The 272,815-nt window shown below is 35.0% G+C and overlaps 45 protein-coding genes, 2 long non-coding RNA genes and 1 pseudogene across 71 annotated transcripts; 28 read left to right on the top strand and 20 right to left on the bottom strand.

Annotated features, from left to right (window-relative positions):
- Positions 1-817: 817 nt before the first annotated feature.
- Positions 818-3,850, top strand: LOC103869365 (hexokinase-4). The gene is made up of 9 exons (XM_009147441.3): positions 818-1,358; positions 1,525-1,675; positions 1,769-1,951; positions 2,218-2,292; positions 2,462-2,617; positions 2,705-2,803; positions 2,917-3,044; positions 3,186-3,264; positions 3,344-3,850. The coding sequence occupies exons 1-9, from the start codon at positions 1,087-1,089 to the stop codon at positions 3,716-3,718; spliced, it is 1,518 nt and encodes a 505-aa protein (XP_009145689.1). The 5' UTR covers positions 818-1,086; the 3' UTR covers positions 3,719-3,850.
- On the bottom strand, positions 3,819-7,770 carry LOC103869366 (T-complex protein 1 subunit alpha). The gene is made up of 17 exons (XM_033291680.1): positions 7,515-7,770; positions 7,272-7,336; positions 7,100-7,189; positions 6,929-7,015; positions 6,768-6,827; positions 6,638-6,688; positions 6,343-6,438; positions 6,128-6,193; positions 5,808-6,025; positions 5,514-5,610; positions 5,317-5,403; positions 5,077-5,211; positions 4,808-4,912; positions 4,579-4,707; positions 4,395-4,498; positions 4,218-4,308; positions 3,819-4,124 (listed from the first exon to the last, which is right to left on the bottom strand). The coding sequence occupies exons 1-17, from the start codon at positions 7,585-7,587 to the stop codon at positions 4,041-4,043; spliced, it is 1,638 nt and encodes a 545-aa protein (XP_033147571.1). The 5' UTR covers positions 7,588-7,770; the 3' UTR covers positions 3,819-4,040.
- Positions 7,771-7,993: 223 nt separating this feature from the next.
- Positions 7,994-9,604, bottom strand: LOC103869364 (ubiquitin-conjugating enzyme E2 19). 2 transcript variants are annotated; one of them, XM_009147440.3, is made up of 6 exons: positions 9,300-9,604; positions 8,912-8,939; positions 8,595-8,822; positions 8,393-8,456; positions 8,254-8,313; positions 7,994-8,148 (listed from the first exon to the last, which is right to left on the bottom strand). In XM_009147440.3, the coding sequence occupies exons 1-6, from the start codon at positions 9,416-9,418 to the stop codon at positions 8,102-8,104; spliced, it is 546 nt and encodes a 181-aa protein (XP_009145688.1). In that variant the 5' UTR covers positions 9,419-9,604; the 3' UTR covers positions 7,994-8,101. The 2 variants fall into 2 exon arrangements, with proteins under 2 accessions (XP_009145688.1, XP_033147572.1); XM_033291681.1 differs by having other exon boundaries at positions 8,912-8,945; positions 9,275-9,405.
- A 1,192-nt stretch (positions 9,605-10,796) lies between these two features.
- On the top strand, positions 10,797-12,985 carry LOC103869362. Its single transcript, XR_633190.3, has 2 exons — positions 10,797-11,633; positions 12,188-12,985. It is a non-coding gene; the product is annotated as an uncharacterized LOC103869362 (long non-coding RNA).
- A 5,125-nt stretch (positions 12,986-18,110) lies between these two features.
- Positions 18,111-23,420, top strand: LOC103869360 (cytochrome P450 705A22). Its single transcript, XM_033291211.1, has 2 exons — positions 18,111-22,481; positions 22,565-23,420. The coding sequence occupies exons 1-2, from the start codon at positions 21,582-21,584 to the stop codon at positions 23,210-23,212; spliced, it is 1,548 nt and encodes a 515-aa protein (XP_033147102.1). The 5' UTR covers positions 18,111-21,581; the 3' UTR covers positions 23,213-23,420.
- A 47-nt stretch (positions 23,421-23,467) lies between these two features.
- Positions 23,468-25,483, bottom strand: LOC103869361. 4 transcript variants are annotated; one of them, XM_009147438.3, is made up of 8 exons: positions 25,254-25,483; positions 25,115-25,168; positions 24,973-25,042; positions 24,720-24,810; positions 24,572-24,633; positions 24,305-24,504; positions 24,059-24,227; positions 23,468-23,920 (listed from the first exon to the last, which is right to left on the bottom strand). In XM_009147438.3, the coding sequence occupies exons 2-8, from the start codon at positions 25,160-25,162 to the stop codon at positions 23,730-23,732; spliced, it is 831 nt and encodes a 276-aa protein (XP_009145686.1). In that variant the 5' UTR covers positions 25,163-25,168; positions 25,254-25,483; the 3' UTR covers positions 23,468-23,729. The 4 variants fall into 4 exon arrangements, with proteins under 4 accessions (XP_009145686.1, XP_009145687.1, XP_033147106.1 ...); XM_009147439.3 differs by having other exon boundaries at positions 25,115-25,165; positions 25,254-25,478; XM_033291215.1 differs by having other exon boundaries at positions 24,973-25,168.
- Positions 25,484-27,283: 1,800 nt separating this feature from the next.
- LOC103869402 lies at positions 27,284-39,297 on the bottom strand (annotated as a pseudogene).
- A 279-nt stretch (positions 39,298-39,576) lies between these two features.
- Positions 39,577-43,577, top strand: LOC103869359 (F-box protein At5g07610-like). Of its 3 annotated transcripts, XM_033291212.1 has the most exons (4): positions 39,577-39,848; positions 40,060-40,146; positions 42,016-43,174; positions 43,267-43,577. In XM_033291212.1, exons 3-4 carry the CDS (start codon positions 42,046-42,048, stop codon positions 43,296-43,298), a joined length of 1,161 nt encoding a protein of 386 aa, XP_033147103.1. In that variant the 5' UTR covers positions 39,577-39,848; positions 40,060-40,146; positions 42,016-42,045; the 3' UTR covers positions 43,299-43,577. The 3 variants fall into 3 exon arrangements, with proteins under 3 accessions (XP_033147103.1, XP_033147105.1, XP_033147104.1); XM_033291214.1 differs by lacking the exons at positions 39,577-39,848; positions 40,060-40,146 and adding an exon at positions 40,203-41,314; XM_033291213.1 differs by lacking the exons at positions 39,577-39,848; positions 40,060-40,146 and adding an exon at positions 40,204-41,320.
- Positions 43,578-47,716: 4,139 nt separating this feature from the next.
- On the top strand, positions 47,717-48,546 carry LOC103869401. The gene is made up of 2 exons (XM_009147478.1): positions 47,717-47,738; positions 47,789-48,546. The coding sequence occupies exons 1-2, from the start codon at positions 47,717-47,719 to the stop codon at positions 48,544-48,546; spliced, it is 780 nt and encodes a 259-aa protein (XP_009145726.1).
- Positions 48,547-49,281: 735 nt separating this feature from the next.
- Positions 49,282-52,630, top strand: LOC103869357 (cytochrome P450 705A22). Its single transcript, XM_009147435.3, has 2 exons — positions 49,282-50,749; positions 51,892-52,630. The coding sequence occupies exons 1-2, from the start codon at positions 49,862-49,864 to the stop codon at positions 52,510-52,512; spliced, it is 1,509 nt and encodes a 502-aa protein (XP_009145683.1). The 5' UTR covers positions 49,282-49,861; the 3' UTR covers positions 52,513-52,630.
- Positions 52,631-52,940: 310 nt separating this feature from the next.
- Positions 52,941-56,823, top strand: LOC103869355 (cytochrome P450 705A22). Its single transcript, XM_018659214.2, has 6 exons — positions 52,941-53,916; positions 53,989-55,322; positions 55,750-55,833; positions 55,917-56,097; positions 56,192-56,248; positions 56,339-56,823. Exons 1-2 carry the CDS (start codon positions 53,011-53,013, stop codon positions 54,661-54,663), a joined length of 1,581 nt encoding a protein of 526 aa, XP_018514730.2. The 5' UTR covers positions 52,941-53,010; the 3' UTR covers positions 54,664-55,322; positions 55,750-55,833; positions 55,917-56,097; positions 56,192-56,248; positions 56,339-56,823.
- A 5,012-nt stretch (positions 56,824-61,835) lies between these two features.
- Positions 61,836-67,006, top strand: LOC103869354 (cytochrome P450 705A22). The gene is made up of 3 exons (XM_009147427.3): positions 61,836-62,134; positions 65,335-66,136; positions 66,219-67,006. The coding sequence occupies exons 1-3, from the start codon at positions 62,019-62,021 to the stop codon at positions 66,840-66,842; spliced, it is 1,542 nt and encodes a 513-aa protein (XP_009145675.1). The 5' UTR covers positions 61,836-62,018; the 3' UTR covers positions 66,843-67,006.
- Positions 67,007-88,759: 21,753 nt separating this feature from the next.
- On the top strand, positions 88,760-98,188 carry LOC103869352 (seco-amyrin synthase). Of its 4 annotated transcripts, none has more exons than XM_018659176.2 (14): positions 88,760-89,596; positions 89,668-89,853; positions 90,349-90,438; positions 94,776-94,967; positions 95,044-95,128; positions 95,208-95,374; positions 95,638-95,829; positions 95,972-96,085; positions 96,475-96,720; positions 96,805-96,903; positions 96,988-97,044; positions 97,131-97,177; positions 97,281-97,770; positions 97,920-98,188. In XM_018659176.2, exons 1-14 carry the CDS (start codon positions 89,384-89,386, stop codon positions 98,031-98,033), a joined length of 2,292 nt encoding a protein of 763 aa, XP_018514692.1. In that variant the 5' UTR covers positions 88,760-89,383; the 3' UTR covers positions 98,034-98,188. The 4 variants fall into 4 exon arrangements, with proteins under 4 accessions (XP_018514692.1, XP_009145671.1, XP_033148034.1 ...); XM_009147423.3 differs by having other exon boundaries at positions 88,763-89,587; positions 97,920-98,033; XM_033292143.1 differs by having other exon boundaries at positions 88,765-89,596; positions 89,668-89,827.
- Positions 90,445-93,901, top strand: LOC117134192. The gene is made up of 2 exons (XR_004458381.1): positions 90,445-90,939; positions 90,980-93,901. It is a non-coding gene; the product is annotated as an uncharacterized LOC117134192 (long non-coding RNA).
- A 234-nt stretch (positions 98,189-98,422) lies between the features above and the next one.
- Positions 98,423-101,131, top strand: LOC103869351 (geranylgeranyl pyrophosphate synthase 10, mitochondrial). The gene has a single exon (XM_009147422.3). It carries the CDS (start codon positions 98,609-98,611, stop codon positions 99,659-99,661), a length of 1,053 nt encoding a protein of 350 aa, XP_009145670.1. The 5' UTR covers positions 98,423-98,608; the 3' UTR covers positions 99,662-101,131.
- A 10,052-nt stretch (positions 101,132-111,183) lies between these two features.
- Positions 111,184-113,824, top strand: LOC103869349 (U-box domain-containing protein 12). The gene is made up of 3 exons (XM_018659197.2): positions 111,184-112,843; positions 113,006-113,367; positions 113,533-113,824. The coding sequence occupies exon 1, from the start codon at positions 111,418-111,420 to the stop codon at positions 112,810-112,812; it is 1,395 nt and encodes a 464-aa protein (XP_018514713.1). The 5' UTR covers positions 111,184-111,417; the 3' UTR covers positions 112,813-112,843; positions 113,006-113,367; positions 113,533-113,824.
- On the bottom strand, positions 112,925-113,543 carry LOC103869399 (heavy metal-associated isoprenylated plant protein 47). Its single transcript, XM_033292148.1, has 2 exons — positions 113,438-113,543; positions 112,925-113,356 (listed from the first exon to the last, which is right to left on the bottom strand). The coding sequence occupies exons 1-2, from the start codon at positions 113,508-113,510 to the stop codon at positions 112,986-112,988; spliced, it is 444 nt and encodes a 147-aa protein (XP_033148039.1). The 5' UTR covers positions 113,511-113,543; the 3' UTR covers positions 112,925-112,985.
- Positions 113,825-113,967: 143 nt separating the features above from the next.
- Positions 113,968-118,215, top strand: LOC103869348 (U-box domain-containing protein 35). 5 transcript variants are annotated; one of them, XM_033292141.1, is made up of 14 exons: positions 113,968-114,198; positions 114,264-114,304; positions 114,522-114,614; positions 114,695-114,954; positions 115,066-115,142; positions 115,216-115,337; positions 115,434-115,639; positions 115,718-115,769; positions 115,842-116,226; positions 116,311-116,412; positions 116,488-116,874; positions 116,938-117,696; positions 117,783-117,855; positions 117,956-118,215. In XM_033292141.1, exons 4-14 carry the CDS (start codon positions 114,771-114,773, stop codon positions 117,973-117,975), a joined length of 2,367 nt encoding a protein of 788 aa, XP_033148032.1. In that variant the 5' UTR covers positions 113,968-114,198; positions 114,264-114,304; positions 114,522-114,614; positions 114,695-114,770; the 3' UTR covers positions 117,976-118,215. The 5 variants fall into 5 exon arrangements, with proteins under 5 accessions (XP_033148032.1, XP_033148031.1, XP_033148030.1 ...); XM_033292140.1 differs by having other exon boundaries at positions 114,522-114,954; XM_033292139.1 differs by having other exon boundaries at positions 113,991-114,198; positions 114,264-114,614.
- A 1,063-nt stretch (positions 118,216-119,278) lies between these two features.
- Positions 119,279-122,427, top strand: LOC103869347 (vacuolar-processing enzyme delta-isozyme). Of its 3 annotated transcripts, XM_018659195.2 has the most exons (9): positions 119,279-119,543; positions 119,646-119,810; positions 119,884-120,040; positions 120,134-120,219; positions 120,329-120,531; positions 120,646-120,910; positions 120,992-121,198; positions 121,287-121,415; positions 121,975-122,427. In XM_018659195.2, the coding sequence occupies exons 1-9, from the start codon at positions 119,364-119,366 to the stop codon at positions 122,293-122,295; spliced, it is 1,713 nt and encodes a 570-aa protein (XP_018514711.1). In that variant the 5' UTR covers positions 119,279-119,363; the 3' UTR covers positions 122,296-122,427. The 3 variants fall into 3 exon arrangements, with proteins under 3 accessions (XP_018514711.1, XP_033148036.1, XP_009145662.1); XM_033292145.1 differs by lacking the exon at positions 121,975-122,427 and having other exon boundaries at positions 120,646-120,868; positions 121,287-121,555; XM_009147414.3 differs by lacking the exon at positions 121,975-122,427 and having other exon boundaries at positions 119,280-119,543; positions 121,287-121,555.
- Positions 122,300-123,519, bottom strand: LOC103869346 (50S ribosomal protein L18). The gene is made up of 2 exons (XM_009147413.3): positions 123,265-123,519; positions 122,300-122,822 (listed from the first exon to the last, which is right to left on the bottom strand). Exons 1-2 carry the CDS (start codon positions 123,430-123,432, stop codon positions 122,424-122,426), a joined length of 567 nt encoding a protein of 188 aa, XP_009145661.1. The 5' UTR covers positions 123,433-123,519; the 3' UTR covers positions 122,300-122,423.
- A 113-nt stretch (positions 123,520-123,632) lies between these two features.
- On the top strand, positions 123,633-125,428 carry LOC103869344 (probable mitochondrial adenine nucleotide transporter BTL1). Its single transcript, XM_009147410.3, has 6 exons — positions 123,633-123,782; positions 123,869-124,028; positions 124,116-124,210; positions 124,293-124,626; positions 124,699-124,936; positions 125,004-125,428. Exons 2-6 carry the CDS (start codon positions 123,906-123,908, stop codon positions 125,258-125,260), a joined length of 1,047 nt encoding a protein of 348 aa, XP_009145658.1. The 5' UTR covers positions 123,633-123,782; positions 123,869-123,905; the 3' UTR covers positions 125,261-125,428.
- A 47-nt stretch (positions 125,429-125,475) lies between these two features.
- On the bottom strand, positions 125,476-129,866 carry LOC103869342 (pumilio homolog 5). 2 transcript variants are annotated; one of them, XM_009147408.3, is made up of 11 exons: positions 129,622-129,866; positions 128,545-129,152; positions 128,007-128,465; positions 127,207-127,898; positions 126,978-127,119; positions 126,789-126,896; positions 126,486-126,698; positions 126,294-126,404; positions 126,026-126,220; positions 125,771-125,942; positions 125,476-125,690 (listed from the first exon to the last, which is right to left on the bottom strand). In XM_009147408.3, exons 2-11 carry the CDS (start codon positions 129,145-129,147, stop codon positions 125,656-125,658), a joined length of 2,730 nt encoding a protein of 909 aa, XP_009145656.1. In that variant the 5' UTR covers positions 129,148-129,152; positions 129,622-129,866; the 3' UTR covers positions 125,476-125,655. The 2 variants fall into 2 exon arrangements, with proteins under 2 accessions (XP_009145656.1, XP_009145655.1); XM_009147407.3 differs by having other exon boundaries at positions 127,207-128,465.
- Positions 129,867-130,363: 497 nt separating this feature from the next.
- Positions 130,364-132,797, bottom strand: LOC103869341. Of its 2 annotated transcripts, XM_033292147.1 has the most exons (5): positions 132,275-132,790; positions 131,704-132,108; positions 131,220-131,633; positions 130,939-131,147; positions 130,364-130,846 (listed from the first exon to the last, which is right to left on the bottom strand). In XM_033292147.1, the coding sequence occupies exons 2-5, from the start codon at positions 131,912-131,914 to the stop codon at positions 130,598-130,600; spliced, it is 1,083 nt and encodes a 360-aa protein (XP_033148038.1). In that variant the 5' UTR covers positions 131,915-132,108; positions 132,275-132,790; the 3' UTR covers positions 130,364-130,597. The 2 variants fall into 2 exon arrangements, with proteins under 2 accessions (XP_033148038.1, XP_009145654.1); XM_009147406.3 differs by having other exon boundaries at positions 131,704-132,797.
- A 384-nt stretch (positions 132,798-133,181) lies between these two features.
- Positions 133,182-142,874, top strand: LOC103869340 (putative BPI/LBP family protein At3g20270). Its single transcript, XM_009147405.3, has 11 exons — positions 133,182-134,398; positions 134,871-135,143; positions 135,232-135,380; positions 135,460-135,596; positions 135,675-135,837; positions 135,998-136,428; positions 141,298-141,437; positions 141,523-141,865; positions 141,933-142,181; positions 142,271-142,396; positions 142,484-142,874. Exons 2-11 carry the CDS (start codon positions 134,881-134,883, stop codon positions 142,646-142,648), a joined length of 2,166 nt encoding a protein of 721 aa, XP_009145653.1. The 5' UTR covers positions 133,182-134,398; positions 134,871-134,880; the 3' UTR covers positions 142,649-142,874.
- Positions 142,875-150,082: 7,208 nt separating this feature from the next.
- Positions 150,083-150,985, top strand: LOC103869397 (vegetative cell wall protein gp1). The gene has a single exon (XM_033292689.1). It carries the CDS (start codon positions 150,083-150,085, stop codon positions 150,983-150,985), a length of 903 nt encoding a protein of 300 aa, XP_033148580.1.
- Positions 150,986-151,141: 156 nt separating this feature from the next.
- Positions 151,142-152,266, top strand: LOC117134387. Its single transcript, XM_033292688.1, has 2 exons — positions 151,142-151,801; positions 151,952-152,266. Exons 1-2 carry the CDS (start codon positions 151,142-151,144, stop codon positions 152,264-152,266), a joined length of 975 nt encoding a protein of 324 aa, XP_033148579.1.
- A 2,596-nt stretch (positions 152,267-154,862) lies between these two features.
- LOC103869339 (PHD finger protein At3g20280) lies at positions 154,863-158,199 on the top strand. Its single transcript, XM_009147404.3, has 4 exons — positions 154,863-155,729; positions 155,810-155,873; positions 155,966-156,070; positions 156,397-158,199. Exons 1-4 carry the CDS (start codon positions 155,103-155,105, stop codon positions 157,977-157,979), a joined length of 2,379 nt encoding a protein of 792 aa, XP_009145652.2. The 5' UTR covers positions 154,863-155,102; the 3' UTR covers positions 157,980-158,199.
- A 216-nt stretch (positions 158,200-158,415) lies between these two features.
- LOC103869338 (EH domain-containing protein 1) lies at positions 158,416-162,095 on the bottom strand. 3 transcript variants are annotated; one of them, XM_009147400.3, is made up of 16 exons: positions 161,845-162,094; positions 161,672-161,751; positions 161,468-161,536; positions 161,308-161,365; positions 161,144-161,202; positions 161,020-161,059; positions 160,876-160,937; positions 160,548-160,661; positions 160,347-160,449; positions 160,167-160,216; positions 159,850-159,978; positions 159,503-159,754; positions 159,329-159,408; positions 159,109-159,235; positions 158,892-159,035; positions 158,418-158,801 (listed from the first exon to the last, which is right to left on the bottom strand). In XM_009147400.3, the coding sequence occupies exons 1-16, from the start codon at positions 161,927-161,929 to the stop codon at positions 158,616-158,618; spliced, it is 1,638 nt and encodes a 545-aa protein (XP_009145648.1). In that variant the 5' UTR covers positions 161,930-162,094; the 3' UTR covers positions 158,418-158,615. The 3 variants fall into 3 exon arrangements, with proteins under 3 accessions (XP_033148035.1, XP_009145648.1, XP_009145650.1); XM_009147402.3 differs by having other exon boundaries at positions 161,144-161,199; XM_033292144.1 differs by having other exon boundaries at positions 158,416-158,801; positions 161,020-161,199; positions 161,845-162,095.
- Positions 162,096-162,532: 437 nt separating this feature from the next.
- LOC103869337 lies at positions 162,533-165,394 on the bottom strand. Of its 2 annotated transcripts, XM_009147398.3 has the most exons (5): positions 164,694-165,394; positions 164,099-164,607; positions 163,473-163,922; positions 163,078-163,399; positions 162,533-162,977 (listed from the first exon to the last, which is right to left on the bottom strand). In XM_009147398.3, exons 2-5 carry the CDS (start codon positions 164,549-164,551, stop codon positions 162,841-162,843), a joined length of 1,362 nt encoding a protein of 453 aa, XP_009145646.2. In that variant the 5' UTR covers positions 164,552-164,607; positions 164,694-165,394; the 3' UTR covers positions 162,533-162,840. The 2 variants fall into 2 exon arrangements, with proteins under 2 accessions (XP_009145646.2, XP_033148037.1); XM_033292146.1 differs by lacking the exon at positions 164,694-165,394 and having other exon boundaries at positions 164,099-164,649.
- Positions 165,395-169,033: 3,639 nt separating this feature from the next.
- On the bottom strand, positions 169,034-170,891 carry LOC103869335 (ethylene-responsive transcription factor 7). Its single transcript, XM_009147396.3, has 2 exons — positions 170,064-170,891; positions 169,034-169,614 (listed from the first exon to the last, which is right to left on the bottom strand). Exon 1 carries the CDS (start codon positions 170,746-170,748, stop codon positions 170,071-170,073), a length of 678 nt encoding a protein of 225 aa, XP_009145644.1. The 5' UTR covers positions 170,749-170,891; the 3' UTR covers positions 169,034-169,614; positions 170,064-170,070.
- A 522-nt stretch (positions 170,892-171,413) lies between these two features.
- LOC103869334 (protein TRIGALACTOSYLDIACYLGLYCEROL 2, chloroplastic) lies at positions 171,414-173,893 on the bottom strand. The gene is made up of 6 exons (XM_009147395.3): positions 173,670-173,893; positions 173,029-173,566; positions 172,624-172,953; positions 172,415-172,530; positions 171,747-171,837; positions 171,414-171,655 (listed from the first exon to the last, which is right to left on the bottom strand). Exons 2-6 carry the CDS (start codon positions 173,533-173,535, stop codon positions 171,563-171,565), a joined length of 1,137 nt encoding a protein of 378 aa, XP_009145643.1. The 5' UTR covers positions 173,536-173,566; positions 173,670-173,893; the 3' UTR covers positions 171,414-171,562.
- A 109-nt stretch (positions 173,894-174,002) lies between these two features.
- On the bottom strand, positions 174,003-176,262 carry LOC103869333 (aspartate carbamoyltransferase, chloroplastic). Its single transcript, XM_009147394.2, has 6 exons — positions 176,113-176,262; positions 175,321-175,857; positions 175,080-175,219; positions 174,810-174,983; positions 174,458-174,694; positions 174,003-174,360 (listed from the first exon to the last, which is right to left on the bottom strand). The coding sequence occupies exons 2-6, from the start codon at positions 175,829-175,831 to the stop codon at positions 174,253-174,255; spliced, it is 1,170 nt and encodes a 389-aa protein (XP_009145642.2). The 5' UTR covers positions 175,832-175,857; positions 176,113-176,262; the 3' UTR covers positions 174,003-174,252.
- An 86-nt stretch (positions 176,263-176,348) lies between these two features.
- On the bottom strand, positions 176,349-180,841 carry LOC103869332. The gene has a single exon (XM_009147393.3). The coding sequence runs from the start codon at positions 176,843-176,845 to the stop codon at positions 176,504-176,506; it is 342 nt and encodes a 113-aa protein (XP_009145641.1). The 5' UTR covers positions 176,846-180,841; the 3' UTR covers positions 176,349-176,503.
- Positions 180,842-183,494: 2,653 nt separating this feature from the next.
- Positions 183,495-186,636, top strand: LOC103869331 (uncharacterized protein At5g41620). The gene is made up of 3 exons (XM_009147392.3): positions 183,495-184,084; positions 184,297-184,434; positions 184,773-186,636. Exons 1-3 carry the CDS (start codon positions 183,788-183,790, stop codon positions 186,249-186,251), a joined length of 1,914 nt encoding a protein of 637 aa, XP_009145640.1. The 5' UTR covers positions 183,495-183,787; the 3' UTR covers positions 186,252-186,636.
- Positions 186,637-187,793: 1,157 nt separating this feature from the next.
- On the top strand, positions 187,794-189,798 carry LOC103869330. The gene is made up of 6 exons (XM_009147391.3): positions 187,794-188,040; positions 188,175-188,472; positions 188,541-188,707; positions 188,814-189,096; positions 189,183-189,349; positions 189,435-189,798. The coding sequence occupies exons 1-6, from the start codon at positions 187,914-187,916 to the stop codon at positions 189,605-189,607; spliced, it is 1,215 nt and encodes a 404-aa protein (XP_009145639.1). The 5' UTR covers positions 187,794-187,913; the 3' UTR covers positions 189,608-189,798.
- A 230-nt stretch (positions 189,799-190,028) lies between these two features.
- On the top strand, positions 190,029-196,294 carry LOC117134056. 2 transcript variants are annotated; one of them, XM_033291557.1, is made up of 8 exons: positions 192,128-193,491; positions 193,575-193,622; positions 193,709-193,792; positions 193,875-193,958; positions 194,048-194,265; positions 194,342-194,423; positions 194,536-194,973; positions 195,093-196,294. In XM_033291557.1, the coding sequence occupies exons 1-8, from the start codon at positions 193,228-193,230 to the stop codon at positions 195,183-195,185; spliced, it is 1,311 nt and encodes a 436-aa protein (XP_033147448.1). In that variant the 5' UTR covers positions 192,128-193,227; the 3' UTR covers positions 195,186-196,294. The 2 variants fall into 2 exon arrangements, with proteins under 2 accessions (XP_033147447.1, XP_033147448.1); XM_033291556.1 differs by lacking the exons at positions 193,575-193,622; positions 193,709-193,792; positions 193,875-193,958; ... (2 more) ...; positions 194,536-194,973; positions 195,093-196,294 and adding an exon at positions 190,029-191,255 and having other exon boundaries at positions 191,486-192,355; positions 192,573-193,010; positions 193,091-193,481.
- Positions 196,295-198,457: 2,163 nt separating this feature from the next.
- On the top strand, positions 198,458-202,171 carry LOC117134210 (DUF724 domain-containing protein 6-like). The gene is made up of 5 exons (XM_033292254.1): positions 198,458-199,104; positions 199,192-199,638; positions 199,708-199,983; positions 200,072-200,159; positions 200,972-202,171. Exons 1-5 carry the CDS (start codon positions 198,817-198,819, stop codon positions 201,862-201,864), a joined length of 1,992 nt encoding a protein of 663 aa, XP_033148145.1. The 5' UTR covers positions 198,458-198,816; the 3' UTR covers positions 201,865-202,171.
- Positions 201,911-204,989, top strand: LOC117134386 (ABC transporter F family member 4-like). The gene is made up of 16 exons (XM_033292687.1): positions 201,911-201,927; positions 202,005-202,233; positions 202,305-202,349; positions 202,428-202,502; positions 202,582-202,659; positions 202,745-202,843; positions 202,931-202,987; positions 203,076-203,174; positions 203,262-203,390; positions 203,478-203,549; positions 203,637-203,708; positions 203,796-203,867; positions 203,955-204,026; positions 204,147-204,218; positions 204,313-204,384; positions 204,489-204,989. Exons 1-16 carry the CDS (start codon positions 201,911-201,913, stop codon positions 204,597-204,599), a joined length of 1,371 nt encoding a protein of 456 aa, XP_033148578.1. The 3' UTR covers positions 204,600-204,989.
- Positions 204,396-209,591, bottom strand: LOC117134209. 2 transcript variants are annotated; one of them, XM_033292253.1, is made up of 5 exons: positions 208,036-209,591; positions 207,485-207,811; positions 207,277-207,405; positions 205,570-207,164; positions 204,396-205,408 (listed from the first exon to the last, which is right to left on the bottom strand). In XM_033292253.1, exons 2-5 carry the CDS (start codon positions 207,599-207,601, stop codon positions 205,150-205,152), a joined length of 2,100 nt encoding a protein of 699 aa, XP_033148144.1. In that variant the 5' UTR covers positions 207,602-207,811; positions 208,036-209,591; the 3' UTR covers positions 204,396-205,149. The 2 variants fall into 2 exon arrangements, with proteins under 2 accessions (XP_033148144.1, XP_033148143.1); XM_033292252.1 differs by having other exon boundaries at positions 207,485-209,591.
- A 4,443-nt stretch (positions 209,592-214,034) lies between these two features.
- On the bottom strand, positions 214,035-215,859 carry LOC103869329 (reactive Intermediate Deaminase A, chloroplastic). The gene is made up of 6 exons (XM_009147390.3): positions 215,559-215,859; positions 215,207-215,322; positions 215,063-215,107; positions 214,591-214,664; positions 214,457-214,506; positions 214,035-214,339 (listed from the first exon to the last, which is right to left on the bottom strand). The coding sequence occupies exons 1-6, from the start codon at positions 215,743-215,745 to the stop codon at positions 214,245-214,247; spliced, it is 567 nt and encodes a 188-aa protein (XP_009145638.1). The 5' UTR covers positions 215,746-215,859; the 3' UTR covers positions 214,035-214,244.
- Positions 215,860-216,195: 336 nt separating this feature from the next.
- Positions 216,196-218,250, bottom strand: LOC103869328 (NEP1-interacting protein-like 2). Its single transcript, XM_009147388.3, has 5 exons — positions 218,033-218,250; positions 217,090-217,244; positions 216,909-216,995; positions 216,543-216,704; positions 216,196-216,438 (listed from the first exon to the last, which is right to left on the bottom strand). Exons 1-5 carry the CDS (start codon positions 218,166-218,168, stop codon positions 216,313-216,315), a joined length of 666 nt encoding a protein of 221 aa, XP_009145636.1. The 5' UTR covers positions 218,169-218,250; the 3' UTR covers positions 216,196-216,312.
- A 2,650-nt stretch (positions 218,251-220,900) lies between these two features.
- LOC103869327 lies at positions 220,901-224,327 on the top strand. 2 transcript variants are annotated; one of them, XR_004458295.1, is made up of 9 exons: positions 220,901-221,668; positions 221,746-222,013; positions 222,139-222,235; positions 222,318-222,442; positions 222,556-222,640; positions 222,749-222,875; positions 223,006-223,190; positions 223,293-223,691; positions 223,762-224,327. XR_004458295.1 is itself a non-coding variant. In XM_033291923.1 (8 exons), exons 1-8 carry the CDS (start codon positions 221,510-221,512, stop codon positions 223,423-223,425), a joined length of 1,179 nt encoding a protein of 392 aa, XP_033147814.1. In that variant the 5' UTR covers positions 220,901-221,509; the 3' UTR covers positions 223,426-224,325. The 2 variants fall into 2 exon arrangements, 1 of the variants encoding a protein (XP_033147814.1); XM_033291923.1 differs by having other exon boundaries at positions 223,293-224,325.
- A 4,125-nt stretch (positions 224,328-228,452) lies between these two features.
- On the top strand, positions 228,453-237,317 carry LOC103869326. Its single transcript, XM_033291352.1, has 6 exons — positions 228,453-228,462; positions 230,080-231,258; positions 231,342-231,894; positions 232,376-233,031; positions 233,103-234,155; positions 234,258-237,317. The coding sequence occupies exons 2-6, from the start codon at positions 230,388-230,390 to the stop codon at positions 234,839-234,841; spliced, it is 3,717 nt and encodes a 1,238-aa protein (XP_033147243.1). The 5' UTR covers positions 228,453-228,462; positions 230,080-230,387; the 3' UTR covers positions 234,842-237,317.
- LOC103869324 (ribonuclease 3-like protein 2) lies at positions 237,093-242,669 on the bottom strand. The gene is made up of 4 exons (XM_009147385.3): positions 238,566-242,669; positions 238,302-238,454; positions 237,722-238,086; positions 237,093-237,567 (listed from the first exon to the last, which is right to left on the bottom strand). The coding sequence occupies exons 1-4, from the start codon at positions 238,992-238,994 to the stop codon at positions 237,387-237,389; spliced, it is 1,128 nt and encodes a 375-aa protein (XP_009145633.1). The 5' UTR covers positions 238,995-242,669; the 3' UTR covers positions 237,093-237,386.
- Positions 242,670-243,003: 334 nt separating this feature from the next.
- Positions 243,004-245,036, top strand: LOC103869323. Of its 2 annotated transcripts, none has more exons than XM_009147383.3 (5): positions 243,004-243,251; positions 243,356-243,625; positions 243,704-243,809; positions 244,356-244,499; positions 244,666-245,036. In XM_009147383.3, exons 2-5 carry the CDS (start codon positions 243,366-243,368, stop codon positions 244,915-244,917), a joined length of 762 nt encoding a protein of 253 aa, XP_009145631.1. In that variant the 5' UTR covers positions 243,004-243,251; positions 243,356-243,365; the 3' UTR covers positions 244,918-245,036. The 2 variants fall into 2 exon arrangements, with proteins under 2 accessions (XP_009145631.1, XP_009145632.1); XM_009147384.2 differs by having other exon boundaries at positions 243,012-243,251; positions 243,350-243,625.
- Positions 245,037-245,078: 42 nt separating this feature from the next.
- On the bottom strand, positions 245,079-251,248 carry LOC103869322 (1,4-alpha-glucan-branching enzyme 3, chloroplastic/amyloplastic). Its single transcript, XM_009147382.3, has 20 exons — positions 250,496-251,248; positions 250,187-250,258; positions 249,351-250,099; positions 249,090-249,262; positions 248,912-249,001; positions 248,757-248,832; positions 248,552-248,659; positions 248,204-248,294; positions 248,012-248,113; positions 247,822-247,924; positions 247,495-247,632; positions 247,340-247,411; positions 247,140-247,232; positions 246,869-246,946; positions 246,691-246,798; positions 246,251-246,331; positions 245,841-245,945; positions 245,652-245,737; positions 245,496-245,550; positions 245,079-245,409 (listed from the first exon to the last, which is right to left on the bottom strand). The coding sequence occupies exons 1-20, from the start codon at positions 250,771-250,773 to the stop codon at positions 245,377-245,379; spliced, it is 2,691 nt and encodes an 896-aa protein (XP_009145630.1). The 5' UTR covers positions 250,774-251,248; the 3' UTR covers positions 245,079-245,376.
- Positions 251,249-252,659: 1,411 nt separating this feature from the next.
- LOC103869321 lies at positions 252,660-256,636 on the bottom strand. Its single transcript, XM_009147381.3, has 2 exons — positions 256,283-256,636; positions 252,660-253,026 (listed from the first exon to the last, which is right to left on the bottom strand). The coding sequence occupies exons 1-2, from the start codon at positions 256,578-256,580 to the stop codon at positions 252,911-252,913; spliced, it is 414 nt and encodes a 137-aa protein (XP_009145629.1). The 5' UTR covers positions 256,581-256,636; the 3' UTR covers positions 252,660-252,910.
- A 1,697-nt stretch (positions 256,637-258,333) lies between these two features.
- Positions 258,334-263,613, top strand: LOC103869320 (putative sugar transporter ERD6-like 13). The gene is made up of 17 exons (XM_009147380.2): positions 258,334-258,509; positions 258,908-258,970; positions 259,122-259,211; positions 259,313-259,372; positions 260,112-260,177; positions 261,042-261,107; positions 261,176-261,251; positions 261,365-261,429; positions 261,533-261,625; positions 261,812-261,892; positions 261,963-262,047; positions 262,142-262,248; positions 262,394-262,453; positions 262,593-262,646; positions 262,949-263,008; positions 263,194-263,308; positions 263,401-263,613. The coding sequence occupies exons 1-17, from the start codon at positions 258,348-258,350 to the stop codon at positions 263,514-263,516; spliced, it is 1,419 nt and encodes a 472-aa protein (XP_009145628.1). The 5' UTR covers positions 258,334-258,347; the 3' UTR covers positions 263,517-263,613.
- Positions 263,614-272,815: the final 9,202 nt, after the last annotated feature.

The raw sequence follows: 272,815 nt of genomic DNA, 5'->3' as shown, positions 1-272,815 counted from the left end.
TATGTGGATTGTAGTTAAGTTTTCTTTATATTGATAACTAATTTGTTTTTGAAAGAAATTGATAACTAATTTGAATCAATTGATATTGTCTTTTTTTTTACAAGATCATTGATTGATAATAAAACATTTGTGTCACATCTTTTAAATAAACTTGGTTTCAAAGTTGCTAATTAACATGATTATGACACATATCAATAAAAAAAAATCTATGATTGTGATATAATAAAAATATTTTTAATATATAATTATAATTATCTAAAATAAATTACCCAACACTTATTAGTTTTCTTTTTGGGCAAATCTCCAAAATAGCACATTTCTAAGTTTATATCACAAAAATAGCACTCAAAAACTAAAATGACCAAAATAGCATTTTATCTTTTGAAAAATTTAAACTTTTTTATTTTTCAAAATTTGAAATCTTATTCCCAAAACCTCACTTCTCAACTCTAAACCCTAAAACCTAAACTCTAAACCCTAAACCCTAAATTCTAAACCCTAAACCCCACCCCTTGAGTGCTATTTTTGTGACTTTTGGCCTTGAGTGCTAGTTTGGGAACAAAAACTTGATTTAGTGCTATTTTGGTCTTTTCTTAAATGAATCCTAACCAAAACAGAAATGTAAAACTTCTTTGAATTTTCCTTTTTTAATTATTTTATGAAAACCATGATATTAAAATGATTTAATTAACAAAATACTTTAAAAAAGCAATAATATTAAAATGAATTTTAAAATAGCAATTTAATTTTTTATTTATTTAATAGTATTTAAAAAAACACAAACAAAACCTTGTGGGCTTGGGTTCGGAACACGAAGCCCAATAAGTAGAATACAAAGGCGAATCAAGTGGATTTTTAAAAATAGAAAGAGAGTTGGGATGGGGATGGGGGGGGGATACAGTTGTTTCTTCTTCCATCAAAGGCAAGAAAATGTTTACGAGATTATCTTCTCCTTTCGCACCCAAATTCAATCCTCCCGCGAAGACCACGAGATACAAATACGCAGATCAAGCATCTATCTGCGACCCAAACCTGTAGAAAAGTCAACATTCTGATTACATTTGATTTGTGAGTGGATCATCTCAAATGGGGAGGGTTCTGGTGATGCTGACGGCAGCCGCGGCGGTTGTGGCTTGTTCGGTGGCGACGGTGATGGTGAGGAGGAGGGTGAGACGTCGGAGGAAGTGGAGGAAGGTGGTGGGGCTATTGAAGGATTTGGAGGAATCGTTTGAGACGCCGTTGGGGAGGTTGAGGCAGATGGTGGATGCTATTGCTGTGGAGATGCAAGCTGGTTTGGTCTCTGAAGGAGGGTCTAAGCTTAAAATGCTCCTCACTTTCGTCGATGATCTTCCTAATGGGTGAGAGATATTCTTACATGTACAAATGCTTGTTGATGATAAGTGACGTAAAAGGATTGATTTTGATATAATGGGCTTGTTAGTTTTGGGGAATTGAAGTTTTTTTAGTTGCCTGATTGTCACAATGTAAGTATCTTGATGTAATGTATGAACCCTTTTGTCTCAGGAGTGAGAGAGGAACTTATTACGCACTTCATCTTGGAGGCTCTTACTTTAGGATTATAAGAGTTCATTTGGGTGGCCAAAGGTCGTCTCTTGAAGTTCAAGATATCGAAAGGCATAGCATACCGACGTCTTTGTTGAATAGCACCAGCGAGGTAACTATGCTTGCCCCCAAGGTTGCTCTTTTCCAATTTCGGTTTATAAAATCCAACAGAGTAATATACTCCTTGTTTATTTTTGATTCGCAGGTTCTCTTTGACTTTCTCGCATCATCTTTGCAGAGGTTTATTGAGAAAGAAGGACACGAGTCCATTTCGTCACAAGATGTGAAAAGGGAACTTGCATTTACTTTTTCTTTCCCAGTTAAGCAAACGTCCCTCTCTTCAGGAGTTCTCATCAAATGGACCAAAGGTTTCGCAATTAGTGAAATGGTTAGTTCAAAATTTCTGCAACCTCTTTTTACTTGTCTGCCTTATAAAGGTTACTTCTAAGGCTTCATTGTATCATCTCAATCTGTGAAGAAATTAATATAATTGTTGGATCAAGTCAAGCGTATAACCATCACTCTGTATTTTAATTTGCTGACGTATAATGTGATCCATCTTCTTGCATTTTGAGTTCAGTTGGGTCAAGCGTTAGCGCATCTAAAGCTAACTATTTTCTTATGTTTCTTGACACATTGATCATATTACTTTAGGCTGGGGAAGATATTGCTGAATGTCTACAAGGAGCGGTGGACAGGAGAGGGCTGGATATACACGTCGCAGCGCTTGTAAGTGCTTTGTTACTGCAATAGACTCATATCCTTGGGGGAACTGCTCCTTCATCCATTACCAATCTTTTGAAATTTCTCCTTTCTGTTTCATATTCCGTTTACAAAATTCTTTCTAACGGAAGAAGCATGGGGATTGGTTCTAATATTAGTTTCACTGTTTAAGCAGGTGAATGATACAGTTGGGGCCCTGTCCTATGGACATTATCATGACCCAGACACGATTGCCGCTGTTGTCTTTGGAACAGGTAGTAATGCTTGTTACCTCGAACGCACTGATGCCATAATCAAGTGTCAGAATCCGCGCACAACTTCTGGAAGCATGGTATTCATTCTAAGAAACCTGTATTTTAGATTCCTCTGGGTTTAGTGTAAAATATTATCTTGTAATGCTTTGCTCTTTATGTGTTAGGTGGTGAACATGGAGTGGGGAAACTTTTGGTCATCTCGTCTTCCAAGAACTTCATATGACATTGAGTTGGATGCAGAGAGTTTGAATTCAAATGACATGGTAATGTTTTGCTAACTTCTCTTTTTTCCTCTTTTCGTTTTATCATGCTTTAAGGCTTGTCATCAGGTAACTAATGAGCAGTGAAGTTGAATTGGTGGGTGTTTTTAATATAGGGATTTGAGAAGATGATAGGAGGGATGTATCTGGGCGACATTGTCCGCAGAGTAATTCTTCGTATGTCACAAGAGTCTGACATCTTTGGACCCATCTCATCCATTTTATCGACGCCTTTTGTTCTAAGGTACATTTCCTTTTGTATCTTCTGTATCTGAAGGTTTTTACGACTTGCCAGAGCTAGAAAGCTTACATAATGGCAGCCAATAGTTGTATTTTGTGAGTTTATCTACACATGTTTTAAATCAAATACTTGTTCCAATCACAGAACAAATTCAGTCTCAGCAATGCACGAAGATGACACACCCGAGTTACATGAAGTAGCAACAATCTTGAAACATTTAGGGGTAAATGTTTTGCCCTATAAATGAATGATTACCTGCAATCCCATGACTTAACGACCATCTCCTTTGTTCATAACAACAGGTACCGAATGTACCACTGAAGGTGAGGAAACTTGTAGTGAAGATATGCGATGTAGTGACACGCAGAGCAGCTAGGCTAGCAGCAGCAGGAATATCAGGAATATTGAAGAAACTGGGGAGAGATGGGAGCGTAGGAGAAGGAAGAAGAAGAAGTAGCGATAAGCAGATGATGAGGAGGACAGTGGTGGCAGTAGAAGGTGGTCTCTATTCGAATTATAGGATGTTCAGAGAATACATGGACGAAGCTTTGAGAGATATATTGGGAGAAGACGTGGCTCGACAAGTAGTGATTAAGGCCATGGAAGATGGCTCAAGCATCGGCTCTGCATTGTTGCTGGCTTCATCTCATAGCGTTCGAACCATATCGAACATATGAATAGTTGGATAGTTGCGTAGATAAAGAATGTATAGTTAGTCGATTGTTTCAGTTTCAGACGCATGTAGGTAAATATTTTTGTTTCTTCTGCTCATAATTATGACACTAACTATTTAATGGAAAATTTTAACACTAGTATCGAAAAACAACGAATTAAAATATTGTTCAGAAAACGATAAATCCGAAAAGACATTGAAGTAAAAAAAAAGAAAAAACATAAACTGATGTTTCAGAGGATATGTCGTTGTTACAGCTCGAAAAAGAAGCTGACAGAGAAACGCACACTAAAGATATGACGAACAAAGAGAAGCTTGAAGTTTGGTTACTCATCGCCTTGGCCATCTTCCTTCACCAGTTTGATCATGTCATCAATTCGCAGAATGGTAATGGCTGCCTCTGTTGCAAACTGGTCAGAAAACAAAGCTCGTTTAAAATTTAAGACATCACTCTAATTTTGTAAGAATCTGTTTGCTGTGATAAACAAAGACAAATGCTTCACCTGGATAATTTTGACTTTGCTCATCGCTGGTTCGATCACTCCAGCTTCCAAATTGTTACGAATGGTTCCGTTAACAAGGTCAAGTCCCATGCTGCGTTTTCCCAACACAGAGCCAATGAGCTAAACATTTTTTTCAAGTGAGACCAGAAGACACAGACAGCAATATTGCTCTAATACCTTGAATAGTGCTTCTTATCAGCCTTGGTTTGTGCGGTGTGGTGGTATGCTCTTAGTTTAGCTACCAACTCGGTTGCATCCTTAGCAGCGTTTACTGCAAGCACCTGTACATAGGATGATAATTGTTGGATAATAAGACCAGATTAAAGTCGAGTTTTATATATTGACGAAATAGAAATGAGACCTTTGGTATAATCAATAGCGCATCGGCAAATTCGGCAATAGCCAATTGTTCACGAGAGCCCAAGGTTGTAGCAAGGTGCTCCAGATACACAGACAATGCTGATTCAACTGCGCCTCCACCCGCAACCACCTGTTTTGACATGAAGCAGAGTGTTGCGTAAAACCAGAAATGTGATGATCATTACTAAATGCAAAGAATGTCTCTCTAACAGGTAGCAAGAGGATATTACCGTGTTGGATTCGAGGGTCCTCTTGACAATACATAAAGAATCGTGAAGCGCTCTCTCCATCTCATCAAGCATGTAGTCATTGGCACCTCTCAAGATCAAGGAGACCTAATAGACAAAAAAAACTTGTGAAGTCATGACAAAACTAGACTAAACTCTCATAGCAATCAATAACTTCTGGGAATAACTTCAAATGAAATATATGATTGATTTCGTGTGTATAGTAGTGTCAACAATTAAGCATGATCTCAAATACAGAGCAAATGGCATACCGCACTGCTCGTTTTGGTTCCCTTTATCAACACAACATCATCATCAGCGATTCTCTCCTCCACAACTTCGTCTGCAGATCCAAGGTGTGCCGGATCAAATGTTTCTTCCCCCTCCATGTCAGCAAAAGTGGTGACCTAAAAGCCAAGAACAAAGGATATTAAGACAAAAATATAAGTTTCACAATCATATAACTTAGTTCTAATGCTTTTTAATTTTAAAAAGTATAGCTGAGCAAGTACCAGGGTTGCTCCTGTTGCCTTGGCAACATGGCGCATGTCTTCTTTGCGGACACGCCTAACAGCAATAGCTCCTGCCTCTACAAAGTACTGAAATAAAAGCAAACGAAATGAGAATTCAAGGATGTCAATAACTTTGATGAACCAACACTGTGTAATGCGAAAAGGGTAGAGATAATATTATTGGGCTTCAATCTTACTTTAAGTGCCATGTCGTCAATTCCCTTGGTGGTCAGAATAACATTGGCTCCCGCTTTAAGAAGTTTCTCTATCCGCTCTTTGGTCATGTCAGCTTCTCTGTGAAACAAATATTCAGCAACATATTAAAAAAAAACTGTTTATGGAAGATGGATACCATAAGTAGTACAAGCGTAAAATAGACCTAGATATCTTAAGCTTTCTCTATCCCATACACCCAAGAACCAAGAGAGCAAAGCAATTGCATTTGTAGAAGAACAAACCAAGTACTCTGAATGTAATTCAGTGAAAACTACCTTTGACGGATTTTTTCAAGTTCTCGTGGATCGTTAACAACAACTTGGACACCGAGCTGCATTTTCGTCTTCTGGAGATTGAAGTCGAGGCAAGCAATCTTCGCTGGAGAAACTCGCAATGGCATCCCTTGGGCAGCACGGCCAGTATTGAGTGCATATCCATTCAACAAATAGCTGTCTTTTGCACTTTGTCCATGAGCTTTCAGAATATTAATACCCTACAATGTAGTAAGCCGCAGACGGGTTTCAACATAAATAAAAAATATCATCTTCACTCCAGATGATATGTTTAAAACTTTGACAGAGGAGCATAAACAGACCTTGATAGGGTATTTTATCTCCCCTCGCTGATTTGTCATCTTAACAGACAGAACTGCATCCACAACCTAGAAAAGAAAAAAAAAAAGATTATAACAGTTGAAAAATGCAATGATAAGGGTCATATTGCAAGAAATTAATAGCGGTTTCCAAATCTTAGAAGGAAAATATATGACAGACTCATGTAATAGACAAAGAATGAGAACTGGAAGCATACCAAATTGGCAAAGAAATCGCTGTCACCAGAGATCAGTTTGGAGGACATGCTGGTTTTAGCACAGTTAATCAATGGAGCTTTCCCAAGCTTTTCGACCTATAGAAAAGTAATAGTAGTAGTTAAGTAACGGGGCAGAGACAGACAAGCACAACAGATAACTTACCCAACCAAGCTGACACAAACACATGTATAAAACTTTCCCACATAAATTCAAGTTCACTCACATGATGTATACTACTCATTCAGAAAAAAATAGACCAGATGCCAAATTATAAACCATCACAACCGGACTAACCTTAGTCACCAATTTCTCCTCAATGTATTTGCAAGCTTCTCTCATCGCTAGCTGTCAACAGTAACACAGATTAAGAACACAATGAAAAAAAATCTGGAAAGCAGGTCACTACATAGGAGTGGGAGCTTACCCTGTATCCACTGATAATTGATGTAGGATGTATTTTGTTCCTAACCAAATCATTTGCCCTCTGCAAAATTAAAATACATGCATAAGACCAATAGTTATCAAGAAGCAGTTACCATGTGACAAATCTTCACAACTCTAGAAAAAACAAAAACAATAGATAACCTTGAGCAACTCAGCAGCAACAATGACAACAGATGTAGTCCCATCGCCAACTTCTCTATCCTGGAGTTCAGCTAACTCAACAAGAACCTGTCAAGACAAACAGGTAACTAATGATTCACTATAACACGCATAAACGTACACTAATGATAAATATGTAATCAAATAATTAACCTTAGCAGCAGGGTGTTCGACCTCCAACATCCTAAGAATGGTAGCACCGTCATTGGTAATGGTCACATCACCAATATCGTCCACCAACATCTGAATTTATATATAATGCAAATCAGAAACCAAATAAACAAATCTCAAACTTGTGACAAAGCAGTAGAACCAGAGTACGTACCTTGTCGAGTCCGACGGGACCAAGAGAGGTTTTAACAATGTTTGAAACAGCTTGACAAGCCATCACTGCAGATAATTATCAAATCAAATCAAACGTCAAGTAAACAAGTAAACAAACCCTAGAGATCGAACACTGATGAGAATAGATATTTGTATGAGCAGAAATGTGAGAATGACATCAGACGAAATAGCGAAAGCTTGGGGGGGGGGGGGGGGGGGGAGGGAGGGGGAGAAGAGGAAGTACCGTTCTGAGTACGGACATCTTGGCCGGATTGCCTTTCGCCGGAAATATCAGGATTTTGAGCGGAGATCGACATATCAAGTTAAGCGATGAAAACGAGGGAGATGTAAAAAGTGCCCTAGATCAGGGATCTGAGCTCGCCGAGAGAGATAGTTCGCCTTTCTTAACAATTGAAAAATGATTCACTTGGATGGGACAGTGAGACTCCGGCGGGTTTTGTTAACTTTCAAGGTTTCTTTCTGGAGGGTGCGGCCAGGTTACGAACTAAACGGTGTCGTTTTCATGTTGGGCTGCAAGCCCATATATACTTTGGCCCATCTTCTATAATAATAGGTCAAGATATCAATATATTCCTATTTCCTACAACCTTTTTCCTCAAATCCCACTTTTTTGAACTTCCATATTATTTCTGAAACAAAGAGTTTTTGATCTGGTTTGTATGGAAGATGTTATTGGCTTTTTATTGTTAAGTAGCGAGACTATAACTGCAAAAGAAGGGTTTTGATTACTAAGATTGGCACAAATTGAGATTACAAAGTACAAAAAAGAAACATGATCTTTTGAATGCAGTTACAGAAAGAGATAGAGAATCATGCGTTTAATGGTTTGTAGAGCTTCTCAACCATCTTCCTATACTCTGTACACCAGCAAAACACACATAAGATAACATTCATTATTTGATGATAAAAACTGAGAAAACCACAGAGATGTGTTATTCTATTTACTATTTACTGCAAATTACCTTCTTGGTTGCTCCAAAGCTGAGCTGCTTGATTGTTCAATGGTGAGCTGATGTTCGGTTCTGCTCAAACAAAACACGGAGAATCAGATCTTGGATCAAACCAATTAAGAAAACTCAGCGGTCAGCACATAGGTGTTACCTCCAAGAAGGCTTTGAATTGAGAGTAATATCGTCCTCACATCATAAGCAGATGACCATTTATCCTACAAACAATGTGAAACCAGATGTTCCTTGTTTTAAGTACTACTGCTTCTTTGATACATAGTAGCTTTAACGCTCCAGGGGATTAACCTGTAACACACAAGTAGCACTAGTAGGAGCAAAAATGATTTGTAATGTACCTGAAGAATGTCCAAGCAAATATTGCCATAGAGATCCACGTTGGGGTGGAAGCAGCAAGTCTCAAACTTAATTTTGGGAGGTTTGAAAGGATAATCGTTGGAGAAAGCGAGTGAGAGTCTGTACTCTGTTCCTTCAAAAACAGTATCTTTGCTTCCTGTGATTGTCCCTTTCCAGCAGAATATGTTGTCTTCCTCTGGGAAAGCCGATATCCCCGGATCACCTCCCATCTGAGAAAACAAACATCAAAATCAAAAGAGTTTAACTTTGGTGTCAATAGGTTCATTTTAGATTCGGGAAGAATGGATTGATAGCTTACCATTAAACCCATTAGTTCAGATTGCAGCCTGCGTGTTTAACACGGATTAGGAAAAATCATGAATTTGCTTAACCAATAAAGAACAAAAGTACTGAGATAACATATCAATGTATCGTTTCCTCTCTCAGAAGAATTTTAGCAAACAGTTGGTAGACAAGAAGAGAGACGATACAAATCACAAGGGAACAGGAGAAGTCACAATCAGTACTTTTTGGATTCATCGTCTCTCTAAAGATAATCTAGAAGCATATGTACGATCACAAGAAATGGATAAATCTAAATGTGAAATTCCATAAACAAAAGAAAAATCAAATCGAAGCTTACGGATTCAAAAAAAATTCCCTTTGATTGGAGGAGAAATATTCAAAGATCGGAAAAAAGGAAGAACCTTTTGAGAACGGATTGGCTATCGACGGTCTTAGTCGGAGGAGCAGGTTGCTTCGATCCGGCGGCTGCCGGCGTTGTCTCCGCCGGAGTATTTCCTTGGTACCCATTCACCGCCGCCATCCCTTTTTCGGCTTCTTATTGGTAGACCAGTAACGCGACAATCGAAAATTTATGAAATGGAATTGCTTTCGGTCAAGGAGAAACAGATTCACGAATGATCGAAGCAGGAGAAGGGAATGAGAAAGAGCGTTCTTTTACTTTTTCTTTCTCTTGAGAGAGAGAGAGAATGTGTTAAATGGATAAAAATAAGACTAATTAAACTTTATTAAACAAGATATAAAAATAAAAATAAAACTAAAAGCTTAGATATTTGGTTATTAAGCTAAATAGCCTTTGTTTTTTTTAAACTCTTCTGTTATTTGGTTTTCATGTTTGCTTGATTGAAATATATAATCAACTATGTAATGCAAAAATATTTCAAATGATATGAAAAATTGTCGATTAAAAAATACTAGAGTTTGGTCCGCGCGACTATGTGCTTTGTTTTCATTTTTAAAAGTAAATTGTTGTTTTGTATAAACTGTATAATATAAATTTACAATTTACATGTATTACGTGACTATTTAATATGACATTTTAAACATAATAATTTTATTTATTATATTGAGTAATTATATTTTATTTTAACAATCAATTGTTTTTCCCACATTTATTATCATATATGTTAAGCAGCAGTTCTTTCTTACCAACTTAATTATCGTATTTAATTTTAACGGACTTTTACATATTATAAAAATATGCTGCCAATAATATATTAAAAGACTAACTTCTATTATATATCTATCTATCTATAATAATAAATGAGACTTTTTTCCATTCTCCATGAGCCACATCACCATATAGCATGAGGCATTTTGAGTCACGTGACACCTTAACAAACTTTCAAAGAAACCAAATTTTCCTTGGTTCATTCACTCCACAAAAATTTTCCATTAACTGCTGCTATCACTGCTTTTTTAAAACAAAACTATATCTCGATCCGCGCAACTGTGTCGTTTTTTTTATATAAACATTTTGTTTTCAATTCTAAATTGGTATATATTATAATATATATATATATATGTGTCTATCAATTTTTAAAACATAATAAGTTTACGATATATATTTTTATTGAATAGATTGTTTCAAACTTTCACATGTATTTGTATCTTTTTTTATGTATATATTTTTGGATTATTATTTCATTATTAAAATCGTAACTATATATATAAAGATTAGTAAAATATTTTTTATTGTCATATTCAAATATATTGTAACATTTCACAAATTTAGAAAGTTTTTTAAAAATTAAACTTTTCGCTTCATAGATTTATATTATCGAGTAAATAATTAAACATTTAGTTTTTGTTTAATTTTTAAAATAAACTATATATTTTAACACTTTTTTATTGGTTTAAGGTCGTAGAGATTAATCATTGTTAGATAATATGATTTTTGTTATTTAAAAAAAATATTTGTAATTTGAAAAGTTAACATCGACAAATATTTAAATAATTAACATAAGGAGGTATAGTATTATAATATTAAATTATATTTATTTAATTTATACTATTTGTAAATTCAATATTGATAGTTCAATAAAAATTTCTGGTAGACCCAAATTTTAAATGATACGATTAGAGATTAAATGTAACATGAATTTTTAAGAATAGACTGATTAGGTCTATTTTTTAAAAAATCACATATGAATCAATGTTGTGAGTTTTGTTTTAATATATAAGATCCAAAACATTTTGAATTTTCTTCCAATTCATGTATCTCTAAGTTTATAAATCATTACAAAAACCACAGAATATCATCTGTTCTCCATAGAGACCTTCGATCCACACAAACCTAAACTTTATTTTCTTCGCCTACGTTCATGGACGGTAGCGGCGGCTTATACTGAGATGACAGAAGGTTTAGGCGGTTTATACTGAGACGACAGAAGGTTTAGGCGGTGTTTCCTCCACGGCTTCATCCATCCTTCGATTATGCATGTTGGTGGCGAGTGTGCTTACGTCATCGTTTGGTAAAATTTTCTGACTTAATTTCAAAATCGTTTAGCCTATTTTCTCTTAACCTCCAATTCAGAAAATGAAGCGCCTACGTTAATTGGATTGGTGAAGACGCCGAATTTGATCCGCTGAAAAATTTCCATTAAAGCCATACCTTATTGTTCCATACAAATGAAGTTAGTACAAGTTCACAATCTCTCCTCAGAAGCAACACAGCATGATATAAAAAAAGTGGAGGATACTCTCTGAAGCTATAGCCAAGTGTTGTCCAAAGCTAGGTACAGTTATTTCCATTTACCTTTAGATACGATATTGTGTTGAGTAATTTGTAGTTTCTTGATCAGGAAATTTAGGGCTTGACCACATCTCTGATTGGTATTGATCGGAATATGAGATTGATGTTTAGAAATTTTGAGAGATAGGTAGTTAGAGTATGATAAGGATGATGCAGAGATGGAGTCCTCCGAAATAGAGGCATGACGGATTGTCGCCGCTTCCATTAGGGATGTATTGCAATCCTCGGTTGTCCAAATATGTGAGTCCTTATGTTCCCCTAATCCAAACATTTTATAATGTTTCTTTGGGAGTGCCGTGATCTTCATTGTGCTATACACAAGTTGAATCCCTTCGGAGGCTAAATGTGGATACTTTTGCTAGTGAGTCTATAGCTACTAACTACTGTTAGTACCACCCAGTCTAATGGTAAAATTCACCACAAACAAGCATTAGTTATTCCAATTATGCTTCTTATGCACTCCCCTAGGAAATGCTATCAATTGAGTTATTATTTAAGCATCTGTTGAACGTAATAATTTAGTGTATTTTTGTGCAGAAAGGTAGAGATATGGTTGGTCTCATGATCCTGACCCGCATTGTCTCACATGTGGCTCATTCTAAACATGGGAATGCATGTTGCTTACGCTGTAAGAACAGAAGAAACTACATAAGAAATCTCTTCCACAACTGAGATTATTGTGAGGTAATGATGACTATGGAAACACCAAGGGGTTTAGATTATGTAGATAATCCAGAGATTGGAATGAATGCTACTAGAGAAAGCAAAGATGCTATCGAATAAGAAATCCATGGTTTATGTATGGTTTTCGTCACAGTATGTCATTTATCACTATTCAATCCTTTTCTTAGTTATATGACAATTATGAGTTTATTGTGTTCTTTAAGTTCACTGGCTAAATAGTTCTACTGTTCTATGCTGGAGAAGTGACCAACAAACACAGACAAGGCTCCGGTAATAGTAGGTGTTGCAAAGGAAATGTCTACTACATTGCTCATAAATAAAAAAAAAGTGTCATTATTTACTTTACTTTTAAAGACAAATTAAAGCTGAATTTACACTTCTTCTATCATGAATATTTAAAAAACCTTAATCTATTGTTTGCTTTACTTTTGAAATCGATACTATTATTTACGAAGTAAGTTTTTGGAATCGAGCTCTCACGTTAAAAGTTAGAATGGTTAATATCGTTTATACCATTAATGAATAAAATATATAACTAAATTAAAAAATAAAAATGAAATTTTAATTTATTTATTAGATAAATGATTAAAATTAATAATAGTAAGAATTATCCAAAATCTGAAAATATAATTTTAAAAAGAGATAATTTATTTATATATTGTATTGTTATCTGAAAAAATCTTTAGTAAAAAGTAAAAAACATGAATTATACAACTAAATATTAATCAAATAAAATTATTAATTATATAATTAAAAATAGAATATTGAATTAACCAAAATCTAAAAATATAATTAAAAAGATAATTTCTATATATATATTGTATTGTTATCTGAAAAAATATTTTAGTAAAAACTTAAAAACATAAATTATATAATTAAATATTAATCAAATAAAATTTGTACTAAAATTATGAATATAGTGTACAAGGAACTTTTCAAAAATTATGATTTTTTGAATCGAGGTCTCACGTTAAAAGTTAGAGTGATTAATATCGTTTATACCCTTAATGAATAAAATGTATACCTAAACTAAAAAATAAAAATGAAATTTTAATTTATTTGATTAGATAATTGATTAAAATTAATAATAGTAAGAATTATCCAAAATCTGAAAATATAATTTTAAGAAGAGATAATTTATGTATATATTGTATTGTTATATGAAAAAGTATTTTAGTAAAAAGTTAAAGACATGAATTATATAACTAAATATTAATCAAATAAATTTCTTAATTATATAATTAAAAATAGAAATTGAATTAACCAAAATCTAAAAATATAATTAAAAAATATAATATATATATAAATATTGTATTGTTATCTGAAAAACTATTTTAGTAAGAACTTAAAAACATAAATTATATAATTAAATATTAATCAAATAATTTTTTTACTAAAATTATGAATATAGTGTACAAAGAACTTTTAAAAAATTATGATTTTTGGAATCGAACTCTCACGTTAAAAGTTAGACTGATTAATATTGTTTATACCCTTAATGAATAAAATGTAATTAAATTAAAAATAAAAACAAAATTTTAATTTATTTGATTAGATAATTGATTAAAATTAATAATAGTAAGAATTATCCAAAATCTGAAAATATATTGTTATCTGAAAAATCTTTTAGTAAAAAGTTAAAAACATGAATTATAGAACTAAATATTAATCAAATAAAATTCTTAATTATATAATTAAGTAAAATATTGAATTGACCAAAATCTAAAAATATAATTAAAAATAATAATTTATATATATATATATATATATTGTATTGCTATCTGAAAAACTATTTTAGTACAAACTTAAAACCATAAATTATATAATTAAATATTAATCAAATAAAAAATTTACTAAAATTATGAATATAGTGTACAAATAACTTTTCAAAAATTATGAAAATGTTTAAGTCCGCGTTGCGGGCAAAACACCTAGTTAATTATTATTCTCTCATGTACTAAGTCCTACCATCAATTTTCTGTTTAGGATAAACCCAAAAAATTCATTAAATCAAATCAAATCATCTATACATATGAACCGTAAACCAATAAGATGCATTGCCCCCTTTGTTTATTTACATTTTCACACAGCAGGACTCAAAATGCATTGACGTCGAAAGCAAAGGACTCCAAACCTGAAATCTCCTAACATGTGCTCATAAAATATATTATTAGGCCAGGACTCTCAATTCTTAATTGTCAACAACTAATAATTTAATGTCGATTGGACTAACAAATAACAAATTAAAAATTAAACTAGTTGAATTCAAAAGAGAAAACAACATCCGAACCCGGCACGTAGCACCGGAATAACCCTAGTATTATATGAATGATTAGTTTTAGGTGACTTTTATCCTTTAGTTATTACTAATAAGTAATAACCACAAAGCTTTGGATAAAAAATACCAAAGCTCTAAGAAACTAATTTACACACTTATACCAAGGAAATCAGAGGAAGAAGAGAAACAACCTGAGAAAAGAAGAATATCAGCCAACCACCGAGAAATTAGAACCCAAGCTTGAGACCAAAAATAACTTTCTAAACCCACAAAGCATACACGGAAGAAAACACTATCCAAACCTAGACTGGAAAACTTGGAGAAAGGAAGAGCCACCAGTGACGCGAACAACGATGAAAGCTGCAACGAGATGAGAGAACAAAGAGGAAAGGGCACACAAAATGAAATCAACGAACCATGGAGCCGTACTCGAGCTATGAAAGAGAGTATAAAAACCAGATCACAAAAAAAAAAAACAGATCTTGAAAACCAAAACGAGGAGGGACTATCGACGGCAAGCCAACGACGAGAAAGATAACATCAAGATGACTAAACTCTGACCCTACCCAAAAAGATGCAGTCCCTGGCATCAGCCAAAATCTAAGGGAAAAAAGAGGAGCCAAAATTGACCAGAACAAGCTACAACGCCTTGAAAAACAACCACACAATTGGAAACTCATAAACCCGATATGCAACAAATATCAAATAATCTCACAGGAAAAGAATGCGAGGAAGAACAAGAGCACATAGATGAGTCTTTTCCGGTGATGGTGAGAAGCATCACACACCAGAAAAGTAAACAAAATACATATATGGTGACAAGCTGAAGGTCAAAATATGGGAAGAAGACAAAAACATCTTCCTGACGTTGAAACCATTAATCTTAGACTCAACAAATGCGTAAATACAAAGTAACTGAAATTTAATATGTTTTATATCAGAGACTCACTTTACCACTAACAAGTACTACTATACATACAATAACACATTATTGAAAAAACAAGCACAAAATATATTAACTTACCATCTACTACTACATAACACAATAAAAACACCAAATAATGCTATTAACAAATAAAGACGACCACATAATTACATTATCCAAAAAAATATACTTAACAATAATAAAGAATATCCCACCCGAAGCGCGTAAACGCCTCTAGTATATAATAAAAAAATGGGTGAATGTTCTTTCAATTAGGTTACGGTTCAGTTGAGCAAGCATGAATCGATCGATTCAATATGTAATAACAAAATTAACTGACATAAAAAAAAATTAACTGACATAAACCACAGTAGACCAAGTTGACTGAATTTTACTCAACAAAATTTTAGGTTTTCATCCAATAACCAAATAAACTGATATATAAACCGATTTTGGTTCAATCCAGAATAGATAATAACATACCAAAACATCCAGTCCGGTCGAATTTGTTCATCGGTGTGTAAAAATTTGAATCCCTCAATTAAAAAATTTCTTCATAACTATAGATTTGAGTAAAAAACGTAAATTAACCAACTATTTTTATTGGGTCAAATTAATTAGAAAAACTAACCACTAATTTACCCAAAAAAATGTATGTAGGTGAATTTACACGACATGTGACAGTTCCTTAAAGGAAACTGTGGCACTGTGTTCCTCGACGCGGTAATCAAAGAAGCACTGCGACTGCATCCGCTTGGACCTATCTTAGCAAGAGAGGTTCAACAGCAGTGTGAGATCGGAGGTTTTCTAATACCGGAGAACACACCAATGATAGTGAATGTATATCAGATTATGAGGGATCCAACTGTGTGGAAAGACCCGTTCATGTTTGTGCCAGAGAGGTTTTTGGTTTCTTCAGAACCAGATAAAGTAAAGAAATCTATACCTTTTGGAAGTGGAAGACGTGTGGCCCGGCGCAGCTCTCGGTACCGTTATAGTGGCAACTGCAGTGGCTATTCTGGTGCATGGATTTGATTGGAACATTGAAGGAGGCGTCGACATGGTTTGAAAATAAGATTTTATAAGCTAGTCATGACTCATCTTCTTAAAGTCACTCGTGTTACTCAATATTTTTTTTTTGTACCTTACATATGTGATGGTGATGGATGTGTTGTTGGCAGTTTATGGAAGCAAAAGTGATGAGTACAAGATCATTAAGAACCAAATGGCGCCCTTTAGTTATCATGTCAAAGTTGAATTAACCAATTAAACTTATAAAAATATTTGTCATTGTTTAAGCAAAAATAAAGTAAACCAAAAGCAAAACTAAAAAAAAACACTGGAAAAATAATAAAATCATGACTTAAGAAACTCATATAAATATTAACATATGAACTCAAACTATTATCAGTTTTAGCTAAAGGCGTATTAAAAATTAGAAATATAAACGGATTTTAAATTAAAAGTAATTTTTAATTATAAAAAGTGTGCGACAAAACGTCAATAAGGAATAATCTTTTTCCTAGAGTGTTGGAGAGAGTAATAACTACTTGCTTTGAAAAAAAGTTGTAATGTATTATATGGGTTGTTGTTAAGTTATTTTTATATATTAATAATAACAAGTTTGAATCAATTGTTTTGAAAAATCGATGATCCAGCTTAAATCATTTTTATCAGAAAAGGCCAAACCATATATGTTACATATCTTTTATGATATTTTTTTTCTTTTAGGTATGTTTATACTATTAAAAATAAATCATTCTAAAAATTTAATGTAAAAGTAGACGTTAGACTTATCCCCAATATATTAATTAAAACACATTACAATTTCTTTTTGTAGTCACGTGTCATCACTATGATGATTCTTAGAATTATTAGAGAAATATGTTGGTCCATCTAATTATATAATAATTTTTTACTAAACTAACCATAAATTCATTATTAATGTTCTTTATTATTTATTTAAATAAAAATTACAGAACTACCTAATTTGGCTAAAGTATATATGAAAATTAATGATTTTGAATAATAAAGACTTGATAAAATTTAGTGTATCTTCTATCATATTTTTTTAATCTTAAAATTATTAAAATAAATTAAACAACCACAATAACCATATAATAAAAATTTAGTTTTTCTGTATATGTTATATTTTGAATTTTTTTAAATGACTATAAATTACTAAAACTATTAAAAGTCTCATATTCAAATTTTGTGATCTATGGTTTAATTTTTTTTTGTTATGACAAAATACAAATGATTACAAAATTTATTTTCTAAATTTATTTTGAACAATTTTTTTGATAAAATATTTGAACAAACATTGACAACTTATTTTTTATTTAAATTATAAATTACTAAAACTATTAATCCCACAATGAAAATTTTGTTATCAGTAATTTAAAATTTTACTATAAAAAATACTTATGATATAAAACCACATGAGTAGAAATCATCATTTAATAGACATTAATATTAAAAATATATTATGCATTTAATATCATTTAAATTTAATTACATATCCTATCAAATAGAAAAAATTATTGTTTGGATTAATAAAATTGATTTATATGTTCACACCAATTTAATTATATATGTAATAGTTACTCTTTTAAATTATTTAATATATATTTATTATTTTATAATATGTAACAATATATAATACATAAAATAATATATATATATATAATGTTTATTCCGCGCAAGGCGCAAATCTTAATCTAGTATATTATTATTTATTAGTTTTTGGTCTTACAATAAATTAGTCTAATAATACAATGTCAGTTAAATACACTATATTTTCTCATATACTTAACGTGAAAATATAACCAACCAAATCGTATTTACGTAATTAGATTCAACATCTTTTCAAACTAATACAAAATCTTTGTTAACCCACATTAATTATTTCTTATGATTAAATGTTGTCTTTGTCAATGCCAAACCATTCCATGCACGAGTTAAAAAAAAACACAATGTATTTTTGACAATTCAATCATCGTAACGGCTAACTTTGCTTCTCTCCGATGATCAAACTAGAAAAATGTTAAATGTATTATGTTGTGGATTGTTGTAAAGTTTTTTTTTTTACAAGTTTCACGTGATTGATATTTCATGTTTTGTGAGATCGATGATCTATCATCATAGAAGGCCAAAACATATACCCTTTGTTGAACCATCTCTGCTTCACCCTTTGCTGAACCACTCTCCTCTTTCCTCCTTGCGCACTGAGTCTCTGGATCTGGTCGTTTCTCCATCAGATAATAGGTTTTCAAAGGCATCTTTGGTTACTTCCAGAGCACCAGCGAGGCGAGAGGAATCTGGGTCACCATCGGAATCGGGCATTGGGTCTCTTGTTAGTCGCCGACTGCACTCGAAGCTGGGTTAGTTTTAAGATCCGAGACCGCCGGAACATCAGACGCATAGCTGTCGTCGCCGTTCCTGCACCTGTCGTTTCGCTCCAGTAGGTTTCCGCTAGCTGCTTGTCCAAGGTTTTCGTAGAGCTTCTTTTCTCAGGTCGAGTGAATAGGTGAAGAGACAACAGCCATGGCGATTCCCGATTCCCGGTTCTCGATTGTCTTTCTCCTTCTTGCTTTTGATGCTCTTCATGATGGCTTTGAGAACAACCCTTTTCTCGGCGTCACCTGCAGAAAGATGAAGATTTTCTCTCACCGGTTGAATCGTCTGCTTCAAGGAGTTTGTTACTCCTTGTGCTTCATGGAGTTTGTTACTCCTTGTGCTTCATTTCCTGTAAACCTTTGCTCTGACAGTTAGCTTTTTGTATCACCAGTATCCTTGTCGTACCTATGTGTCGCTTGGCTGGATGGAGCCTGGATAGACCGCATGAGCTTGACCGTCGGTGTCGATTCGGGTCTACAACTTGCTCTTTGTCGAGATAGCTAAAGGTTTGTCCTGTTGATGACCTCCTCCAGCGGTGTCCCGGGGTGGAAGCCAGCCACCGCCGTTGAAGCTGTTGGTGCCACTTAGGTGAGTTCAACGGAGCATCCTTTCAGTCTATACTCTTGATCTGAAAGTTAGTCTAGCTATGCAAGAAGTGCTTTGGTTTTAGGAGTCCTAAATTGTTGTTTTTTTGTCCGAGAATTCTAGTTAGTTTCAAGCTGTCCATGTTTTTAGAAGTTTTGAGCTAACTTATTAGATTTTTAGGGGGTTTTTTGAATTTTTTGCGGCCCTTAAAAATCAGATTGGCTTTTAAAACAAATCTTGGTGCAACTAATATTGTAACCAAACCTTCATTTCTATAGAATGATATTTACAATTTAGCTATAAAAAAAAACCCTAAACATATACATTATGTTTCTTTAATAATATTTTTTCCTTAGATATATCTTTACTTTTAATATAAATTAACATAAACAAACCAAACAAAACCCACAATAGACCATAGTTTGTCATACATAAAGCTTCAACAATCCTAAGATCATCTCTGATAGTGCATCATTCCGAGGGAATACATCAAAAAAGTAAAAGAAAATATTTTCTAATAGTACATCATTTTAAAAGAAAAATTAGGTTATAATAGTATCCCTTAAGATTTGAGGAAACACTATTCACAACCTTATTTCTACTACTGAACTTTTTATTAACAAATTGATGCTTAAATTTTTATATAGTTTTATTTTATATCAAAAAGATTAAATATTTGTGTTTTATACTTTATTGAATTTAGTAATACTTTCGCTAATACAGTTATAATTAAATATAAATCATTGTTTATTATTATAGAAACGAAATTTATGTATAAAATAAAGATTTAGTTAAAATAAAAATTATAGTTGGGTAAAATTTGTAAGTTTCTAAAAAATAGCATTATTAGAATTAATAATTGCTATTAATAGTAGAATTGGAGTATTCTATTTTGAGGGAATAAATGAAGGTAATCATTGGAATAAAACTTAAACTGAGTTTACGTTATTTTGAAGAAATTTTTTATGACAACCATCGGATATGACACACCATGTTTTCAGAACTGGGTCTAAATGCATATAGGCTTGGGACTTTGAAAAATTATATTATTTAATTCCAAGTAGAAATAATTAAGTAGCTTTAGTGGTGGTGCTAGTAGATGTATAGATAAGATCCGTTGTTCAATTCTTCCCCATGATAATAAATTCTCATGGTTTTGGGAATAAAATAAATAATTAGGTTTTAGGCCTTATAATTTTCAGACCGGTTTTGCCTGTTCTTACTAGTATCTCGAGTTCCAAAAGATCCAGACGCTTCATCAGGCTTGGTAATTACTATAACAAATCTTGAAAATTCTCAAGGTTCTGGGGATCAGAAAAATAATTAGGCTTTAAAGCATGATTAACCCAAAATTCTTAAGATGAGATTCTTAGCGAAGTTAAGAAACTATTTCTTAACTTTTAACTTAAAAAACTAAGAACCGGTTCTTAAATAAAAACTTTAAAAACCGGTTTTAGTTTTTTAGTTAAAAATTAAGTAACGGTTTATTAACTTCCGCTAAGAACCTAAGAACCTCAGGTTAATCATGGTTTTAGGGCCTACAAATTTCAGGCCGGTTTTGCATGTTCTTACCGGTATTTTGAATTCCCAAAAATCCAGACGCTTCTTCAGGCTTGGAAATTACTATTAACAGTTTAGTAGCCATTTGTGATGAGGCCCTTCATATACACATACTGGCTATTCAAGCGTTGGATTACACAAAAGGTACAAGACTCCCTATACGGTTTTGCATCCACAAGACTCCATACGCATGTGACGGGAAAAATGAACACAGTAATATAGGTGTACAATGCATGATTGAAGTGACTTCAAAACACTTGCAAGGCTCCAATTTTGTTGGCAAATAATAAACAACATAAAAACAAACCCAATTATTATACAACTCCAAAGGAGAAAAGTTCCAACTTCTGACAAGAAAGAAGTATATATACAGTTATCCATTATTTCACGTCCATCAAAGAAATAATAACATGTATTAAGCATGGCCGTACAATATTATATTCAAGACTCTCCGATAAGGAAAATATAACGGCATCTCCTTCGCTTTTTGAGCACCGACTATGGACGTAGACTTTCAAAACTCCTTCATTCTCGTCCTCCTATGCCTCTTGTCACTTCTCTGTTACTCTCTCTACGTCAGGAAACCACAGAGGTTTGATTTGCCTCCGAGCCCTCCCTCTCTCCCAATCATCGGTCATCTTCATCTTTTACTCTCTCTTCTTATCCACAAGTCTTTCCAGAAACTCTCCTCCAAGCACGGACCACTCCTCTACCTCCGCATCTTCAATGTCCCCATCGTCCTCGTCTCCTCATCCTCAGTAGCCTCCGAGATCTTCAAGACGCACGACCTGAACGTCTCGTTCCGTGGCCTCCCTCCGCTTGATGAGTCACTCTTGTTCGGATCCTCCACTTTCCTCATGGCTCCCCATGGAGATTACTTGAAGTTTATGAAGAAGCTCCTCGTCACAAACCTGCTCGGATCTCAGGCACTCGAGCGGTCACGATGCATCCGTGCCGATGAGCTAGAGCGGTTTTACGCTAACCTGCTTGGCAAGGCAATGGATAAGGAGATGGTTGATATTGGCAAGGAAGCAATGAAGGTCAGTAACAAGATCATTTTCAAGATGCTCATGGGAAGCAGATATTGTTTGGAGGAAGATGGTGAGGCTGAGACAGCCAGGGGTCTAGTTATCCAGTCATTTGCCTTGTTTAAGAAGATTTTCTTGGCAACATTGCTTCACAGGCCGCTCAAGAAGTTCGGAATCTCTTTGTTCAAGAAGGATATATTGAGTGTCTCCGACAGGTTTGACAAGTTGCTAGAGAGGGTTCTAGTGAAACACCAAGAAGAGAAGCCGAGTGAGCATCAAAGTGCAGACATGATGGACGTATTGTTGGAAGCTTTTAGAGATGAAAATGCTGAGTATAAGATCACTAGGAACCATATTAAGACTTTTTTCATTGTAAGTGTTTCTTCCCCTCCTTAAGAAATATTCAAAGTAATTATCCAGACTAAGAAGTTTTTTTTTTTTTTTTACAAGTGCAGGAACTTTTCATTGCAGGGACTGATAGTATGGGGCAAACTACACAATGGGCAATGGCTGAGCTGGTGAACAACCCCAACATTCTTGAGAGACTGAGAAAAGAAATTGAATCAGTTGTAGGGAAAACAAGTTTGATTCAAGAAACAGATTTACCAAGCCTTCCTTATCTGCAAGCAGTGGTCAAAGAAGTGCTTAGACTGCACCCACCAGCTCCACTCTTTGCAAGGACCTCCAGAGAGGAGTGTAGAATCAGAGGCTTCTACATACCGGAGAACACAACGCTTTTGGTTAATGTTTATGCTGTGATGAGGGATCCTGGTTCTTGGGAAGATCCTGATGAGTTTAGGCCGGAGAGGTTTCTAGCTTCTTTAGGAACCGGGGAAGAGGATGAGAGAAGAGAGCAAGCACACAAGTACATTCCTTTCGGGAGCGGAAGGAGAGGCTGTCCTGGAGCAAATCTAGCATACATCTTTATAGGAACTGCAGTTGGGATGATGGTCCAATGCTTTGACTGGACAATCAAAGGGGATGAGGTTAAACTGGAAGAGGCTGCTGGAGAACTGAACCTGACTATGGCTCATCCCCTTAAATGCACTCCTGTAGCTCGAACCATAAAACCCTTTGGCTTCAATCCTGCAGAGAGTACCTAGTTCGTAGGTTCTTGATGATGGGTTAAGAGTAACAAGGAAGCCTCTGGGTTGAGATCTTATGTTCATCTTTTTTTCAGAGACCTTTGAGAAGAAATGGTATTAGAACAAGAAAGGTTTATGTCTTTATATGTTTAACTTGAGTAGATAATATGTTTTGCATTCAATTTATCTTTCTGGTTCTTAAATAATAACATCCAAAATTCCAAAAATTATCAAGGCGCTATTTCAGTGCATACTGTCTTTTAAAGTGTTGAATCACACAAAATTCAAATTAGATCAAAGAGTATAGGAACTACAAGAGAGTAGGTGCCGATAGCAAAAGACAATTAAAAAAAAACATCTTGAAAGGACACAATAAGTCTGCATAACCAATGTCAAAGCTAAAGAGGGATACAAACATTTCTATAGATACATGAAAACTTCCCTAACTTTTTCACCTACTGAGCTGAGAAACACCAAACTAAGAAGCCATCAAAGATGATGGCGGAAGTTAAGGGAGGCAGATGTACATTACCGATCAATCCCGGGGCTTGATGACTCGAGAGACTCGTTCGAAGAAGAGAGGAGTCATACTTGTGTTAAACTTTATAACATCTCTCATCCAGTTGGGCACAACTCTTTCAAATGTCCCCAGCGATACAACATTGTAGAGCAGCTCAGCTTCTTCACCAGTTGAGTTATCTACTAAAGTTAAGCTGAATGATAGACCTGTCATGTTCAAAAAGCCAGGGAGAAAGATTCAAAAATGGTTCAATCTTTAGAACTGAAGTAAATGACAGGAAAGTGTATGCATTTTACTTGAAAGCAAGCATACAGTGACATAAATAATATGCCAAAAGAGATTACCGCTTGATGGATGCGAGGCTATAATGCAGACTCGTTCGCCTTCATTGTTGGTTGACAGTTTCATTCCTGTCAATTGTTCGCTAAGAGCTTGGAATGGAGAACCAGCAGAGGTACTTGATCCAACGTCGGCTGTTTTAGAGCATTGTGGTTGAGAAACCAAGAGAGTTTCCTGGAAACAAGAACAAGAATTAGTGAGCAAAAGTTGATGACTCAGCTTAAGGAAGATGCAAGGCAATTTGTTAATACCGTAGTTGATTTCTGCCGTATGCTAACATGAGGTGATGCCATGTCTGTTTCTACCACATCCTCTGTCAGCCTTCTACGTTTCCCCATGCTTCTAGTAGTAACTTGATGAGATTCGGGAGTCTTTTGTTTTCTTCCACTTTGAGGAACTCCCTCTGAGATAAGCTCTTTAAGTTTCTCAACTTGCTCCGAAAGTGCTTTGTCTGTTTTTAAAAAAAAAAACCCATTTAGTAAAAGGCACTCTCCATAACCAGGAATCATCAATCTTACTCTTTCGTTCTTCTTCAGCAAGACGGTTTTGAAACTCCAGACGCTCCTGGTGCCTGGCGGATCTGTGGACCAAAGACAGCCATTGGTTTTCACATTTCACAAAAAAAACAGACTCCATAAGCAAGATTAACAAAGTAGTAACACATACGTGATTTCAGTTATCTCATCCCTCATTCTCCTTATGGTCTCCTTCGAACTCTGGTCTTCACTTCTCAAATGCTGCGTCAGGGTCTCTGACGCTGCAAGCAAAAGGCAAAATGAGAGTTTACAAGGCAGCTTAGGGGTTCATTGATGCTCTACTCTGTCTTAACTAATTAGCAATTCTAACTTAACGAGAGAGAAGAAAGTAGTAAGTGAAGAGACTGAAGATGCTAAAGGAAGAGACTTTCTGAGAGTGGTACCTTTAACAAAGCGAAGGAACTTCTCTTCTTGATTCAAATTAACCTCATCCAATTCCGAAAAAATCCTCTCCTGGAAGGGAAAAAAGAGGGTTTTTTTTGTAAATTCGAAATCCGAATCAGAAATTAAGATGAGAAATGAAACCTTGAGGGTGGTGTATTTGTTGTAGAGCTTGGCGTAGAGAGCTTCCATCTCCTACTAAAGAATCAAAGTTAACAATTTGGGGATATAACGACCCGAAGAAGACGAAGCAAAATTCAAGAGAAAAAAAGAGAGAGCTTACATTAGGATTCAAGAGAGTAGCAACAACGCACGATTTGATTATGAGGGACGACGCTAAAATGGATTCAAAATTTTTCAAGACGGTGAGTGACCGCTTAAAACCAAAAACCTAACGCGAACCAAGAAAAGTACTTAATTAGGGATAGCCGGATAGGTCTCTTCTACGTCGGGTTTTGATAAAATCGTTTTCTTTTTCTCTTCTTTTAAGCTTTCCTTCGAATTTTTTACAACAGTCGATTTGTTTTTAGTTTGAATTGGCTATCCCACTAATATCTTGGGGTGGACACTTCGGTTATTTTATCGGTTCGGTTTGAGTTCAGTTCGGTTTAGTTAGTTCGGTTCTAGAATTTTTTCAGCTGAAGTAAACTATAGTTAGTTTGGTTTGGATCGATTTCGGTTCGGTTATATTCGGTTTGGCTTATATTCAGTTTGGTTTATATTCGATTCGGTTTGTATTTCGGTTCGGTGGTTCGGTTCAGTTTAATCGGATTTCTCTTAATTTATTTATTGTACAAGAAATCATGTTTTAATATGGTTGTCATGAAATAATTGCGTTGGACATAATCAAAAATTAAATATGTAAATTAAATTCTATTTAATTAGACTTGGTTTAAGTTTTAATTTTAAGGTTTAAAAGTATACGCTATTGGAAAAAAATTAACATGGAAATTATGTGGGCTTAATGACGAATATTACAAAAGTTAGACGAAGTGTCATGGAAATCAAATTATATTAGGATTCCCTTCATGCAAAAGGAAATTACGTTGGCTTAATCTTAGGATTTTAATATCTTGATACTACTAATATTTTTAATTTAAATAACTATAAAAACACTTCGGTTTATCGGTTCGGTTCGGTTTAAACTGAACTGAACCGTTCGGGTTGAAAAAATCTCGACTGAAAGTTTTGAAATGGACTTTGGTTTGGTTCGAATCGGTTTTGGTTCGGTTCGATCGGTTCGGTTCGGTTTTTTTGTCCACCCCTAAATATCCAATATTTATAAAAGCTGATTCTATTTAATTAGTTATATATCCAAACCATTAAAAATGACAAATTATCACAAATCAAAATATTTTAATTATCTAAACTAGCAAAAATATGTTATACAAAGTTATTAATTTAAAATAGATGATTAGTCAACTAAAGACTATAGAAGTGTACTCAAAATGAGGTTAGTAGCTATTTGTATTAATCATCTTCCATGTATTAAAAGATAATCAGTTGTCATTAATGTGTTCACACTATATTCGTCGTGTGGCACTTTCATATTGATTTCAATTAGACTATGCTGACGTGTTGGTTTCACAATTATTTAACAATTAACGCGTTTACATACTAAGTTTTTTATTTCCACCGCAGATAATTTAATGTGTTCACACTTATTTTTTAATCAATTTATTTTTAGTTCCTGCATTTTTAACTTTTATATTAGTGAACTGAAATATCTCTGTACAACTATAGAATAATATCATTTTGAAAGAAAAGAATTATTAAATCATTAAGATTCGCATCAACTAAATTGTTGGAATGAGAATGTTTTTAGAAATTAAAAGTTTTGTATCTTGCCGAACTTAATTATTGTTGAAGCTTCTTTACACAAATGCAATAAATAACTGTGGATGGTTATGAATTCAGAAAACTAAGATAAAAAAAAAAAAACACCATACACAATGTCGGATCTTTAGTTTGCCCAAATATTGTTTTTCTTTACAGAGTTTTTATATCATACCAAGAATTAGAAACATAATTAGATTGCTAGAAAAACCAGAAATCATAAAAGCTTTAAAGAAAAGAAAATTCGTGAAATCGATTGAAAAACAAAATTCAGGTGTTGAGTATTAGATCACATTATTTTTTTCGCAACTCTTAACACTTTTCACTCAATTGTATTGTGTTTTTATTATATTTACCAAGATTTTTTTATAAGAAAATACACATTATTGGTTATTGACTATGTCAATTTTTCATCATGCCCAACAATATTGAAACGGCGCCCAACGATTTTTATTGGTATTTTTAAAGTATGCTCCAATAAGTATGTATGTATGTTAAATAAGCCTAGAATATTTGTTACACATTTTATTTTATTTTTCTTTATATTAGTAGAAGAAAATAAGTATGGGTAAAAAAAAAAGAGAACAGTTTGTTCCAGGAACAAATTAGTTTCAAGTGAATCCTTTTTTAAAGATATTACTGCACTATACGTATATACCTTATTTGTTTGGGCTTGCTGAGTATTGAGCTCTTACATCTTTCTGTCTATGTATTATACTTAAGTAACGTGGACAGCTAAGTCTTAGGTGTGTAGCGACTGCGAATATAGAGGTACAAAGCCGTGGCTGCAGCCACCATATACGGGAAGATTGTCCATATTCCCTGCAGAAAAGATGGAACCAAAACTTGTGTCAAAGGCTCAAAGCTGTTCGTTCACCTCTGTTGTCTCTCTATATACTTACCACTACAGTTGCTACTGTTGCGACAGCAAACATAGGACGTTCTCGAAGAAGAAACCCAATCACAAGCTGAAATATTTGGACATTATAGTTAGTCTTATGGTTCACATTTTAACGAAGACTGAAATCGAATATAATGAAAAAGTAAACCTGAATTGGAAGAGTTATCAAACCACCGCAGCAAACTCCTGCAAAGAAACATTCTGGAGATATTCCCTGTAAAGGAACGTACATGTTAATAGATTTGATTAACCAAAATTGCTACACATGACATGGACTCAAAGTACCATTTCGTGAGGGAAGCTGAGCAAAAGGGAATCATTGAACTGAAGTATTGCAAAGGGGATGATCAACTCGCAGACATTCTCACAAAGGCATTGGGTGGTTCAAGATTTGAAGATCTAAGGAAGCAGCTTGGAGTCAAGTCGAGATATGATTAAGGAGGAGTGTTAAACTATAATCTAATCTCTCCTTGATACATTTACATAAGTTAGTTATTTATGTTATTACACAAAGAGTTGTAACTCTTCAAGTTGTGTCCTTTAGTATAAAGAGTTGTGTCTCTTATACTTGTATTGATTCGATCTCTATATAAAGATCAATCATCTGTTGTAAACATATTACCGAATCTCAATAATACAAAAGTATTTTCAGAAAAGTTTATAAGCCTGAAACGTCTATCTTATTCTTTCTCTCGAACTCGTGTGTAACACACTGTGATCGTTGTGTAACACAAGCGGTTGGTAAAAGATTAACATGGTATCAGAGCTTTACGTTTGAGAGGACAAAGAAAAAAGCACTAGTAAGAGAAACACTTGGCGTGGAGAAAAGGAGGCTAGAGGATTTTGTCATACGATTTCGGAATCATTCGAAACGATGAAGAATCAAGTAATCCCCATATTTGATGGAGAGAAGTACGACTTCTGGAGCATCAAGATGACAACCATTCTCAAGACCAGGAAGTTATGGTCTGTGGTTGAAGAAGGCGTAGCAGCCCCACCAGCACAAGTGGATGAAACCCCTGAAACAGCAAGGGCAAGATCGCTTAGAGAAGAAGCGATGATGAACGATACATTGGCTTTGCAAATCTTGCAAACTGCTGTATCGGATCATATATTCTCACGGATTGCAGCAGCATCAACATCCAAAGAGGCGTGGGATGCATTGAAGGAGGAGTATGAAGGCTCTCCTCAAGTTCGTTTGATTAAACTTCAAACATTGCGAAGGGAGTATGAGAATCTGAAGATGTATGAGAATGAAGACATTAAGGTCTTCACAGATAAGATAGTTGAATTGGCAAATCAATTAACTTATCATGGTGAACAGAAGTCAGATGTTCAACTCATACAAAAGATACTCATCTCTCTCCCAGCCAAGTTCGATAGCATAGTCAGTGTGTTGGAGCAAACAAGCGATTTGACTTCAACAAAGATGACAGAGTTGATCGGGATTTGAAGGCTCATGAAGCAAGGCTGGCTGCAAGAGAAGAAAGCACCAGTGAAGGAGCATTCGATGCTCGTGTTAAACACAAAAATTCTGGTGTTACACAAGACAACTCAAAGCGCCAAGGAGGCAAGAAGTGGTGCGGTTTCTGCAAGAGAAACAACCACAATGAGAGCGAGTGTTGGAGGAAACAGAAGAAGGAAGATCCAAAGAAGGATCACAGAAGTAACAAGGAGTGTTACAATTGTGGCAAGTTAGGCCACTTTGCAAATCAGTGCTACTCAAAGAAGAAAGAGAAGGCACATGTGAGTCTCGAAGAAGATTCAAATGAAGATCACATGTTGTTCAGTGCGAGCGAAGCAGCAACAACAGTGATGGAAGATGTCTGGTTAGTAGACAGTGGAGCAACTAATCATATGACAAAGGAGGAGAGTTACTTCTCAAAGCTTGATAGGAGTATCAAGGTTCCAATAAAGATTGGAAATGGAAGCACAGTCATGACAGCCGGTAAAGGAGACATTACCGTCATGACTAAAGGTGGCAAGAAGACCATCAGAAATGTATTCTTGGTTCCGGGTTTGGCGAAAAATTTGTTGAGTGTTCCACAAATTGTTTCAAGCGGATACCGGGTGAGTTTCCAAGAGAAGAGATGCATCATAGATGATGCAAAAGGAAGGAGGATAATGGATATCCCAATGACTCACAAAAGCTATCGAATCAGGATGAGTTCGGCTCAGGTAGAAGAGGCCTTGAGCGCTAGTGAGCAAGGAAAGATGGAGACATGGCACAAGAGACTTGGTCATGTAGGCGACAAAAGGTTGCAACAAATGCAAGACAAAGACTTGGTAAAGGGATTACCAAAGTTTAAAGTCAAGAAGGAAGCATGTGAGGCGTGTAGACTTGGAAAGCAATCACGCAAAAGCTTCCCAAAGGAATCTCAAACTAAGACAAGAGAGAAGCTTGAGATTGTACATACGGATGTATGTGGGCCGATGCAGCACCAGTCTGTTGATGGAAGCCGATACTTTTTGCTATTCTTGGATGATCATACTCACATGTGTTGGGTATACTTCATGAAGCAAAAGTCAGAGACATTCTCACTGTTCAAGAAGTTCAAAGCAATGGTGGAGAAGCAGTCGGATTGTACCATCAAGACACTGAGATCAGATGGAGGTGGTGAGTTCACTTCACGAGAATTCAACCGGTTCTGTGAAGAAGAAGGAATCAATAAGCAAGTCACCTTGCCTTATTCACCGCAACAAAATGGTGCAGCGGAGCGCATGAATAGGACCTTGGTGGAGATGGCTAGATCTATGTTGGCAGAACAAGACTTACCGCTCAAGTTATGGGCAGAAGCGGTATACACTGCCTCATATCTTCAAAACCGTCTGCCATCAAAGGCAATAGAAGAAGATGTCACTCCTATAGAGAAGTGGTGTGGACACAAGCCAGATGTGTCACACATGAGAATGTTTGGTAGCATATGCTACATACATATCCCAAATCAAAAGAGGAGGAAGCTAGACGTCAAGGCAAAGCGTGGAGTCTTTGTTGGATATAGCAACCAATCCAAAGGCTATAGAGTTCTCATTTTGGAGAATGAGAAGATTGAAGTATCAAGAGATGTCGAGTTTGAAGAAGGAAAGAAGTGGGATTGGAAAAGGCAAGAAGAAGTGAGGAAGACATTGGAGTTGTCTATGGAAGACTCTCACTCGCCTGAGGATCAAACCGAAGGTGCATCCAGTCCTGAGGAACAAACCGAAGGTGCATCCAGTCCTGAGGAACAATTTGGAGGTACTTTCAGCCCTATTTCTTTTCAAAATGATGATCATGATACTAGTAGTGGAGATGAAGAAACTTCTGAGGCACCAAGGAAGTTCAAGTCCATGGTTGATATCATGGAAAGGGCACCGAGAGTAGAGCTTGATGAAGCGGCTCAAGCTATAGAAGCTTGTCTTCATGCAAATGAAGAACCATACACTTATGATGAAGCGTGTGGTACCAAGGAATGGAGAGAAGCAATGAATGAGGAGATAGCCATGATTGAGAAGAACAAGACGTGGGAACTAGTGGACAAGCCAAAGAAGAAGAATGTGATAAGTGTGAAGTGGATCTACAAGATCAAGACCGATGCAAACGGCAATCACATCAAGCACAAGGCGCGGCTAGTTGCAAGAGGGTTCTCTCAAGAGTATGGTGTTGACTACCTTGAGACGTTTGCCCCTGTCTCAAGACATGATACAATACGAGCCATACTTGCCTATGCGGCTCAGATGAAGTGGCAATTGTATCAGATGGATGTGAAGTCAGCCTTTCTCAATGGCGACCTCAAGGAAGAAGTGTATGTCACACAACCGCCTGGGTATGTGACACACGGGAAGGAACACAAGGTGTTAAGGCTACACAAAGCTTTATATGGTTTAAAGCAAGCCCCAAGGGCATGGTATGGAAGGATAGATTCATACTTTCTTCAAAACGGTTTTGAGAGGAGTATGAATGATGCGGCTTTATACATCAAGAAGCAAGGAGGAGATGTGTTGATCGTGAGTCTATATGTGGATGATATAATCATCACAGGAAGCAACATTCAGAGCATCAACACATTCAAGGAGAACATGAAGAAAGAATTCGAGATGGTGGATCTTGGATTGTTGAACTACTTTCTTGGAATGGAAGTAATTCAAGACGATGGAGGCATATTTCTTTCACAAGAAAAGTATGCAAACAAACTTGTAGACAAGTTTGGGATGCGAGACAGCAAGAGTGTAAGCAACCCACTTACACCACAAGGAAAAGGAGTTGAGGATGACAAGGAGTATGGAGATCCGACTAAGTATAGAAGCATCATTGGAGGGCTTTTGTACTTGTGTGCATCAAGACCTGATGTGATGTATGCAAGCGCCTATCTCTCAAGATACATGTCATCACCTCGCATGAAGCACTACCAAGAAGCCAAGAGGGTGTTAAGATATGTCAAAGGAACATCAAACTTTGGAGTGTACTTCACAAGCGTGAAAGAACCAAGACTTGTAGGCTACACAGACAGCGATTGGGGTGGTTCTAAGGAAGACAAGAAAAGCACTTCAGGTTATGTGTTTACTCTTGGATCAGCCATGTTTTGTTGGCAGTCAAGCAAGCAACAAACAGTGGCGCAATCAACGGCTGAGGCAGAGTACATAGCCGTGTGTGCAGCAGCAAATCAAGCAGTGTGGTTACAAAGACTATTTGAAGACTTTGGTCAGAAGTTTGAAGGAGGCATTCCGATCTTATGTGACAACAAATCAGCAATAGCAATTGGGAAGAATCCGGTGCAACACAGAAGGACGAAGCACATAGAGATCAAGTACCATTTCGTGAGGGAAGCTGAGCAAAAGGGAATCATTGAACTGAAGTATTGCAAAGGGGATGATCAACTCGCAGACATTCTCACAAAGGCATTGGGTGGTTCAAGATTTGAAGATCTAAGGAAGCAGCTTGGAGTCAAGTCGAGATATGATTAAGGAGGAGTGTTAAACTATAATCTAATCTCTCCTTGATACATTTACATAAGTTAGTTATTTATGTTATTACACAAAGAGTTGTAACTCTTCAAGTTGTGTCCTTTAGTATAAAGAGTTGTGTCTCTTATACTTGTATTGATTCGATCTCTATATAAAGATCAATCATCTGTTGTAAACATATTACCGAATCTCAATAATACAAAAGTATTTTCAGAAAAGTTTATAAGCCTGAAACGTCTATCTTATTCTTTCTCTCGAACTCGTGTGTAACACACTGTGATCGTTGTGTAACACAAGCGGTTGGTAAAAGATTAACAGTTCTAAGGAAGACAAGAAAAGCACTTCAGGTTATGTGTTTACTCTTGGATCAGCCATGTTTTGTTGGCAGTCAAGCAAGCAACAAACAGTGGCGCAATCAACGGCTGAGGCAGAGTACATAGCCGTGTGTGCAGCAGCAAATCAAGCAGTGTGGTTACAAAGACTATTTGAAGACTTTGGTCAGAAGTTTGAAGGAGGCATTCCGATCTTATGTGACAACAAATCAGCAATAGCAATTGGGAAGAATCCGGTGCAACACAGAAGGACGAAGCACATAGAGATCAAGTACCATTTCGTGAGGGAAGCTGAGCAAAAGGGAATCATTGAACTGAAGTATTGCAAAGGGGATGATCAACTCGCAGACATTCTCACAAAGGCATTGGGTGGTTCAAGATTTGAAGATCTAAGGAAGCAGCTTGGAGTCAAGTCGAGATATGATTAAGGAGGAGTGTTAAACTATAATCTAATCTCTCCTTGATACATTTACATAAGTTAGTTATTTATGTTATTACACAAAGAGTTGTAACTCTTCAAGTTGTGTCCTTTAGTATAAAGAGTTGTGTCTCTTATACTTGTATTGATTCGATCTCTATATAAAGATCAATCATCTGTTGTAAACATATTACCGAATCTCAATAATACAAAAGTATTTTCAGAAAAGTTTATAAGCCTGAAACGTCTATCTTATTCTTTCTCTCGAACTCGTGTGTAACACACTGTGATCGTTGTGTAACACAAGCGGTTGGTAAAAGATTAACATGGTATCAGAGCTTTACGTTTGAGAGGACAAAGAAAAAAGCACTAGTAAGAGAAACACTTGGCGTGGAGAAAAGGAGGCTAGAGGATTTTGTCATACGATTTCGGAATCATTCGAAACGATGAAGAATCAAGTAATCCCCATATTTGATGGAGAGAAGTACGACTTCTGGAGCATCAAGATGACAACCATTCTCAAGACCAGGAAGTTATGGTCTGTGGTTGAAGAAGGCGTAGCAGCCCCACCAGCACAAGTGGATGAAACCCCTGAAACAGCAAGGACAAGATCGCTTAGAGAAGAAGCGATGATGAACGATACATTGGCTTTGCAAATCTTGCAAACTGCTGTATCGGATCATATATTCTCACGGATTGCAGCAGCATCAACATCCAAAGAGGCGTGGGATGCATTGAAGGAGGAGTATGAAGGCTCTCCTCAAGTTCGTTTGATTAAACTTCAAACATTGCGAAGGGAGTATGAGAATCTGAAGATGTATGAGAATGAAGACATTAAGGTCTTCACAGATAAGATAGTTGAATTGGCAAATCAATTAACTTATCATGGTGAACAGAAGTCAGATGTTCAACTCATACAAAAGATACTCATCTCTCTCCCAGCCAAGTTCGATAGCATAGTCAGTGTGTTGGAGCAAACAAGCGATTTGACTTCAACAAAGATGACAGAGTTGATCGGGATTTTGAAGGCTCATGAAGCAAGGCTGGCTGCAAGAGAAGAAAGCACCAGTGAAGGAGCATTCGATGCTCGTGTTAAACACAAAAATTCTGGTGTTGCACAAGACAACTCAAAGCGCCAAGGAGGCAAGAAGTGGTGCGGTTTCTGCAAGAGAAACAACCACAATGAGAGCGAGTGTTGGAGGAAACAGAAGAAGGAAGATCCAAAGAAGGATCACAGAAGTAACAAGGAGTGTTACAATTGTGGCAAGTTAGGCCACTTTGCAAATCAGTGCTACTCAAAGAAGAAAGAGAAGGCACATGTGAGTCTCGAAGAAGATTCAAATGAAGATCACATGTTGTTCAGTGCGAGCGAAGCAGCAACAACAGTGATGGAAGATGTCTGGTTAGTAGACAGTGGAGCAACTAATCATATGACAAAGGAGGAGAGTTACTTCTCAAAGCTTGATAGGAGTATCAAGGTTCCAATAAAGATTGGAAATGGAAGCACAGTCATGACAGCCGGTAAAGGAGACATTACCGTCATGACTAAAGGTGGCAAGAAGACCATCAGAAATGTATTCTTGGTTCCGGGTTTGGCGAAAAATTTGTTGAGTGTTCCACAAATTGTTTCAAGCGGATACCGGGTGAGTTTCCAAGAGAAGAGATGCATCATAGATGATGCAAAAGGAAGGAGGATAATGGATATCCCAATGACTCACAAAAGCTATCGAATCAGGATGAGTTCGGCTCAGGTAGAAGAGGCCTTGAGCGCTAGTGAGCAAGGAAAGATGGAGACATGGCACAAGAGACTTGGTCATGTAGGCGACAAAAGGTTGCAACAAATGCAAGACAAAGACTTGGTAAAGGGATTACCAAAGTTTAAAGTCAAGAAGGAAGCATGTGAGGCGTGTAGACTTGGAAAGCAATCACGCAAAAGCTTCCCAAAGGAATCTCAAACTAAGACAAGAGAGAAGCTTGAGATTGTACATACGGATGTATGTGGGCCGATGCAGCACCAGTCTGTTGATGGAAGCCGATACTTTTTGCTATTCTTGGATGATCATACTCACATGTGTTGGGTATACTTCATGAAGCAAAAGTCAGAGACATTCTCACTGTTCAAGAAGTTCAAAGCAATGGTGGAGAAGCAGTCGGATTGTACCATCAAGACACTGAGATCAGATGGAGGTGGTGAGTTCACTTCACGAGAATTCAACCGGTTCTGTGAAGAAGAAGGAATCAATAAGCAAGTCACCTTGCCTTATTCACCGCAACAAAATGGTGCAGCGGAGCGCATGAATAGGACCTTGGTGGAGATGGCTAGATCTATGTTGGCAGAACAAGACTTACCGCTCAAGTTATGGGCAGAAGCGGTATACACTGCCTCATATCTTCAAAACCGTCTGCCATCAAAGGCAATAGAAGAAGATGTCACTCCTATAGAGAAGTGGTGTGGACACAAGCCAGATGTGTCACACATGAGAATGTTTGGTAGCATATGCTACATACATATCCCAAATCAAAAGAGGAGGAAGCTAGACGTCAAGGCAAAGCGTGGAGTCTTTGTTGGATATAGCAACCAATCCAAAGGCTATAGAGTTCTCATTTTGGAGAATGAGAAGATTGAAGTATCAAGAGATGTCGAGTTTGAAGAAGGAAAGAAGTGGGATTGGAAAAGGCAAGAAGAAGTGAGGAAGACATTGGAGTTGTCTATGGAAGACTCTCACTCGCCTGAGGATCAAACCGAAGGTGCATCCAGTCCTGAGGAACAAACCGAAGGTGCATCCAGTCCTGAGGAACAATTTGGAGGTACTTTCAGCCCTATTTCTTTTCAAAATGATGATCATGATACTAGTAGTGGAGATGAAGAAACTTCTGAGGCACCAAGGAAGTTCAAGTCCATGGTTGATATCATGGAAAGGGCACCGAGAGTAGAGCTTGATGAAGCGGCTCAAGCTATAGAAGCTTGTCTTCATGCAAATGAAGAACCATACACTTATGATGAAGCGTGTGGTACCAAGGAATGGAGAGAAGCAATGAATGAGGAGATAGCCATGATTGAGAAGAACAAGACGTGGGAACTAGTGGACAAGCCAAAGAAGAAGAATGTGATAAGTGTGAAGTGGATCTACAAGATCAAGACCGATGCAAACGGCAATCACATCAAGCACAAGGCGCGGCTAGTTGCAAGAGGGTTCTCTCAAGAGTATGGTGTTGACTACCTTGAGACGTTTGCCCCTGTCTCAAGACATGATACAATACGAGCCATACTTGCCTATGCGGCTCAGATGAAGTGGCAATTGTATCAGATGGATGTGAAGTCAGCCTTTCTCAATGGCGACCTCAAGGAAGAAGTGTATGTCACACAACCGCCTGGGTATGTGACACACGGGAAGGAACACAAGGTGTTAAGGCTACACAAAGCTTTATATGGTTTAAAGCAAGCCCCAAGGGCATGGTATGGAAGGATAGATTCATACTTTCTTCAAAACGGTTTTGAGAGGAGTATGAATGATGCGGCTTTATACATCAAGAAGCAAGGAGGAGATGTGTTGATCGTGAGTCTATATGTGGATGATATAATCATCACAGGAAGCAACATTCAGAGCATCAACACATTCAAGGAGAACATGAAGAAAGAATTCGAGATGGTGGATCTTGGATTGTTGAACTACTTTCTTGGAATGGAAGTAATTCAAGACGATGGAGGCATATTTCTTTCACAAGAAAAGTATGCAAACAAACTTGTAGACAAGTTTGGGATGCGAGACAGCAAGAGTGTAAGCAACCCACTTACACCACAAGGAAAAGGAGTTGAGGATGACAAGGAGTATGGAGATCCGACTAAGTATAGAAGCATCATTGGAGGGCTTTTGTACTTGTGTGCATCAAGACCTGATGTGATGTATGCAAGCGCCTATCTCTCAAGATACATGTCATCACCTCGCATGAAGCACTACCAAGAAGCCAAGAGGGTGTTAAGATATGTCAAAGGAACATCAAACTTTGGAGTGTACTTCACAAGCGTGAAAGAACCAAGACTTGTAGGCTACACAGACAGCGATTGGGGTGGTTCTAAGGAAGACAAGAAAAGCACTTCAGGTTATGTGTTTACTCTTGGATCAGCCATGTTTTGTTGGCAGTCAAGCAAGCAACAAACAGTGGCGCAATCAACGGCTGAGGCAGAGTACATAGCCGTGTGTGCAGCAGCAAATCAAGCAGTGTGGTTACAAAGACTATTTGAAGACTTTGGTCAGAAGTTTGAAGGAGGCATTCCGATCTTATGTGACAACAAATCAGCAATAGCAATTGGGAAGAATCCGGTGCAACACAGAAGGACGAAGCACATAGAGATCAAGTACCATTTCGTGAGGGAAGCTGAGCAAAAGGGAATCATTGAACTGAAGTATTGCAAAGGGGATGATCAACTCGCAGACATTCTCACAAAGGCATTGGGTGGTTCAAGATTTGAAGATCTAAGGAAGCAGCTTGGAGTCAAGTCGAGATATGATTAAGGAGGAGTGTTAAACTATAATCTAATCTCTCCTTGATACATTTACATAAGTTAGTTATTTATGTTATTACACAAAGAGTTGTAACTCTTCAAGTTGTGTCCTTTAGTATAAAGAGTTGTGTCTCTTATACTTGTATTGATTCGATCTCTATATAAAGATCAATCATCTGTTGTAAACATATTACCGAATCTCAATAATACAAAAGTATTTTCAGAAAAGTTTATAAGCCTGAAACGTCTATCTTATTCTTTCTCTCGAACTCGTGTGTAACACACTGTGATCGTTGTGTAACACAAGCGGTTGGTAAAAGATTAACAAGTAGAGGGACAGATTTACAAGTGCTCCGGCAAAGAATGCTGTAGGATTCCTCACTCCCAGCGAAAATCATTCCACTGCATTCAAATTCATAAAACCAAAGAGATGAGTAATACATCACATTCAAGAAAATATTTCCGCTGCATTCAGTTCAGTTTGTAACTTACCAAAACCTGAGAGGTTCCCATATTTTTGGACGGCCTGGGTAATGCCCATCGCTTTCTCTTTACCTATACCCAGCTTTATATTGAAATGTTGAAAAAAAAAATAATCAGCCTTTTGGGATACAAATTTTACCTGGAGAATAACAAGAGTGGATTTCACCTAAGGGAAGTAACCTTTGAACAAACATCATCTGATGCTCCACTTTGTCTGAAGAGCTTCCCTAGGTAAAACGGTATCATATCGCTTATAGAAACTCCCCTTTTCAAGTTGCCACCAAAAACATCAAAGAAGAACCATTGAAGCTATTATGTTGTTTTAACAAAAAAAAAAAATATTGCATCTTTACCAGTAAACCCAAGATAAGGAGCATTCCGAGAGAAAGACTCAGCAAAAGATCGCCACGTCCCATCCAGAGTTAACATTCTAGCCAATGTTATCCCAACCTGCACTCAACATTTCATCAAAAATGAAAAATCTGATTAGCATAATCCAACATTAAAACATTAATGCACCACAGACCCAAATATTTAGCGCCTCTTCGCTGATAAAAAGCCAGAATCCAGCCGCCATTAGCAAGCAAAAGTAAACCCATCTGTAGAAAGAAATACACACTGAAACAGCTAAAGGGGTACGATCAAGTTCACGTAGTTTTGTAGCTAACTGTTACATTTATTACCCGGGTGCGCTTGCGGGAATTACAAATCTGTTTCCAAACGCATTGACTGTAAAACCAACTGAAGATGAAGCTTTGGCCAGACTCTTAACCTCAAAAGGTGCACCACTACTAGCAGAGCCTTTCAACGTTACACATATTAGATTTTTTTTCATAAACTCTTGTGCTTTTATCCTACAGTTAACTAATCTAGACTTGACTTAGAGTTAAGATCGAGTTTCCCGAATAGAGTTTTAAATTTTAAAAAATAAAAAATAAATATTAGTTTTTTTCAAAATAAAAAAAAAGTTATTTTAGTTATTTTTTTAAGACTATTTTTGTGACAAAAACTTAGAAAGAACTATTTGAGAGAATTACTCATTTAAAATTTCAAATATATATTTTGGATTAAAATATTCGAGATTGATCGAAAAACGCAAAGATTCAAAAAGTTCAAGTTTAAATTATCCGATTCGAAACCGAACGGGTCAGGCTCACCCTTAGAAGTTAGAACGGGGATATATCCGAATTCCCAAATCCCAATTAGATTCTAGGGATCAAAAGCTTAAATAAACAGACGTCGCCACTCTAATCTCAGAATCAGCAACACGAAAAATTGATTCTTCTTCACTCTCTTAGCAAACACGTGTTCTTCAGCATCTCAATTTTCACGGAAAAGAAAGTAAAATACGAGAACAAAAATAGATTCCTTTGTCGTCATGAAGAATGTGTTTCCGTTTCTGGACGCTCTCTCACTTCGTTCCGCATTAATCTCTCGCCGTTGTCTCGTCACGTCTTTATGTGGTAAGAGATGGTGTTTCTCTGCCGTTTTCTGATTCTGAATTCGTTATGATTCGATCTTTACAGAGGTTTAACGATTGATGATGAAAACCAGATAGAATTAAAATTATTGATCGTGTTGCTTATTTGATGTGATCATGGGTGACTAATTCATGGATTTGTTGCTAAATTATTAAAATTTAGAAACTCAATTGTGAATTTTCGTTTTTTAAAGGGGGAAAGCTTTTGATGAAGGAGGGTCACGGCTGGAAGAAGATTATGAGTTTGTTGATTGTTGCTGAAGCAGAACACACCTCACAAGGTTAGTTGGTTTCTTGGTCTGCGTCTACTGTGTTCACATGCATTGATTTGACATAAGGGATATAAGAAATATATATTCACACACATTGATTAGTGTGTACTAGAAAGAATTGTATTCTACTTGAGGACTACTTCTATGCCTAATATAGAATGAGTCTCATCTGTTCTGCATGCCTGTCTGGAGTGGGACTTGCTGCTCTATATGAAATCAAATGGGACTTTTTTTCTTAAATTTCTGAAAACTATCCTTTCTGAATTTAAATAATTGATTTTTTTGGGTGCAAAATGGACCCATTAATTAGACATCTAACTAGGCAACAAATAAGTTTTCTTTGAGCTTTTTTTTCTCGCCACTTTTTCTTTTAAGATGTGCATTTTACCAGTCATTGTTGCTATTCCTAGAGTCTGCATTTTCTGAAATCTGTATTTTGGAAAATGGCAGAATGCCCACTCTAATATTTTTGTGGGAGGGTTCAATTCTAAATCATTGCATGTATTAGATTGTACTCTGTTGATACACTATATTCCAGTAGGTTGAAATATCAAATTGTCCACGAGAATAAAATTCTTCTTACTTAAATAGACTTGCAAACATTTCCTCTAGTCAAATCTTAAAACAAAATTATTTAGCAACTAAATTAAAGCCGTTGACGGAGTTAATACTTTTGAACACTTTCAATTGTTCCCTCTAGTCAATATCCGAAAAAGCAACAAGTTAACTATAGTTTCCGACGAGTTTCGAGTATAGAGTAACTCTATTATGGTATTCAATATGTTTATATGTGTATCTAAGATCTTTTTGTGAATGCAAACAAAGTTTCCTATTAGAAGTTTAGACAAATAATGTTTAGTATATAAAACGATGTTCACCAACTCTGATTAGTACGAGATTTTTGGAAAAGAGCCCAATAACAAAGCCATGCGGTCTTACCTCTTAAGCCCAAAGTGGACAATATCGTATTAATCGGCTGATATGGGCTCGAAAAAACCCAACAGATCTGAATTTTGCAACATGATAATTTGTTAGATTTGTTTCCTTTGGTTAGGATTAGGTATGATCATTTATATGTGGTTCTGATTCTTTAAAGATATGTAACAGACGCCGATGAAACAATTATTTTGATTCCGTGGCGACGGATTTTGCTTCTGCAACAAATTCTTGATTTTGCGTTGGTGTATAATGATTCTTCTCTCGATCTAACAATAACTTATTTATTATCATGACATTATAATTTTCTATGCGGTTTAGAAAACAATATCCATTGGTTTTAGAAGGCTTAGGCCCTAGGCGCCGCCGCCTAGATCGGTTTTTAGAACACTGGTTTAGATCATATTTCTAGGCTCTTTGTTTTTTTTTTCAGTTTTTCCTTATGCATAGATATGGAAGAAGGCTTTGATGCATTTTCCTCTCTTTTAAGCCCTTTTGCTTGGTTCTGATGGGTGTTTGGGGTTTGTTAGCTCTTTTTTGGTCTTTATATGATGGATACCAAGGGGTAACTATGTTTATGAAGGCTTAGCGCTTAGGCATCGCCATCTAGAACGCTTTTTAGAACACTGATTTAGATCATATTTCTAGGCTCTAGGGATTAGTTTTCAGTTGTTAGAAATTATCATTTTAAGTTCTCATGCATAGATATGAAAGAAGGCTTTGATGCATTTTCCTTTTGCTTGGTTCTGATGGGTGTTTGGTGTTTGTTAGCTCTTTTTTGGTCTTTATCTGATGGATACCAAGGGGTAACTATGCTTATGTATGAGTAGTTACCAGTTGTGTGCTGCTCACAGTCAGATAAATACACACACATGTTGCAAATATATCTGTTTCTGAAACCTTTTTTTGATGGGCTAATCGATGTTTTTTTTGTCCATGCAGAGCCTTAGCAATAAGAAGCAAACAAAAAAAATGGTCCAGACGCGAGCTCAGCATCGAAGGCGAGTGACATCACAGACATGGGGTAAGGTAGAAGGTGCCGAAGATGTGTTTCATGACATCTTATCTCGACTGTCAGTAAGGTCTATCCGTTCATTCAAAACGGTTAACAGATACTGGCATGCCTCAATTAGCAACAAACATTTTGCTACAAAACAGCTAGCTCAGTCGAGAAAGAAGCCCTCATACATAGCTTGTCCTAGAGCAGACAAGGCTATGAAGTTGTACTTGTTGATGCCAGGGAAGTTCAACTATCGACACCATGCTACAGTTGATCCTCCGGGAAGAAGCGCTGATCACAGCATGCACATGATAGCATCGTTCAATGGATTAGTATGCTGCATCAACCAACTCTCTGATGAAAATGAAGATCATCAGATATGGATTTGCAATCCCTCTACTGAAGAGACTCTGCTTCTTCCTCAAGGCAGACCATCTGTTTGGACTGAACCAAGTATTGGAGTTGCATATGGTCCTGACATTACCGAGTACAAAATTTTCCGCATATTCTGTGTCGGCAGGAGAAACGCTGGAAAAGGGGATTATCTCTACGAATGTGAGGTGTATTCATCTAGCAGTGGTGCGTGGAGGGGCATCGGCCCTGTGCTTCATCTTCCAATGTATGTTTACTTCCGTCCACACAGATCCGCTCATGTCTTTGCAGGAGGGAAGATCTACTGGCTGGTTTCTCTGAAAGATCCTGCAGGTATAATGCTCTCTGTGGATATGGAGGAGAACTTCGAAGTTATGGAGCTGCCTTACTATTCAACAGACCTGCGTGACGAAGACAGGATAACAGTTACGACGTATCTGATAAACCTGGGAGGATCTCTGTCACTGGTAGTTCTACATGTGGATTCCTTTGACGTATGGGAGTGGAAAGAAGCTAGTTGGGTACTTGTAATCGAAGATTATTTGCCATTCATGAACTTTTGTGATATTGTATTATTCATGACCTCGTCAGAGAAGGAGATCCTGTTTGTGACTGAGTCGCACTTGTGGACTTATCATTTGGATACTAGAAAGTGGAGAAAAAGGGGCAGGCCTCCTACTCGATTTACGAATCCTGCTATCTTCCCCTTCACCGAAAGCCTTCTTCCATGTAAGCTCTCTGTCTTTAAATACTATATGTAACGATTTAAATGTTTCATTATTGGTTTCTGATACAATGTGATATGTTGTTTCTTGAGGCAGGCAATGGAGGGGTTAGGCTAGAAGGAAGGTGAAGAAGAGTACTTATCATCTCTGGCTTGTTGGTGGTGCTTTGATTTATCTTGCAGAGGCTGTGTGTTTCTCACTGGATAGATACTCTTTTTATTTTTCCGTTCTAAAACTTTTCATTTCGTTTAAGGTTTCTGGTGAGAAGCTGACTATTAGTGCTGTTGTGGCACTCTGTTTCCATTTGTTTCTTACTTAAGATTCTGAAATGTGCTTTCTTATTACTCAAAATAACATCCAGTATTATCAACCTGTTACGGTTTTCTAAATTCAATTTTTTTTGCTAAGTTGACTGATTACAATCACTTGCGAAACCATATCTATTTGACTGACTTCCTGGAGCTTTCATTCATATGTTTTCATGATGGTTCACTTAAATGTATATCAATTCAACGGTTGTTCATATTCAACGACACATCTTCTCATGCCGATTTACCCGACAAATCTTTTCCTGTCAAAATTGAATGTGTAATGACGGAAATGGTTTGGACCTTTCCTCAAACCTTGCGGATTCTAATTTGGACCTTTCATTTAGATGATATCATGATGGTTCGTTTGGACCGATTTAATAATTGGACCAAACTCAAGTACACTGTTTCTCATGCCTATTTACTTGACAGCTTTGGTCGCACTCAGACGCTCCAGTCAGTGAGGAGCCTCAGCTATCATAAAAAAAATTCAACGTGACAAATAATTCATGTCACTTCTACAAAAAAACAAACAGTATATGTAGGCCTTGTCCTGAAATAATTTTGGGATGAAAACAGGAACAAATTATAAGGTTAAAAGTTAAAAATAACAAGAAAAAAAATTGGTAATAAGGTCATAATATTCACAATCTCCCCCTTTTTTAAAAACATTCTTCATCACTAAAGATTTTCGTAAAAAAGGTGGCAAAAATTAACATATTTTAAACCGGGTTGGAAACAAATGCTTAATCCTTTTAATTTATAGCTTCTTCCGAGTTGGTAACGAGTTCATAATCGATATCTTTTTTAATGAGGGTTGGTCTCATGTTTCATGTACCCTCTTTGCTTAGAGTAGCAGTGGCAATAATGTTCACTGTTGAATCTCAAAGTTGATGGACTAGTTGTGCAAATTTATATCTCAACTCGAAAAATGTTTATTTGTGGGAGTGCGTCACTGTGTGACATGGTAAGATGAAACATACGATAAGAGTTGTAACCGACAAAATTCATTTTCATTTTGAAGATAAATATTTGAAAAGACTCAAAACTTTTCACTACAAGAAAACAGCTAGTTTTCTACGGACGATTTCGTCGGAAATCTGTCGGAATAAGCCATTTCCGATAAATTTCGGACGAAAATAGTCATCGGTTATAATTCGTCGGAAATAAAAATTTCGTCGGAATTTCGTCAAAATTTCTGATGAATTTCCGACGAAATCCGATGGACATATTTCTGACAAAAGTCGGACGGATGAAAGTCCGACGGATGAAATTCCAACGAAACTCCGACGGACAGAATTCCGACGAAATTCCGACGGATAGATTTTTTGACGAAATTCCGACGGACAGTTTTCCAATGAAATTTTGACGGACAGATTTCCGACGAAATTCCGACGGACATTATAAATTATTTTTTAAAAAATAAAACAGATTTTATTCAAATATTTATAATAACTATTTTTAATTCATGAAATATATATAAAATTTAAAAATTAGAAAAACGTTTTTTAAGATAATTATGTTTTAAAAACTTTATAATAAATATTTCTAATTCTTTATATATATAATTAAAATTAGAAAAACGTTTTTGTAGTATAAGTTTTTTTAAAATCCTTTATAATAAATGTTTTTATAAATTTTTAAAAACATAAAACGGTTTTATAAATTGATAATATTTTAAAACAAAGAGCACACGTTTTTAAAATTTTAAAAAACTTTTTGTAATTGAAACCTTTTTCTAATAACTGAAAAATATTTTAATTAAATCTAAAAAAACACAAAAACATTTTATACATTGAAAATTATTTTAAAATGGTGAAAAAGGTTTTGATAAATTTTAGAAACCAGAAAATGTTTTATTAATTATAACAAACTTTTAAATTTTTTATAGAAACTTAAAATGTTTTATGAAAAAGCTTAAAACGGTATATAAAATTATAAAAACGTTTTTGAAACAATAAAAGATAATAAAAACTTGAAAACATATATATATATATATATAAATAAAACTTTTCAATAATTATAAATACACAAAAAATGTTCTTATAAAAATGTTTAACATATAATTTCTAAAATCTTAACATCTAAAAGTTTCAATCTACATACAAAACAACAACCTAAAACAAAATCTAACAACATATAACTCCTAAAACTATCAATTCTATCATAAATCTTCAGATTCAAAACCTAAAATCCACAAATCTAACATTCCAACCTAAAAAAATGTAATCTAAAGAGGGGTTTAGATGACTTACATGATTGGGGAAAAGATTTGGGGGATTTGGGGTTGGAGTTACACATTTGTGAGAGAGAGAGAGGAATAAGACTGCAAAAATTGCAGAGGAGAAGAGAAAAAATGAGGAGGAAGAAGAAGGGTGGACTTATGTATTAAAAATAAACCGACGAACAGATTCCGTCGAAATTCAGTCGGTTCTATTGTAAACGGTTAATCAAATAAATTTCGCGGATTTTCTTCCCAGGTAAAGTGAAAAATTCCGACGAAATACCGACGAAAACTGTTCGTCACATATATTTCGTCGAAATTCCGTCGGAATGTTTCGAGAATATCACCAAAGGAAGCCTCGAGAAACTATGAGTTTCTGCATGTCTTTTGATTGGTCGGGGTTAAAGTCCGTCGGAATTTCGTCAGTATTTTCCGTCAGAATTTGGTCGAAATTTCCGACGGATTTCCGACGGAATTTTGAGAAATAAAAATTTGGGGTTTAAAAACAACAGTCTAATGATGACACAGAAATCTTTGATAGTATGTAAATGATTTATAAGAGGTTTAACTAAAATAATTACTTGTTTCACTCGATATTATACAAAAACAAAATCTAGTCTTATATTACCGTAATATGTTTGTATAAGTATATAAGTGTTGTTGGAGGATATTACGAATACGTTGATATGTATACATAAATAATTTTTTTATATAAAAACTTTAACGGTGTGAACTAATTTCATATAATAAATAAATATATATATATATATATATATGTTGTTTAGATATTTTAAGTATCAAATTATACATTAATAACTTTGCAAATCTAAAATCTGTTTCTGTCGGAAATCTGTTGAAAAATTCTGACGACATTCCGACGAAAGTCAAAAATCCGTCGGATTTCTGTCGGAATATTTCGATGGAATTCCGACGAACTTCAAATCCCTATCGAAACTCCAAAATTATAATATTCTGTCGGAATTTTGTCGGATATTTCTGACGACTTCACTTTCGTCGGTATTTCGTCGGAAAATTCTGACGAAATACCGACGAACGTGAAATTATATGTTTCGTCGGTATCTCGTCGGAATGTCGTCAAAGAAAACCGACGAAAGTATTGTCCGTCAGCATGTTTTCGTCAAAGAAAACCGACTTCACTTTAACTTTATCAACTTCGAGTAATAGATATTTGTGACAAACAAATGTTCCACGCAAGTGAATGATTCAACTTCCTACAGAAGAAACAATTGAGTGTAACAGATTCAAAACCTGTTTGAAGAAGGAAATATAGTTGTAGCCGAGATAAGGTACACGCAAGTTACTGAGTTGTATAAAAGTTATAGACCCATGCGAGTGCTTACCTAAGTTTTTTGTTTTCGTTATAGAATGCTCACCATATCGAATTACTAGCAGTTTAAATGTAACCGTATGATTACGGATAAGAGTAGTTACGTAGTTGTTTACACGTGTCTTAATTTGGAACTCTAGCTACAAAGAGCAAAAGTGGTAATTACAGGATTCTAATCCAAACCAAAGTCATCTTGTTTCTAGCGCAAGTGTCTGTTAAAACTCTCAATAGCCTTATTTGAAGCTATTTGCATGGGCTAATTTATTTGCGGTTGATTATGGAAATGACTTAAATCTCTTTACACCAATAAAAACCAATAAAAAGCTACATTTGTTTGGCACAATATGCTTTGATTAGGAATTTTTTAGTGAAATAAGAATGTTTTCTTAAAAGGAAAATTCAGGTTTTGAAACTAATATATATACAGGTTTAATAGATTGTAAATTATTTATTCATATAATCAATATACAAATTCTAAACACGTATTTGCCTCAGTCGTATTTTACTAAGGATTTGAAACGTTGCGGTTGCGGTTGTGGAAGTTTGCGAATGTAGATGGTTGCGGTTTATAGCTTTAATAAGTAACTTGTACGACTCATACATTGGATAGAAAGCTGCTAAAGCTTCGGTCGCTAGCATATCAGTTCACACGGGTTGAGGTCAAAGATGGGCGAAATACTTTCTTTTGGTTTGATAATTGGCTGCAAAGTGGAAGACTTATTGACATTACGTGTGCAGTGGGTACTTGCTACCTTGGCATTGCTCGTAATGCTAGAGTATGTGAGGCCGTTACTCAAGCGCAGTGGAGTGTCAGAGGACATAGGAGTCGGCATTTCCATGAGTTACATGCCCGCATTCAGAGAGAACTGGTACCTGATGATCAACAAGGACAAGATGTAATCCTGTGGAAGCACTCCTATGACAATTTCAAACCATGGTTCTCTTCAGCGCGCACTTGGGATCAGATCAGGCAAAAGAAGGCCACAGTTTTCTGGAACAAGAGTGTATGGTTCACGCAAGGAGTACCGAGATTCTCTTTAATAGTCTGGTTGGCTGTGAGGAACATACTATCAACAGGAGACCGAATGAGAGCTTGGGGCATTCATCAAGGCTGTCCTATGTGTGGAGAGAGGGATGAAACACGGGATCATGTCTTCTTCGCGTGTCCCTACTCTTTTACAGTGTGGGACAAGCTAGCTAACAGGCTGAGTGGTAACAGAACGGATCCTGACTGGATGACCTTGCTGCAGTTCTTAAGCACAAACAACCTGCAGGAAATGGACAAGATACTGCTCAAGATGGTCTTTCAAGCCACCATCTACCATTTATGGCAGGAAAGAAACCGAAGACGGCATCAGACAGGCCAGCACACGGTTGATCAAACAGTCAGAGCCATTGACAAGGCAATGAGAAACAAAATCTCCTCTCTACGCTACAGAGCTGACCAGTTCACTGGTCTGATGCAAATATGGTTTGAAGTCTCAGCCAATACATAGCAGAATAAGATTCATCTTTTAGTAAATTTGTTTTCTAGGCCTATAAGTCTTTGTAAATGCTTATTCTTTTTGCCATGATCAATAAATTTCACATTTAATCAAAAAACAAATTGGTGCATTTTCAGAATATTTGCGATTGGTTGATTAAGAAAAACTGCAGCAATTTAATAATAAATTACTAATATTAACACATTATAACATACTGAACATTTAAAAATATAAAAACATATGTATTATAATAAAATATAATAATTATTAATAAAATATAATAATAATTAATAAAATATAATTAATAATAGTATTAGATTTTTTTGTAGTTTAATGAAAGTTATAATTTCAATAAGATTTGCTTTAAAGATTTATATTAGAAATTTTAAACTGATATTTTGTTTCATTTATGTTTGTGTATATATATATATATATATTATTTGAAAAATTCCCTACAATAGCTCTTTTTAAATTTTTGTCAAAAAATAGTCATCAATGAGAAAAATGACCAAATGAAGTTTTACTAAAGAGTAAAAATACATTTATACCCTAGGGTTAACTAATCTAAACTTAGGGTTTAGAGTTAAGGGTTGGGACTTTAAGGATAGAGTTTCAAAATTTTAAAAATAAAAAATAAATATTAAAATTTTCAAAATAAAACGGGCTATTTTGGTCATTTTTCTTATTAAAAGTTATTTTTGTGACAAAAACTTAAAAATGGCTATTTGAGAGAAATTCCCTATATATTTTTATATATGTATATATATTAATGTTTAAAATTATAGTGAATAATTTTGGTTTATAGTTTTATAAAATAAATTGTGATACTGTTAGTGAATTTAAATTAATATATATATTTATAAAATTTTAATTTTAAAATTTAAATTGAAGAAATTAAAATATTTTTAGAAAATATTTTTATATTAATTTATCCACCCGCAACCCGTCCGCTAGTTAACATGAACCACCTTTTGGTTAAAATGTTTGGAGCGGTTTGTAATTTTTGTGATTGTTCCAAAACGCCTCCTCAAAGCTATGTTTACAGGTGGTAACGGAAAACCAAAGATGCGTTTACGGGTGGCAACGGAAACGAATCGTACCCTAAGTTCTTTGTTTTTTTAGATTACTTAGTCGTTGTTCATGCTCTTGTCCTCGGTCCCATAGACGCAAGACGTTACAATATCACTACTGGTCAACTTGCACTACTTTCACGTGTTCTAAAAGAACCTTTCTTCCGCTGGTCTGGTTTATATAAACAGAGAATGTTCGATCCTTGAACAACGAACACCTCTTGTTTCATCTCCCTCTTCTTCACTTTTAGTAAATAATGATCAACGTCGTCATGATGATTCTCCTATGCCTCATCTCACTTCTATGTTTCTTTACCTTCTTCAAGAAACCAAAGGATAGCTCTGATTTGCCTCCAAGCCCTCCTTCTATGCCAATCATTGGTCATCTTCACCTTCTTCTCTCTTCTTTAATCCACAAATCTTTCCAGAAAATCTCATCCAACTACGGTCCTCTCCTCCATCTCCGCATCTTTAACGTCCCTATAGTCCTCGTCTCCTCTGCCTCAGTGGCTAACGAGATATTCAAGTCCCATGACGTGAACATCTCCTCTCGAGGTCTCCCTCCCATCGATGAGTCCCTCTTTTTCGGTTCTTCAGGTTTCTTCTCCGCTCCCCATGGAGATTACTGGAAGTTCATGAAGAAGCTCGTCGTCGCCAATGTTCTTGGACCGCAAGCAATCGAGCGGTCAAGAACCATCCGCGCGGAGGAGTTAGAGATGTTTTACTTTGATCTGCTCGAAAAAGCGATGAAGAAAGAGACAGTTGAGATCCGTAGAGAAGCCATGAAGTTCACTAACAACAGCACATGCAAGATGATTATTGGGAGGAGGTGTGGGGAGGAGAACGGTGAAGGTGAGAGAGTCAGGGGATTGATTACTGAATCTATTGCCTTGACGAAGAAGGTTTTATTTGCTACCTTGTTGCGCAAGCCACTTGAGAAGCTAGGGATCCCACTTTTCAATAAGGAGATAATGGATATTTCCAGCAGGTACAACGAGGTGCTTGAGAGCTTTCTTGTGGAACACGAAACAAAACTGGAGAAGCATCATCAAGGTAAGGATTTGATGGATGTGTTGTTAGAAGCTAAAGAAGACGAAAACGCCGAGTATAAGATCACTAGGGATCACATCAAGTCCTTGTTTGTGGTAATTAAAATCTTCCTCACATCATATATATATTTAAAGAATTATTTTTAGATAGCAAAAAAAAGTTTTTTTCACAAATATAGCTTCTAAAGATCAAAATGACCAAAATGTTTTATTAAATAGATAATTATACATTTATACCATGTGTTAACTAATTTATACCTTAGGGTTTAGACTTAAGGGATAGAGTTTTGGGGTGAGATTTAAAATTTTAAAGTTTTAAAAATAATATTCTTAAAAATAGTTTCAAAAATCACTTTCGAATTTCAAAAAAGAATTTGAAAAAAAAAGTATAAAAAATTCAAATTAGAAAACATATATTATTTAAACTTTATAATTATTATTTATATATATAAAAAACAGAGGGTAAAATGTTTTTTTGGCTCTTCAATGAAACCTATTTTGATTTTTTTTTTTCAAGAACTTTTTTTGTGAGGAAAACTTAAAAAGGATCTATTTGGAAGAATTGCCCTATCTATACTATTATTTGCGAAGTAAATTTTTGAAATCGAGCTCTCACGTTAAAAGTTAGAGTGGTTAATATCGTTTATACCCTTAATGAATAAAATGTATAAATAAATTAAAAAATAAAAAATAAAAACGAAATTTTAATTGATTTGATTAGATAATTGATTAATATTAAGAATACTAAGAATTATTCAAAATCTGAAAATATAACTAAAAAAGAGATAATTTCGGTATATATTGTATTGTTATCTGAATAAGTCTTTTAGTAAAAAGTTAAAAACATAAATTATATAACTAAATATTAATTAAATAATATTCTTAATTATATAATTAAAAATATAATATTGAATTATCCAAAATCTAAAAATATAATTAAAAAAAGGTAATTTTTGCATATATATATATTGTTTTGTTATCTGAAAAAGTATTTTAGTAAAACCTTAAAAACATAAATTATATAATTAAATATTAATCAAATAAAATTTTAATTATATAATTAAAATATAATATTAAGTTATTTTAAAATTTATTTTAGTAATGAAGATAGTGTACAAAAAACTTTTCAAAAATTTATGAAAATGTTTAAGCCCGCATCGCGGGCAAAACACCTAGTATATAATACAATTCATTAATTAGTTAATTCCTCTCACTGAGAAACGTTTGAAAACTTACAGGAGCTTTTCCTTGGAGGCACTGACACATCAAAGCAAACAATACAGTGGACAATGGCCAGAATCATTAACAACCCTAAAGTTATTGAGAGATTAAGAGAAGAGATGGATTCCGTTGTAGGGAAATCAAGATTGATTCAAGAAACTGACTTACCAAACCTTCCCTACTTGCAAGCAATAGTCAAAGAAGGACTAAGGATGTATCCACCGGTACCTCTCTTTGGAAGGAGGCTCCAAGAAGGATGCAAGATGGGAGGGTTCTATGTTGCAGAGAAGACAACACTTGTAGTTAATGGTTATGCTATCATGAGAGATCCTCATTACTGGGACGATCCTGATGAGTTTAAGCCAGAGAGGTTCCTAGGAGAGCAAGGGGACGAGATAAGAGAGCAAGTACTGAAGTACCTTTCTTTCGGGAGTGGTCGGCGAGGATGTCCTGGATCAAACCTAGCTTATATTTTTCTAGGAACAGCTATTGGAATGATGGTTCAGTGCTTTGATTGGAGAATTGAAGAAGTTAAGGTTAACTTGGAAGAGACTCTTTCAGGAATGGTCTTGACAATGGCTCATCCCCTTAAGTGCATTCCTGTTCCTCGAATCTGTAGCTTCCCAGTGCATCACTGATATATCATTACCTTATAACTAAAGTGTCCGTATGATTGTTAAGGACTTGTAATATAAATAAGGAAGCTAAGTTAAGTGTCCCGGTTAATTTTGGTCTTATGTAATTTTGTTTACTTTACTCTCCAAAAGTTGAATAATATAATGAGAAGAGACTGCTCCAATGTTAAGTGTCCCGGTTCATTGGTACATGATCGGTGTATTTCACGTCCCGGTCTAGAAGACAAAAACAAAATTAAATGCTTATTGAATGAAATACTTTGGTTCCATGCTCATAACATACACCTGGAACCCCAGTTGTCACCGTGGAGGTTGAAGGTTTTTTATACCGTTATATTGAATGGTTCTTATGATCACGTGTGTCTCAAGGGACTTCATATATATATTTATATAAAAACACGTAAGCTCCATTTTTTACGTTTCTTAGTACACAACAGAGCATCATTGACTATTAGATAAGAGGATACTCTGGTCTCATCTGCCTCTTCACTTTGAGAAACAATGGCAGTAAGCTTTCTAGATTATTTGATCTTAGTTATCATATGCCTCTTTTCACTCTTATGTTACTCTTGCTTCTTCTTCAAGAAACCAAAGGATGGTTTTGAGTTGCCTCCAAGCCCTCCTTCTCTGCCAATCATTGGGCATCTTCACCTTCTCCTCTCTGGTTCTACTCACAAGGCCTTACAGAAACTGTCCTCCAGGTATGGGCCTCTCTTCCATCTTAACATCTTCAGTGTCCCGGTGATCTTTGTCTCCTCGGCCTCAGTGGCTTACGAGATCTTCAGGGAGCACGATGTGAACTTCTCGTTCCGTGGAATGCCTCCTATTGATGAGTCCCTCTTGGTCGGATCCTTTGGATTTTTCACCGCTCCTTATGGTGATTACTGGAAGTTCATGAAGAAGATAATGGTTACGAAGCTACTTGGACCGCAAGCACTCGAACGGTCACGTGGTATCCGGGACTACGAGCGAGAACGGCTTTACGCTAGCCTGCTTGATAAGACAGTGAGGAATGAGAGCGTTGAGATTGGTAAGGAAGCAATGAAGTTCACAAACAACATCATCTGCAAAATGATCATGGGAAGGAGTTGTAATGAGGAGAATGGTGAGGCGGAGAGAGTCAGAGACTTGGTGGCAGAGTCCACTGCCTTGACCATGAAGATCTTTGTGGCAAACATGTTTCACAAGCCCCTCAAGAAGCTCGGAATAATAATGTTTAGAAATGAGATAATGAGTGTTTCTTGTAGATTCGATGAGGTGCTAGAGAGGATTCTTGAGGAGCACGAAAAGAAAAGAAAAGATGATGATCAAGATATGGACTTGGTGGACGTGTTGCTGGAAACTTGTAGAGACGAAACAACCGCAGAGTATAGGATCACTAGGAACCACATAAAGTCCTTGTTTGTGGTAAATAACTAAAGTTCAAAAGAACATCATTAGTAGTTATCTTGTCTGAAAACCTTTTTTTGGCAACTGCAGGATCTTGTCATTGCAGGCAGTGACACTTCGAGACATGCAACACAATGGACAATGGCAGAGATCATTAACAATCCTAAAGTTCTTGAAAGATTGAGAGAAGAGATTGGTTCCGTTGTTGGGGAAACAAGGTTGGTTCAAGAAACGGATCTGGAAAACCTCCCTTACTTGCAGGCGACTGTTAAGGAAGGACTGAGACTGCACCCTCCAGGAGCTCTCTTTGCAAGGAGTTCCCGCAAAGGGTGTAAGATTAGAGGATTTTATGTACCAGAGAACACACCACTTGTTGTCAATGCTTATGCTGTAATGAGAGATCCTGATTCTTGGGAAAATCCTAATGAGTTTAAGCCAGAGAGGTTTATAGGTTTCCCATGTTCAAGACAACAAGATGAAAGAGATCATGCACTTAAGTACATTCCTTTTGGTAGTGGAAGGAGAGGCTGTCCTGGATCAAATCTAGCTTATATCATTGTTGGAACTGCAATAGGAGTGATGGTGCAGTGTTTTGACTGGAAGATTAAAGCAGATGAAATTGACATGGACGAAGCTCCTAGAGCACTGGTCTTGACCATGGCTCGACCACTTAAGTGTATTCCTGTTGCTCGCACCTGCAGATTCCAAGTTCCTGACTTGGAGTCAGATGTCACTGAACTCTCAGACATAATTCTTAAGGTTTAGGAAAGCTTGTGTTGCACTCAGGTGCTCGGTTAGTTGATTTATTTTGGGGATTACTGGTTTGTCTTAGTATAGAAATGAAAATCAGTTGTACAGTTTAGCATTTCTATTTGAAATACAAACTGGAAATTGGACAGTTTAGCATTTATATCTATCTATCTATATATATAAAGGGGAGTTTTTTTCTCACCTTCTGCATCCACGTCATCTAGGAGATAGGGGTTTTTCGCGCCACGTGGCACCAACAAAATCTCTATAGCCGTGTTTTATTTCTTCTAATATTTGTGTCTTGCTTTCAAATTAGTCCATTACTGAAAAATCCAGATCTATTGGGTTCAACTCTTTTTTCTTACCCCGGAGTCGCCTCCCTTGACCTTACACCTTAGCCAGCCTCTCTGTAACGCTTCACATCAACAGTCAATCCACATAATTAAGATCGTCATTACCATCCTTTACTCTATTCATTCCACTACGCCTCACTCGATATCATCAATCTCTTCAATTGTTACTTTTCTATAAATAAGAATGTCTTCACACCTTTTTTCGATATGAAACTCATAGGTTCAACAATGGCAACCTTCAAGCTCCTTCCTTGAAAATCAGCCGTTTTGCTGAGACAGTTGATGCGAGCCATTTTTTTCTGTGATATGTGAAGAAAGAGGGTGAGTTTATCGGTGTTGATTGAGTCATCTTTGTCATTAGGCACATTCAGTTATTGAGCTGTGGGTACAAAGTGTTCATATTTTTTTTAATGGAGGCTGACCTGCTAACCGATCTGGATATCTGAGGTTCAAAACTTTTCACAAGCAAAAAAAATCAGTTATGGGGTCACGAAAGTTAAGACTCACGTTAATCTTTGTTGATGGCTTTCTTTTTGGTATATTCTTTTTCAAGCTTATGTGGTTATATTCTTTATTTGTCTCCTTTATTATAATAGATATAGCTTAGAATGAGTGGATTGATTGTCATTGAAACTACCGTTACATATAGCAAGGATCTCTGCCTTGGAATTACTGTTACCAGATCTAATAAGAAAAGCATGACATTCTTTTTGTTTCACTCATCATGTTTTCTTTCCCATTTCTCCAGCTTGTGCTTCTCTTTCTGGCTATTGTCTCTGTTCCGTGTATGTTGCTTTCAAAGCCGTGCATCTTGAAGAAACAACATGAAGCTGTGAGATTGTTTCCCTTTTAGTTCTTATATAATGGTCCTTCTTTTTTCCATTGGTTGTCATTCTAAATGGTTTCCTTATCCAGAAGCAACAAGGTCAGTCATACGCACCTCTTGAGGAGACGTATGAGAGTCTTCATGTAGAGACAAGCGGAGGATCAGATGGGCACGGTTACGTGGTCAGTGCATCAGTTTTTTCACACTATAGAATTTTGTGCTTAGAGCTCTTTCCAACACCTCTTCTTACTTACGTATATGGGCTCTCAGGTATCTATCTAATCATGGAGTAGTAGGAAGCTACATATATATATATTTATACTCATGGTTTAATTATATCCATCATCCTTTGTGTGTGTTGCAGTCTTGCATACTCAGATATTGCCAGTCTTCTATGAGAAAGTCCTCCTTCTCGCTTGGGGTATACGCATCCTCTCACTCACTCTCTCTTAGTCTAATTAATATTAGCAAATCAACTAATCGATCTTTGTTTTGTCATTAAAATAAACAGATACAACAATGTGTTGATCCTGATCGTTGGTATCATTGTTTTCATATTCGCTACGTGGAATTGCTGCTGGTGATAGAGACACTGAGCGCGTTCCTTCACGCACTGCGTCTCCACTGGGTGGAGTTTCAGAACAAATTCGACGAAGGAGATTGTTCCAAGTTCGCTCTTTTTTTCTTTCATTCTCATCAGAAACGAAGACAAGTGTTAGGGATGGATGATTGTGCCATTCCCCTCCCATTCTCTGCAAAATTTGCATGTATAAAAAAGGTACAAGCCAGACCAAGTTTTATTTATATTTTGCGAATATATTTTTTCCGTTCTCCATATGGGTGGGTGGAATTATATAGGTTTATTTTGTTTGCCTGTCTGGAGATTAGATTTTTAAAACAAAAGTGGGGAAGGGGATAATGGAATTTGTATGAGGCAAAACTCATTTGTTGTTTTGTTTGTTTGGAATTAAATACGTGAGGATTTGTTTCCACTTACTATACCGTTCATCTACTGAAAATTGTTCGTCAATAAAGAATCAATTACTCGACAAATCACTTTTCCTTATCGTGACAACACAACTTCCAGAATCTCTAACAGTTTGACAATTCCGCATATCTAAATACAGGTGGGAGCCTGAGAGTGTTAGGCATATTAATTTTGCTTACGAGTTTATTCTTTTCCCCATCTGTTTTAGGAGTTGAAGAATATTTTAACAGACATGAGTCTGTCTTTACTTATGAGATATAATGTGTAGTGCTTGCCAAATAAAATGTGTTTTGGCTCTATACACGTGGGAAGTGGCAACATTTGCTTATTGTTAGCTTGAAGTTTAGTTTCTAATGTCACTCTGATCACAATGGAATAATATATAACATTTCAGATTTGCATATTTGAACTTTTTTGCTGTAAATTGTTTATTGACTGGATTTATAGAAAAACAAATTTCTCTCTTCAAATAGAAACATTAGATTTCTTCAGATGCAAAAAAACGGATGTGGTCATTTAAAAAGGAAATATCTAAATTAGATTTCTCACATTAATCAATTTATTAATTTTATGTGTTAAAATGTTGTTTGGAAATCATATCCTAACTTTAGTTAGGAAGAAGTTAAAAGGATGAAACAATTTATTATCTTCCTTCAAATAAAATAATCACAAAAACAAACATTTATATTTTACCTTTTGAATATCAACTTTACTTTATGAATTTATTTTGTCACAACTATCAGATTTTTTCTATTTTTATTGAATCGATCAATTACTATCACTTATACTATTGGACATTGATCTAAGCAACTTCAAAACAAAATCCCCTAAACTATATGTGCAAAGTGATTTTGCCACATGTCCTCTCTACAATCATTTTTACAAAAACAATTATGACATGGCTAACAAGATTGATGACATGGCCTATAGTTAATATGACATGAAAAATCACATTTATTACTGACATATATTTTTGGTAAACTATATATAATATGGCAATAACTAATACATTACATTTACTGTTGATTTATATTTTTGGTAAACTTTTTAAAATATGGTAATAATTCATAAATCATCACTAAAATAAATATATTGAAATATGTATTATAAATTTCGAAATACATTATTTAATTGTATTTTTATAATTATACAATTTTTATTACTAATATTTTCAAAATTTTCTACATCTTTTTTAAAATATTAATAAATTGTTTATCGTAATTTCATTAGTTTCTTTTAGATATTTACAAATTTTATAAATATTATTTAGTTATAATTTTTAATAACTATACAACTTTTATATGATTTTTTGGTAATTTTATACAAGTTGATTTAATATATTTAACCAAAATAAATAGATAATTTTTTTATCTAAGATTCGAATTTTAAATATATTACATATATATTATTAAATGTAATTTAAAATAAACAAAATTATTATTTTTACTTATTTTATGCTTAAATAATCAATTTTATATTAAATATTAGTCAAAAATAATAAAATATATAATATTAATAAATTTCATTTTAAATATAATTTAATTTTAAAAAAATTATCACTGCACATGGTGTAGGAATACACCTAGTAATACATTATTGTCGCTAATTACTATCAAATAGATAAAAAAATATCATTCTCTTTCAAAATATATTTATATTTATATTTTGAACATATTTTATATACTAAGACCATAAAATAAATTGTATATTTAAGAATAAAATAGACGAACCCGTCGTATAGCGCCGGAAGACCACTAGTTTGAAATACAAAATGGAAATTGTCTTCACTTTTGCCCTCTTTTAGTTTTATCCAACTTTTTGAGGGTTTCCTTTACTTATAGATTGCTTGCTTAGTCTGTGTAGTAAATTGGTTTTGAATGAGGAAGATAAAGAACGTCTTGCATCGTTGCAAGAAAGCAAATTAGGGAGTATTTCATTGATAATATGTATTATAAATATTTGAAAAAAATGATTGCTAACTGCATAAAGTATTGGCCTGACTAACCATGCTAACTAAACTAATATATACCTACCTATACGAAGTATATGTTATGCATGATAACATCTCTCAACATAATGATGTTTTTTTTTTGTCAGCAAACAAAGCAGACTCATGTAGATTCTGCGAACCACCCCGGTAGCTCTGCATCCATGTGGACGACAAACGACGGTTGCTTTCTTGCACTGCGTGCGAGACTGTCCGTCTTTGAGTTCTGTGTCCGTGGTATATGAATGATCTCTGAGCTGTTAAAACTCCTCCGTAAAACTTTTATGTCTTCCAAATAGCTTGCAAAGACTGGCCACTCTTCTGGTTCCGACACCATCTTCACCAATTGAGCACTATCTGTTGCAAAAGTAACCCATGCTTGTCTAAGATTCCTCATACATTCCATTGCCCATATAAGGGCCTCTATCTCTGAGTGTAGTGGCGACTGACTCGCTCTCGTATTCCTTGCTCCCATTAGTCCATCGTAGCCTTCCAGGGTACTATACCATCCTTGCCCTGAAAAGCTATCTTCATTTTTCTAAGATCCGTCTGTAAAACACCATCTACCTGGTATACTCGTTATTATCGAAGATACATGAATTTGGGTGCGTTCCATGTCTTGAGTCTGAGAATTTTGTGCTTCCACCCAAAGTAATGATTCCGTTTCTGCCAGTTTGAGAGTATCTCTCGGATCCATATCCAAATTGTTAAAAACTTTGTTGTTTCTACCTTTCCATATATACCAGAGAATCCAAGCAAATGAATGATCCTCCATTTCAGGAGAAACTCTCCAAAATAAATGATCCATATTGGTAAACAAAGATTGAGTGGGAAAAATATCTGGATTCAACGGGATCCGTGAAAGTGCCCAGACCTTAACCGCCGGTGGACATTCAAAAAATACGTGATTAGCTGATTCCTCGGGAGCACCACATCGGTCACAAACAATATCTCCTTGCATTCCTCTTGACCTCAAATTTTTCTTAACCGCTATACATCCCGTCAATAGTTGCCATAAAAAGTGTTTCAACTTGGGTGGGCAGCGTAACTTCCAACAGAACGCCTTCAAAGGTGTTATCGAAGGGCCAAACTGGGGTGGCATTATTTCTCTATCCGGATATACTCGTTCCACTTCATATCCAGATTTAACCGTGTATTTGCCATTGTTTGTAAAATGCCATCCATTCTGGTCTTCTAGATGAGATCTACTGATAGGAATACTTTGAATAATTTTCACATCTTGCGGATCCAATAATGATGTTATGTGGTTAACATCACGAGTTTAGTTTCATTCATCCAATAACTGATTTTCATGTGAGAGACCGTTTAAATAACTTATTTCATCAATTAAAAGATGACCGATTTGGCCGTAATTTAACTAAAATTATATTTAAACAACGTTTTAAAAGCCTAATAATATTTTTGACAAAATCTAATTTACAAAATAAATATGTTTTAACATTTTTGATAAGTAGTGTTTTATATTTTAGTGTATTTGAAAACATATAATTAAATTATTTTTATTTATATTAAATATGAAAGTTATATAAGATATTATGCAATTTTATTTTTTTTATTTTTTTAATCTATTTTTTATAAATTTTTAATAAATTTCAGTAATTTGTTTGATTAATTGTGTGATATATACTTATTTGAAATTATTTTAATTATAAATCTTATTTGACGTCAATTTATTGACTTTCACATTTTATTTGTTTAAAACTTATTTGATGTCAACTTAAACAAAACATAATCTCGCATATACAATTATTAATTATATACGTCTAAGAATAAAAATAATCCAATAATAAGAATCCAATATGACAGTTTTACTAAGTATAAATGAATTCAATTTTTGTTTATAAAAATATAAATACTATAATTAATTAATTTAATTAATTTATACTAAACAAATAAAATATTAGAATCAGTAAATTGACATTAATAAGTTTTATAATAAAAACAGTTGATCAAAAAGTATATACCATACAATTAATCAAATGAATTACAGAAATTCTATTAAAAGTAAATAACAAAACATATTAAAATAATTAAAAGAAAACAAAATTAAATAATATCTTATATAACTTTCATATTTAACATAAATAAATAATATAATTATATAGTTTTCAAATACACTAAAATAAAAATGTTAAAACACTACTTACCAAAATTTTATAGAACATATTGATTTTGTAAACTAAATTTTGTTAAATATTCTTACATTTTTAAAACACAGGTTAAAATCTAATTTTAGTTAAATTATTTTCAGGTACATCATATCTTAATTGATAAAACTATTTTTACACTTTTAAAATGCGGATCAAAATCAAATTTTAGTTAAATTACTGTAAAGTACATCTTATCTTAATTGATAAAACATGAGATTTAAACGGTATCTAACATCCACATCACTTTTTCGATGAATGAAATTAAACTTACGATGTTAATTACATAATATAATTATGTTGGAGGATGTTGCAATGAATAACATATACTTCGTGTAATATTTTATGTAGTAAGCAATCATTTTTTCTAAATATTTTGTTATATTTAAGTTAGATAACTAAAAGTTTCTTTTTATAAAAATTTAGTTATAAGAAGACATGTGTTAACGAGTATTTAGAAGAAGAAAAAATTCAAAAGATTTTAAATGAAAAGAAGCATATCTCCATCTTTTTATCAAGAAATATCTATGAAAAAACTATTGTTGAAGGTATTTGGCAGGCCCGGTTATGACCCCATAATATAAGAAAAGTAGTAAAAGCAATAACAGCCAATAATAATGTTTGGGCTTGTTTAAAGAATAACCAAAAAAAAAGAGAAATTAGATTTTTAGAGAGAGAGAAGAGAGAGATAGGAAGAAAAAAGCAGAGAGAAGGTGGAATTTTAGTTAGATAGTGAATTTTGGTTTTTTTCTTAGCTATTAGGTGCAATTTCTCATAATGTTTTAGGTTAAGTTCTGAAATTTTCGAGAATTTCTGTTTTATAAAATATTTAAAATATTTATTTCGTATTGGACCTTTTCGGACAGGCACTGTATTCTAGACTCGTTATTGTCGAAGTTAATAACTCCTCATATGTTAGATAAAAATAATACTCTGATCACGAGATTATTGTATTAAGCAGATCACGAGATTGTTTTAATAAGCTGATCACGAGATTGGTTTATCTTCATACTCTTTAAAAGACATGCCTCATTCGCTTTGAGCAACAATGGCAGCGTTGATCAGCGGTGACTTTCTTGACTGTTTCACCTTCATCCTCCTCTGCTTCTTTTCACTCCTTTGTTATTCTCTTTTCTTTAAGAAAACAAAGGAGCCACGAGTTGGTTGTGCCGGTCCAACTTTTTATATTGCCCCAATCAAAATTTAAAACTATGCCCTTATACATGTTTTATCAAGATCACAAAACAGTATAAAAAATAACATAAATTTTCATTAAAAAAAATCAAATTTCATAATATGTTCATAAAAAACATTGATATAAAACACACTTATTGCTGAAATATAGATCTTCTTGCATTTTTCCCTGCAAAATCATCCATTAAACTCCTATAGTCAAGTTTTTCGACCATAGCAGTCTCAATTGATAACATAGCTAACCCATTCAACCTTTCTTGTGACATGGTAGACCGCAGATAATTCTTTATTAGCTTCAACTTCGAAAAACTTCTTTCAGCTGTGGCAACCGACACCGGAATGGTCAATAATATGCGATAAGCAATTTCTGTGTTTTGATAACAATCCTCCATTTTTTTCAAAAAATCAAGCACTTCAATAGGCTTTCGAACTTCTTCAGGTATTGATTCTCGAAGAATCTTTAGTTCCATAAACAAATCATCACCAACTATGTCTGAATGTGTACCATTCCGTAAAGAAGCTTCCAGATTCAAACATGATGCTTTCAATGTATCTTCACTTGCATCTGTTAGCTTTTTTAAATCAAACAAAAATCCAAAAGTTTCTTCATACCTTTGGAATTGTTCAAATCTAGACTCAAGGGAAACTAAAGCTTGATCCATGAGTGTGTTGAAGTAATCAATCCTGAAGCTCTCCTCTGGTGATAATAACACATTTTCATCAACAATCTCTGGATCTTCATCATAGTGTTTTTTTCTTCTAATGATACGCTTTTGTTTCACAGGAATTTCAGCTTCAACCTCCATATCAACTGCAATTTGCTTAGCCTTAGCCTTTGCTTCCTCAAAACCAGTCGCTCGATATTTTTGAAAATATGACACAAGCCCTTGCAGCAGGTGAATTGCAACATTGATATCAATGTTTTCTGATTGTAGACTCTTGCTTACTGTGTTGACAACAAAAAGAAGGTCATACCAAACAACCATACCAAACAAGAACTCGAAACTTCCAATTCCATGTGTTTCACTTAAAGCAAGGGACTCGGCACTACTTCGTGTTGCTGGATCGTCAGTACTTTCTGCCAAACAAAGTAATGCTTCTCTGATTTCTGGAGCTTGAAACCGTATTGCTTTCACACTTTCAACATGACTTTCCCAACGTGTTTGAGACAAAGACTTAAGGGTTAGTCCTTTAACATTTTCTGTCAATATGTCCCACCTGTTTGTTGAAGAAGAAAATAAGCAATATATTCGCTGAACAATTCCAAAGAAAGACACAGCTTTTGGGGAAGAAGATGCTATATCACATAGCACCAAATTAAGACTGTGACAGCCACATGGTGTAAAGAATGCCCTTGGATTGATTTCCAGCAACCTCTTTTGAACTCCTTTGTTCTTTCCTTTCATATTAGATCCATTGTCATAGCCTTGTCCTCTCACATCACCAATGTCTAACTCTAGCTCAACAAGTGCATCTTGGAGCGAAGCAAAAAGCCCTTCTCCTGATTTATCTTTGACAATCAAAAATGTCAAAAAGAATTCCTCAACCTTGGTTGTCATTGTAGAAACATCCACGCATCGTATAACCAAAGTCATTTGCTCTTTATGACTGATATCAGGGGTACAATCAAGAATTATGGAGAAATACTTCGACTCACGGATCTTATGTAAGATCATAACTTTGATCTCCTTAGCCAGCATCTCAATCATTTCGTTCTGAATCCTATGACTGAGATAATGCACATAGATTTCTTTTTTCTCAATTCGTCTAACATGCTCTCTCATCACTGCATCAAATTCTGCAATCATCTCAATAAGACCCAAAAAATTTCCATTATTCGCTTCACCAAGTTTTTCATTATCCCCACGAAACGCCAAGTTTCTTTGAGCTAGAGTTTTCACCACTGCAAATAATCTCAATAATACTTCTCTCCAATGGATTTTTTCTCTATTTAGTTCTTCTTGAACATGCTTATCAATTGTCTGATTTTCTTTAAATCTCAGCTCCAACTCTCTCCAGCGTGTCATAGATATAACATGATCATGAGAAACTTCATGTTCTTTCAGCCTTGCTGAAAAGTTTCTCCAATCATTATATCCTGTAGTTGCCAAGTTACCACCACCTTTCTCATGCCTAAACAATTTGCAGCAAAAACAAAAAGCCTTATCTAAAGCTTTTGAGTATACCAACCATCGCCTATCTTTTTTCTCTCCATTTATCATATCTCTTGTATAGAATACATGCGAAAAATGTCTGCCAATGCTGTCTTTAGGAAACTGATGATGACTTGATAATCTTGTCGCAGGACCCTTCTTAACCAACAAGTCTCTAAATCCCATATCAATGTTTTCCCAATTTCCTGGATCAGAGACATCTTTATTTTGTTGCTCTTTTATCTTTTGATCTTGGTTTTCAGTTTCATCTTGATAAGTTTCTTGACATTCCTCTGAATTTCCAGACTCCTCATTCTGATCAATATCAGCTACAACTTCATCTTTATCTTTTTCTTCTTCTCTTTGAGTAGATGAATTCCCAGTTCCACTACTATTAACTTTCGTTACAAACTTGGACATAGAACCTTGTAGTGACTTTATGAGTGCTTCTTGCTTCTTCTTTTTATTTCTGTTTTGAGCTCCAGATGGCTGATTCTTTTTAATTCCACATGGTTTGCTTGTCCCAGACGGTGCCATCTTGTTATCAATTAAAAATAAAAAGTAAGTATAAATATAACTAAGCTTTTATCTCAACTGAGAAACGAGGAACTAAGAAACGTACCGTCTTACTACTTCTTACGATGGAAGGGATGAGTTGTAATTGAAAACCTAATTTATGAATTTAAATCTGGGCAAAATAAAAGTGTTGCAAGGCTGCAAGGCGACACAAAATAACAAATTGGAAGTTTGGAACAAAAGGAAAAATTGTTGTGTTTCTATTTTAGAATTAGGGTTTTAACTATTATCTAAAATATAAATTTACTAATATATTTAAAAAGTTTGACAAATCTTATTATAACTAAATATGTCCAATAGATAATATTTTAACAAAATAATCTACAGATTTTATTTTTATGTATATACTACATACTAATAAAAAAATTTTTAAAACATATGCCCCACTAATTTGGATGCCCTAATCCTTGGCTTGGGTGGCTTCCCCTCAAGGCCGGCCACTTGTGATTTCCCCCCGAGCCCTCCGTCTCTTCCAGTCATTGGTCATCTTCACCTTCTTCTCTCTACTCTAGTTCACAAGTCTTTACAGAAAATCTCTTCCAACTATGGACCTTTCCTCCACCTCCGAATCTTTAATACATCCATCATCCTCGTCTCTTCAGCCTCTGTGGCTTATGAGATCTTCAGAGCTCACGACGTGAACGTCTCCTCTCGCGGTGTTCCTGCCGTCGATGACTCCCTCTTATTTGGATCATCTGGCGTGCTCAACGCTCCTTGTGGGGATTACTGGAAGTTCATGAAGAAGCTGATGGTCACAAAGCTTCTCGGACCACAGGCACAGGAGCAGTCACGAGGCATCCGTGCAGATGAGATAAACCGTTTTTACGGTAAGTTGCTTAATAAGGCGAGGAAGAAGGAGAGTGTTGACGTGGGTAAGGAAGCAATGAATCTTGTTAACAACATCATGTGTATGATGAGCATGGGACGGAGATTTTCAGAGGAGGATGGTGAAGCTGAGAGACTTAAGGATTTGGTTACCGAGTGGAGCGGCTTGATAAAGAGAATGTTCTTGGCAGTCTTGTTCCGTAGACAGCTGGAGAAGATCGGAATCTCACTATTCAAGAATGAAATAATGAGGGTTTCAAACAGATGTGATGAGATGCTAGAAAGGGTTCTAGTGGGACACAAAGAGGAACCAGACAAGGATCAAGGAAAAGATATGATGGATGTGTTGTTGTCAGCTTATGAAGACAAAAAAGCTGAGTACAAGATCACTATGAACCACATCAAGGCGTTTTTTGTGGTACACCTTCCTTTCTTTGAGAATCATATTAATACATGTTGCGCATTTTCTGAATAAGAAACATGTTTTCAATGGCATGCAGGAGCTTTTGTTTGGAGCCATTGACACCTCTTCAACAACAATACTGTGGGCAATGGCTGAGATCATCAACAACCCCAACGTCCTTGAAAAACTGAGAAAAGAACTCGATTCCATTGTAGGGAAAACAAGGTTGATTCAAGAAACAGATATACCAAACCTCCCTTATTTGCAAGCCGTGGTCAAGGAAACACTAAGGTTGCACCCGCCTGGGCCTCTCGTGCCAAGAGAATTTCAAAAAGAGTGTGAGATCGGAGGGTTCTATATACCGGAGAAGACAAGACTTGTAGTTAATGTTTATGATATAATGAGAGATCCTGATCTTTGGGAAGATCCTCTTAAATTTATGCCAGAGAGGTTTCTAGCTTCTTCAAAATCAGGCCAAGAAGATGAGAGAAAAGAGAAAATACTTAAATACCTTCCTTTTGGTAGCGGAAGGAGAGGATGCCCTGGCTCAGCTCTAGGTTATATCGTTGTGGGAACCGCAATAGGAGTGATAGTGCATGGCTTTGAGTGGAGAATTGATGGAGATAAAGTCAATATGGAAGAGGTAATGGAAGGGGTCATCCTAACCATGGCTCATCCTCTTAAGTTCACTCCCATTACTCGATATGTACCCTTGCCTTAGAAATGAAACTAAATCCCATATATAATAAGGGTCTAGCAGATCCTTAATTGTAATAAAGAGAGCTTGTTGTTTTTTGTTCATGTTCATGTTCTATATGAAATGGATGGAAACATCCAAAACACATAATTCTCACAAAAATAAATATTAAGGGCTTCTTGATCTCACACTGTTTTGGTTCCATACCAAAGGGTCTGAAGAAATCACTCTACTAATCTAGATACACCTTATCTTGATTCTCTTGTTTGGCAAGAAACTAAGTAGTCAAAGATCATTTTTTTATTTAAAAAACACTCTATTAGATGTCTCTTTTTAATGAATTGAAAGTTCTGAATCCTAAAACCTGTGTATCTCTAAATCTAAACCACATTAACGTAATTCTTCGTAGGAGAATAGACCCCTCCCAACAAAAACTCTATTAGATACTTCAATATAAGCGCTCAAAATTGTTCTTCAAGGTTTCTTACAAACACAAAAATGCTCTGGTTTTTATTTTTTTGGCTTTAGAATAGTAGTCGTAGATTTATGGCTATAGTTTTAATTTTTTTCTTAAAGCATCATTGGTAAACTAAAGTGAATGTAGAAAAAAAATGAGCTTTGAACAGTACTCACGTCACTTACCAATCACCCACTCTTTCATTCTCAAACATCTATTCACATCAGATATATAGTGAATACAATTTAAGAATAAAGTAACATTCGTTATCTTTATAAATTGAGTCACTATTAATTTTTCCTCTCTTTTATTTTTTTCGTCTTTTTTCTCTTTTGTTTATACCATCGAATTTTAACCCAAATAATTAAACAAGAATATGGGATCAGATGCCTATAGGATATAACATGGACTTGACAATGAAATTGTGAGACTTCAACTTGGTTAAAACATATGGTATAAAGGATATCTTATGTGCGTAGGGTAGAAAGATTTTGTTTTGTGTGAAACCTATTAGGCATACTATGCTTTCAAAAAATAAAACATATTAGACCATGAATAATGGGTTTTTAGCTTCGCCTAAGAACCGTTTCTTAACTTTTAACTAAAAAAATCTAAGAATCGTCTCTTAAATAAGAAATATAAGAGCATGTTTAATGAGGATTCTTAGGCTGGGGTTTTTAGCGAAATATAAAAACTACACCCTAAGAACCTCCTATTAAACATGCTCTAGGAATTGGTTCTTAACCGAAAAATGTAAAAAAAAAATGTGTCAAATCATGAATTAAGAATCTCAAATTAAGAATCCGGGTTAATCATGCTATTAGGCACACTATAAGCATGCAATCAAGAATTTAACGCAACTAGATAAATCAAATTTTTAGCAAAAAAAACTAGATAAATCAATTGTAATTTTTTTTTTTTCAAAAACCAGATAAAAGATGAAACGCTAATATAAATAATGAAGGTAACTGATGCGGTGAGCCAAAACAGGGTTTAGCTGCTACTTGGGCGGTAGGCGAACCCTCCAACGTCTAATCATACACATCATAATTAATTTTTAGGATCCATCCCTAAATTATCCCATGTGAAACACCTGAGTGGTCCAGGATGTTTGGATTCGATCCAACTATTAATATAGCCATTTTTCATTCATCCATCATTAATAGACCTTTTGATATCCCAACCGTTTCGGTGATTCACGGTCGGTCGTTCTACACGCATCGTGGCAACTTTAATTCATCCAGTCATTTATACCAGAGTTTATCCTTCGTTCTTAATCTTTGACATGTCAACAACATTTATATCTGATAGTAGAGTTATTTAAATAGCGAAGGACAAAATACATGATTGATGCTCAGAAATAATACTTGATTGTGAAGTAAAGTTAAAATAATTTATTAAGTTTTCTATTTTTTAGAGTATAATTTTTTTTTAATTGTAAAGTAATACTTTAATTTTATATATTTGAGAATAATAATCATATGCTTTCTTTTTATATTAAAATTAAATTATAAAAACTAGCTATTTAAATAACTCTACTATCAGATATAAATGTTGTTGACATGTCAAAGATAAGAACGAAGGATAAACTGGTATAAATGACTGGATGAATTAAAGTTGCCACGATGCGTGTAGAACGACCGTGAATCACCGAAACGGTTGGGATATCAAAAGGTCTATTAATGATGGATGAATGAAGAATGTCGATATTAATAGTTGGATCGAATCCAAACATCATGGACCACTCAGGTGTTTCACATGGGATAATCTAGGGATGGGTCCGAAAATTAACTATGATGTATATGATTAGACGTTGGAGGGTTCGCCTTCCGCCCAACTAGCAGCTACCCTGTTTTGGATCACTGCGTCAGTTACCTTCATTATTTATATTAGCATTTCATCGTTTCATCCGTGGCCAAAAAATCGTATAAATAATCTGCATATAAACAGATACATCAACAACAAATAAGTTAATTAGCTTGCTTAATATATTAATCCCACGACGTTGTTAATCCATCTCAGCATCATATTTATCATTAGCTATGCCATATATTGCTGAAACTAACAACATACATAGACATGAAAGGATATGTTGATTGGAAGGGATAACTGAAACAAGAAACCAATAAAGAACCTGTTGTGTATAGGATCGGGTCCACGAGGAACTTTTCTTTTGCTTGCAAAGTAGCTAAGATCACCATGTTCTGATCCATCCACAAAATCTTCTTTTACACCCTTAGCATGTATAATGGAAGTGTTCATCGTTCCGGCGGTAGTAGTCTCTTTTGTTTTGTCGACTTGTTTGGATTCGATCCAAACTATAAATAAGTAGATTTGGAGACTTTTTGAAATCCCCAACCATTTTAGGTGCTTCACGGTTGTTCTACACGCATCGCGGCAACTTTAATTCATCTGGTCAAAGTTTTTATATCAGTTTATCCTTCGTTCTTATCTTTGACATGCCAACAACATTTATATGATAGTAGAATTATTTAAATAGAAAAGGATAAAAGACATGATTGATGCTCAGAAATAATTCTTGATTGTGAAGTAAATTTAAAGTAATTTATTAAGTTTTCTACTTTTAGTGCATAATTTTTAAAAACTTGTAAAGTAATACTTTAATTTTATATATTTCAGAATAATAATCATATGATTTATTTTTATATTAAAATTAATTATAAAACTAGTTATATATAAAAATTATATAATAAAATTTAATATACAATAATAACATATGTTGTCCAAAATGGACGTAGAATAAGAAAAATCATCTTTGTAAGACGTGAATGTACACACAAATAATTCAATTTTGTAGGGAATAGAACTTTGAAGAAAAATTTATATTTTTCTTGAATGTTTTTGATATATAATTTTTTTTTTGAATTTCCAAATGGTGGCATTTTTCTTTGGATTAAAAAAAATAAAATAAAACATTTTGATATTAAAATAAAAATTTCTAAATATTAAATATTGAATAGTTTATTTTATAACAAAATTGGAGATAATCATTAGAGTAAAGTTTCTTTATTTTCTTATAAAAATATTTAAAAATATAAACTAGAGCAAACCATTAAATGATATAAACTCGATTAAACTCAAAATCTTTAAGCAACCAAATATCTTAGGACATGATTGATGATTTTATGTGTTCTTAAAATAAAATAACAAAATATAAACTAGATTATCTAAAATGTTTTGTTATATATCTAATAAAGAAACTATTTTAAGATATTATATAATAACATCTAGGAATTACATTTAAGAAAGTCATCAGATAATTCTATTTTATACTCTTTCCTTTATAAATAAGGTAATGTTTAAAAATTTCACACAAATAAAAAATAATTAAATGGTTAGTATTTTTTTCTTATTTGACTATAAAATTTAATTTCTTATTTAATTAAAAATAAAAAGAAAAAAATTTAAAATTATATTCAGACCATAAATGATATTTAATTTAAATTGACAGGAATAGATTGTGACATAATTAAAGTCTTTTTGTTTTAACCGTATTACAATACATGTGGAACAGTCCCACCAATACGTATTACAATACATGTGGAATAGTCCCACCAATAAGTCGATAAGCAGCCACAACCTTCTAACATAAAATTTAAATAGTTGGGACAATTAGTCCTACATAGAAATTAAGGCTATGAGGTTATTAGAGCATCTACAATGTACTATTGCATATTTTATTTTGAAATAATAAAACGTAAAAATAGAATAAAATTTCATTCAATTTATTATTTCATTTTTCATTCCAAAAATGAATATTCTTAAAGGATCATGTTTTTATTTAATTAATAATTGCTACTAACACGGTCACACCTTCTACTTAAAATCTTACAAATTAACTCTAAATATATTATGTCTATAAAATATCCACAAAATATAGATTAAATTAAATTTTTCTTTTTAAAAGTACGATAAATTATAAAAATATATATAAGATCAAATATTTTGGTTCAATAACGAGTATTAGAATTCTTTTCTCACAAATGTTCAAGTAATGAATTTCAAAACGAAAAATGAGTTTCTTTATCCATGATTTTCTTAAATTGGACACACAAATTTTAAAATCGAACATTTTTATCGTTTGGGCAATACTTCACCGATTATGGTAATTTTAAAATTATTTACCGGACTATTAAATCACTTATTTTATGTTATATATGTATTATATTTTTATGTTTAGTTTGGTATTTTATTAGTTTATGCAACTTTTATGTAAAATTATTAAATACTCTCGTATGAAATATAATATTTATTTTGTATTATTTTATATATTATTTAAGTATAAAATAAAAACGTTTAAAATTTAAAAGACTATTATATAAATAAAAAAATTAATTCCAAAATAGAGTAAATCTAGCCATTACTCCATTTTAGAATTGAACATAGGATAAGAATATAACGTATTTTACTCCAAAACTATGTTTGAAATAGAAAATGGAGTATCGTGGAAATGCCATTAGTTCATCATGACTCACGAGCCTCACAAGGAAGTTCTGATCTGACTGTATTTTAGAAATATAATACTTTTGCTTTTCCACCATTTCTGTATTTCAAGAAACTTTTTTTGGTGGTTAATGAAACAATCATGTTTCATTATATAAACAAACGTTTAAACTGTTATTGTTTAAGAGTATCATTATTTTTATAACTTAAATCAGCCAATCATAAAAAATTATGTACAACTTGTTAGACTACATATATACAGATATATCTATTTATATGATTAGAATTTCCTTTGCAGGATCAGCCCTGAAATTTTAGAGGCTATAAATAATTTAGTAAGAGATTATATAAGAAGTTTTGTATAAATTTGAAAATTTATTTCTATGTAAAATATTTAAAATTTTAATTTATGGACCATTATTTCACTTGGTTATGTTCCGGAGATAAATCTATATACAAAAATCATTAATAACATCGGGAAGGTATTGAGCTCTACTTAGTATACACAACCCAGTCGATCACATAAAATTGAATAAATACAAAAAAATTGCATGCAAATTGCATGCGAAAAAATTTATATTTTGAAATTGAAAAATATTCTAAAACAATTGTGGGAACCGAAATTCACACCGTCAATTTCCGTAATCGGAGGAAAGTCAGGAAACTCTAACTTTCCCTTAGATTTTGGATTTTCTGCGAGAGCCAACGACAAGTGACCAAATAAATACGGAAAATATGAAAAGACAACAAACCGAATTTATAGAAAAGGTAGATCTTATTTCGAATCCGTTTAAGAGCGTTGAGATCATTACAAGGAATTTTAAAAGCTTCGGCCGCAAGAACTGTCAGCGAATTACCTAGTTCTAGCAACTTAAAACATTAAACCTACTTGAGTCACAGCTCGATAATAGAAGACAGAAAAGATAGGAAAATGGTTTTGATTGATTTTGGACTGAACCTTATAAAAGGCTGCCTACGTACCCCTTTCGAAGATCAAGCCGAACGTAGTTTAAGAGTGAGCCAAGAGATCGAACTGCTTGTGCGCGTTCGTCTGGTAATCGGGTGCCAGTCATAGAAACAAAGCATGTCGAGAATAATGCCTCAAAGTTTCTAAATGCTGAGAGTTCTCATTTTTTGCCTCTCGCCTAGGACTCCTTATATACTCCACTAAGGTCGGTTTTAACTTTTTCCTTGCTGCCCTTAAGCCGTCTTAAAAAATGGAGATATTCCATTTTTTCCGATCGTCATGTTTATCCGCGGAAACTTAACATTTTCTCTGCGGAAACTTATTTTTTATTTTATTTTATAAAATAAAAACATAAACCGTCATAGTATCTATGGGCTCATTCTTAAAGAATCGTAAGTGGGTTGGTAGTCGCATTTTAGACCTCGTTGGGCCGTTTTTCGACATGAAACGTTTGTTACAATTTTCTTTTCGATAAAAACAAACTCTCGCGGTTCTTATCGCAAAGTTTCAACGGTAACTTTGATCGGAATGATGTGAGGAATGATATGGCTGCGGTACTCGGGAACTAGCATTGAGGAACAGACGAGAATGCAAGGTTTTGGGTCGTACCCGATGTCTGAAACAGTTCGGTCGCTACGTAGCGACCAGGTCCGCGATGGATCGGTCGCTACGTAGTGACCAAACGAATGGCTTGGTCAGTCGCTACGTAGCAACCGACCGAGTGGATTGGTCGGTCGCTACGTAGCGACCGACTCGTTTGCGGATCGGTCGCTACGTGGCGACCGATCGAGTGGCTTGGTCGGTCGCTACGTAGCGACCGACTCGTTTGCGGTTTGGTCGCTACGTAGGGACCGACCGACTCGTTTGCAAATCGGTCGCTACGTAGGGACCGACCGAGTGGCTTGGTCGATAGCGACCGACTCGTTCGCAGATTGGTCAATATGGCTTGGTTGGTCGCTACGTAGCGACCGACTCGTTCGCGGATCGGTTGCTACGTAGCGACCGACCGAGCGGTTTGGTCGGTCACTACGTAGCGACCGGCTCGTTGTTTGGATCCTTTTCCGATGTTCCATGAACGTGTTCTTGGATTATGGGTGTTTAGTTTCAATGAATCAACCGAGATCAGTGCAAGATTTCACCGCATGTAAAGATTTCTTTACGAATGTTACTTTTCGTAAAAATGTTTATGCTGATTTTTACGACATTCAAATGTTAATTCCGCCGTGACCGTTTTTGACCCCAAGCATAAAACAGATGAAATATTTTCTATATAAAAATTTGAGCTTCACTAATAGTCAATCAGAGAATACTCTGAGTCGTAACTGTTCCTTTAATCCTCATGCCTCTTTCCACCGAGACTTTTTTAAGAAACCAAATAATTGTATTTAGTCTTTAATGGCTGTAATTTTCCTTCAAGTCTCATTCTCTTGATAGATTGATGATAATAACAAACAACTGATAACAAACAACTGAATAATTTTTCAACTCTTATACCTTGAAAGTGTTTGTTAAAATGCTTGACTGAACTTAATAATACTCTAGCTTGAATAACCAAATGGATTTGATGCTAGGATTGATGGATAGTTAGTACACTTGAATATAATACATGTTTGATTGATTTAAACCAATGAGAATTATATATAGTTCATGATTGCATAGGGGTCTCTTCCTTGGAAAACGATTGATCTTTATTAGTGTTCTAGATCTATAGGAATTTTGATTGCTTAAAGTTAACACCTTGACTTAGAGACTAATTACCTTGTACCAATTACCTTAAGCCCATGGGTTCTACCTTATCATTTGATTGAAAGCTTTAGATATTGTTCTTGTTTTTTTGGTTCTTGAATTGAAATTAGTTAATTACCTTGATTGAACTTAGATTAATCATTTACTTGCATTCTCTTTGCTACATTATCTCTTAGGATTGAATTGACACTTTTATACTACTATGACATAGAATAAGCAATAGTCCTGATCACGTTTCTTATTTTTACGACGACTTTACGATGAAACTTTATTTTTTTTCTTTAAAGTTGTAAAATTACAAGTGTTTTAGACAAATTGTTCTCATAAAGTTACTTTGACTTTATGACGAATTTCTTTTTTCACGTAAATGTTTCATTACGTAAAATTCGACAACCATAATTCCTCGTAAATGTTACTCGTTTTACGGATGTTTTCTTAGTGTAGTTATTTGAACTAAAAACATGTTTTAATGATGTCTTTAACATATTTTTCTGATAAAAAACTTCATATCGCTTAACTGATATCACTCAAATTATCCTAAAGAGAGATTTTGACTCTGTCAAATAAGAAGTTCAATTGTAGTACTTAGGGATCGAATCCACAGAGATCTAGGGCACACAATAGACTTTAGAGATCAAGATTAAGCTAGGCAAACAATTCATAAAGCATTAAATAAATGAAAGCATGGTGTACAAGGCAGTTGTTTGACTGGTTGAAGTTGTAAGCAATAAAGAGAAATAACCAGACTTAGGGTTTCTATTCAAGTAATCATGATTATAATAGTATAGAGACTAAAGTTGCATGCATGATATTCTAGAACTCAAACTTAAGTAATAATCTATCAACTTCCATTTTTTGGGATTATCTATTGTATAGATCTAAGATCTCAACTATCGTTTGTCGATCTTGAGAAAGTGTCGATCGATACACATATAGGGTTTTCGATTGATGTTCCTTCTAGTAAGCTTTAGCGATCATGTTTGAATGTGTTTACTAGTTTTCCCAGATAAAATGTCGTTTGTTTCTAGCAATCATAGTTCAATGAGAATCAATTCAGATAAAAAAAACCATGATGTCGCGTGCGCCTACTTATCTAAATTCAGGGTTCTAGATCGCGACTCTAGAACACTAACAGTAAGAACAATTCTATTGATGGATATCACTAAGAACTTAGATATTCAATATTTTTGGCTAATCTTTCATAACCTATTTGAATCCTAAACCTAACAGGTGAATTACTCAAATATGGAAGCAATAACACAAATCATATTCTGAATAATATAATAGAGAAGAAATCAATGATAAAACCAATGGAGTTCCAATCAATCTATGAAAGAGAATTGATCTTCTCTCCAAACCTAAGAGAAAATAATAGAATAGAATAACAGAAAGCATAGCCGTCAACAATGTTTTAGAAAACACATAAGTAGGGTTCTGAGTCGTCCAACAGTATTATGGTAACTTGTGGTAACTTATGGGCTTAAGTTGGTCATGAAATAGGCTCGGCCCGTGTTCTGGCATCACCGTCGATCGACACCAAGGGTTCACCGTTGATCGGCATTCATTCATCTCCTCGACAACTCCGTTTCCCGAGGTAGACGTACCACTCTTCAGTAAAACGAGCATAAGTTATGATCTAACCGTTAGATTGACCTCAAACGGGTGGCATTGGAAAATTAACCCAAATATCTATCTTGTGTCAAAATATCAGCGCAGTCACACCATTTTAAAGTCTCCATCCATACCTAAAAATCTGACACGTCTGTGCAGTTTTGCAGCTCAAAAGGCTCCTTCAAAATCACCGAAGTTTTCCAAAACGTACATGAACCTGAAAACACTCTAACAATACTCCAAAACCATATAATGTACTCTAAAATAATCATATACCATGGATAAAAGTGGGTAAAATCCATAGTATATCAACTCCCCCATACTTACTTTTTTGCTTGTCTTCAAGCAAAATATAAAGTAGTCCTATGAAAGAGGTTTGAAAAACTTAGGGACTCACACAATTTTAAACTTACTACTTTCACCTCTGCAATGTTGCAAGCCACATCAGATTAGTGCTAACTTTAGAGGCACTTCATGTATTAAACCTTAGCTTATCAACCAAACCATCCAGCCTACAGCTCGGCTGATTCAACCTACCATACCCCTCTACTGACTTCATTTATGCTTATAAATGTGTAGGCTAAATCTTGGGAGTATCGATCAAGGGACACATGGACTCTTACTCCAGTAGATATTTGAGTAAACATGTAATCCTATTATGGTTTCTTTTCTCCCTATATCTCTCTTCTCTGAATCTTTTTATCTCAAATCCAATAAACAATGATGCTCATGCAGTCCATCTTATTCATCTTCTTTTCGATTCTTATTATCTTTTTTTTTCTTTTTTTTTCTTTTTCTTTTCTTGGGAAAGTGTAGGGGAATAGTGGGGCCATCAGTAATGTACCTACCCCTCGCTTCCAACGACGTGTGATCGATCATTCCTTTGAATTAGAATAGTAGGGTCATCGGAAATGTACCTACTCCTCTGCATCTCAGGAAATCATCTCAATCTTTTCTTTTTCTTTCTTTCAGGATGTTAAAGAGAGGAGAGAAGGAATCCAAAAGTTTACAGACATACCTTTCAGACCTGAAAGAAGAATTCGATCCAGTGTATACCAAGCCCCATGACAAGCAAGTTGAATTGATTAAGGTTGGAAGTTAACTTCGGTTCCTTCAAACTTTTTCAGCTACCGTGGATGTTATTGGCAGGTGATCCACTTTGGCATTTCCATTCAGTACACCCTGCAGTCAATAAACTCAAAGAATGGTGCTAGAGAGTGGTTAGATAATAAGTAAAATTGAAAAATTTCATCATCCTTTTCTTGACTCTATAAAACTCAATAAAAACTCATAAAACTAAAGCTCAAAATAAAACACCATAAAAGTAATATCTCCCCCAGACTTAAACAACACTATCCCCCATGTTATGCATGCCAAGATTGATGAGAAAATAAAACATAAGAACTAAATTTAATAAGGAAAATTGGTATACCTTCTCGCTGATGGTGAGCGTCGATCGACACAGTTAAGTGGCGATCGATCGATTCTCTTGATGCTCTGTCGACAGCGATATTGATCAGGTGCCGCACGATGCTCGTGAAGTGGTGTCGACCGATAATAATCTGGTGTTGGTCGCTGCTGGTATATCAACTCTATTCCTCGGTTATTTTTTTTGCTGAAGAACAGTATCTTTGCTACAGCATCGATCGATGCTACAGTGATTCTGCTACAGTGACGCTGCTACAGTGCTTTCATTCTTCATTTTTTTCTGAAATAAATAATTGCGAAATCAGTATAACATAAATATTAATAATGAAAACTTACCTAACAGTGGGTTGCCTCCCACTCAGTGCTTATTTTTAGTCGTTTGGTTGACTTTATGGAGGTCTGATTTAGTCTGGATGATAATATGAACATGCTCCAAAACAAGTCTGAGTGTCTCTCTTCCTCATCTTGTTGATGTTGCTGACAAAAGTCCTTGAAGAAGCTTGCCCTTTTAGTCTCAGCTTTGAATCACATAGCACTCTGACCTTGGTAAAAAGTTATGGACCTCCTCTACAGCGCACTTTATACTCAAGACTTTCCTCTTTACATTGCCAAGGGACTAGTGACATGAAATCTGAATCTTCATTCCATTTCTTTTTCTTCTTCATCTTCTTGGTCCTTCCCCCAGACTTAGACTTTTCAGTCCCGGTTTGTTTTAAAATTTGGAGGGTGTCGACCGATGCGGATAGCTGAGTGTCGATCAATCCTATAGGTAGCCTGTAACCCTATGCTGAAGGCTGAATGTCGACCGATGGTGAAGCTGGTTTTGCAGGCTCGCGATTTGAATTGGCTGGAGGTGCTAGATCTTCAAACATCTCTATGCTTGAAATAAACTCCTCACTTTTCTTCTTCTCCACGGGATCATAGAAGACAGCTTCATCAACATTAATCAGGCACATCTTATTCTTTTTGAGATCACAAACTGCCCCCCACTGTAGCCATGAAAGCTCATCCAAAAAGAAATAGAGAAGTCTTGCCTGATTTGATATCCACAACATGAAAGTCCACAGTGATAATGCATTCCCCTATCACCACCTTAACATTCTTGATCATGCATGCTGACTTTGCTTTGGAGTTATCCACGAAAGTGAAACTATCTTGAAAAGATTCCATCTTTAGTTCTAATAGTTTAGCAGTATCTATGGCCATGATGTTGACTGCAAATCCAGTACAGGGCGTTTGGAAAATTATGGCTATGTATACAACATGGAATCAAAAACTTTCCAGGATCTTGTTCATTCTTTAGTGCCCTCTTGGGTTTACAGCTGACCTTGTTGCATAGCAGCTCAATGTACTTATCTGTCTCTCTGCTCTCTAAAAATAAATTACCATGTCTATACTTATGAAAGGCAACCTCGAAAGACATATCCTTAGGAACCCTCTTCACCCTCTTGTGAAATCCATTAAATTTCACATTTTGAACTTCTCTCCTGAGATGATTGGGAATATAGGGTTTTCTAGATTTCATTCTCTTCTCAGTTGAAATTCTTTCTTTCGTTGCCTGTCGTTCCATGACAGGTTCGTGTCCGTCCATTTGGTGTCGACCGACACTTGGTTGATGTCGTCGATCGACACTCTCAACGAAACAGGTTTCAGCTAGAGTCAATTGCTCTTGCCCTGGTGCATATGCAGGTTGTTGATTGGTCTTTTCTGCTGTCCGTAAACAAAATGATGTCTGAAATGGGTTCCAAGTTGCATTCAAGCGGTGTGCTTCGAGGTCTAGTAAACGCACTTGACATGTCATAGGCAATTGTTTATCGCTGCTTGCCTGCTGATGTCGCTCGGTGCTCCTCTCTTGTTGTCGATCGATTACGTCGTGATAATGTCGATTGATATCGTCCGTTTTAAAACTATATGGGATGGGAGGATGTGGGTGTCGAGCAGAAAATTCTGAATGTCGTTGGATTCTCACTATTCCTACGTACTCTTCAGTGGGTGTCGATCGATGCCTAAATGATAGTGTTGATCGGTGCTCAGCTAAAAATGTGGATTGATGCTCGGCTGATGGTGTCAGTCGACACCAATGTGAACTGCCAATGGACATGGAACTTTCGACTAGAAAAGGTTCTTCTTCCAGCTTCTCATGCTCGTCTACTTTTCCAAAGTCATTATTTAAAATGTCATCAACCTGGTACCTCTCACTTTCTACAGCTTTTCCTTTAACAAGAGCTTCTTGTATCTTCATAGCTTCTGTAGTCTGAGAAACTTGGGTATCGAGCGTTATGACATGGGTGTCCAAGGCTTCAATTTTTCTAGTCATCTCCTTGTAGACAAAATACAACTTCAGGTTTAATTGGTCACTCATCTTCTGCTGAATCAGGATCTTTTCCATCATAAATTCCATCCTCTGAATATGGTCATGATTCTCATCCTTCTCTACAGCATGTTCTACCAATGAGACTTCATGTACAGAACCAATGTCAGCCTCAGGGATTTTGTCACCATCCATTGCAGCTGATTTCATCATGTGCATATCCAGACTCCTGGTACTTTTGCTTGATACCAAGTTCTCAATAAATTTCTTAGTTTCCTCTGGGGTCCTTATCTTAATGCACTCCTGACATCACTCCAGATAATGAGAGATCCTAGTGGTAGGAGCTTCAGCCAACTAACCGCATTCCCAAAAAGAAAATATTTGAACAGCTTGCAGATGATGTAGTCTTTGCTCTTGGATGCCCAAAAAAATTCTTCTAGTGTCTCAATATGGTCCAAAGGATTTTCATGAGGAAGACCATGAAAAGGGTGTTGATCCACATAAGAGAAGTAAGTGGGTTTCATATCAATTCCCTGGATTGCTAGAGGTTAAATCGTAGACCTGTTGGTATAGAACTATCTAGGCCTGATCAGTTTTGCTATCGTTCTCTGTCAAAGAACTCTATAAACCTCAGTAGCAGCAGATGCTTCAAGGATTACAGCCTCCTGTGCATCTACTTTCTGACCTGCTGCATTATAAAGATGACCCTCGGGGTCATACAGGTCTTCATTATCTTTCCTTGTAAGCACAAAAGTTGCACCCATGTTGTCTGTTCGCGGTTTGGTATCGATCGACGCTCAAGTTGAAGTGTTGATCGTCGCTCGCTCACAAATGTCGATCGACGAAGAAGAGTTGGTGTCCGTCGATACTGCACGCTTCTCTTTGTGGATCTTGCATTCCAAACGTGTTGGGTCTGAATTTGTCCTTGCTGCTTCTGGTACTACTGGGCATGTACCTGAAAAACAAGAATAAAATTTGGTGAGTAATTTAAAACAGTAAATAAAACCTAGACTAAATGTGGGAACCAAAATTTGCACCGTCGATTTCCGTTTAAATTAGGAAAGTAGGAGAACCCTAGTTTCCCAGAGGTCCCGGATATATGCCACTACCACACGCTAAGCAGTCAGAACACGAGATAACAACGGCAAAGTATAAAAATCGTAAAAAGAGAGCAAAGAGAAGTCTTATTCCGAATTTGCGTCTGAGCGTTTACAACAAGGTAGAAGTCTGGGCTCGAGAATTGTCGGCGAGATTCCTAGTTCTAGCAACCTTAAGACGGCTAAACCTAATTGAGTCGTAGCTCGAAATAACAAAAACGGAAAGTTGCCCAATTTCTCTAAGTGCTAAGTTTGCTGTCAAAAGCTCTCTCTTTATGTCTCTCGCCTAGGACTCCTTATATACTCGCTCCTAGATCGGTTTACGCTTTTCCCCTTCTGCCCTTAAGCCGTCATAGCCTAAAAATAGAGATATTCTATTTCTTCCGATCTTCGTAAATATCTTCAAAATTTCGTATTTATCCGCGGAAACTTGACATTTATCTTTCCTTGTGAACCAAGCGTAAACCGTCCCACGGTTTACGGGCTGCTGGTTAAGAAATCGTGAGGTGGGCTTTGAGTCATGTCTTATATCCCTTTGGGGCCGTCTTTCGACTTGAAGCGTTTATTACGACTTCTTTCGATAAAAACGATCTTTCCGCGGTTTTTATCGTAAAATTTGATTGATGACCTCGAATGGTGGAAAACATGAAATGGGTTCGCTACGGTCTTCGGGAAACAGCATCGAAGGGTAGACGAGAATGCATGGAATCGTGTCGTATCGACGTTTTGGAAGAGCTCGGTCGCTATACGCACACTCGGTCACTACGTAGCGATCGAGCTTGGCTCGAGCTCGGTCGCTATGTAGCGATCGAGCTTGGCTCGAGCTCGGTCGCTACGTAGCGATCGAGCTTGGCTCAAGCTCGGTCGCTACGTTGCGACCGAGCGGTACGTAGCGACCGAACTTGGCTCGGGCTCGGACGCTACGTAGCGACCGAGCGGGACGGATGCTCGATCGCTATGTAGTGACCAAACTTGGCTCAAGCTGGGTCGCTACGTAGCGACCGAGCTTAGCTCGAGCTCGGTCGCTTCGCATTGACCGGGCAGTGTGCATGTGCGATAGTTGCATAGTGACAGAGTTTGGTTTGTCCGCGTTCTGATCGTCATATTCGAACCTATCCGTGGCTGGCTTAGATACGTTTCTGTTACCTTAGGACAGCTTATGTTTGATCCAAACAGGATTTGAACAAAATCTTATCTCGAGAACATATGTCGCGACATTCTTTTGACCAAGCACAATTTGTCGCGGCGAGAGACTCATACTTGTATTTCGCAGAGGTTTGGATGTTAATTTCGTCGTAACCGTTTTCGATCCCAACACTAAACCTACTAATCAAGTCTAACAGCGATCAAAGCTCTCCAACAATGGCGCCAAATTTGATATCAGTCAAATTATCATAAAGAGTGATTTTTACTCTCTCAAATAAGAGATTCAATTGTATTACTTAGGGATCGAATCCACAGAGAACTAGGACACACAATAAACTTTAGAGATAAAGGTTAAGCTAGGCAAACAATTCATTAAGTATTAGATAAATAAAAGCATGGTGAACAAGACAGTTGTTCGATTGGTTGAGGTTGCAAGCAATAAAGAGAAATAGCTAGACTTAGGGTTTCTATTCAGGTAATAATGATTATAATAGTATAGAGACTAAAGTTGCATGAAGGATATTCTAGAACTCAAACTTAAGTAATAATCTATTAACTTCCGTTTATTTAGATTATCTATTGTCTAGATCTAAGATCTCAACTATCGTTTGTCGATCTTGAGAAAGTGTCGATCGATACTATGTAGAGATAGTCGATTGATACACCTTTCTTAACGTCGATCGATACATCTATAGGGTTGTCGATCGACATTCCTTCTAGCAAGCTTTAGCGATCAAGTTTGAATGTGTTCACTAGTTTTCCTAGATAAACTGTCGTTTGTTTATAGCAATCATAATTCACTGAGAATCAATTCATATAAAATGCCATACTGTCGCGTGCGCCTAATTATCTAAATTCATGGTTCTAGTTTGCGACTCTAGAACACAAGCAGTAAGAACAATTCTATTGATGGATATCATTAACAATTTAGCAATTCTATATTTTTGGCTAATCCTTCATAACCTATTTGAACCCTAAACCTAACAGGTGAATTACTCAGACATGGAAACAATAACACAAATCATAGTCTGAATAATATAATAGATAAGAAATCAATGATAAAACCAATGGAGTTTCAATCAATCTCTGAAGGAGAATTGATCTTCTCTCCAAATCTAAGAGAAAATAATATAATAGAATAATAGAAAGCGCAGCCGTCAACAATAGTTTAGAAAACACATAAGTAGGGTTATGAGTCGTCCAAAGGTATTATGGTAACTTATGGTAACTTCTGGGCTTAAATTAGTCATGAAATAGGCTTTTCCCGCTTTATGGCATCACCGTCGATCGACACCAAGGGTTCACCGTCAATTGACATTCATTCATCTCCTCTACAGTTTTGTTTCGCGAGGCAGACGTACTATTATTCAGTAAAACGAGCATAACTTCTGGTTGCATTGGTAAGTTAACTCAAATTTCTATCTTGTGTCAAAATATCAGCTCAATCGCACTATGGGAAGGTCTTCATTCATATCTAAATATTTGACACGTATGTGCAGTTTAGTACCTCAAAATGTTTCAAAAGGCTCTAAAATCAACAAAATTCTCCAAAATTCTCCAAAACGTACATGAACCTGAAAACACTCTAAAACATACTCAAAACCTATAGAATATAGGGACATTTGCTAAAACCAACCCAAATATTCAAGTCAAATGTAAAAGTGTACCCCACTTTCAGTCAAATGCAAAACCAACCTAAAGGAGTAGTGAAAGTACTATTTCACCCTTATGACCAAACAAAAAACATAAATATATTTTACGTTTCTATCCTTTGGAAGTCTACACGTAATAAAAGAAGTCTACATATATATAGACTTCCTACGAAGTCTACTTTATAGACTTGTTTTGTAGTCTACACTCTAATTTGGTCTACTAATTTAATTTTGAAAATGTATAAAAATAATTATTGTGATATTTTTAATTAATCATCAATATAATGGATAATATGAAGTAAATAAATTAAAATTTCATATAATCGAACAATTTTGAAGAATATATACTAATTTGGTTATCATGTGCTAGACTATGTTCATAGTTTAGAAACAAAAGGTTCTAACATGTTATGTCTTTTAGTAGTTGATTTCATAGGGTTAGATTTTAGATTTTGTTTTTTTTTTGTTTTATTAACTTAAATCTGCATATTAATGTTTAGTAGTTTATATTTTGTATAAATGAGACTTTTTGATTATCAAGCAAAACATTTAGGGTTTGATATTTGTGGTTTAGGGTTTCGTAGACCTACAATAAAGTCTATTTATCTGAAGACGTCTTTTTCAGTCTATATTTTTCAATTTGTTTTACAAAAAATCATTATATTTAAACTAAGTTAAGTTCCTTAAGAATAAAAAAGTGAAATCATATACTATAACTATTAAAAAATAAAGAAATAAATTTAATAAATCATATATTAAAATTATTAAAATAATAAAGAATAAACAACAATAATTAAATTATTATAGTAGACTTCCAAAAAGGTCTACTATGTTATAGTAAGATCTACTCCAAAATTTTAATTTTAGTAGACTTCAAACGAAGTCTACAGTATCGTAAATTTTAACCTAGTTACATTTTTGTCTCCCTATATAAACAAAATTTATTCAATCTCTCTCTAAAGTGGCTGCACAAGTTCTTAAAACTCTCTCCCTTCTCTCTAAAACTTTCTCTCTTCTCTCTAAAATTCTCTCAATTGTTTCTAAATCTCTCTCATTATCTTCTTTCTCTCTAAAATTTTCTCAAGTCTTTCTCACAATATTATCTTGTCATTTTAGATATTATGATTCATGGTTTTCATCTTCTCCTTTAAAAAATGTAAGTTTTAGATCTATAGATTTTAAATGTGTATTTTATGTTTATTTCTCACAATATTATCTTTTTTTGGTAGGTATTATCACTCATGGATTTCATCATCTCCTCTAAAAATGTAAGTTTTAGATTAATAGATTTTAAATATGTATTTACATGTTTATATTCAAATAAATTTATAGATCAAGCTCTCTACATTAATTTGCTACTAGTTTACCTTATAAATTATATTATGTAAAGTATTTTCAGATTTAAAATTATTTTCACATTTCAAAATATATAGATTTTTTCAGATCTGAAAATTATCAGACAGTGTAGACTTCTAAAGAAGTTTACTAAAGCTTGCAGACTTCATATGAAGTTTACTAAACCATAAAGTTTAAGCAGACTTCATTGGAAGTCTACAAAAATATGACTTTAATTTTTTTTCTATGTTTTTTAATAATTTTATCTTATTTTGCAGGTATTTTCTTCCATAGTTGTTCTCTTCTCCTCCTAGAAATGTAAGGTTTACATCTATAGATTTAAAATATGTGTTCTAGTATTTATATTCAAATAAAGTTACATATTAAAATTCATATTAATATGTCTTTAATTTATAACTATTTTGTCTATTAAATCATATTTTTAAAAGTTTTTTAGATTTAAACTTATTTCATATTTTTAATGTATTATTTTTCAGATCTATTTTTTTTGATAGAGTAGACTTCATTTGAAATCTACTTAAAACTTACGGCTGGTAGACTTCAAATGAAGTCTACTAGCCTTGAATTTTAAGCAAATTTCATTAGAAGTTTACTCAAATATGATTTTAATTTTTATCTTATTTTTTAAAATTTTATTTTATTTTGCAGGTATTCTCTTCCAATATTTTCAAATCATCTTCCCAAAAATGTAAGCTTTCCATATATTCATTATAAGATATTTTGTGTTTATAATGAACTAAATTTATAGATTCATACATTATCTTTTTGCTTTGTTACAAGGATGACAAAAAACCATTTTTGAAATATTTTCCAGAACAAAGTATTTTCAAATTTTCTAAATGCACACTTTTAAATATGAAAATTTTCCATTAGTGTAGACTTCAACTAAAGTCTACTAAACAATAACTTTACGTAGACTTAATAAAAAGTCTACTAAAATATGATTTTATTTTTTATCTTATGTTTTTCTCATAACTCTATCTTATTTGGCAGGTACTTTTTCCAAGACTTTATTTGAAGCATCAAGATTATGAAAAATCAAACATACTCAAGAATACTTTTTAATATATTGCTCTGTAATAACTTTCATAATAAAATATTAATTTTTAAATAATTTTTTAATGCATAATCTATAAACATTGTATTCATTTTTAGTTGTTTTCACTTGTATGATATTATTAATTTTTTGTTAGATATCAATTTTTTCACAAGATCTAACCAACCAAACAAGTAAAACCACCATAAGCTAAAATAATAACTAACACACATGTGAGAAGAAGAAAATCTATACAAAATTTTCCCAAAAATTTTCAAGAATAATACTAATCAAAACAATTTGCAATAAGTATCAAGTGTATAATTATAACACATTAAATTGTGAAATTCATCCAAGACCATTAAAATTTTACTAACATACACTGTAAAATAATTAAATCATGAAAAAATATGATGAATAATACACAAATACACTTTTAATAGAATTTACGACGTAGACTTCAACTGCAGTCTACATTTGTAGATTTACAAAAACGTCTACACTTATTATTTAACATATAGTCAATCCAAATTTTTTAGTGTATTGGCGCAGGCTTGATACACAAAGGCGTACAAAGTGTGTCTTAGATAACTCGATCAAGTTCCGTACTTGTCGATTATTCGTGACAGGCATAAGAGGAGTATATTCCTATTCGGAGTCATTTGTTTTAAATGATGTTTGGTAAGGAATAGGTTAGCACCATCTTCTCAATTTTGTTGTCCAGATCATAATCTTCTTGTGTCATTTCAAGAAGTTTACCATGTGTACAGCCATCATGCACAAGGAACATTCTTCAACCTTTCCGATTCTTCATCTTTTTCGAATATTTTGTCACCCAAAATGTCTTTGGCCCATACTTCACACTCGCTCTAAGTTTCCAACCACATCCTTGAACACGACACTTAGCCACATACAGAGTTTTTGTTGTCTTATATGCTGAAAATGTAAAATTATATTCCACAGTCACCGACTTCAGCTTTGAAACAAGCTCAGCCTTACTAGCAAAACTATAAACGAAGACTTAGAAATACGTCTACAATTATTAGCTAACAACATTGTCAAATCAAATGAATTATACCTTCATAATTATAAAAAAAAAATTATTTTCAAAATCACTCAAACCCATTAGGATTAACTAACACACACTGTCAAACAAAAAAACTAGAAAAAAATTTAATGAATAATACACAAATTCACATTTTTATAGATTTTTCTATGAAGACTTAATATTTAGTCTCTGAAGATGTTGACGTTCTTTTCAGTTTACAGACGTAGACTGTCAAATAGGTCTACTCTTTGGGTTGGTTTTTGCAATTGACCATTTTACGGGTTGCTTTCTATAGTTGAATAAAAGTTGTAATTTTGTACATGTAGACTTTCATTTCAGTCTACAATTTAAAAAGGTTACTTTTTGCAATTGACCAGAATTCATCCAAGATTTGACTTTCAGAACTAGACTTCATATGCAGTCTACATGTTTGAATTTTTTTGAAAGAGGTTAGTTTTGCAATTGACCAAGTTTGACTTCAAATCAGTAGATTAAAATGAACGTCTACGGGTGTGTAGACTTCTTGTGAAGTCTACTCTCAAATCCGACGGGTTGGTTTTGCATTTGACCAAAATAAAAAAGTAGACTTTATACGCAGTCTACATTTTTTTTTTAAGATAAGAAGACTGCATATGAAGTCTACAATTTAATAAATTTTTGATTGCTTTTTAAACTTTTTGGTCAAACACAAAACTAACCTATTCCACGAAGTCAAAGTTTTGGTCAAATGCAAAACTGACCTTTTATAGACTTTGTTGGCAGTCTACATTTTGTAGACTTCCGTTGAAGTCTATTTTGAAAAGTCAAAAGTTCGGTCAAATGAAAAACTAACCTCTTTTAGGTAGACGTCTTAGTAAGTCTACCGAAAGTTTTATTTTTGTTGTCAAAGGTAAAGACGGAGACTACTGGGGAAGTCTGCGTTAGAAAAAAAATTTGTCTGCTCAATTGCAAAACTAACCCGTGCGTTGACAAATAGACTGCATCGTAAGTCTCCACGGAGGCGTAGACATACAAAACAGTCTACCGTCGCGACACAGATCTGAAAAAGAACGAAAACCATGTAAATAGTTACATTTTTCATGTGTAAAGCTTGTTTCCAACCTTTTCAACCGTCCAAACTCCAAATATGAGCAAAAAGAAGCATCTTTAACGATTCACTAATGAAGAAACTCGAAAATATGAAGTTTGTGATTATGAAAATGATAGTTATGAGAGTTTTTTAGATGGAAATGTAGAGGAGATGAGAGAAAATGAAGTTTTTTGGGTTATAATGAGAAAAAAAGTGGTTGAAAATTGAATTCTAGAGCTTTAGAGCTCAAAAATGGTGGTTCATGGTGGTTGGAAAAATTGATGATGATGGCATTTTTGTAAATAAGAAGAAATGGTTAGGGTGTATTTGATTTTTTGTTAATTTCGAAATTAATAAAAAAATAAATAAAAATGGCAATTTTGTGAATAATTCAAAAACATAAGGATAGTATGGAAATTTTATTGATGAATAGTATGGACAAAAAAAAAGGGTTGGTTTTGGATTTGACTTGAAAATATGGGTTGGTTTTGAAAAACACCCTAGAATATACTCTAAAATACTCATATGTCATGGTTAAAAGTGGGTAAAATTCATTGTATATCATTAACTTAAGCTGTCTATTTCACTTATATCTTCTTTTAATTTGCTTTAGCTATGATCTCGAATGTATTAATTTTTTTTTCCTTTGGTAAAAATGTTAAGTCATGTATTAGTTTATACGCGTACATCTTTTAACGTTGATTTAGATCAGTATATTTCGAATATTAAACATATTGTATAATTTGGTTAACAAATAATTTCTAAAACTTTTGACATTCTATAAATAATCAAGTGTAAAATCTATTATTGTAAAATAAAAATTAAAAAATTATTTGTGATTTATTTCAGTTTAATTGATAATTTGTTAGATCCCATTGTCTGACTCATGCCTAATGCATTTTCCAACACATGTATTATCATGGCGGAGGCAGAATATTCGTTTACATGGGTCAGTTTGATAACAAATGTGTTTTATAACGGTCAGTAAGCTAATTACCTCATATTTGTTTTACAAAATAGAGGGAACTTTTCTTTTCACATGAGTCATATACCTTGGTTCTAGGCTAGCTCCGCCATTGTTTATATCAGTCATTTGCCACATGTGTTCAAAAATCTAGTTACGAAGTTATTGAATCGTAATTGGTGAGCACATAAGAGAATACTGATAACATATAATATGTGGAGGCTGAGGATCGGAGCGGCGGCTAGAGATGAACATCACTTGTTCAGCACCAACAACTACGTGGGCAGACAGACTTGGGAGTTTGATGCAGAAGCAGGCTCTCCCGAAGAACTCGCTGGGATGGAACAGGCTCGCCGGAATTTCTCGCTCAACCGGTCACGTTTCAAAACCAGTGGCGATCTCCTATGGCGTATGCAGGTGAGTGAGGTAATCGACGTTTTTTATTGTAAACATGTACTACTAGTAGTACTAATACTTTGACTTCATTTGGACTCAAGTTTTTGAGTGAAAAGAAGTTTGAGCAAAAGATCCCGCGAGTGAGAGTAGAGGACGCAGATAAAATAACGTATGAAGATGCCAAGACGGCGATGAGAAGAGGAATGCTATATCTTGGGGCGTTACAGGCTAAGGATGGGCACTGGCCTGCTGAGAACTCCGGTATCATGTTTTTGAACTCCCCATTTGTAAGCTCATGCTCTTTCTCCAACAGTTTATAAGGTTTCAAGTTTACACAGATTGTAGACCTATTATGTTTTTTTTTAACAAAAAGGGATCAAGAGCCCCATTTTCACCGGGGACTTGGAAACACTTATTGGACTGGCAAATCATCTAAATTCTTAATTCACGTATATTAAAATTTTCTATTCAACTTTTTAATTCACGTATATTAAAATTTTCTTAAATTTTATGTTTTATCTTTAATTAAAATAATATTTTTACTTAATTTTGTTATTTAATGAGTTAAAAGACTAAAAGTAAAATAATCAAATATATGTTACTAAAATTTTAAACAATATTAGTAATAAGGAAATTTTAAAAATAAAAAATAATATTTAGTATCAAATGTTTAACATTGAGGCTTGGTATATAGTTTATATATGAAACATATTTTCTATATTGGACTGTTTAATTTATAATGATGATGGTGTTTTTCAATGAACGGGAAAAAAAAACAATAGTTCATATGCTTATACATAACTGGACACCTGGAAGAAATCTTCACCGTGGAGCATCGCAAAGAGTTTCTGCGTTACATGTACATCCATCAGGTATCCATCTGTGCACTACACATTTAACCGATCAAACATATTGTAAGACTACGAATTTCCAATTTTAAAATTAATTACATGGATACGGAGTTACCACTTTGGTTTAATTAACATGAGTCTGTAAATGTTTGCTGTCAAAAAAAAAAAAAAATTAATTACTATTAATTGTAAAGATCTATATCATTTACATATTATTGTAGAATCATCTCCCAAAAAATGCAAGAAAGTCCAATCTAAAAACGTTTTGAAATGCTTAGATTTGTTTAAAAGCAAATATAACGTGTTTGACGTTACTTTCAAACTTTTTAGATATACTAACTGGGTAATAGGAACCTTCAAACAATTTCATCATCAAAACGTTGTCAATAACACGTCGATCATGTCACCGTTTCTTCCTCTCAAGGAAAACGTTGATGCAGCATAGATTTGAGATAAATATGAATTATTTCTATTTTGATCATTATATTTATTTGTATAATTATTTTAGTTATTTAGATAGAGGTTCTTTTGTTACAAAAAAAAAAAAAAAAAAAAGATAGAGGTTCTTAAATTTATCATTAGGTGTTTGGTGTGATTGACAAAAGTGTTTGGTGTTTATCTTTTATTTTTTGGTATGAAGTGTTTGGTGTTTATCTAGTTGTAGGAGTTTTCATCTGTAAAAGGTTTTTGTAATTTTATTTCTTATTCAGTTTATTGATACTGATATTTTATTAAGAACTTTTTTTAAGAACAGAGAAGAAGATTCTCGATCATTTTTTTCGGTAGCTTGTTTTGGTAGATCGGTGAATCCAGTAAGACATTAATTCTAAGGTATTATAGACTAAATAAGATTCATTGCATTATCTAGATTCTGCTAGTTCAAATGTCCTATCAATTTTACCATAAATTTAGCGAATTTAAAAGTTAAAGAATTGTCAATAACGATGTTTGAACAAGAAAATTGTAGCATGTTTTTCTGAAACCCATATTTCAAATAAATATTGTAGATGCTTGTGCATCAATGTGTCAAGAACCAGATTTTCATAACAGAGTTTTGAAGCGAAGCCAAACACAATATACAGTTTAAAATATGACACAAATCAGTAAAATAATACTCTTTTTGTTTCAAAAAGATAAATGTTTTAGAAAAAAATTTGTTTCACAAAGATAGATATTTTGTGTTTTCTATGAAAAAATTGTAAACTTAAAAAAAAATTAATTTTACTGAATTACTATTGGTTAAAAGATATTAAAAATTAAAAATTGAAAAAAACAATACATTTATTATAGTAATTTAATGTGTTTTTTTAATATGTGAAAATGTTATAAAGTCTATTTTTATTAAACGAAAGGAGTAAGTTAATATTTATTTTAGAAAATTTCGTATAAATATATAGTCCCACTAAAATCATAAATTAATAATTTATATATATAAATACAAACAAAAAAATTGCATATTTATTTTTTATTCACAATGAAGTTCATTTCTATTTTTTCTTTACACTTCAATATATTTTGATAATATTTAGTAAAATTATATCTAAAACTACATTTATATTATATAAATCATATTTTCGTATGCACCAAATAGTATAACAAAAACGATATAAAAATCAAAATACTTAATTAATATATATACGCACGGATATATTAGTTAAATATTAGAAATTTTCTAAATTAAGACATTAAATCTAAGGTATTGTAGAATTAATAAGATTCATTGAGTTATAGACTAAATAAGATTCATTGCATTATCTAGATTCTGCTAATTCGAATGTCCTATCAATTTTACCATAAATTTAGCGAATTTAAAAGTTAAAGATATGCCAATAACAATGTTTGAACAAGAAAATTGTAGCATGTATTTCTGAAACCTAAATATTGTAGATGTTGCGCATCAATGTGTGACAATCCGTCCCGTGGGAACTACCTGTTCTGTGGGCCCCAGGCTCACAGCACTGCAGCGCACCGTTCTCAACTCCTTTCTTATGAGTTTTCTCTAACTCCATAATTAGGTTGTTGGTAGGCTTCGAACCCAGGACCTCACCCTTTAACAGCATTCCCACAGGACAAGTTGTCACCAATTGAACTGTATATGTGACAACCCGCCCCGTGGGAACTACCTGCCCCGTGGGCCCCAGGCTTACAGAACTGCAGCGCACCAACCCCGATCCCTTTATTATGAGTTCTCATTAACTCCATAATTAGGTTGTTGGTGAGCCTCGAATCCAGGACCTCACCCTTTAACAGGATTCCCACAGGACAAGCTGTCACCAATTGATCTGCAGGTCAATTGGTGACAACTCATCCTGGAGGAGTGTTGTTAAAGGGTGAGGACCTGGGTTCGAGTCTCACCAACAACCTAATTATGGAGTCAGAGAGGACTCATAATGGAGGGATTGGGGTCAGTGCGCTGCAGCGCTGTGAACCTAGGTTCCTAGTAAGAGGATGGATTGTCACAAAAAAAGTCTTGTAACATCCCGAGTTGTGATATACAGAAAGGCATAAGAGAATTGATTTGGCTACCTATGTCACCAAAGTTGATTTACCTTTTCCAGAACACATCCTAAAAGAACTACAGAGTTAAGCGTGCTTGAGCTGGAGTAGTGGAAGGATGGGTGACCTATCGGGAAGTGATTCGCGATAGCGTGCGAGTGAGGCCAAAGCACGGGGAAAGGTCATGTGGTGATTGCAGGGTCAGTAAACAATGATTTCGAGCCTTAGAAAATTAACGGACCGACCGTCAGACGGGATGGGGCCCACGGGCCGAGAGAGTGGGCGTGGGTGGCCCATTAGCCGTGGACGGGTCGGGGCGTTATAAGTGGTATCAGAGCTGGTTAGCCATCTCAGTTCTGACCTGAGAGGCGTCTTGAGACCTGTCATGGGGTGCAACAAGTACGTTGCGTTCTATGAGAGGGGGTGAATTGTAACATCCCGAGTTGTGATATACGGAAAGGCATAAGAGAATTGATTTGGCTACCTATGTCACCAAAGTTGATTTACCTTTTCCGAAACACATCCTGAAAGAACTCCAGAGTTAAGCGTGCTTGAGCTGGAGTAGTGGAAGGATGGGTGACCTATCGGGAAGTGATTCGCGATAGCGTGCGAGTGAGGCCAAATCACGAGGAAAGGTCATGTGGTGATTGCAGGGTCAGTAAACAATGATTTCGAGCCTTAGAAAATTAATGGATCGACCGTCAGACGGGATGGGGCCCACAGGCCGAAAGAATGGACGTGGGTGGCCCATTAGCCGTAGACGGGTCGGAGCGTTATACAATGTGTCAAGAACCGGATCTTCAGAACAGAGTTTGGAAGCTACGCCAAACACAATATACAATATAAACTCTAATTAATACACAATAAAATAATAAATACGTTAAATTAATAAATTGCTTCGATTTCAAATTTGAGACGGTTTAAAATGACGCAAATCGATAAAATAATAAGATCATATTTATTTTAGAAAATCTTGTATAAATATATAGTCTCACTAAAATCATAAATTAATAATTTATATATAAATACAAGCAAAAAATCGTATTATTTATTTTATATACACAATGACGTTCATCTCTGTTTTTCTTTACACTTCAATATATTTTGATAATATTTAGTAAAATTATATGTAAAACTACATTTACATTATATAAATCATATTTTGTATGCACCAAATAGTATATCAAAAATGATATAAAAATCAAATTTCTAATATTTAATTAATATATATACGCACAGATATTTTATTTTTATAAAACAAAATATTCTAAAAATAGAGAAATTTTTTTAAAATGAATTTTTTTGAAATTAATAAAATTTTATAAATCCTACATTATTAATTTATAAAGTTTTTACAGTAGTTCTATCAAAAAAAAATTGGTATTTTGATCAAAAAATATAAAACATAGTTGCCAATCAAGTGCATTCACGTTATTTTCAATTTATGTTTACAAGGTTTTCTTAAGTTTTTCATTTTTCATTAAAATATTTTGTTTTTTTACTAATTATGAGGTTTGGGTTTGTATTTTCGTACTGCAAAACTCATATCATGTTAATTTAGATTATATTGGATATTAGATGTCTCTAACAGAAATTGAATCTATGACTTTTTAGATCTCTATTAGGTGATGATCAAAAAGTTTTAGCCACTAGACCAGTTCGTCCCAACAGGACTTGGGTATTTATTTGTTTTGTTGGAGTATGCTTACACCTTTAATTTTGTTACAGACTTTAGGTGAAATGATTTAGGTTGGGTTCTTTTCACAAAAACCCCAAATCATATCCACTTCAACTTAGAATATCCCAACACATGCTTGAATATATACATATATACTATACATGACTATAGTAGGATTTTGTAGAACGTAGATGGTGGGTGGGGAATAGACATAGAGAGCGACAGTTGTATGCTAAGCACGGTCCTCAACTACATCTGCCTACGGATTCTACGAGTAGAACCAGAACAAGGAAGTACTTGTGCAATGGCTCGTAAATGGATTCTCGACCACGGTGGTGCTACTTATACCCCCTTGTTTGGAAAAGTTTGGCTTTCGGTACACTTACTGAACTAAATCACCAAAAGATAATTATCATCATCGAGATTTGCCCTTAATCTTGCTAATTTAATAGGTTCTTGGAGTGTACGATTGGTCTGGCTGCAAATCTATACCACCCGAGTTCTGGATGCTCCCTTCTTTTTCTCCTATTAATGGAGGTTGAATTTTGCGGCGTCTTTGTTTTTTTCTTCATATGATGAGATTGGCTCGCAGTTTGTTTGATATTTATATGTGCAGGTACCGTGTGGATTTATTTTCGGGAGAGTTTTATGGCGTTGTCATACCTGTACGGTAAAAAGTTTGTAGCTATACCAACACCTCTCATTCTACAGCTCCGTGAAGAGCTTTATCTACACCCTTATGCCCAAATCGTTTGGAGCCAAGCCCAAAACCTATGCGCAAAGGTTAGTATTTTCTTAAACCTACCATGAACTAACATGTCATGGTGCAAATGTTAGTGTATAAGTCCAGTATATAGGACGTGAATAGTAAAAAGAAAAATAATGCACATCTCACGGACCAAACGCATATACTTCATTTAAAATAAATTTTTTTTTGCCAATTAACTACATCCAACACAATGGCGGTTAATTTTTAAAAACATGTTTATTGATTACAACAAATGGATATGTATCACAAATCATAATGTTGGTGTAAATGAGTGCAGGAAGATAAATACAATCAACAATCATATCTACAAGATTTGTTTTGGAAAAGTGTTCATATGTTCTCTGAGAACATCCTAAACCGTTGGCCTTTCAACAAAATCATAAGGCAAAGAGCTCTTCAAACAACAATGAAACTCATTCACTACCATGATGACTCCACCCGATACCTTACCACTGGATGTGTGCCAAAGGTTGCACTCTTAAAATAATCCCTCTTCAGAATTTATCCTTTTTCATTTAATTTTGGGTATATTCGTATGTCTGATTTTTATTTAATCGAGAAGAAACATAAAATATCCAGTCTGTGACCACTTTCGTTATCATATTTGATAGGTGCTTTGTATGCTTGCATGTTGGGTAGAAGAACCAGAGGGTGATTACTTCAAGAAACATCTTGCTCGACTCCACGATTTTGTATGGATTGGTGATGACGGTCTGAAATTCCAGGTTAGTTCTTTTTGGGATGGCAATATGTCATCATATATAAACAGATGAGATGATTCGTTTACTGAATTCAAATATATTTGAACGTGGCTGTGGTTATATGCGACTGTGGCGGGCTCAAATTAACATGTGACTTGTGACATGTGCCGTGCCACAGTCACATTTATCGTAACCTTAAATTAATTCAAAAAAAAAAATTTTGAATTATAATAATTTTAAAAGACTTTTCAATAAAATATCATGTATAATTTGTGTTCAGCTTTTGAGAGCCAAAACTTGAAAACCCCAAATAATAATGCCGTTACATATTAAAAAAAAAACTCAGTAGTATGCCATATCAAAATTAGATGATTCATCCATAGCAATTTAAGCCTGATGTTTTACTTGAGCAGATTTGTGGTAGTCAAATATGGGATACAGCCTTCTCGCTACAAGTCCTTTTAGCTGCAGATGACGATGATGAGATTATTCGATCAACGCTGATCAAAGGATACGACTTTTTGAAGAAATCTCAGGTAACAGAAAACCCACCTGGTGACCATCTCAAAATGTTTAGGCACATTACAAAAGGTGGTTGGAATTTTCCTGACAAAGATCAAGGATTGCCTGATTCAGATTGTACTGCTGAAAGTTTAGAGGTGGCTTCTCTTAATTGATCATGTATTGATCCTTAACTAGCTTACAGTTACACAGTGAAGCTAATTATTTATATCCATGTCTAGTGCTGCCTAATGTTCGAAACAATGCCGCAAGAGTTCATAGGTGAGAAAATGGATGTAAAGAGGCTCTATGATGCTGTCAATTTGATTCTCCATTTTCAGGTTGTATATATAAACTTAGCTTATTAATTAATATGCTTAAATAATTTTTATTGATCAACATTTTTCTTCTATTCAAATTAATAGAGCAAGAATGGAGGTGTAACAGCGTGGGAACCAGCACCTGGGAAAACTTGGCTAGAGGTCTCTTACATATCATTTTTCTATATTTTCAAGATTATTGAATAATTGTGTGTAACAAATACCTAAACATAATTAATCAAATGCAGTGGTTTAGTCCAGTGGAGTTTATGAAAGACGCAGTTGTGGAGCATGAGTAATATATTTCTTAATTATCTATATATATATATATATATATATATGTGTAGAATCACACTTTTTCTTGTAAATATATTACTTATGGCATACACCGTCTTTAGGTTTGTTGAATGCACTGGGTCGGCACTAGTAGCAATTGCTCGGTTCATGAAACAGTTTCCTGAATACAAGAAAGAACAAGTGAAAGACTTTATAAAGAATGGAGTGAAATACTTGGAGAATCTTCAAATGTCGGATGGCTCTTGGTATGGAAGCTGGGGCGTGTGTTTCATTTATGGAACCTTCTTTGCAGTAAGAGGTCTAGTGGCTGCAGGTAAGACTTACAACGACTGTGAGGCTATCCGTAGAGCGGTTCGGTTCCTTCTTGAGACACAAAACGAGGAAGGTGGTTGGGGAGAGAGTTATCTCTCTTGTTCGAAAAGGAGATACATTCCACTTAGTGGAAGAAACAAGACAAATCTTGTGAATACAGGCCAAGCGCTTATAAGTTTAATTTTGGGTGGTCAGATGGAGAGAGATCCACGTCCGGTTAATCGTGCTGCCAAAGTCTTGATCAATTCACAGTTGGATAACGGAGATTACCCACAAGAGGTGATTAATTAAATTCATGAGAGTTTTTTTTTCCGTATATTATATAACCACTATAGATTTTGAATTTATGATTATAAATATGATTTACGTTTGAGAGACTTATTAATTCCTTAAATTTCTGGTCTTTCTCTTCTTTTTTTTTTCTTCAGGAAATGAGTGGGGTGTTAAGTGTAAATCTGAAGCTCCATTATCCTATGTATAGGAACATTTTCACTCTTTGGGCACTCACATATTACACGCAGGCTCTACGTGCCCTCCAGTGAGCAGTTCAGTATTCCTTCTAAATAAATTTTTCTTCTCTATGTAAACATTTTTTCTTTGAAATCTTGGTCCTAAAGTCAAACATTCTTAATTTATGTAAAAACATATTCTTCCTATCTCTATGTTCTATCTATGTATATGGGGTTCGAACATTTTATTTTCTTCCCATAATTTAGTATCATGCGTATAAATTTAGATTTTTCTTCGCATAATTTATAGATGTAAGCATCACATATCACATGGTAGTAAATGCAAACCGTAAACATTTATTTGTTTTGACTACTTCTCAACTTCAATCAACCACATGGTACTAATTAATGATAACTATGTTACTTTGGGTTAATATAAAAATGTTTTAGATGGAATTAACCCAGTTTTCTCTCGACGCTGAAATCTATGAATCCATGTTACAAATTGCAACAAGTATATGTGCTGGTTCGTTTGTTACGTCACTATATTTTTGAAGAACTCAATACTAGTGGTTGATATATTAATTAACCCTAAATCGTTCCACATCTCCACTATAAATATGGCATTATAAGTCCAAATCTAAAGGATCAAATAACTAAAGCCGAAAATGGAAAACAGAGAAACTCTTGTTTACACTCTCATTTGCATCTTTCTCTCTCTCCACTTCTTGTTTTGGAGATTCAGGCCGCGTTACACTGAAGTTGCGTCTGTCTTCAGACTGACCCGCCACCTTAACATCCGCAGTTTTGCTTCAGTAACAAGCTATAACTTCGACTTCATGTTGTATATGGTCAATAAGGCCAAGTCTGTCAACAAAGCACTAGACGAGGCTGTTCCTCTCCGCGAGCCAGCACTCAAAATCCGTGAATCCATGAGGTATACGCTTCTCTCGGGTGGAAAACGTGTAAGGCCAATGCTTTGCTTAGCTGCGTGCGAGCTCGTAGGCGGCCAAGAGTCCACCGCAATGCCCACTGCATGTGCTGTTGAGATGCTTCACACGTCATCTCTCATCCAAGACGACCTCCCTTGTATGGATGACGACAACCTTCGTCGTGGAAAACCAACCAACCATAAAGTATATGGTGAAGATATATCCGTCTTGACCGCTGATGCACTCATAGCTTTGGCTGTCAAGAAGATGGCCGCGTCTACCTCTTTGGGCGTTCCTCCAGAGAGGGTTCTCCGGGCCATTCTGGAGATGACAAAAGCGTTGGGAACGGAAGGGCTCGTTGCGGGTCAAGCGGCTGATCTGGCCGGAGAAGGAATGAGCGGAGTGGGGTTGGAACATCTTGAGTTTATACATATTCACAAAACGGCGGCGTTGCTTGAAGCTTCTGCGGTGGCGGGGGCTATAGTGGGAGGTGGGTCTGATGAAGAGATTGAAAGGCTTAGGATGTATGCAAGATGCATTGGGCTTATGTTTCAAGTTGTGGATGATGTTCTTGACGTGACAAAGTCGTCGGAGGAGTTGGGGAAGACGGCCGGTAAAGATTTGATGGCCGGAAAGCTAACGTATCCGAGGTTCATGGGAGTGGAGAAGTCGAAGGAGTATGCGGAGAAGTTGAACGTAGAAGCGAGAGAGCATCTTCAAGGATTTGATTCACACAAGGTGGCGCCTTTGTTGTCTCTCGCTGATTACATTGTCAACCGACAAAACTAACTTGATATATGTTTTAGAAAATTATTGATATATATGTTCGTTAAATGCAAACTTAAAAATGGAATAGAACTATATCTTCGATCGCAAGATAATTAGTTTTATTATAAATCCAAACAGTGTAAACGTATCTAGATAATTAATTATTATATTAAATTCTAGGTTTACATTTACGAATAGTTAATTTTATAGTCAAAACTTGGATGTGATTTATATTAAAGCGGGTTTGTCTCATTCAAAGATTTACTTGAACAATCGTAATAAAAGATATGCTTTTCGACCGACATTATAGGAAGGGTAGAGCGAATGAAACCGTAACCAGTAACCAGTAACCAGTTCTGCTGTGTATATATAAATTTTGCGAAGGGTAGAGGCTCATAGAGCGAATAAAACCCCTAACCAGTTCTCATTGTTATATTGAACGTAGCCTTTACTTGTTGTTCACGTTCTCTTGTATTAACAAAGTTTTATTCAAGTTTTTTGGGTCTAGGAAGTCTTTGGAAAAACTGTGTGTAATCAAAAAAAAAAACCTTATTATTCTTTTAATTTTTTTACAATAATGGTTTTTATTAAAAAGCTGATGAATGCGGTCGACAAGATTCATGATACAAGAAAATAGAAAATAGAAATTCGTGACGAGATTCATGATTTGTTTTGACATGGTTATCTACTAGGTTTATTTCTAAAAAAAGACGATGAAATTAAAGTGAATAATGTGGTAGCAATGCTACCGTAGCATCTATCGAACGCATCACCACTTAGTCCAGAATAGAATCTAGACTATATTAAACTCTAGGATATATCGTGATTATGTAGCTACACTAATGTTACTTTAGAGAGCATGACGAATTTTAGAATGTAGATTGTTTACAAGTGAACTTAAAAGTCTTTTTTAATGAAAAAAAATACAAAATGAAAAAGACGATCAAGATCCAGAATTTTTTTATAATCATAACTATTAGCTACCCTAATGAATGTGATAAGTATTTATTGGCATATCTGTCACTGAGACGCTAACTGCAAATCTATATTATTAAAACTGAAGTACCTTTTGGTACTGTTTGGAAACTTAGATAGTAGATTAAATGAAAGTTGTTTGGAAACAATGATAGCAGATTAATTTTTTTTTATTTACATATTTAGTCACTGTATTTCTTTCTTATTTACAGATTCTGTCGTTTGGAAACTTGGATAGCAAATTAAATAAGAATTGTTTGGAAACACATATAGCAGATTCAATATTTTTTTTTATTTACACATTTAGCCATTGCATTTCTTTCTTATATACAAATCTGCCACTTCACTTAAAATCAAAAAAATAATTAATTAATTACAATGAATTGTTATTTTTTTTTGTTGAAATAAAAACACAAACTATAATATACAGTATATATTAATCTGCTACAATATAATTTTCAAGAAAACCAAATATCATAAAATTAATAATAATTCATAAAAACCTACTGTAAAAATTAAATCATTTTTAAATAATAAACAAAAAAAATCAATAGGTTAATATATGAATATTATAATTACATCAAATTGCATCAAGTTATAAAATTATAAATATAATATTACGTACAGATACAAAACATAAAAATATAAATTGACATTTTATAAAATCAATGGTTTATAAATTTATATTGAACGCAAGTTAAATCTAACACCCGCGCTGGGGCGCGGGTCAAGATCTAGTATAAATTAAACTAGATCTTGACCCACGTCCCCGTGCATATGTTGGATTTAATTGACGTTCAATGTAAATTTATAAACTATTGATTTTATAAAATGTCCATTTATATTTTTATGTTTTGTAAAATATATTTAGAGTAGAATATATTATATTATAATATAGATGTTTGATAATAATTTTTATCCGTACGTAATATTATATTTATAATTTTATAACTTGATGCAATTTGATGTAATTGTAATATTCATATATTAACCTACTGATTTTTTTTGTTTATTTATTTCAAAATGATTTAATTTTTTGCAGTAGGTTTTTATGAATTATTATTAATTGTATGATATTTGGTTTTCTTAAAAATTGTATTGTAGCAGATTAATATCTAATTATATAAAGTAATGTTTGCTTCTCTCCTACGATGCCACCTAGGATCCAGGTCAGAAAATCAAAAGTTTTGAGCATGACACGTGTCACCGTCGACCAAAACGCATCAATTCATTTAATCCGAAATTGTGACGGGCTTAGATGTGGGCTTCGCGTGAAAATTGTGTATACGGCCTGACAAATGGATTTTGTCTGTAGCCCTAATTCTAAAGACGTGAAGCCATGGAGTTCTGATCCTCTCTCCGTTCTACGGCGGCGGCGCAGTGACACGGTGGAGTTTATGGAAGGTTGTGTGATATGAATCTTCGTGAAGAAACTCTGGGTCGGGCTAGCTCTGTTCGTGTCGTTTCGCCTCATGTTCTTCTCCTCCGAGACGTTATGTGATACATTGATTTATAGCCATTAACAACTTTCTTAAATCCGTTGACCCACTCCACGCACGATTTATCATTAAATGCATCTCCTCTCTCTACAAGCTGTGGATCTCCAGCTATAAAAAGGTCAATCTTTACCCCCTAAAACATCATCCGCGCAAATCCTAATCCTTTTAATCATCTCTGTTTCTAGAGTGGTTATGTTATCTCGGAGGTGAACTGGACTGCGGGAGCAGTGGAGATGTTAATGCGGCAGAGGCAAGATGCGGCCTAAATAGATTGCAGGATGTCCTTATGGCAAGACAAGCAAAGACCGAGCCAAAGATGGAGGCGATTCCAATGTCTGCGGCGGTGACATTAAGATTATCTCGGATAACTGGAAGGACAGGTGGAGCAACAAAAGAGGAACCGAAGCAACATAGGAACTAAAACCATAAAAGGTGGAAAGCTCTCATGTAAGGCTTGCGACGGAGATTAGCCAGAATGTTGTGGATTCATTCACTGAATCTTTCAGTAGCGGCTCCTCCTCTTGGACCTCCACCAGCGCCAAGATTATGGTTAGCGAGTGAATGTGCAGCGAGTGAGGTGAGTACACTCTGTTTGTTTTTCTATTAAACATTTTTGTAAGCTCAGTAGCAATAGTGTTTCTTTGTTGTTGGTATTTAATGAGTTTATGTCGTTGATGAGTAGATATGTGGAATATGTTCTTAACCGGTATTCAAGAACTTAATTATCTATCAAATGCAGGGAAAATGATCAGCTTTCCAAATATGGAGACACTAAAACAGCCCGGACCGTAATGCTAGCAGAAGTAAATCCTCCTTTTCGTAACAAATTGACGTAGTTCCCTACATTAAGATCTTCAAGACTGCGGACTCTCATTAATCAAAGGTGTGTTTCTTTTTCCTCACGATGATAGAACATGTTTCTTGATTCATTGTGCACATGTTCTCTTGCAGTCTTAACTGGCAGCACCAGCTGTGCAAAAATCCTAGGCCAAACCCAGTTATTCACAGACCACACATTGCGCAGTTCCGAATGGGCCTCTGGCACTTTTATCAGTCAATCAGCCTGTTACAACTTTGACAAAGCCAACAGCTTTTCCGTTACTTGGAGCTCATGGTGTAAGAAACCTCAACGTTTGACTGCTTTATTCAAGTTTCTGAATTGTAAAAGTATTAACATTTGAGTAAATCTGTAGTTCTATATTCAATGTAGCCCTTTCCTCCTGTTACTGTTGTTTCTGCTGCTAATGCTCCAACTGGCCCAGTTTACCGTAAGGTGTGGTACAATCATCTTATCTTACCATATTATCATTTGGTCAGGTTAGTTAAAAAAGAAAACAATCAATTTTTTTTGGACAGAGTTGAATCTTGCCTGAAAACAAAGTTTTTTTTTCTCACTGATATTCTTATGCTGCAAACAGTTTGTTCATGCTTGGGAAAATTATTTATGTGTTCAGTACCATTGTCCAAAGTTGTAGAACAAGAGTGGTATGTGCTTCTATACGTTTGAGTGGTCCAGTGTGTGAGAAAACGCATTCAAGAACGCTAAATCGTGTATTGGGCAGAGATAAATGGAACTTCATGTGTACATATTTCTGGTCTTGATGTCTAAGTTGATGATGTTAATTGGGGTGCTGAAGACTGAAGTTGACACTGGAGAAATCATGGGATTATGACCAGCATTTTCATGCAAACATGATCTTGGATAGTAAGAGAAAGGACAACAGTTTCAAAACAGGAAAGAATAATGACAACAGAAGCTACGACTACTAAAAGGTTGGGAACTGGAGCCGTAAGGATCAGCAATGAAGAGAGAATGAAGAAAGAGACGAGCTGTGCAATTTCTATAAAACCGTTTGTTTTCATTTCAAACCAAATAATTTTGTTCCCCACACTCTCTCTCGACTGCACGTATGATTTCAGTTTCTATCTTTAACTGTTTTCAGTAGACTTGGCCAATAGTACGAACACAAAAAAAAAATTAATCATTTATATAAATTTAGTGACTAACTCAATATTTACAAATTCAGAATTAAATAAAGCCAATTGAAAATTTATATTTCTCAAAAGTGAATTAAGAATTTCCCAGAATTTTAATCTCTTTGGAGTTTAACCCTAAACTTCCTTTTTTTATTAAAACTGGATTAATTGTTTGTTTCAAACTGTTTGTCTTTTGTCAAACAAATTACAAAATTCTCACCTTATAAGTTCAATAGGCCAACATTTTAAACTAAAATAAAATGAGCACTTAGACACAAACAAATAAAAACTAACTATCTAAAAAAACTTGAGAAAATATTAGCATAAAAATATTCACTATTGTAAACAAGTAAAGTTGTGAACCCATTGTATGATAGTACACCCAAATCACACCAATTAAGTTCAAACTCACATCCCATTAATATATCATTCAAAAGATAAAAGAACATCAATTATTTAGAGGCTAACAACTACAAAATATACACAACACAAAATTAATTAATACATCAAAAGATATGTTAACATAATACATTGCAGAAACACCATTGTTCAACTATTTATGATTGGTTGTACATTTAACAAAGTTTTACATAAAAATTATATATGTAAGATAAAAAAAATATTTAGATCATGGGTCTTATTAGTTGGTTGTAAGTGCAGAAATTTTGTTGTAATAATTTAGTTTGTAGTTTTTAGTGACATAGTTACAATTTTTTTAATATATAAAATATTACAATTTTTAAACCGCTGATATATATATAGGGTTGTAAATTTAAAGGGCATGATCAATCAAATTATTCAGAAACTAATGTGAAAACAACATTTATTAAAAAAAGTCAAGTGAATTGAAGCATTTCTACAATGCAACCAATCAAACACATAATTAAAATTTAATCAATTTTGGTTTATTTTGCTCATCACCTTAAATATAATTTCCAAAAAAAAATATCAAAAATTTGGATACTAAAAATTTGAGATTCATATGATTAAAAACAAATATGTTTTAAAAATTATAATTTTATAGCTACTTATATTTTATAATAGATTATAATATTTATATATATCAAAATAAATATACAAAATATATAATAAAGCTAAAATTTAAACAAAAACCCGGGCGTAGCCCGGGCCGACCCTAGTATACTATATATTACAGTTTGTGCTTTTATTTTCAGCAAAAAGAAATAACAATTCATTGTAAATAAGAAAGAAATGCAATGGCTAAATGTGTAAATAAAAAAAAATATTTAATTTGTTATCCGTGTTTCCAAACAATTCTCATTTAATCTGCTATCCAAGTTTCCAAACGACAGAACCTGTAAATGAGAAAGAAATACATTAATTAAATATGTAAATAAAAAAATATCTAATCTGCTATCTTTGTTTCCAAACAACTTTCATTTAATCTATTATCTAAGTTTTCAAACAGTACCAAAATGTACTTCAGTTTTAATAATATAAATTCATTCAGTTAAGATATCTTATGACCTAAGAGAAATGGGAGCGTAAATGGTTAGAAATTTTAATTAGTTTAGTGGATTTTAGATCTGGTAGGATATAAAAATGAATTTCCAAAATTTTCTTTTGTTTTTTAAAAGATATCATGAAGAATTTATTCTTTTTTTTTGTCACAAAACACATTCATTCATAATTTAGTTTGGTGGGGGCATTAAGGTAGCCACAACCACCCCTTGTTCATACAAACTTAAAGCATTCTTGGCAAGCAAATCAGCCTCACCATTTCTCTCTCGCGACAACCAAGCAAAGCTAACAACATCAAAAGCGTTAGACAGAATGTGAATATCCTCCACCACTCCGTAGATCTCCAACAGAGGGTCTTTGCCGTTGATGGCATTAATCAACAATCTTGAGTCTGAATCAAATCTCACGTCCTTTACTCCCAGCCTACAACACGTCATCATCGCTTCTTTCATGGCTAGGGCTTCAGCAACGAGAGCTGAGGGGGTGAAGGAGATTCCTAGCTTAAACAGAGTCTTCTGTTCTCGAATCACCACAACCCAGCCAAGCCCCACATTCTTGGTTACCGCCGACCACGCAGCATCAGACCTTGTGACCGTTTCAGCTACATGAGGGAGGGGTTGGGGAATTCTTTACCTGACTGTTTCTTTTTTGTCCTGCGCTGCGGACCATTCTCTTGCTAACACTATAGCTTGCGATAAAACGTCTGCCGGACTCCCAGTAAAATTCTCAAAGACAAATCTGTAGCGAGCTTTCCACAGAGCCCAAAGAATCCATGGCACAAGAGGTGGGGGCGTTAGTCCTGTCGGGGGAAGGCAACCAAGCCTATGCAAGTCATTCCAGTCAGCTCTCAAATCTGTCAATCCGCTAATTCCAAAGCTTCCATCCAGTGGAGCAAATTTCCACACTTCGCGAGCAAACGGACAATGGAAAATAAGATGATTGATAGATTCCAAGTTCCCGCACCTCTTACAGGCCGGATTGACATTTATATGGCGGCCTAGTAATACTTCTCCAGCCGGGAGAATACCCTTCAGACTCTTCCAGGTAAACATCTTAACCTTTGGAGCAATTTTGAGGTTCCACACTGTTTTTCTCCAGTCAAACTCAGTGGTAGCCTCTCCCTCCAGAATTTCTTCAGTTACCTCGGCCATGGCCGTATAGTATCCTGTTTTGACAGTGTACTCTCCTGTTTTAGTTCCTAGCCATTTAAGAGCGTCTGAGGCTCCTTTCGTGCTGGGAGTGATACTCATAACTCTTTCCTCCTCAAAGGGTAGAACTGTTTGAAACAATTCTCTGTTCCATTCGCCATTCCCTGCTTGAATCAGGTCTTTTACGCACAATGAAGCTGTTTCCCTAGTTGCAGGTCCCATAGGCCTACACAGGGCTTCTAAACTCAGCCAGGCATCATCCCATATCTTGATCGACGCTCCATCGCCTACTATCCAGCCCAGGTTTTTCACTAGGAGATCTCTACCCACCAGAATGCTCTGCCACCCATGGGAAGCCGCTGACGGGGCAGTACAAGTTAGAAGATTTTCCTCTGGACAGTACTTAGTCAATAAGATCCTGCCCAGGAGACAGTCAGGGTTTTCTTTTAGCCTCCAGCTAATTTTAGCCAAGAAGGCGTCATTGAATGCTTGTACATCCCGTATGCCCAGCCCATCATTACTCTTAGACAGAGTCATTTTATCCCAAGCTAACCATGCCATCTTTCTCTTCCCCGTCTTGTCCTCCCACCAAAAGCGCGTTAACGCCGATTAGATACGATTGCAAAAGGAGACAGGCAATTTGAAACATGTCATGGAGTAGGATGGTATAGGGGATAGAACACTCTGAAGCATTACCATCGTACCCGCTGCGGATAGGTACCGGTTACACCAACTGCTAGCTTTCTGAACGATTCGATCCACTACTGACGAGAACATGTCTTTCTTCTTTCTCCCGAAAAGTTCTGGAAGCCCGAGATACTTTCCAACACCGCCTTCTTTGTGGATTTGAAGCTCTGTATGGACCATCTTTTTCAGATCAGTCGGGGCTCTGCGTGAAAAGGTAACAGATGACTTTTCAAAGTTAATTGATTGACCAGACGCTGTCCCATATCGGTGCATAATTTCTTTGAGTGCTATAGTCGACTCTCTATCCGCTTTCAGGAAGAACATAATATCATCCGCAAATAGGAGATGGTTAATCTGGGGACTCCCCCGAGAAACCCTAATGCCTTGGATATGTCCTTCTCCTTGTGCTTTGCTACAAAGACCCGAGAGCACTTCACTACATAGTATGAATATGTAGGGTGAGAGGGGATCGCCTTGGCGAATTCCTCTGCTCGGTATAACCTTTCCTCTAGGCGAACCGTTGATGAGGAAGGAATATGTAACTGACGAGATACACTGCATGATTAAACCAATCCTATGTTGGTGACATCCGAGTCTCTCTAGCACTGCAGCTATGAAGTCCCATTCAAGCCGATCGTATGCTTTACTCATGTCCGTCTTCACTGCCATTGCCTCTCTTTTCTCTGCTCGGGACGTCTTCAAAGTGTAGACTACCTCAGGGGTGATGAGTACATTATCCCCTATCAATCTTCCTGAGATAAAGGCCGATTGATTTTCCGAAATGATTTTGCCCAATAGAGGTTGCAGTCGTTTCTGAAGGATCTTGGAGTAGACTTTGTGGTACACATTGCATAAAGCAATAGGACGATAATCAGACACTCGCTGTGGGTTTTTAATTTTCGGGATCAGGCGGATATGAGTGTCATTGACTCCGGGAGGTAGAGTGCCTGCTCTGAAAGCTCCCTGGATTTCTTGTACCAAGTCTGGTCCAATCTCATTCCAGTGAGTGTGGTAAAAACTCGTGGAGAACCCATCCGGGCCTGGCGCTTTCTCGCCATTAATGTCCTGGATTGCTTCTTTGATCTCCACCGCCGACGGAACCGCAATCAGTACTTCGTTATCTTCATGCGTGACAATAGATCGGAGGGCATAAGTAATAGTTTCTCCCCGATAACAGGCTCGTAGAGCGAATGAAACCCCTAACCAGTTCTCATTGTTATATTGAACGTAGCCTTTACTTGTTGTTCACGTTCCTCTGTATTAGCAACTTATTCAAGTTTTTTGGGTCTAGGAAGTATTTGGAAAAACTGTGTGTAATAAAAAAAAAAACCTTATTATTCTTTTAATTTTTTTACAATAATGGTTTTTATTAAAAAGCTGATGAATGCGGTCGACAAGATTCATGATACAAGAAAATAGAAAATAGAAATTCGTGACGAGATTCATGATTTGTTTTGACATGGTTATCTACTAGGTTTATTTCTAAAAAAGACGATGAAATTAAAGTGAATAATGTGGTAGCAATGCTACCGTAGCATCTATCGAACGCATCACCACTTAGTCCAGAATAGAATCTAGACTATATTAAACTCTAGGATATATCGTGATTATGTAGCTACACTAATGTTACTTTAGAGAGCATGACGAATTTTAGAATGTAGATTGTTTACAAGTGAACTTAAAAGTCTTTTTTAATGAAAAAAAATACAAAATGAAAAAGACGATCAAGATCCAGAAATTTTTTATAATCATAACTATTAGCTACCCTAATGAATGTGATAAGTATTTATTGGCATATCTGTCACGCTAACTGAAAATATAAATTAAACTAGATCTTGATACACGTCCTTGCGCAGATGTTGGATTTAACTGGCGTTCAATGTAAATTTATAAACCATTGATTTTATAAAATGTTCATTTATATTTTTATGTTTTGTAAAATATATTTAGAGTAGAATATATTATATTATAATATAGATGTTTGATAATAATTTTTTATATGTCCTTAATATTATATTTATACTTGTATAACTTAATGCAAAATGATGTAATTGTAATATTCATATATTAGCCTATTGATTTTTTTTGTTTATTTATTTCAAAATGATTTAATTTTTTGCAGTAAGTTGTTATGAATTATTATTAATTGTATGATATTTGGTTTTCTTAAAAATTGTATTGTAGCATATTAATATATACTATATATTACAGTTTGTGTTTTTATTTTCAGCAAAAAGAAATAACAATTCATTGTAAATAAGAAAGAAATGCAATGGCTAAGTGTGTAAATAAAATCAAATATTTAATCTGTTATCTGTGTTTTCAAACAATACATGTTTTTTACGGCGACAGTCTGGACAAACATAGCTAAAGAAGTGCTGAAAGACAAGTTTACAGTAGACTGGGATACTCTAGTCTTACTGATCAGTGATACCACAGTTGACAAGGTCACATTTTTCGTCATCAGATACCTGTTTCAACTCACTAATCATAGTTTATGGAGGAAACGAAATTGCAGAAGACACGGCGAGCCACACTCTACACAAGGAACTCTCATTAGCACTATTGAAAAAACAGTACTCCAAAATAGGTTGAGTATTTGAGTTCTATCAGGCTATTGGGAGACTTTCGCTATGAAAAAGACCTACGTTTCTGGTTCAGCACAAGAGCTCGAGTGTGGAAGGTTCATATGATTTTTTAATTCTTTATTATTTTGAAAAATTCAAATAAAGACACACTATGATGTAAAATGGTTTTTGGATTGAATAAATTTAACATTCATACAAAAAAAAATTATTCAAATACAAATTGTTGACGAAGTGGCAAGATTAGTATCAAATATTGATTATTAACGTGTTAAAGATGGGATCGGATCTAGTTGATATTTTAGATAAAATTCAGTATGCAATTCCTTTTCTTTGTATTTTCTTTGTACGTAACTTGAATTGAGTTTGGATGGGTAACATTTGAATTGGTAAGTTTTAAATGGCTGGGTGACTGCTCTTATGTCTTAAGAAGTGATTGATTCAAGTCGTATTTTCAGAGATTTATTGATCTGTGTGTTAGCACTTAGCAACAATATCTTTCATCAAATATTTGCCTTGACTTGTTGCTGCGAACTAGAGTATATCAGATCTCTCAGAAGAAGTATCATATCATCAACCTTCATCGTATTTTCAGAGTCCTGAACAGTTGATGAACTTTTGCTTTTTGTTTGGAGGGATATATCTTATTACATCAAATCGGGAAAATGACTATTTTCGACCTGAACGATTTCTATCGTATCTTTTCATATTCGAAAAAGAGTAAATGTGAATTTATACTTACACCGTAAATTGTTGAGGTTGAAATGACATTTTCCCCCATCAAATCGTTCAAAAGTTGTAGTGGTGGGTTTTATTGGGTAAAGTGTCAATTTCGACCCCAACAATTTCAGTCGTGTCAAATACGATCCGAACAATTGATCAGTGCCAAATACGTCGTTTTTTGAATTATAATTGAGTTGATGTCGTATTTGGCACTGATCAATTGTTCGGGTCGTATTTGGCACGACTGAAATTGTTGGGGTTGAAATTGACACTTTTACCGGGTTCTATTGGTGGGCGAAACATATAAGTATAAACACAATTTTGTACAAAACAAGTTTTTTTTGTACAAAACAATTTTGTCAATCATGGAACAAGTATTAGACAAGTTAAAATTGCTTTGTACCGATAGAGAATAATTTGGTGAATGTTCTTAAAAAACCGGAGTTCTAATTTCTAATGATTAAGGCAACAAAAATGATAACAGCTGATTATGCAAATGAACACAATTTAGGGAAAAAATGATGGTATTTTTCATTCTTCAAGTTTTATACCATTCATGTTGAATTAGTTATTCTGCTATAAGCATTATGCAATTCATTCTATCTTTCATTCCGTTAGTTACTTTTAGGCGTAGACGCGAGTGAATCTCCTCCATCTTCATCTTCTTCTCAAGCCTTTTCGTCCTTCTGGTTTCTTCAGAAATGGAAAGTTTTCAAAACCCAGATTGGGAAACCGAGTTTAACCGCTTCGAACGAGCGATCTCATCCTCTCCCGCCCCGATTCGCGTAAGATCCGTTATAAAGCTATCAGCTTTAGCTAATCAATCACCGGAGAGTATCCTAACCCGCGCAATCCCGATCCTCGCCGGTCTTCTCCGCGTCTCCGACGACCCCAATCGCTCCGTCCAAGCCGCCGCCGCGCATTGCTTGAAACGCATCGCCTGCCTCGGCGGCGAGTTCGCGGCGACGATGGGGAGGTGCGGCGTGATCGCTAGCTTGTTAGGGCTCTTACTCGAGCAGGCGAATGACAACGGTATTGCGTTACGAAGGATCTGGGTGAAGTGTTTGTGGAGTTTAGTTACTTTCGGATCTTCGATTCGGGTCGGGTTAGCTAGGTTAGGCGGTGTGGAGATCGTGACACGTGAGCTGAACACGTGGGAAGATGATTCGAGTAGATGGTGCCTGTTAGAGATCCTTACTGCCTTGACGACGATACGAGAGAGCAGACGCGTTCTTGTTCACAACGGTGGGTTGAAGTTTCTTGTTGAAGCGGTTAAAGTTGGGAACTTTGCGTCGAGAGAGAGAGCCTGTCACGCTATTGGGTTGGTTGGTGTTACTAGAAGGTGTAGGGGGTTGCTGGTTGAAGCAGGAGTGGTTCCAGCTCTTGTGGATTTGTTTCGAGATGGAGATGAGAAGGGAAAGCTTTTAGCTGGTAATACCTTGGGGATCATAGCGGCTCAGACCGAGTATATAAGGCCTGTGACTGAAGCTGGTTCGATTCCTTTGTATGTGGAGCTTCTTTCCGGAGGAGATCCGATGGGGAAAGATATTGCGGAGGATGTGTTCTGTATACTAGCTGTGGCTGAGGGTAATGCTGTTTTGATAGCGGAGCAGCTTGTGAGGATCTTGAGAGAAGGAGATAACGAATCCAAGTTTGCTGCTTCTGATGTGTTGTGGGATCTCGCGGGTTATAGGCATTCTGTGTCTATTATTAGAGACTCTGGTGCGATTCCTTTGCTGGTGGGGCTTGTGAGAGATGGGTCTCTTGAGTTTAGGGAGAGGATCTCTGGAGCTATTTCTCAGCTGTGTTACAACGAGAACGACCGTGAGGTCTTTTCTGAGTCTGGTATGATACCGATTTTGATTGAATGGTTGGGGGATGAGTCGGAAGAGCTTAGGGATAATGCGGCCGAGGCGCTGATTAATTTCTCAGAAGACCGAGAGCATTATGGTAGAGTGCATGAGGCTCTAAGCCATCCCGTGATTCGGAGTATGCAGAGCAGACTTGCTAGAATCAGAGCCTCTCATGAACATTTGGTTAGGTCAATGCGAAGGGTTACTATCGAACATCTTGCCCGGGATCCATATCTTCCCTAATGAACAGATCCAGGTTTCAACCTGTTTTAATGTATGTTTCTTGAAAGAAGACTAGAATGTTTTTTTAAAAAAAAATTTGTGACTTTTGTTTCCTTTAGATGTTTGTATATACACACATGTACCAAAAGATATTGACTTTGAACGAATATGGATTATACATAGTTGATCTTCATTTACATGATTGTGCATCCAGTGGTTGGACCATAAGAATCATACACTATTACTTCAGACATCTCATGTTGTGGCTGCTCATAGCAAATGGTGGGGCATTCAGCTAAGCAGCAATGAGGTGGAACCTTTTGATCTGTACCGTTATCATCATCAGCAGCCTCGATGTTCTTGGAATCGTCTGTATCATCATCCTCTTCTTGCACCTGATCATCATCAGGAGTGAGAATATCCGGGTTAACTTCTTCTAGAGTCTCTAATATGGCATAGCAAGCTTGCTTCCTCAAAGTGTCAACCAAACAAGCTGCGTCAATTCCATCACCGACCACTACGAGCTCGTCCTCGGATTCCCCTTCTATGGCTACAGAGATTACACCTGCAAGCAAGGTACACAGTTTTCATCCTATCATTAGAAACCACTTACTGTGTTCTCTTTGTTTAAACCTGAATATTTTACCCTTTGCATTGACTGCTACTTCCATTGCTTTCCTCCTGCATCTGTCACAATTCACTGACAATTTGATACGCATCTTCTTCTGCAAAATGCTCCAGTAAAACCCAGAAACAAAAATGGAGAAATAGGTTAAGAGCTAAAAACAAAACGGAGGATTATGCAACAAGGCTGTTGGCAAGAGTCAGACCTTCATTTTCCCCTGACGAGGAACCTCTGTTTTAGCTAAAGTGGAGATTGAAGAAAACTATCATCGGGCTTACGGTATGTACTTGTTTCGAAAGCCATGTTTTGTGCTGAGCACGAAGACAGAGAGAGAAAAAGTCAATATAATGTTTTATTTTGTAGTCAAACGCATCATATAATACTTGTCGATAGGAAAGATCTTTCCTCTTCTTGTGTGTTTGATGATAACTCATAAGTAATCATATACCAAGGAAGAATTGTTTAACGGAAACAAAAGAATGGAAAATGGTTTAGCCTAAGATCTCTCTAAGTTCTAGACATGATTGACATGTTCATATTTGAAGCAGTGATCTTCTTCACATGACTCTGCATTTTTGTTTAGTTTGATAAATACGTATGTTTCACATTTATTCAAAGTCTTATATCTTTTGGTAAATGTAAACAAACCTGTCATACGGTTAAGGAGGCTTGAGCCATCACGAATCTGTTGCCTCTTGCGGTTTATTATTACCGTAGAGAAGAGAAGGTTTTGATCGTCGAGTACAGGGCTACTAACCGTAGCTTGGCAAGTCATCTTTACGGTACGTATACGATTCAGTTCTTTTGTAGTTATACGGGTTTTGACGTGAAAAATGTTCTGTTTCAGCTAATCATTCTATGGACCAACCTTTGAGCTAAACCGTGAAGGTTTCATAAAGTTTACTCATTTCTTTCCATCTGGTTATCCCAAGATTTTTCTTTTCCAATACTATATATAGTTTAATACATGAATCCATGCGTAATAACATCAAATAGGGTTCGGGATTCATTGTCTGAGGATGATAAAGTTCCAAACTTTTCTTGAGAATTGTAAAAAGTATTACAAGTTTAATGCTATTCTGGATTTGAAATTTAATTACTATAGCGGAGAATCCGCGACGACCCGAAGCTGTCGGAGAGAGACACGGAGACACAAAGATGACGAGACAGAGAGAACGAGCGGTGGAAATGATCCAATGTTGTTCTTCAGTCAACCACTGAATCTCAGTTTCCTAATATAGACAATTCTCAAAAACCCTAATTTAGGAAACACCGCAGGTTTCTTTAGGTCTTTCAGAATGAAACCCTCCAAGAAGAAGACAGAGGCAAAGGTTCTTGGAAGAGTTTGTAATCGATGAAGTCTCAAAAGGTAAAGGTGAAGAAGAAGAAGAAGAATGTGGATTCAGGACTAGTCGCTGTAGCAGTGGATAAAGATAAAGGAAGCCAACATGCTCTCAAATGGGCTGCTGATCGTCTCGTCTCCAAAGGCGATACCATCATCCTCCTCCATGTTATCCATCGATCCTCATCTGATTCAGGTCTCTGGAACGCTCTTCTTATTACCAAACCCATATCTTGTTATTGTTGCTGTCTGGGTTTTTAAGATTCTTGTAGAAACTGATGTTGTTTTGGTGCAAATGGATTTGTAGTTGAGGTTACTGCAGAGAAACATAAGCAAGCGGAGAACCTTTTCGTCACGTTTCATTGCTACTGCAGTCGAAAAGAGGTACAAACAGCGATATAAGATATCTTGTCCTTGCTTTGATTGGTCTTAATTTTATATCTCTCTGTGTTGCTAGATACAATGCCTTGACGTCACGCTTGAGGATGACAGCATAGTCAAGTCCCTTGCGGAATATGTTTCCTCTGGTGTGATTGAGAATCTGGTTCTTGGTGCACCGTCCAGGCATGGGTTCATGAGGTATTTATAGATATGAATATCTTCCTTTAATCGATAAAGAATCATCACTTTTTCTTCTTCTTCTTCTTCTTATGTTTGTTTTCTATGCTTAAAAAGAAAATTCAAGATGTCTGATACGCCGAGCAATGTAGCCAAAGCAGCACCTGATTTCTGTACAGTTTATGTCATCTCCAAAGGGAAGATATCATCTGTACGCCACGCCAGGCGAGATGCTCCTTATCAGTCTCCCCTTATCGCTCAGATTGAGAATCATTCCGCTCTCACTAACTACGAAAAGTTCAGGAACACCATGAGCTTTAGAGGTAACTTTGTTAACTACTTCTTTTGAGACTTAAGCCACATGAATCTTGAAGTTGTTCTTTTGCTTTTGCTACAAACAGATAGGACTCCGGCGAGATCTTCGGTTTCTAGCTCCATTGAAGACTATGGAAAGTAATGTTCCACGACAATCTTTTCTCTTTAATCTACTTTTGAGAGGATTAAACTAAGCATTCTTTTCAACAGGTCTCCTTTGGCAAGGACATCAAACAACGCAAACTCATTCTATGATTTGACAGACTCCGACAACGACATATCATTTGTTTCATCAGGCAGGCCAAGTATCACTAGCTCAGGCCGGCGAAGTATCACAAGCTCAGAAAGGCCGAGTACAAGCACTAACGGAAGGTCTGACATATCTTTTGTGAGCTCAGGAAGGCCGAGTACAAGCACTACAGGAAGCCCTTCCTTCATTTACGAGTTCCCTGACTCTGGTTTAACTCCGAGAATGTCTACGGGGTCTGGACAAAGCGTTGGCTCTATGCGTCTAGGGATCAATATCCAACATGACTTCTCATTCGTCTCACAAGATAGTGGCCGGTCTTCTTGTTCTTGTTCACCGCAAAACTTGGTAAGACAAGTTTGATTGGTTATAGACAGCAAAGTATTGTTTTGAGAATGGTTAGTATTATATATGTTTCCTTGAAATGTACAGGAAGACGTGGAAGCTGAGATGCGGAGACTGAAACTGGAACTGAAACACACTATTGACTTGTATGGATCAGCTTGCAGAGAAGCACTAGCAGCAAAGCAAGAGGTAAACTATATTAAATGACACCTTGTGCAGTGTTGACTTATAACTGAAAGAGATTTTAACATTTTGGTTTTAAAGGCAAAGGAGCTTCAGCGTCAGAAAATGGAAGAGGAAGGATGGGGGCAAGAAGGACAGTTATCAGAGAAATCAACAAAGCTGATAGCTGAAAAAGAGAGAGCAAACAAAGCTGCCATGGATGCTTCTGAAACAGCAAACAAGATAGCAGATCTGGAAACACAGAGAAGAGCCATAGAATCTGGAGATGCTTTCTCTGATTCAAACTTAAGGTACCGGAGGTATGTCATTGGCGAGATTGAAGAAGCTACAAACTCATTCGATAAGGCTAATAAGATAGGAGAAGGTGGATACGGTCCTGTTTTCAAGGGTCACCTTGATCATACCCCTGTTGCTATTAAGGTTTTGAGACCAGATGCAGCTCAAGGAAGATCTCAGTTTCAAAGAGAGGTAAGTTTAAACCTAAGAGTCAGATTATATCAGACTTTGATTAACGATTGAGCATTGTTACAGGTGGAGGTTCTTAGCTGCATAAGACATCCGCATATGGTGCTACTCATTGGAGCATGTCCAGAGTATGGTGTGCTTGTTTATGAGTATATGGGTAAAGGGAGTTTAGCTGATAGGCTCTACAGAAACGGAAACACGCCACCGCTCTCGTGGGAGCTCAGGTTCAGAATTGCAGCTGAAGTTGCTACCGGTCTGCTCTTCCTTCACCAGACGAAACCTGAGCCTATAGTGCACCGTGATCTGAAGCCAGGGAACATCTTGATCGACCAGAACTACGTAAGCAAAATAGGTGATGTCGGATTAGCCAGACTAGTCCCTGCGGTTGCGGAAAACGTCACGCAGTGCCACGTCACGTCGACCGCGGGGACGTTCTGTTACATTGACCCGGAGTACCAACAAACCGGAATGCTTGGTGTGAAGTCAGATGTCTACTCTTTCGGTATCTTGCTTTTAGAGCTGCTCACGGCGAAGAAACCTACGGGTTTGTCTTACACCGTTGAGCAAGCGATAGAGAAAGGCACGTTCAAGGATATGTTGGATCCAGCGGTGCTTAACTGGCCGGTTGAAGAAGCTTTGTCATTGGCAAAGGTTGCGCTTAAGTGTGCACAACTGAGAAGGAAAGACAGACCAGACCTTGGGAAAGAGGTGTTGCCTGAGCTTAACAGGTTGAGAGCTCTTGCTGATGCGAATATGGAGTGGATTATGTTCAATTATAGCAGAGGACCATCACCAAGGCATAGCTTAATCTCCTTGCCAACAGTTGTGAGTATTACAAAAAAATGCTTTTAGCAGTTTCAACAGTTTGGTTTTATCCTCAATTGTAAAAATGTAAAATGCTTCTGGTGCAGGATGAAATGAGTGTAACCTCAGATGGATCGAATACACATTCAAGTACTCTATCAGACATGGAGAAGAACTTAGGTGCATTATTACTTAACATTTTCTAAAACATTATCATGTGTGTTGCTCATCAAATCTAACAGTTTCTCATCTATGCTACTTTTACTTTGTTTTGTTTCAGACGAAACTGAAGAGGATTAGCTTTCTTGTCTGTTAGGAAAGATGGAGTGAAGCCATTTCTGGTGTCTTTAGTTTGCTTAAGCTAACCTTATTAATGAATAATAATATTGTGTATACATCCTTGTTTTTATTTGTAAAGAAGAAAACAATGATTAAGTTGGTGCTAATTCCTCCACTAGACGTAAATTCTGTTTTTGATATGTAATAAGATGAGATTTAGACCGCACAATTACTAATTGATAATTTGGTGATTCTAATTAACTTCTGAATGGAGCAAATATCGATGAGTTTAATCTTACAAAAAAGGCTTTTAGCAGTTTCAACAGTTTGGTTTTATCCGCAATTGTTAAATGAAAAATGCTTCTGATGCAGGATGAAATGAGCGTAACCTCAGATGGCTCTAATACACATTCAAGTACTTTATCAGACATTGAGAAGAACTTAGGTGCATTATTACTCAGCATTTTTCTAAAACATTATCATGTTTGTTGCTAATTAAAATCTCACAGTTTCTAATCTATGCTACTTTTACTTTGTTTTGTTTCAGACGAAACTGAAGAGGATTGGTATTCTTGTTTGGTGAAGGAAAGATGGAGTGAAGCCATTTCTGGTGTCTTTAGTTTTGCTTAAGCTAATCTTATTAATGAATATATTTGTGTATACAACCTTGTTTATATTCTTTAAGAAGAAAACACTGATTAAGTTGGTGCTAATTCCTCCACTAGACGTAAATTCTGTTTTTGATATGTAATAAGACGAGATTTAGACCGCACAATTACTAATTGATAATTTGGTGATTTTAATTAACTTCTGAATGGAGCAAATTGATGAGTATTTATAGTCTAAACAGCTCACTAGTTTCAATGAATTGTCTAATTATTTATGAAAAGTAATACTAATACTTTTAGTTAAATTAGATATTTGTGACAAGCCTAATTATATAACTCTAAATGTGAGTAATAGTATTATCAAATTCATTAACAAAAAAAATCTATTAACTGCTATTTTACTTTATATCTAACAATTAAGGAAAAGAGAAAGTTATATATAATTATTAATTAGTTTTCTCTTCATATTAATCACTGATTAATATGCATGCATAGATACATCAAAGGCTGGTGGTCAAAAGACATCTAAAGATGATAATAAATAAAGGAAAAAACTCAGAAGCTAACAAACAAAACCAATTAACATTTCAAGGCAGTTAGTTAATATATCATGCAGTGCGCTTAGGTGTGACAACGTCATGCGTTACTTTTTGCATCCACACACTCAAAACTCTAATACGTAAATTACTTTTGTTATATAAACATGCTATATACTAATGTATTTTCCTCACAATCATCAGATTCAATAACATTTTACACAGAGAGAGCAAAACAACAGTTCTTTAGAGTAATTTTCTGACAATGTCTTCTCTTGGTCATTTACTTGTTCTTGTGTTTCTCTATGTTCTGCTTTTTTACTCAGCTGATTCTCGCAAACCCCAAGTCCTTCATGACACTGGATCTAGCGAAGATGGTGCAAAAGGCACAAGATGGGCTGTTCTAATTGCTGGATCAAGTTATTATTATAACTACAGGCATCAGGTTTTTGATTTATTTTTTTACATCAAAATTTTTAACCATAAGAAGAAAAGGTGATCCTGAAGAGATTCTATGAACTTAATCTACTGTTGTTTTGCTTCACAGGCTGACATATGCCATGCATATCAAGTTCTGCGAAAAGGGGGTCTAAAAGATGAAAACATTATTGTGTTTATGTACGATGATATCGCGTTTAACCCTGAGAATCCCAGGCCTGGAGTTATCATCAATAGACCTGATGGTGGAGATGTTTACGAAGGAGTTCCTAAGGTTATTATTTTCTCTTCACTTTTGGGCACTTTATAAATGAATCAACATATTTAGATTTTGTTGGTTGATATAGGACTACACTAAAGAGGCTGTTAATGTGAAGAACTTTTATAATGTGATACTTGGAAACGAAAGTGGCATCACAGGAGGAAGTGGCAAAGTTGTGAAAAGTGGTCCTAATGATAGCATATTCATCTACTATGCTGACCATGGAGCTCCTGGTTTACTATGTATTATTTTACCACCAATCTACATCTAGCATTTAGATGTTTCTCATGATTATACTAATTGGCGATTTCTTGGTCAATATTTATTATTCTCAGCGATGCCTGATGGTGAAGATATCCATGCAAAAGATTTCATTAAAGTCTTGGAGAAGATGCATAAGCTTAAAAGATACAAGAAGATGGTACTAATAACTCAACTCATTCATTGTCATCTCTCTAGCATCTTTTATGTAGTGTTCTGTTCTTGAATCTTTGAGTTGTTTTCTGTGTGTGTGTGTGTGTGATGTTTAGGTGATTTATGTTGAAGCATGTGAGTCTGGAAGTATGTTTGAAGGGATTTTAAAGACCAATCTAAACATACTTGCAGTAACTGCTTCTAATGCGACAGAGAGCAGTTTTGGAATCTACTGTGGTGGTGAAAATCCTCCTCCTCCTCCTGAATATGATGGTGTTTGTCTCGGCGATACATTTAGCGTCTCTTGGCTTGAGGACAGGTACTTCAATCCAAAAAAGAATCAAATCTGTATGTAATATCAAATGATTTGATTGTTCTTCAAGACTTTTTTTTTGTTCAAAAGTTTCTCTGTTTTGTGTTACTTGGGGGACAGTGATCTTCATGACATGAGTAAAGAGACATTGAAGAAACAATACCAAATTGTAAAGAGAAGAACAGGTCCTGATGCTGAACCAGGGACGAGTTCTCATGTAAGCCGTTTCGGATCAAAGGCGCTTCTTAAAGACTATCTTGTCTCCTACATTGGAACCAATCCTGAAAACGAAAACTTCACTTCTGCTGGATTCACTGCTTCACCAATCTCTACTTCAAGCTCGGTCAATACTCGCGATATCCCTTTGTTATATCTCAAGAGCAAGGTGAAGTCTCATCTTTCAAGATTGAATAATAAACAAAAGAGGTATATATATGTTTTTGATGTTTCACTATCTATCTCTCAGATTCAAAGATCTCCAATGGAGTCACCTGAAAGACAAGAACTTCAGAAGAAGCTGTTTGAAGAAATGAATCATAGGAGACAAATCGATCAGAACATTGTGGATATTCTTAAACTTTCACTTAAGCAAACCAATGTCTTAGATCTCTTAATTTCCACAAGAACAAAAGGACAACCTCTTGTAGACGACTGGGATTGCTTCAAGACTCTGGTAACAACCAACCACATCTCAAATCTTTGTTTACTTGTGTTCTACGCAACAACTATTAAATTAGTATATTATCGAATGAAAATCACAGGTTAATAGCTTCAAGAATCACTGTGGAGCAACGATGGATTACGGTTTGAAGTATACAGGAGCGCTTGCCAATATCTGCAATATGGGAGTGGATGTGAAGCAAACCGTTTCAGCTATTGAACACGCTTGTGCACATTAAATGAAATGATGTGCATAAATAATGTGATAGACTTAAAATTATGAAAGTTATTGCATAAGATATATGAACTGTGGAGATGGTTGATGATGCCTATTTTTACTTAAATAAATATTTTAGTTGGTAACGCGAAAGTTTTGGTCTAGATTTGTGAACTGGATTCACCAAACAATAACCTCGTACCAACTGTACGGTGCGGACGAGTATGCTTTGGCTGGTGTTGCCAATAATAGTCTTCTTACATAGCTTATTGTCCAAGAAACCAAAAGACATAAAAGGTAGACAGATCATTAAAACAAACAAAATAAAGAAACAAGAACAACTAGGGCTTCTATAACCTAGCTTGTTCTTTATTTATTTTTTTCTATGAAGATAACAACTTCAAGAAGATCTTTACAGTTCTATGATCTATCATATGAAAAGTCATTAGACTTTGATTAAATAAATCCTTTTTTGAACTTTTTTTCTCAAGACACAATTTTCCGTTTGGTTTTGCTATCTTTTGAATCATACAACAAAAATGATATCGCTAGATTTCATCGTACGTCTCAAGAACCAGGAGAAGAGAAGGAACAGAAGGTCTGAAACGAACATAAAGGCCAGTCTTCTCTCAGGGGAATTATCTGATGGTAGGAGACGAGCCAGAGACCAAAACGGTGTACCGAGAGGGCATCTTGCGGTCTATGTAGGGGATGAGATGCAGAGGTTTGTGATACCGACCAAGTATCTTCAGTATCCTGAATTTAAAGTTTTGATGGATGAAGTAGCTGACGAGTTTGGTTATGAACATGAAGGAGGGATTCATATCCCTTGTGAGGAAAGTGTTTTTGAAGAGATTTTGATTAGATACATGTCTTGTGACAAGAAGAAATAAAGTGTACATAACAATAATATAATTATATAATCACCTTTTAATACTCCACTGTCTTTGTAACAACTATGTGTTCTTGAACCATTATGCAAAACAGAACACAGACCATTCTTGGTAATGAAAATGCCAAATCAAGGAACAAAAATAATGCCATGTTCTTTAATGGTATCGATAACAATCCCTAGCTTCCCTTCAATCCTCTCTCCCTTTCTTGGCTCATAGGACACAGCGTAGACGTCTGCTTCCATTGAGCGCTCAGCTATGAGCTTGCCGATGAGTCTGCACGCTTCGTCATCCACAAGAGAAGGTATATTCGTCCTTATATCTCTTGCGTTAGTGGTGGCCACTGAGATGACTTTGCTTGTTGGTCTATGCATAACTTTGGCGTGAATGAACTTCCTGGAGAAGAAGACGTTGAGCAGGAAAGGTCTCATGTACATGTCAGTTCTTTGCTTCCATGACTTCTTGTTGGGTCTTTTCGCTGCTTCGCCACGTGATCTCCTAGTCCAGGCAGCTTGAATAAAAGAGTCCTAAACAACCCATCAAAACAAACCTTGTAAGAAAAAAATTTGTACGAACCACCTTAAATAGATAAAGAAAGAAACTTTGAATGAAATTTTACATAGCCTATAGATAAAGTAATGAACTTTGAAGAGAATCAAAAAGAACCCTAGATTCTGACTTCAAACCCAGAAATTACAAAACAAGCTCAAAAACACACACTAAGCTACAAAATCAAGAACATCACAAAGCTAGATCAATTATGAAACTTTGAATGAAGTTTTACATACCCTACAGATAAAGAAATGAACTTTGAAGAGAGAATCAACAAGAACCCTAGATTCTGACTTCAAAACCAGAAATTACAGAACAAGCTCAAACATACAAGAACACATATTAAGCTCCAAAAATAAGAACAGAACAAAGCTAAAACAAGCCAGAGCATTACGAAACGCAATGAGAAGGCTTTACCTTCTTGACAATGGGAGAGGAAATAACAGAGCCGATATCGATGGAGAATTTGGGAAATGAAGATTGCCATGAGAGTGAAGAGCCGAGTTTGCTGGAACGAGTTGAACCAGTGAGACTAGAGTCGAAGGGGAGGAGCGAGCAAGTTGATGAGACGACCAAGCAAGACATCTTCGTCGAGCCTTGATTGTGAGAAAGTAACTGGACGGGATAAGGCTCGTCGGCTTACTTCACCGTCTCGATTTACAATTTTTACAAACCTTGGACCGGACCGGTTGATTAAATCCAGATGAACCGGGTTCGAACCGGTTACCGCTTTTAAACAAAACAAAAGATATTTGGAGAAAATAAAAGGACAGAAATGAGAAGCACATAAACCCTAAAAAGGTTAAATCTTTCCCATAAAATCTAAACAGCCCTTCACTTGCAGCAGCATGTTCACAGAGTCTATCTCTGTCTCATCCTCAAACCAAACTCTTTTAGATCTCTTCTCAATCTGAAAAAGATTTGTTCTTTTTATAGTTATGTTTTAACTGCATATTGTATCTTTTAGCCCTTTTTTTGAATCTCCTGTTCTGTCTTCTCTGATATAAAAAAAATCTTTCAGACAGAATAAACAGGAGTCAGATAGAGAGAGAGAGATAATGACAATGGCTGTACCAAAAGAAGGGTTCGTTGCTATGGTGAAGGACTCTGTTTCCTCTGCTCAATCGGAGTCTCCTCTTCCTCTCCAGCCTCAGTTTCCTGACTTTACCATTCCTGTTAAAGTCAGTTCCTTTTTGTTTCCTCTGCTTAGCTTCTATGTGTTTTGACAATCTGTGTTGTGTTCTAATGTATGTCTGTTGTTGAATCAGGATTTCTTCAAGTCTAGGGAAGCTCGTGAGTTTCTGAGTGGGGCTTTAGCTGGAGCTATGACTAAAGCTGTTCTTGCTCCCCTTGAGACAATAAGGTCTGCATACTTACTCCACACCTTGTTATCTCCTCAATGAACTTTTGTCTTAACTGCTTTGTTGCTCTGTGGAACCTGGCAGGACAAGGATGATTGTTGGTGTTGGATCAAGAACCATTCCAGGAAGCTTTGTGGAAATCATACAGAAGCAAGGATGGGTTGGTCTTTGGGCTGGCAACGAGATCAACATGATCCGTATCATCCCAACTCAAGCCATTGAGTTGAGCACTTTTGAGTGTGTAAAGCGTGTGATGACATCAGCGCAAGAGAAGCTCAAGAAGATTGAGCAGGCAAAGATTGAGATTGGTGATTTCAGTTTCAGTCCATCCATATCTTGGCTCTCTCCCGTTGCTGTTGCTGGTGCAGCTGCAGGTGTTGCCAGTACACTTGTCTGCCATCCTCTCGAAGTCCTCAAGGTTCGATCAAATCCATTGTTGGTGTTGTTGTTTGTGTCGATAAAAGACTAAGTTTCTATGATCTTTTACCAGGATAGATTGACTGTGAGCCCTGAGATTTATCCAAGCTTGAGACTTGCAGTTCCAAGGATCTTAAGAGACGATGGAATCCGTGGATTCTACGCTGGCTTGGGGCCAACACTGGTCGGGATGCTTCCGTACAGCACATGTTATTACTTCATGTATGACACTATGAAAACCACTTACTGCAAATCCAAGAACAAGAAGGCTTTAAGCCGTCCAGAGATGCTTCTTCTCGGAGCTCTAGCTGGTAAATGAATAAAATAAAAGTTTCTTTTGGTTTCTCTTGACTCATTGGATTGTGAATGTTGTGTCAGGTCTAACGGCTAGCACCATTAGCTTCCCGTTGGAAGTGGCGAGGAAGCGGTTGATGGTGGGAGCTCTGAAGGGGGAATGTCCACCGAACATGGCTGCGGCAATAGCAGAAGTAGTGAAGGAAAGAGGAGTGATGGGACTCTACAGAGGTTGGGGAGCAAGTTGTTTGAAAGTCATGCCGTCTTCAGGCATCACTTGGGTCTTCTACGAAGCCTGGAAAGATATTTTGCTCGCATCCAACACCAAGCCACTCATATAATGACGAAATTGAAACTTTAGAATACCATTGTTGTTATTTGAAGCTAAGCCGCTTCATCACATTACTTAAGTTATGAATGAGGTGGCTTGGCTTTGCCACATGAGATGTTTTTTTGGCACTTTGGAAGTGTTTTGATTCCCATGAGAAGTAAGAAGCTGAGTTCTTTTTTTTGGTTAAGGCCAAACTATCCTCTACTCTATGTTGTTCTTTCTCAGTCGGAAGAAAAGAGCAAATCAATAACCACAAATTATGTCCACACATCATATACACAAACCATCACACACTTCCATTCATAGTTACAAGCACATATATACATAAGCATTTTCAAATATATATTTATTCTTCTAACAACTCCAACATTGTCCTTTATCTGCAACCCAAATCAAACCTCTTGTCTAACCTTCTGCTCCTCCTTCCGAAGCTTCACTCTCTGCAACATTGACACAAAACAGTTCAGAACTTTAGACCACAAACTTGCTATAAGGTTTTGGTGTTAGAGAAAGCAAATACCTTCACCAAACAGTTGTTCGAATCGGGCTACTATGTGTTTCCCATATGTGTACTTCCTCAAACTCTCGAGATGAATTTTCATCCTCTGCACCAGGATCTCCCTTTGCTCATCTTTACTGATCTCCAATACTTTCTGGACCACATAATTTGCATACTGATCTTTCATCATCGCCTGGGGAAGAAAAATAGAATGTTAAATAAAGTCCAAAGTGGTTCCAGAGAGTTTTTTTTTCTTTTTAACGGTTGTGTTCTTACCAGCAAGTGATTGTCTTCCTCGGATTTTCCCATTATCTCTTCAATCAGCAACTCTCTCTCGGTACTATCAGCATGTTCCAGACACTTCTCCACAACGTTGGACGCGTATTTGTGCTGACTCATCTGAACAACGTTCCCTGTCAACTTCTCAATGATCTGTCTCCTTTCGTCGGGCTTCCCTCTCTCCAGGACATGCTATAAAGACACAAAACCCAAGACTAAGAACAAAATGAGATACAAGGGAGACACTGATCTGAGTTAACCATACCTGAGTGACATAGTTCCCATACTGATCATGAGCAAGAGCAAAAGCAGACTCCAAGATTTCATCGATTATACAACGAGTCTCCTCATCATCTGAGCAATGCTCCAAGATTCTCTGTAGCAAAAAAACAGAAGGAGAAAGAGTGAATATTTCATGTCACAACCACACAAGAAAGCCTCACTCTTATCCAGTTACCTGGATAACTCGGCATCCATAAGGATGAGTGGAAAGAGTGGCAACTTGACCACGGAAAGCTGAAATTATGAATCCAATCCTGGAGGCAGGCATACTCTCAATACACTTTTGAATCACATGATTTCCGTTTTGGTCTCTAACACACTTCAGCACATTCCCATCTAGCTCACGAGTCAGTTCTGTCTTTTGGTCAACATCTATCACTTCAAGGGCCTATAAAATATCATAACGTACGAACTAAGTACATATAAACTTACTTCAGACACTGACATTGATATGCGGAAAATAATATTATTTATTTACCTTTTGTATCACACGACATCCATACATCTGCAAGCTTAGAGAAACCATCTGACCAGCAAGTTGCTTCACAAGTTCTTCCCTCTGCGCTGGAGTTCCATGTTCTATGAACTGATCCACACATCACTATCTATCAACAAGCTTATAATGGACAAAAAGAAACTTTCCAATATAAAAGGAAAAGTGGCTCACCTTTTGGATAACATAATTTCCAAAGACATCAGTCATCAATTTCGAAGCTTGTGGAAGAACCTCACTGAAAACAGATGCCTTCTCCTCATCAGAACAGTGCTCCAGTTTCTGTTGGATAAACCGGCTGCCATGCTGATCAACGCTGAAGTCAAGAAAAAAAATGATATTATCTTTTGATGTTTTCACTCAGAATTAAAGAAAACGATAGATATCAGAATATAAACAATACCTGAACTCAATAACACGCCCTGTGATATCAGACAGCTCCATTTTACGAGCATTTGGAGACTTGAGTTCATCAAGAAAAGAATGTCTTTTAAAATCATCGACGCTGCTGCTGCTAGCTCCTCCTCTGTTCCCTTGCCATCCACCAGGGTAGATCCCTGTGTTTCTACTAGGTCCTTGTTGATGATGATACCTTGTGTCACTTCGTCTTCCAAACTGGCTCATCATCCCACTAACCGGTGAGGATGGCATCACTGGACTAGCAAGAGGTGATCCTGGATACTGTTGCATGACTCTCACACCCGGTGGCACTGCAAAGTAGTTTCCCATGTGCCGTGGACTTTGCAACCCAAAACTTGGACTCAAAGGGTTGCTGTGAGGTTCTTGATTAGCCATAAAGCCAGTAGCTTGTTGGTCTTGCTTCCCAAAGGAATCAAACGAAGGAGCATATGCCTCTGCTTGAGCCTGTTGATAATATTGCAGCTGAAAAGGATCCACTAGAGGAGTGTTCTGTGCAGTAGGTGAAAAGGATCCACGAGAGAAGGAGTTGTTGTAGCCCGAAGAAGGCGATGAGATATCATATGGCATAGGAACAGTGGCTTCATGAGATGGGTATCCACTCATATACTGAGGGACAACACCAGAGGCAGGAGGGTAACCGCTATAACCATACTGAGGGAGGTACATACCCGAGGACTGAAAGTTATGATTGTAAAACGGGCTCAGAGATGTCATATAAGCTGCGGTTGATGTATACATAGGAGGCGATGCCAAACCATGAGGAGATTGGAAACTCGAATGTACCTCTCCAGTTGCAATCCTAGGCAAGTTCTGCATCATGTCGTGTGTACCACCACCCATCCTCGGATAGGTCATTTGTTGTGGTGAAGTAGCTTGAACCTGGTATGATGAAGGTGTATATTGCACAGGCATTCTCCTTGGCTCTTCTTGGTTCCCCCTCATTCTAGAAGCAGCAGAGGATGGACCAGAAGCACCAAAAGCAGATAGATTGTTGTCCTCGCGGCTCCCTACCCTCGCATTTGATCTCTCATTCTGAGTGTTGGTTGAACTTTGTGAGCTCAACTCAGAGGTAAAAGGATCTTCACTAGCAATAGCCTCCATGGAGAGAGAATCTGTCTCCCTCAGAAGATTCACCACACTTATATCAGACTCTGGTACTCTTCTTGTCCTTTCTGAAGCTATACCAGAAGAAATGGCATGTATGTCTTCTGCTGTTGGATGGTTCCCTGCCGAATGAGGCCGCTTGAACACAAAAGAAAGCGTTAAAAGAGAGAATCTTCTTTAATGTAAAATTAAATTAAGTGATAGAATCAAGCAGTACCTGAATGATATCAGCAAAGCTCTTACGACGACCAGGCAAAGAAGCAAAAGTCAGCTGTTCACCAGAAGAAGCCTCGTCCTCAGGCTCCTCTCTATGTGTAGAAAGCGCAGTTCTAGAAGCAAGCAAGGAAGATCTTACCCCCATATCATCCCAAGACGCTGTTGGACTCAGGTTATTACCATCACCACCCAAATGACGCAGCAAGTGCTGATTCTCACGTGAGATCAACGGAGGAGGGAGCCTCGGGTTCAAGTTGATGTTGGACAGATAGTAAGCTACATAACCAGGATCGCTACGTATCTCTTCTTCAGAGCCATAATTCTCAATAGACCTACTAAAACTACCTTCCTGATGTTTCAAGAGATTCCTAAGAGCTGCAAATGAACCTTCCATGCTAGGCGGCGCGCTTCCACTCCTACTAGGGATCTTACCTGTATGATCACTTCCACTACTATCCAATCTATTTCTTTCCATAAGGAACCTTAAATCTTCAACAGCCATATCATGTGAACCAAATATCCCAGTGGGATGATCCCTAGAGGAAGCCTGCCAACTTTTTACATGATCACCTTCCACCATCCTCATAGCGCTCTGCGTCGTCATACTTTCTATACATCAACCAAAACAAATTCAAAATTTTCAGACAAGGTGATTGATTACATAATATAATACCTAACCCAAAAAGGGTAAAGCTAAAACCTTAGTCCATAAGAGAATCAAAAAGCTGAGAACTTGATCCCAAACTTTCAATGATCAACGTTTATTTTTGAGTCTATGTGTAATCGACAATCAAGGATCGAAAAATTTCAGACACGATTCTACCATTTCACAAGCTAAAAAAGTTTAGTCAACCCAAACAACCATCAGCAAGAACTTACAAGGATCATCTTTTTAAAAGTACTGGACTCGTTCATCAACCTCGTTACAAAGAGTAAAAGTCCCATATATAACCGAGGATCAAAATTCTAACAAACAGAAACTTCACTTTATCCTTCTTTATTCATTTAAAACTAGCTCCTTGCATAACTTGTGAAAGAACACAAAAACTTAGGCAGAAGCTAAGAGTTAAAGAGTTACCTGATGGTGGTGATGTTTAAGCCTCCATGAAAGAGTTTTTTTTCTTGATATGAAATTGTCGCAGCGATGAGATGAGACCCAGAGAGATTAAAACTAACCCCTTTGAAAAGTTTGTCTCAAAGGCTTTTGTCGAGTCACCAAGTCAAGAGTTAATGTTTTTTTTCTTTAATTTCTAAAGGCAATTATTGGGATGTTAATCTTTAATTTTTACGTATTTTAACATAACATTAACCAAAACTTAATTAAGAATCACGACGGATTCGCACACGAAGACGTCCTCTTAATTAGGTAATGACTGGAACACCCCCTGTATGGTTTTGATAATGGTGGTACCGCAAGCCCTTTTTCGTCAATTTGTTCTAAAAGTGATGACTAGGTTCGACACGTGTTGAGACTTGTAATTGAAAGAGATACGTTCACGTGGCTCTGTCTCTGTTGCCTGTTTGCTCGCTACCACCAAAATACACACAATACACACTTTTGTTTATTTTTCTTCTTTTCTTTTTGCCACTAATTAGATTTTTTACAAGAATTATACGAGTAATAATCTTTAAAAACAGAAGAAGCATTCAGATTTATAATGTTCTCATTTATAGTTCTTAGGATTTGGTTTAAATATGAAGCATGATGGTAAGGAAAAGAAAAGTTCTTTAATGACACATCAAGACTTTGTCCAAAAACAAAGAAAGTGATGGAAGAAGAATAAGATTTGTCCATCACCATCATAAGATCTAGCCTCCCATCAACAAGACAAACATTGGATTCTTTCATATGTGCTTACATCCACACGACAACACATGCAAAATGGTCCCTTAACACTGAATCTAATTGACCATAAAACAACTCTTCTTAGATTTAAAACCTTAATGCAAAGATAACTAAGCACATGGAAAACACAGCATCTACTTCACTAATTTGTCTGAAAAAAAGATGGTAACTAGATCTGAAATCATTGTATCAACATTCATTATTGTTATCAACAAGAAGGGAAAAGAATAGGAGATGGGTGTCTTTGAAGCTTCCCGGAAGAAAAGTTGAGTTTCTTCATCTTCTCTTCACACCATAGTAGCTGCTCTTTACTGATTTTCCCCATTCTCAAAACCCTTGTTGCTAGTTTGATGTCAATGGCAGCAAACAAGAGCTGAACACCTTCCCATGTTTGAGGCCAAGACTTCTTTCTCAGCCCTTTTGTCTTCTTGGATAGCTCCTTCGCTTTCACCCTCTTCTGCAAAAGAGAGACTCAAATCTTATGAGAAGACACCAAAGAAGCTATATATATATATATATACATTTGCTTCTAAGACATAAAGCGTTTACCTTTTCAATAGATGACTGAACTAGCTGCAAAGGGGTTGTAGAATTCATATTGTTATGGTTCCCAAACAAGTTGGTAACCCCATTTGGTTTCTTCTTATCCATCTTCAAGAAAACGTTGAATGTAAGGATTGAGCTCTCAAGGAGTTTGATGAGATCCTCAGCTAGGACCATGAACTCTGTATCTTTCTCCATCTCCTTTTTATCTGTCCCTGAGAGATGTTTCAACTCAAAAGTGTTACTAACTTCGCTTAAGCACAATGTGAGAGATTAGGGAAAATCACCTTGAATCTTGGGAGCTTGAAGTAGCTTAGGCATTGCGTTTCTGGCACGAGCGTATAGCTCAGATCTTGTCCCATGCTCAAACGGTTCGTTCTCAATGTACCTCTGCAGTAACACCAGGAACTGCTGAAACTGCTGAGCGGTATGGTTGTAGCAAGTCAGCATTTCGGGTTGGCATGAGATCAAGTGGCTCAGCTGAGTGTACTGACAGTGAAGTGCCTCCCAAGTGAGGCAGAGCTGAGCAACATACGCTGTCTCAAGATCTTGACAAGGGTCGACCCCCGTCTGCTGCAAAGGGTCCATATCTTCCTCGGGGAGATCCATTTTCTTGAGAGAAAGACATCGAAAAGGCGATGGCAGCTTCTTAGTTGCAGATCTTGGGGATGGAGTTGAAGGACATGAAGCAACTCCAATGCCTAAGAGAGTGAAGAACAAAGTTAATAACTTTTTATGTTAAGAGATCAAAAGCAAAGAAGCTTTTTTTACCAGATTCTTTAAGCTGTTGGGAGGTTAAGCGATCAAAGAAGAGCATACGCTCGCAATACTTTTCATAGACAGCATCGAAGCCTCCCCACCATTGAAGTCCTTCAGCGACAACATCTCTCCACTCATTTGAACACTTGTCTTCTCCTTCTTCATCTTCACCTAGATAAGACTCCTTGTCTTCTTCTTCGTCTTCTTCAGGGATCAAGACCATGAAGCTGTTTCTTCTCAACTCCTTAAGCCTTCTCTTAACCTCATTGGTGATGAAATCATCGTCTTCCTCGTCTTCGTTCTCATCTCCTTTGGTGGAATCAGTCACACAAGGTACTGTGTTGTCACTCCTTGCTTGTTCTTGCTCATCTTTCTCCTTCCTTTGGTTTGGCTTCCTTGACTTGAGAAAGTTTCGAACTTTCAAGAAATCCATTTCGTCAAACACTTTGGTTAAAATCTAAAGATCTAAATTCAGATTTGGTTGCATGAACCACAAACTGGAGGAAAATGCATGAATCTAGGAAGATCTCAGAGAATCATAAACTAGAGAACCAGAGAGACAGACAGAAGATGAAACACTTACAACTACCAAAGTTTTCACGAGATCAACACAAGCCTTTTTTCTATTAAACTTCAGATTCGAATCCTCTACCTAGCAAATGAGAACACTCCCACTCTCTGCCAAACCCTAACAAACAGTCCACTGAAGCTACACTGAGAGAGTGTGATGGAGAATAAGAAGAAAAAAAGGACAAAAAGGTTCAAACTTGAAGTAAGTAGGCAAGCAAAATTGAAAGATGAGAGAGAGAGACAAAGACAGGAGATATCAAATGAAAGAGTGAACCACTTGAGGAGAGAGAGAAGAAAGCTTTATAATTAATGTCTTTTATTACTCTCAAATCAAGTTTTATATTGAGGAGCACAATTATAATGTGAGAGACTGATTACGAAACAGATCTCATTAGATTCATGATTAACTTTCTGATTTCAAATTCCAAAAAAGCAAAAACTAAACTATATAATGAAAAGATCTTCTTTTGAAAAACCCTTAGCGAGAGGAAGAGGTTCTTTCTTGGGTCAGTTGACCTTTTCTCTTATAGGTCAATAATAGTCTTTTACTTAACCTTAAAATCTACTGTATGTATTTTATTAATATTATTAAGATGAAAATTGTAGTTTGAAAAAAATAATTAAAAAGAGAAAAATGTAATAACTTGGCTCTCACCATAAACCATTGTACTGGCTTTCAAAGTTGAATGAAATGAAATTGTTGCCAAAAAAAAAGGTTATGGTCTTGAGTAGCGAGAGAAATCTATGAAGGGAGAAGGAGGAGGGGCACTAAAACGTGGGGGCAATTGGGTTAAACAGTACAGAGAATATTGTCAGTAAAGCCACAATCTCTAGTTTGGTCACAATCACGTTGCCTTCTCTCTAAATTTACTTCTTTAACCTTTCTTCCTCCCACATCTCTGTTTGTCTACTGGGCTTTTCTTTATTGGGCTTTTCCTATCAACTTTTGTTGTTGTCTATATACTTGATCAATTTGCTAGTCGTCAATTCCATCGAACCTCAATTCCATCGAGCCTTGCTCGAGGAACGCCTATGGTTGATAGGCTTTTCCTGCGCAGCTTAGGTGGAAGGCGCGGGAAGAGGATTGTAGCATAGAAACAAGAAGGTCAGCGTTAGACGAAGGAAGTAGCATCTAATCTAAGAAAGAAATATTTGACAAAACAGAAGCATTATAAGCATACATAAAATAGGAAGCCTACACACACCGTAGACCAGTGGGGATATCATTCTTCTTCTTTTTTTTATCTCGCAAGTATTCCTAAGAAAAGGGAATTTGTGAATTTTTGAGGGTTTTAAAGGGGTCTAACTGGTTCAAACGCAGTGGTTACGGTTGCGGTGGCGAGAATTTGCAGAAATAAATGATTACGGTTTTTATCGGTTTTAAGAGATTTGTACGATTGATTATGCGTTTAGAAATTTGTGCGTTTGCGGGATACTTATGATTGGTTAACTATCAAATGCACCAACGGTTGAATAATAAATTAACAATATTTATATTTTATATAATTATAAAAATATTAAAAATCATAATATTATAATAAATATATAAATTATATTTGTTTTAAATTTTTAAATTTTATAGAAAATATTTGATTTAAATTTTTATAATATTAATTAAAATATAATGGATATATTTTAATATTTTTATAATTTTAATTTAAAAATTTTATCAAAAATTTTATTTTTGTATTTATATTATTTTTTAAAAAAGTTATCTTTCCACAAATGGTAGCTGGAACTAATTTTTGAATTTAAAAGTTTAGAATAGTTTGAAGCAGTTTAAAGCCATTTGAATAATTGTTGTAAAACACCAACAATCGATACCAACCGCAAAAGCTGCGTTTACAGATGGTAATGAAAAAAACAGTCATGCTTTTAGTTGATTACGTTTTTTTGGTTGATATAAAATAGAATTGGTTTGGCTTTGGAACTACTGCAGTTTTCGGTTTGGCCTGGCTTAAAATTAAACCAAAACCGAATCAGGGAGCCTGTGGTCATGGATCCATGTGATTCAGTTCCCTATTTGTCTTGTCTTGTTCCCACATCTCTGTGTGTTTTGTTTCCTCTGCCAGTGCCACGTCGTCTCTTCTGTCTCGCACACTAGTTTCTTTCTTCTCCAGGGACTTCCTCACCTCTGGTAAGTTCTTTATTCGATCGTCGCTGATGGAAACCGATGCTCCTCTTTGCTTTTCTCACTCTGCACCTCGTACCGAGTTTTAATTAAGTTGATTCTCTTTCTCAGTTTGACTTATTTCAAGAGATTGTTTTGGTTACTTTTCTTTCCAGTGAATCAGATTGATACGATCATATCTTTTAGTATGTTTATTTTATGTGTTAAATCTATAATTAATAAGAATCCAAGGGTTTCTTTTTGAAGTATTTTACTCAGAGTTCGATTCTTTTAATCCTTTGTTGTTTGCCATATGCAATTGTCTTACAATCTTATTATGGGAATATATGTGCTTCTGTGTTTGTTACTCTTAATAGGCATTACCAAGTTACTAAATGAGTGCTAATCAGAAACAATGTTGTGTTTTTTATCCCTCTATAGTTACCGAATTTGAATTTTTGGAGACCTCCTCATATTGTAAAACATGTGTTTGTTTCAGGATTGCCAAAATGTCAATGAACCGAAACAAAGACAAGGTTGTCCTAACAATAAAAGATGATAGTCCCTTTAGCTATCTTCAAGAAGATGTCTTGGTAGAGATATTAAACAGAGTTCCAATATCAGACTGGGAACATATCTCCTCCGTTAGAAAGCAGTGGGCTGATTTGTTCCGTGGAGAAGGCTTATGGCAAGCTGCTCTGAACCGGGCGTATCCTCTTGCCAGCAAAACTCAGAGATGGACTGGACCAATACGCCAAGGATCAAGCAAACGGTTGATAATAATAGCTCAAAACTTCAGTCTTAAAATATCTACGTATTAAGTTAGACTCAAGGAACTTAATAGCCTTTTTAGCTTGCAGGAGATTTATGGCTTTATACATAAGCAAAAACATATTAGGTGTGGAGACAGACATAGATGAAATGCTTGGACATATTTTCTTATTCTTGAAAGATCAGCTTCAGCTTTCAACTACTCCTGCTTCAGGCGTCCTGCACGGAACCATGATCGGTAATTATCTTCTCTATTAGTATGCCATTGACACTGCTTACTGAATCCCAAATGTACTCAAGTTCATTTCTGGTGGCAGACCAATTGATTGTTAGTGGCAAATCAAAAGAAGAAGCTGATGAGCTCGTTACCAAAATCTGGCTGGCTCTTCTCGACAATATAGAGGACACTAAACATACCTTTCTTGTTCTGAAATCCATTGCACAAGAATATGATGTAAGAAGCAAACATAAATCCTTTTTGTTTTTTGTAGAGAAAAAACTAAACTGGTTATCTGATTAAATCAATTTGCAGGGGTTTCTTCCGTATCCATATTCAAGACCGATCAAAGTACAATGGAAAGTGTTTGAGAAACTGTTTGTAGACTTCCGCGACTTGTTGTTTGATCACTCAGAGTATTGCGACTTAATAGGAATCGCCAAGAAGAAGTTTCCGACATTACCTCATCTTTGGTTAGGCTTTTAACTAACTTAACCAAACCAAAGAGACATCTTTTGTAAGAAAAAACGTATAAAACACAAATTCTTTATGGTCATGTAACATTCATGTTTACTTTCCAAAAGTAGAAAAGTCAAAACCTTTCAACGACCCTTTTAACAAAATCTCTTCGTTACTAGCAACAAACCCCAACTTCTTCAAAAAAATGATTCTCACGAAAGTGATAACGTCCCTCGCTCTCTTCGTCCTCTCTATCTCACCGTCCTTGGCGCAGGCCAAAGACGGCGGACACGTGTCGTTACTCGTCTCCGAAACGGGTCTTGACTTAGCCAAAGACTTCCTCATCCACAAGGTGATATCCACGACGCTTCCGCTTCAGCTACCTGAGATCGAGAAGAAGGTTAAGATCCCTTTGATAGGGAAAGTACAGATGGGTCTGACGAATATAAAGATTTACGCGGTTGATGTTCGGTCGTCGAGGGTCGAGACCGGAGGAGATGGAATCGTTTTGAGTGTTTCGGGGGCGACGGCAGATGTGAGCATGGACTGGTCGTATGCTTATAAAGCTTCCTTCTTTCATATTGCTGATCATGGAGTTGCTTCTGTTAAGGTAATAACTGAAATAAAGTTTTGTACTTTATGATATGGGTTTTGTCTTTATCACTTTATGGTCTGAACGTTGTCGGAAACCAAAAGTTAGGTCTTGTTTTTTTTTTTGTATTTGAGATTGTGTTTCATCAGAGGAAATGATGATTATTGTATCAAACAGAAAGTTCTTGCTCAAAGATTATAACTCAAACTCAAACTCTTTATTCGCTTTAGAAAACTTCCTCAAAAACTAAAGCTCTCAACACTCACAAGTTATGCAACACCCTTGCATATCCTTATATAACTCTTTAATTATCCTAAACTCATTAGGATTAACACAACTCATTATTTCCTAATCCTTTTAGATAACCACAACACATTAGGATTAGGTAGCTTCTATCCCAAGCTACTTCAAGCTTATCTCAACATTCTCCCTTCTAAGCTTGAAATCTCTTTTCTCCAAATCTTGTACTCCAATGAGTTCTCTCATTTCTCTGAACTTGATTCTCCCTAAAGCCTTGGTTAAGATGTCTGCCTTTTGCTTGTCTCCAGGAACATGTTCTACTTCAATCTGCCCCCTTTCCACGCATTCCCTTATAAAGTGATACCGAGAGTGTATGTGCTTACTTCGACCATGAAAGACTGGGTTCTTAGTAAGAGCAATAGCCGACCTATTGTCAATACATATCACGACTTTCTCGCACTGAAGACCCGTGATCTCACTCAGCAGTTCTTGAAGCCAAAGAGCTTGTCTTGCTGCTTCGGTTCCTGCCATGAACTCAGCCTCACATGACGATAGTGCTACTGTGTCCTGTTTCTGCGAACACCACGTGATTGGACTATCTCCAAGATAGAATATATGACCCGTCGTGCTTCTTCCGTCGTCTTGATCAGTGTTGTAGCTACTATCGCTAAATCCCATCAGCCTTGGTACCACTGACGGTGTGTGTGGAAACGTCAAACCTAAGCAAGTTGTTCCCCGTAGATATCTCAAACATTGTTTGATCGCAACACCGTGTGACTCTTTCGGACAATGCATGAAACGGCTTAACACACCAACGCAATAAGACATGTCCGGTCTTGTATGAAGTAGATAACGTAGGCAGCCTATCTTTCTTCTGTAATCTGAGGCGTCAATCTCTCTTTCTCCATCCGCCTTGCAGAGCTTTAAACCAGCTTCCATCGGCGTCTGAACCAAATTACACTTATCCATTCCTGCGTCTTCTAAGATCTTGAGAGCGTATCGCCTTTGATTCAGCACGATGCCACCAACATGTTGACACACTTCTATCCCTAGATAGTAAGTCAACAAGCCAAGATCACTCATGTCAAACTTCGATGCCATCCTCTGTTTGAACTCCATAATAACTCCCTTGTTGCTCCCGGTCACAAACAAGTCGTCCACATAGACTGCAACAACAAGGAGATGCTCATCTACCGTTTTTCTGTATACAGAAGGCTCCTTTGTACACTTGGTGAACTTAAGCTCCATAAGTATTTGATTCAACTTTGTATTCCAAGCCCTCGGTGCTTGTCTTAACCCATATAGTGCTTTATGAAGCTTGTATACTTTCCCTTCTTCTCCTTGCTTAATGAATCCTTCGGGTTGAGAGACATAGACGATTTCTTTTAATTCACCATGCAGGAAGGCTGTTTTTACATCAAGATGATGCACTTCCCATCCACGAGCTGCTGCAAGATTGATGAGTAGTCGAACTGTCTCAAGTCGTGCCACTGGAGCGAATACTTCATCAAAGTCGATACCATGCTGTTGCACGTACCCTTTAGCTACAAGCCGAGCTTTGTATTTGTTAATACTTCCGTCCGCATTACGTTTTAACTTAAAAACCCACTTTAGACCTATAGGCTTGACTCCAACCGGAAGCTCGACGAGGACCCATGTGTTGTTTTTGATTATGGAGTCGATCTCATCAAGACAAGCTTTTATCCACTCTTTAGACTCGCTTGCTTCTTTGAAGTTAACCGGCTCATTGTTAAGACATAGTAGTAGCTTTTCTCCTTCTTCTTCTGCTAGAAGAACGTAATCCTCTAGGTATTTAGGCTTGTTACTTTGCCTGGTTGATCTACGCAGAGCCGGTTGATCATCTTCTTCCTCTGTTTCGCTGTTTTCAACTTCGATAACAGGTTCATCTTCTTTAACAGCTCCTCTGGTTTTAGTAGCTTCGTCGACCTCATCGACACTTTTATCTCCTTCTATCGCTTCTTGAGCTCCACGATTCATAATTCTACCAAGAGTGGAGTCAAATTCTTCATCTTGTCTTTCTTCTAGACTGTCTTTTTTCCAGTCCCATCCTTTAGTTTCATCAAATATCACGTCTCGACTTACTATTATCCTGTGGTTTGGAGGATCATATAATCTATAGGCTTTCGATCCAGGTTCTGTCCCGAGATGTATGAGCTTTCTTGACCGATCATCTAGTTTCTTTAATTTCGACTTCTCAATCTTCGCGTAGCCAATGCATCCAAAGATCCTAAGATGGCTTATATTTGGTTTTTTATCGTGAAAGAGCTCATATGGGGTTCGATCCTCCAAAGCTCGTGTTGCTATCCGGTTTAATAGATATGTTGAATGCCGGATTGCTTCTCCCCAAAACAAATTTGGCATATCCATGTGCTTTAGCATGCTCCTTGTCATCTCTAGAAGCGTTCTATTCCGTCTCTCTACAACGCCATTCTGTTGTGGTGTATAAGGAGCTGTAAGATGTCGATTTATACCTGATTTCTCACAAAACAAGTTGAACTCGTGAGATATGAACTCTCCACCTCTATCTGTTCTCAAAGTTTGAATTTTCTCCCCTGTTTCTTGCTCTACACGGATCTTCAAGAGTTTAAATTTTTCAAAGGCGTCACTTTTATCTTTCATTAAGATACTCCACATGTATCTTGAGTAGTCGTCAACAAGTACAAAGATGTACTTGTTTCCTGCTTGCGTACTTGGCGTTATAGGACCGCATAGATCTCCGTGGATCAGCTGCAGCTTCGTGGTGGCTCTATACGCGGTTGCTTGAGGGAATACCTGTCTAGTTTGTTTTCCCATTAGACAAGATCCACAAACCTCTTTCTCAACAAGAATGCTCGGAAGTCCTAGTACGAGCTCCTTTTGCTTCATTGATTTTATTGTCTCGAGATTTATATGTCCCAAACGTGCGTGCCAAGTATTTGATTCGCTAGCCTTTGTAAGATGCAACTGTGACTGACTCTTGATCCCCATATGTACTTTATATAACCGATTCTTTGATCTGCTAGCAGTAACAAGTAGCTTTCCCTTCTGATCATGCATGGTGAGCTTTTCACCTCTCAACCGTATGTCGCATCCTGCCTCTGTTGCTTGCCCAAGGCTAATGATGTTGCTCTTTAAATCTGGAATATAGTAAACGTCTGTCATCTTTCTAGACTCTCCATGCATATCAGTAAACGATATAGTCCCTTTTCCCTTGATATCGATTCTTGAATCATCGCCAAATCTCACCTTTCCAGTAATAGAATTGTCGATCCATGAGAAGTATCTTTTATCTCCTGTCATATGGTTACTTGCGCCGTTATCAAGATACCATATGTTACCTTCTCCTGTGTTTGTTTCATACTTCTCCAGTAATACGTTCTTTTCGTTTAAAAACACTATCTCATGCATCATGAGCTCCTCGGCGGTTTGTGTCTCGGTGTTATCAGTCTCATGAGCTTCTTGTAGTTTCAATTTAAGCTCGGGACAATCTGCGACAAAATGTCCTAGCTTGTCACATCTATAACATGTTACCCTAGATGCATCTCTCTCGAACTTATATTGTTCTCCATTATATCGATCTCCGTTGTATCTTCCTCGTCCTCTTCCCCTATAGAAGCGTCCTCCACGGCCTCTACCTCTGTAGTTATCTCCATTGTAAGGACTGCGGTTTGTCTGACCGTTTTGTGGATCAGAATTTGCATACATTAACTTCCCGTGATTATCCTCTGTTTCTTCTTCTTCAGTAACACGCTCTTCATATGCTTTTAACCGTCCGATTATATCTTCAAAGTTTGTTTTGTTGAGATCCAGAACCTGTTCTAGAGCAGCAACAATCTGAATATATTTCTTGCGAGGCAAACTTTTAAGAAATTTTCGGACCATCTTTGGTTCTTCGATTTCAACACCTAAGGCCGCTGATTTTGACGAGATTTCCGAAAGTTTTCCTGCAAAATCATCAATGGTTTCGGAATCCTTCATCTTTAGTCGATCAAATTCGGCCATTAGTGTCTGAAGTCTTGCTTCTCTTACTCGTTCAGCTCCCATATGCCGTGCTTTAATTGCATCCCATACTTTCTTAGCGGTGTTAAGATCACCAACCTGAAGAATCAGTGCTTCCGGGATGGATTGAAACAACAAGGCTGTGGCCATGTCGTTTTTTTCACCTTCCGTTGTCTCTGATTCGATGACTTCCCAGACCTTATGCACCTTAAGAGTAACCTTCATTCTCATGGCCCAAACTGTGTAATTTGTGGCCGTAAGCATCGGACACTTGATGGTCGAAGGCCCCCCTCCGTTTTCTTTCTTCTCTGTTGACACAATGATATCTCCCATGGCTTCCTGAAGCTCTGATACCACTTATTGTATCAAACAGAAAGTTCTTGCTCAAAGATTATAACTCAAACTCAAACTCTTTATTCGCTTTAGAAAACTTCCTCAAAAACTAAAGCTCTCAACACTCACAAGTTATGCAACACCCTTGCATATCCTTATATAACTCTTTAATTATCCTAAACTCATTAGGATTAACACAACTCATTATTTCCTAATCCTTTTAGATAACCACAACACATTAGGATTAGGTAGCTTCTATCCCAAGCTACTTCAAGCTTATCTCAACAATGATGATGATTGTGATGATGAATGAAGGTTAAAGGAATGGATTTGAGAACCACTGTCAGTTTGGTTGGTGAAAATGGAAGTCTGAAGATTGCTTCAAGGGATAGTGATTGTAAAGTGAAGAGCATTGGTATTCATATCAATGGTGGTGCTTCTTGGCTATATCAAGGGTAACTGTTATTGAATATCATTTACTATTAGATTAAAGAAACAAAAAAAATTCTTACTTTTTTCTTTGGTTTGGTTTGTTTGTAGGGTGGTTGATGCGTTTGAGAAGAAGATTATTTCAACGGTTGAAGAGACAGTTTCTAATAAGATTTTGGAGAAGATGAAGAAGCTTGATGCTAAGTTGCAATCACTTCCAAAAGAGGGAAAGATTGATGACAATGTTGCAGTGAACCTCACTTTTACAGGAAGCCCAGTGTTGGATGATTCTTCTGTTGAAGTTGGAATCAATGGTTTGTTCATGGCAAATGGCGATGGTGGTAAAAAAGTTTCAGGATCTATATCTCCTTTCTTGACTCCCAGGGTTAAAAGAATGGTGGGAATTTCCATAGAAGAAGAAGTTTTCAACTCTGCAACACTTGTCTACTTCATTGTAAGTTCCAAAAGTTTCCATTAAGATGAGTTTGGTGGAGAAATAAGTTTTTTTTATTTGAATCCAGGCAAAGAGGATGCATGTGGATATCCAGGAAACGAAGAACGGGTCGGCTCTAAGCACATCAGACTGGAAACTCATACTTCCAGAGCTCTACAAACAATATCCAAATGTTAAAATGATGCTTAACATGACGGTAACGTCTCCGCCTGCTGTTAACATCACAAAGAATGGCATTGATGCAATCATTGATCTAGAGATATCAATCGATGTCCAAAACTCTGGAGCTGTCCTGTCCGTAGCACGCATATCAGTGGTATATGCTTATAAAGTTATCCACAGAACAATCTTGAAGAAGTAATAATTTGATCACTAAAAAGACAGAATGTGATTCTTGTGTTGCAGGTTCTGGATGTTGGAGGTACTGCAGAAATAGCAGCGAACAATTTAGCAGGTAGCCTCAGATTAAAAGGTTTCAATGCGACGATGACGTGGAGTAAACTTGGAGATCTTCAAGCAAACTATATTCAGGTAAAGTTGTGTTTTCTTGTAGATATAGATTATACATGACTCTTGCTTGACACTACCAAACTGGGATGTTTCTTGCTCTTTTGTTAGGATGTGGTGTCGACGATTCTTGAATCCTTGTTTCTGCCGTACGTAAACACACGCCTTATGAGAGGTTTCCCTTTGCCGTTTACGCACGGTTTCAAGATCAAAAACACAGAGATTGTCTATGTTGAAAATGGCGTAATGGTCTGCAGTGATGTCGCATTTGGTTAGATATGAACGGCCTCTCAAGTTTATTGATACTTGTGAAGCTGTTGCTATTTCTGTATAAAGCTGCGTTGTAAATTTGTAAGACTTAGCCTGTATATATCATATCTCTCAGGTACTTGTTTGAATTACCTATGTTCTTTGTTACATACATGTTAAAACAACATTTATACATTTTATACAGCTTGTAGATAAAAAATACAATCTATATATAGTTTATACTGTTTGTGTATATGTAAATACAGCCTATATTGTTTATAATTACATTTATATTGTTTGTAATTTATACAATTAAGACACTTACATGTTAAAACAACATTTACATTTATACTGTTTATAATTTTATTAACAACAATAATACTGTTTGTGTATATAAACACAATTTGAAGTCTCTATCCGGCGTAGTTTCTTTTAAAGCTTTTGGGTAGTCTTGGGTTGAAGACAACTCTAGTATAGGATGAGATGATTGTGTGTAATATATTCTTAAACCTTTGATGTTTAATTTCAATTGTCAGATGACAAATAAAGAAAGAAGAAAAATAATTATGTTTATTAAATTGTAATTGGTTTAGAATTATTAAAATTTGTTAATCACATAAAATAATGCTATTTTAATTAAATTTTAATGTGTAAAATCTTAAAAACATTTATTAATTTGAAATAAATGGAGTAAAAAAATCCATTACATCTAATTTGAACTTCATTGTGAGTGTTGTGAATTATTAATAATGGAAACAACGAACGAGTAAGTGAGATGATGATGAAGTCTTTTAGTATTTGATCTTATATATTGTCTACGTATGGAAACGAGAGAAATAGAATCTTGTCTTATTATTATTGATGTTACTGTTGTTCTGAAATCACAAGGAGAGTAACATATTTATAGTGAAATGAAACTAACTACACGTAGCTTTTATGTTTCTTATAGGCCAACACGTGTTATGATGACAAAACCATCAAATAGTCGGTGGAGACTTGGATAATCATCCTTTTACATTTTAACACTCCCCTTTAATTATCCAATTTGAATTACGTAGTGCCTCGTTAAAAACCTAGTCATGAAAAAACCCATTAGGACAAAAACCATGACAAGAGAAAAAGAGTACACTATCTGTAGTCTCTCCCTGAGAATAGTGGATCTAACTTTCTTGTTACAGGTCACGCATATGCCGCATTCCGATACCATAAAAGTGTTTTCGAAATGTTGTAGTCGGAAGAACTTTTGTGAACAAGACAGCCGGATTGTCGCATGACCGTACATACTCGATGATCTTTATTTTTATCGAGCTCCCTTATATACGAGAAAAATCTTGGAGGGATGTGCTTTGTTCTGTCACTCTTAATGTAACCTTCTTTGAGTTGAGCGACGCATGCCGAATCGTCTTAAAATATTTTCATTGGCTTTTTCTCGTTGACTATTTCACTTGATTCTTGTATGTGGTGATTCATTGACCAAGCCACATACATTCTTGACATGCTTCGTAAAACGCAATAGTTTATGCATGATTTGAAGATGTCGCAACTAGAGTTTGTTTCTGGGACCGCCAAGAGATCACAGTTCCACCAGTTGTAAAACCATATCCGGTTTGCGCTCGACTTTATAAATAGCATGTATTTGCAAAACCATACCAAACTCGGAGTTTCTAGGATAAATCAATCCTAAATCAATACGTACCTTGGAGAGAACGGATATGTTCTTGACGCCGTTCTAATTTCCATAAATAGGAAATGAGATGTATCTTGCAAAGACATTAGTCTCTAAACGTATATTTAATCAAATACAACTCGCAAGATATATAAGCTCACATATGCTTTATTACCATTAGCATCTCCAAAGTACTTATTTATATAAGATCTTATCAGGATCTTTTAAACATCTCTTTCAACATCGAGAGATCTATTTGCCATTGAAGTACTCAAAGAAGTCGTTTTATTCATACCAAAGCGTTTCAATAACCTTTTCGTATGGATTGATTGACGCACAATTATTCTTTCTCGGAGATACTCTATCTGGAGCCCAAGACAAAACTTTGTCTTGCCGAGATCTTTCATTTCGAACTCTTCTTTCATATGAGTTCGAGCATCATCAACCTCCTTTTGAGTTTCAATTATGTTCAAGTCGTTTACATATACAGCAATGATCACAAAGCCAGATGACGATTTCTTTATAGAAACGCATGGACATATCGCATTATTAACATATCCCTTTTTCAAGATATATTCACTTAAGCGATTGTACCACATGCGTCCGGATTACTATAATCCGTAAAGTGATCGCTGTAACTTGACCGAACAAATATCCCTTGATTTTTCTTTCAATGCCCTTGGCATTTTCAATCCCTCAAGGAGTTTCATATATATATATATATATATATATATATATATATCGTTATCCAACGATCCATACAAATATCCAGTCACAACGTACATGAGATGCATCTTAAGATTTTTAGACGCCGTTAGGCTCTTCAAAAATCTAAACGAAATTGCATCCATTACCAGAGAATACGTTTCCTCAAAAATCAATTCCCGGTCTCTGAGAAAATCTTTGGGCAACTAATCAGGTTTTATATCGTGTTACTTTTCTCACGAATACCCACTTATACCCAACAAGATTTATATTCTCAGGCGTTATGACTATAGGTCCAAAGACATTCCTTTTATTTAGGGAGAATAATACAATTTGAATGGCCTTTTGCCACTCCTCCCAATCATGTCTTCTTTTTTTTTAACATTCCAAAATGGACCTTGGATCGGGATCATCACTTTTATGATCGATCATCTCTTTAGATAGAAAAGGAGAACATTCCATCAACATCTTTTATTTTATAACTTTTCATCAAGGGTGTAGTTGATGGAAATCTCATACTTTTTTGTTCCCTTTTCGTCATCTGGATCATATTTATTTTGTTCATCTTGACGTTTTTCATCTATGCCTTCTTTCAGACATTTTTCAATACCAGGTTCTTTTGGAATCTTTCCACTTATGCCTTCTTTCAGACATCTTATAATATCAGGTTCTTCTGGAACCTTGTAAATTTTCTCAACCAATTTCTTTTGGGAGTTTTTATCTCTAGAACCCGCTAGTCTCCCCCTCTTTAACTGAACCCTAGGTTCATTTATTTTGTTACCATCAGTTTGTTCTTTAGGAACATCAACTCTTGATGGAACATTTCAGCGGGAATATCATGTCGTATCTGTGAATACATTTGGTAACTGGTTTGCCAAATTATGCAAATGCACAATTTTCTGAACTTCCAGCTCTCTTTGATTTGTAGGGGGACCAAAGTGTAACAACGAATGTGTACACCATGTAATTTATTTAGGAATTTCTCAAATTCCTCCCCCTAACGCTGGAAATCATTTTCACTAAAATGGTAATCGGCAAATCGTGCCGTAAACATATCACCAGTTACTGGTTCAAGATACCTTATATACGGCTTGCTCTAACTCTTCTAGAGTTTTATACATTCCCGAGAGCATCTTTAACTCTCCAGGGACTACTAAATATCAAGATGCAACTCAAGTCATTTTTGTCCTGCCAGACATTTCAATATATTGCATCTATTTTAAATTTTCTCCAGTGACCTCGGAACAAGCCGTTTTTCATACCTCAAGGTCATCTTTCATTTCATTCTCTGGAGAACTATACCTTGGACTTTTGGTCCAAAAATCTCTCGTTTTTCTAACGAGCTTTATATCGAATTGATGGCCAATCAATTCACTATACCCTCACACATAGAGGTAGATTCATAATCCTTATTTATATAACGCTTTTTATTTTATTGTCGACAATCTATTTTCTCTTTGGTTCCATCTTTTTATCCGTACTGATATGGTTAATCGAGATCTCTTTATCAGCATCGATGATTTATCCAGGTACCTGACTATTATATTAACCATATCAACGGTCTCATCATGAGATTCATCCTCTATTTATATTTTTGCTCCTTTTTGAGAACTCTTTGGAACCAAAGTGGTCTATCACGTCTCTAGCGTGCCATAGACTCATATATCGTCCGTTTAAGACACTATTTTCTTATTGGAGCATTTTCAGCTGGAATATAAGATTTCATTATTTCATCAAAATGTCTGGCAGGCATTTTGTAAATGGATTATTCTACTTTTCATTGTAATCCATTTTACATATCTCATTCCATCAGCTTATCATATGTTTCTAGCAAACTTGCGAGCATATTTCTAAGTATCCATATACTTTATCCATCTGGATTGTATATGTCTTTATTACATGCACAATTGCATGTTTACACCCGATCATGGGGATCATTTTACTTGACTTTACTTTATCAAGTTCTTTTTCAAGTGCGAACATAATTTTTCAATGTTCCACTCACTAGGATTCTTTAATTCTCCCCCTCGAGATGATGACACTCCATGTCTAAAATCTCGTACTGAATCCCACTCTAGAACCAATAACATATTCATTTTTCCCATTTGGGATGAATTATGTTTCAAATCTTTTAGAGTGAGATCTTAATTTGGGGTCTGCTTAAAGAAATCACATATTGTGAACTTGTTTGATGATTCATCAACCATGATGGTATTCTTTATTTTCTTGACATGCTATATGTGAAAAAACTTCTGGTTTTTCAACATTTCACAATAATGTCGATAACATTATTGGAGATGACTATATATCAGTAAACTCCAAGTTTACCACTCATTTATAATTTTGCCATCTTTTTCTTATCCATGTCTTTTAATCGTAAGCTCCTCTAGAGCTAATAGTATCTTTTATAGTAATAGATATTATACTTACTTATTTTGAGAGAGGAGAAATAGTTGTTACCTTTATTAGTCATGTACGATGACCCAATATCTGCCAGATATATCTATCTCCATTCTGAATCTTTAAATCTTATTCAGAAAGATAATTCTCATATCACATCGATTTTATTTTTATTTTCAGGACCAACCAGAAAATCTGAATCATCAAGATGAGTATTCAAGCTATGAAAGATGGTTCGGGCTCATAAGAGACGAAGTTTAATATACTTCCTTTCTCTTTTTCTTTTTGATTCTCTATATAGATCGGCTAAATATTTGGCATACGACAGCTACGTACCCAATTTTCTTTCTAGCCGTATCTATAGCAAACCTTTTATGTTTGCCTTTTATCACCCGACCACTTTCATTTTCGTGGAAGTTCTAATTATTTCGCATGGACGAAATATTCTTCCTCGTCCACTTCCACGACCACGATAGGGGGTTTCAACCGCATCTACACCCTCGTCCTTTTCTAGTAGGACCGACTTGATGGTTTAGTATCATGATTTCATTTTTTTTTTCAGTTTTCAAGGAGGGTTTACATCAACTCCAACTATTTATTGAATCCTTTCTTTCAAGGATTTAATTATTCAAAGATCTTCTAGATTTTTTCTCATGATACATCTCATCTTATAAAGCATCATTAAAGTAGTGTAAATTATCATGGCTTTATCTTTTTCTCATCCGATATAGTTTTCACCTTATTAGATGATTTCTCAAAGCTCATTTTTTCTCAGGTGCATCTTTGCACCCACTGCCCAAGCCTTATAATTATTTCTCGTAATATCAAGGACATTTATTTTGAGCTTTGTTAAAATTCACTTGATAACATTATTCATAGAATAATATTATAATAAAGACGAGAATTTAAATGTATAAATTAAAAGCATAAAATAAATGCATAAAATAAATTGCAGAAATTTAAATTGCAGAAATTTAAATAGCATAAATAAAATCGGGAGGCTCAGCCTACCACATGATCCGAGGAGTCATAGACTACCATATTGATCATTTTCCAAAATCCGAGGAGACATGGTCTACCATTTTGACTTTTACTTATTTCAAGGTCCGAGGAGACTTAGTCTACTATTTTTGACATTTTCTTTTTATTTACGAAGGTAAAACCTTTCACGTAATTTTTTTTTTTAAATCACGGAGGCAATGCCTACCACGTGTTTTTCTGATCGTGAAGGCATACGGGAAAGGCATCGCCTATCATCCCGGAAAATAGACGGAGAAGGTCCAACCTCTCACTCTGAAACAATAATAAAATTTAAATAAATTAAGTATATTGAAACACATAAATTTAAACATTACCTCGATTGGTTTAAGAACTTTCAGATTGATAAACCACAGCTGGTCAGAGCTTCGTGCTGATAACGTGTTGTGAATTATTAATAATGAAAACAACGAACGAGTAAGTGAGATGATGATGAAGCCTTTTAGTATTTGATCTTATATATTGTCTACGTATGCAAACGAGAGAAATAGAATCTTGTCTTATTATTATTGATGTTATTCTTGTCTTCAAAATAATGCAAATTGAACTCTTTCACGAGAAAAACCTCTTTTCTCTCTAGCTTCTCATTTTCCGTGCAAACCCTAAACCTCAGCTTCCTTACCGCCGCCATGGCTGGAGATCCTTACCTCCGGCCACCGCCGCACCCACCCTGCCCACCTACCCCGCCCGTCCCTGACCCATCCTCCTTTCCTCCCCTCCCTGCCTCCCCCATTTCCCCCCCTTTTGCTCCCATGTCTTTTTCAACTCACCACTCTCCTTGGAACCTTCCTCTTGTGAATGCTCCAGGATTTGGCTCCTCTGCTCTTGTTTCTGGTACCCCCATTACTCTCCAGCTGGCAACAGCTGAAGGAGATTCAAACATTACTCATGTATCTACTGAACATGCAGTTCCTACTAATCCAGTTGTAAGTAGCGACCTAGGGATTCCAGCTCCCACTTTGAATTCCTCGAGTCCTCTACTCAGAATTACTGACCCTTTTCCTCAATCTCAGCCTCAACAAAACACTATTGCTGGTGCCTCCCTAAACACTGCAGCCCCATCCATCGTCCCAGCTCCAACCGCCCCCACCTCTTCTTCATCCAAAAACCCTGGAAACCAACCTTTCAAACCTCCTCCTGCAAACTGGGCAAAGAATCTCCAACAATCAACAGACATATCCCTAAAAAAGATTGCTAACCCTTGTTTCTCTGCTGAGGAAAAGCCAAGGATAAAAATTCCAGATTCGGTGTTCCAAAAAGGAGCAGATCTACACCAAGACTTCATCATAGGAGTTTTCTTAGGGAAAACCCCTGCCTTTGCTCAAATCCAGAGTGTCCTAACTCATATTTGGGGCCGTGGTATGAAACTTGAGATCCACCTACGACCAGAGACAAGATCTATGTTAGTAAGAATTCCCAACTCAACAATAAGAAAGAAAATTGTGGAGCAGGAATTCTCGCACATAGGGAATGTACTTTTCTATGTTGCTCAATGGTCTGCTACAGTCGCGCTCCAGCCTCCTACGTTCACTTAAATCCTGTTATGGGCTCACTTTAGAGGAATCCCTTTTGACTTATATACTCAAGAAGGCCTCAGCAGAGTTGGTGACCTTCTAGGATTCCCAATAGAAGTAGATGAATTTACTAGGAGGATGGTCAACATTAATGTAGCGCACATTAAATGTAAAGTCAATTGCACCAAACCTCTTCCAAGGAGTGCAGAAATTGAAAGAGATAATGGTGAAATAGTTACTGTGGACATTGACTACCCATGGACCCCTCCTATTTGTCCCTGCTGCAATGAAGTGGGTCATCTGGAGACTCACTGCCCCTCTGCTAAATGGAAACCTTCTAAGAATGTGCCTGCTAAGGATAAACCTTCAAAGGCCGCTCCCTCGCCTGCTGTTCCGGTTCCAGCTGCTCCGTCTCCACCAACTGACTGCAGCCTGGTTACACCAGTTCTCCCTCCCGGCCCATCTCAGACAGACTCAATGGCTTGGGAACCCTCGGTTACTACTTCTGAGGCTCAGGCTCTCCCTACTGCCTCTCAGGAGGTTTCCCCCAATGTAGTAGACCTTTCTACTGATTCTGGTCCCTCAGTTCTCCCCGGCGGCCCCTCTCCTTCTTTACCTCCCATTATCCCTCACCACCCTTTCCTCCCTACGCCGGTCTCTGTCGATGGAATTTTATTAACTCCGCCGTCGTCACCTCCCTCACCCCCGGCCGCTGTGTTTTCCCAGGCCTCTTCTGAAAATTCTTATTCACCTCCCAGCAAAATAACCCATCTTCTTGCCCTCCCCGCTGTCCATCATTCCCGCCCCATCAACACAAAATTTTTTAAAAAACCACCCTCCCCTTCTCATTCCCTCCCACCCTCTAAATCCATCTTGTCTCTTAACCCGTTTGCCTGCCTTGCGCTCCAATCCTCTACCCCATCTACCGTCACTGAATCAGCCCCTTCTCTTGATCCTCCGCCCCTTTCACCTCCTTCCTTCACCTCCATTACCCCCGCAGTGGGTTCTTTCCTATCAGAAGGAGAGACCCACAACCTATAAAATTTTAATATGTTAGAAAACATATTTTTTTGGAATGTCAGAGGTATTAATGAATCTGCTAAACATTCAAACTTTCGGAGGTGGATAGCTACTCACCATATTAGTTTAGGCGCCCTTTTAGAAACCCATATTAAAGAACCATCCCTCAGCCCAATCATGAACCTCCTATGCCCGTCTTGGTCTTACTGCTCAAATCATCTCGCTGACCCTGACGGAAGGATCATTCTAATCTGGAAGCACCCTCTCACTATCTCGATTGCACACCAGTCTAGGCAATCTATGACCTGTCAGGTTGTCTGCCCCACTGCCCCTTCCTTCTACTTCACAGCAGTCTATGCAGGCAACACTGTCGAAGAACGAAGCGAGCTGTGGGTAGAGCTCCTAGACCTCCATGCTACTCTCAACTTAGGCTCTTACCCCTGGCTTGTTGGAGGTGATTTTAACGAAATAAGGCATCCAACTGAGCACTCAGCGCCTTCCTCAGCGCAAATTACCAACCCCATGATCGATTTCTACTCTTGTCTTCATCAGTTGGAAATCCAAGACCTGAGATATCATGGAGAGAAATTCACCTGGTCAAACAAACAGCCAGACACTCCCATAGCCAAGAAGTTGGATCGTGCCCTAATAAATGAACATTGGTTAAACTCATACCCTCGTAGCCTCGCGCTGTTCCTTGCCCCCGAGATTTTGGATCACACGCCTTGCTATATTGAACCAGACCGCCCCCGTCCCCAAGCTGGAACTAAACCCTTCAAGTTCTTCAACTACCTCACCCTTCACCCTGACTTCCTTAAACTGGTTGCTGAAACCTGGGTTTGCACTGAAATCGAGAATCACTCATTATCTCAATTGAGTGTTAAGCAAAAAGAGCTAAAGAGTGTTTTAAAAACACTAAACAAAGAGAAATTCTCAGATATTCAAAAAAGGGTTTCACATACTAACTGTTTGTTCATGGATGCGCAGGTACTCTCCCTCCGCCACCCCAACTCAGCTAACTTTTCTGCAGAGAGAGCCCTCCTAGAGAAACTTCAGTTCCTGAAAAAGATTGAAGAAGAATACTATAAGCAATTGTCCAGAATCAATTGGCTGAAATGTGGTGATCAGAACACTAGCTACTTTCACAAGGTTGCTAAAGCTAGGAAGGCCTTCAACTCTATCATCATCCTTATTAGTATTTCTGGCATTGAAGTAACCTCACCTGAAGATATTGGTAATCTCGCGGTGGCACACTTCTTGAACATTCTTGGCCCGCCTACTCCACAAACGACTCCCTTATGATCTCTTCCGTAGCTGACATGATCCGTACAGACCGCTTCTCATGCTCTCAAGCCCAAGGCGCTCTCCTCTCTCGGATGCCTACCCCTGAAGACATCACCAAAACAATGTTTAAACTTAACAAGAATAAAAGTCCAGGTCCTGATGGGTTCACTTCCGGTTTCTACACGGCAGCTTGGGAGATTCTTGGCCAAGAAGTCATAAACTCCATAATCTCATTCTTTAAAACCTCTACCCTCTCCACTTCTACAAACTCTACCATTCTCACCCTGATACCCAAATTCCCTGGAGCTACTATCATTAAAGATTACAGACCTATTTCCTGCTGCAACACCCTATACAAAGTAATCTCTAAAATCCTAGTGAACCGACTAAAACCCCTTCTCCCCTCCATCATCCTACCCAACCAAACAGCTTTCATTAAAGGCAGGCTCCTACTGGAAAATTGTCTCCTTGCTTCTGAACTAGTATCTGGGTATCATAGACAGCAAGTTGAGAAGAAGCTTACCCTAAAAATCGACATAGCTAAAGCGTTTGATACCGTTAGATGGGACTTCCTTCTGGCTTGCCTTCAGTCTCTCAATCTCCCCCAGGACTTTACCCAGTGGCTCGCTGCCTGTTTCACCTCCCCGTCTTTCTCTGTTGGCATAAATGGTAGACTTCACGGCTATTTCAAAGGAACTAGAGGGTTGCGTCAAGGTGATCCGATGTCCCCGTACTTGTTTGGCCTGGTTATGAACATATTATCTCACAAGTTAAATGAGGCAGCACAATCCGGAAGATTTGGGTTTCATCCAAGATGTCAAGAATCCGGACTCACTCACCTGTGCTTCGCTGATGACATCCTTGTCTTCACGGATGGCTCGCTAAACTCCGTACGGATGATACTTCAGGTCCTAGAGGAATCCAAGGCCTTCTCTGGCCTCTCGATCAGCATTGAAAAATCATGTTTCTTCTCTAGTGGCTTGACTGAAGCGGAAGTTGATGAGATCACTGGAACTTGTGGCATTCCAGCAGGCTCTTTCCCTATAAGGTATCTAGGACTGCCCCTGAACACGAGGAAGCTCTCAATCGCTAACTGTGAACCCCTACTGCACCAAATCAAATCAAAAATCAATTCTTGGACAACAAAGTATCTATCATTTGCTGGGAGGCAAGTATTAATTTCTACGGTCATAGGAGGCATCACAAACTTTTGGAGCGGAGCGTTTATCTTACCTAAAGAATGCATCAACCTCATTGATAAAATGTGCAATGCCTTCTTGTGGAAGGGTACTCTTGAAGGGAAATATGTTGCACGTGTAGCCTGGGAAAAAGTCTCAACCCCCAAGGAAATCGGAGGGCTCGGACTCAGAAACCTTATGTTGTGGAATAGAACCTGTACAATCAAACTCCTCTGGCTTCTTTTGTTCCGACCGGAATCAGTATGGACGGCTTGGATGCAAGATAACGTTATTAAAGATGAGAGTTTTTGGATGCTCAAACCGCGTCAAAACCATACCTGGATCTTTAAAAAGATACTTGAAGAGAGACAAACGGTTATAAAATGGATCAGGATCGAACCCGGCAATGGATCAAACATAAACTTCTGGCTTGATCCATGGACCCAGTTCGGCCAGCTCATCTCTTTCATTGGCCCTCAAGGGCCTCGTCAATCTGGCATTCCCTTAGCTTCCACAGTCACAGACCTTTGGATCAATGGAGAGTGGTCATTCCGCCATGCTCGGTCTCCTCAGATGGAAGAGCTTCTAATACATCTAACCACCGTGCGACTTACTGACCAGCCGAGCAATATTCAATGGGTTATGGATGGTGCACCCAAGCTGACCTTCTCCTCGTCTGTTGTCTACAACTCCTTCTTTGAGCAATCACAAATTGTTCCTTGGCACCCACTTATTTGGATCAAGAAAGGTATTCCAAAACATAACTCTCTAGCGTGGCTGATGTTGCTTAACAGGAGCCCTACACGTGATCGTCTCCTGGCATGGGGCTTACAAACAGACTCATCCTGTCTTCTATGTAACCTCTCCAATGAATCAAGGAACCACCTCTACTTTGAATGTCCATTCTCGAGCGCCATCTGGACTTACTACGCTATCAGGCTTCAGATTATCCATACTACCAACTCGTGGGGTGATGTAGCTCACTCTCTCCTGTCTCTGACCGGTTCAAAGCAAAAAATCTATCTTTCAATTCTCTCCTGGCAAGCAACAGTCTATGAAGTGTGGTGGGAAAGAAATGAAAGACTTCACAGAGGAAAATCTAGAACAGTGGACATGATCTGGAAGAAAATCAACAGCTTAATCAGGAACAAAATCTCATCTCTCAGACCGGAAAGTAACCGCAGGGCGAGCTCTCTCTTACAGCTATGGTTTTCCACTTCTGATGGCCCCCATTAGATCCTAACTAGGGTTTCTAAGCTTCTCGTTTCTCCTTCTCGTTACTCTTCGGGAGTGGTCCGTGTGGGCTTCATCAAATTTTCTTTTTTTTACTGAGCTTTCTATTTTCTTTTATTTCTTGGGCTGGTTAAGGTTAGTTCTTTAATGAGTTTCTATTTATCTGCGGGGGTTTGTAGTTATTAACCACTAGGATTGTTTTCTAAAGTAGGCTATTGTAACCACTTTTGCTACTCTTTTAAATTTATGCAAGAAAATGTTCAAAAAAAAAAAAAACATATTTATAGTGAAATGAAACTAACTACACATAGCTTTTATGTTTTTGATAGGCCAACACGTGTTATGATGACAAAACCATCAAATAGTCGGTGGAGACTTGGATAATCATCCTTTTACATTTTAACAGTGAGAAGGTAATTTGCTTTACAACAATCTTATCAGTTATGGGCCTATTTTGTATATATGGGCCCAAGTACATATCTTTTGGAGAAAATCTATTTATTGATTTATTTCTTAAAAATAAAGTTAACTTTATAATCTCTCTAGAGAAAAAAAGAAGTCATCATCAACTTTCTCTCTCTAACAAAAACCACCGGCCTCTCCTTGGTGTCATTGGGTATCATCAACTCGTTACAACAACTCACCGAGTCATACAACTGTACCCGCCAACTCCTTTTCAAATTTTTGAAACCAATCTAGGGTTTCTCTCAATGGATGTGGATGTGGCGGCTAGTAACGGAGGAGAACCAATGTCTCCTCCTCCTCCTCCTGCGAAAAAGCGACGCTTTAGCGAAGAGATGAACAGAGTGGCGGAGATTGTGCTGGTTTTGTCGGCGTTAGGGAGGATGCGAGGAGGGAAAGCCCCGACGGAGATGGAACTCGTGCTGATGGTTGAAGCTAGGTCGAAACTAGCGGAGATGTGCCAAGAGTTTACTCCTAATGATATCATCGGTGGCGATGATGTTAGAGCTGTGATTGAAGATATGGGTTTGAATGGTAAAGACCAGAGTTTAGGATTCCGAGCTCGTAAGATCACTATCTCCGAGAAGCTGTCTCTTGGCAAAAGAAAGGTTGGAACTTTGTTTACTTTCTTGCAAGAGAGGATGTGATTTTTCTTTGTGGCCTTTTGATTTAAACTTTTTTTCTACAGATGGAAGAAGCAAAACAGTTTCCGACACCTAAGACAATCAATGGTGTTGCATCTCCAGGTCTTGGTATGGCTATTGCATATTGTACGCTTTTTAAACAAACCATCGAGCTCTGTCTTTAGGCATCGTTAATCTTTCTTTGCCCTTTGTTTCTGCAGGAAAGAATGCTTCTGTGGCTAATAAGTGGATTGGTAGTGTTAATCCAGCTGGGAGCCATCTCAGGCCTAAGATGATGCTTAATGGTGCTGCTTCTCAGGGCACTGGTAAGTCCTCTTTGTTTTCAGTAGATGCAGTTGTAGTGATAAGAAACTGATAGCCTTTTGACTAGGAGAATGGAGAATAGCGTATTCTGGTTGGTTAGTTAAATAGCCATATATCCTGATGCTATCATTAGGTTCTTAGCCCTGTAGCTGTAACTATCCTCTCTGCTCAGAAATTAGAATACTTTTTTTTTTAATGCGATCACTTTTTTGCCTTAAAGTTTCCAAAGCTTAACATGACTCGTGAGAAATGATGAATAGTGCTCCTGTTTTCTGTCTTGAGTTTCTCAATTTTTTTTTCTCAAATTTTACTTGTTCCTGTGTTCCAGCAAATTCTTCTGCAAATTACTATGCTGGATCCTGGTCTACCCAACCTCAATCAACCATATCATTCGGTACTGCACCAAGTAAGAAGGTGCCTATTCAAAGCTCTGCCAGGGTACCAGATCCAAGCTTTAGGCCATTCATGTCTCAAACTCCGCACGGTACATTCCCGGGCACAAATCAGCCGATGCAGGGAGTCCATTACGGTCAGACTTATTCGTTTCAGAACAACCATAGTGACATCGCTAAGATAGTCTATAATTTTCTGCATCCACGGGTCAAACAGTATCCTTTGTGGAACCCACCTTCCAGAGATTATATGAGCAGAGCAATGACATGCCAGATGTGTGAAGGTACCATCAATGAAGTGGAGACTCTACTGATTTGTGATGCCTGTGAAAATGCATACCACTTGAAATGTCTGCAGGCAAACAATTTGAAAGGAGTTCCAAAGTCTGAATGGCATTGCTCAAAATGTGTGCTTGCATCCAATGGGAAGCCGTTCCCTCCTAAGTATGGCCGTGCTGTAACTACAAAGAAGGTTGGATCAGTAGATACAAAGGTTAATCTACAGAAACCATTTGTGACTACGGGTCCCAGAGTACAGAATCTTCCTGGCTTTGTTTCTGGAGCAGCAACTACATCTCATTCTGTGACTGCTAGTGTGAATGCAAATACAACTGCAAGCGCAGCAAAGACCACAAATACTGGGACACAAGGGTTTAGGGAAAGTCTCGTCGATTGTACCAATTCTCCAGCACTGGTATCACTTACTAAGACTCCAAATCCTACAGCAATTGTAAGTAAAAGTGTTGTGGTAAACAATGGCTTCGTTTCAAAACCTCTAACACCAGTTGGAACCATGAGCAGCACTTCTCCATTGCCTGTTGGTAACCTGGTCACCGTGAATGCAATCTCAAATGCTACTTCGAGTACACCAGTAACTTCTAGCCTTGTAGCAGAAGCACCATCAGTTACCAAAAATGGAGACGGTAACTCAAGCGCCTCTGGTACGACTGACCATTCTATGCTAAATACCGAGCTTACGGCACTTGAGGCATTGTCTGTTACTTCCAGTGGCAATTCTCATCCGGAAGTGTTACATTCTGAGACTACAAAAACATCTGAAGATGAAGCTACAGGTCAATCATTGAATGCTGATGATGGTCTACAAGCTCCTCTGGAAAATGTTTCTAGCTGTGAGAATCCATCAGAGTCTACATCTCAGTCGGACTCTCTGAATGATAAAAGAACACCAGAGAACAGGCTAGAACCAGGCAAGGATGCCAGTGAGAAATTTGCTTCTGAACCTTGCCAGAACCACCCAACAGAAACTCCAACTGCAGTTGTATCAGATCAAGACTCGAAGATGACTGCTGAACCATTCATGCCAGAAGATAATTCAGCTTGCCAGACAGAGGATACATCGTCTCAGCCTCCTTCAGTGTCATCTTACTCTCATTCACAAACCGAGAAAGAAACACCAAATGCTCAAGATACTGTACAGAATGTCCCAGGAGATTCGCAAGAAGGCAAAGGGTTGAATGGTCCAGATGATAGACATCATGAACAGCCTTCAGATCCTTAGTTTGATAAATGGAATTCGATAAAGGAAGTAAACGCTGCCTAAAATTCTTGAGCAATTAACCAGTAGTTGTTATCTTCTTTCAGCTTTAGTTTTTGATGATAGAATATACATCTCATCTGTTAGGTAAAATCAGGAATGCTCAGAACATTTGGAACAATAAAATTGCGAAAGCAATAGCAATAATAAACGATGGTTTTGATATAACATGGGTGTACTTGCATATGTGTTCTAACTCTGTTTTTTAAGTTTTGGGAATCAATAGAGTCAAGACACAGGGTTACCTTTCAGCCTATGAATTAAAGTTATGTATAGTTCAACCGATTTGGATTCATGTGCTTTGTATTCATGTGCTGGGAACTGATTGTCCTCTCACCGAGTCACGACTCCTTCCAAACTTTATCAAATATTTTTATTATAATTCAAAGGTGCACCACCATAAACCAAACAATGCCAAGACTTGATATTGATATTCAATACTTTTGTTTTGTAAGTACTCTTTGTGTCTTAATGGTATACAAGTCTTTTAAGAATACAAATGTGCATTTATGCTCAAAAAGGAAGTTCTAGGGCCAAAGGTGAGTGCATGATTAGGTTTGAAACAGTAAGCACATAGCTTAAGACGGGATAATAGTATTATTAATCATAAGGGTTTTTGAAATTTTTCAAGAGCTCCGGAATGTCATACCCCAACATATCATCAACAGTCTGCAACATTTTTGGCTTTAGCTTCTCAAAATTGTCGAAGTTGTAACCACTTAGCACCTCCCTAAACTGGTCCACGTTTGGGAAATCTCCTTTTGGTAAATGATGCTCTCTTTGTACCTGTTCCCATGTCAAAAACACATTGGTATCAAGTTTTTTCTCAAAATCGGAAATTCGCATATTGTTAAACTCCTTAGAAATCAGATCAACCTTTCCAAAGACGTCTTCCAAGTTATCCAACAGTTTTTGTTGAGCTTTGGCTTTTCCCATTATGGCTGGCATCTCTTTCTTCAAATGGCTGATGATGTACGCATGTATCTTTGCAGCTCTTGCCCGTTTCACAAACTCATTTATCTGTTATACAGAGAGAACACAGTTAGATTCCATCAAGAGGGGAGGAAGGGAAAGAAGGAAGCTTCACACTCACTCGCCGATCACAAGCTTTCTTTGGAATGTTTTTCAGATCAGAGAGAAGATCTTCTTGCTCCATTTCAAACAATTCTCTCCCAATTGGACCAGTTGAAACTTCGTTAATGGGTTTATCACTGAACGATCTGTACAACGCAAGCAAAACAAGAACAACAAAACATAAACTTCAGTTTCAAACCACTATATTGTCAACAAGTTGAAGGAACAGGTCCACTCACCCAATGTAGACACGGGCAACCTCAGGAGTATTGAGAACTTTTCCAAGTGACCACATGAGAGCTCCATACACCCTCATTAGCTATACAAGATACAGAGACAAGGGTGTAACTGTATCAGAACGTGGAAAACAACCAAAGGAGTGTGAAAGAAGGAACGAAATAAGAATCGTCAACCTGCTGAGTGTCCACTTGGTCAGCCTTATTCAGAACAACGCGGATCTTGTCATCATGACCACGTAAAGATGAAATAACCCGCTTGAACTCATCGCTTACATCCAGCTTGTGTGGATCGAACAGGAGGAGGATGAGATCGCACTTCGAGGCAAACCATGATGTAACACCTGTGAATTCATATGCTCGTTGAGTCCGTTGCTTCTCCCCTGATAAAACTCCAGGAGTATCGACAAATGTTATGTGCTCCAGCAGCTTCAATAAAGATGAATGGATCGGTAATTATCAGTAAATCAATATGAGAAAAAGTAAAGAACAGTCTCCATGGGGATGCATGAGGTTGAACGTACAGGGTGAGGCATCTGAGAACATTCAAACTTCGACAAAAAGGCAGTCCCAAAACTTGTAAGACCACTGAATGGCATATCTGCTTGAACCGCTACTGTGTTCCCCGGGATACTTCTTTCATCAGGTCCAGACTGTGAAACACAATTAACAGATCGAAATTACCCTTCATGCAAGGCGAAAATGAAATACTCCATCCACCATTGTCAAACATGTAGTAATTTAATGTGTACTATTGAAGACAAAACTCAAATGTTTAGCAGAATATGATGGATCATTCCTCCCACAAGTAAAACCATTGGTAAACTACAAATAAACATACCATGACGACAACAAATCTGTCAGTAGTTGGTTCTGGTCCAATATGAGCTCCTGAAAAAAAATGATAGTTGCCATTATAAGAAGCTGTTTAATAGCTTAGACTTGACTTGGTATGTCCTTGTTAAATATCCAAACTACATGAGTCCCAGAAGGAGGAGACATGATAAGGAGGATAACTTGCCTGGATAACTAGATTTAAGCATATGCTTAATGAAAGTTGTTTTCCCTGTGGAGTACTGACCCAGAAGCATTACCATAGGTTTGGCGTCGAAATCACTGTTCGTCTAAGCAAACACACAATTGGTTCAGAGGTCAATATACTTAAATAATAATTATCCAGAATTGTTGTTACAAAAGTACCAAAAAGTAATTCCCAACTTACCAACAAAGGAGATACAAAATCGTTAAACTGATAAGCAACTTCAAGTGGCTTCAGCTTCTGAATGTACAACCTCTTCAGGCCATCGATTATAGATGTTACGGAGGACAGAGAAATCTGAGAACACAAAGATATTCAGTTTACACAGAATATAGATATTATTAATTAAAACAGTTATAAGCATCTATAAGGAAAACTCGACTATAATTTTGAATCCATAATAAAGATGAGGTAAAAACGACAATCAAACAAATACAGTATTTACTAGATATGGAAGTAAACTCAAGGCAATAAATGATTGGTGGTTGCTTGGAGAAAAAAAAAGACGAACCTTTTTTGAAGATTTGGAAGAGAACCAATGAGCTGTAAGTGATGCATCTGCAGCAGGACTACCTGAACAAAATAAGAATCAAATGAGATATAAAAACCACGAAACTTAAACGGTTCGGTTTTAGTATAACGAGATTCGTTGTACCATTCGGATCACTCGACTTTGGTGAATGTTTCTTCTTCTTCTGCGTCGTTAAATGCACAGTCGTAAGTAACATATATTCAAACTTAAAAGACATGAAATGGAAAATGCAGGCCCAAATACTAACCGCCATTAATACGATGAGACCATCCATAACAGGAGGATTCATATTTTTGAAATCAACTGCTGCAATTAACCATAAACATATCAGAAACTAGAACAATATCCTTAGGAAGCTAATTAATATACACGGACTCACTGAGTATTGATTCCAGTTTTCGATCAACATACCGTCACTATGAAGAACTTCATGCGATATCTCATGACCAGTTTGAGCCAAAGAAACAAGCTATAACATTGAATCCAAGATAACAATTAATCAGATTCACAATCTTACAGAGAGACATGCACATTTAAAATGGGAGGGAGATGCAAACATGAATCTCTCAACCTGCATAGCAACGATAAACTCTTTGAATCCAAGATAGCCTTGTCTCTTTGCATCTGCAATCGCCCAGACCTATCAAAATATTCACAAGAAGAATAAGAAGAAGCATAAGCTTCACAGTGTAGAAGCTCATCATAGATTCATAGGCATCTTTCTCTATACTCTAAGAAGCAATAGCCACGCAATCAATTATATACAAATCCGTACCTGCTTCAACTCAGGTCGAGGCAGATTGGACATGGAGAAGAACTTGATCGCATCGCTACCAGTAATGCGTCCATCTCCGTCTGCTCATATACACCAAAACAAGAGAAGCTCTTAGCGCGCGATAGATTGAATTAGAGAATCTAAGTTTTGAAGAAGATGACATCAAGTGAGACCTGAATCTGCGAATTCGAACCAGTCCTTGTAGATAATTTGATTCTCCTTGGAGCAAGAGCCAGCTGCGACGGAATCGATCTCCATCTCCGAGATAGGTGTGAATCCAGATTTGCAGAGATTGGGAGTTCAAATGGAGTTTTTGAATACGTGAGATTACGGTTTCTGAGAAAGCGGGTTCTTCGTCTCGACGGCAAGGGAGGGGGGGGGGGGGGGGGAAGAGATTTAGAATGCACGAAACGGCCCTATATTTTTATACAATTACACATATGCCCCCAATACTTTTTGATTCATTGTACTAGCCCACTATTAGAGGATTTTGATTGCTCCTTGTCGAAACACAACTAGTGAGGTGTTAAATAGTAAATACTCTTTTCTGTCAACATGGTAAATGCTAAATACTTTGAACAATTGAGTCAGATTTATTAATTTATATGCTAATTAAAATTAATAGATTCTTAATAAAAATGTAGTGTTTTGAAATCTACAAAACAATCAACCTGATTTAAAAATGATTTAAATGCTCAATACTTTGAACAACTGAAATCTACAGCTATATACTTATTAAGTTTATCTTCAAAAGAGAACTTTCAAATTCTTTTCAAATATTGCAAGTAAATTGCCTTAAAATTTTATTTTCATTCTTAACTGACTGACTAGAAACCAGAGATCTTATAAATTTCGATTGAATTAACAAGGAAAACAGATTCAAAAAGCAAAATCACAAAGTCAAATATAACAAGTTCAAACTCACAAAACATAGACAACAAAGATATGGAGCTTTGTAAGACCAATCTAGTTTACTGTAAAGTTCTCTCGTTGATCATATGAAACTTGTTACAAACTCAACGCATTAAAGAACAAACAAGATGATTTACAAATGATCAAAAAAATTAGGAAATAGTATATGTTACAAAGAGCCTCTGTGTACACCCACATATGTAAGCAATATCACCCAATAAGTGAGCCAAAACTTTGATGATCCAAGGAATAATGCTTCAAGAGATCCCAATGGTCTTACCCAAAAGCCAGAGAACAAGTGACATTTCAATCCCAAATATCGTATGAAGAGTACTTCTATCAAGTGTAAACCCAAACACTGTGATTCCTGCTTTATTATTCTCAAAGTAATTCACTGCAAAGTCCAAACAAAATTTGTAAAAATGAGTATAAATAACTAAAGATGTGAAGTAAATATATGAGATTTGGTTTGTATGCAGAGTAGATTATGTTACCAAGAGCTTGTCGTTTTTGGAATGATATGGTGCTATAAGCATAAGCAGGGATGAGATCATTGTTATCAAAATCATCTTCTTCGTCTCCATAATCCTCACTGTCGTCTAAATCTCCAGCATCAACATCTGTTGCATAGTACCCGTGTCCGCTTGATCTATCAACTAACCTTGGTGTCTCTCCATCAACTGTCTCAAAGGACTCTATTGTCGCGCAGACATGCCACTTGGCTGCAAGGCAAGTCACTGCCTGAGCCTTGTGTGTGATTTTTGAAGCACTTCGTAGTAGAATGAGCAGCGCAGTGAGTAGCGTCATTGAACATAGCTGAGATAAACACAAGAGTTAGCAAAATTTGTCATCAAGATTCTATAGAAAGTTATAAAAAGACAAAACTCACTGCGAGTTCTCCAGCTCGGTAGATATTCAATTCAGCATACGCCTTAGTGGTGATAAGCAGAGAGTAAAACTGGCTTCCAGTGACAAGAATCAAAGACAACAATATGAAGGTTCTGTATCGATGGCTTATGATCCTCAGGTGACGTCTGATGCGGAGATGTTCAGACAAGATTGAACCAACGTCCGAATCCATCTGAAAGACTTGAGCGAAGTCTTGGAGCCTAAGGATCTGAAGATGACAAATGAGACGGAACAGGACACAAACCAAGAAGATCACGGTAGTACGGTAAAGCCATGAACAGAGCTCCATAACACAAGCGACCGTATCACTCAAGATAACGTTACCGAGGAAAGGAATCTGAGAAGCTCCTGAAGCGTACCACCAGATCTTGTATGAACTCATCGCTAAGAAACAAGGTGTGACAAAGTAGGACAGAATCTTTACCGATCTCTGCATAAATTCAAAACGATAAATTCATCGTGCAATCATTAGTTCATCAATATGAGATATATTGCAGGTAGTTGATCATGTAATAGAATAAGAGACTATACGATGATGTAATTATTACCTAGTGTTTGAAAGTAAAAAAATTCAAGAAGTCAAATCAAGAATGCAAAAAAACTTACATTGAGCTGATTGGTGTATCCTCTTCGAACAGTCTCGCTCTCGTCCCAAAGCTTATCGAAGAAGAGGAACCGTCGGAGACCATACTTGCTGACGAATCTCGAGAGACAGATGAAAGAAAGAGCAGCGAGGCTGCTTAGAGAAAGCTGAACTACGGAATCGTACGGCCTCGAGTGATGACTATCGCAGTCAGCGCAAGCGAGCATGAAGTGAGACGTGGCGGGAACCACGATCGTGAAAACGACGAACATGGACCAAGAGAGAACCGCCGTCCAGGGGCTCGACTGATCCACGCACATCCATCTCAGATACTTCCGGAAACTCTGGAGCTCGTCTTGCGCGTGTGAGACGCAGCGCGTGAACTTGCTTTCACGGTTGATCAACGGCTCTCGTCTTCCTCCTCCTCCTCCTCCGTTGTCTCCTCCTGCTGCTGTTCCGATGTCGATGTCCGCCATGGACAGTTAATATAATCAAGAAGCTTCTCTGTTTTTTTTCTTTTTCAAATTGTGATCTGATGACGCGGTTAGAAGCAGAAAGGACAGAATCAGGAACAGGTATAGTAGTTGAGGTTATTTATAGACAATGATTGATGCTTACGTGGCATTTTTGACAACTCATATAGACACAACTGCAAATTGTAAACCACTTGCTTATGATTACATCGCGTCTCGGTGTGGAGCCAAAGTGTAAATCTCAGTTTAACAAACGAACTTGTGTTGTTGAACCATTTGTAAGATTGACTTTGGTTTCGTAATCAAACAAAAAGAAAATGTAGTTATGTGTTCATGAAAAAATCATGATTTGACAATCACGGGACACGTGGTATTGCTGATAAACTTTTTTCCCTTACGAAGATTTTTAATTTTACAACCTAATTTTATAAATAGTTAAATTTTATCTTTTTAACTATTAAATTATATCTTGAACAAATAGTTACAAGCAGATGTGGTATACTAATGGTTTTAAGGGCATAAATTGGTTATGTTATGCTCCTAAAACATTATGTAAACATGATGTTTATGCTAGCAGGAGACTAAAGCTCCATGTATAAACTCTTCCTAATTTTTTAAATATATATACATATATAAAAAATAATTTTTACTATTTGTAACAAAATTGATGTAATCAGTTATTTTTCAGATATTTGTCCACATTTCTTAGTTTTAAAAAATGAATTTATTTGTCTTATAGACTACAATTTTTATTATTATCATTTATCGGCGGACAAATACGTGGCGATTAAAAAGTATTAGAAAAATATGAAGAGTTGAAAGAATACAAAGATGCTAGTGAACAAAACAGGCTGTAGGACAGTGACATGTGATAGGTCATGTTTAAGCCGTAGATTACGCAAATAACCGTACCTACGGCGCCACGTATGTTGTTAAGCTGTTCCTAATCACCATTAAATTAATTTGATGTCTAAATAAATAAGCAAAATATAATTAGATCAAACTCACCTAGTAAACTCTCAAATTGTCTCCTTAATTTTTAATTATACGACTACTTAAAGAATTTACAAGTCCCGGCGGCATGTTTTAAGTTCATTGGAAGGATGATGGAATCTATTTAGAAGGCACTAGAAATGAATAGAATTAATAATATTTTACAGATTTAAAAGTATTGTCTATTTATTCGAACAATTTAAGGGCTTGGTTTTTGATTGCTTGTGATTGTGAATGGTTACCCATTCATGTCTATGTGGTGGAAATTTTTCTTCACAAAAAATAATACTATCAAGTCGAGACATATTTTAATATATTCGCAATGATCTTTCTTGAAATAGAGAGGTTGTATCTATTTTCTCAATAGTTAAACACGATGAAGGTTTTGATTAACGATTTTCTATATTGAAGAGTAACGATTGTTACGTATATGATTCTTTAACTCTAGTACAAACTATGATATCTTGTTTCATTTGCGTTTTCTTGGGAGTATATGTTACAAACAATTTAATATACAAGAAAATGAATGAATCGTATCGACAGTTTTGTGGTAAAGAGACAATTAGCAGCTGAAAGACCTTAAGATTTATCATTTTCAGTATGTCATGATCAGATCCGGTTCTATGTAGTTGGACACCTAAAGCATAAAAACAACAAAAATTTGCCCATAATACCATTGCACCATAAGATTTTGTTGCCTTTTTAAGTTTTTAAATAAAATTCGGGAAACCTAACGTTTCATGAGTTTTTTTAGGAGTTGATTACCGTATGGGACACATTATGTCTTTTGTTTACATATAGAGACACAATGTGCTTGCAAGGCACAATATCTTGGATCAAGAAGAAAATTGGACATTTCTGCCCTCAAAGTTGCTATAGAGAAGATGTTGTCCGCTTAGGAAACCGGTTGCTAGCTGTCTGGCCGGTTCGTAAACAATAAAGCAACATGGTGACACTTTAGTTTGACACCGTTGGATTGGAAAAATTAATTTAGAATCAAACGGTGAGATTTAAAAGTTGTGTGAGCGTTGGGTGTGAAAATAAATGCACATTGATTCTCGACGTTGAAGAACAGGAAACAGACAGGATCTTCTTTGTTTGCGCCAGAGGGAGCAAACTAGGTTAAATTTTTTTTGTTTCCTTTAGGCATTATGAAGGCCAAAAAAGCTAAATACTCAGGGATAATTGTGTTTCCAAAAATTAATGATGTGGAGTTGTTGTTGATTTTTGTTATCACTTTTGATCGTCAGATTAAGAAGTGTGTAGTGCAGGTAAGCGTTGTTATACGCACAACTAAATAGATGTGTGGATGTGGACATGTACAAGGAACACATGTACAACAAACCTAAAAGAAGGCGAACACAAGGTAAATCCCCTACATCACAAACATCCACAAACAACACATGTGGTAATTATAAATGTAAAAGAGTTGTAAATCATATTAGATTATATGATGAGATAGTTGGTTGAACTAGGATTCATAGATTGACATAAAAACTTAGTAGCTACGAAGAACTAAAACTAGAAGTAGGAATCGATAATTTAGTTCTAATGTTCAGAGGATCTTCCAATAAAAGCATGCGATAGCTATAACAATGCCAACAGCAGCTGCGAAGTTGTGGCCCGGTCCATTGTCGCTGAGCTGTGTTGTGTTCATGTTTGAACTGAGAGTAGCCTCCATGTCTTCTTTGAACTGTCAAGTTGCTTCATCCATAGATTAGGCAACCTTCGACATGTGTTCATTGAGCTTAGACATCATCTTAACCTCAAGCTCCTGTAGCCAAGTCTTGTGTGAGTCAATCTGTTCAGTTACGCTCTTCAAGAGGCACTGGAAGTCGTGGACGAGATGCAAGACTTTGGCCTCCACCATGTGTGTTGTGGAGAGCTGTGGACGGGAGAGTTGTGGACGGGGGATGTGTGTTCAGGGGAGTTGTGGACGGGTGAGCTGTGGACGGGAGGTGTGTGTTCAGGGGAGCTGTGGACGGGAGATGTGTTCAAAGTAGTTGTCTGGTGAGAAAGGCGTGAATTAGTTTACACGAGACAGGACATTGACGTGCTGGGAACTCAAACAACTTCCCGAAACAAGAGTTTTTGATGTACTGAAGCTCCTCCGTGTTCCTTAAGACATGTTGTATGAAAGGTAGAATGTCTGGCTTGGAGTAGATGTTGAGCCGACCGGTAGGGAACCGGTATTGCGCGAAAAGCCTCGGTGGGAGGCGTTTGTCCGGCTTGTTGTTTCCTACAACGAGATGAGAAAAAGATTATGACCGTGAGAATAAACTCACAAACAAAACAAATGAATTGAGAGGGAGAAAGCAGTAGATAAATGTAAAGAGAAGGGGGAAATCTCGAAAATTTAAAATCAAATTTTTGGTAAGATTTAAAATTTAAAATCAAATCTTGGAATTTTGTTTCAGAAATCAAATTCAGAAAGTGTTTACCTCGGAGTAAACCTCGCATGTTGGAAAATGTGGACGCCGGCGTTCTTAATCTGCCGCAAACCTGAAGCTAGGGTTCTTAATCTCCGCCGCAAACGTTAAGAGAAAGTGAAAGAGAGATAAAAGAGGGGAAATGAGGGAGATAGATCGCTAGGGTTTCGTATGTTGGAAAATGTCTACGCCGGCGCTCTTAATCTCCGCCGCAAACCTGAAGCTAGGGTCTTTAATCTCCGTCGCAAACGTTAGGAGAAAGTGAAAGAGAGAAAAAAGAGGGGAAATGAGAGAGATAGATCGCTAGGTTTTGTTTAAGTTGGTCTTGGTATGATTTGGTTTAGGAGAATATTCAGATCGGTTTGGTTTCATTTACTATGAGGGTATCGATGTCTTTACCTCATAAGAAAGGTTGCTTCATGCGACATGTGCCTTATCATCTAATGCCAAACTCAAAATGTGTCTTAGGGAGTAAAAAAATCTTTTTTTAGTCCAGCCCTGATAATAATTTCAACATTTGGCAAAAGCAGAGATTGTAGAAGAGGTAAATTTTGTGACGAAACCGCACACAACGTACAAAGTAAAAGAGTAAAAACGGGCCGGCATAAGCCTTTATGGGCTGACAGAATTTCTGTCACAGAAACATAAGTCGTGCCCGGAACACGCAAGCCACTAACTCACTAAGCCATTTCTAGTATAAAAATTGTGTTTAGACATCTTTCAGACGTTGTCAGAAATTCTTAAATCTCCAACGGACAATTTTATAGTTTATGACTAGTTTTGTTCTACATCTTCTCAAGGATTAGCTGATAATATATATTATTTTGATGGTTTAGATAAGAAAGAATCTATTGAAGATTATGATATAGCATATGCATGTTATATAAGTTATTTGAGGAAAATCTGAACAATTTTAAAGTTAGATGAAGCTAAAATGTAAAACCCAAAATATTCGATCCTACACTAAAACGTAGCCATTATGAGAAAACTCAAGTTTTGAACCCCTCAATTCTCGAAAGGCTACAACAACATACTTTCTGACCAGAATTTCGAACCCCCACAAGAAAGAGAAAGTGACTTGAGAGTTGAGGTAGGTTCAAGTAATAAATCTTTACAGTAAATTACAAGACACATCATGGCTTTTTACCTCAAAACGGTAAAAAAGGAAATACAAAAAAGCTCAGTCTTGCTTCAAACACAAAAGATTCACTGTCTGAATCCGTAGCAGAGAAGTAAAGTAGATACCAAATCTGGGACAACTCAACCAGCAAATCTTAATCAGATAGTCAAAACATAATTCTAAAACCCAACGGCATTTACAGAACGGCATCACCTCAGCCACCAAACTTTAACCTAATGATTTGGCTTTTGCCCATTGAGCTTTTATCAATCACCCAACTCACTCACCGCCCATTGACCATGCCCATCTCCATTCATTCGATTGGGTACACGAAAGGAAAAGTCTTTCTTGTCTACCTGCTGCAACTAAAAGGCTGAATGAACAAACTTCAGGCTCAGCACTAACAATGACAATGAGTATTCCAACTTCTTTCTTCGAATCACCCATCTTAGGTAGCAAAGGAGCTTCATCATCATTCTGTTTTCAATCTTATGTGAAGCCATTCAGATCTTCTGTGTACGTCCCTATATCTCAAATCACAAGCACCACTAAATGTATCAAGATCAAAGACAAACAAGTGTTTGTGTTACAGAGTAAACTGTTTATTAAAATGCAGCATCATACTCCAAACCATAAGCACATCAAGGATACTCTATTTGAATCATCAAGAATCATCATCAGCTATAGAATGTTACAAGTAACAAAGGGTTGATCTTTATAAGAAACAGACAAATGAAACATAGATCTGGTTCTTACAGTAACAGATCTTACACACAATCTCTCTTTTTATATATATCGTCATCATCTTCATTGTCATTGTGATTCACAAACGATGATAATCATCATCGCGCTCACTTTCTTTTTAATTCCTTCTTTTAATTTACTTTCAATATAAGACCAAAGGAAAATTAAAAATTTGAGATTTCTCTTTTTTTTTGTTGTTGTAAATCACGGATGCTTTTTTTTTCAATACCCACAAATCAAAGACGTAGATCGGTGCAGTGGAGATCATCATCGAATAAGTCAACGCCATCCAACGGCGGAAAATTAAGATCAAACTGAAACGGCGGTTTCCTTCTCGTAGACGACGAAACGATGTCGTCTCCATCATCAATCACCGACGACGACGAATCGCAGTCGCTGTGGCAATCCTCCGGAGCCACCGGCGGAGTCCGCGGATACCTCTTCGCGGCGGCTAACGGCTTCGCCACGGAAGAAGACGGTCTCTGCCCGCTGAACGATTTCACGGTGCTGCTCATGCTGCTGCTCGCCGGGCGGCTGATAATCTGCTGCTCGCCTCCTCCGCCGTATAACCGGTGGTCCATGAACGGATCGATCTGGCTCTGATTCGCCGATCGAAGATTCTGGTGATAGAGTGGTTGGAGAGGGGAAGACGGAGAGCAGTCGATCGGGAAGTTGGTCTTGGCCTTGGGACCACGGAGGTTGCGAGCGGCTTGATCGTAGGCGCGTGCAGCTTCCACGGCGGAGTCGAACGTGCCGAGCCAGACTCGGGATTTCTTTAACGGATCGCGGATCTCTGCGGCGAATCGGCCCCATGGTCTCTTCCTAACGCCTCTATACCTCGGCTCCTTCGCGGATCCGTTGGCGGTTACCGGAAGGGCGGGTGCAACGGCGGAGGAGACTCTCCCTTTCCTCATGGTTGGAGAAACCAGAAGTAATGTGGTTGAGAAGAGATCTGTCTGAAGAAAAAGAAGATGAAGATGGAGAGGAACAAGGGTAGCAGTTGGAAAAACAAAAAACTCTCTTATAGCATAAAGACATTTTTTAAAATTAATAAATTATTATTTTCTTTTTAAAATTATTTAAAGAGTTTTTATTGTTTTTTTTGTAATAACAATAATTTTGTGGTTGGAATAGTTTTTTTCTTCTTTCTCTACCTTCCAACCAGACCGACCAAATCGTTTTAACTTCGATTCTTTTCCTTTTTTGCTTTTAAACTTTTATTCGCTGTTTATTTATATTTATTGTTCGAAAATAATAATTTCGATTTTTCGGTTTTAAAAATAGAATTTTGAAAGTCTTGAAAAGAGTTCACAAGAGATATGTCTTGAAGAAGGCAAAAGAGGGTAAGCACTTGCTCTCTCTGTCCTGACCCTGACCACAACCTATCGTATTATAATCTTCTTTGTTTATTAATTTTTTTTATTTTAATCGCCTAAAAAGAGCGAATAGTCTTGGCGTAATTACCAAAACACCCTCGGCTATTTTCTTGAATTTTAAATTATAATGCATTCTGAAATTATGAAGTGAGGTCTTCTCCTTCCTTGGGACCCTACACGAAAATGAGACGCGCTCTCCCGTGTGAAAAGTAAATGATTTTGAGGAAATGCATTAATGCATAACACACACAGCTTTGCTGTTCGTATAAACTGAATCGTCTCTCTCATGTTGAATCCAAAACACAATTATAGAAAAATAATCAACATTGCTCATCTTTTAAATAACTTGGTTTCATAACAGCCTACTGAGGGATTTGATGAGTAGTTTAAGGTTTTTTCTTGTGGCTTCATCGCCTGTGAATCCCAGAATATCTGAGCTTATGCTCTACAATGAAACAATCAAAAGACCACGTTAAAACATTTTCTTTAACATGTTCAAAAGCTCTTACTTTTGTTGAATAATAGCAAAAAATTACCTCGACGTTCTTCAATGTGTAAACCAGAGTGTAAATTGACTTCTGGATTAGCTCTGTGTTCTCAGGTGTCATTATTGACGAATGAACCTTTCTGCAATGCAACAAGAATGAAAAATGTAAAGTTTTTATCTGTCAAGAAGATTTACATTCTCAACAATCTTCTACCATGTTATCTATAACCACAGAGTTCATCTCCCAGTCAGGCAGTAGTAGTATGTTAACGAGCTTTCACATAGATAGATGTGATCCTACTACTGCTTTAAAATTTGCTAGAGACAAGTTTCCACTCCATCCACAGACATTCATTAAGTGATAAAAACAGCAGACTTTGGTTTTAGAAGATAAAAAGTCAAATAAGATCATCAACTATTCCAGATTGAAAGACCGTAGATCAAATCCAACACTTCATTTGACATGGAGCTAGTAACTAAGATAGACACATCTACGCAAAGCTGTTTATGGTTTGGGGTGAATCTTGTTCTAAAGGGTCCACGAATAGAATGTTTAAGCCACAAAATGTAACAAAAACAGAGATGCAATTCAAGGGCATGGGGTAGCTCACTTGATCTGTGAACTTCCTCAGAAGACTATCTAAAGTGGCTTTAAGGATGTACAATCAACAATATATTATACCTATAGACCAATCTTAGTGACTTCAGAGTCATTACCTCATATCGTCAGAAGCTTGGGTAAGGCTTCGAGTAAGACACTCAACTTCCTTGAGCAAGCCGCTATCACGAAACTCAGAGAGCAAAGGTTGAGCATCTTCAGCCATGGCTTGAATCTGTGACATCAGTACACCAAATCCCAACCGGTTAAGCATGATAATACATTTTTTTCCCTCCAGTAAAGGGTTACAAAAAACTACTCATATCACCTTTCTGAGCAACGGTTTCGCTTCTTCAATAACCGACGCCGCTCTCTCAGCAAGGGTATAAGCATTGACAACACCAATCTCCTCTACTTCACGTCCAATGCGAGTGAATATTCCAACTAGTGCATCTAAACTCACTCCTTGCTCTCCCTTTATCTTCTGCCTATCACAAACAATCAGACCTTCTCTACCACATTCCGGATGCAAAGGCCCAACGGAAGGTTCCGGTATAGGATTCCTCGGCGTAATGTCGATCATAGTTTCCATCAAAAGACCAGACTGATTCACCTCAACCAATGAGTTCTTAGGGATAATGATCTTATCATCTTCAATCTACATAAACACAACAAGACCCTAACATAAGAAACTGACAAAACAAGACTCAAAAGAACCAACCAAAAGCCATACCTCAGCAACAGCTTCAATGTTCTTCAAGGAAGGATTCACACGGATAACAGTACCAACAGTCACACCACGGATCCTAACCGGTGTTCCCGTGCAAATCCCAGAGGCTTGACTAAGCTCAAAGACAGTCTGATATTTCTTGAACTTGGCCCGCATTTGAAACCCTCGCAACCAAGCCCAGCTAAGAGCGAGAAGTGTAGCACCAGAGACGATAAACAAACCAACCCCACCTTCCCAAACACTTCTCTTACCAAACCCAAAATCACTCAGAGGTTTCAAAGTCTGTCTCCATATGTTCCTCGGCACATCCAACACAACCGTGAGAGGACTCTTCCCTTCATCAGACGACGGCTGACCATGTGAATTGGATGCAGCTCTGGCCACTAAGTGCCTAGTTCTAGGTTTAGGTGGGAGATAAGGAAGCCCACTGGGAGAAACTCGAGGGCAAGCCATCATTGAAGAAGATGGCATTAGTGATGAGGGAACTTGAATTACAGGGTTCCCAATCATCTTCCAAAAACTAAGTTCCAATTCTTCCGAGCTGCAGGGGTGTAAAGGAGATTGTTCAATTAACCAGGGAAACAACAAAGAACATGTGAATTGCGTGGAACTTTTAATTTATTAATCGAAAGAGGGAGATGTACCTGGTCTCGGAGTTAGCTTATTACCGGAACTGCTGTCGTGAATCTGAGAATGGCTTCAATGACTTGTTGCTAGGAAGATTACACACAGACGGAAAATCCCATGTGTTATTTTTACCTTATTAATAAAAAAAATCGCCGTAAAAGTACTTTAATGATAATAAAATTTATAATTAATAAAACTTATTCCAAAGTGTAAAGGGTGTTGTGGAAAGACAGAGGGGCAGTTTGGTCAACTGAACCTCGCTTCCTTTATCTATGTACACCCTTTGGAGGAGCGGTAAGACACAAGTGTTTACTGTTTACTTTCGTGTTTGACAACAAAATGGTGGAAAAAAGCTCAGAATCAATTTATTCAAAAAGTTCAATAACTCTTCCTCAGATAGGTCGATTAACGCAATGTTAAGATCAACAAACCAACCACCATTATGTTCTTTGAAGTAAAATATGCTAAGCACACAAACACACTCGAGTTTCAGATTTTATTTATTGCTGGGTCCTTGCACTGACGATACTATACGTCTCTTGTGTCGCAAGCTTGAGATTCAGTTCACTGAAGGAACCTTTACTTTAAGACCGTCTTTTATTACCAACCGACAAGCAGTAGCTTCAGAAGAGCCATTCTTATGAATAAACCGTTCTTTGCTTGTCTGAAGTAGGCAGCCCTTGGATCAGCGTCTACATCTGGAGTTATCTACTCGCACAAAAAAAAAAAAAATACAGAGAGTGAAAATTGTGTGGCGGTTCATAGACAGAAACAATGAGAAAAGGAGAGACTTGTATCAACTTACTTCATCCAATCTCGGTAAAGGATGCATGATAACAGCATTTTTCCGCATCACTCCCAACAGTGCCTTGTCTACAATATATTTCCCACGAGCTGCTTCGTAAAGGTCAAGCCTTTCTCCAAACCGCTCTCTCTGGATTCGGGTTTGATAAACTACATCACACTTTGATGCTACCTCCATTAGATCTGAACTTTCTTCCCATTCCACCCCATTTGCTGTCAAATAGTCTTTTATATCATCCTACCATTCAAACAACAAACCAAATGAAGCTATTTTCTTCAAACTTTCTTCAGGAGGGTGAGAAGTTAACTTTTTTTTTTTTTTTTTTTTTGAAAAGTTAACTAAGGCTACTAACCTTCATCTTAACAATTTCAGGTGAGACAAAGTATATCTTCACGTCTTTAAATTTGGCAAGCAAGTACGCAAGGGACCGGACTGTCCTTCCATTGGCAAGATCTCCAACCAAGGCAACACTGATGCCATCTAGTTTTCCAATTTCACTTTGGATGGTATAGACATCCAAAAGTGCCTTCACAACAGCAATAGAACCAGACATCAGTAAAATGTTTGTTTAGGAAAACTAAAAGTCTAAAACACTTAAAAGGTTATGATGAACAAAGCACACCTGAGTGGGATGCTCTCCAGGACCATCACCTGCATTAATAACAGGTATATTTGCAGTAGCTGCAGCTCTTTTAGCAGCACCGCTTTCAAAATGTCGCATCACGATTATATCTGAGTAACCCTCCACCGTTCTTATGGTGTCTGAAAAAATGCCCCACAAATTTTACATAAAACAATCTAAAAACACAATCAACAATGTCACAAGAGTATCAATTATAAACTTAGATGAAAAGAAGAGATACCTTCAAGTGTTTCCCCTTTAGCAGCAGATGAAAACTCTCTAGCGTTCTCAGTAGTTAAGACTTCTCCTCCCAAACGTTTCATGGCGGATTCGAAAGAGAGCCTGGTACGTGTAGAAGGCTCGTAAAAGAGGGTAGCCATTAGATAGCCCTTGAGTATCTCACTCTGAGAAGAGCTTTTTTCTATCTTCTCCATTTCTCGTGCAACGTCGAAGATAGCACTTAGCATCTCCCTGTCAAACTGTTGCCCTTCAATCACATCACTGAGTTGAAACTTCTTCCCAGCTGTAAACAGTTCCCTCGTCTCAACTTGCATAGCATGACACCTGATTCCTTGGACCGGAGTAATCTTCTCGTTCAGATTCCAAGTAGCATTTTTCTTGGGATATGTAGTCAAACAAATCTTTGAGCTTTCGAAAGGCGTCGAGAGATGGTTTCTTGGGAACTCAATGCTACGAGCTAAAGCCGAAGCCCCACAAAGTGTAGTTGAAGTAAGTGATGATGTGATAGACATTATGCTTAGATACACACTTCCAGAATCTGCAAATATTATATTGGTTTGCTTATCTAACATATCACTTCAAAGGAACAAAACATCAAAACATGGAGAAACAAGAAAAGGAATCATCAAATGTAGCAGTGATGAGCATACTGATGTTTGCTTTCAAATTTGTACTATAAACTTAATTAAGACGATAATATTATTTCTATAATCATAATCTGAAACTAGGTAATCAAAAGCGACCAGCAGAACAGAATTTGAGGAATTTAAAGGAAAAGAAACTTGGCACAGACCTTAAGGATCGTTTAAACCAGTAGAGAAGTGAGACTGTCCCGTCTATGTATAACTCCGGGAGAGAAAAAGTTAGCTTTTTTTAGTCGGAGCACTGACGGCAGGAGCCGGAGGAGCGTAGGGTTTATAGATATGAATTCGAGACGTTTTTGGAATAGCGGAGGGAAGAAAACGATTATGTTTATGGGCCTTTAAGGCCCAATACGTTTCTTATTCTCCTCAGACGAAGCCCACTAAGTAGATTACTAATCGAGTAGTCTGTATTATTACCCCACCGGTCAAGGTTTATGTTTATAAATTATTTACAAACAAAAACAAAAACTCAAAATTTACATCAACATCCTATTCCTACCCCTAAAGAATATACAACATGGTCTCATCTATTAGAAACTCTCAGTCAACCTCTGGTATGCTCTGCAAAACTGGTTTCCATAACCGGTACTGGTTGCCTTCTTGATTTGTACGATCAATATCAGGCGCTGCATAACCGGTCGAGTCATGGACGTTGACTTTATTAAGTAAATCTTGGAGTTGCTTCCTCGTGAGCCTGATCTTGATCTCATGATGAGACGGATCACATGATTTACTTTCTCGTTTAACTGTTACTGTTTTTCTAGCTTTAGTGGAGGTCTTCTTGGAGCTATGATGATGATCTTCTTCATCTTGTGTGATGAAATCATCCCAATCTTCACCAGCCCAGTGCATTTCTGACTCATGTCTTAGACAGTTCCCCATTCTTTCCTTTTTCTTGTCTTTAGAGGTAAGTGTCAAGTGTGGTTTAGAGATGATTTATATAAGACGTAGGTAGAAGGTGGTGGGATTTTAAAATCATATAAAAAGAAGAAAAAGATTAGATCAAATGCAACAAGAACATATACTATTTGCCACGTCTGCTTTTATATGACTTTCGTCCTACGTGGACATGTGTTTGTTGAACTCAACATGACCAGCTTTTGTCATTTTTTCACTATTGGCGCTTCGTCCACCCTTTCCACGTTCCATGTGTCTTTTCTCGGCTCGTCGGTCGGCTTGGATATTTTTGTTGATCTATAATTTTTTATTTTCTAGTGTGTCGGTGAAGATGCAAAGCCCATGATAAAGGGAATAATAGAACAAGTGTGATAATTGTATTATATACCTAACGTGACGTCTAACGAAAACAGAAATAAACACGAAAGTTTGTACTGCACATGGCTAAAGAGAAACATGTAAAGCATGAATATATAATGACAAGATCCAATAGTCCATTTTCATTGTCCAAAACTCCCGTATTTTTCATTATTTGAAGGAAACCTATTTGTATATGAACAAAAATTCATTTATCAGATTTTCTTTTGCGTGTAAAATATGTAACTAGATATACCAAAATATACAGAATAATGTAACTCATCTAATGCATTGACTACTCAAACTTAATTTTTGTCCCTAATTATTTATATTTTTAGAATTGGGTTCATGTTTTTTGTTTAAGAATATTTTAATAAAACAAAATTCTATTAACATGTAAATTTATAACATGTTCGTTAACAATAAACTACGATTGATTATAACTTTATAAGATATCTACCATAACACTAAAACATATGAAATTTGATACACAAATTAAATCAAATTAGTAATTTTAGAAATCTGGATGGAGCCGAGCTAGGAGGAAGCCGAGTGAAGTGAAGTGTGAATACGGCACTTGGAGAGGGATCTTCAGAGTGTGAACGCAACCAAAGGGAACAGAATCTCTGAAGCCAAAGATGCCACCCAATTTTTCAATTACTCGATTAACCCACAAGGCCACAAGACATCTAATCTATTATTATACACATGCACGTCTCCCCCACCTTTAACCCCCATAATTTTCACTACCCTTTTACCTTTTCTCTTTATTAGTTTTAAATATGTAGAGATGGTCTTGGATTATTCGTTTTACATTTAGTTTCCCTGTTTAAAATATAAAAATATTTCAAACTTGATAGCTATAATAAGAACTTACTATTGTTGAGGCCAAAAATGTTTTTTTTTTTGGCCAAAAATGTTACTGTTGTGTATTCGTCCATTTACCCCTTTTTACAAATGGTCTGTTTATTTCTTACAAAATTTTATTGGTAATAAGTGAATTAGACATGCCAAAAAACAAAATGAACAAAACCGATCCTAGCAAGCTGAACAAACATCTTTTATATTTATTATTCATGGAAACATATCAATTTTTCACATACCAGCCGATCATAACATCAGTGTTACCCTACAAATATTTTTAATATACTTTCAAACGTAACTCAGCAACTGATATATACGAAGAACTATCATTTATTTAAAGTCAAAATCTCAAAGTTGGTGCTACATCAAGCTTATCACACTATACTACTATACTACAACTAGCTTTTTGTGTAGAATATATCGACTAAAAGCTCGAAGTTGGTGCTGCATCGAATTTATCCTACTACTAGTAGTAGTTTTTGTTTCCTGTTTTATCGACCACTCCATAGACTCAAGTAATATTTTTCTAAATGAACATGAATTGTGGAATATATAGGTTGATCTATCGATATCTCGCACATCTTGTTTTTAGTTTCTTATTATTTGTGAATTAAAACTGAATTATAAATAGGCTAGAGAATCTTGGTGTTCATACCACTATATAGATACGACAAACATGATCCTCTCTATATAAATGCTTTAATATCTATCCGTATATATTCAGATTCTTATTGTAAGATAAAAATATTACAATACATACTCGGTTGATGGAGTTAGTGAATACGATGTGTCTGTTTTCAATTGATGTACTCCCTCCGTTTCAATATACTTGATGTTTTAAAGAAGTTTTGTTATTTCATAATAGATGAAGTTTGTACAAATCTATATAGTTTTAACTTTATCAAAATCTGTGTAACCAATTAGATTTTTCTTATTTTTATTTATAATTAAATAAACTAATTTTATATTATAATTTAATGATACTTTTGATAAAAAAATATTTTTTCTTAATTTTTGTGCATTGGAGTAAAACATCAAGTAATAAGAAACAGAAAGAATATGTTTTTAGCTATTATTTCTAGGTGTTACTCTATTTTAGTGTAAATTATAGAAGAAAAAATAGAGTCCTCTTGGAGATCCAACCCTACTCTATTTTTCATTTTAAAATAGAGTTTGAAGTAAAAATACTCTCATGATACTCTATTTTTCACTCTATAATAAAGTGAAAAATAAGTTTACTCCATATAGAATAACTTGTTTTTTGTTTGTTCATCACTCTATTTTCTACTCTAAATTACTTTATTTTACAGTAAAAAAAAATAAAACAAAACATTGGAGATGGTCCTACATATCTTTCAATTATTCCGGCTTATCTAATGGTACAGTAGTTCCACCAGCCATTTGTACGATTTTTCAATCATTGTGATAAAATATACAAATTGAGTAATATAATTCCTAGAACAGCGAAGATTCAAACTGAGATTCTAATGATTTCTATTCATTTGGTGACTAAGTCCACTGGAGGACTTTTTGATGGAAGACTAAGGTTTTGAGCTAGTCTTTCGTCAATAGAAATGAAATTTTAAGATGAAAATTAGTTAAGAACTTCCCTGGCGTTAATACAATATTTTCAAATATAAGACCATCTTTATCGCTAGGTTCTAAGTGAGTTTTTAAGCAAAATAGTTCATTTAATTAAATCAAAACAAAATAAAAATGGGCTTACCGATCCTTAACTAAGGTTTTCTGGGACCGGTTTTGAAGTGTGTTTTTCCACCACGTGTCAGTAAAAGAAGGCACAAGATTTTTTCTTTTCTTTTCTCTTTTGTTTCATCGTCTTCTCCGTCAAAACTTCTCAAATTTTCCCAGACTGAAGACGAGTAAGTTGGCTGGAGCTAGCTCTTTCAAGACGTTGAAGAAGATCGAGATCTCGTGGATGTTTTGTTGTGGGGGTTATGGTGAAGGTCGCGTAGTGGACGATGGCTTGGAGCTGGATCGGTGTCGCTGAGTAATCAGCCGCTGCGGCCACCGATCGGCTTTTGGCGCTTGCGGTGGAGCAGATAAAGAATGCGTCGTCGGCTTCACCAATTCTTAAAGGTAACATTTTAAACCGAAATATCTAAGAACTGATTCAGGTATTTGATTGGTTTAGGCGCATATGATATGTTTGGAAATGTCCCTGCTAAAGTAAAATGTAGACATATATAACTTTACGTACTCATGGCTGAGAACCTTGAAGTTGCTAGAACATTCCTTATATGATTTTATATGCAGAGAAATTGAAGCTTAAAGCAGCAAGTGAATACAATTATTTGAACCAGAGCAACTGCTTAACAATTGATCGCATTGATGATTCTCAGAAATTTCACAAATTGATGGTAACTCCTTCTGTTTCCTGTGACTTTCTCTGTTTTCGAAGGACTAAATGCCATATCTTTTTTGTAATTTCTTATTTTGTTAGAGATGGCTTTGTTATTGTAGGAAGCTTTCAACACTGTTCAGATTCCTCAAGAATATCAAGAACGTGCATTAGCACTGCTTGCAGCTGTATTATGGCTAGGGAATGTATCTTTTGAAGTCATTGACAATGAAAACCATGTGGACGTGGTAGCAGATGAAGGTAGAATACATTGTCTTGTCCTCTATCATGGTGAATTACTGGACTAATGATGCTTATTATTTTCCTCTTGCTTATTGCAGCTGCTAGCTATGTTAATGGGATGCGACTCAAAAGAGCTTATGGTGGTTTTGTCTACATGCAAGTTCCAAGCTGGTAGAGATTGCATTGTTAAAAGACTGACACTGCCACAGGCGACTGATATAAAGGATTCCCTAGCAAAAATCATCTATGCTAGCCTCTTCAACTGGCTTGTTGAGCAAATAAACACTTCACTTGAAGTTGGTAAATTAAGGACACGAAGATCTATTAGTATCCTTGACATATATGGTTTGTGAGCCATTCCCCTTTAATGTGTTTTTCCTTCTCCAATTCTATCTTTAATTTTTTTTTTTTTTTAAGAAACTTCTTATTAAGAAACTTCCATTGGAGCAAGAAAATTAGGTGATTCTTAGCTAAATTCTTTAACTAAAATTTAATACTTAAATAATCATTAAGAAACTTAATGAGTTTCTAGGGATAATCATGCTCTAAACAACGATTTATATATTCAACGATCTACATGCACATTGGCACGGCACATAGACCCATGCAAATGCTTACACGAGCCATGTTACAACTATGTAATGAGCTATGGATCAATGTACGCAACTGCATATAGTGTGCAAGTTGTTCTGTGTCCATATATACATATATAATAAATCCAATAATCCAGCATATAGTGTTCAGATTGTTCTGTGTACAATCCATATAACAACACAAACCAGTGATGGTCACCGATCCACCACCTCACAAGGGCACATCAACAATATAAAAAGCTCATAGTAGTAGTTAAAATAGTAATGGTAACCTAGTGTTAAGGACTAACTTGGGGAATGGCGGTTTGTCAATGGGTTTAAGTCATGCTAGAACAAAATAGTTATTAGATTTGGATTTCGATCCATGCAGTTTATACAAAATTCTAGTAACAGATGATTAGATTATTTCTTAACATTAGGAAGTCATTTAGTGTAATAAGGGCCTGTTTGTTTCTCCATCTGAATGGACCATTTGGATGAAGATGAGAGTTTTGTTTGTTTAGGCACTAAAAGTGTAATTCATTCAGATGGATCATTCGGATGACTTTTGAAAATTTAGGCTTAATTTTAAAGTCCATTCAGCTGAACCAATTTGGATCATTTGAATGAGATGATCCATTCAAAATGGTATAATGTCTATTATGCCCCTAATGTAATTCACAAATTACAAATCTAAACATAATATCATTTTTGTCACAAACGAAAACTGACAAAACTACAAAAACATTTTTTTCCCGTGGTAAAAAACTACTTTTTCACGCCAAAACCCCAAAACGCATTTTCCCCCTAAAATAACAAAAAAATGTTTTCCCGTCAAAATTGCAAAAACATGTTTTCCCGTAATAACCGAAAACATGTTTTCATGCCAAAATCACAAAAAATGTTTTCATACCAACACCCCCAAAATATATTTTTTCTGTCAAAACACAAAAAACACGTTTTCCCGCCAAAGTCGCAAACCGTGTTTTCCCGCCAAAATTGCAAATTTTCCTCCAAAACGCAAAAAATGTGTTTTCCCGTCAAAACCAAAAAACGTGTTTTCTCGCCAAAACCGAAAATTTGTATTTTCCCGTCAAAACCGAAAAATCTCGTTTTCCCGTGAAAACTGTAAAAATGTGTTCTTGCCAAAAACGTGTTTTTCCGCCAAAACTGCAAAAACGCATTTTCCCGCAAAAACCGCAAAAACGTTTTCTCTCGCCAAAATCGCAAAAATGCATTTTTCTCGCCAACACCGCAAAACGTGTTTTCCCGCCAAAACCGCAAAAGCATGTTTTTCCGCCAAAATAGCAAAAACGTGTTTTCCTCCAAAAACGCCAAAAACGTGTTTTTCCGCCAAAAACGTGTTTTCCGCCAAAACCGCAAAGACGCGCTTTTCCGCCAAAATCACAAAAATGCGTTTTCCCGCCAAAATCGCAAAAACGTGTTTTCTCGCCAAAACCGTGTTTTCCCGCCAAAACCGCAAAAACCATTTTTCTCACCAAAACCGAAATTTTTTTTCCCGCCAAAACCCAAAAATCTTGTTTTCCGTCAAAACAGAAAAAATGTGTTCTCTCGCTAAAACCGAAAAATCTTGTTTTTCCGCCCAAACCGCAAAAAGAAAACTCGTTAATTTTGAAATAATTCTAATGTAAATATATTAAACTAAATAATTAAATGTAATATAGTTAAAATTAATATCAAACATATGATTAAATCAACACAAGGGTATTTTGGTAAAGGGTATTTTGGTAAATGATATTTTGGTAATTTGTTTACTAAACTCATTTGAATGGAAATGAAAATAAAGAAACAAACATAAAATCAATTTAGATAATTCATCTAGATGAGCTATGTGGATGGACAAATAAACAATCACAAAAATCTAAATAGATCATTTGAATAGATCATATAAATGAATCATTTGGATGTAGATGGCAAATGGTGAAACAAAGAGCCCTTAACCAATTCACTCCCCCTAACCAATTCACTCCCCCTAACCAATTCACTCGGTAGCACTGAAGACACTACTCCCAAAACCAGTCCAACGAATACACTCCTCTCAAAACTGACCGGATTGATAAGATATAAACAAAAACTGAGAGATGTAAAATCTAAAATATTTGGGAATCTCCCATTGTAAATAGATGGGCCTTGATTTCATATATGTTGTTGGGCTTTGAAGGTAAAAGATTCTGAAACACACACAAAAATGTTTCCTTGTTGCTCTCACCATAATTAGACCATGTGAAAGTAATCAATTATACAAATCAAAGATACAGTAGTAAGTATCCCCACACTCATGTGCATCTTGCTTCGTTCGTCACAGTTCCAAATCAAGCAAGTTTGCTTCATCACGAGCTCTCAACCTTCCATATCCATCCATCTCTCTCTCTCTCTCACGCATTTTCATTAGCTTTCCTTTTATGCTCAGATTCTTCTCTTCAACCACACAAGTAGTTGAAGTTCACCGGAAAAAAATCAAATTCGACGGCTACATCACCCGCCGCAGGACCTAATCCCAGGAGGAGGAAGATGAAACCGAGATCGATCCGTCAGCGGAGATCCGGCGTCAGGAGGCGGACCAGACCGGAGACTCCTGTGTTGAAATGTAAAGCGGAGGATCAAAACAGGGAGCGATGCGGCGCAGTTGAAGAGGATGATAATGGTGAGTGGAGCAATCAGGTTGATGAGAAACCCAGCAAGGAAGGAAGGAGAAGTGTGAAAGCTGAGACGGGAAGGAAACTCGCGGCGGGAGTGTGGCGGTTGCAAGTCCCCGATGCGGTTTCTAGCGGCGGAGATGAGAGGAGAATGGATCGGTTAGGGTTTCAGGTGCCGTTTTAAAGTTTTCTTTCTTGAAAGTTTTGAACTTTTTGGTCAAAAGATTGGTTTGATTATAGGATCTTCACACTAGTCGTTAATCACTGTTTGATCATATTTGTGGAAGATGCATACTCTGTTTTTTTCTAGTGTTGGATCTGAAATACTCTGTTTTAGTTATTATCTTAGAGGAATATTAAATATTAATATTCCTTTTCTTCCAGGGAAGTGCTGGTGGACATTTGGGTCCTCTGTTTTTCTATCACCATGATCATAAACATTCTGGCTTTCAAACCAGCAACAACTTAAGAAGCATGCGTAGTCCTCCTGCTGCTCCAACCAAGAGTGGATTCTTGTGTAAGGTGTGTTTTGATATCCTTAAGCTTCTAGGTGGAGAGATGATATTTATGTCTGTCTGATTACATGTTGAAATGCTTCAAAAGTCATTTATACCTTTTGCTTTAGAGCATAAGTGAATGTTGTGGTAGTTGTTGAGATGGAGTTTCAGAGAGTTTAGAGCTTTTACTTGACCTATTATATTTTCCTTTGGTTACTTATTTTATCGTATCAGTATGATTGCTAACTTGAACATTTTAAGACATATGTTTATACTCTGCTCATTCTCTGGTTCGCTTTTCTTTTTGTCCGAGTCCTTCAAATGTATTGATCTGAACTAGTTTTCTCCTTCTGCTGTTAACAGGAGGCTTCGATTCCATTTCCCGACTCTGCGATGGAGGCGGCAACAAAATGGGATCCTATACGCTTAGATGCAAGGGATGACGTCCACCAAATCTACAGCAACGTGAAGCTGACTGATCAACAACTGAATGCTGCTTCTTCTATTGAGCTCAAACTTGAGGAAGCTCGTGCCCGCATCGAGGATCTCGAGAGTGAGAAGCGATCTCAGAAAAAGAAGCTTGAGCACTTCCTGAGGAAAGTTAGCGAGGAGAGAGCATCTTGGCGGAGCAAGGAGCATGAGAAGGTCCGAGCAATCATTGAAGACATGAAAGATGACATCAACCGGGAAAAGAAAGCTCGTCATAAGTTAGAAGCTGTCAATCTAAAACTAGTGAATGAGCTTGCAGATTCAAAGCTGGCTGTGAAGCGTCACATGCATGACTACCAAAAGGAAAGGAAGGCAAGAGAGTTAATCGAAGAAGTTTGCGATGAACTCGCCAAGGAGATAGAAGAAGACAAAGCTGAGATTGATGCTTTGAAGAGTGAATCCATGAATCTGAGAGAGGAAGTGGACGATGAGAGAAGAATGCTGCAAATGGCTGAGGTTTGGCGTGAGGAACGTGTCCAAATGAAGCTTATTGATGCCAAATTAGCACTCGAGGAGAAGTACTCACAAATGAACAAGCTTGTAGGAGAGTTGGAGGCCTTCCTCAGTTCAAGAAATGCTACTACAAGTGTGAAAGAGGCTGAAGTGTTAAGAGAGACTGTTGCATCAGTCAGTGATGTCCATGAAGTCAAGGAGTTTACATATGAACCCGCTAAACCGGATGATATCTTAATGTTATTTGAAGAAATGAACTTGGGTGAAGCCATCCAAGATGGAGAAACCGAGCAATGCGTTGGTTACAGTCCGGTCAGCCACGGTTCAGAAGTTCACAGGGTAAGTTCAGATAACAAAGGGAGACTCTCAAATGCTCTAGCAACAATGAATGGTGAATTTGAAGAAGATGACAGTGGTTGGGAAACCGTGAGCCATCAGGAAGAACACAGATCCAGTTTCTCTCCAGATGAGAGCGTCCATTTCACTAGCAACAATCATCAACGTGACAGCAATGTATCTGCGAATGGCACGGAGTTTCAGAAGACTCCATTGAGAGAAATAAAAGAAGTATACCCGGTTCCTAGAAGGCAGTCCAAGAAGGTATCGTCAATGGCTAAGCTCTGGAGTTCAATAGAAGGTATCAACGGAAGGGTTTCATTTTCAAACGCGAGAAAGTCAAATGCAGGGATGGTTTCACCAAGGAAAGGCGGATTCAGGACGTTGGACTTGGTGGCCTCATCACCAGACTCGGCATATGCTAATGTAAACCGAGGAGGGATGAAAGGGTGCATAGAGTGGCCTAGAGGAACACATAAGAACAACGTGAAGACAAAGCTTATGGAAGCACAAGTCGAGAGCCAAAAGGTTCAGCTGAAACATGTCCTTGAGCATAAGATCTAGGCCACTACATACTATGAAGCTACCTGACTTGGTTCAAACTAGTCTTTGTAGCTGAGATGCTATTGCCATTGTTTCGTGATCTAGCCGGTCAAGCCAATCACGGCGGTATATGTTGGTAGCGAAATGCGAAATGATCTTTGTGTTTGATTACTGCCATAGCCTGTCTGGGCCAACCACTTGTTGGTTGCTAGGGAGCAAAGACCTAATAATGGTAGTTTTCCTTGACCAATTTTGTGGCTATCTAGCCCAAATTGAGATGTTAGGTCAATGATATCTTCTTATATTTTACTACCACATTGTCTATATACTTGTAAACTGTATGGTGCATGTTTCTAGCAATAACTTTACCATTCACAATAATTAAGAGAGATATATTTACTGTTGAGGTACAAATTCTACCGTCATATAGTTTAAACACACAGAAGGCAAGAAGATTTCATCTCCTGAAAGAAATTCACTGACCACAAACCGTCAAACCCTATAATCCTTTCCCAGTGGATTTTTGCATTTAGTGTTTTGGGCTGTGGTAGCATTGGCAGACCTAGATGCTCTACCCCTGAAAAGAACACTTTATATCAGAATTTTCTTTTGAAGTAAAGCTCAAAATTGTCAGAAGATAAAAAAAGTAAAGCTCAAAATATTACTTTTAGAGAAAATAGAGGAAATTAGTGATATATATGACTAAAAATGTTTTTGTATTGTGGAAAGTAATCCCGGTTCAATTAACAGAAACGTTTGGTACTATCTGTTATTCTTTCATGCAGTCTTTAACTAAGACCTCTCACCACGACTATAAGTGGAATGGTACTTCAACTCACGCCAACGTTGAAACTCTTTTTGGCATTGTGTGGTACAGATCTTGTGATAATGTTGAATTTCCAAACCCTATTGATGAAGATAAACACATTCTGTTATTTTGATACTGTTATCTACTTATCTATCCACTTGTTTCTTCTTCCTTTTAGCTGTATATGTTGTTGTGCTGTTCTGAGATAGGAGTGGAACCAAATTGCATGCATGTTCTTTTCAGTCTGTGTCAGCTTCATTATGATTTTGGTTGAATATTGTTTGTTTGAATATGAAGAGGACTAGTCAGCCCTCTCCCCTTCATATTATTATCTTAGATACTCCCAAAACTATAGAAGCAAGCAGCCAAAATCAGGAATTGTTCAGATCAACCTTTTCACTATGCAACAATAAGCACCTGATCCAGTGAGGCAATGAGCATGGACAGTAGTTACATTTAATTATACCCAATCTCCAGTCATTGACAGCAATCATCTAAAGCCTCATATTTTGACATTGTAGTCATCTTCTCCGATAGCTATGATTGGTTGTTTTGCATTTTTTTCCCCTAAATGGAAAGATAATCTTGAAGAAACAAACATATGCTTTGAGAGGTCTTTTGCAATATTCCCATGATAAATGTAACCACCACCACCACCAGCTTATCAACCAAACAAAGATGCTTCAACTTTTGGTTTTACATTTCAAACACGAGGCAACAAAACACAACAGTTAGGTATTAAGAATATAGAATCAACAGTGCTGTCATGCAATACTTTCATACCATCTGGAGTCTTCCTAGCATCTCCCTTTCAGCTATTTAAGTCTCACTAATCTCTGCTCTCTGCACTTCACTCACATATACAACATTAAAAGATGAAGAGTCGTTACACAAAGACCGGTTCTGCTGTAATTCTCTTGTTTTGTCTATTCATCATCACCTCTGCCTCTTCAAGTTCCTTCATACAGCAAGTCACTGATGACTTCACCACAAACTTGCAATGTACGGAGACGCCTTTTCTCTTAGATCTATCCAGTATTCAAGAAAAATCTTATCTTATATATCTTATAGTCTGTGTGTGTTTGAGTCTCTAGACTGTCTTTTTTTTTTTAAATTGTCACACATATTCAAAACAGTGGACGATGGAGATGGACCAGACCCAATCCAGGGAGAAGCACATTACTTTCACACACATGTTCAAGATGGAGATGGACCAGATCCAATCCAGGGAGAAGCCCATTACTTACATAACCATGACCAAGAGGTCTCATCACGTGACTATAAAGTCTCAGCTTCAAACGCAATAGTGAAGGGTCTCAGAAGTCGTCCTCCATCTTCTTACTCTCTAAAGATGGAGTCGTTCAACACCCTACTTAAGTCGAAATACTCAGAGAGATATGTATCTCGTCCTTTCTCAGCCGCTGGCTATAACTGGTATATAATTTTGATAGTATGATCTTTGATTATTCACTCAAAACTAAATTGTATATACTACAAAACAGGACACTTGTTGTGTACCCGAACGGGAACAAGAATGATAAAGGTTCAGGGTACCTCTCGCTTTACGCAGCCATAGACAACTCCACTCTCGCTCCACATGAAGAGGTTTACGTTGATCTCAGGTTTTACGTCTTCAACAAGAAAGAGAAGAAGTACTTTACCATCCAAGGTTCTTTGCTAATTTAAAACCTAAAATTATGATATTTTTAACAAGAAAAGATGCTATTAATTATATGAACTAATATGTACTATCCAATTATGTTTTGTTACTGCAGATACAGATGTTTGGAGATATAATAATTTCAAAACGATGTGGGGGTTCTCTCAGGTTCTCCCTGGTTATACATTTAAAAGCCCCTATAATGGATACCTCTATGATGGAGATCACTGCGAGTTTGGTGTTGATGTGACCACTCCCACTGTCTTTCAAACATCAGAACTTTTCACTGTTGCTAACAATTTCAAAACCCCGACATTCACCTGGAGACTTCTGAAGTTCTCCACGTTGCTCGAAGATACTTACTTGTCTGATACTTTCTCCATCGGAGGAAGACGTTGGTGAGTCCAAATAACCTCGTTTGATATGCTTAGTTGAAGTATACTGTCGTACAGTAACAAGTCTTCTTCGATATGCTGATGATCAGGAATATACAAGTGAATCCAAGTGGTCGTGACAAGGGAAAGGGAAAAGCTTTGTCCATGTATCTTATCGTTAATCATAACGAGGAACTCAGACCTTTTGAGAGGATTTATGTTCGTGCTAAGCTTCGAGTTCTTAACAAATTCAAATTCAGAAACGTTGAAAGGCAAAGTAAGCAGTTATTACATTAATACATATCTACACATATTAATAGCTATGGACTACTAATGAGTGTTTTTATGTGATATTTTGGTAGTTGATAACTGGTTCAGTCGTTGGGAAACTGGACGTGCTTATGGTTGGGGTTCTAGTGAATTTGTCCCTCTCTCTAATCTCAAAGATTCATCAAAGGGGTTTCTTGTGGATGATAAGTTGACTGTTCAAGTCGAAATTGAAGCCGTTTCTACAACCAAGTACTTTCCTAGTTAGAGTTTCTCTAACCACGTACGGGCCTGCCACTACATGTGCTTGCTTTGTTATCGGCCACTTAAGTTATAATAAGACCGTGTATGGGTTTCAATAAACAAGTTGTACGTGTATGTGTTTGAGTGTTTCAATAAGTCAGTGAGTTTGTATTCTCATGCATCTATCATCAAAACATCATTTTCTTCCTTTTAGCACCAAGGAGTTTTATTACTGCAACCCAAAACCTTCTAGCTTTCGTTGTCATTCATAACTATATAAAATGTTTTGTGTCTTGATCACTCTCTTTAAGCATTGCTCGGAATCTTGTGGTCGAGTGGTAAAGAGAATAGCTTAGGACGCAAACACGTTTAAGGTTCGATCCATCTGATGCGCGAAACTAAGTCACATTATCTTGGATACACACATGATATGAGCTTTTGCTTTTAGCCCATTTGAATATCCGGAGATATGATTTATCCATAGACTGCACCTTACCTTAAAGATTAGTATGGGCATTCCCATAAGCCTGGAGTACTCTCAGATTAGTTAAAAATAAGACTCTCTTAAAGCATAAAAAATACAAAATATGAAGGGAAGACTTAAACTAGCAACACCTGGTATAAAATGTGTTAATTATATAAAAACTAGATGATATCCTGCACCATGTACAAATTAATATGTAGATATTCAAAAAATTATGATTTAATATGAATTTTATTTAAATTAATAAATTTGATAAAACATTAAATTAATCTTATAAATTATTCAAATTTAATATTTATATTGACCATCAATGTATTAAGTTCTATTTGTTTTATTCATGGAGTTTAAATTTTGGATAAAATTATTCTCTAATAATTAAGTTATCATTAGGCAACTTGAAGTTGAAATCAAACATTTATTGTAGTTGTGATTGAAAATAATTTCAACGGCATTGTAAGCATTAGAGACACTACTCATAAATCACCAACATAATAGCAATGGCCAATAAACATCATATACTATCAATAACTTAGATCTTAAACTTTGAGAAAAAAATATAATACATTACCTATGCATTCTCTTAGATTATATTTATATTATGTTTATTATTTGTTAATTTTTTCTATGTTATTTAATATTTTTCTCATAGTTTTCATGTTTCTTTGTATTTTGAACATTCTTTAATAAGTTTCATTTTGTATTTTATAGGTTATTTATTATTTCGGTAATGATTATATTATTGTGATAATGATTTTATGGATCAAAAATTAATTGGGGAAATTATACATTTACACTTTGTTGAGTACCCCTTTTCAAATTTACACTCAGGAGGAGGACATTTTCACAAATACCTAATTGTTTAGTAGCCGAAAGACAATAATAACCCTCACAATTTTAACCTTCTCTCTCGAATCTCTCTAGCTCGCCATCGACGGCGACGAGATTACAGAGCTACGACGGCGATTCTAGCAACGGCGACGACAAAAGGTCTTCTCTCTCACTAGTCACGCCGTCTCTCTGGAAAGAGCATCCGGTGACGACGAATAACAATCAGACTATACGATTCAAAATTTCATCTCAAAAAATGTCGTCTACTCCTCACGATTCTCCTCTACACGATTCTCCTATACACGATTCTCCTCTTCACGATTCTCCTATTCATGATTCTTATCTTCACGATTCTCTACAAGTAAGTACCTAAATTATTGTTTGTTTCAAGTCATTTTTTGAATTTGTTATTTCTGTTATAAGAAAATAGAAGAACATTGGTTGAGGATTGTCATGTTTCTAGTTAGATCTAAGAGAAATAGTATCGATAGTGAACATTGAGTTTTTTTGAAAAATTATAAGCCTTTATAAATGTGGGTTTCAAGTAATTATAAAATGCGTGAACTCAAGAAGTGTTGTCTTGTATTGCAGTTGGATAGCAACGAGTTTTGCACAACCTTGAAATTGCCTGGGAGGGTTTATGAAGCTGTAGAAACACCAGATAATTCCAAAGCGATAATCCATCACTCAAAGATTGATTATATCGAGAAGGTGGAAGATATATTAGGAAAAGAAGAGTTTTCTTTCATAGAGAACTCTCACATTGGGAGCATTTTGAAGTTGGTTAAAAGGAACAGGGTTCAATTTTCAGAAGAGTTGTTCCATTTTTTAATGCAGCGAAGAGTATTGACGCAAGGAGAGGATCTCTGGTTTACTTTCTCGGACCAGCCTATGAGGTTTTCACTAAGGGAATTTCATCTGACAACAGGCTTACGTTGTGAGGAAGATCAGACAATAACAGAGCCGCTGTTCAAAATAATGAAGAAGCCATACATTTGGATGCTGGGCAAGATTGATAAGTTTACGGTGAGAACGTTATATGAAATGTTTAAAAAGAAAGCACGAAGCATGCCAACACTAGAAATATTATCCCTTGGAACAGCAATACTCACAGAAGCGGTAATTATGGCAGAAAACCCGAGTTCTAAAATCCCGAGAGACAGGTTGCAGCGTTATATGAACTATCGCTCACCCAAGATTGCTTGGGGTAAAACTGCTTATAGAATCTTGATGAGAAGTGTAAAAAGTTTGAGTGCAAGTTCCTGGACAGGAGATAGTTATGAAGTGAGTGGTTTTGCGCTAGCCATAAATCTGTGGGCAACGTCATCAGTGAATGTGCTTGGTAAATCTTTGGGAAAGCCATGCGAGACATCCTCTTCTTCTGATCCGTTGTGTCTACATTGGGACTCAACAAGAACTCCGACAATAGCTGAAGTGTTAGAGCTGGAGAAGATAAACAATGTGAGTTTTTATAAGCGTATTGCGTATATAAATATATTCGTATTGTATTGTTTGAAAAGTGGATTTCTAGGGACTCCTTGAAAAGGTCCACAAATCGGTGTCTTGTAGGATTGTAAATTTGACATGTGTTTATACAAGATTATAAATGTACTTTTATAAGGACTATATAAATTAATATATAAGAGGTTTACATAGATATGTTTTATTTATTCTACAGGTTGAGGTTAGCACAGTGATTGGATTGGCTGAGGAATACAAACATTTGGTGGGGGCAACACATAGTGACGATGCTGACTTTCACTGTGTTGTGAAACTAGTTCAACAAGGATACAAAATGAGGAGAAGCGATTGGGAGAAAGGTTTTGTGGATATGTTTGTTGCAACAGAAGATATAGGTCAACAACGCAAGACAAAAGACGAAGATGCAGAGCATGGTGAAGATCTGAACCATAATGAAGATGAAGAGGAAAAGAAAGATGAAGAGGAAAAGACAGATGAAGAGGAAAATAAAAATGAAGAGTATCAAAAGGATAAGGAGCAAAGAAAAGATAAAAATTATTCCATGTCTAACAGCGAGAAACTTGATAAGCTAATCCAAATGGTTCGTGATTTGGATAAGCGAGTAGTAATGATCCAGAATGTTTTAGGAGTTAAGGTAACCAATTCAATTTTACCAATTACTTATCAAATTTCGCGTGTTATTCCTCTCTAATGATTTCACTTGTCTTTTTGAAGTTTAACGACAGTTCACCAAACAAAGAAAATTGTGAAAATGGAGCTAGTTCTGGTGATAGAAGAAGTGCACAAGATTATGAAAATGAAGAAGATATAATTAATGAAGAAGCAAACTCTGATGATAAAAAAAATGCACCATGATGAAAATGAAGAAGATACAATTGCTGAAGCAGCAAATTCTGAAGATACAATTGCTGAAGAAGCAAACTCTGGCGATGGAAGAAGTGCACTGGATGATGAAAATGAAAAAGAGATATGTGATGAAGAAGCAAAATCTGGTACAGAGCATCAAAGGGAAGAAGAGAATATTCTTGGGGAAATTGAGACTACACAAAAAAATCACTCAAGACGAAGACACAGAAAAACTTGAATCAGAAAGTTGCTTGAAACAAACGTCGCAGGTATGAATCTAAAACATGATATAAAGGTTTATAAATTTTTTGATTTAGTGATAGGCAAATTGAATTTCTTATTTCTTTTGTAGGTTACGTCGCCTACTCCAACATTCAATACTCCAAACTTTGATACAAGGGTACAAAATTAATATATTTTATAAGGCCTTGTAAAAGTTTAATGTATATAGCATAAACATCTAATTTTCAAATATTTTGTCTGAAGGTTTCATCGCCTAATCCAACATTTACGTCTCCTAAGTTTGATCTCCTTTCCCAAGAAAGTCATAGTGGAAAGGGTACAAATGAGGTATTTTATAAAGCTTTATAAACTATTTCATGATCGTTAAGGTCTCTTAAACAATTATATAAAAACAATTTGCATGAATCAGGTTCTTATGAGAGATGTTTATGAGATTCCTGTTTTCCAACCTCTAATGAAAATAAAAAAGAGATTGGTACAACAACACAGCCAGGTTTGTTTTCCAAACTTTATGAGTATTGATTTATTTTATAGACTTAATAATCCTTTGTAAAAAGGGGACTATTTTTTTTTGTTCTGTAGGTAAACGAAGATGTTGAGCCTCCACTTCAAAAGAAGTTTAAAGCTGATACAGATAATGTTCCGCTAAGAAGAAGTGAAAGAGGTCAAATACCATCCATTCATACACAACCACCGTTTACAGGAGCAAGGAAGAAACATCCGATTCTTCATCCCTTTGAGCCAGTTGATAAAACAAGAAAAGAAAAAATGAGAGAATGGAAAATGTCAAACAAAAGAAAGTAAGTTTTATTTTATAAGAAGCTATATATTTCATGAAACTAGATATCTACATAAAAGTATGAGTGTCCAATGTAGGAAGCTGAGAATCAATCAAGAGATAGTATACGCAAAGTGGTTTTCGGATATTGAAACTCCGGGAAAAAAACTTTCAAAAACGGTTAGACTATATGTGAACAAAAATTCTTTATAATCCCTTATAAATTTATATTAACCTTCTTTATAAAACTATATGATCGCTATTCTGAGTATTTGTTTTTTTTTTGTTTCAGCATATTGAAGCAGGTTTTGAGTTGCTGAAACTGAGACAGATAAACAATCCAGATTTGTTTCTGAACAAAACTGCCTTAGTTGTTGGAGTGAAGTTTCTTGAAGAAATAGATGAGTTTTATGATGAGTTTTTAGATGACAAGAAAGGTTTCCAATTTGGAGCAGGCTTTGACAAGTACAACATAGAGAAGAATATCAACTTCCTCTATTCGGCCATTGCAGTAGCAGAGAAGTATTGGCTTGGAGTTGTAATCAACTTGGAGAAGAGAAATATCACAGCATTCAATTGTGCAGCAATGAAGTTCACAGATGCGAGTTTGGTCCCTTACGTTAATGCATATGCGATGGCTCTCCCATTCATGATTCGCTACTTCTTCAAAGATGTCAGCATGGATACAAGCAAGTTCTCGATAAAAATTGTATCTGAAGGTTTCCCACAGGTAACATCTTTATAACCGCTTATAAATCTTTATGGTAGATTTGTATCCAGGTTCTTCAGATCAAATAACTTATATTATAATTTATCTGCTAATATATTACTAAAACATATTTGTTTAAGGTTCTTAAAATAGAAGACAGTGGAGTTTATGCATTGAAGCTGATAGAGTGCCATGCAATGCGTATAGTGGATTTGACAAAGCTGAGTGAATAAAAAATTGCAATCATCCGAGAAAAGTTGGCGGTTGATATCTTCTCGGAATTACAATGAATATTAATGTGGGAATGAACAAAAACTTTATAGCTTGCTTATAGTTATGTGTGAACAACTATCTGTTTTATGCGTGTTTGGTAAACTTTGTTTGTAGAATTCTGAGTATTATGAGTTTATGACTTGGATTTATGGTTTTCCTTAAATTTAGAAAGTTCAATGGTAAATTTGTATTTCAGTAGCTTTATAACACATTATTACAAATAGTTTATAACCTCTTATAAAATCAAAACAAAATGGTTTATTACAAATGAATTTACGATATATAAAGGAGTATATAAAAGTTATAAAGATTTATAAATCGTTTTTCAAGAGCTCATCAGTTCATAAAACAAAAAAGAATTAAGGTTTATAAAGTTTTATAAACAACCAAAATGATTTATAAATCTGTATAAAATAATGTATAAGGGCATATAAATTTATATAAGATAAAAAACAAAACTTGTTTTTTTACCTCTTGTAAAATCAATCGAGTTTAGGATATATAAAGGGAAATTTAAAAGTTATAAAGACTTATAAATCTATAAAAAAAGTAATTTATAAAGGCTTCTAAATCAGTTTACAAATATTATATACAAAAATAATGATATGTAAACACCAATACGAGGATATATAAAGGAGAATTTAAAAGTTATAAAGACTTATAAATCTATAAAAAAAGTAATTTATAAAGGCTTCTAAATCAGTTTACAAATATTATATACAAAAATAATGATATGTAAACACCAATACGAGGATATATAAAGGGGAATTTAAAAGTTATAAAGACTTATAAATCTACAAAAAAAGTAATTTATAAAGGCTTCTAAATCAGTTTACAAATATTATATACAAAAATAATGATATGTAAACACCAATACGAGGATATATAAAGGGAAATTTAAAAGTTATAAAGACTTATAAATCTATAAAAAAAGTAATTTATAAAGGCTTCTAAATCAGTTTACAAATATTATATACAAAAATAATGATATGTAAACACCAATACGAGGATATATAAAGGGGAATTTAAAAGTTATAAAGACTTATAAATCTATAAAAAAAGTAATTTATAAAGGCTTCTAAATCAGTTTATATACAAAAATAATGATATGTAAGCAACATTACGAGTATACGTGCTAATCATAACGAGTAAGTAATATGGTCTAGTGGTAAGTTGAGGTTGCTTAAAATTTCAATTTAGACAGAAACCCGTGTTCGACCCATGACCTCAACGATTTATCTGTTTTTTTTATCATTTACCAAAAGGGATGGCAAAACAGTAAATTTAGCTCTTCTCACGCGACACGTCTTCATCTTCTTCACTATGACACGTTTTTTTTTTTTTGCTTTCTTGTTTTCTATCATTTCTTCATCGTTTCTCTATGTCCGTAAATTTCAAGAAGAAGAATCAACACAACAATCTTCCCCATTTTGAATCATTATCGTGGCAAAAGGTAATTGAGTTTCATCTTCATTTTTGAATCAACAATCTAAATTGAATTGAATTTTTGTTTGAAACCTAATTGATTGACTTAAAATCTCAATCTGTTTCAGTTTCAGTTCCAATTCAACTTGAATCGATTTTAGCAAAAGTTAATTCAAGAACATTCAATGTATTCTCTTTTGATTTTTTATATTCAATTTAGATCAAATTGAAATTCCTATTTGCTTTTGTATATACACTCCAAAATCGAATTGAATTTTTGTATGGAACCTAATTGATTTATCTAAAATCTCAATTTGTTTCAGTTTCTTGGATGCATGTCGTTCATTTGATCTTAATTCACCTAGTTTCTTTCTTTTCTTGATTTTTTTTTTGTGATCTGCATTTCTGATATCCTGCATATTTGCATTGTTTTATCCATTCATCCATGAGCATTTTCATTATATAGATTAGGATTCAGACATGTTTAGGTTGCATTTTGCATACATGAGTCTCTATTAGGTACTGGAGTACCACATGAGGTTATTTGGAGCTCAAAAGAGGTGAAAAGGTGACCATTGGACGAACCGAGCATGGGAGCGACCTCCCGGAGCGACATCACGAAGTCGCTGTGTCCCGCTTCTCAGAGCGACTTTCCTAAAGCGACGCCATGAAGTCGCTCGCGTTCTCATTACTCCGAACAGTCATAGATGACCCTGGAGCGACCTCTCAGAGCGACCTACCAAGGTCGCTCCCGATCCAGAGCGACCCGTTGGAGCGACTGCACAAAGTCGCTCGCGTTTTCACGTCCGGAGACACACAACTCGCTCTCGGAGCGACCTCTCGCAGCGACCCAGCGAGGTCGCTCCCGAAGCTTGGAGCGACCTGTCCAGAGCGACAGAGAGAAGTCGCTCGCCATCTTGGTTCCCGGAGACAAGAAATCGCTCTCGGAGCGACCTCTCGCAGCGACCCAGCGAGGTCGCTCCCGAAGCCTGGAGCGACTTGTCGGAGCGACGAGCCGAGGTCGCTCCGCGCCTATTATCTGCTCGATTTCTATTTTACTTAAGGGCCTTTTGGTCATTTCATTATGCACGTTTTGCACTTGGAAAAACCTATGTTTTAAACATCTTTTGTAGCCACCAGAGGCAGATTATCTTTTATCTTTTGATCTATTGAGAAATACACAAGAACTCTCTTGAGAAGTTCATCTCTTGGATTTTGATTGTTATGTTCTTGTGTTATTGTTGATTTCTTATCTATTTCTCTACATGATTAATCTGAAATCCAATATGGGTTTAAGAGGAATCATGGAGATTAGTGAGTAATCACCTTTGGAATTCATGGGTTAGGGAGATTAAGGGTGATTAGGTTAGAGCTAGGATGTTTTAGTGTAGATCATTCATATTTCCTTGCTAGTAGAGTAATCATAATGCATCTTCTGAGTTGGCCACTCAGTTGTTGATCCTTAGGCATTTCTCACCCGAAAGGTGTTCGATGAAATGCCCGAGACAACTCTCCTAGGCTTTTAGTATACTTTGCCAAAGACATTTGTTGTTAAAGGTACTAAGATAGCTAATAGACTTGTTAGTAATGATTGCTTTCATATTATTCAACCAAAGACATTTGATGTTTGAGATATGTTAGCAAATGAGCATTCATCTAGACATAGAGCTTGCTTAGAATTGTGTCTAGGCTTAAGGTTGATAGTTTGATTGATCATTTGCCATCCTTAGTTCGATACTTGATCACCCAAGGTCTAATCCCTATGCCCATGAGTTCTCTTTTCCTTTAGTCAAGAAAATATCATTCTGTTATTGCTTTCTAGTTTTAGTCATAGTTTAAAACCCATCTAAATCATTGGTTGCACTTAGATTAAGTGAGTACTTGCATTCTCAGTGCTTTGATATCCCTCAGAACTGGTTCGACAATCTTTTATACTACAACATTTGTCTTAGGAGCCTTGAAAACTCCTAATATCAATTTCCGATTCCTCCTCAGGAAGATGAAAAATAATTTGAAGAAAAAGGAAAACTTTTGTCTATTGCCAAAGATTGTGAAGTAGAAGTATCTATTCAAGAAGATGGGTTCAGAGGTTCTTAGTATAGAGCTATCCTCGAGCAAAATCCGACGAGAGTAACAGGAAAAAAGCTTCGGGTTAGTTACAAAACTATGTTCAACGAAGATGGTGTAAGTCCTTTGAAGGAAACTATTGAAAGAAGTTTTATTCGGCCAGTCCCGCCAGAGTGTCTGAATGAGGGTGTCGTATTCAAGGAAGGGTCGGTGGTGGATGCTTATTTTAATAATGGTTGGTGGACTGGTGTTATCGTAGTTGAAAGGCCAGATGGTAGTTTTTTGGTTTACTTTGATGATCCACCAGACATAATGAGATTCATCAGAAGCCAACTGAGACCTCATGCTGATTGGATCGGCTCCAAATGGGTCAAAAGCAAAAACAAGGTATTGTTTTTTTTTTGTATGTTTTAAGTTATAAAATTTTGAATGTTTGAGGGCTTTAGCTTATATATGATTGTTTTGGAATTGAAGGTATTGAGTCAACACATGTTTACGAGAGGGAAGTTGGTGGAAATGACCCGTGAAATTAGTGAAAGTGAAAAGGAAAAAATTTGGGTCCGAGCATTGGTAATTACAGAAGTTCGGAAACAAGGAGATGATAGAAGAAAATTTCTGATCAAAAGATGTACAATCTCACAAAATTCGAGTGATGAAGCGGAAGGAAAACATTTAATAGTTGATATTTGCAAAATAAGGCCATCTCCTCCTCGAGATCTTTGTGCAGAGTACAGTCTGAACGACTATGTTGAAGTGGTTGTTATCCATGGGTGGCGCAAAGGTCGAGTGACGGAAATTCTCCTTGAAAACAAATACAAAGTGTATTTCGCTGCCACAAAAGAGGATGCGGTTTTTAATTATACTGAGATTAGGCTGTCAATGGAGTGGCTAGGTGGTGGTAGTTGGATTCGCGCACATGAGGTATTTTCTCACACATAATTTGTATTCATTTTTGGTGCAATTTAAAATCTTCCTACACCATTTTTGCAGAGAGAATTTGAAAATAATGCTGGCACACCAATCAGACCCGGTCAAGAGAGTCCTAGTAACACACTTGCCACCGATGAAGATGATACGTTGAATGATGATGCCACCAAAATCAGATCCGATCAAGAGAGCCCTAGTATCACACTTGTTTTAGAATCCAATGAAGAGGATAAGGTGAATGATGATGCCACAGAAATCACATCCTCTCTCGAGAGACACAGAAACACTTCTGTTTTAGAAGCCACTGAGGCTGAAACACAAAACCATGAAACCATATATGTAAGTTTTAGACTATCACCTATATATGTGTTCTCATAGGCTTCTTTTTCTTATCTTTAAACTATATATTTTTACTAATGATGTGTAGGGAAAGGAGTTACCATTACCTCATGAATCAGAAGATATGATGGATGATGTAGTCACTCCAATCATAGACCCTCAAGAGATACCACGAGGTAAAATGTAGATTATGATTTATAAAAGCCTATAAATAATTTATAAAGACTTACAAATATGTGTAGTTTATAAGAGCAATAAATAGTTTACAAAGGCTTCTAAATCTATATAAAATTTTGACAATTATTTTGAAGGGCTTATAAGGTTTTATGAAGATTTATAAAATAAGGTAATATATAAAGACCTATAAATAATTTTAAAAGATTTATAAATCTGTATAAAATGATTTACAAATTTTGACAATAATTAATTTATAAAGACTTATGAATCTCTATATAATAATTTATAAAGGTTAATAAAATTTTTTAAAAAGCATATAAATATTTTGCAGAAGCTTGTTAATCTATAATAGTTTATAAAACTATTTTCTAAGCATTAAACCATAAATAAACTTGGGCCTTAAACATTGATAATCGAAATTGGGCCTTAGAGTAAAAAAAATAAAACCGTCACGAATTAGGGTAAAAAGTCGGGACTTTTCATCATCTTCCTCCGTTCGCGTCTCTTCTGATACAGAGCTGAAGCGCATCTTTTGATCTCTATTTATACTCCGCCGTTCTACATTTCTTTGGTTACAAAAACCTACTTTTCACCATCGATTTCTCTTAACTCCGGTAATGTTATTGGTTCTTCTTAGCGATTCTTCTTCTCACTCTGTCATTTGCGATATATTTCATTGCTAGTTCTTTCGTTTTTGATGTGGTTAATCGATTTTAGAATGATCTATTATGATTTACAAGTGTTGATAAACAAAACCTTTATAAGTCATTATAAAACATATCTTTGACATTGCCATTTTGAATTGTTTCAGGTGAAACGATGAGTGAGTCTAATGACAAGATTGCTTTGCCAAAAAGAATCTCCGAAACTGGTACAAAAGGAGTCGTATTGCAAAGAATTAACAAGCGCTCCAATCTGAAGTTGGTTGGTAAAGTTGAAACCCTTTTGGGCAAAGAATTCAAGAAGCTTGAAGATTCATTCTTGGCTCCGGTAATTAAGATGGGAAGGAAGCAGAAGCTTATGGTGTTTTCAAGGCATTTGATTCATCACTTACTCTTAAGGAGAATTGATATAGGCGAGAAGGGTTTGTGGTTTACTTTTGGAGAACAACTAATGAGGTTTTCTCTAAGAGAATTCCACTTGACAACGGGTCTGCCTTGTGTTGTTGATAAAGATGAAGATGAAGCCGAGACTTCAGCAACAAAAAAGAAGAAGAAAGATCCATGGATGAACAAGAATCAAACTCTAAACACCTTGCTTAAGCTTCTTGTCGAAAAGAGTAAAGAGCTTACTGCTGATCAGAGATTAAGATTGGGAGCTACAATCCTTGTGGAAGGGATATTGATGGCAAGCAATCCGGTGACAAGTATTCCAGAAGAGCGTCTGCTTAGAGCTAGAAATTTCAAAGAGTTTTGCAAGTATCCCTGGGGGAATTTGGCCTTTGATTATTTACTGAAAGAAGTGAAGAGCTTTACCTATGCAAAGCTGACGGAGAATAATCAATACGCGATTTGTGGCTTTATATATGCGCTTCAGCTCTGGGCGTTATCTTCTGTGAATCAACTAGGCACATTCTTTGGTATTAGCGATGATGGAATTCAGTTTCCCTTGTGCTTGCATTGGAAAGAAACCAAAGCGCTTACTATTGAGGAGGTTAACAGATTCGACCAAATGGAGAAGGTAACCGTTTATAATGTTTTATAAAACTGTTTTAGTCTTTGCATTCTTCTTTTACCGATTGTTTGATCATATGCAAACACTTGTCAGGTTGATGTCAAATGTATCCTTGGAGATCCCGGATTGCATAGCGACTTGGTTGAAGATGTTGACTGTGAATTTGGAAGAGTTGTTGATCTTGTCAAAAGAGGATATCGTTTGAAGAGACAAGATTGGCTCAATAGAAGTGTCGACATTGCCGTTGCTGAAGCTGAAGTGGACGAAAATAATTCTGTTCCTGGGATTGATGCAACTGATCAAGAAAAGATTGAATTCCTCAATAATAAGGTAGTGTCTCTTGAAGAAAGAGTGAAGTACCTTGAAGGTCTTTTGAACATTCGTGGAGAAACTGTGAAGGTAAACTACTTTCTATATTTGTTTCGTGTTGTAAATGACAAAAAGATTCATATGCTTCTAACTTGTAACAGGAAACTGAGAAGTCAAAAGAAACTGAAGCCGCCACAAAAACCAAGGTTTGCTATCTATAACGTCTTCATATTCTTAATACAATGTGTGTGAGCTCACATAAAATTTTTCAGGTAAATTGACAGAATGCCGATTATGAACTTGACGAAAATGAAGTTTTAGGAGTTTATATAGATGCCAAAAGAAAGGAAATCGCTAAGGTTATTTTATTTTTGATATTTTATAATGTTGTTATTAAATTCGAAATTGCTAAGCTAGTTTTTTTTCATGTAATATTAGAGAAAGAAGAATGGTGTAAGACCTCCACGTGAAGTAGGACATCAAGATGAAGATGATGTAGAAGTCGAAGTTAATGAAGTAAGCTTATTTATAACCCTTTATAAATTGAAAACCGTTATAGAATTATAAATCATTAAAAATATGTAATTTTTTTTTTAAATAGGAACAACCACAAGAAGAAGAGGAACAACAACAAGAAGATGATACAGAAGACGATGTGGACGACGGTGATAAAGAGAGTGAAAATCCGGAAACCAATGAAGTAAGCTGATTTATAAATCTTTAAAAACTGAACAATCGTTTTAAATTTATAAATCATTATAAGTATGTAATCCTTTTATTGAAATAGGGACAGACACAAGAGGAAGAGGAACAACACCAAGAGGATGACGCAGAAGTCAATGAAGTAAGCTTATTTATAACCCTTTATAAATTGAAAACCGTTATAGAATTATAAATCATTAAGAATATGTAATCTTTTTTTTTTTAAATAGGAACAGCCACAAGAAGAAGAGGAACAACAAGAAGAAGAGGATACAGAAGATGATGTGGACGACGGTGATAAAGAGAGTGAAAATCCGGAAACCAATGAAGTAAACTGATTTATAAATCTTTATAAACTGAACAATCGTTTTAAATTTATAAATCATTATAAATATGTAATCCTTTAATTGAAATAGGAACAGAAACAAGAGGAAGAGGAGCAACAACAAGAGGATGACACAGAAGTCAATACAGATGTTGACGTCGGTGCTAAGGAAAATGGATCTGAAAACCCCGTGAAAGGTTCAAAGAAACGTGGAAGAAAGGTAAATATCTCTCAGTGTATAAGGGTTTATAAAATGTTGTTTAGTATAATCTATGTAACTTTTTTTATTGTGTCATCAAAATTGAAGGATGGAGAAGAAAATGAGGATGCATATGAAAAGCCCGTGAAGGTTACAAGGAAAAGTGAAAGAGTAACTAAGGTAAATATCTCTCTGTGTATAATGCTTTATAAAATGCTGTTTAGTATAATCAATGTAACTTTTTTTATTGTGTCATCAAAATTGAAGGGTGGAGAAGTAAATGAGGATGCATCTGAAAAGCCCATGAAGGGTACAAGGAAAAGTAAAAGAGGAACTAAGGTGAATATCTCTCAGTGTATAAGGGTTTATAAAATGCTGTTTAGTATAATCAATGTAACTTTTTTTATTGTGTCATCAAAATTGAAGGGTGGAGAAGTAAATGAGGATGCATCTGAAAAGCCCATGAAGGGTACAAGGAAAAGTAAAAGAGGAACTAAGGTGAATATCTCTCTGTGTATAATGCTTTATAAAATGTTGTTTAGTATACTCTATGTAACTTTTTTTATTGTGTCATCAAAATTGAAGGATGGAGAAGAAAATGAGTATGCATATGAAAAGCCCGTGAAGGTTACAAGGAAAAGTGAAAGAGTAACTAAGGTAAATATCTCTCTGTGTATAATAGTTTATAAAATGTTCTTTCTGATTATCATTTCTGATTTACAAAGGCTGTTATTAAAATCGAAATTGCTAAGTTATTTATTTGTCTTGTAATATAAGGGAAAGAAGAAAGGTGTAACACCCCCACGTGAAGTACAACAACAAGTAGAAGATCATGCAGAAACCAATGAAGTAAGCTGATTTATAAGTCTTTATAAACTGATTGACTTTTTAAATGTTTAATATGCTCTATGTAACTTTACTTATTGTGTCATTAAAATTGAAGGATGGAGAAGGGAATGAGGATGCATCTAAAAAGCACGTGAAGTTTACAAAGAAGAATGGAAGAGGAAATAAGGTAAATATCTCTCTATGTATAATGGTTTATAAAATATTCTTTCAAATTTCATTGACTACATCCAATTATCATTTCTGATTTTCTTAATTGTTATGCTTATAAAGGAACACAATGTTGGCACCCCCAAATCGAAAAAACAAAAGAAACAATTTGAGAAAGATTCAGCTGATGATGTGATAGGAAGTGTTTTGGAAGATCTTAAAAATGCCGATTAGAAGCATCGCGAATTTGAAGAAATGAAGCTCTTTCAGTTTTTTAGTACTTTTAACAAATATCTATGGAACTTTTTCAGTTTTAGTGTGTTATCTTTTGATGATGTCTTCAATGAGGAACATCTTTTGGCTTGTCCCTTAATCCTTCATGATGAGGAAAATATATTTTGGTTTGTACCTTAAACCTTTGCTAAGGAAACATATTTTATTTATGTTCATGCAAGTAAGCTAAGATATCAAACGAACATATAATTTCTACAATTAATCTGAATCCTAATGATTTATAAAGGGTAGTTTATGTAACCACACATTTCGTATAATAAATAACATAACTTCTATTAGACACCTGCAAAATTTATAAAGCATTATAAAATGATAGATGTAAAAATAAAAGGAACATAACTTCTATTAGACACCTGTAAACTTTATAAATCATTATAAAACGATAAAATGTAATAGTAAAAGGTTCCCCAAAATCTATTCGATTCCAATTCTCTCTTATAACATCATATAAAATAATCAATTGCACACAAGTTTTTATACTACTCTGTTATCAAATAGGCCTTACACAACTACCTTTGTTGTGTCCTTTCTGTCCACATCTGCTGCATTTGTAAGCCTTGGGTGATGGTTTAGATATGGGCCGATATTTTCCATACTCCCACGAACTTGGTATCCTCTTTTTTTTCCTCCTCCCACTAGGAAAGCGTGTAGATGGAGGGCGACAAACAAACGAAGCTACATGGGGAGGAATATCCCAATATGTTTTATCACCAACAGGATATACACTCTCTGAATATGCTAGTGTAAACCTAATAAGAAAATTAAGAGAATTAAATAAAGGTACAATAAAGACAGAAAAATGAAAAAGAAGTGTTGTAGAACAATATTTATAAAACCTTATAAATTTGATCAATTTTGTAAACATATATAAACGTGCTGATGTATTACCACAATGGCTGAGAGAACGGACCTTTCATTGGAGAAAAACTCATCGACATAATCATTTTCGTGCTTATTCCCAGATTTTGCAGCGGCAATTGCATGAGCACAAGGAAACTTCTCAATATCAAACACAAAACATGAACAATGCCTTGTTTGAAAATTCACCACTTGATCTCTTGTATCTCCCTTAACCTCAAACTCTGAATCATTGATTTTGGAAACTTCAAGGAAGCGAGACGTAAAATCATATAGCTCCTTCATCTTGTTCCCCACTTCGACAGTGACAGGGTGCATGTGACGAACTCCTTCCTCACGTCGTTCAGTGAACCACTTAGTCATTATCATCCTAATAGTGTCAAAAAGACAGACAATTGGATACTCACGACTCACTTTCAGCAAAGAATTTATAGATTCGGCCAAGTTTGACGTCATGATGTTGAAGCGATTAGCAGGAGAATAAGCTCGGGTCCACTTCCTGAAGTCTGCTTTACGAAGATAATCTGCTAATACAATGTCGGACTCCTCAATCTCTTGAAAATAGCAATCGAAATCAGCTTTGGTGTAGGCATAACCAGCTTCAACAACCAAAGGGACAAGTGTTGAACTTTTGAAATTGTCCTGGACATTCTTTTGAAAGTGAAAGATGCAGATTCCATGGTGAGCAACAGGATAATGTTGTAAAAGAGCTTTTTCAATAGAGGCCGCACGATCAGAGACAAAAACCAAATCCTCTTCATCAGGAATGATGGTTTTCAGACATTTCATAAACCAACTCCATGAGGCTTCATTCTCAGAATCAACTATAGCAAAAGCTATAGGATACAAGTGAAAATTACCATCTTGTGCTGTGGCAGCAAGTAGAGTCCCTTTATACTTTGATTTCAGATGGGCACCATCAACAGAAAGTACCTTCCTCATCAACTTAAACCCTCTGATAGATGGACCAAGCGACAAAAATGCGTATTTGAATTTCCCAACAGCATCAACTTCGATAAAAGTCACAGAACCTGGATTCTTTTCTTTTATCATGTGAAACCAACTGGGCAAAGCTTCATAACTGTCATCAGGAGTACCCCTAGCTATATCTTGGCCGTGCTCTTGAGACCTCCAAGCCTTTGAATATGTAATCACAACACCATGATCATTTCTAGCTTTTTCCATGATCTGTTTAGGTTTCAGCCCAATCTTTCCTCCTTCATAATGATTGCTGACCATAGTTCCCAACAATTTTGCAGTAGCTTGCCGATGACTAACAGTTCTCAGAGAAGTGTCACAAGTATGTTTAGATACATAATGACGAACAAAAAAACTCTGAGATCCTTTAACTGATTTTGCACGAAAACTCCAACTGCATCTTTCATCCACACAACTAAGAACATAACGTGTTTTGTCTGAATATTCTGTGTGGAACTCAAAGCTTTTACTAACTGCATGCAACCTCAACTTTGTGCTCATTTCCTTTTTATCCTTGAAAAACTTCCCGCAGAACAAATCATCATCATCACCACAACTGGGAGACAAGATATCTTCTCCCATGCTTTCTCTACCACGTCTACTGGAGAAAGATGGCAATTTTGACTTTCCAGACCCATATACAGCAAGTCCAATCGAGTCCAATCCTCTCTAAGATAAAAACATGAAACATATACATTAAAAATAGAATTTATAACCCATTATAAGACATTGATTAAACTCTCATATATTTATATTTGACAGAGGAAAAAGTTATATGTACCTTATTGCTAACAAGACCACTTGAAGGAGAAATAAGACTGTCGCTAATACAAGTATGTTGTATACCAGAGACTTCGTCAACTCTCTGAATGCTGTTCCATTCAGTCTCCGCGTGTGTTTTTGTTCCTCTCTAGAAAATTAAACATGTATTTATTACCTTTATAAGACATTATAATTATGAATGTTAAGGTAAGAGTTTTGAAAAGTACCTCAAATACATTACTACTTCCAGCAATAGGCGAATCATGAGTACTAGAAATTTCATCTTGTGTCTGAATCATGTTTGACATAATCAATGGTGATTTTTGTGTTCCTCTCTGAAACATAAAAACATAAAGCTAGTAATGAATCTTGTAATGAAACATAAAAAGATAAAGCTAAATATATAATCATTTACAAGGCCTTATAAAAATAAGAGTTGTAATAAATACCTCACGCGGATTACTAGTTCCAGCAATAGACAAATCATGATTACTATTTCCACCCCGTGGCTGGATCATATTTGACATAATCATTGGTGATAATTGAGTTCTTCTCTGAAACATTAAAAAAAAAACATAAAAGCTAATAGTTAAAATATATGTGGTAATGATCCTGCAAAATGCACAACTATTATTATAAGGTCTTATAAATGTAATAGATACTGCTATGGCAAACTTCTTCAAGCAATGAGCAAATCACTACTACTACATACTACCTTATAAAATAAATGATAACTCTAATAAACAAACAAGTTAGCAAAAGAGTTTCATGCAGTTACCTTAATGGTTACACATAGATGAAGGTCTCCATTCTCCTTAAGTTTGCTCAGATAAGATGTTACTTGACGATCATTCCTAATAAATGCTGGAGGAAGCTCTTTTGTACCAAAGTTTAATTTTGAAGGTGAGGCATAGCTAAGATTTACACTGTTTCTGTTGCCATCAATTCCAAAATCTTCTAAAACAGCCACAATCAAATCATTGTAGCTGATATCTTCATGAATCATACTAAGAGAGGATCCTCGTTGATCATCCACTATGAAATCCCAGTGAATTCCATTTATTAGTTTCCATTCTCCACATATAGAACAAATTTCGAACACCATAACCTGATTATAAAGAACATGGGTATTAGAGAAGGAATGATCAACAAGATATATCAATAAGAAAAATACATAAAACTATATTCCTCATAGCTAAAAATTTATAAGGTTTTATAAATCTGAGATTCGAAAACTTCATGAGAAAAATTCGTCTCCTTCCCAGAAACCGATCGATTTTGAGAAACCAAGCGAAAATTACAGAAAAGAGACGAAAATCACTTTGTTACGTTCGTGAAGAGAGATTGATTCGTTTGAGCTTGTAGTCTTCGCCAAATCTCGTCGGACGTCAATGTCGTCTGAATAATCAAATCTCGCCGGTGAAAATGGCTGAAGTCGTCGAAACTCTCTCGACGGATCGAATCTCTCTCGCCGGAATCGATCTCTCTCGCCGGAATCGATCTCTCTCGAAGGAATCGATCTCTCTTGCCGGAATTGATCTCTCTCGCCGGAATCGATCTCTCGTCGGAATCTCTCTTTCGCCGGAATCGATCTCTCGATCGCCGGAATCAATCTCTCGATTAGGGGTTTTTGAATTTTCAATTTCTTGTGGGAGAAAACTTATGTTTATGTTTGATTAAATAAGGGTACAATGGTACTTTACCCACTAAAATTTTAAAGGTAAATTTGAAAAGTGTAAAGTTGAAAAGTGGTATTAGGAAAGTGGTATTAGTGGCAATTCCCCAAATTAATTTAACGTTCATATGTATAAATGCAAATTAATTTATATTAGTTAGGAATCTGATTTTATATTCAAAATATACAAAATATTTAGCATAAGTACACAATTTATATTTTACAATATAGTATATATTTGCAATGATATGTTAACTAATTTATCACCTATGAGATTAAATATAATATAAAATTAAATGCTTAATAAAACTATTTTATCTCACAAATAGTTAATTCTAACTTAGTGGAATATCTTTATTTTGTGATGATATCTTTCGGAGGTCTAACAATTCACAATCTGATCAATAATGTCTACAATACAAATTATTAGAATAAGGCTTCCTTTTTATACTGGCATCTAAATATTAGGATACACCAATAGAACATAGATTAATACTAGGACTAGATTTTGACCCGTGCAACCGCACGGGTGTTTGTTTTCACTTTTCTATACATAAATTATTGTTTTAGAACATAAGTGGTATATATTTTTAATGTTAATCATATACTTAAATATTTATATAACTATTTCAAATACAATAATTTTATAATTTACATGTTATAATTAATTAATTGTTTAAACCGTATGTATTTACTACTTCTTATTATATATTTATCTTATTGTATTTGCATTTAGTTATTAAGAAAATTAATATATTAATGAGAAAATATATTTAAAAATTATTTTGTATTTAATTTATGCTAAATTTTGACCCGTCTTTCAAAACTGGATTTCTTTTTACCAATATTAGATAATTTATTATTGTATATATAAAAGTCTAAGATATGTTAATTTTTAGACATGTATTATATAGTTTGTTAATTTTAAGCTATTCTATCATCATATTATATTTTAATAAATAATTTATATTTATGAAAATAAAATTTATTAATTTATCACTTGAATATAATTTTATCATATTTATTTTAGTATAATAATTATATTTTAACATGATCATGACTATAAAGTAGATAAAATAGGATATAATTTATTTATTTTCATTTTAAACGATAACTTAAAATACATTAAGTTGTTGTTTAATATTTTTACACAGATTTATTAGAATTTTTAAAATATAATATATAAATATATATTATATTTAAAATGAAAATATATTATGATTAAAGTAGTTACAAAGATTTTATATTATTAACTTAAAAAAAATACATGTTAATTTTTATACATGTATTATATAGTTTGATAATGTTAACCCATCTTACCAACATATTAGATTTTATTTTTGGACATAAATATTTTATAATTACAAAAATAAAATAAATAAATATATAAATTTAATACAATTTTATTATATTTAGCTCAATATAATAATTTTATTTTAATATGATTGATTATGATTATATAATAAATAAAACATTATAGATTTTTTTATTTTTAATTTTATATAACTGAATATATTAATGTATAATAATATTTTAAACTAATTTCGAAATTAGCAAAAATATTTAAATATAATTTCGAAAATGAAGATCTTGTAAAAATCTTTTTAAACAGATTTGTTAGAATTTTAAAATAAATATATTTATATTTAAAATGAAAAGATATCAAAAGATATTATGATTAAAATATTTTAAAAATTTTATTTATTATTAGTCTGAACTAAAATATAATATAAATTTCTATGAATAGGTCCATTATGTCCATTTTTAAAAAAATCACACATGAATCAAAGTTGTGACTTCTGTTTTAATATATAAGATACACCAATTAGAAAAATACTCTAATATAGAAATTCATGGGCTAAGGCTTCCTTTTTATACTGGCATCTAAATATTGCTTTTGAATTTTTGAAGTAATTATTTCCAACTCTTTCAGGAAATCATCACAAAGGTTATTTTGATGGTTTTAAGCCGTAGTCGATTTCATTATACATTATGTGGTATTGTCAATGATGGTAAATTTATTCAGAACAAAAGAATCACTTTGAGATAATTTAGACTGAAAGTTATTAAAAAAAATATTTATCGAAAAGACATAAACCCTGAAAAAAGAAATTTACAAATAATTGATTAACATCAAATCATTTTATGTTATTAATATTTTTATTTTATTTTTCATGTTTCTTTATATTTTTAACATTTTAATCAATTTTATTTTGTCGGATAATTTACTTTTTAAATATATATCTTATTGTGAATACATTTGTGACTTTTAAGATAAAAACAATTATTTAATCTTCGTCATATATAAATATTTTAGTTAGGAATATAATTGTTTAATATTAAATATATATATAAATATTTAACATAATTATAAAATTTATATTTAACGACATATATGTGTATATATTCAATGATTAACTAATTATTACTTATTTCATTAAGATATAATTTAAATAATTGTATTATTAAAACTAATAACTCACCTTAAAATTAGAGAAAACTAATAACATATAAGTTGAATATAAAATAAACCTGACTATGATGTTATCATTAGAATTAGTTAATATTTATTATTTATTAGTTAATTATTTTAAATTTTATGATAAATATTAATATAAATTAATTAATATAAAGTTTTAAACAATATTATTATTAAAAAAAATTCAACTTATCCTAAAATTATGGGGATTATGATACATAATCAAAATCACATCTTAAATAATAATATACATAGATAGTTACAAAACTGAAAAGTACTTGATGTCAAAAAAAAAATACAAAACTGAAAAATACTATATATATATTTCTTAAAAATATTACTTGTCTTTTTTTTAACGCTGATTTATTATGATATTACAATTATGAGAAAGATTACATAGACGATTTGACAACCGACAATACTACATGCCTTATAAGGATCTACGCCTAATTGCATCATCTGAGATATCCTACGAAGATCACGCCTGACCGAATTTACTTGCACTATGTTGAAGATCTCTTGTAAGTTTTTTCTCTGTAGCCTGCATAATTGTTTAATGAATCGGTTTTTCCAGGAGTTGAAACATAAACCTAATGGTGTAGAAGCATTAATGAATCCTTAGTCAAACTTGGACTAAGGGGGCTTCCACGTATTACTTGTGTTTAAGAAAAGATTGTTACAAAATATACATAAAAATGGTGACAATAGCTCGAATCCGATTCTAGAAAATCTGAATGATTTCTCTTATTGGAGAATCTAATAATATTATCCAAAGGCTTCCCAACAGTGCACAATCGTCTATGTTTAACATGGGAGAGACGCTTTTTTTTTTTTGCTTTAATCAGGAGACACTTCCACTTTTATATAAATAACAAAAAAACTATGAGATGTTGCAACCAAAACTTCAAATTCCAGTATCAATAGAATCAAAAGTCAATGATAATTACCAACCACGTTAGTAAACCACTAAACCAACCCCCTATATATTAATTGAGAAACATTTAAAAAATTGTAACATTAAGTTTGTACAAATTAGAAAAAATCATGTTTAGGCGATACTTAATTAAGATATCAATTTAGCTTACGTGGTATTTTAATAATCAATTGAAAAAATATTGGTACAAATCCAATTACTAAAGAACATTATATTAATCCAAAATATAAGAACCATGTATTATTTTCTTAAATAAAAACTACGGAATTACCTAATATGATTTACATATATATGACAATTAATGACTATGAATAATAAAGATTTGATAACAATTTTTGGATCCTTATTCATTTTTGTTTAATTTTCTATTATTAAAAAATTTAAACAACCACATTAACCATATAATAAAAAATATATTTTTTCTTATATGTTATATTTTGAATTTTTAAAATGACTTTAAATTACAAAAATGAGGAAATCTTATATGTTATACTTTAAATTTTTTTAAATGACTTTAAATTACAAAAATGAGGAAACCTTATATGTTAGATTTTTTTCTTATATGTTATATTTTGAATTTTTTTGAACGACTTTGAATTAGAAAATGTAAGTTTTCCTTAAACATACGACTAAAATCATTAAAATGACATGTATCAATTCGATGATTGACCTGAAACCTTTCAAAACCATATGGAAGATAAAATGTCAAAATAATTCAAGTGTGCAAACAATACTGTTCAATTTTTTCAAGAATGTATTCGGTGGAAAAAAATAACGTTTTTGTGTCATAATTTGTTTAATGCCCAATTCGATCAACCCATAATATATTAATTATAGTTTAGTTCCATAATTTTTAATAAAAATTGATCTGGTCCATATGAAATAAATTATATAATAACAACAAAAAATATTGTATATGTATAACTGTTTTTGAGCAACCGTATAAATAAAATGATCAAATATATAAAAAAGTTATCGAATAATATATACAAATAAACTCACCATGCACACGGTGCAAGTTTTATCCTAGTTGAGTTATTAATTTACAAAAAATTTACATTTCTAGATTTTTTAATATTTTAGAATATATTTTTATAACATAAAAAGTAATTGATTTTACCGCATATACACTAATTAAAATTTTGAAATTCGATTTCACAAATTTATTATATTATTTGGTGTAGATAAAATATGATTTATAAAATTTAAATGCTATTTAGATATAATTTTACTAAATATAAGCAAAATATATTGAAATGTTAAGAAAATATAGAGATAATTATATTGTGAAATAAAGCAAATAATACAAATATTTACAGATAAGTTTATGATTTCAACGGGACCATATATTTATTTACATAGGATTTTAAAAAAAACTGTCTTATTATTTTATCGATTTGTATCTTATTTTGATTCGGTCTAACTCGGAATCGGAAAAATTTATTGAATTATAGTGTACGGTAATCTATCGAATATTAATTTATAGAGTTTCTGCTGATATGAATGACAAATATAAATCATGTGCATAAATATTAAAAGCAAATTGGCAGCAAGAAGAAAAGCCAGAAAAAAAGCCCAAACAGATAAATTTGGCTTAGTTTTTGTTTTGAGCAAAATAAACTTTGTTTAGTTTCAAGTCATCTTTTCAAACTGGAGTTTTTTACTTCTTAGTAAACTAAACACCAGCTATGAACCTCAAATCATAAAGGGTTTCAAATTTAATATTGTACTCAATAAATATCAAGTCAACACAACATGCTGGTCCTAAAATAGAATCACTTATTCTTGATAGGGGTATGGGTTTTACAACCAACCTAATGGTTGATATGATAAGCCCCTCTTATTTGTTCTGACATTTTCCGAATCTAAAACTCTTCCTGGATGAGATTTGATGGTGCTCTAGAGTGCTGCAATACATTCAATCTCAATCTTGGCGTTTAGTGGCAAAGCTGCGACTTGATATGTCGATCGCGCTGGTGAAGGAGCTGGGAAGTCTGCACCAGACAAAGGAAAAATTGGTTCAAAATACTTCCCACTAACATTAAAACTAGTTATAATGCATTTTTTAAAAGTAAAGTAAGAACACTAATGATTCTTATCAATGAACTCACATTTGGCGTAAATCTCGTTCACTTTCTTGAAGTCACCTAAGTCAGCAAGCCTGTGGAAGAAAACCAAAGAGATCAGTTTCTATTCAAGATTCATCAACTCATACGGATGGATGATTCTGTTGAGTAGGACGTACATGATCGTTGTCTTCACCACGGAGGAGTAATCAACACCACTAGCTTTCAGTATCTCCCCCATGTTCTTGAGTATCTTCGATAGTACCAACAAAAAAATAAAATAATAAAACAATCAGAATTCAGACAGTATCAGGAAAGGTAAACAGAGCAATTTAAACCTTGCTACTGATATACACTAGCAGTTACTCTGAAGACTAAAATATACCAAATGAAACAGTTCAAAAGTAAACAAGCTCATAAGTTCCAGAGGCTTCTTCCAGTGTAGCGAAGGTAAAGATTAAAATAAGGTTAAGTTAGGCACACTAGTTACTTTTCATTCATATTTTCACACTTCAATTTGTCAAACAAAAAACATCTAAGACAACCTAACATCTCCTTTACTCTGGATAGATCACCCAAACACAAAAAAAATTAGTGTAAACAAAAGCAATATTTGTAAAGACAATGATGACAGTTTAGAAGCAACTTCACCTGCTCAGTCTGATCTTCAACGTTGTCCGAAACAAACTTTCCAGTCTAGTAAACACACAAAGAACAAAAAGAGAAGTTAGAACCCATAGTATTGGTTAATTTTCATTTTGCAGGTAAATATAATTCAAAGCCGTGAAACAAAACCTCAGGTATAAGACCAAGAACACCGGAAACGAAAACGAGATTGTTGGCTTTGATGGCCTGAGAGTATGGTCCCAAAGCAGCTGGTGCTTTCTCTGTCGCCACAACTTCCTTCTTCTCTGCATTTTTTTTTTTACAAAATTCAACACTGTCAATAACTCTCATTATCATCCTAAAACACTGAAAAGCTTTAAGACCCAATACTAATAAACAGATGAGTTCAGCAAAATCGATATCAAAATCAAAACTTTCGTTCCGGGCAATCATCAAAATCAAAACTTTAGCAAATGCCACCAAGAATTGGAAACTTTGAAGCCAAATCGGAGAGGAGAGAAGAGAAGAGAGAGAGAGATACCAGAAGCAGAAGCTGAGACACTGAGAGAAGCGAAAGGAGGAGATCTGGAAGACATTCGGAAGAGAGAAACACCAGCGAGGGTAGCGCAGCCTGCACCGGCGGCGAACAAAGGGCTGCGGGTGGAGCGAAGTGCGGCGGAGAGGTCGAGAGTTGGAGAGTTTATGGATCTGAAGACGGACCAAGTCATTTCACTCTCTCTGTCGAGAGGTACGAAAGGGGAGAGAGAGAGAGAGAGAATGGTAGGTGAAGGAGAAAGACTTTAAGCTAATGTCCGAAGCGATGGGGGATTTTAAGCAGATGATACTCGTGCTCCTGGTCGTGTCTCCTCCTTTTGTCTTCCAAAACATTTTTTTACATTTCCGACTTTACCCTTAGTTAGGTACACGTATTACTGAGAAAGTGAGGATAATACAAAAGGCTTTTTTATTAATACAACTGGATAATAATTTTTAAATTATGGAGTTTGGACCCACTAGACCATGAAGCCCATATCAATCCCATGAGCTTATCTATAACATCTTACATGGAATTTTTGTTCATTTGGCATGTTAACTCTGACACGAAACGCATTTGGTATTATAGCGTTGGATAGACCACTAAATTGTCTGATCTTAGTTTAAAAAATTCCCGATTAATATTAAGGAATAGCAGTATCGCATGTTACTAAGGTCCAAGAGAAATGATGTGAGAAATGTTTTAGCATATTTTTACATGGAATTGCTTAGGAAAATACATCTTTAATTATGTAAAAATGTTATGAAAGATGGTCTCTACAAATGGGGCAACTGACTTGCCTAAGGAACCACTCATCTATGCATTTCATATGAAACGTGTGGCCACATCTCTCTAGCTTTCTTCCCACTTGTCCTTCTTCCCAATCCTAGGCACCAATCAATTAATATAAGTACGTATGATGATGGCGTTATGATTACATTTAATACCGTACGTCCTCATTTGTAAATGATTTTGGTTACAATTCATTACCTGTAAGCAAATCGAACAACTCGAAGTTGTTTGATGATCACCTGAACAACTGAAGTAAAACGTGGGGATGTTCTTGATAGAGTTCACCGATAACCCTTTTGGTTCTTGGTCATAGTGGTACATGTCTGATATCTCCAAATAACTTGTGTCCACTCCCATTATCTGCAATAGTTGTTTTGATCTTTTAATCTTGTTTAAAATAATATCAAAAACTCAACTTTCTTGGAAATAAATTGAGATGGTGACACAATGAACGAGTACAAACTATTATATTAGACATGGTCAAGTTTCACAGCCGAAATTAAAACTAAAATGTTAATTAAAACGAGATGAAAATATTAGAAGAATAGAAAATGGACTACTTACTTGCCATTGATATGCTTTGAGCACAGCTGGTCTAACCAATCCCATGATGGCTTTCCCATTCATTATTCTCCTCATTAAAGCACTAACCTGCTCAGATTTTCTTATTATTGTCACCAAACTAGTGTTACCAAAGCATATGATTGATTAGCTTTTAATTGGTTATATATAGAATGACAATAACCTTGGACAAAGACTGATCACCATGTAGCATCAGTCCAAAGAGTTGGACCGCGGTGATAACTCCAACTACAACTCCTAGCAAACCGCCTCGAATAAATCCAATATCTGTGGTGTGACCTTCCGTGGCTCCTGCAATGGCGGCAACCACAACACTAACTGCATCAAAAAGAAAAATAGCGGCAATTAGTGGTCTTATAAAATTGTTAGACATAAGAATGTGGATAAAATCATGCCATGTGATATGTTAAACAATACACTACTAAAAAGGAAAGTGTCCTTTGTAAAAGAATGTATATAATTTAAGATGTAGGGAATCCATAGAGGAGATAACTTATTGAATTCAATTAAGGTAGGCATGAATACATAGTGGGTGTGGCCATATCACACAAAATTTGGACCCCCACCATCTTATGTACACTATGAATTAATAAGCTTATTGTACTGTACATTCTGGTGTTTGTTTGTTTTTCTGTCAACTGAAATCTTATTAAATCAAATTTCAAATAGGTTGGCTTGTCTGCCTCGACAACAAGTCATTTAGGTGAAAACTTTAAAGCGACGGAAATGAAAACAAAAATGCCGACTTTCAGATAGTTTCTGGAAAGAAAAAAAAATTGCTTTTCTATTGAACGCTCTAGAAAGCTTGAGAAGATGAAGATCCATGAACCCTCTCTTTAATAATTAATGCTTTTATCACAGGAGTACTGTTAATATTATTTTTTTACACGTAATCTTATAATGTAGTTTAGTAAAAAAATCTTATAATGTAGTTAAGCAAAAGGATGTAACCTTATAATGTACCTAATGAAATGATTTTTACGTTTCATCTTTATAAGTATGTTAAACTAATGGGCATATATGCCGAAGAACAAAAACAGAACAAACCATAAAATGAAGATAAGCTGAATTAAAATATATCAAATTAAGATAACTTGTAAAATTACCAGACGCAAGAATGAGGATGAATAACCCCAAGAAAGCTATTTTTATCGCTCTAATTAACATGATGCAAACCGTGCTAAGAATACAAAAGGGAACATCGTCTGTGAACTTTAGAAGAATCATCTGAGCAATGCACATGAAGAACTAACTTTTTATTTATTTTTATTTTATGTGAACTAGTTTATGGGGTGAGAGTGGAGTGGATAGTGAGAAGAAGAGCAATTTATAGTGATTAAAAAAGGAAGAAGGAGAAGGATTTGCATTTAAGAAGCTAACCTACCCATACTCATAATCTACATTGCATAGAGCGTATCTATTGGTGCATGCATGAATTCGCCCACAGAGTCTTAAAGTTTAAATAAGAGAATTAAATGGAGAAGTTAATGCAGCTTTTGAAAAATGAATGGGAAGGTATGGGATAAGCTTGGCATGCTCGGGGTGACATATATACAAATACAAATTTGTTTTACAGAAAATAGTGAGTAAAATGCAAAATATTAAACTTATATAATTTGTGTAACTTCGTACATACAAAATTATTGTATATTTTGATTACAAAAAAAAATTATTGTATTTTACAAACGAAGCTTACACACATGACAATGTATGTAATTAACATTTAAAGAATCATAAATTTCATACATGATATATTAGTTGGTTATTGTATATTGTATTTTGCAAACGAAGCTTATACACATGACAATATATGTAATTGTCATTTAAGGAATCAGAAATTTCATACACGATATATTAGTTGGTTTCTATATGTATAGTTACGAATCTGATATGAGAATACATTTAAACTAATATATTTTTTAAATGATATAATAAATGATAATGATATAATGAATAGGGATTAATGGCATACGTTGTATTTTTTCTAGTAAATAAATAGTTGTTTAAAATGTGGTGTGAGAAGGCTTGAGGTGTTGACACATAAACATAATGACAAACTTGTTAATAATACATAAAATTAATGTTGTTTTTAAAAATATTTATCCTTTAATAATAAGGGGATAAATGTGAAAATGAGTTGTTGTTTTTTAATTTGCCAAATCAGATCAAGGGTCCTCCTTTAAAAAAATCATTGTTAAATTCTTACAGTGCTGTTGCATGTATAAAAGAAAAAATAAAGTTTTTTACCAATGGGTTTTGAAATTGGCATTAGTCAATCTTATTATACTAATTTTTATTTTATTTTTCAAATGTAATGTAACAACAGTAAAAATTGTAAAAGAACATATATATATATCTCCAAAACATTTTGAATATTGATACTCTTATGAATATAAGTTTATTTTTATGACATTGCATGTATCTAAAACCAACTAAAAATCTTATACACACCAAGTTAAAGATGTAACCCACTGCGTACTATACAAGTACAAAACAATAAGAGGTTTAGAACGGTAAGCAAAATATGCCAAATCCAAACATCAGTTTTATTTTTCTTTCATCTACTGAAAGCTCAACGTACATGTCAGAATGCCACAAAAATTTCTCAGACACAATATCTAACAAAAAATATATTCAGAACTTTTGTCTTAATCTAACCAGCGATGGAACAATTCACAGCAAAACTAATTAATAATTCCACCACTTGTTTTCAAATCATGTTTCTCATAATACATTCTGATTTTTATATGGGTTTGCTTAGTAACTAGTAGAGTAAAAGGGATGAATTAATTCGGAGTAAATGAAAGGAAAAGTGTAGAATAAACAAAATAATAATAAAAAAAAAGTGGAAACAAGCTAAACAAAAATCGAACTGAAAATTTACAAATATTTTGGAGGTCTAAAATTCTTCTGTCCAAAAAGACTAAAACCAAAAAATTGACCCGAATAGATCCGATCTGATAAAAACGATTAATACCCGACTTAAAAACATAAATATCTAAAATTATATGATTTGTGTGTTCAACTTTCTAGATTTTATTTTATGATTTAATTGAAATGTATTTTTGCTAACAATTTTTGTTATCATTTTTAGCATTTTGAAGTAATATAAAGCTTTAAATTTAAAATTTAAGTTTTTTAATTTTTTTTTTGTAATTATTAATAGTTTATTTTAAGTTATTGTAAAATTTTAGATATATATGACATGTTTTGATTAAATTTGATGGGTTTAAAAATAATTTTTGTAATTATTAATAGTTTATTTTAAGTTATTGTAAAATTTTAGATATATATGACATGTTTTGATTAAATTTGATGGGTTTTTGAGTATTTCGTGTCCTTTTCACATCATAAATATTCGAATCCGACCCAGACTCGATATGTAACCAAAATTACAGATATTTTATAGGTATTTTAATTATCGATCCAAATCGATCCGAATTCAAAAAGAACCGATCCGAATCCGAATCCGAACCAACAATTCACAAGTAACTATTGGGTCCAAATGTCTAGGATCCGAAAGATCCAAATCCAAAAGGAACATGTCCGAACCAGACCCGAATATCCGAACGCAGAACGCCCATGCCTAGTTATTAGTTTTACTCTTCTAAAACTGAGAGTGTGGCTGGCAATTTTTAGAGTAAATGAAAAAAAGAAATAAGAAGAAAATGGGAAAAAAAAAATAAAAAAGTGAGAAAATGAGGAAAAGCAAAAAAAGAGTTACACCCACTAAAACCTAGCGCAACAATGTGAGTAAGAATTCTTTTGTCTGAATAGTAATTAGAGTAAATATAAAAAAAGGCAAATTTACCTGATTGGCTACTTCATAAAGTAACTCAGAGTAATAATTTTCCACCGATAAAAGTTCTGCTAAACATACCATTCAATCAAAGCCTGAAAGAGAAAAGGGTGACTCGTTTTTTTTGGTCTAAAAGTGTGACTCATTTGTCCCTAAAAATAATTAAATTTTGTTTTATTTAGAGTATGACTAAAAAATAAGTTATACCCACTAAAACGTGAGTAAGATTTTTTTTTGTTTGAATAGTAATTAGAATAATTGTAGAAAAATGCAACTTGAACTAAACATACCATTCAATCAAAACCCTAATTGGTAAAACTTCAGCTGAAACCGGCGTAAATGTTTTTTCATCCGTAACATTATCGTTATTTGTGTTATTCAGTCACACCCATAATCTTTTTTGTTGCCTTCTTGGAACTTTGGGCTAGAGCTAGAGACAACATGAACCTGATTAACCGCATTTTTGGAATCGAGCTCTCACGTTAAAAGTTAGAGTGGCTAATATCTATACTACCCTTAATGAATTTTCTATATATACTATTTCTTATATAATTAATTTATTGATCTATATGTCACGTTTGATGTATGTCTCCTTTTCATTATATGATTTGGTTTATTTCAACATAATTTGTTTCTATCTTTAATTCGTCATTATTATCCCTATTATCATTGGATTTATCTTTCTAAATAAAACAAACTATTTAACCTATAATGTGTATATATATGTAAGTTAATCCACACGTCCGTAAAAGCTTCAAAATCAAACTTCTAATATCTTAATAACATGTCTCATCTACGAAGGAAGCCAGCTACTTTAGTCTTTATTGATGATATTAAACCAGGGAACAATAGTTACAAATTAAAAGTGCAGGTTATGAAATTGTGGAAGCTATGGAGATCAAAAAAAGTTGTCTCCATTGAGATGGTTCTTGTGGACGCAACTGTGAGTAAACTACAATATTATTTTTGATGATTTCTATTTTTAGTTAATGTAAGATTATCTAACTTTTTCAATTGTAGGGAACAAGGATACATGCATCCATTGATGAGGATTTGATACAAATATATGAAGGAAAAGTGTTTGAGGGTGATGCTTTTTTTATAAGCAATTTTACACTTGTGAATTATGCAACAGAGTATAGGACAAATCCTTTTCCGTACAAGTTGACGTTTTATCGAACGACAAACATTACTCCTTGTGATGATTTTCCTTCTTACTTGCCAAACAAGTATCTGAAGAATTTTTCAGAGATTCATTCTGGGATCTTCAAGAATGATGTTTTGATTGGTTAGTAACTTTTTATTAGTATATGTGTATATTTAACAAAGATGCTTAGTTAAATTTCTTTGAGTAATTAAATTTATTTGCAGAACTAATTTTTTTTTTTAATTTATACATCTTTTCTGGTTAAGATGTTGTTGGTCAGATTGTTCATGTTGGTGCTCTCACTGAAATTTATGCTAAAGGGAAACAAACTAACAAACTCAATGTTATTCTTCGGGATGAAACGTAAGTGCCTTGAATTCATATTTTCATTTTTATTAATGTCTTCATTCTATTAATTGATTTGGTCCGTTTGTCTCTTTTGCAGTGCTTCAAATTTGACTTGCACTCTTTGGGGTGATTATGGGAAACAGGTTATAGACTATGTTGAAGAAAATAACAACTCAATTGTTGTTTGTGTTGTGCGTTTTGCATGTGTGACCGAGTACAAAGGTATCTTTTAATATTTTCCCCCCAATAATTATTCTCCTAAAATACTTACTCAGACCTATACAATTATTTTGCTATACTTTGAAAATTATTTTTCTTTTTTTTTCTTATTAAAGGAGTTCACGGTATTTCGAATGTGTTTAATGCAACACAGTTGATATTCGATCCTCCTGGTCCTCATTTTGATGATTTTCGATCAAAGTAAGTTTCTACACAAATATATATATATATATATATATATATATATATATATATATAAAATATAAAAGTGTTTTATTACCATGTTTAACAAAAAAAAATTGTTCTCAGGTTGCCAAAAGATGACATTATTCTCTCACGAGATGATGGATTATCTGGATCTACTGTTTCTTGGCATGATGAGTTATTTACTAAAAACCCTAGGAAGACATTAAGAGAGATATTAAGAACTTCCGAGGTACTTAAATGTTTAATAATATGCTATGGTTCTAAAATATGATTTTTAATTGAAGAGGGATATATTGTTTTTGCATGGCTTTAGACTTTGTAGCTGAAGTGTGTGTGTGTATATATATATTTGTTTATAGATTGGAAAGTATGTCACCACTGCAACTGTTAAGTCGGTGGAAACTAATCCAAGATGGTATTATGTCGTGTGTGCTGTTTGCGAAAAGACCGTTCATCCAATTGAAGAAAACCCTGGTGATGAAGAGGGCCCAGTCATGTTTGATTGTCTACAATGTAATCGGAATGTAACTGAAGTTCTAGCCAAGTAAATTTACTCATCTTCATTTTAAGTTTAATTTTATAATTATATTCTTCACTTTATATATTTTATATTTTATTGTATTCATCATTGAATGTTTTCATTTAGGTTTAAGCTGGTGCTATTGGTTACTGATGATTCCACTGAAGAAGCTAAGTTTCTTATTTTCGACAATATAGCTTATCCTAATTTTCTTAATAAGACAGCAGATGAATTAGCTGAGGAAGTGGCTGAGGTATAATGATTGTGTTATTGTCTTTTTTAATATATATATATATATATATACTGATAACAAAATTCAACATAGATTCTGATTATTTTTTAAAATCTAAGGATGATGACTCTGTTTTGCCAAGAACTCTGAACGATCTAATAGGCAAAACATTGCTTTTCAAGATGGGTGTTACGTCCAAAAATTTGAAGAGTAGGAAGTCAACTTTTATAGTTGACATAGTCACAGATGATGAAGTGATCATTGAACAGTTTTTGACTCAGAACTTATCAAAGGTATATTCAAATTCTTATTATAAGTCTGTTTATTGCTTTACTCTAATTATTTAAGAACTTTGATTTACAGGATGCTACTATTTCATATGCTGATGATGCTTCGCAGTGTTCCATTATGAAAAATGGAAATAATAAAAGGCTGGGTGTCATGGACGATGGTGTTGTAAACAAACGAAGGCATTAGATAGGGATGGGGCTTACTATAATTGGTTTTGTTTTAACTTATTTCCTTTAAAACGTGTTGGATATTTTTTTTTTTTGGATATTTTAATAGATCAATAATTATTTTATTTATATTAGTGTTACATTGGTGTTCTGGCTAAATGAGATGCATGCATTTTAACGTTGGTGTCGAGTTAACATTGATTATATACTGTTTGTTTATATTAGATGCATGCATTTTAATGCGGGCAGTTTATTTAACAGTTTCATATATCGGAAGATGCAGTATTAATACTGTTTATACTACTAGGGATTAACCCGGGCTACGCCCGGGATTTTTACTTTCTTTTAATTTAAGTTGTTAAATTATTTATATTTAGGCTATGAAATATATTTATATAAATGTTAAGAATGCATGCCATACTTTAAATTTATTTTTAAATTTTAACACGTTAAATTAACATATTTTTTACTATTTAAATAATTTTTTGTAATTTTGTTGGCTATCTAGTTATCATATTTAGCAAAAATATCTGTTGAGTGTTGAAATAAATGTTTTAGATATTTAATTAAACTCCAGAGTATTTTCGGATCGACCACATGCTCAACAATCGATCGATCCGTAAAAAGATGGTTGATCTCCTTGGCCAGGTAAGTATAATTTTAGCAAAATATCTTTGATTTTCAAATATTAAGTATATAACTATTCTTTGAATATTTTTTTTTTGAATTGTATTTTTTGATTAAAATATTGTATTATAATGTTTATGTAAAAATGTGATGTTTGAATTGTGATGTTCGTATACTTAACCTAGATGATATTGATGTTTAACATTATTGTTTTCTAGAAATAGAAAATAATGATATATCAAAACGTATCTAATACTTGTTAAATGATAGTATAATGTAAATTACATCCATTATTTGAAAATAACCATTTGTTGTTTTTATTTATTTATTTTAATCAGAAATTATTTTTATTTAAAAACATTATTCATATATAATATAATAGTTTAAGTTTGGAAGATTAATCTATATATATAAATTATTTATATTTTTAAAAAAAAATTAAGATATTATATATAGAGTAACTGGATAAAAGCTGAATTTCTTATCTTGAAAATCAAATATTTATATTTTTGTCTTCTTGTTATACTTACCAATCTATCATTGATATTTATAACTCAGTATGTTTTAAAAAAAAACTTAGTTTTAAGTAATGAACAAATTTAATAAATTAAATTCATCACCTATAATGTTCTGTAAACTATATTTGAAAACTCTCTAAAATTATATTTTAAGCATAATATTACTATTATTTAATTTAAGTTATTTTAAGCATAATATATGTTAAACCAACTTAAATTATATTTACAATAGGATCATCCTAAACCGGTTAATAAACCAAAAATAATACTAAACCAACATGAACCAATACTTGATTCGGCGAGGAAGGAAGTGTTTCGGGATAAACGCTTGAATGGTTATTAACTGTAATGGTTTGATCATGAAAGAGTTAGTATGAATATTAACAATAAAATTATGGATTAGATTAATTTAAATTTATAAGAATACTTTTGTGTCTATGAAAAGCAATTCAATTCCCATTAATAAGTTTGGCTTTTGGAAGTTGCGGGTTTTCCAACAATGAATCCACCTAACAAAAAGTTCGTTGTTATAAAAAATCTCCTTCAAGGTCATTAAAGGTTTTTGGGACGGCAAGAATTGATGGTGAAACCATTTTTTTGCTCGAGTGCTTTGAAGTTTTCCTTGATTGTGTGAGGTTGATGTTGATGGGATAATCAGTTTTATAGGAACTTTCTTGATGTAAAACTATACATTTTTTTTGTTTAATGTGATATTTCCATTTTTATATAATTTACTACCATTTTAAGATAGATGTACATTTTAAGATAGATGTTTAAATCTTAATGTACTTTTTTTCAGTTTTTAAAATGTTTATTTCCATTTCTTATATTTTTACTTACGTAATATCTATATTTTATATTTTAAAATAGATATTTAAATCTTAATGTACTTTTTCCATTTTTTTAATTGTGTATTTACTTATATTATATATTTTACATTTTAAGATAGATGTTTAATGTTTCATGAACTTTTTCCATTTTCTTAAAAAATTGTGTATTTACTTATTATTATATATATAATTCATATATTATATATTTACATTATTTACTTATTATTTATTTTCCTGTATATGTATTTCTATTTCCTGTACTTTTTATTTACTTAATATCTCTATTTTACATTTTAAGATATATGTTTAAATGTTAATTTACGTTTTCCATTTTTTTTTAAATTGTATATTTCTATTTGTTATACTTTCTATTTACGTAATATCTATATTTTAAATTTTAAGATATATTTTTAAATCTTAATGTAATTTTCCATTTTTTAAATTGGGTATTTACCTATATTATATATTTACTTATTAATTATTTTTATTTATATTGTGTATTTCTATTTCTTACACTTTCTATTTACTAATAATTTTATATTTTAATATAGATTTACATTTTAAGATAGATGTTTAAATACTAACGTACTTTTTCCATTTTCTTAAATTGTGTATTTCCTTTTATTATACTTTCTATTTGCGTAATATCTATATTTTACATTTTAAGATAGATGTTTAAATCTTAATATATTTTTTCCATTGTTTTTAAGTTGTGTATTTCTTTTTCTTATACTTTCTATTTACTTAATATCTATATTTTACATTTTTAAGATAGGTGTTTAATATTTAATGTATTCTTTCCATTTTTTTAAAATTGTGCATTTACTTATTATTGTATATATAATTCGTATATTTATATATTTATAATATATACTTATTATTTATTTTTCTATATATTGAGTATTTCTCTTTCTTATACTTTATATTTAGTTAATATCTATATTTTATATTTTAAGATAGATGTTTAAGTTTTAATGTATTTTTCCATTTTTAATGTACAACGACAATGTTTAATAGAAGAATTTGGACAAATAGTCAAATAGTTATATTTATGTTTTTTTTTATTTTTTTATAAAATGGTAATGTTACATTATGGAGATAAACCGTTTTTTAGTGAAAAATAATAATCTTACATATGCTTAATGTAGATTTCCATTTTTTTATGTTGTATGTTTACATATTATTGTTATTTTTAAATGTAAAATGGTAATCTTACATATGTTTAGTGTAGTATTTCCATTTTTTATGTTGTATGTTTACATATTATTTATCATTTTCAAAATTATATATAATTTTTTTTACAAAATAGTAATGTTACATTATGGAGATAAGCCGTCTTTTTTTTAGTGAAAAATTGTAATCTTACATATGGTTAATGTAGTTTTTTCATTTTTTATGTTGTATGTTTGCATATTATTTTTTAAAATAAAAATGTAAAATGGTAATTTTACAATATAAAAATGTAAAATGTAAAATAGTTATATTTATGTTTTTTTTTCTTTTTTTTTATAAAATGGTAATGTTATATTATGGAGATAAACCGTTTTTTTAGTGAAAAATAGTAATCTTACATATGTTTAATGTAGATTTCCATTTTTTTATGTTGTATGTTTACATATTATTGTTATTTTTAAATGTAAAATGGTAATCTTACATATGTTTAGTGTAGTATTTCCATTTTTTATGTTATATGTTTACATATTATTTATCATTTTCAAAATTATATATAATGTTTTTTTACAAAATGGTAATGTTACATTATGGAGATAAGCCGTCTTTTTTTTAGTGAAAAATTGTAATCTTACATATGGTTAATGTAGTTTTTCCATTTTTTATGTTATATGTTTGCATATTATTTTTAAAAATAAAAATGTAAAATGGTAATCTTACATATGTTTAATGTAGTATTTCTATTTTTTATGTTGTATGTTTACATATATTTATTATTTTCGAAATTATATATAATGTTTTTTGTTTTTTTATAAAACGGTAATGTTACATTATGGAGATAAGCCGTTTTTTTTAAGTGAAAAATGGTAATCTTACATATGTTTAATGTAATTTTTCCATTTTTTATGTTGTATGTTTAGATATTATTTATAATTTTTGAAAATTAGTAAAACTATATTTTATGCCACATGTCATTTTTCGGAAGTAGTTTTTTTTTGCTAATGTGGACGCTCTATGGAGCCTCAAAAGGTCCCTTTTATTAGTATATATAATGTTTTTTTACAAAATAGTAATGTTACATTATGGAGATAAGCTGTCTTTTTTTTAGTGAAAAATTGTAATCTTACATATGGTTAATGTAGTTTTTCCATTTTTTATGTTGTATGTTTGCATATTATTTTTAAAAATAAAAATGTAAAATGGTAATTTTACATATGTTTAATGTAGTATTTCTATTTTTTATGTTGCATGTTTACATATATTTATTATTTTCGAAATTATATATAATGTTTTTTGTTTTTTTATAAAACGGTAATGTTACATTATGGAGATAAGCCATTTTTTTAAGTGAAAAATGGTAATCTTACATATGTTTAATGTAGTTTTTCCATTTTTTATGTTGTATGTTTAGATATTATTTATAATTTTTGAAAATTAGTAAAACTATATTTTATGCCACGTGTCATTTTTCGGAAGTAGTTTTTTTTCGCTGATGTGGACGCTCTATGGAGCCTCAAAAGGTCCCTTTTATTAGTAGAGATTATTTGGCTAAATAAACTAAAAAACTAATAAATATACATAAATATTAAATTGGAAACTAAACGTGAACCTAACCAGTGAATATCCCAGCCAAGCCCAAATTTTTTTATATAGAATTGAATAGGACTTAAGACGAATCAAGATTGTACAAGAACATATTTAATTAGATAATAATAATATATAATATCAAATATGCATTTAAATCAATTATTTTGTTGTAATTTTCGTCTCAAACAGAACAATCTGAATATTTACATACCACATATCAAATTAAAACATATTTTCATATTCCGAAATTGTTTAGTAATCAATTATTTATTAATGTTACTGATAATAACACAAAGTAATAAAAAAAATATAAACTATTTTAAAAAAGGAAAACTGGTGTATCTTGGATTTAATATCTCTTTCTATTGATCTTTACGCAAACGAACAAACAGGCAGCTGCAATATAATAGATTTTTACCTTTTATCTCATTGATTTCAGGTCTATTGTTTTACTATTAGTTTATTAATTCTTCGTATGGTATTTGAACACTTTGATTATTTAACTGTGCAGTTATAATCAATAGCTTTGCGATATGAGACCAAGGAAAGATACAACGAAGAAGACTAAATCTGTCAAGATACCACCATCAAATAGAAGTGAGTATTTATTGCACGAAGCCAGTATATACAGGAACATATTTGAAGCCAATGATATAAACTCTGTTATTGTTCCTAAACTTTTAGGTTTTGTGTCCAAGTCGCAACAATACGCACCTCCTGCTTTAAAAGAAACGTCTGTGTACAACCAATTCATAGATCTATCAAGCTTAAGTAAGGCAGGTAGTTCTAAAACTGCAAGGAGGAAGAGAATGGACATATTGAAATTAAAGCGACTCAATAGAACAAATCAAAGTTCTGGTAATATTTGTATTCATAGTTATTACTGAAAAACAAATTTTAATTGGATTGTGTTAATCATTTTTTTTTCATCACGGTTCTGTTTGCAGAGTTACTAACAAAACCAGAAGATATAGATGATTTTGTGTGTTTTTTGGCATCTGATTCTGAATCAGACAATGACGATGATATGTATATCAACGTTACAGCTACTGTTACCAAACAAAAAAACAAACAAAAACCTAACATCACAAAAGATGCCTTATTCTCTGCTATAGGACTCACCGATACGGGTTAGTAATTATTAATAAATTTCATATTCGTTTCTCAAAAACATGGTATAATAAGATTTACCAAAGACTTATTATAGTTCTGCATTTTCAGGATATTATGATGATGGAGATCCTTCCTATGTTTGTGGTTATTGTCAAGCGTATATGTGGTTTGGTGAGCGAATTTCCAAACGACTTGTAGGCGTCAACCCAATATTCACAATGTGTTGCCATAAAGGGAAAGTCAATCTCCCAATACTCAAAGCACCTCCAAAGACTTTGTTGAGCTTGCTTTACAATAAAAATGAAACGAGGAGTCATTTTCGAGAACTTATAAGAGCATATAATATGATGTTTTCATTCACTTCGCTTGGAGGACAAGTAAATCATGCTATTAACAATGGCTCGGGCCCTTATGTTTTTCAACTGTGTGGAGAGAATTACCATTTAATAGGTGGTATATTACCAGCTCCTGATAAAAATCCAGCTTTTCTACAACTCTACATTCACGACCCGGTTAATGAAATTGCCAATAGAGTTGCTGCCTATGGGTAAGAAGTTTTCTTTTTGGAATAAAAGCAAATTTACCAAATAATATGCATTACTAACAGTTTTTTTTTTGTTTGTTTGACAAGGAAAACTGGACCTACATCGCAAATAAGGCTGGATATTGTTGAAGCCATTAAGAAAATGTTGGATACACACAATCCTCATGTTAAAGCATTTAGAACAGCTCGAGACAGATTTTCCAACAGCGGCTATAATAATAATCTGCGGCTGGTACTTGCAAGTGAGAGAACTACTGATGGAAGAACTCATAATCTTCCAACTGAAAAAGATGTTGCGGCTTTGATACCTGGAGATTTTAGCATGGCATTTGAAAAAAGGGATATTGTGATTGAAAGTACTACAGGAAAGCTACAACGGATAAGTGAGTTGCATCCAGCTTACTTGCCATTACAATACCCATTGATTTTCCCCTATGGAGAAGATGGTTTCAGACTAGGAATTGATATTGGGTTTGTTGATACGGCTGGAAGAAAAAGAAAAACAGTAACAATGCGAGAGTTTTTTGCTTTTCGTATACAAGAAAGATATGGTGAATCACCTATAATCCTGATGTCTGGGAGATTATTCCAACAGTTTTTGGTGGATGCATACACTATGATTGAGTCTAACAGACTCCGTTACATCTTTCTTAATCAGAAGAATCTACGAGCAGAGTATTATGATAAAATTGCGGCATCAGCTGATAGAGGTGAAGACGACCTCTCAGAACAAGGTAAAAGGATTTTTATTCCTTCTTCTTTCACCGGAGGGAAGAGATATATGATGCAGCATTATTTAGATGCTATGGCGACGTGCAAGTACTACGGTTATCCTGACTTCTTCATTACAATAACCTGTAATCCTAAATGGCCAGAGATTACTAGATATTTACAAAAACATGATTTAAAGACCGAGGATCGTCCAGATATTTGTTGCAGAGTCTTTAAAATGAAGCTTGATAACCTTGTGGAATATCTAACAAAGGATAAAGTTTTGGGTCGAGTTAATTCAGGTACACTTCTAAAATTTTGTTATTATCTGTTAAAATAGATAATTTCATGTATAATCCATTAATTTTAATTTTAATCTTTGCAGCAATGTATACCATAGAGTTTCAAAAGAGAGGATTACCTCATGCTCATATGGTACTTTTTCTCCATCCAGATTCTAAGTTACCCACAGGTGATGATATAGATAAATTCATATCTGCTGAAATTCCAGATAGAGATTTAGAGCCTCATTTATACGAGATAGTTGGAGATTTAATGATACATGGTCCATGTGGTGAGGTTAACAAAAAAAACGTATGCATGCATAATGGGAAGTGTACAAAATTTTTTCCGAAGCCTTATAGCACGATAACAAAAATTGATGATGCTGGATTTCCTATATATAGACGACGTTCTGATGAGAGGTTTATCAAGAAAAAAGATTTTGACTGTGACAACAGATATGTAGTTCCTTATAACGCTACTCTCTTGAAACGTTATCGTGCTCACATTAACATTGAATGGTGCAACCAAACGAGATCAATCAAGTATCTTTTTAAGTACATTACAAAGGGTCCAGATTATGTTAGAGCTTCGGTCCAAGGGGATGATACAGATGATACTATCGACGATGAGATACAGAAGTTCCTTAGTTGCAGGTATGTGCTAATAATATACAAACTGTTTTGTCTCTTTCTGATGCTTTTTCTCTTGAGTCCATAGTTTTTTTTTTTTTTAAGTAGAAAAGAGAAAATTAGGACTCCGGGAGGGGATGAAACCTGGGCATAGTTTAGCCAAATCAACTACTGTCTATTCTCTTGATTTAATAGTGTTACAACATGAAATATTGATTTTAGTTCTATTTTGATTAATTTAAAAACTAAGATGAGACAAAACTTTAGAGAATATACTTGTGTAATTTAAAATCAAGTTAGGAATATTCTATCAAGTCAAACATATGGTTTTATACTTTATTGAAATACACTTTAGCGTTGGGTACATAATTAATAGTGGGAATAGGAATGTTTCTAAAACGACCAGTTCCTTACTAAAAAGAAAAAAATATATTAACAACTCCAATTAAATAAAAAAACTAAATTCAAAATAGTGTTGACAGATTGCTTTTATTTGATGATGCAGGTATATTTCAGCGTGTGAAGCAACTTGGAGAATACTAGCTTTTCCAACGCATTTCCGAACAACCACAGTAGTTAAGCTTTCCTTCCATTTACCTAATCAGCAAATGGCAATTTATAATGAAGATGACCCTATTGATGATGTTTTAAATCGTTCGGCGGTATTGCGGTCAAAGTTTCTAGCATGGATGGAGGCGAACTGTAAATATCCGGAAGCAAGAGGTCTAACGTATGCGGAATTCCCCACAAGGTTTGTTTGGGTACAAAAGACGAGAGAGTGGAAGCCACGTGACAAAGGTTTTGCAATAGGAAGGATTACATATGTTCCACCTAAATATGTTAACTCATACTATCTAAGAGTTTTGCTCAACATAGTTAAAGGCCCAAGGAGTTATGAAGAGATACGTACAGTCAAAGGTATTGTTTATAAGACGTATAAGGATGCATGTTATGCATTGGGATTATTGGATGATGATAAAGAGTATATCGAAGCAATTAACGAAGCCAGTTTCTGGGGAACAGGGAACTTTTTAAGAAAGCTATTTGCTATAATGTTATTTTCTAATAGTATGGCTATGCCTGTTAAAGTTTGGGACGCAACATGGAGAATCTTGACAGAAGATATATTATACAAATTAAGAAAGGAAAATAATAACCAAAGTAAGTTATGTTCTTCTTTGTTAATTATACTTTAGATTACGTGTGTGGTATTTAACCCTTTTTGTCTTTAGGTGTCTATATTACAGACGAAGACTTAAAAAGCTTGGGATTAGCAAAAATAGAAAAATATTTGCGTAGGAACGGAAGTTCGTTGGCTAATTTTAATGGGATGCCTCTTGCTGAAGACTTGGTTATGGATAAAAATATTAACCATCTCATTATGGATGAGAAGTGTTACAATCGGGAAGAGTTAAAAGGTGAACATGAAAAGTTACTAGCAACGATAACAGATGAGCAAAAGCTTATTTATGATGAAATACTACATGCAGTAAATCATAAACATGGAGGTATGTTTTTCGTTTACGGTTATGGTGGGACAGGAAAAACATTTTTATGGAGGGTTTTAGGCTCTGCTCTTCGATCAAGAGGGAAAATAGTCTTAAATGTTGCATCAAGTGGTATAGCTGCTCTTTTGTTGCAAGGGGGAAGAACAGCTCACTCTAGGTTTGGGATTCCTATTGCCGTCAATGAGTTTTCAACATGCTCGATAAGTGCGGGTTCACATCAAGCAGATTTGATTAAAGAGGCTGAACTCATTATATGGGACGAAGCTCCAATGATGAGTAAACACTGCTTTGAAACTTTAGATAGAACTATGAGAGATATACTCAAATGTGACAAGGTTTTTGGTGGTAAGGTAATCGTTTTTGGTGGAGATTTTCGGCAGATCTTACCAGTCATAGTTGGAGGCAATAGAGTGGAAACTGTGTTGTCAGCTTTGAACTCATCATATCTGTGGTCAAGTTGCAAAGTTAGGGAACTCACAAAGAATATGCGCCTTCTAGGCGGAGATAATAATGAACTTGCAATGTTTTCAAATTGGATACTGGATATAGGAGATGGGAAGATTAATGAGCCTAATAATGGTGAGATAGAGATTGATATTCCTGAAGATCTATTAGTATCAGAATGCGAAGATCCCATACGGGAGATTGTGAAAGAGGTATATGGAAATTCTTATACAAGAGAGCGTAACCCCAAATTTTATCAAGAAAGGGCTATATTGAGTCCACGGAATGAAGATGTCGACAAGATCAATGAATATATGCTATCTCAAATAAAAGGTAAATCTTTTGTCTGATGTTTATTTTGTGTGTTTTAGAAGAAGTATTTGGTTTCATCTCAAATCATTAATGTAGATTATTTTCTCTTGAATATTTGAATAGGTGAGGAGCGTTCGTATCTCAGTTCAGATAGTATAGATACTTCTGATACAAGTAAAATAGATGATATGGTGTACACTCAAGAATATCTAAACAGCATTAAGATCTCTGGATTACCAAATCATGATCTAAAGTTAAAAATCGGTGCACCTATTATGCTGCTTAGGAATATTGACCCTAAAGGTGGACTATGCAATGGTACAAGGTTACTTGTAACACAATTAGCAAATCACGTCATTCAAGCCAAGTTTATAACCGGTGACAAAGTTGGCCAAAACGTTTTGCTCCCAAGAATGTTTGTTTCTCCACCAGAAGCAAGATTTCCATTTAGGATGAGACGGAGACAATTTCCTGTTGCTCTTGCTTTTGCAATGACTATTAATAAAAGTCAAGGTCAGACGTTACAAAAAGTTGGATTATATTTGCCGAGACCTGTGTTTTCCCATGGGCAATTGTATGTTGCTGTATCCAGAGTAACGTCGAGGACAGGATTGAAGATCTTGATAACTGATGAGAAAGGAAATCCCCAAAAAAGCACAATGAATGTAGTATATAAAGAAGTTTTCCAAAACATTTACGCTACATAGGTGTTTCAATGTGGTTGCCAAGTAAGTTTTTTTTATTATGTTTAATATATACATATGTTAACAGTTACTTATGATATTTATTTAATACTGATGCTGACCATATCTTCCTGCTTCGCCCACCTCTACCTGACATGTTTGGTGTATCATCTCCATCACCGTCCTCTCGGCTGACGCTTTCTTGTGCGTGTTATCTTTCCACTTCTTGTATATTGCACCTACTTTGTTTGCCCTCACCTTGGCTCCACTCTCTGTCTTTATCTGTATTTAGTTACAAGCGAGCCTCAAGTTAGGACCATAAGACATTCTTTAACCAAAAGACAAATTTCCTTATTTTGTAATTAGGGTACGAACCTTCACAATGGCTGTTAGCCTGTTACACGATCTCCATTGTTCAACTTGATGTACTTTTTACTTTTCTGTTTACCCAAGACAAATCCAGCTTAATAAGATTACATTCTGAGACATTATTATGATGCATATTAATTGTTTAATATTTTCAAAAATCATTTTGCCCGCGTCCACGCGGGCTGTACACCTAGTATATAAGTAATTGTCTGATAAAGTTTGATGTCATCATTTGGTTGTTTCTTCGTGTTATTATCTACAGGAAAAGTATATAGAGATATAGTTGGGAGTGCATACTATGTTTTTTTTTTTTTTTTTTTTTGCTAAATGGTAAATATCATTAATGAAAATGAAGTTTTGGTTACAAAATTAATTGAAACCACAATCTGCTTAACAGCTGATTTGATCCTAGAGACCGCAAAAAAAAATTAAAAAACCCCTAGGATACACAAGGATTGATTCCAAACAACTAACAAGAGCAAGCTTGAAATCAATATGCAGTAAGATCAAGAAGACAACAATGTAGTCACCCTTATCGCAGCCTTCTTGCAGTATCTGAACAAATCAGAAGAAGCAAGAGAATAGCTGGGAGAAGTTTAGTCGAGAACTCACCGAAGTGGCTCCGAGCAGGCATCGACGGAAGCGCCTGGCTTACGCCCCGGAGCTACGCTGGAGGAGGACGTCGACCAACAAATCCTAGCTATCTCGACTGAGAGACAAAAGTTCAGGCCCGTAACGACGCTGCTTACACAGAAGCACAAGTTACGGTCAAGCGTAGGCGGTACAGCAGGCTCCATCACCGCCCACGCGACACTGAGGATGCAGCATACTATGTTGCTCCTGAAGTCTTACGTCGTAGATACGAGATAGAAGTTGAGATATGGAGTGGTGGAATCATATTATACATGGCTTGCCCCCATTTTGGGAAGGTAATAGGATATTCTATCTCTCTATCTGTCTCTTGTGCGTTCCCTATTGATTGCATAAAACAGCTGATATGTAAATATACAGAAACCAAGAAAGGAATATTTGATGCTTTAGTGGAAGGCCAGCCTTGGCCGTCAATCTCCAATAGTGCCAAAGATTTGTTGCCTAGAATGTTGACTGCTGATCTAAAAAATGCGGATTTCTGCTGCAGTTCTTCGTAAGTAACCCTGTGAAGGATATATAATCGTGAAACATTATTGTTAGGTTTTTTTTTTAGGTTGGTACATTATTGTTAGGTTACTTTCCATTATCTGTTCTTTCTTGATCATGAGACTTGCTTGAAGCTTGATTGTTTTGTACAGAGCATCCATGGCTTGGAGAAGAGCGATGAATAAGTTAAAGAAACTTGCTCTAAAGGTGAGAATGACTTCCAAGACACTGGAAATATGAAATGTGTGTGTCTTTGTCCTTTTCGTTTGTGCTAAATATCAGAGTCTGAATAGATCATTACGGAGAATATTAACACGGTAGAGATCCAGGATTGAAGGCAATGTTTGCTAACATAGACACAGATAACAGTGGAACAATCACATATGAAGAACTGAAAGAAGGTTTAGCTAAATTGGGATCTAAATTTACAGAAGCAGAAGTAAAGTAGCTCATGGATGATGTAAGTTGGTTGAAAAATGAATTCCAAGTAAGTAAAAAGTAAGAACTCATATAACCATGATTGTGATTGAACCAAGCTGATGTTGATGGGAACATTGCTCAGTGTGGTTCAAATCTTTTTTGCTTGTTTTTTTCTTGTAAAACCAGGACGGTTTGTATCCAATCCAGAAAATCAGGAGCTATATTGATATTTATTCAGGAGAAACAGTGGATAAGAACAGGACGATACTCAAAACTTTGATTGCTCGTCTTTTGTACTTTCTTGTGTTCTGTGTTATAAAGAGAGAAAGGTTGCATTCTTCTTATAAGATTACGGTTGTAACAGTGATTATTAACCTTTAAGGAAGATTTGAAACACAAACAAAACTCCAATCCTCGGACGACAACACTTAGAGGAGGAGGACATTCCCATCAATTACTTGTGTAAACTAAAAAACCCCATACAGTAACAAAAACCAAACTAATACCGACTACTACAACACATACAGACATTTGCCTGACACAAGACAAGAGTTCTCTTCTTCTCCACAACACACACAGACAGGTATTTTTTTCCTGAATGAGTCACTTTTGTAACTTAACAACAACATCATTCAAGAACCCACTAGAGATAATTAGATTTCCTTAGAGCTATTATCATGTGGTAAGCTGAGGAGTTTTCAGCTTTTTTTTTCTTGGATTCCTCATCCCCCTTCATATATAACGGACTCTCTTCACTAGGGATCTTTATTCTAGCTGAACACACAAATCTCTTCTCATTTGCCGACCCTCTTTCTTCCTCAACACTGAGAACAAAAGTCAGCCACAGTAACTAAATGGTTTAAGCAAAGCAAACTCTTATTAACTAGCAAACCTGTTCTGCTTCCCAAATATATAACACTCTAGAACTATTGAAAGATTCGAATCAATATTAGACTTTGGATCATGATAAGATTATACCTGTAAATTGGTTTAGGCCACTTTTTCTTGGAGCAAATCTCATACAACTTCCTCTTGGCATCTTCAACTTCAACCTCTACACTGCCCTCATCAATAACCATTGCAATAGGCGTACATTCTGAAAACTTCCCTAGTGCTTCCTTAGCAGCTAACAGCTTGGCGGTATCTTTGTTCTCAGCACTCCCAGAAGCAAACAACTGGTCATCGAGATATACACCAGCGATAATTCTTTTGCCCTCTTTCAGATACCTGATGGCGAGTCTCTTGTTGTGTTTATGACATAACTGGAAAAGCATACTAATAGGCTGAGGTTGCTGCTGGAGATCATCCAGTGTAAATATAGGTTCCAAAAGACCCCTGAAGATCTGCAAATCGAAAATTAGGTAAGCCTTTACATTAAGCAAGCAATGTGTTCTAAAAATCGGTTTAAGCGGAGTTTAAACAAAACAATTTTTCTAGAACAATAAAAATTGGTGTAGGCCTCCGCCTAATCAATAATCTCATATAAAGCGCCTAACTATATGGCCTAGCAATTATTTGAGAATTTTAAGCATGATAGAAAGAGAGACAAGACACAGACCACCCAGAATCTTTGGAGATCAAAGTTGACATCTATGTAAACAGCTCCGGCTACAGACTCTAGGAGGTCAGCGAGAACTTTGGGAGCTTTCACTAATCCACCATAATAAACTGAGTCATCTTCTTTGCACACCGCCTCTGAGAACTCTGTAACCTATCAAAACGACACCAAAAGTACAAAAACTTGATGATGTCACGTTCCGACCAAAGAATCACTCTGTTCCGACCAAAGTCCAGATTCAAAAACCGAACAAGATTTGGTTACCTTTTCATCTAAAGAAGGAGCATTGCGACGAAGAAAGCGGTAGAGACCGTGTTTGAGTGCGACACGGGCGAATTTCTCGGTGCTAACATTAGCAGCTCTCAACTGAGACAGCTCGTGCGGTTCGGCGTTAGGGTAAGTGAGGTACAAGTAGTTCGTCAGGGCAAGACCTACGGCGCTGTCTCCTACGAACTCAAGCCTTTCGTACGAAGGAAAGTCGACGCAAGATGTGTGCGTAAGCGCTTCCTCGAGAAGGCTCTTGTTGGCGAAACTGTAGTTGACGATCTTCTCCACGGCTTGCAGAGATTCCATCTTCTCCGGCGATATAGGAGGGCGGGTGATCGCCTGAGAATTGACTGAAGGAAAGGAATTGGATAGGTTAGAGGGAGTGATCGTCGGAGAGTTGAAGTCCGGCGAGAAGAAGCGATCCATGGAGAGAGAGAGAGAGAATCTTTAAGCGAAGTCCAACGTGACGAGAGTTCTTTCGTTTTCTCTATATTTAAAAGTTTATTTCCCAATTTCATTACTTTTGAGTTTTGACTCTCTTTGACTTTTTATTGATTAACAGAAAAACATTAAACAAAACAATAAAAAGATATTAAATTTGACTCGGCCTTCGTCAATGTTTTCAAAATCGGTCTTGGTAACTGAACTAGAAACTCCTTTTTCTGACTGAAATTCAAACAAGTTGAAGTGTTCAACTAGAGCTGGATGCGCGGTCCCGCAGATGTTTTTTTATATTTGTTTTCATAATGTAATACAAATATGCTGTAACATAATTTCCCTAATAATTATGAATTTATATATAAATAAATAAAAAGCAAACGGATAATACAAAATTGAAAAAAGAAAAAAAAATGATATTGTTTATGGTATGTTTTGATTTGAACCAAAGAGATAGGAAATGCTAAGATTTGCTAGCTTTCTTATGCTTGACTTTGGGATCCAATTAACATTTTGTATGTACTTCTGTTTGAAATCGATAAAGGCTAAGATTTTGTGATTACTTAGAATCTGTGATTGTAGGTGTAATTGAGTTGTGATCTTCCAAATTTGCACACAAATAAATTAAAAGTATAATATTTTGGGAGGTGAATTTATATAGAAAAGCAATGAATTGTACATATGAATTAGCATATAATAAGTTTTTCACTTTGAGATATAGAAGTAAGACCTTATTGAAATCGATCTAAGCATGAGCTCATATTTTCCAACGTGTTAAACTATTTATAAAATTTACATAATTTTTCTTTGGTTCAGGTTAAATAAAGTAAAAGAAAGTATTATCGACATATAAACTATGCTTTATTATTGATAGTAGAAAGAGAAATTATTTGGCAATAAAGAAAATAATTTTCTACGTGGAGAAGTTAACGTCGTTTTAGGTACAATTGATCATTTTAGGAAAACATTTAATACCTGAAAAAACAAGTATTTTTTAACGATGGGTTAATTAAATTCTTAGTGGTATTGGATTGTAAATATTGTGCAACTATAAAGGGTATTTTTTATGTGTACTTCTGTTTTAATAAAGTAGATTATATAATTAAATCTAGATAGTTTGTTAGTTATTTTGGATGAGTTTTACATATAATTACTAGGGTTGGTCCGCGTAGTTCGGAATGATTTGTATTTGTTTTGTATAATATGTAAATTGTTATCTAGATCATCCGCGAAATTAAGAGATGCAAGTACGGTGTAATATTTTCTCCATACAGGTTAGGCGATCAAAATTTTAAAATATAAAATTGAAAACTGATTCAACCTCATCGGGACGGGTCGGGTAAGATGGGTTTAACCCACTTTCCATCACTCATTTACTCGACACAAAAATAGCAAATTTACTATGGGTCTATATCAAAAATTATTTTTAGTTATGTCTGCAATATGATAACATAATGCTGATTGTTATCAATTAGAGTACGTTTGAATTTTATATAAAATATTAATTTAATACCAAGTATAATACGTTATCTGAATAAATAATTAAGGTTTTAAAGATAAAGGTGATGATTAATTTTCAAAATGTGAATTTTAACATTTGTTTTCTTATATCAACTTTTTAATTATATATATTAAGAATCTACTATAACTTATCGTTAAATTTAAATATTTTTTATTTATTAGTTATTATGGTTTTATTACAAAGTAGTTTCTTATATATATATATAAAATGTTAAACTTATTATACTATAAATTTCGACTAAATAACATTAGTCATCAAATTATTTCTTTTCAATTGAAAACTGAAAATATTATTATAATTATATTAGTATAACTACATTTATTTAAAATAAACTATGTTATTTTTTTATATTTTTCATTGGAAACAGTAAATATCTTTTTGTAATCTTTTCAATTGATTCAATGCGTCTAAATTACAAAAGATGATAAATAAATTTAATATTAATTTCAAGTCAATTAATTTACATTTAGATGATATATAACATGTGTGTATATATATATATAAATTATTAAAATGAAATATTAAAATATGTGACATACATGATACTGATTATCTTATTTTTCTTTTTGTTTAAAATTAAATTTAAGTCATAAAATTATTAAAATAAATATATTTATATAACCTAATTAATTAATTTTACTATTTGTTAGAAACCATGTTGAGACAATTTATTTCTACTTTTAAAATTACAATTGATTTAAGATGAAAATGTTCAATTGTTTATAAAAAAAATTTACAGACTATTTGATATTGTGTAAATACTTTTTATAGGAGTATGAGATATGAAGAAATTCATAAAATCTAAAGGATTGTGATAATAATGTGTCAATTTATGTTGTTTTAATTGATGTTGTGGTTTCATGGCTTCATATAAAGAGAGACTGTTTTTCTTTTTGTATGAATATTTTTAATTGTAGACCTATTTATTACATTTTCAAGTTGTCCGTAAATTTGGAAATATAAAGATATTTTATTTATTTTTAAATCTGATTTCCTGAATCTAGTCATAAAATCTTAATGTCCAAACATAATACAGTGTATTACATATAAATAGAAGTAAATGGGAGAATGGGTTTAAGACAATCGCAAAACTTACACAATATAAAATTCATTGGTGACATAAGTGATCCATTAGTTGTTTTGTTTAAGTTTTTAATCAGAGCCTTTTCTAAAATTTTAAAGAACATCAAAATAAAGCTAACATGATATCCAATCGAATACAATCATATTTAGTCTCTCAGTCTTTTAACTTTCTCTGCACATAACACCATGTAATCAACTTTCCGTTGCCGGTCTCTTCTTGGAGAGACTAACCTCATAGTCGGTACCCTCTAAAACTGCAAAATCCACTTCATTTTCGATGCATGCATTGAACAAATCCTAATTTTTCGTTTTTTTGCAATGATCCACTGGTTAACACCTCTCTTTCCATGCATTGCCCTAGCCGCCTAGGATCTCTGCAACCACGGCCATCAGATCTATCCATCTCCTCTCTTGTCCCTGCCCAAAGATAACAAAGACATCCTCAATGATGTTTAAATGATGTGATGGTTGTTTAAAATGGCAATGGTTTCATCACCAACTCAACCAAACACTTTATTAGAGAAATCGACCATGACGGTGTATCCTAGATCATCTCAAATCGCTATTTCGAGGCTGATGAGTTCACCGCATTTTTTAATGTTACACGCCTCCAGAAGAAGAAGGGTCACTACGTTTTGATAACAACAACCATCTTTCAATTGAGAGAGTAGGAATTGAAAGGATTTCATTGCTGTAAACAGAAATTCAGAGAAACAAAAAGTGAAGAACATTATGAAATGGTGATAATCATGGAATTGGATATCCGTATTTATAGGTACAGTTCTAAAAATTGAAAAGTTAGTTGGGTTGGATAATTAAATGATAAATAGTAGGACTTAAATGTTTGGCTTCATAATTATGAAGCTTTATTAGATAGATTGAATATAGACGTTTCAATAACGTCTAAGAAATTATCGAGGGTATCTGAAGAAACAACGATGATGATATGGGTTTACTAATAATTAGCCCAGTAAATGCAATAGCCCAATATCAATGTTAAAAGAGAGTATGAATTGACTCATCTTAAATAAAAAGCTCATATATAATAGTATAAAAAACAATAAAACTTAGTTAGAATATGACACATGTCACTTACTTTTTTTCCTATTTGATGATTTGGTGTCACCAGAAATGAGAAAATACTACTAATAAGAAGTTTAATTATTAAAATGTCTTTTTTAAATTTCAAATTATTAAAATTTTCAATAGAAATAATTATGAAATAAATTTTAAATACAAACCAAATAAAATCAAATCAAATACAAAAAATATAAAATTGATATATTATATTTTACATTTTATAAATTACTGCGAGTTATGAAAATTCAAAAATAAAAAATCAAAAATAGTAAATTACAAATAAATTCGATTTATATCTATCCAATCCAAATGTTGAACAGAAAAAAGAAAACAAAAATCCATCGAATCCAAATATGTTCCGATATACAGTTTAACCCGATCTGACCGCCGGTTCCGTGGACCGTCGGATTTAAAAACCCTTCTGGTCGTGAGTCATTAAAAGGGTAAGAAATAAAACTAGCCTTGAACCCTAAACTGATGGTTGTCTACCTCTCAGTATGAGGTGCGCTCTTTGATGATAACTCGAGTATACGTCAGAGAAGATCGTAGGTGAATCCAAGGTTAGCTCCGTCTCTGTTTATCTCGCGATCAATGTACAAGTATTGATTTTGAGATTTTTTTGATTTGGTGTATGTGAGGCTGTGTTTGATTTGTGTAGTTGTAGGTGTTTGATAATGGAAGGAGAAGAGAGTGTGTTGGATGCTATATATGAAGATGAAGACGGGTTTGAAACCATGGAAGATGTTGACATGGTTGATGTGGAAGAAGGGGAGATTGTTGTGGTGCATGGTGGCATGGATGGAGACAAGGATAAAGATGGGATCTTGGGTAAGGAGGATGGGCAGAATCAGCCAAACAAGAACAAGAGGAAGAAGAATAAGAAGAAGAAGAGAAGAAACGGTCCTGTGATGGGGAAGCCCATGGATTTAGACAGGTATATCTGAATCCTTTTTCGGGTAAGCTTTTGTTGTTGTGTATTGAATGTGGTTGAATCATGATTCTGTTGTGGCAGGTTTGTGAGGGATACTTGTAGACGCCTCAAGGAGAAGAAGTCTTACATGGTATACACTGCTGTTGGCTGTCTTGGAATTCCTGCCTTGAGTGATCTTGTCAATGAGGTATTTTAAAACGTTATAACTTACTTCAAGATGCTTTCTATGCTATTTCAATTGGAATTCTGTTTAATCTGTTTTGTTGTTTATGGGGAAATGAGGCTAAGTATGACTAGCATGAGTGGTAATCTTGTGTAAGCTATATTGTTTCACATGCAGTTCAACATGTTTCTAGTTGGAGACTTCTCTTCTGTTTCAGATACTGTGCCTTGTCCTGAGATATAGCTGGTGAAAACTTCATATATTAGGTTGATATTTTTTTCCTCTTTTCTACACGCTGGTGTTTTTCTCTGTTTCCATTGAATAGAAAATGTGAACCAAACCATGGGTAAATAGATGAAGTTTTATAACTTACGCATAGTGTGATTTCATTTCATCTATGATGAGATCGACAGTGTCAAACATATTATCATGAGAGATATGACTGTCTATCAAACCACGCTTTGTGGATTGTTTCCTCTGTTGCTCTATTTGCTTGAACTTGATTCTAAATATTTTCTTTTTGTTATTGAGATATGATTGGTGACGACTAGGCTTATATGTTTGTCTCAGGTGGAAGCAATCGAGACATGTGGGGGTCAGGTGACTGCTGATGGCAGTAGGAAACGATCAGGAGGTGGTGTGCTGTGGAACATCATCAAAGCGAGACAACCCGCATCTTACAGAGAGATTATGAAAAAGACCAGGGAGTTTGAGGTTTGCTCTTTTGCCTATTGTATTATCACAGCATGCTTTGATATATCCTGTTTCTTTAGCTTAATTGTTGAAATGCAGTCATGGAGATTATGATATACCAATGTTTTCTTTCCTACGCCTATCTTCTCTCTCTCTCTCTGTGTCTTACACTGTTCAAACTTTGCAGAAGCAATTTAGGTACCCAAACACAAGACCGAAGTTAGGGCCAAAAAGAGATGAGGGTAGCTCCTCTGAAGGACTTGCCTCAGCAAATGCATCTTCTGATGAAGCTCTGGTCAGTGAGCAGACTGAAACCGAACAGCAAAAGGAAAGGAAATCTGTTCATGAGAGAATCAGAGTACCTGTTTCATATGATGACCTTTTCGGAGAAGTACCTGTGGATGCTTCAGAAGCACAAGGAGAAGACTCTTCTGTTTAAGCTCCATTTATAACATGTTTGCCTTGGATTTTTTTTTTTTTTTTGACTTGGTAAACAGTTATAAGTTTATATAACTAAGAAGCTGGGTTACTTGCGGAAAGCAAAGGTTTTGTTGAGAATATAATTAACCCATCTATATACCCATTACCAAAAGCTCAAAGTACCTAAAACTTCATTACATTGCATCAGTGAAAGCCATAAAAAAAATGTTCATATGTTAAACTTTCCATTACATGCAGCTGGTTCAACAGATTTGTTTTCTTTTGATGTACACAAGGAAGCACGAACTTCTTGTTTCTTCATCGCTCATCTGTTAAGGCCATGACTGACAATCTTCTCTATTCCCATCAGTGCTTGCAAGAGACATGTCTATGTAACTCTCGTACTGACCTTGGATTCAGAGCTAGTTTCGCATTAAAACATGTTTGGTGCTTGTATACACCATACATAGGGAGTGGATCATATTCGGAGAATCCGGGTCAACTTGTAAACCTGGAAATATAAAAATGGAGTTTTAATCAATGTATGAACTTGTAAATAGGAAGCAACATAGATATATAGAGAAAGAGAGAACTGACTTGTGCAGTCCTGCTAGGCAAAAACACCTCTAAGCAATTTCTTTGACCATCAATCCTGCAAAAACGTGGATTTGGTTCAGAATGATGAACAGACCACATCTTTGTTTCAATGGGAACTAGCACTTTTTAAAAATAAACTATGTGAAAATTATAGACCTCTTGCTAATCGACCGTTGAAGATACTGGTCCTCCTTTAGAAGTCCCTGACCCCCATATTTCGCTTCATCAGAGTTCAGTATCATCTGCAGAATCCAGGTTAAATGCATAAGAAAGCCTTTACAGTAATTATAGGCTTTTATCATGATGGTTGAAGGGTAGAATATATAGAAAGGGAAAAAAACTTACGGTATATTCACCAGCTTCCTCTACGCCGACACCATACTTTTCATATGAATTCGATGGGTGGAAGTTAAAGATAAACAAGAAAGGACCCCTCGAGAATGAAATTACCTGTAGATGATGAACAATAAGTTGTAAGTACATTGTCCAAACCCTTTTATTCCTGATGCATATGTTTGATATACTGTTAATTTCTGATCTCGTATCTGTACATGTGTTTAGAGATATCATCATTATGATGCGAGAGGGCAACTGGTTCTATTCTTTCTTTACACATCTAGAAAATATTGCATATAAAGGCAATTTGCAAACACTGCTTAGCATGCCAGTGGGCACTTTGAATATATATCTTCTGGTTCATACCATGAACCCAAACAATTTTAAGTTGAAAAAAGCAAGCAACGGGAGTCAAATACCATATTTGCATCATTCACATGGTGGATGCTGGGAAGACCTCTTGAAAGGATGCCCTTGCTTTTATCCAAGTCCATTAGGTCCTACAAATATAAAAATAAGATCAGTAACTAAAATCATTTCTTCTGATCCAAGAGCAATTAAGGGTTGCAACAGTTTCTACTCCTTACATGTAAAGATGTACAATTTTAATAAGGATGTGTACGTTTATAAGACAGCAAGATAAAAATATACAATTAGTTGCCACTGCTCATCCTCACTAGTAAATGTTTTGAGGATCAAGTTCTCGAGTATTCGTGATAACATTCATTCGTCTCCTTCATAGACCAATACAGTATTGAACTGCTACGACAGTTTACATACACAAGCAGTTTTCTAGAGAGGCTACCAAATTGATGGATATGGAAGCAGTAGTATAATAAAGAAAGGCCACGGAAGATACCTTGTCAAAGGAAAACAACTGATGATGGATTCCACTTTCCAGCAGGTCCCAGCGGCGGTTAGCCAGCGAAAACGAGAATTTATTGCTCTGTGTAGGAAACTCAACCCTCTGACACAAGGACGACATGTCAGAAATATGAAAATGATGTCTTTAGAACAGTGAGAACATGGAGAGTTACCTCAGGATGTCCAAATTCATTTCCCATGAAGTTGAGGTAAGCACGGCCACCAATTGTAAACGTAAGAAGTCTAATCATCTGGTTTAAACAAAGACAAGAAACAAAGCTTTCAGAAACCAGGTGAAATAAAAGCATGAAAAAGCACCTAAGGAACTGGGTCCAGCTAAATGAATTTTGTATTTGTTTCCTCCCACAAGGTGTAGAATAAGAATTATCCTAAGTTATGTATGTAGTGTGTAAAGGCGTAGAAGATATCTAACGAAAGGGGTACCTTATGTAATGAAACGCCCCTGTCTAGCAACTTAATCTCATTTTGGATTCCACCAAACAAGATTTCCGCAAATGAACGCCCTCCTGATATGGACTATTGGAGAAAGTAGAACACACAACAATGTCAATGCAGCCTAAAAGTAAAGTAGTATAGTAGATAGCATAAAGGTTTAGACATCTAAAGTTACAAAAAGTAAATACTTGGTTGTGACTTTCTGCATAGCTGAGCATCTTGTCTGCATACTCTTTGTTAGCCACCAATGTACTGACAATCTGCAGCACTGGCAAAACATCAGAGAAAGGGACCAAAGTCTTGTTCTGTCATATCTAACAATGAAGCTTAAAAAAGCAAAGACCTTGCTCATGCTCCATTCACTATCCGGTACGCTGTCAAGGAGAGAAACCCACATTTCTGTCGCAGAAAGGTTCACATAATAATCAAATCCTAGTCCACCTTGTGAAACTGGCTCACACAACCCAGGATAATATGTTGCCTGATAGCAAACAGAAACTTCATTAAGTTCCACAGTGACTGCATTATGTTACTCCTCATTTTAAACAAAATATGGCTTAAACTGAAAGCAATGCCTAAGCGCCATATGCCCTATCTAACTATGCTTTAAATAAGGAACATTAAAATGATGTGTAACTTATTGACAAAAGAAGAAGGATGTGTAGCTTACATCCTCAGCAATTGTTATTATATCTGGATGTAGATCGTGCAGGATTTCATTGGCTAAAATGAGGTACATCAGAGCATCTCGGTCAACATACTGATTGCAATAGCTGCAGCAGGACAAACATCAACAATTTGACCAAACTGTCACCAAAATCCAAATTACACAAAGCATCTAAAGAATGGAGATGTCTTACTCATCAAACCCGCTATTAAAAGGAGCAAAACCATTGTGCGTGTAGATCATCGAGGCAAGCGAGTGAAATTGGTAACCATCAACTTGATACTCTGTAATCCACCTACAAAATTCAATTGCAACAGCATCAGATTCCTTATCCCAACGAAGTGCTAGATACTTTTCTACTACATGACAATGTGGTTGCCTTTACCAGTTTAGATTCGAAATGAGAAAATGAAAAACATCCAAGTCGCCGTATTTGAACATCCGTGTGCCCCAGTGTTTGTGATGCCCCCTTTTACCTGTTTGTAAGATGAAAAATGGAACATGGTGTTTAAGAAACGCTCAGTCATATTCAACTATGTCGAACATATTTGAGGCCATCTTTAGACTTCAAAAGGCTATGAATATACGTTGGTTGTAGCACAATAACTATGTTGCTTATCTTCCAGTTACATAGCGATGACTAGGCCGTCAACAAATTAAAATAAAGGAACACTGTTTGAACATCCAAAAGCATGAAAGATATTTAAAGTAAATTGATATTATGGAACATTACCATGATGAAAATAGCAATCGTTTGAACCATCAAAAAGCGAAAGCCCAACCATTTGATCAGCTGCTGCATAAGACTGCACAATGTCTAAGAAGACAAGGAGTCCTAGGCCTGTATGTAGATTAGTTCAACTTATTATATGCTTCATTAACAACAAGTTTGACTCAAAGCCTCTGGCAACATTAAAAGAGACACCAGAAACACTTACCATGTGCTTCATCAACTAAGCGTTTGAAGTCATCTGGCGTTCCATATCGGCTACTGACAGCAAAGAAATTAGTAACCTGAAATGGTGATGGATACGAATTATGGCAAATGAGGAAAGAAATACAAAGTTTAAAGAGAGGAATTTAGCCTGCTGACCCTATAACCGACAGTGTAATAATCCTTGTGCTCAGGGATACCAATCAACTGGATTGCATTGTATCCTGCTCTTTTCACATGAGGAAGGACCTGATGTTTTCATAAGCCACCAAAAAAACTAAGATATGTGCATAACGAGATTTCGAGGATACAATGGACGCATTAGGAGGTAAGGTACCTTCTTGGTAAAGTCTTCGAAAGATGAAATCTTTGCCTCAGACCCACTGATTCCAACATGACATTCGTATATGCGCAAGGACTTTGGTTTGTCTGGCTTGGAGTGTTTCCACTTGTATGCAGACTCAGGAGAAGGTTCCCAGTGAATTGCATAAGCTTGCTTCCCCTCGTCCTCTGTTTAGAGATCAGTGACTAAATGCTTGATACATTACCATGAAAACATCAACATAACAAATAAAAGATAAGCAGATGCTATCTATACCTGGTTGCACATATGTAGCCCAAGCAGGCACCCGTTCAAGCGGTCCATCAGGAGTGTTGAAATACAATCTATACTTGCTTCCATGTGGAACAGCAGGAATGTACTTTTCCAACCACGCCTTCCTTCCTTTACGCGTCTCTAACCAATACGGAATCGGAGGTGACTTCTCATAAAACTTCTTTGTCCATTCCGGAGATGTCACGACGTTATAGATATCATATGGTTTCCCTCGACCGTCATCAATGATGTCGCATGGAGGTAGATTACTCGGTGGATCATTCTTATGCTCCTCCTTGTACTGCTTATACCTCGTCTCTGCGTCTGGTATCTCACCTAGATCTTCTAACGTCTGTGGACTGTTGGGACCAAACAGCTGCTCGTATAGTTTTGCAGGAACTTCGTACCGGTTCTTGATAAACCGGTCCTCGCCAGGCTCCCAATACTCATCATTGGCTCTCTGGAAAACCTCTTCCGCTGTTACACCGCTGTCTCCTTTATCATAGTCATCCACGTAGTTGTACTGCTGGAAGTATAGTTCTTCTGGTTCTTCGCCTTCTCTTAACTTATCTTCAAGAATAATGAACCAATAGCCAAAGTCATCATGGCCAAATAATCCTTCTCTAGCAGAGTTTTCTGTTGGAGACCATCCGTTGAAGTCTCCGATTATAGCACCGTAACGAGCACCTGGACCCCAGTCTATGAAATCAACACGGTGTTCCATGTGTCTATGCATCCCTAGTAACTCAAACCTACACGGAGAAGGATTCAATACATTAGACAAAACCATTTTGCTAGCTAATATAGTGAGTGAGATACTAGGATACTGGGATACATACCCTGAAGCAAGATCTCTGAGATCGAAGTGACGTTTGAGAAGCTCATCTTTAAGGTCTTTTATAGCTTTATGCCTACAGGGTTTAACAAAAGGAACACGCTTTATATACATAACTGTAGCAAAGATTACAACTTTAAACTCTTTGTTCTACCGTTTTATACAGATAAGTGTAGCTAAAGAGCTAAAGTTTCGAACTTTATAACTTCGAATGTAGTGTAAGATGTGTTTTAGAGTGTAACTCGTGTAGAAAGATTACAACTTTGAACTCTTTGTTCTACCATTTTCTGATCAAAGATGAGATTTTTTTAACCTTTCACGGAGAAACTGAGCGAAGATTCTGTCGGCGATTCCGAGTTTGGTGAGAAACCCAACTGGGTCGACTCCGGAATCGGCATCGCTATTAGTGCTCTGACTCTTCTTCTTCTTCTGTTGCTTTTGCTGGCGCGGTTGGTCGGCGGCGAAGCATGTGACTTTCACCTTGATTTTTCTGGGGAAGTTGATTCCGGGGATGCCCAGGCGGGTCTTGTCGGAAACGAAAAGGTTGTTTGGGTAGAAAGAAAACGAGGTTTGGTTAGAGAGGGAAACCATTTTTTCTCGTTGGTGCCAGAGAGAGCTCTCTACTCTACAGCAGGATTTGTTTAATAGACAGTCAGGAGGGTTTAAGATAAGAGGTTTTTTGAGTCAACTCGTGATGTGAACGAGTTCACTCTCCCTTTGGATTTTTTTTTCTTGGATTTGAACTTGAACCAAACCGAGCGCAAATAAAAACCGGTCCAATCTTAGAACCGATTGTTCAAGAATTTCAAAAATCTTGAACATAAAGGTTTCAACGCCGGCCTATTCAATCTATCTATCTATACTACTATTTATGAATTGATTTGTCTTATTTATCATTTTTTCATGATTTTAGTTAATTTGCTTACTTGTCATCTCTTCTATGATTTTAGTATAAATCATTAGTTTTATTAATTTTTTTTTTGATATATATATTTATCATGATATTTAAAATCATGATAAACAAGAACCTATTGTACCGATAAATATAGGGCTTATTTGCCAAATAACCAAAAAAAAATGAAAAATTAGATTTTGGGAGAGAGAGTAGAGAGAGATAGGAAGAGAAAGTAAGAGAGAGGGGGAAATTTTGGTTAGTTAATGTATTTATTTTTTTTCATGTATATAGGGTGCAATTTTCCATAAATATATACTTATATTTTTTAAAAATATATTTTAATATATGATAAACATGATATTTAGGATATTTAATTAATAAATAGATATTAATAATATATACCGATAATATCATCATTACTTTTCTCTCATTTTATAATTTTAGTGACTAATATTATAGCTAATTTCTCTGATTTTTACTGAAAATATTGATCAAATACAGATTATGATAACATTTATATATAAGTATACTAATATATTTGAATTAATCAGTTTTTTTAGTTAATTTGCTTATTTTTCATCTTTTCCATAATGTTTGGATAAATCCTCAGTTTAATTAATATTATTACTTAATTTGTTTATTTTGATATCTATATATTTATCATGATATTTAAAATAATTAATAAACATTAACCTATTTTACCAATATATATATACTAATATTGTTTTAAAATATATTTTAATATATAATTTTCATGATATTTAGGAATTAATAAATATATATTAACAATATCTACCGATAATATCATCATTACTTTTCTCTTATTTTATAATTTTAATGACTAATATTATAGCCAATTTCTCTGATGTTTACTGAAAATATTGATCAAATACATATTATTATAAAATTTATATATAAGTATACTAATATATCCAAATTAATCGTTTTCTTTTGTTTATTTGGTTTGATCCCTTAATATACTAATCAATATTCATATACTCCTGTTTTCTAAAAATAACATCCTCAGTACTTCCAAATCCAGACTATTTCCTCTATTTCTGTTTGGTTTGATTTTGAATAGTTTGGTTTTATCAGATTGAACATTACTAAACTATTTCTATTTGTTATTGTTTTATATTTGTGATTTTTTTATAATTTTTTTAGTACCACATGATTTCTTTTCAGTCCAAATACAATATGTGTTAATGTGTTAATTTCACATACAAAATTTCCTAATTTAGTTATTACTATAAAAAATATTTTGATCCAAAATCTACATCACATAAATAAAAATATGAAACAAAATAATACAATTTAATACATTGATTACCAATATGAATATTGAAATTTTATAATTTATAATAATTTAAAATTTGTATCTAATTTAATTATTATTATTTTATAAAAATACATTTTAGAATTAAAAAATGTTAGATGTATAGATATAATAATCCGCACAAGGTGCGGATATCAACTAGTTAATAATGTTTTGATTCAGTTTTTTTTTAGAAATTAAATCAAAATGAATATGAAATTAGGTATTTAAATTGTTTGTTTAGGTTTCAAAACTTCTTTGAAATTGATTTTTGGATTTTTTTTTTTGGGAGTTGTTTTTATATAAACTTGAATTCTGATCAAATTAGGATAATGCTTTATACTTGAAATACCGTCCTACAAGATCAGTTCGAATGCGTTGATAGATCGGATCAGATACATAATTGAGTTTATCGATATGGGTTTTATAGAGATGTACATGTGTGATTTGAAATTCAAATCAATTTTGATAATTATTTACAAATTTATAGTTGAATTCTAGATCTCAATTTGTTTGCATTAAGCAGCTGTTTTGGTCTTCTTTACTGCAACCTCCAAGTTTCTTCTTGTGATTTGAAGCTCTCTTGTGTAGTAATGCATTCTGTCCATCACCAATGCCAAGAACAACACAGTCCCTTTTCACACACACACACACACAAGATTTTGTTTTTTTTTAAAACAATCAAATAAAACGCAAGAAATCTAATCTATTAATTTTTGGATTTTTAACGTTAAAACCACTCAACTAAGTTTGTTTTAGGTAAAACCTCTCAAACTAAGTATTTAACGAAAAAAATTCTAAACTAACTTTATTTAATGAATTAAACCCTAGCACGTCATAATTATCATTACTACCGGTAAGTCTTTAGTTTATGAGTTTCTACATTAAATAAACATAGTTGAGCGATCTTACCATTAAAAAAAATCAAAATTTTGTAATATTATCTAAAAATTAGTGACTTCAATTTTCAAAATTAGCATTTTTAATTGTTTTGTAAATATATGAGTTTGATGTGTCTTTAACATCAACATTATATATGTATAAATTTAAAATGTAAAAACCCAGAAAATAAAATAAAAATTAAACTAATGTTGCTGTAATGTATTTATTTTATAGGTTTTACATATATAATACTGATGTTAAAAACACATCAAACTCATATATTTACAAAAAAAATTAAAAACGCTAATTTTAAAATTTAAGTTACTAATTTTAAATTAAAAATTTAAGTTACTAATTTTAAAAATTTAAGCTACAAATTTTTAGATAATATTATAAATTTTGAATTTTTTATATTTTTAATGGTAAAACCCCTCAACTATGTTTACTTAATGTAGAAACTCCTAAAATAAAAAATTACCGGTAGTAGTGGTAATTATGACCTATGAGGGTTTAATTCACTAAATAAAGTTAGTTTGTGAATTCTTTCGTTAAATACTTAGTTTGGAGGGTTTTTACCCAAAACAAATTTAGTTGAGGGTTTTTAACATTAAAAATCCTTAAATGTTTTTTACAACAATAAACATTAATTTATGGTTCTATTTTTTATCTACTATCAACAAGTCATAGTAGAACCACTTAAAGAATTAGTTAATGTGACATATTTGATTATTTACATTTATAATAAACCAACATTACTTAGAATTTTATTTTTTAATTATAACAAAATATGTTGATAAATAATCTAACAAAATCTTACTAAAATTTTAAATAGTTTTCTAAAATAACACACTAATTAATTTCGTAATTAGTAATATAATATTATTATAAATCAACGTCAATTATAATTTTATTCTAAAAGAAGAAAAAAAATTATATACTATTTTTATAAATTCTGTATTATACAAAAATAGAACTGAATTATGAATTACATATGAAAAATAATATATTAAATAGGTAAATTAACAAATTTTATTTTTAAAAGTTGTTTCATTTAAATAAATTATCACTCATCATTAAAATGGGTTAAAATTCGTAAACTATATAATATTTCTATACAAACATAAATTTAGTAACATAGGTTAAAATTTTATATCTACAACTATATGTTATGTTTTTATTTATTTTGAAATTCTCAACAATATGTTGTTTAAAAATGTTTTATACACAAAAATATAATGGTATATAATAAGCTTTATCGCATATACTATTTTAAAAATATGTTATTAGAAAACTATGAAAGTAATAATTCATTTAAAATAATAATCAGAAATCAAATTTTAATTAATAGATTTTTATAATTATAATCAAATTTGTTGAGAAAAAAATACCAAAAGTTAAAATTTGTTTTAATAAAATAATGTATTAATGTAGTAAGAAAAACAAATTCAAAATTCATGTAATCTTCCAAACTGAAAAATAGTTGTGTAATTTTCCAAATTTTTTCTTGACAAAATATTAAATTTTAAAAATAAATATATAAACACAAAATGGTAATATAAAATAAATATTTAAAATTTTACAAAATATAATCATAGATAATAAAAAATAACTTTTTGAAATGTACCACGAAAAAAACCATATGTTGTAAAAAATTAAAGTAATCTAATATTTTAAAAACTAATCTATTAATTTATGAATTATATTTAACAAAATTATATTTGACAAAATTATATTAAATAGGTAAATTAACAAATTTATCTTTTTAAATCGTTTCATTTAAATAAATTATCACTCATCATTAAAATGAGTTAAAATTCGTAAACAATATAATAATTTTATACAAAAAATAAATTTAGTAACATAGTTTAAACTTTTATATCTACAACTATATGTTATCTTTTTATTTATTTTGAAACTCTCAAAAATATGTTGTTTAAAATTGTTTATACATATAAATAATGGTATATAATATTTAGCTCATATACAAATTTAAAAATATGTTATTAGAAAACTATGAAATTTAGAAAAATTTAGAAAATATTACCAAAATTTCAATTTTATTTTAAATAAAATAATGTATTAATATAGTTATAAAACAAATTCAAAATTCATGTAATCTTCCAAACTCAAAAATAGTTAATTTTTCAAAGTTTTCTTGACAAAATATACAATTTTTAAAAATAAATATTCAAACTCAAAATGATAATATTTCAAAAAATTTAAATGATAAAATCAGAGATAATAAAGAATAACTTTTTGAAATGCATTACGAATAAATAAACTAAATATTTTTTAAAAATTAAAGTGATATAATATTTTGAAATCTTAATTTAAAAAATTAATATCATAACATACAAAAAATTATCATATACACAATGAAATTGCCTAAAATAAATTGATAGATGCTACTATGTACAAAATTCACTAAAATAATAGGTCTATATTATTTAAACAAAACAGTATTTTTTACTCATAATTCCTGTAAAATACTAAAATGATATATGTTAAAGTATATTTTTTAAAACAAAACATGTAAATATAAATTATCTTAAACATATTTTTATAATATAAATAAATAAATTTTAAAATTGATTATATAGAAATGTCTAAATTAAAGAAAAAAAACAAATTTTGGAGGGTGTTCTCTATTTGACTATTTCATATTGTTATTTTATTGTACCTATCTCGAAAATATATTCGTAAGTAATAAAAATAATAGCAAAGTAAAATGTATTAAACAAATCACTATATATTAATAATATAGAAAAAGTAATAAAAACAATAATATTATAGAATAACACAATATATAACACTAAAATAGAAATCATATATTTAAAAAATTTGTAATAAAATCAAATACATTTATAAAATGACAAAAATATCTGCACGTACGTGCGGGTCAAAATTTAGTTGTATATTAAATGTAAGTTGTGTATAATACTCGTATTCCAAAAAAAAAAGAGTTTATATTATCTACCCACGCTTTTCAAAAATAAAATATTATTTACCCATGAGGAAAGATTCGAGGAGGCGATTCGCAAACATGACTTGATCAGTCGGGTTAGCTACACCACCAGACTCGGAGACTCTTGTGTTGATCTGAATCGTGCTGAACAGAACCGATCCAAACAACACAAGCATAGTGGCTGCAACCGTCTTTGTAACCAGTGGTCCTCGGCCTTGCTTCAGCAGGTCAAGCAATTTCACCACCACTCTTCTTACTGGAGTCCCAAACCCGAGTGTTAAGATCAGGGCGGCTTCAACCGCCACGATCGTGAACAATAGCTGAAACATCTCTATGAACATTATTTTTGTAACACGGATAGGTAGTTTAACATGAATCAAATACAAATTTGCTTAAGTTTGTTATAAACAATATTGAAAGAGAACTTGTTGTTGAGTATAAAGAATATAAAGTTACTTGATGCCAAGCCTTTGGAATCAAATGATATTGTATAGGTTATGCTGTCAAGAAACGTTCGACTTTGGTTTTGTAATCTTTATTTATATATTTATCTTGCGATCATTTTGCCATATATACTAGAAGATTCAAACTTTTGAAGACTTTTTAGATTATCATAAAGTTTTCGGATGAAGTTCATAATCTCTAACCTAAAACCTCATGTAATATTAGTTTCATCTAAAACATTATTTGATTATACGATTTTTAGGTTTTGCTTTGAGTACTTTTTTGGCGAATGCTTCGAGTACTTTTCTACTTGAATTAACAAAATTTGGTTGGTTGAATTTTTCAGATGTTTTGAATTAAGACATTAAAATCATCACTGTTGTGGAATGTTGGCATCTCATCACCCAAATATAATATCGTATGTGATTTGATAAAAAGAAAATCAGTTAATTCTGTAATATTATATGGTTTGGATTTATAAATCGCAAATCTAATAATGCAAATGCTTTGCATAAGCTATATATTAAAATCATATTTGAACATTCAATGCATGGTTGTACATAGATTCGATAGATAGATGGATGGAATTAACATTTTATCTGTCTATGATATCGAGCCGGTCACATTCACGCTCTTCAGAGTTCTTGATATCTTATATTTACGCATGAACATTTTCTTTACTAATTTCATTATATATAACACTGAGAAAAACTATGAACATCAAGTATGTGTTGTAACTTTTGTTACTTGCTTAAGAAATCTTCTGATATCTTTATACGCTTGAACATCTTGTTTACCAATTTTATTATATATAACCGTGAAAAACTTTGAGCATCAGGTATGTGTTGTAACTTTATTTATTTGCTTGAGAAATACAAATTGTAATATTTAACACTTTGTAAGATTGATATCTATTATACAGTATTAATTTATATCATAATTACCAAAAGAATATCAGCTAAAAATAACTAACTTTCCTGTAGGTGATCTACATAAATAATAACAAAATAAAATCATATGTGTGTAATTTGGAGAAGCAAAATGGTTTCTTGCTATTATATATTGAGATTTTATTCATGTTTAAAAACAAAACTAAATGTTATAAAACTGTGCGACATTGGAAGCGTAAGATGTCTTAGTGTCTATCTACTTTGTGGCCTCCACGTCCGGGATGATTTCCAAATTAAACTAACTTTGCCATCGTTAGTCGTACTAAATAACAAAAAACTATGTCTCCCCAATTGTTCAATTTCATAAATCTGAGAAAAGTATGCAGAAGCATAATAATTGCACAACTAATCCTACGCAATTAATTGTTCTAAATCCAAATTTATACCCGGTCAATTAAATATTAATATACGAAATAATATTATATTACCATTTGATGTAGTCATGTAGACCCATAAATGATAAAACACGTGTTATTTATCTCTCATTTTTCCACAACTTGGGTCATTTGAATGGTTCTATATATGTTCAAGTTTGTTTATACTTTAAAAAAACTACTCGTAGACGTCAAAAAAAAAAAAAAACTCCTCGTAATCTGTCATTTCTCATACACGTTAAATGGAATTAGCCCAATAACGTTCTACTTAAGTTCTCTTTTCTTGTAAGAAAAAGCGATCGCTCTCAGTAAATTGTCTCTCAAACTGGTGATCACAGCCATGGGGAAAGAACCACTGCTTCAGAAAGTGAGGATTCAAGAAGACATCGAGTCAGATAAGAAGACTCGTGTCAATGGCGGAGACGATGACGGCCCCGTCACGTTTGTTTTACTCCTCACAACCGTAACTGCTCTCTGGGGCACTTTCTCCTATGGCACTGCCGTAAGTTTCCACATCTTCACTTTTCATGCTTTCTCTCTTGTGTTTGCTAGGGTTATAAACCGGGTGCTAGCTAATAGAATAGATAAAGAACAAAAACTATTGACGTATGTTTCATACATAATTGTATGTTATATTATAGTAACTAATAACTTAATTTGTTGATTTGGTTATGTCATGTAGTATAGTACTAAGTAGGTTAGATATCCAATGACAAATCATTTATGTTTGGAAGATTTCTGACTTACATGTTTTCTTCTGTTTCTATTTCTCTTGGAGTGTCAATTTTCAAGAAAACTGTTTATCATTTGATGTAGATTTTTGCTGTCACACGATAGCTGACATTTTTTGTATAATTTTACAAGACTTTTTAGCTTTTAATTTGTTTTTTCTTTTGGCAGGCCGGCTTTACGTCACCAGCTCAAACTGGGATGATGGAAGGACTAAATCTCTCGTTGGCTGAGGTCAGTGTTGAATTGTTGATTTTACTTGCCGGCTTGCTGATATTCAGTGATTTTTAAAAGATTATTATTACAAAAAAAGAGAGAATATATTATTACGTTGAATAACAAATAAAAAAAGTAATCAAAATTATTGTTCTTTATACGGATGCAGTTTTCATTCTTTGGATCTGTATTAACAATTGGTGGACTCGTGGGAGCCGCGTTGTCGGGAAGATTCGCCGATCTTTTTGGTCGGAGAGGCGTAAGCCCATTTACTCATTTTCCTAAAACTAATTTACAATCCCATGTTTATACATTTATATTCCAAGAAAACTAGGTTTTGATGAGTGATTCAATGTGCAGGCATTGTGGGTGTCAAATTCATTTTGCATGGCCGGCTGGCTTATGATAGCCTTCTCTCAGGTTTCTAAAAATCAGTCAAATTTTTTTTTGTCAGCAAAGTCAAAATTTCTTAATTTCTTATATATAATGTAATTTTTCGCATATTGGTGTTAATGTTTATGAAATACTCCATTTGTTTCAATATAATCCATATTTTAGAAAAATAATTTGTTTGTAAAAAACACCTATTTCACATTTTCAATATAAATAGTAAATTATAAATTTCGAAGACATTAATTATGTTTACTGAATTTTGATTAGCTAAAAATTATAAGAAATAGTTAATCACAAAATAATATTCTCTCTGTTCCTAAATAAAAAATGTTTAGAATAGTTTTTATGTTTCAATATGTAGGATGTTTTCATATTTTTAAGTATCTTTAAGTTTATCAAAAACTGTGTAACCAATCAAATTTAACAGTTTTATTTTGTAATTGGTTGAATAGTTTTTAATTTAAAATTTTAATGATATTTTTAAATAAAAAATAACTTTCTTAATAAATGTGTTTTACCTAAAAAATCTTATATTTAAAAACAGACAAGTACATTTGCTAACATGTTTTCTTAATTGATGAGAAAACTTACATCTCCGGTTTGGAGTTTCAACGCCTGACATTAATGTATATAAAACAAAATATATCTTGAATCAAAAGTCTAGACTAGTTTTAGAAAATAAAAACAGACGAAGTACATTTGCTAACATGTTTTCTTAAAGCTTTATGTATCTACTAATAAATGGTTTAATATAATAATATGCTAGGCGACTTGGTCACTTGATATTGGACGATTTCTTCTCGGAGTTGCATCTGGCGTAACTTCTTATGTGGTATGTTCACTAATTTAATACTCTTTCGGTTTCAATATAATACATATTTTAAAACTTTTACACATTAATAAAAATATATATAATAAATGCATAAATTTTATAATTATACTTTCCATAATTCTAACTAATACTCTATCTATATGTTTCATTATAAGTATCATTTAAATATTATTTTGTTTTGCTCCTATATAATATTTTATTTTAGTTCATTTTTTAATTAATGAGTTAAAGTAAGAATAAAAATTAGAAAATGAAATTATTCATATTTGTTTTGAAAATGTAAAATAACACTTATAATTAAATAAAATTTAAAAGTTAAAACAACACTTAGTATGAAACGGAGAGAGTAAGAATTTAATAATTTTAATTAAGTTTTTTTGAAGTTTGCAACTATCATTATTAGTTGATAAAACATGTACTCTTTCCGTTCCTAAAAAATGTATGTTTTGGAAAAAAAAATTGTTTCAAAAAGATATATTTTTTACTTTTTCAATGTATGATTTTATGAAAAATTGTAAGTTTCAAAAACATTAATGGTGTTTATTGAATTTCTATTGGTTAAAAGTTGTGAAAAACTATTATTCACAAAAAACAATGCATATTTAATGAGTTTTCTTAATATATTTAAAAAGTTTAGAATATGCATCTTTTAAAAACAGAGGGAGTATTACACAAATGTATTTTTAACCAATTTTGTTTTTTAAAACATGTAATTTTATAAAACGGAGTAATTGATAATTAGGGTTTAGTGACCTAAAAGGCTAGAAGCAAAGTTTGAGTTAAGTAGGGTCTAGTAACCTATAAGGATATAAGCAACGTTTGAGTTAATTATTAACTCCAAATATATGTAATCTCGATCTACAGGTGCCCGTCTACATTGTAGAAATTGCACCCAAAAGAATCAGAGGCGCGTTCTCTGCGGTTAGCATGGTAATACCGCTAAATACGATGTCGTTACTACTATCATTTTAAAAGTTTCTAATATTTTTTTCTTACAGCTTGTGATGTGTGCTAGCATGACCTTCAGTTTCCTTGTTGGATCAGTAATTTCATGGCAGAACTTAGCTCTCTTCAGTAATTTGTTTTTACTTTTTCTACCAAAAATTATAAAACGATTTAATTAAATTTAGCACCATGTTCTTATAATTTTAAATGTACTCTAAATCAAGTTGATACGAGTTGTGCAGGTACAGTTCCTTGTGTTCTAGAATTCGCCGGTTTGGTCTTTATACCGGAGTCTCCTAGGTGGCTGGTAATTAATTAGTCTTGTCGTTTTTTCATGGTCAGCTCCAACATGCATAATTGTGAGTGAATAGCAACATTTTTAATAGGTTTGGTGGTTTTGTAATTTATAGTCTAGAAATGGTCGGGTTAAAGAGTCGGAAGTTGCACTCCAACGTCTACGAGGAAACAGCACTAATATCACCAAAGAAGCTGCAGAAATCAAAGTAAAAAACATGTTTACGAAATTGGCATCTTTTAGTTTTAAAAGTCTTCTTCTTTTTTGCACTCCAACGTCTACGAGGAAACAGCACTAATATCACCAAAGAAGCTGCAGAAATCAAAGTAAAAAACATGTTTACGAAATTGGCATCTTTTAGTTTTAAAAATAAAATAGTCTTCTTCTTTTTCAGAAATATATGGAAAAACTTCAAGAATCCAAAGAAGATGGTCTTCTTGAACTCTTCAAACCGCGATATTCTCGTGCTGTTATTGTAAGTGTTTGATGAAAATTGTAGTTTCTTTTAACAAAAACGTGTTACTGAATGAATCGGTTATCTTTAGGTGGGGATTGGATTGCTAGTACTGCAACAACTCGGAGGTCTCAGTGGTTATACATTTTACATGAGCTCGATTTTTAACAAAGCTGGTACACAGTAAAATTTAAGTCCCTTACTGAACAAGGATTAATTAAAAATTAATTTTTATAGAGGAAAATAATCTGCAATTTAATTATTTCACAGGGTTTCCTAACAACGTAGGAGTGACGATAGCTACCGTGGTGCAAGCCACGATGAGCATTTTCGGATTGATAATCGTGGATAAATTTGGGAGACGACCTCTTTTAATGGTTTTGGCTTATTTTTAATCCCTGTTGTTAAATGGTCCTAGTGTTAAACGAAACTATATAAAATATGTTTAATGTTAAAAACGATATTAAATACAGTCGAGAAATAAGATATTAACGTCGTTTTGTTTATGTGAAATACTTGTAGGTTGCGACGGGCATGATGTGTCTGGGGTCATTCATCACAGGGCTGTCGTTTTTGTTTCAGGTGTTTTTGTTTACCTAAAAGAATTACTATATTAGTTAACATATGGCTGATGTTCAGTTCAAAAAAAAAAAAATGTCTGATATAAATTCAGCTTATATTTTTTCCAATATATAACTGAAGCAATCAAACTAATTTACAGAGTTATGCTTTACTCGACAATTACACCTCGATTTCAACACTGATCGGAGTGCTGGTACGTAATAAGTTTCTTCTATTCAAAGAGATTAAATAGTCTTGCTTTGATAATTTTAATGTTAACTAATGCTACCATCTATTTTTCAAAACGAATGTTTTAAAAATACAAATATTTTAATGTATTTTATTAACTAATAATAATAAATTATAAATTTAAAAACATAAATTTATTAAATTACTATTAGTTTAAATTGTTAAAAATATTTAATCACAAATAATTTATTTATAAGTAAACTTTAGTTTGTTTTCTTAAGATATAATACAGACTATTCGATAAACAATTACGGAAAATTATTGCAGGTGTTTCTAACTTCGATCACAATTGGAATAGGAGGTATTCCATGGGTCATTGTCTCCGAGGTAATCGTGGTTTTCAATATGATTGTAACTACATAATTAAATAGTTAAACAAAATAGTTAGGTTTTAATAGGCACAACAATATATGTATACCGTCGAATTAATTTTAGAAAACATAACTGATGACTGATATACACTTACCAAATATTAATTTCCGTATTTCAATTTTTCATTGTGGGATAATTAGATGACACCGATGAATATAAAGGGTTCATCAGGGACGCTATGCAATATAACTAGCTGGTCCTCTAATTGGTTCGTTTCGTACACATTCAACTTCCTCTTCCAGTGGAGCTCTTCTGGTAATTCACTTCATTTTGACAAGTAACCAAGTAAATTCAGTTATTTAATTATTGACCAATTTAATACTTTGTTGATGTATGTAAAATCACAGGTGTGTTTTTCATATATTCAATGATATCGGGTATGGGCATCCTATTTGTGATAAAAATGGTACCAGAGACTCGAGGTCGTTCCCTTGAAGAAATTCAAGCCGATGTTGCCCGATAACTTTGTATAATGTCAAAGGTTCTAGCCATTATCTTGACCAATGCTTCATAATGTTAACTAATAACACAAACACTTCTTCTTTGGATAGTTTGGACTACATCTTTATTTTTCATTAATTTAAATATAAAACTGGTTGGACTATCAACTATACAAGTAAAGATAATGGAAAATGTAGAAGAGAGTTTCTTACACAAAAAAGTCAAGAAGGAACAGAGAATTCAAACATCACCATTTGTAATATTCTTGTTGATGTTTCAAGCACGTGTAAATTAATGGCTTCTACTTCAAAAGGCACAGTTCATAAAGCCATTGTGGAGACGACTTATAAGCTCAAGCAGAACATGGTATATCGGCCATTCTTGAGGTTTAGAAATCACTATAATCATAGCTTGGTAGTTTGATGTAATCATCCCATATTCACATCCGAGATATGCAAATCTCATAAATTTTTAATCACGTAACACATCGAAGTTCCGTAACAATTCTGTTTGTGGAGCATGTGAAGGCTTATCGATCCAGTATGGTCTTTAACGATCTAAGCACATCTACTTAACATTCTTACAAAAAAAAAAATCTAAGCACATCTACTATGTAGACATGATTTCTCCAATTGGCATGTATAATCTTTGATTTAATAGTGGATTTTAACTAAGATATAATTGCATATTAGAACGAAATATTTCCAAATAAAAATACGACCGCTCAGATCTATATAAGAATTAACTTTGTTATTTTTACTGGGGTAGTAATTAAATACTACTACACTACAAGAAAACGTAGCAGTAACAACGGCGTTTTACGAGGAAATAATTTCCTCGTAAATTTACATACGTTTTACAACGCAATTACGACGAGACATAACTTCGTCGTAAACTCCATGGTAATTTACGACGAAACGTTTTCGTCGTAAAGTCAATGTAAGTTTACGACGAAAGTACGTGGAATGCGAAATAGTTGTAAACGTTACATCGACATTACAACGAATCGTGTTACCGTTATATAAAGGTGAAAACGTGTATTCAATGTGCTTTAACTTACCTAAATTCGTTGTAAACGCGTTGTAAATTTTCTATGTAAAATCCATGTAAAACTTACCATATTTCTCTATATATATGTCATTTCCCACAACTCTCTTCCTCACAACACACAACTCTCTTCCTCACAACACACAACTCCTCATTCAGCCACCAATTACTATTTCGAAGATAACGATAACGAACATGAGTCATTCGTCTGTCTGCCAATTCAGTGGAGCGACAAGGAGAAAATGGAGGGAAGTGCAGTTGGTTTATACTTGAGTGGAACCTCCGACCATCGTCAAAGGTTCCTCTCAAGTACAAACCAGCTGCACTTCCGTCCACTTTCTCCTTGTCGTTCCACTGAATTGGCAGACAGACGAACGACACAGGTTCCTTATCGTTGTCTTAGAAATAGTAAATGGTGGGTTAACAACGCAATTACGACGAACCCAACGAAACCAAATTTCGTCGTAAACGCCATATAATATTACGACGTAAGTACGTCGAAACCAAAACTTTACATCGATATTACAACGAATCATGTTACCGTTATATTTAAGTGAAAAACTTATCGAAGTTCGTTGTAAAGAAACTATGTAAAATCCATGTAAAAGTTTCCTTGTAAAATCGTTGTTATATTTCAACTACCCAACTCGAAAATTTCTCTATATATATGTCATTTCCCACAACTCTCTTCCTCACAACACACAACTCTCTTCCTCACAAGACCCAAACGGAAAAAAAAAATTTAAAAAAAAAATAGAAGAAAAAATGGTCGGTGGCGGTAGTATTTACGAGTTACGAAGTTGGATGTATTTGCACAAAGATTCCGACGGGAGAGTGACGAATGCATTTCTGAACGGGCTAGAGACATTCATGCACCAGGCGGGCTGTACACCGATCACGCAGGAAAGCGGTAAGATGTTCTGCCCCTGTTCAAAATGCAAGAATTCAAAATTTGCACGTAGTGAAACTGTATGGAATCATTTAGTAAACAGAGGATTTACACCACAGTACTACATTTGGTATCAACATGGAGAGGGTTATGGGGGAAATGAAGCTAGTAGTAGTAATGCTAATTTTGAGGATGCTCATCATAATGAAGAACTGAATCATGTGCATAATGAACATAATTATCATCAAGAGGAGCAGATGGTAGATCATGATAGGGTTCAAGATATGATTAGTGATGCATTTTTAGAAACAACTACAACAATAGCAGATGGAACTGGAAATGTAGAAGAACCTAATTTGGATGCAAAAATGTTTTATGAAATGCTAGATGCTGCAAATCAACCAATCTACACTGGTTGTAGAGAAGGTCTCTCTAAATTGTCTCTAGCAGCTAGGATGATGAATATTAAAACGGATCATAATTTACCTGAGAATTGCATGGATGCATGGGCGGAGTTGTTTAAAGAGTATTTGCCAGAAGACAACGTGTCTGCTGAATCTTATTATGAGATTCAGAAATTGGTTTATAGTCTTGGGTTACCCTCGGAGATGATTGATGTTTGCATCGACAACTGCATGATCTACTGGAAGGAAGATGACAAGTTAGAAGAGTGTCGATTCTGCAAAAAACCACGATTCAAACCGCAAGGCCGTGGGAGGAATAGGGTACCGTACCAAAGGATGTGGTACCTACCAATTACAGACAGATTGAAAAGATTATATCAATCTGAGAGGACTGCTGCGTCGATGAGGTGGCATGCCGAACATGTCCAGAGAGATGGTGAGGTTGCACATCCATCAGACGCAAGAGCGTGGAAACATTTCAACAAGGTACACGGAGATTTTGCTACAAATATTCGGAATGTCTATCTTGGGTTATGCACCGATGGATTTAGTCCATTTGGAATGTCTGGTAGACAATATTCTTTGTGGCCAGTCATTCTTACGCCGTATAATTTACCGCCGGATATGTGCATGGAACAAGAATTTCTATTTTTGACCATATTAATCCCAGGGCCGAAGCATCCAAAACGGTCTCTTGATGTATTTCTTCAACCGTTGATAGAAGAGCTAAAGCAATTGTGGTCAGAAGGGGTGAGGACGTATGATTGTTCCTTGAAAAATAATTTTACGATGCGAGCAGTTCTGATGTGGACGATAAGTGATTTTCCTGCTTATGGGATGTTGTCTGGCTGGACAACACATGGAAGATTATCTTGTCCGTATTGTCTTGGATCCACGGATGCTTTTCAACTGAAGAATGGTAGGAAGAGTTGTTGGTTTGATTGTCATCGTCGGTTTCTTCCACTTGCCCATCCGTACAGAAGAAATAAGACATTGTTTCGACACAAAAAAATTGTCAGAGACAGTCCTCCTCCATATCTCACCGGCCAGCAGATCGAATCGGACATTGATTATTACGGAGCTCAGGAAACAGTTAAGGTTGGAGAAAATTGGCATGTTCCTGGAAATATGCCTGATGGGTATGGTGTATCTCACAATTGGCATAAGAAGAGTATATTTTGGGAGCTACCCTATTGGAAGGATCTTCTCTTACGCCATAAAAGCGTGTGAATTTTACGTGTGCTGACGGGCCTGGTAATTTCGTCGTAAATGAAAAAACGCGGGCCTGGTAAATTCGTCGTAAATGGAAAAACGCGGGCCTGGTAAATTCGTCGTAAAATTACGTCGCTTTTACGACGAATCCTAATCTATATAAGGAGACGCCGAGAGCGAGGCTGCCTCGCTCATTCCTCCCAAATTCCTTTGCTCTCTCTAAGGTAAACTCTCTCTTCTCTTTTTTTTTTTTTTTTAAATTAGTTTAGGTGATTAGTTAGGTAACGGAATTAGTTTAGGTGATTAGTTAGGTAATTAGTTTAGGTGATTAGTTAGGTAACGGAATAATATTTTTATTATGTCGTAATTGATTAAATTTATTTTAGTTTTTTTAGATGGCTCCTAGAAGAAAATCCAGAGCACCTAGCTATTGAGATTTGTTTGGCGACGATGGTTCCGGTACATCTTCTTCCGGTCCATCGTCTTCCAGTCCATCATCCTCCACCGCAGTTCCAGACTCTCAGCCTTCTCAGAGAGTTGCTTGGAGTCCTCCTCCACCGCAGATGCCTCCACCGCAAATGCCTCCACCGCATATGCCTCCACCTCCTCCTCCAGCGGCTGCACCTGAGCCTGTCCCAGAAGGTGCAGTTCATCCGGATTTGCGTGTGCCTTCATATGCCCCATTCGCGAGATATACGGTAGAGGATTTGCTTGCCCAGCCTGGACGGGAGGGTTTGGATGTTCTAGACCCCGATAGACCCCGAGGAACTTATTGGTAAGTTATTAATTTTTATTACATTAAAATTTAAATTATTTTTATTTTTTAACGGTAAAATTGTTTTCCTTTCAGGTTTGGGGCTAACAACCGTGTTGGCCGGAGCGTTTCGAAAACGATTAAGGGTTACTACGACGGGGCATATCCGAACTGGAGCAAGACTCCAAATCACGTTAAGATCACTTGGTTTAAAATGTTTGCGGTAAGATTTTTAAATTTAATTAAATTTTCACTTTTAAATATGTATATATTTTTTAAATATTATTATTAGTTGTAATTTTTTCAAATTTTTTGTGTTTCAGCAAAAGTGGCATTGGTCTTTGGGAATCACCGAGATGGTGAAGGCGGAATTCGTTGCAAAAGCAAAGATCCGCCTCTGCAACACAGTCTCCGATTGGAAGGATAAGTGGGAGCTCGACGGGTATGAGGGAAAGCCCACTGAGCTCACGAAGGATGTGTGGGATGGCCTCATCGCCTACTGGAAGCACCCCTCTTCGATCAAAAAGGCCAATTCGTGCTCAGCTTCTCGAAGAACGAAGGATAAAGATGGTAATTTGCCCATGCTTCACAGAACCGGCCAAAAACCACATGCAGGCATCCGTCTAGAAGTTGTAAGTTTTTTTTTTAAATATTTATTTTAAAATATTCAATTAATATAATTTTTAATATTTTTTTTTTGTAGTTGGAGAAGACGGGAGTCTTACCATCTCTGTCTGACCTATTCAAGATGACTCACGCCACATCCGACGGAGTTTTTGTGGATCCTGCATCTGAGAAACTCGCTCAAGCAGTGGCTACTCGGATTGAAGAACGGGAGACGCAACTAACTCAGGAGTCTCCCGATGGATTACCCGTCACATTGTCCACCGAAGAAGCCGACAGAATCTTCGAAGAGGTAGTACAACTAAAAATTTTTGTTTACATTATTTTTAATAACTATATTAATATATGTTTTAATTTTATAGCTGGCTCCTAGAAAGAAGGGACGAATAGTCGGTATAGGCTCTGTTAACCAAGTTGCAAGGGCAACTTCGTTATACACTTCGAGACGGGATGAAGAGACTTCTCAGATGAAAGCTCGAATGGATAGCCAGCAGGTTCGTTTAGACTCTCTTGAGGATTTGCTAGACGTGATGGCCGTGGGAAACCCGTTTATACAGAGAATGTTGAGTCAGAGACGAGCCGCTCTTGGGTTGCCAGTACGAGATCCCCAAGAGTCCGATCCAACCCGTCAACAGCCGAGCAACCCCACCGACTACTTCGATGATATGTAGTTTTTTTAATATTTCGGTTTGTATTATGAATTTAAATATTATGACTTTTAAATGCTTTTTTATAAATGTTTTTATTTTCATATTTCGTTTAAAAAACGTCGATGTAGGCTCGACATAAACATTTACAACTGATTACCGTCGAAATAATTACGAGTCTTTACATCGAAGATTTTACGTGGTCTTTACATCGAAATGTTACGTGGAGTTTACATCGAAACATTTACGAGGGTGTTACAACGAAATGTTACGTGTGCTTTACATCGAATCCATTACGTGGAGTTTACCACGAAATTTTACGTGTCGTTTACGACGAATCTCTGCCCTGCGCTTTACGAGGAATATATTTCGTCGTAAACTTAACAAGTCATTTACGACGAAACGTCGGTTACGACGGGCGTTTTACAACGAAACGTGTTTCGAGGTTCATTCGTCGTAACACCCCGTTTACGACGAAGTTACAACGTATATTGCCCTCGTAAAAAATATGTTTTCTTGTAGTAGTGGTAGTTAATTACATGTCTTATTCTTAAAACAATGAATTCTGCAATGATTTTTAAATCTTGTGGATTTTCAAAATGGCATCCGTTAATTCAGCGATCATGTCGGAGGTGACTTGATCAATTAATTCGGTATATTGATGCGTAATTTATAAATGCCAATGATATTACGGAAGCCAAATATTAAAGTGAAATTACATTCTGTATACATATTTTTTTCTCTAATTAAATTAATGTTCTAAATTCCATACCATGATGCATTCGTTGATAGACACAAAACTTGTTCCATCAAAAATAGTTTACTAATTTCATCTTTTTTTTTTGGATTTTAAGTCAATTCACTCAATATTAAAACTATATATGAACATTCAAAAAATTTATGTGTATAGATTTTCTGATGGATATATGATATTGACGTTTTATCTATCAATAGCTTTGATCTAGTCATATTCTTGCTGTTCATGAATCTTATGGTATTTATGCAGGAACATTTTGTTTACCAATCATGTTACAAATGAATAAATGATAAAATTGTGAACCTTCGAACAAAAAAAAAAAGGATAAAATTGTGAACCAATCAGATACTCATATGACTTTGTTTTTGCTTAGAGAAATATTTGTAATGTCTAAATAAACAGAAATATGACCGATCTTATAAAAAGAATATTGGGTGCAATCCAAATAAAATTATGATATCTGGAACTTTGTTAGATGAAATATATTATGAAAAGAAAGCTTTATTGTACTGTCATTTTCTATTAATATTGCAAAATTTAGCTAATAATTAACTTTATTTTATATATATATATATATTGTCATTAGCAATTTATACAAAAAAAAAACTCATTTTCTGATGTTATTTTGCAAAGCTAGCATCAAGCAAAATAGAGATTCCATTTTTAATTATATGGAAACGTAGTGCCTGTATGGACTCCATGTCTAACATGATTTCCAAATTAATGAACTTTGGTCCATTTTAGTCGTGTCTCCCAATTTTAGTCGTAAATAACAAAAGCATGCATAAATTATTAAATTTATAGCTCTTCCATTAAATCCTACGCGATATTGGTAGAATCCAAACTCTAACCAAGTCAATTAGTAGTTATTAATGAATGAATCAACAACCAACTACTATTTCATATCATAACTCATAATCATTTAGTTGCAGACCATATATGAGAAATCACATTATTCATGTGGGTTAATGTCATTATTATTTTCCCCCAGTAGATTCCAGGATAAAGTTTTTTTGAACCGCTGTAGGAATTTTGCTATTGCCAGAAATGAAATTGCATTTAGTAAAACTCAGTATGGTAAAACTACATCATTGGTCAATACTCCAACAATAAATAACCAATATAGTAACGTCACCTGGTTCCATTTTTTTATATATATTTACGTTACCATATTTCTATAAACTATTTTGGCGAAGAATTGTATACCACATGATTATTGTAAGAAGCGGAGGAAGATTGAATATAAATTATTAAACATTCCACGTAGGTGGTGATGAAGTTCCTTGGACAGTATATAAACAATGGTTAAAGCCCAACATATTTTTCCGCATAAACGTTTCCTACCTATTTAGCATGTACAAGTGGCCTATATTACTGTGGTATATCCGAGATGTTAAACTTTAGTTATTTGCGATTGACCGTTTTCCACCTACATTTCGAGAGGGGCTATTAAACATCTCACATCGGTTGTGATGAGGTTCCTTGGACAATATATATATGTATGAACAATCATTTATTCAAGAAGTAGTTTTTGAGTGTGAGTTAGGTCCATCAATAATATAAATAAAAAATTATTTGAAAAAATAGTTTAACGAAGATCAAAGTTTGACTCAGCGATTAGAAGCGGGCCCATAAAAGTAAGGTTAATTTGGTGGTTAATTAACCTAATTTGATCTATTGCATTCTCAGATAAATATTATAATTATTTAAATGCATCATTGCATTCTCAGATAAATATTTGCAACAATGTAAATGTTCTTTGTCAGCCTGTGTAAATGTTCTATAACTCTGAAATAAACATTACAATATTTGATGATCAACCATTGTATGATTAACCATTGCAAACTTCTAAATATAATTGTTAAAATTTTTTGTCTATATAAGAGTTGTGGACATTGATACATACAAAGACACAAAAAAGAGAGAAAATTATGTTGTTCATTTTCCAAAGATATTTTGTATAACCTCAAATTGACAAATGTTAAAATATTATTTTTAAAATGTGTTCATGCACGATTAATCATTATCTATTTTCATAATTTATAACAATTTGATCAATCATTAAGTTAACATGTTTACCCTTATGTTAGCCAATTATATAAACTTTGAATATTAATCAATACTATTAAAAGGGAAGGAGTGGTAAAAAATCTACCTATGAAAGTTGATTGGACCTATCTAAGTACTATTTAATAGTGTTTTTATCATTACTAATATAATCAACAATTTGAATTTGATATACTAACATATAATTGAAGTATTGAACAACGAATTATTTCATATCTTTGTGAATCCCACTAATTAAGAAATTTTGGACCTGAAATATCGCACCATTTATATATACGTGACAAAACTATTTTATATACCAAGTTATTTTACATAACTATCTCCTGCCACAAGTTATTTTATATCTTACATAACCAAGTTTTTTTCTATAACTAATGCATCATTTAGCCATTTTAGCAAAGTGATTTTATGAGACCATCTCCTATAATGTGAACTACAATGCATCAAATCGGTAAATATAAATATAAAGTTTTTTAAAACATTAAAATTTTATAAATATATAAACAGTTAAACAATTATATAATAATTATTATATAATTATAAATATGTTATACACCATATCTTATGCTCAATATGGACCTACAATATTCAGATATTAATTATAAAAATGTGTTAGCATATATAATACAACATTAATACCATGTCATCTACGTTATATAATTCCAGAATATTTACAAAACCAAATTTGATAGACACTTTAGTAAACCATCTATTAAAACAAAATATATAATATGTTATATTAATATTTATAAAAATTATTTATAATAACAATTTGTTATTTAAGATAAGTTTATAAATTAATAAAAACTTTACAAATATTTTTTTTGTTCAACAGAAAGAAAACTACACAAATCGATAATATTAAATTAGCCGAAAAATCTCTCAAGTCAATCAGAAATGTCACCACCTCAACAAATGTA

This window comes from Brassica rapa, chromosome A05 (genome assembly GCF_000309985.2).
Source record: "Brassica rapa cultivar Chiifu-401-42 chromosome A05, CAAS_Brap_v3.01, whole genome shotgun sequence".
NCBI classification, from domain to species: domain Eukaryota; kingdom Viridiplantae; phylum Streptophyta; class Magnoliopsida; order Brassicales; family Brassicaceae; genus Brassica; species Brassica rapa.
This window is presented reverse-complemented; position numbering and strand designations above follow the sequence as displayed.

Excerpts from the sequence above, each read along its gene's own strand:
- LOC103869365 (XM_009147441.3), top strand. The coding sequence starts at position 1,087 with ATGGGGAGGGTTCTGGTGATGCTGACGGCAGCCGCGGCGGTTGTGGCT. Across the intron at positions 1,359-1,524 it reads GTCGATGATCTTCCTAATGG|GAGTGAGAGAGGAACTTATT; the intron begins GTGAGAGATATT and ends CTTTTGTCTCAG. Across the intron at positions 2,618-2,704 it reads GCACAACTTCTGGAAGCATG|GTGGTGAACATGGAGTGGGG; the intron begins GTATTCATTCTA and ends TTTATGTGTTAG.
- LOC103869366 (XM_033291680.1), bottom strand. The coding sequence starts at position 7,587 with ATGTCGATCTCCGCTCAAAATCCTGATATTTCCGGCGAAAGGCAATCC. Across the intron at positions 7,337-7,514 it reads AGATGTCCGTACTCAGAACG|TGATGGCTTGTCAAGCTGTT; the intron begins GTACTTCCTCTT and ends AATTATCTGCAG. Across the intron at positions 5,212-5,316 it reads AGGCAACAGGAGCAACCCTG|GTCACCACTTTTGCTGACAT; the intron begins GTACTTGCTCAG and ends CTTGGCTTTTAG.
- LOC103869364 (XM_033291681.1), bottom strand. The coding sequence starts at position 9,405 with ATGGGTACCAAGGAAATACTCCGGCGGAGACAACGCCGGCAGCCGCCG. Across the intron at positions 8,946-9,274 it reads TCCTTTTTTCCGATCTTTGA|ACGCAGGCTGCAATCTGAAC; the intron begins ATATTTCTCCTC and ends TCCGTGTTAAAC. Across the intron at positions 8,457-8,594 it reads TTTGCTTGGACATTCTTCAG|GATAAATGGTCATCTGCTTA; the intron begins GTACATTACAAA and ends CATTGTTTGTAG.
- LOC103869360 (XM_033291211.1), top strand. The coding sequence starts at position 21,582 with ATGGACGTAGACTTTCAAAACTCCTTCATTCTCGTCCTCCTATGCCTC. Across the intron at positions 22,482-22,564 it reads ATATTAAGACTTTTTTCATT|GAACTTTTCATTGCAGGGAC; the intron begins GTAAGTGTTTCT and ends TTACAAGTGCAG.
- LOC103869361 (XM_033291215.1), bottom strand. The coding sequence starts at position 25,162 with ATGGAAGCTCTCTACGCCAAGCTCTACAACAAATACACCACCCTCAAG. Across the intron at positions 24,505-24,571 it reads TGCTGAAGAAGAACGAAAGA|ACAAAGCACTTTCGGAGCAA; the intron begins GTAAGATTGATG and ends TTTTAAAAACAG. Across the intron at positions 23,921-24,058 it reads AGCCTCGCATCCATCAAGCG|GTCTATCATTCAGCTTAACT; the intron begins GTAATCTCTTTT and ends TGAACATGACAG.
- LOC103869359 (XM_033291212.1), top strand. The coding sequence starts at position 42,046 with ATGGTCCAGACGCGAGCTCAGCATCGAAGGCGAGTGACATCACAGACA. Across the intron at positions 43,175-43,266 it reads CACCGAAAGCCTTCTTCCAT|GCAATGGAGGGGTTAGGCTA; the intron begins GTAAGCTCTCTG and ends TTCTTGAGGCAG.
- LOC103869401 (XM_009147478.1), top strand. The coding sequence starts at position 47,717 with ATGGGCGAAATACTTTCTTTTG. Across the intron at positions 47,739-47,788 it reads GGGCGAAATACTTTCTTTTG|TGGGTACTTGCTACCTTGGC; the intron begins GTTTGATAATTG and ends TTACGTGTGCAG.
- LOC103869357 (XM_009147435.3), top strand. The coding sequence starts at position 49,862 with ATGATCAACGTCGTCATGATGATTCTCCTATGCCTCATCTCACTTCTA. Across the intron at positions 50,750-51,891 it reads ACATCAAGTCCTTGTTTGTG|GAGCTTTTCCTTGGAGGCAC; the intron begins GTAATTAAAATC and ends GAAAACTTACAG.
- LOC103869355 (XM_018659214.2), top strand. The coding sequence starts at position 53,011 with ATGGCAGTAAGCTTTCTAGATTATTTGATCTTAGTTATCATATGCCTC. Across the intron at positions 53,917-53,988 it reads ACATAAAGTCCTTGTTTGTG|GATCTTGTCATTGCAGGCAG; the intron begins GTAAATAACTAA and ends TGGCAACTGCAG.
- LOC103869354 (XM_009147427.3), top strand. The coding sequence starts at position 62,019 with ATGGCAGCGTTGATCAGCGGTGACTTTCTTGACTGTTTCACCTTCATC. Across the intron at positions 62,135-65,334 it reads ACAAAGGAGCCACGAGTTGG|TTGTGATTTCCCCCCGAGCC; the intron begins TTGTGCCGGTCC and ends AAGGCCGGCCAC. Across the intron at positions 66,137-66,218 it reads ACATCAAGGCGTTTTTTGTG|GAGCTTTTGTTTGGAGCCAT; the intron begins GTACACCTTCCT and ends AATGGCATGCAG.
- LOC103869352 (XM_018659176.2), top strand. The coding sequence starts at position 89,384 with ATGTGGAGGCTGAGGATCGGAGCGGCGGCTAGAGATGAACATCACTTG. Across the intron at positions 89,597-89,667 it reads GGCGTATGCAGGTGAGTGAG|TTTTTGAGTGAAAAGAAGTT; the intron begins GTAATCGACGTT and ends TTTGGACTCAAG. Across the intron at positions 94,968-95,043 it reads TTGGAAAAGTTTGGCTTTCG|GTTCTTGGAGTGTACGATTG; the intron begins GTACACTTACTG and ends CTAATTTAATAG.
- LOC103869351 (XM_009147422.3), top strand. The coding sequence starts at position 98,609 with ATGGAAAACAGAGAAACTCTTGTTTACACTCTCATTTGCATCTTTCTC.
- LOC103869349 (XM_018659197.2), top strand. The coding sequence starts at position 111,418 with ATGGAAAGTTTTCAAAACCCAGATTGGGAAACCGAGTTTAACCGCTTC.
- LOC103869399 (XM_033292148.1), bottom strand. The coding sequence starts at position 113,510 with ATGCGTATCAAATTGTCAGTGAATTGTGACAGATGCAGGAGGAAAGCA. Across the intron at positions 113,357-113,437 it reads AGTAGCAGTCAATGCAAAGG|GTGTAATCTCTGTAGCCATA; the intron begins GTAAAATATTCA and ends CCTTGCTTGCAG.
- LOC103869348 (XM_033292141.1), top strand. The coding sequence starts at position 114,771 with ATGAAGTCTCAAAAGGTAAAGGTGAAGAAGAAGAAGAAGAATGTGGAT. Across the intron at positions 114,955-115,065 it reads TCGATCCTCATCTGATTCAG|TTGAGGTTACTGCAGAGAAA; the intron begins GTCTCTGGAACG and ends ATGGATTTGTAG. Across the intron at positions 115,338-115,433 it reads TCCAGGCATGGGTTCATGAG|AAAATTCAAGATGTCTGATA; the intron begins GTATTTATAGAT and ends ATGCTTAAAAAG.
- LOC103869347 (XM_018659195.2), top strand. The coding sequence starts at position 119,364 with ATGTCTTCTCTTGGTCATTTACTTGTTCTTGTGTTTCTCTATGTTCTG. Across the intron at positions 120,532-120,645 it reads GTCTCTTGGCTTGAGGACAG|TGATCTTCATGACATGAGTA; the intron begins GTACTTCAATCC and ends CTTGGGGGACAG. Across the intron at positions 120,911-120,991 it reads TGTTATATCTCAAGAGCAAG|ATTCAAAGATCTCCAATGGA; the intron begins GTGAAGTCTCAT and ends TCTATCTCTCAG.
- LOC103869346 (XM_009147413.3), bottom strand. The coding sequence starts at position 123,432 with ATGTCTTGCTTGGTCGTCTCATCAACTTGCTCGCTCCTCCCCTTCGAC. Across the intron at positions 122,823-123,264 it reads CCTCTCCCATTGTCAAGAAG|GACTCTTTTATTCAAGCTGC; the intron begins GTAAAGCCTTCT and ends TGGGTTGTTTAG.
- LOC103869344 (XM_009147410.3), top strand. The coding sequence starts at position 123,906 with ATGACAATGGCTGTACCAAAAGAAGGGTTCGTTGCTATGGTGAAGGAC. Across the intron at positions 124,211-124,292 it reads GCTCCCCTTGAGACAATAAG|GACAAGGATGATTGTTGGTG; the intron begins GTCTGCATACTT and ends GGAACCTGGCAG. Across the intron at positions 124,627-124,698 it reads ATCCTCTCGAAGTCCTCAAG|GATAGATTGACTGTGAGCCC; the intron begins GTTCGATCAAAT and ends ATCTTTTACCAG.
- LOC103869342 (XM_009147407.3), bottom strand. The coding sequence starts at position 129,147 with ATGACGACGCAGAGCGCTATGAGGATGGTGGAAGGTGATCATGTAAAA. Across the intron at positions 128,466-128,544 it reads GCTTTGCTGATATCATTCAG|CGGCCTCATTCGGCAGGGAA; the intron begins GTACTGCTTGAT and ends TTTGTGTTCAAG. Across the intron at positions 127,120-127,206 it reads GGGCGTGTTATTGAGTTCAG|CGTTGATCAGCATGGCAGCC; the intron begins GTATTGTTTATA and ends TCTTGACTTCAG.
- LOC103869341 (XM_009147406.3), bottom strand. The coding sequence starts at position 132,124 with ATGGATTTCTTGAAAGTTCGAAACTTTCTCAAGTCAAGGAAGCCAAAC. Across the intron at positions 131,634-131,703 it reads CCAACAGCTTAAAGAATCTG|GCATTGGAGTTGCTTCATGT; the intron begins GTAAAAAAAGCT and ends TCACTCTCTTAG. Across the intron at positions 131,148-131,219 it reads TCAAGCTCCCAAGATTCAAG|GGACAGATAAAAAGGAGATG; the intron begins GTGATTTTCCCT and ends AACATCTCTCAG.
- LOC103869340 (XM_009147405.3), top strand. The coding sequence starts at position 134,881 with ATGTCAATGAACCGAAACAAAGACAAGGTTGTCCTAACAATAAAAGAT. Across the intron at positions 135,381-135,459 it reads CCTGCACGGAACCATGATCG|ACCAATTGATTGTTAGTGGC; the intron begins GTAATTATCTTC and ends TTCTGGTGGCAG. Across the intron at positions 141,438-141,522 it reads GCTTCTTGGCTATATCAAGG|GGTGGTTGATGCGTTTGAGA; the intron begins GTAACTGTTATT and ends GTTTGTTTGTAG.
- LOC103869397 (XM_033292689.1), top strand. The coding sequence starts at position 150,083 with ATGGTCAACATTAATGTAGCGCACATTAAATGTAAAGTCAATTGCACC.
- LOC117134387 (XM_033292688.1), top strand. The coding sequence starts at position 151,142 with ATGAACCTCCTATGCCCGTCTTGGTCTTACTGCTCAAATCATCTCGCT. Across the intron at positions 151,802-151,951 it reads AACTGGTTGCTGAAACCTGG|GTACTCTCCCTCCGCCACCC; the intron begins GTTTGCACTGAA and ends ATGGATGCGCAG.
- LOC103869339 (XM_009147404.3), top strand. The coding sequence starts at position 155,103 with ATGGGCCTATTTTGTATATATGGGCCCAAGTACATATCTTTTGGAGAA. Across the intron at positions 155,730-155,809 it reads TGTCTCTTGGCAAAAGAAAG|ATGGAAGAAGCAAAACAGTT; the intron begins GTTGGAACTTTG and ends TTTTTTCTACAG. Across the intron at positions 156,071-156,396 it reads TGCTGCTTCTCAGGGCACTG|CAAATTCTTCTGCAAATTAC; the intron begins GTAAGTCCTCTT and ends CCTGTGTTCCAG.
- LOC103869338 (XM_033292144.1), bottom strand. The coding sequence starts at position 161,929 with ATGGAGATCGATTCCGTCGCAGCTGGCTCTTGCTCCAAGGAGAATCAA. Across the intron at positions 160,217-160,346 it reads GCTTAAATCTAGTTATCCAG|GAGCTCATATTGGACCAGAA; the intron begins GCAAGTTATCCT and ends ATTTTTTTTCAG. Across the intron at positions 159,755-159,849 it reads GTTCTCAGATGCCTCACCCT|CTGCTGGAGCACATAACATT; the intron begins GTACGTTCAACC and ends TCTTTATTGAAG.
- LOC103869337 (XM_009147398.3), bottom strand. The coding sequence starts at position 164,551 with ATGGCGGACATCGACATCGGAACAGCAGCAGGAGGAGACAACGGAGGA. Across the intron at positions 163,400-163,472 it reads ACCGAGCTGGAGAACTCGCA|CTATGTTCAATGACGCTACT; the intron begins GTGAGTTTTGTC and ends TGTTTATCTCAG. Across the intron at positions 162,978-163,077 it reads CCAAAAACGACAAGCTCTTG|TGAATTACTTTGAGAATAAT; the intron begins GTAACATAATCT and ends TGGACTTTGCAG.
- LOC103869335 (XM_009147396.3), bottom strand. The coding sequence starts at position 170,748 with ATGAGGAAAGGGAGAGTCTCCTCCGCCGTTGCACCCGCCCTTCCGGTA.
- LOC103869334 (XM_009147395.3), bottom strand. The coding sequence starts at position 173,535 with ATGATTGGGAACCCTGTAATTCAAGTTCCCTCATCACTAATGCCATCT. Across the intron at positions 172,954-173,028 it reads ACATTGAAGCTGTTGCTGAG|ATTGAAGATGATAAGATCAT; the intron begins GTATGGCTTTTG and ends GTGTTTATGTAG. Across the intron at positions 172,531-172,623 it reads CGAAACCGTTGCTCAGAAAG|ATTCAAGCCATGGCTGAAGA; the intron begins GTGATATGAGTA and ends CTGATGTCACAG.
- LOC103869333 (XM_009147394.2), bottom strand. The coding sequence starts at position 175,831 with ATGTCTATCACATCATCACTTACTTCAACTACACTTTGTGGGGCTTCG. Across the intron at positions 174,984-175,079 it reads CTGGAGAGCATCCCACTCAG|GCACTTTTGGATGTCTATAC; the intron begins GTGTGCTTTGTT and ends GCTGTTGTGAAG. Across the intron at positions 174,361-174,457 it reads CTTTACCGAGATTGGATGAA|ATAACTCCAGATGTAGACGC; the intron begins GTAAGTTGATAC and ends TTGTGCGAGTAG.
- LOC103869332 (XM_009147393.3), bottom strand. The coding sequence starts at position 176,845 with ATGGGGAACTGTCTAAGACATGAGTCAGAAATGCACTGGGCTGGTGAA.
- LOC103869331 (XM_009147392.3), top strand. The coding sequence starts at position 183,788 with ATGAAACCGAGATCGATCCGTCAGCGGAGATCCGGCGTCAGGAGGCGG. Across the intron at positions 184,085-184,296 it reads TGGATCGGTTAGGGTTTCAG|GGAAGTGCTGGTGGACATTT; the intron begins GTGCCGTTTTAA and ends CTTTTCTTCCAG. Across the intron at positions 184,435-184,772 it reads AGAGTGGATTCTTGTGTAAG|GAGGCTTCGATTCCATTTCC; the intron begins GTGTGTTTTGAT and ends TGCTGTTAACAG.
- LOC103869330 (XM_009147391.3), top strand. The coding sequence starts at position 187,914 with ATGAAGAGTCGTTACACAAAGACCGGTTCTGCTGTAATTCTCTTGTTT. Across the intron at positions 188,473-188,540 it reads TCAGCCGCTGGCTATAACTG|GACACTTGTTGTGTACCCGA; the intron begins GTATATAATTTT and ends ACTACAAAACAG. Across the intron at positions 188,708-188,813 it reads GAAGTACTTTACCATCCAAG|ATACAGATGTTTGGAGATAT; the intron begins GTTCTTTGCTAA and ends TTGTTACTGCAG.
- LOC117134056 (XM_033291556.1), top strand. The coding sequence starts at position 191,151 with ATGTCGTCTACTCCTCACGATTCTCCTCTACACGATTCTCCTATACAC. Across the intron at positions 192,356-192,572 it reads AGCTGGAGAAGATAAACAAT|GTTGAGGTTAGCACAGTGAT; the intron begins GTGAGTTTTTAT and ends TTTATTCTACAG. Across the intron at positions 193,011-193,090 it reads AGAATGTTTTAGGAGTTAAG|TTTAACGACAGTTCACCAAA; the intron begins GTAACCAATTCA and ends GTCTTTTTGAAG.
- LOC117134210 (XM_033292254.1), top strand. The coding sequence starts at position 198,817 with ATGTTCAACGAAGATGGTGTAAGTCCTTTGAAGGAAACTATTGAAAGA. Across the intron at positions 199,639-199,707 it reads GTTGGATTCGCGCACATGAG|AGAGAATTTGAAAATAATGC; the intron begins GTATTTTCTCAC and ends CCATTTTTGCAG. Across the intron at positions 199,984-200,071 it reads AAAACCATGAAACCATATAT|GGAAAGGAGTTACCATTACC; the intron begins GTAAGTTTTAGA and ends AATGATGTGTAG.
- LOC117134386 (XM_033292687.1), top strand. Across the intron at positions 203,550-203,636 it reads AAAGTGAAAGAGTAACTAAG|GGTGGAGAAGTAAATGAGGA; the intron begins GTAAATATCTCT and ends TCAAAATTGAAG. Across the intron at positions 204,385-204,488 it reads AGAATGGAAGAGGAAATAAG|GAACACAATGTTGGCACCCC; the intron begins GTAAATATCTCT and ends ATGCTTATAAAG.
- LOC117134209 (XM_033292252.1), bottom strand. The coding sequence starts at position 207,601 with ATGTTTCAGAGAGGAACACAAAAATCACCATTGATTATGTCAAACATG. Across the intron at positions 207,406-207,484 it reads GAAGTAGTAATGTATTTGAG|AGAGGAACAAAAACACACGC; the intron begins GTACTTTTCAAA and ends TTAATTTTCTAG. Across the intron at positions 205,409-205,569 it reads GAGTTTTTCTCCAATGAAAG|GTTTACACTAGCATATTCAG; the intron begins GTCCGTTCTCTC and ends TTTTCTTATTAG.
- LOC103869329 (XM_009147390.3), bottom strand. The coding sequence starts at position 215,745 with ATGACTTGGTCCGTCTTCAGATCCATAAACTCTCCAACTCTCGACCTC. Across the intron at positions 214,507-214,590 it reads GTGGTGAAGACAACGATCAT|GCTTGCTGACTTAGGTGACT; the intron begins GTACGTCCTACT and ends TTTCTTCCACAG. Across the intron at positions 214,340-214,456 it reads GAACGAGATTTACGCCAAAT|ACTTCCCAGCTCCTTCACCA; the intron begins GTGAGTTCATTG and ends TGTCTGGTGCAG.
- LOC103869328 (XM_009147388.3), bottom strand. The coding sequence starts at position 218,168 with ATGTGCATTGCTCAGATGATTCTTCTAAAGTTCACAGACGATGTTCCC. Across the intron at positions 217,245-218,032 it reads CATCCTCATTCTTGCGTCTG|TTAGTGTTGTGGTTGCCGCC; the intron begins GTAATTTTACAA and ends TTTTTGATGCAG. Across the intron at positions 216,705-216,908 it reads TCAAAGCATATCAATGGCAA|ATAATGGGAGTGGACACAAG; the intron begins GTAAGTAGTCCA and ends CAACTATTGCAG.
- LOC103869327 (XM_033291923.1), top strand. The coding sequence starts at position 221,510 with ATGTCTCATCTACGAAGGAAGCCAGCTACTTTAGTCTTTATTGATGAT. Across the intron at positions 221,669-221,745 it reads TGGTTCTTGTGGACGCAACT|GGAACAAGGATACATGCATC; the intron begins GTGAGTAAACTA and ends TTTCAATTGTAG. Across the intron at positions 222,641-222,748 it reads TTTGATGATTTTCGATCAAA|GTTGCCAAAAGATGACATTA; the intron begins GTAAGTTTCTAC and ends AATTGTTCTCAG.
- LOC103869326 (XM_033291352.1), top strand. The coding sequence starts at position 230,388 with ATGTTGGATACACACAATCCTCATGTTAAAGCATTTAGAACAGCTCGA. Across the intron at positions 231,259-231,341 it reads TTTGGGTCGAGTTAATTCAG|CAATGTATACCATAGAGTTT; the intron begins GTACACTTCTAA and ends TAATCTTTGCAG. Across the intron at positions 234,156-234,257 it reads TATGCTATCTCAAATAAAAG|GTGAGGAGCGTTCGTATCTC; the intron begins GTAAATCTTTTG and ends ATATTTGAATAG.
- LOC103869324 (XM_009147385.3), bottom strand. The coding sequence starts at position 238,994 with ATGGATCGCTTCTTCTCGCCGGACTTCAACTCTCCGACGATCACTCCC. Across the intron at positions 238,087-238,301 it reads ATCTCCAAAGATTCTGGGTG|ATCTTCAGGGGTCTTTTGGA; the intron begins GTCTGTGTCTTG and ends TTCGATTTGCAG. Across the intron at positions 237,568-237,721 it reads TGGCCTAAACCAATTTACAG|TGTTGAGGAAGAAAGAGGGT; the intron begins GTATAATCTTAT and ends TTTTGTTCTCAG.
- LOC103869323 (XM_009147383.3), top strand. The coding sequence starts at position 243,366 with ATGGAAGGAGAAGAGAGTGTGTTGGATGCTATATATGAAGATGAAGAC. Across the intron at positions 243,626-243,703 it reads AAGCCCATGGATTTAGACAG|GTTTGTGAGGGATACTTGTA; the intron begins GTATATCTGAAT and ends CTGTTGTGGCAG. Across the intron at positions 244,500-244,665 it reads AAAAGACCAGGGAGTTTGAG|AAGCAATTTAGGTACCCAAA; the intron begins GTTTGCTCTTTT and ends CAAACTTTGCAG.
- LOC103869322 (XM_009147382.3), bottom strand. The coding sequence starts at position 250,773 with ATGGTTTCCCTCTCTAACCAAACCTCGTTTTCTTTCTACCCAAACAAC. Across the intron at positions 248,114-248,203 it reads CTCATTTCGAATCTAAACTG|GTGGATTACAGAGTATCAAG; the intron begins GTAAAGGCAACC and ends TGAATTTTGTAG. Across the intron at positions 247,412-247,494 it reads GTGAATGGAGCATGAGCAAG|ATTGTCAGTACATTGGTGGC; the intron begins GTCTTTGCTTTT and ends CCAGTGCTGCAG.
- LOC103869321 (XM_009147381.3), bottom strand. The coding sequence starts at position 256,580 with ATGTTCATAGAGATGTTTCAGCTATTGTTCACGATCGTGGCGGTTGAA. Across the intron at positions 253,027-256,282 it reads CCTCGAATCTTTCCTCATGG|GGACTGTGTTGTTCTTGGCA; the intron begins GTAAATAATATT and ends GTGTGTGAAAAG.
- LOC103869320 (XM_009147380.2), top strand. The coding sequence starts at position 258,348 with ATGGGGAAAGAACCACTGCTTCAGAAAGTGAGGATTCAAGAAGACATC. Across the intron at positions 261,108-261,175 it reads CGTTCTCTGCGGTTAGCATG|CTTGTGATGTGTGCTAGCAT; the intron begins GTAATACCGCTA and ends TTTTTCTTACAG. Across the intron at positions 261,252-261,364 it reads GCAGAACTTAGCTCTCTTCA|GTACAGTTCCTTGTGTTCTA; the intron begins GTAATTTGTTTT and ends CGAGTTGTGCAG.